The 255,000-nt window shown below is 37.6% G+C and overlaps 7 protein-coding genes across 14 annotated transcripts in view; 2 read left to right on the top strand and 5 right to left on the bottom strand.

Moving 5' to 3' along the window:
- Positions 1–8,403, bottom strand: part of LOC136848098 (uncharacterized) — a 170,962-nt gene extending 162,559 nt beyond the window's left edge. The window contains exons 1-2 of the mRNA XM_067120300.1: positions 8,360–8,403; positions 2,154–2,865 (exon numbers count right to left, since the gene is read on the bottom strand). The gene's annotated coding sequence lies outside the window, so the exon portion shown is untranslated. The remainder of the gene's footprint in view (positions 1–2,153; positions 2,866–8,359) is intronic.
- A 49,188-nt stretch (positions 8,404–57,591) lies between these two features.
- On the top strand, positions 57,592–116,882 carry AGO3 (Argonaute 3). 4 transcript variants are annotated; one of them, XM_067120296.1, is made up of 19 exons: positions 57,605–57,906; positions 61,001–61,173; positions 64,429–64,688; positions 65,096–65,215; positions 70,181–70,379; positions 77,413–77,612; positions 78,958–79,071; positions 81,967–82,132; positions 84,316–84,420; positions 86,089–86,254; positions 92,200–92,378; positions 93,957–94,151; positions 95,330–95,554; positions 96,227–96,409; positions 99,378–99,566; positions 101,737–101,841; positions 104,869–105,009; positions 106,928–107,035; positions 116,412–116,882. In XM_067120296.1, the coding sequence occupies exons 2-18, from the start codon at positions 61,021–61,023 to the stop codon at positions 107,012–107,014; spliced, it is 2,787 nt and encodes a 928-aa protein (XP_066976397.1). In that variant the 5' UTR covers positions 57,605–57,906; positions 61,001–61,020; the 3' UTR covers positions 107,015–107,035; positions 116,412–116,882. The 4 variants fall into 4 exon arrangements, with proteins under 4 accessions (XP_066976398.1, XP_066976397.1, XP_066976395.1 ...); XM_067120294.1 differs by lacking the exon at positions 116,412–116,882 and adding an exon at positions 112,621–113,218; XM_067120295.1 differs by lacking the exon at positions 116,412–116,882 and adding an exon at positions 112,621–113,218 and having other exon boundaries at positions 57,751–57,853.
- LOC136847927 (tigger transposable element-derived protein 1-like) lies at positions 89,592–90,791 on the bottom strand. Its single transcript, XM_067119945.1, has one exon. It carries the CDS (start codon positions 90,789–90,791, stop codon positions 89,592–89,594), a length of 1,200 nt encoding a protein of 399 aa, XP_066976046.1.
- A 2,037-nt stretch (positions 116,883–118,919) lies between the features above and the next one.
- LOC136848096 (trafficking protein particle complex subunit 12) lies at positions 118,920–193,647 on the bottom strand. The gene is made up of 9 exons (XM_067120298.1): positions 193,536–193,647; positions 162,111–163,371; positions 159,710–159,940; positions 155,570–155,733; positions 150,815–150,902; positions 147,267–147,413; positions 134,616–134,738; positions 133,699–133,860; positions 118,920–120,208 (listed from the first exon to the last, which is right to left on the bottom strand). Exons 2-9 carry the CDS (start codon positions 163,347–163,349, stop codon positions 119,960–119,962), a joined length of 2,403 nt encoding a protein of 800 aa, XP_066976399.1. The 5' UTR covers positions 163,350–163,371; positions 193,536–193,647; the 3' UTR covers positions 118,920–119,959.
- LOC136848097 (protein CASP-like) lies at positions 177,104–193,399 on the bottom strand. Its single transcript, XM_067120299.1, has 2 exons — positions 193,295–193,399; positions 177,104–185,312 (listed from the first exon to the last, which is right to left on the bottom strand). The coding sequence occupies exon 2, from the start codon at positions 185,269–185,271 to the stop codon at positions 183,166–183,168; it is 2,106 nt and encodes a 701-aa protein (XP_066976400.1). The 5' UTR covers positions 185,272–185,312; positions 193,295–193,399; the 3' UTR covers positions 177,104–183,165.
- An 8,347-nt stretch (positions 193,648–201,994) lies between the features above and the next one.
- On the top strand, positions 201,995–222,725 carry Ubc6 (ubiquitin conjugating enzyme 6). Its single transcript, XM_067120293.1, has 5 exons — positions 201,995–202,180; positions 210,143–210,223; positions 215,102–215,306; positions 217,883–218,011; positions 218,548–222,725. The coding sequence occupies exons 1-5, from the start codon at positions 202,137–202,139 to the stop codon at positions 218,584–218,586; spliced, it is 498 nt and encodes a 165-aa protein (XP_066976394.1). The 5' UTR covers positions 201,995–202,136; the 3' UTR covers positions 218,587–222,725.
- A 7,585-nt stretch (positions 222,726–230,310) lies between these two features.
- LOC136848093 (15-hydroxyprostaglandin dehydrogenase [NAD(+)]-like) overlaps positions 230,311–255,000 on the bottom strand; it is a 51,068-nt gene continuing 26,378 nt past the window's right edge. The window contains exons 2-9 of one of the 5 annotated variants that reach the window (XM_067120289.1): positions 252,512–252,628; positions 250,696–250,786; positions 245,980–246,085; positions 239,749–239,872; positions 238,038–238,144; positions 234,429–234,602; positions 233,286–233,440; positions 230,311–231,271 (exon numbers count right to left, since the gene is read on the bottom strand). In XM_067120289.1, the coding sequence (XP_066976390.1) occupies positions 231,154–231,271; positions 233,286–233,440; positions 234,429–234,602; positions 238,038–238,144; positions 239,749–239,872; positions 245,980–246,085; positions 250,696–250,733 (822 nt within the window). In that variant the 5' untranslated portion in view covers positions 250,734–250,786; positions 252,512–252,628 and the 3' untranslated portion in view covers positions 230,311–231,153. The remainder of the gene's footprint in view (positions 231,272–233,285; positions 233,441–234,428; positions 234,603–238,037; positions 238,145–239,748; positions 239,873–245,979; positions 246,086–250,695; positions 250,787–252,511; positions 252,629–255,000) is intronic. The other 4 variants (XM_067120290.1, XM_067120287.1, XM_067120288.1 and 1 more) reach the window with 4 other exon arrangements.

Raw genomic sequence — 255,000 nt, 5'->3', positions numbered from 1 at the left:
CGAAGAAAATATAGAAAATGGAGGTATAATCAGGATCTGTTTTATCAGTTTTCCCTTGGGGTCATTTTGCGTCTCAACATCAGGTGTTTTTATCATTTTATCCACACGTCTGTGTGTGTGTATATATATATATATATATATATATATATATATATATATATATATATATATATATATATATATATATATATATATATATACACTGTATATTAACTTTATCACATACACAATTGTTCTGTGCATTAGTACAATTACTAAAGGACCTCATTCAAATTGGATGGTATCTAACGGAGTTTTTATTCAGAAAAAATACAAAAAGTCCACATTATCAAGTATCCGTACAATGAGCAGACGCGTAGTCCGGCACACAGATATAAATACAGCCGGACTACGCGTCTGCTCATTGTACGGATACTTGATAATGTGGACTGTTTGTCCAAGAAAGCTTGTAACTTTTTCTGAATAAAACCCGTTAGATACCATCCAGTTTGAATGAGGTCCTTTTAGTAAATATACTGTATATATATATGTATATATACACACGCACACACTATTGTAAATGAATAATTCGCAGAAGCAGCGAAGCACACCAAGTAGATATTGCAACTTCGAGATATGCGTTATTCCATGGAATGATTAGTTTTTATCTACCTAGCACAGTTGCTCTGCTGATTTATAAAGATACGTCAAGTAAAGCTGAGTTGGAAATTATGAAACGATGTCATCGTTCAATCTGTGGTCTTCATCGTCCTCTTAAAGCGTATTGCAAGTTTCTAAGCATGATGTGAAATATTGTTTGTTTATTTTAGTTTTTTAACAATATGTGGCTTCTATTTTAACCATTTTTCTCTCACGGATAGCACAGTTTCACTCTGTTTCCTTCTTGTTTTAACACGTGAAGCTTGTACGTTGTGAAGAAGTTATTTCGATTTTAGCTTCGTTTTGCGATAAAATGGAGCAAACGGCCATAATGACAGCTTCTCATCAATTTAATTACTTACTTACTTACTTACTTACTTACTTACTTACTTACTTGTTTATATATTTTTTAGAAAGAGCAGTTCTAACGGACGTAATGACATTGTGGAATGTATTGCATCAATCAAAATTTAAGTTGTGGTCATCAGAGGGCTGGGGAGGGCGTGACCACTTAAATTAAATCGCGCACATTTAAGCTATACGAAACCATTATACCAGGAGGAGGATGTTGGAGGTTGGACTCGCTCAAAGAAATGCTTTAAAAGCTGAAGAGGAACGTTATATAATTTCCAGGATTTTCTCGGGTTCCAGAGCTCTTTGTATTCCTAAAAGCGTGTTCATACACTAAACGATGCAGTAGTTCAAAGGAGTTTTGTGGAAGAATTTTACTTATTAAATCTGATCTTCTCTGGGAAGCGTTAGGCGCCCACCTTTGATGTTGGGTAATGGGGCTTTAACCTCGCCTGTTTTAGGATGCCTTTTATTCCTTTTGGTAACGCGCTTGCGTGATTAACGGGTTACGCAAGAGCTGTTCAGTGGCGAAACAGGCCTGGACGGGCACGTGGATTTACTTCTCAGAGCGACAACAACAACCCCTCCCCCCCTTTTTTTTATATAGGAAGCTTGCTATCCAGTAAAGACAGAAGATGTTAGAGAGGTCTGTATTCCAGTACAAATAGTAAGTGCTATACAAGAATGATCAACACTGTCGAGTGTTTACTTTTTACACTTCATCTCCATGGTGCACTGATCTTATTTTCATTTCTTGGTCTTTTGAATGATATCTTCTTCTGTGAACTTCATGCTCTCTACCATTCCTGCAAAAAAGGGATTCTCGGATGGGGAGTTCGCAGAAAGAGAATGAGACAGAGTTAGAGGATGATGTTAGTTGTTAACTGAATGGCGTAAAGATACTGCAGTTCCACCCAGTTGATTGCAAATGTCTTTCTGAAATGATTTAGTCTTAATTTTGAATATATGTCTAGTGCCGGGTCTGTTTAGTGGAGGAGATTAGGGATCGATGGTGTGATGACGAAATGAATGCTTGGTGAAGAAAAGTTTGACATTAGATGGATAGAAATACTGATAGATAGGCAGATTTCTTTAAGATAAATAAATAATCCTGAATAGATACAGACAATTCGAGGAAACTATGAAGCTATGGCCCTTCTTACCTTTATAGTTGGTTTCATCTGGTTTATTCTTCCGTTAGAGTTTTGTTCTCGTGTGATCTTTCCGACTTTCTTGACTTATTCACGCGCAGCTTCTCATTCCTAATGAATGAAGTCAACTTTGATGGAGGAAAGGTTTACCGGAGTAAGTCAGACAGGCACTTTGTATTTCCCGCCGGTGTCATTTCTGTTCACATACGTTGAAGTTGGCGCAAATTTACCGTTAGAGAAATATTTTTCTTCTTGTTTCAGCATTTCTTTAACCTTTCCCTTCCAGTTTCTTCCATTATATGTTTCCATAATTCACTGTCATTGTCAGAAGCGTGCTTTTTCATGTTTCATTTGAAGGTGATGTCCTTTAGAGAGATCAGGAGTGGGCTCGTTCACTTCAGCACTTTACCTAGAAAAGCTCAAGTCCCTGAGAATTCCACACGAATTTCTTCCATTAACTCCAGTAATTCTATTTTCTTTTCCAATATTCAGTTTTCACAGCACTGGTCTCCTCACTTAGATATAATATCCGATAGTTTCATTGGTGAAACATGAAAATGTCTACACTAGCACACTGAAGCTGGTACAGAGAACATCACAGAAACGTGGACATTGTAAGCTCATTAGTCCTAGTATGAACACTGACAAGGTTCAAGAGCATCTTCACAGGACGTGCGTATTTTCGTCTTGCCAGTCTTCCTGCTGCAATGCTCTTTCATTCTATCTGCAACAGAGAATTAAAGATCTATTTCTTAACAAGTCAACGCACTGATGGCCACCAAGTTCTTTATATGTAAATCCTGTCTTATCTCAGTTCATTGTCTGAACAATATCCCTTGTCCAATAGTCTGTGTTATTGATCTGAATGCCCTTTTTACTAGATGTTAAATGCCTTTTGATTTGTATTTCTCTCTCTCTCTCTCTCTCTCTCTCTCTCTCTCTCTCTCTCTCTCTCTCTCTCTCTCTCTCTCACTCTCACACACATACACACCACTAGTAGCCTATTATTTCAAGGCAAAAACTTGGCCCTATTTCTTTATGCTTAAGCTATCACCATTTCAACTATATTGCATCTGTTTTAGAGCGTGAATGGTGTCGATCCAACCCTTGTCTTTGCATGACAAGTGCACTTCTATCTAAATAACTGTTCTCATTTTGTAAAGAAGCATAAATAAGCACTATCACAGCTACCTGTGATTAATTTCGTTGCAGTTTTGAATTCATAACAGATTACATTACCCACACGTTTTTCCCATCCGTTAGTCCTCTCTGTCACGCAGGCATTGCTAAAACGATTCAGAAGCTTTACAATGCAATAATTCGATATCAGTTGTACGTGACATTTATCAAGAAGATAAAATAAACGCCTTCAATAATGGCATGTGTCACCGGCTCATAAAAATAACTGTAGCCATTTTTCTTATCGTAGGGGACTAAAAACTTCTAGGATTTTGAAAAATGTTGAACTGTGGTGAAATTATTGCTACTACCCCCGGTCGTAGGAAAAGATTAGTTTTATTTTCATCTGAAGAAATGAGTCTTGCCACCATCCCACTTTACGAGAAGCATTAAGTTACTCGGAAGTGTGTCCCGTTACGCAAGAAGTGCCAAGACCTCTGGTATTAAGTTGTGAAAAACAGACTTCTCTGATTTCAGATGAATTATACGAATGTTTTGATGTGTTTACCAGAAAGTCGTGAACTGAAGTCATTCAGTGAAACTAAAATATACCTAATGGAGGTTTCTAAGCGTCTAAAATAATTTCTTCAAAGTTACTTGAAATTTTACACGTTGGTATGCATTTGTATAAATTAAGGAAAACAAGGTTGTCCAAATGATGTATCAATCGCTGCAAATGTTTTAAAATTGTTTTACTCTTGCGGACAGATATGTGTATTTATATACATATACATACATACATACACACACACACACACATATATATATATATATATATATATATATATATATATATATATATATATATATATATATATATATATATATATATATATATATATATATATATATATATGTGTATATATATACACATAAATATATATATGTATATATACATAAAATTATATATACGGTACATATACTATATATATGGCTGATCTAGAAAATTCCTAAGCTCGCTCGTTACATGATCGATAATGAAAGACAGAAAATAAATAAATGATACTTAAAACGTCTTGGTTCCTTCCAAAGAAAGGTGTTTCCCTTATTTTTATCTTTTCTTCTCTTCAGAAGACAAAACGTTTCAGCAAGAGAGCGGAATCCTGCCCGTAAACAGGTGATGCATTTGAGAGACGCGATCAGCATTCGACCCTAAAGTCTCTCTCTCTCTCTCTCTCTCTCTCTCTCTCTCTCTCTCTCTCTCTCTCTCTCTCTCTCTCTCTCTCTCTCCTTGCACACCTAATGCACTTGGAATACATTTGATATTCAGATTCCATCCCTCAGATCTTTCTAGAAATGGAATGCCTTTCTCCTGAATATGCAAAAGACGCGCGCCCACCCAACACTGGCTACCATGCTGGGAGAACTGTTATCCTTGTGGAGAAGTTGGTTTAGCTTTTCGTATGCATCTTTCGTCTCACAGATGGCGTGGTTTCCAAACTACCCGATAACCTGTCAGGTTAGTTCATATATATATATATATATATATATATATATATATATATATATATATATATATATATATATATATATATATATATATATATATATATAATATATCATGTATATATATATATATATATAGTTCATGTATATAATGTACATATATATATAGTGTGTGTGTGTATGTATGTATGTATTAGTTTATGCATGAATATTATGTAAGCTCTTGTGTTCCATATTATGAAAGTATGCAATTGCATCACATGATAATGTATATATTATTCTTAATTATTTCAATTTTGTAAAGTTTCCAATAGGCTCTGTGATTTGACGATAGATATCTGTTTGGAATTAGTCCCATTTTAACGGCAAATTAGATTATACGTTGTTAATTGCAATGAAAATATCTTTATGTAGCTGCTGTAATTCTAATTAATGGTGATGTCGATATTATTATTGATGTTGTTATTGTCGTTGTATATGTTGCCATTCGTCCCTAGAACCTGCATTCGGTCGGCGCCTGCAAAAGCAAGTGAAGAATTTGTGATATCGAGTCGCCCAATAATTTTCCAACAGACGTGATCCGAATTCTTAGCTTTTGGGATCGTCTTCCTCCTGCTGCAAAGTTCCTCTTGCGGCTGAATTGCTTCCTTGATGTTATATATTGGCATTTGTGTTCGCGTTTGCTAATGTATGAGTTCGTGTACACGTGTCTGAGTGTCCTAGTGTATCGTAAATGTTTTAGAATAGTTAATATACCCTGATTAATACTTGCCAGTGTATTAGACATTGATTTAGGATCATGGATGCTGAAATTAAGTAGTAAAGGACTAGGGGGATGTGATAACGTGCTGCTGATGAGATTTCCCCATGATTTTGCATAATAGGACAGGCGCCCATTATAACGCCGTCCACTCCACAAAACACATCTATCTGTTGAAATATACAAATTCCATCTGGTATAGTTTTCAGGTAACAGGGGCTTTCCCTTCAATTACTTGGTTTCAGAAAGTGAGAACCTCCCATTTCTATGTATTTTATCCCACACATGAAGGAACCCCTTCCGAAGGCCTCCTTGCACTGTAAATATTCGGAAACTCTCCATAATGTTAAAATCCTAGTTTGGTGATTGGAGGCACAATAACTGATGAGCCAGATATTGCGTCAGTCTTACTGACATGAGTGACGTTAATGGTGTCAGGTCTGCTGTTTTACCAGCGGAGGAAGGTTCGAACCTTCGAACTCTTTATACAAAATACATCGTGTTAATTTTTTCAAGATGTTAGCCGGACAATCTGCTCTAAATACCGAAGTCCACACTAGAACAGATTGAGAGGGAGCAGGGTAGGGAGGTGATAGGCCACAACGAGGCACGAGATACAAGGTAGTGCGTGAGTGATAAATGATGTGAATCATAGGATAGGAATAAACAAAAACGAAAACAAAAATCGCGCGCTACTGATGCGAATCATTGTTATGCACACACCGATCTGCTAGATGTAATTGAAGCAGTGGCAGAGACTCAAAGTAAATGTTTTCATTTCAAAGTACCTTCATCGTCGCTGGGCTTCAGAATCCTAGCTTAAGGCTGTATGCGTCAAAGAAAAGGTTGCCTTTGAAGAAGAGGAAAGAAAGTCTCGTAAGGAAAAAGTCTCGTAAGGAAAGTGAAACACGCTAATTAAAAAAATAAGAAGGAAAACTGCAGTCAAAGATTGAGAAAAAACGGATATGTGCTCGAAATAAACTAAAAAGAAATTTACATATTGACTAATACATTAAAGATCTTGTGTATGTATGTACTTATGTATGTATGAATGTATGTATGTCGTCTCCTGAATCGTTCTAAGAAGACCTAAAAATTTTGAGTTGACATTCTTCGAAACTGATATTGCCCGAAACATTTCAGAAACTGTAAGAGTCGGATCCCCTTTAAATAAATCAATTTAAAAAATAAATACATAATTAAGCCCAAAGTGTTCACAAATTCTGGCTGAGAACGATGCTTTTCATAAAAAGTACATTCATAAATACGCGCGTAAATGTACACGGGTTTTAATAAGTACGCAAGTCTATGTTGCTTATGCATATACGTATTATAACAGCGAATGATGATATGCATACTATATACTGTACATACATTTTAGATTTCACGAGAGTACAGACTTAAGTGTACGACTAACTATATATACATATGTATGTATATATATATGTATATATATATATATATATATATATATATATATATATATATATATATATATGTGTGTGTGTGTGTGTGTGTGTGTGAATATATGTACGTGTGTATTTAAGGAAGTTTGCGTTCGTCTTTATGTTCTCCTCCTCCTCCCAAGAGGTTGCAACCAGCCATTTGCGCATTAGCCTACACACGCAGCATTTCATAAGGAATTTGGCGTGAGGCTTTGCAAGGACGTTGCGTTGCAATTCAAAATGTCAGTTGAATACTTTCCACTCAGAAGTGTTACTGCATGAAATCGGGAGGATTGGAAACCGTAGACTTCGAATCTTACGTAAAATTAAGCTTATGTACATGGAGATGGGTTGATTGTGATCTCCCAAAACCACATGTGACCGACGTTTATCTCTGGTGTTTCATTTATCCCTATTTTAGAAATTATTCTTTTAGACGAACTGTGACAGATTCTGCATTTTTTTTGGTAGAAATTACCGCTTAAAATACATAGACGGTTATGTATATGCAATGGAACTAAGCAGAAAGATGTGTTTCCTCCACTCAAAGATTATTCAAAATCACTGGGGATAAAAAACAAAATATGATAAAAAAATTTTTATAAACGAGAATGTTTTTACTTCAGCTTAATCCTGTTTTCTAAGTTAATTTGTACGGATTAGCTATGTGTAATGTACGCAATTATGTTTTTAAATACTTTGTTCACATTGATCCCTGTGCATTGCATACCTAGCACTTGCTGATGTTGAGGAAAATCGTTTAATTTCTGACATGAAAGAGTCTATCATGATGAACCCAAGAGTTTCGTATGCCTAATATATATATATATATATATATATATATATATATATATATATATATATATATATATATATATATATGTATATATATATATACTGTATATGTATAATATATATACATATGTATAATATATATAATATATATACATAAATACTTACATATACATATGGGAAATATCTTCGATTGAATGCGCGTTAATGAACATAATTACGTCTGTAATCTGTAAGCAATGTTTTATGTGTGTATGTATAGTATGTGTAATCAATAATCTGTGCATTATGTATATCTACAATCAATCTTATATTCACAATACATACAAAAGCTATAACTGATCATGTCGTCTTACGGTAAACTTTGTCTATAGTTCAACGAGCCAAAATAAGTGTATTGACAGTAATTAAGCCAAAAGAATAATGATAATAATTATGATAGTTGTCATAATAACGTCTGTAATGAAATAGAAACTAATAACAGCAACAGTGTAAAAATGATGTAATTTTCCACACGCGACAAAACTTCGCACAAGCAACTCGGATCCAGGAGAGAGAGAGAGAGAGAGAGGAGAGTTCACAACACTTGCGATTACCACGTCCGTGCTCTTGGCCTTCAGCGCAACACTGTCTGGCCCCCGCGCGTGTTGGCCGTATCTGCTAAGTCCGTCGGAGGAAGAGCTCTCAGCGCAGGCGCTCTGTGTGACTGTGTGTACAGACGCCGATACAAACTCATTCATATCGGTTGCTACTCTCTCTTCCTCCTTCTCTCTCACACGCACTCGGACTGGGAGATGTTTACGTATCGAGGAATGATAATGCATTTGGTAAGCGAGAACTTCAAGCGGACGGAATTGTTTCCACGTCGAATGCACTGACGTTGAATACGAATGAAATGCAAATCAGATTTCTCAATGAATTTGCTCTTGCTCTTTAAACTGGCAAGAAGGTATGACGAAATGGATAGACTATGTTGTTTGAGTATTGTCATCTTCCCATGATCTGTCAGAAATGTAGAGGGAGATATGTAAATAAAAAAAAATATGCAAAGCTTTTCCTTCTCAGGTTATGAAAGACGACGGCATTGCCAAGAGAAAGCCAAGTGAAAAGATGGAGAGATATAAGCTGTAAAAGAAAATTCAACATGTTTCGAAGAATAGACAAGTATTGGGGTTAAAGTTCATGCCTTGAGAGTTACAACACAACTTAAGTGGGTTCGATGTAAGCGGCAAGAATCAAACTGAAGCCCAAGAGTAACAAAGATCGCAGTCTTATACCCTGATGTTCTTATCAAAAGAGAGAGGGAGAGTTAGCGGGTGGTCTTGCCCAAGAAAACGCTAATTTGAAACAGCGACTGGCCCATGAATCTGGAAAAATGTTCACACAATAAGTATGGATATATATATTTACATGACATGGAAAAAGGAACAACATCTCTTTAAGGGCGTAAAGACAGAGTTTAGCTACCGAGTCCCAAGCAGCCAATGCCTGGTTCCTCTTGGTCCTGCCTTGAGTGGAAATGGTTTTTAGGCATTGGTCATATATTTATGTTTCATATGTTTTCTCTTTAGAACATTGTGCGACACCGCAGTGACCGTCCCTTGTTTACGCAGCTCATGAGCAACCTTGAAGCCTTTTGGATCACCAAATATCAAAGCATTATTCCAGCTTGGGATGGAAATGGAAAAGAAAAATAAGAACAGTGAAAACTGTATGAACAACTTTAAATGAACAACAACAAAAACTGAAGGTCCCATAGTGATTTTTATAACTGATATTTCCTCTCATGGAAAATCAGCCAAAGTTTAGGGAGTTTTTCTTTGTACACTAAACGTAGTAGACAGACAAAATTAATTAAACTATTGTACTTATGATTATCTCCTTACTGACCCAAATACACCAGAATTCAACTCGAGGTATAATGACAACAATTTAAAAGCCATCCAATTTATTTATATTTTTGGGGACATTTTTCTCCCTCCAGTTCCCGTTCTCATCTTTTTGTCCTACTTTCATTGTTTACCTTCTCTTATTCTTTTTTTTTTCCTTCGTCTGTCGTATCTTTTCAAACCTTCTTTATTATTCATAATATCCCCATACTCCTCTTTACAGTTTCCTCCTCTCCTTTTGCATTTTCTTCTTATCATTATTAGAGCAATTAAATATCTCCGAAGAAGACCCTCTTTAAAACAAACTTCATTAAACTGAATGTCTGTCTGGATGCCGTTGAGTTTTTATTGCAGTTTCTCAGTCTCTCGAATGAGTTACTTTGTAGCAGTAGGTAAATTATATAACATCTGTCCAAAGTTCATTTATTCCTTGACGTCTGGCTAGTATCTACCATTTACCAAAAGGTGCAGAAATCCAGGAGTACAGTTATGCCATATTTATATCCAGAAGCAGGCTTACAGAAATTTTAGGCGAATTTTTATTTGTTGTCGAAACAGGGGTGGGCATGGCTCCTACTATTGGCTGGTGGTAGAATGACTTATCTGGGAGAATCTGGCTTACCAAAGAAAGCGCTGATTGGCTGGCACCAGGAGTTCTGATCGTAGGAGTGCTGCCCCCAGGATTTGACAACCAATCAAAAATAGCCTAAAATTTCTGTAAGTCCACTTGTGGGTAAAGACATTGCATAATTGTAATCCTGGCTTCATCAGCAGTGGCTGAACTCTCTCAGTGACACCTTCTCCAACCCAGAAGGATTATTCCTGAGGTTGGTTTTTTGGGTACGAGTGACAGAAGCCCCTGCAGACTTTGCTACCCTTGATATTGTTTTCAGTTAGGGTTTTGCTGACAGATGTGCCCGTTTAGAAGCTGACTCCTTAACCCCTTGTGGAAGTTAACCCCTTTACTTTTAAACCAAATACCCATGAGCGAGTTCTCTTGCCCAGGCAGAAACATCCACTCTCCAGAGATCGTCAGTGTACGATCCTGTGCCATCATGCCCTCCTACAGCCAAGTCGGAGCCCGACACCAATGGACACCTGTTAGAAAGCCAAAGTTGGTTAAGTGGAGCATTTTCAACAAGAAGGAAGAAACCCCCTTCCCCCTTTCAAACCCTTCTCCTGCATCTAATCTCTCGCCACACCCTCTAAAATATCGAGTGACTTCTAAAGGGGAGATGACTGCTTATGCACTGGTGGCAGAATTGGAAACCAGCAATCCAGGGTTGAAGATTTCAGTCTAACCAATCCTGAGCTGTGACATGACTGTAATACCAAAAACGCAAGATACTGTCGAGAGCACACTGATTTCCAGCTGCTGGATCCAATTCTGAAGCTACAGAATGTCTTGGGAGCTCCAAGATGCATTGGAAAGTCTGGAAACTCCACGAGGAAGGTCGTTGCCACCTTGAAAGGAGACATACCAACCCAGGTTTCCATTGGTGTATGGGGATCACCCCCACCTCTGAGACCTTCACACTTGAGCCCTTGCGATGCTCCAAGTGCCAGACGATGCTGAACAGCAAAGGAAAGGTAACAATTGAAGACCTCATATTTCTTTCTTGAGAAAATAACAAGAATGGCTCTCCATAGAGAAATAGTACTGGAGTACATCCAACCCCACCTCACCGAGATTCCCGTCCGAAAAAAGCAGCTGTTCATTGTGAATTAACAGTTGTCCCATTTAGCCTCACACCTAAATTCTTTGTTTTCCTGTGTAAGTGAAATCTTTGTTGTATACTCCTTAGATTTTGATATGCAAGTTTTTCCTCTTCCTTCCTGGTTTTCTACAACTAATGCAGGACTCTGCTTTGAGCTCTCCCTCCTACTGGTGATTTTCTTCATAACCACCTGTTTTTTGCCTCTATCCAGATAACATATTTTGTTACAGGCTGCTCATGAAGCTAGAGCCTGTGTTGGCTTAATCTAAAACAACAACAACAACAACAACCTTGGCTTCATTCTCCTTTTGGTAATTGGTAGAGAGTACCACCGAAACGTTAAGGAATAAATGAATTTTGGACAGCTGTTATATAGTTTACCTAATGCTATAAAGAAACTCATTCAAGAGACTGGGAAACTGCAATACAAACTCAACGGCATCCAGACAGCCAAATTATAGAAATTACTATTACTGTTATTGTCATACTGGTTTTTCTGTTTTTATTTCATGGTTTTTTCTCAATTTACTGTCTCGCAATTTTTCTTCTTCGTCATCTTCAGACTATCATCCTTTATATATTAGCTTTCCTTCTTTTTCAAATCCCTTTGTAACTCTTGTGTCTGGTCAGAACTTGGGTGGGTAACCACCATGAAAACCCTGCGATCGTTTTTCTTTTTTAGGTTAAAAAAATAGAAGACAGTCAGAGGAAAAACTGTTGCATGAAGGTATTTAGGAAATGTTTTAAAAATACTGATTTCGTAATATCTTAACTCAGGCGTTTTAAAAATTCTTGGAAGGAAAAATACTTGAATAAAATTAGGCCAATTAAGATGTAAATCCACCTGTTTTTATTGAGAGAAAATTTTCTAGATTGTCTTAAAAATTGTTACATATTTGGCGCCAAACCATAAGAGACTCAGTTTGCCTTAAATTTCGCATTTGTCGCTGAGCGGCCCAAGTCCTTTCTGAAAGAAGAGATAAATAAGTCTCCTAATAACAATTATCATCAGTGTTCTCTATCTCAACTGTGTTCTTTTATAGCAGCCATAAATGTCTTAGTAAGTTCTGTGGCGAAGGTATTCGTCTGAATTTTATGAGACAGGTTTTATGCTGGTCGTGTGTTTGATGTTAATAGTTTTAAAGCTCCGTCAAAATACAATGTTATTTCTTCCATTAGTAAAAATTATAATTAAATCAATAGGTTTTTACTTACTCTTCTGGTTTTCGGGCCACATTATGACCCATTATGGATATGATGAGGAAATCATTTTATAACATTGTCTTTATAGAAATATTCAGGTTTAAATGAATGCTTTTCAACTGTTTGGCTTCTCTCAGAGAGAGAGAGAGAGAGAGAGAGAGAGAGAGAGAGAGAGAGAGAGAGAGAGAGAGAGAGAGACCGAACTGAGAAACGTCTAGTTAAAACAATATTTTTGTAAGGAAAGACATTGTTATGAAAAATTTCCATTTCGATCTCTCTTCAAAATATGAAGTTCATTACTTGCTCTTCAAAGGTTTCATTTCTCTCTCTCTCTCTCTCTCTCTCTCTCTCTCTCTCTCTCTCTCTCTCTCTCTGAAAATATAGGGTCAAATTGTCAAAAATGAATTTTTTTCTAAAAACATTAATGAAAGAGGTCTCGTAACACCCAACCCCCAAAACAGAAAGGAAAAAAAGTCTTCGTAACAAATTCCTATACGCTTGAAAAAATAGGGGGTGGGAAGGGAGAGATATGGAAATGTGTTATTGGATCGCAACCCCAAATGACTGGGAAGCCACAATCCGCTCGCATGGTTTGGCTCCAGCAAAACTGTGGCTTCTGTAATTTTTACCGAAACTTGCCACATACCCTAGACCTCCAGTGGGAGCGGTACTTGATAAAACCCACAGAATGGGTGATCGGAGGTAGGCGTCTCACGCAGTAGCCTATTTCTTTTTCACCGTTACCATTATTCTTTTCCTGTAGAGCTTCCCAGAAATCCCTTTTCCTTCTCAAAATGAAAATGGGCCATTACTGGATAAATGTCTGGCTGAGACTGCAGCATCAAGACGACTTGTTGTGTGTTCGGATTTCTTTTATGAGAATCGTAACCATTAGATATTTTGTCCCGCTGTTATGTAGGTGATTTATGTCCGTCATAAGCATTTTTGTTATGGCGAATAGACAGAAACGGACACTGCTCTCCAAACTAAACTTGCAAACTGCCAGAAAATTATCAGTAAAGGTCTCTTAATGAGGGGAGGACAAGCGTGCGCTTCAGATCTTAATGGCAGGTTAAGTAGCCGTTGAAAATACTGAGGGAGTCTGAGAATTCCACATTCTGAATGTTTCTAAGAGTATGAAACAGGTCATTTCTAGAAAATTTACCCGCTATGCATTAATTTTCACTTTTACATCTTGACTTTTGATTTTAAATGTCAAGAGAACTGAGAACTTCAAGTAGACAAGGCTACTTATTTCAAAAGATCTGGTTGGTGTTTCTCTAATTTCTGTCAAGGTAATTCCAGTGTTTGTTTATGTTTTTTTTTTTTATCATCATCCACACATCTTTGGCCTCATTTTGAATCACTGCCACCCTCACTACATATTTCACGGTATGTCTGGAAGATCATGTGCCATTGGCATCAGACATTCATTGCCGGTCACCCATCTAAGTAATGACCAAAGCCAGTGGTAGTTAGTTCTTCGTTGGTCGAGTGGGTTCCGTTCTCAGCTAGCACTCTGCTGGCCGCGAGTTCGAATCTCCGACCGGCCAGTGAAGAATAAGAGGAATTTATTTCTGGTGATAGAAATTCATTTCTCGCTATAATGTGGTTCGGATTCCACAATAAGCTGTAGGTACCGTTGCTAAGTAACCAATTGGTTCTTAGCCACGTAAAATAAATCTAATCCTTCGGGCCAGCCCTAGGAGAGCTGTTAATCAGCTCAGTGGTCTGGTTAAACTAAGATATACTTAGTGTCACTGATTGGAAGGCCTTCGTCAGCTAGCAACCAGTTATTACAAGTAACTGATTGCCGTTTAGTGTACTTAACGAATGTATCCTCCTTGCATTCTGCCACATTAATAGATAGACACAGTTCAGAAGTGATCTATATCACTGTAAAGTAAAGGATTAGAAAGTACATAGAACCGAAGTTCTTTAATTAAGGCAGACCAGAGGAGGCTGTGGTGTTGGTGGAGAAAGTGGAAGAGAGGCTTGTCAGAGTGCACAACTTGCACGCACATCATGAGCAGTAAAGAACAATGAAGCCATAGTGGTAAATGTGGAGCAACAGAGGGAAACGACTGGTAAAAAGGACTCAGGAAGAAAACAAATACATAAAAGATGAGAAATTTACAAATAAATGTCTGCAGAAATTTATAGTTAACATAGCAAAGGGATATGAATCTCATGGAACTTTCGAAGACCCCCTAAAATATCACTCAGTTCATAGTCGTCGCCTGTTTGTTCTTCATTATATTGCTGTTCCTTATACAATCGTTCAAATGTGCACTAAAATGCTTCGTTAACTTCTTATTGACTAACTGACAAAGAAAGCAAAGAATGATTGCTCCGTAATGAGCATCCTGCAAGCAAGTACACACACCAATTAGAGACTGGCTTCGTTCCCTGAGCAAATTAGAAGAAATGTCACCCATAATTGACATTACTATTACCTTGTCCCCTTGCTTCCGCCGTAGCATCCTTCAAGTGGTTGGAGTTGCATTCCCTTTAGGGCTAAGGATATCCTTTCCTCTGTGTGCTGGTCTTGGGTGAGCAAGGGGTCGTAATTGCTTCTCTGAGCGATCTCTTCATAAAACAATTTTTGACCCCGTAAGGGGGCTAGCGCCATCAGTGCACCTCGTGCGTTGCTCTGTAGGAATTACTTAAGGTTCTTTGTGACGTGCCTTCGGCCCCTAGCTGCAACCCCTTTCGTTCCTTTTACTGCACCTCCTTTCATATTCTCTCTTCCATCTTACTTTCCACCCTCTCCTAACAATTGATTCATAGTGCAACTGCGAGGTTTTCCTCCTGTTACACCTTTCAAACCTTTTACTGACAATTTCCGTTTCAGCGCTGAATGACCTCATAGGTCCCAGTGCTTGGGCCTTTGGCCTAAATTCTGTATTCAATTCAGGTCAATTCATAATTTTTGAAAAGTATAAAACACCTAGTATTGGTTACTTCCACTTGCAGCAACCCTTTCAACCTTCACATTTTTATCTCGTGTAGTTTTCTGCAAAAGTGTTCAATTTCCATTTATGCATTTTATACTGTAATTCCCCCACAGTCATAAAAAGCAATACACCATTTCTGTTTTATTTATCCTGAATTTATAGATGCACTAGGTATTTTTTTCCCCACTTTTTCATTTGTGAACTTTTTTGAATAATAATTTCTTTACCTCAAGAGATATTATTTGCATCAATTTTATAAACTAGTTTTGTAATCCACTGAACTGTCTTTAGTTTATTTGATGAACTATTCCAATTATCGTAATGCTCATATATACTTCTAATTACTAGCCTGTGTTGTTATTTTCTTCTAATGTAATGTGTTACATAACTTTATATCTCATTCTTGTGGTTTACTGTTTTATTAGTGTAATCATCACTCTATTTCACATTTTTTACACTTGTGTAATCTTAGGTTTACATTTGTACAGTATCCATTTTTGCAAATTTGCTGTCTTACCTGTGCTTTGTACCTCTCCTCGATAGGACTGAAACAAAAGCAGTTCGTCGGATCATTAATGTGACCTTTATAACCTATTCTTTGGATCTTCCTTCACTCCGCCGGTAGAATCCTCGGTTACTTTTCTACAGGTACTCTTTCGGCCACTTCTTTTTTAGCATACACATCAAATGAAGTGACCCGAATGCTTGTGTTGTAAGTCAGTTAATCCCAGGCTACCCTTAGTTTTCTTCCTTCTCTCAGGGGCCTTCGTAACACCCCTCAGGTCACCTTTTCCCACATTTTTCTGTTGTTATTTATTGCAAAAACTACATCAATTGTCTGGGTTTCACAATGGAAAAAATGAATATTTGGACACTTATTTTCTTACATTATAATTTTTGCAAATCTCCGATTTAATGTACCAGAATAAAAAAAAATATAAATTCTTGAAGCCAGTCATCTCCCGTCAGCTCACTGAGGCCATCAGTAAACTAAAATTAATAATTAATCCTTTCACAAACAGGTAATGTTAAGTTGTATCGACTCTTGAAGTCTATAATTTATCTTTGTATATCAGGGAAGGATAAAGAAACTACATACATGATGATACATTTTGCATTGCGTGCAGTAGAAGGAAGAAGTTCGTAGCATGCGCATCCCATAAACGTCTGGCAGCCACGTGAATAACGAAAGTTCTGTGCATGTTCTTCTTTCCGGTTGTCCGCTTGACAGTTGAACAAAAGAACTTGGATAAATTTCATATCTCCATGACGTTACTTACGTCTTGTGTAGATCAGAAGCACTCAGGCTCTTCACCGATGCACCTCGATAAAAACGAACGAATATTTCTACCAAAAGAAACACCGTACCTACTACGTAGCCAGCAAGTAGGAGGTAGAAACTACCCTGAAGGTGCACGATGGAAATAGCGGCTGGACCTGGCTCTCCGTAGACTGTGTGGTCGCGAGCTTTCATCAGTTCGTCGTTGGTGTACTTCTGCACAAGTCCGGACCACATAAGTGGGTGTAACCTGAATTGAAATTGTGATTATGTTACTGAGGATAATAAAATATTTGTGATTGGTTTTTATGATTGCAGAGATAAACATCGTCAAGGTAGTGACGCTTTCAAAGGAAACCACAAATGGTGAGTGTATGATTGTTTATGGTTTGTTAATCCTTTGGGGGTTGATGAGTTGTTATTCATTGGGTTATTCATTGGGTCAATGAATTCTTTGAATTCAAAAGGTGGCTGAATGAACTTTCGAGGTCAAAAGCACAAATACATAAAGTCTAAAGTCATTCAATGAAATATTCCTTGTGTTTCATACTTCAGACTGGTACATCTTTCATCTTGGTTATAATATTATATTCTGATTCCTTAACATAATGACAATAATATTTCCATGATAATTTCACCACGCGTTTCTACATGGGCGAATTGACATGCATTTTCTTCACTCACTATCTTTTATTATCTTAGGTATATACATTAGCATCGCTGTTGTATTATTATAGACTTTATTATGTCTTCATCCATTTAATCTGTTGCGTGACCGTTGTTACTGAGGGATCAGGGATACAATAAGGGGTCTTTGAAGGATCAAGGATACAATGGGGGGTCAAGGATATAATAAAGTTGTCGATGAGGGATCAAGTGTATAATGAAGGGGTCAGTAATAGATTCATGATAAAATGAATAGCTCAACGAATAATCGAGGTTACAATGCAGGGGTCGATGGGTTTCAGGAATACAATGAAGGGGTCGATGGGGCTTCAGGAATACAATGAACAGGTCGACGGGGCTTTAGGAATACACTGAACGGGTCGATAGGGGCTTCAGGAATACAATGAAGGGGTCGATAGGGGCTTCAGGAATACAATGAACGGGTCGACGGGGCTTTAGGAATACACTGAACGGGTCGATAGGGGCTTCAGGAATACAATGAAGGGGTCGATAGGGGCTTCAGGAATACAATGAAGGGGTTGATGGGGCTTCAGGAATACAATGAAGGGCTCGATAGGGGCTTCAGGAATACAATGAAGGGGTCGATAGGGGCTTCAGGAATACAATGAACGGGTCGATGGGCTTCAGTAATACAATGGAAGGGTCGATGGGGCTTCAGGAATACAATGAAGGGTCGACGGGGCTTCAGGAATACAATGAAGGGGTCGAAGGGGCTTCAGGAATACAATGAAGAGGTCGATGGTGCTTCAGGGATACAATGAAGGGGTCGATTGTGGATCAAGGAATACAATGAAGTGGTCGATGGTGGACCAAGGAAGGATCAAGGGGGTCGATGAGCGATCAAATATACAACGAAGGTGCCGATGAGGGGACAAGGATACGATAAAGGAGCTGGTGATGGATCAAAGATACAATGAATGCGTCTGCGAGAGTTCAGGGATACAGTAAAGGGCTTGGTGATGGATCAAAGATACAATGAAGGTGTCGAGGATGGACCGAGGATACAACGGAGGCGTCAGTAATGGCTCGAGGATACTATGAGGGGGTCGATGATCTAAATTTTTTTTAGGGGGACCCCTTGGGCTCTATCATCCGCCTCACATCAGAATCATAGTAACAATTTTCATTGTAGTATGACTTTTTATTTATATTTTTGAATATATAATATAATAACAATAACGATTACTAATTGTTGATTAAAAGTAAGCTGACGATCTGAAGTATTTTGATTCTTGACTGCCACAAGTCAGTTTTTCCTGAGTTTTGTTCTTAGACGAGAACTGTTTCTTATCTGTGGTGAACATGGTATTCATTCTAAGTGAACTGTGTTTCTACCGTTACTGGGTTTCATTCTACCTTTTGGTTTTGTTTTTCAACTTTCTTTTCTTTTTCTTGATTTTTTTTTATCAAGTTGGAATCCTTTCATTAATCTTGACCCTTGCCCTTTCTTGTTTTACTGCAGTTTTATTTTTTGTTCTTAAATATTCTCTTCTAATTCTTGAAATCAACTTTTGATATAGAGTAATGTTACGGACTTTATTTCTGTTGATTTGTACTCTTTATTGCTATTTATTTTATACTAACATAATTTTCATGAAACTACTTGCTTCCCCAGCTTGATTTTTTCGTTTTGGAATTCTGATGCTTATGTTATTGATTTGGTTTCATTTTGAATTCCAGTTTTCATCACCAGAAAAAACGGTAATCAATGAAATCATCGTGGATTTCTCTTTATATTTTTGTTGTTTACCTTTTTTTCAAAAGATTTTGGTTACCCATTAGAATAGAATTCTTTTATAGCTATTGTCAATGGTAAAAGGAATTTCTCTGAAATGGTATTTGCCATGTTTCCAATTAATGGTTGTGCTTTAACAAGATGATTCTCTCTCTCTCTCTCTCTCTCTCTCTCTCTCTCTCTCTCTCTCTCTCTCTCTCTCTCTCTCTGCCTACCAGCATAGCTAACTATACAACTGACACTGAGTCACACTGAGGTCGTAAGTCATTGGATTGGCGAATTTCCAAGCAATGATACTCACATTTTCCGGAATACGTCCCTGTATGGAGACCCGTTGGGGCAGGCGATGCTGTACCCGTGTGGGTAGAACTCAGTTTTGGCAAAATGAAATCTCTCCCGCCCTTTCAGGTTGGCTCGAACTTCGGCGCCCATGCGGTTGTTGACCAACGCGAATTTTCCAGTTGTTAACTTGGAGGAAAAAATGTAAATTAGGGCCGTTCAGAAATTACGCAACACCATTTTTGGTAATTTTTACCCCCCCCCCTCTCCGCTTGTCACGCCTTATAACACATGTCCAGAACCCCTAGAAAATTATGTAACATCAGCTAGCCCCCTCCTCCGGCCCGAATTAGTATGTTTCCCTTTTTAATGCAATAATATATTAAAGTATAGTCTAATACCTAGAAATTATTACCTTTAGGTTTTTCTTAATACTTTTATGTTATGATATTAAAGAATCACAGATAAATTATAGATGAAAATGTTCTTAAAGACATATTTATGCATAAAGTAGAGAATGTCGGAGCTTAAGAAAGGGGTGAGTTTATGATATTATCCTATTTCATGTGGTACATATAGTGGAAAGTGTTGAAGTACAAACAAGGGTTGAGTTTGTGATATTTTTTAAACATAATTATGCAAAAAAAAAATTAAATACCATATTCTCAATATTACTAAAATATAATAAAAGTCTATTGCAGAATCTTTACTATCTCTCTTTTCTCCTTCTACTTTTGCATCTTTTCAAAAGAAACGAAGGAAAAAATAAGAAATTGTTATGTAACACTTCACCATACCCTTCCCCCTCCCCCTAAGGCGTTACGTAATTTTTGAACGGCCCCTTACTTTAAGACTTCTTTTTGTAAAATTCCCCCAATTATTAACATGTAGTTTTCGCCGAAAGATAATTTCAAGTTGTTACCTTGGAAATAAAATATAATTGTAATTACTTTTGTGAAGGTCAGTTTATTTCTAGGATAATGTTTCGCCTAAAAGATTGAATATTGCAGGTGCTGGCAAGTGGAAATTTGTGTTTTACAGCCTAGAAAGAATAGAAGAAGTTGAGTATGCCTTAGTTTAACCAGACCACTAAGCTGACTAACAGCTCTCCTAGGGCTGGCCCGAAGGATTAGATTTATTTGACGTGGCTAAGAATCAATTGGTTACCTAGCAACGGGACCTACAGCTTATTGTGGAATCCGAACCACATTATAGCGAGAAGTGAATTTCTATCACCAGATATAAATTCCTCTAATTCTTCATTGGCCGGTCGGAGAATCGAACGCGGGGCCAGCAGAGTGCTAGCTGAGAATGGTACCCACCCGTCTAATGAAGAACTAGAAAGATTAGAATAAGCTATACAAGGCTCTAGTGTATCTGAAGTTAGTCTTTGATTAGGTATTTTATATCCTCACGAAAGAAAATGGACCATCAAATTAAGCAACGCTAATTCTTCAGCTGTTAACTGACCAAAAATATAATTATTCATGTTTGCAAGATGTATCCTTTTCACTGCATTCTTTATAGTTTTCGAAGGACGAAAATAGCGTCAACATCGGTTGCTGAGCAACGCTAATTAGTCAGTCCTCAGCTCTGACAAAAATTCCAATAAACCGTCCAAGACCTAAATCTGATTCGACCTTTTTTGTCGTCAAGATGAAAATCTTGTCGACATCGTTGCTTATCAACACTAATTTTTCGGTTGTTGAACGAGAGCAAAGACTTTTACCCGATTCACCTGATTTTCTTTCAACGTATATGTATATGGATTAAGAGCTCAAATTGGAAATATTGTGGGCGTGTAAATATATATATATATATATATATATATATATATATATATATATATATATATATATATATATATATATATATATGTGTGTGTGTGTGTGTGTGTGTGTGTGTGTGTGTGTGTGTGTTTATTTATGTAAATATACATACACACACATTATATATATTATATATACATATATATATACACTATATATATAATATTTCTAAAATAAGGCATTGTGGTTAATAAAATTTACATACGTATATGGTAAAAAGCTAATCAGTAGATTCTGAATATATGATTCAGCCTATAAAGCAATAAAGCACTAAATACTTGGGTATGATGGTGAAAGTGGGTCTATTCCAGCTTTAGCAAATGTGTCTAAATTCGACAGACATAAGTACGTATGAGCGGGAGTAGACTAACACCTTTGTTCGCGGACAGGTAATTATGATTATCTCGACCGTACCCTGGACCCGACATCGAATCTCGGCCGGACATCAGGATAACTTCTTTTCTTTCATGGTTGGATCCAGGGCTTAGCAGTGACAAGTGTTTCCAAAATGTGAAAAAATCGAGAAGCATTGTGGTTAATAGAAATCACACACACACATATGTATGTATGTATGTATTTATGTATGTATATATATATATATGTATATATATATAAATATTTGTACATTTATGTATGTCAGTGTGTGTATATATATATATATATATATATATATATATATATATATATATATATATATATATATATATATATATATATAATACATGCATATGTATGTTTGCTCTAACTGTGAATTTAGTAATGGCTTTTTTATACAAGCGTTTTGGTTTTCCTTCATACATCGGACTGGGTTTTTGTTATCGGAGCAGTTATTCAAAATAATTCCATTAGAATTAAAATTTTTCTTGGAATGTTGCCATTTGATTCCTTTCATGCAATAGTTGTTGTTAGCTTTTGACTTCCTGTGGATTAGAAAAGATAGAGTGATTTCGTCGATGAAATCTCTGTGAATTGATATACGTGATATTTCACGAAGCACTAACAACTGCCATTCACTGAGCAACGTGTTCTATATAATGCTATCAGCTTTAGACTCCTGCTAGCTGCTGTTGTATTCTTCTAGTTGATTATTTATTTTACTCCCATTTTGCTTTATTTTTATACGTTACTACGACATCAAAATGCGTAAAGAATGTAAGGGAGACATCAGTTAGCAAAGAATTCATAGCCAGTTCCCAGCTTAACAGGTTATGTGTCATCCTGAATCTCAGCATTTAAAAATACCCGAATAGAAACATGGCGCCACCATTAATTATCATATCGACCAGAGGCGCAGAGCAGGCTGCAAGTCACAACCTTTAACTAGCAGCTGTAGCTCCTTTGCCAGAAACCATGATGCAGATAGTTGCATGGTCTGGCAACTTCATCCCAAACGTCGGTGCTGAGAATATTACAACAGGACTTTTGGCTTCTGATGTAAGCGGTGACTGGTCACAGAGAGACTCTTCAAACTGACAGAGTTTAAGTCTGTGAATATTTTCAAAAGATCAACGTTGCTTAGGGGTACGATGTCCATTTTTCATTCCGTTGCTCTCTGGCCTGATTGTAACCCATTTCCTGCTGTACCAGAACCCTTCAGGCCTCTCTGAGATTTACTACCTCAGTCCAGTATCTTCAGCAGTACAGGTAGACTCGCGAGAACGCTGTTCAGATCAAAACCAATCTACTCTTCACTGCCTAACATAGTACTCCGATCCTTTACCTTTCAATAGGAACTTCGCATTTAAGAGACGATGGAAACATACCCATTCACTTTTACGTTTAAGGTCTAATTTTCCAGGTATTGAAAGCTACGTCTAAGTAAAGAATGCAGTTACACACTTCTGACATAATGGCAGGTAAACAGAGTTTATTTTGGCTAAATGCCAAAATAAGCCAAGAAGTGGAGTGAGTGTAAGTTTGATGGCCCAGCTTTGTAAAAAAAAAAAAAATAAATATATATATATATATATATATATATATATATATATATATATATATATATATATATATATATATATATATATATATATATATATATATATATATATATATATATATATTGAAACCATAATTATGAGTCGTGTCACAAGACCGTAAATTGCTGCCAGCGCCAACAAGCTAATATAGAGTTGATAGTGATTCCGTGCAACAAGTAAATTAATATATTACATGCTAATCTACACACTGGCTTAGTACTTTACTGATAATAGACAAGCAAGCACTCCTTAAGACAAACCTTGTCCATGCCTTCGTCCCAGGTTAAGACACATCCTCTTTGGCGATCGAACCTGGTCCAAATATCTTTGTAGATTTGTTTGTCGGTGTTCTGCAGATAAAACGTAAGTGAAGTTAAGCATCATTTGCACGAAAGCTACTGTGACCGCTACTAAAACTTGCCATGGAGGTTAGGAGGTAGGTGCGAGCGACGTTGAATCAGAAAGAGGCTCGATAGTTCAACTGAGTGAAAATGAGTGAAAGGGCGGAAGTGTTCTGTATCCTCAAGTAAAAGAAAGAAAAACTCTTAAAAACAGGAAAATATTTTTATGAAACTGGCTGTGTTTAACGAGCATCAGGAAACGATGAAATGACTAGTCTTCCTTTCTCCCTGTACAAATAGAATTACGTAAATATTTAAGCTATATTATTAAAGAATACACGAGGATATTAAATGGATGTTTTCATTTAGATAAACCTTAAGAAGATAGGGTTATTATTTATGCAAGAGAAGAACAGACTTTTGACTTACAGTATTATAACAAGTATACAATGCACCGAAGTTTCTTTAGCGTAATCGAGTTTTCTGTACAGCCGCTACAGCATATAACCAAGGCCACCGAAAATAGATCTATCTTTTGGTGGTCTCGGTATAATGCTGTATGAGCCGCGGCCCATGAAACTTTAGCCACGGCCCGGTGGCGGCATATCCTATATCGTTGCCAGAAGCACGATTATGGCGAACTTGAGCCTTAAATACAATAAAAACTACTGGGGCTAGGGGCCTGTAATTTGGTATGTCTGATGACTGGAGGGTGGATGATCAACATACCAATTTGCAGCCCTCTAGCCTCAGTAGTTTTTAAGATTGAGTGCGGACAGAAAAAGTGCGGCCAGAATAAAGTGCGGACGGACAGACAAAGCCGGCACAATAGTTTTCTTTTACAGAAAACTAAAAAGGCATAAGATTGTAAACTGCAAGTGTTAGGCATAAGACTGCATTAAATTCAAGGCGTCCAGACTCATTCCAGCATTCTGTTGCTAAAAGATATGAAAATAAATACAAAAGAAATGTACATAATTATCTTATATTCACGGAAAAACAAGTGATAACGCTGTTTCTTATATATATTTGTATATATGTATTTATATATATAATATATATATGTATGTGTGTGTATATCTGCCTAATATATATATATATATATATATATATATATATATATATATATATATATATATATGTGTGTGTGTTTGTGTGTTTCTGTCTAATATATAATATATATATTTATTTATACGTTAAGAGGGCATTGTGGTTATTACAGCTACATACGTATTTGGTAAAAAGTGACCAGCAGATTCTTTCTACCCTCAATTTTTGAGAGAAGAAAAATTGAAACACCTCCGTTAAAACCTCATTGAGAAACATGGAAAGGAAATAGACTGTGAAACTGGAAAGCGAAAAATCTCCGGAGGCAATTTATCTCAGCAAAGCTCAACAGTTCCGTTCCATACCATCTATGTTTGTATAAAAAAAAAAACTATAAAAAAACAAAGTCATATTGTCCTTGACTATTCGACATAGTCTTTGAAAACCCACGATTAATATACAGTACATACAGTTACAGCTGTATCGCGTCGCAAACATGTTCTCATGTTTTAGTTAGTGGTCAGGTCGGTAACGCTGCCTCGTTCTGACACTCGTAATGCGGGTTCGAATCTAGCTACAGAATCAGAATTTCTTCAAAATCTTTGCATTTTTCATCTAAGGCTGTGTATTCGCAAGCGCATCCAACAACTGCGAAGAATTGAAGTTGAGAGAGCATCGCGGTTACTGCAATTACATACGTATCTAGTAAAAGTGGCCTGGTAGATTAGATATATATATATATATATATATATATATATATATATGTGTGTGTGTGTGTGTGTGTATATATACTGTATATATATATATATATATATATATATATATATATATATATATATATATATATATATATATATGTGTGTGTGTGTGTGTGTGTGTGTGTATTTATAATTTGATCCCAATACCAAGACAATTGTAAGGTTTTCTGCACAGAACTCTCCTCTCATTGAGTCCAGGCCCAAATTATGTCGCCAAAATACATATATCAATTTGCTCTTTAGCCCATGGATGACTTTCTCGGAAAATTTTGTGAATATATTCTAGATTTTTGCGTTTTACGTTAACTTGTGATACTGTAATGTTAGAGAAATGAACCGTTCAAAAAAAAAAAAACATGTTTTTTTTTTGTATACATAACATTCGTATCTTTGTTTTTCTTCCAGTTTTATAACTGCCAAAACCTTCCTGACAAATGCTTGCAATGAATTTGCCATTGTTTTGAGAAATTTCAACGTTGTTGTGGCAATATAACTTTTGCTGTTCTTGTTTTGAAGACTGTTTACGTTGCGCAATTGTCTTGCAAGAAATTTTCGAAAAAATAAGTTACCTCTATTTTGTAATAAAAGTAGTCCAGTCGTGAAGGTGTATAATTTCTGGAGTTTTCTCTTTATTTATTTATAAATTCCATAATTTCCTTAACGTGGTAATTTTCGATAAACTGAATTACAATTTATCCTGTCTGGTAAGAAATATTGTTGTTTTCTGATAAAATAAAACATCCATCCGATATATTACGTGTACTCTGAGTCTCGTGTTCCAGGAAGCATCCTACTGGATAATGGTTTTAAGTTGCCTGAGGTCATCTCAGTAATGAAATATCCCGCTTCAGTTTCTTTTGTGATAGGATTATGTTTGAATATAGGAAATTGCTTTAAATAGGTGATTCATGTTATTATAAAAAATGTCACTTATTTTATAGAAAATGTTCAGTCGCATCTTTTATGTGAGATAGTTTTATAAAATAGTTCATACGATTTGTCGCTCATTTCAAATTGTATATTAAGGCGTAAATTGTGTGATTATTTTTCGACTTTTTTCTGAGAATGAAAAATCGTTCAGATTTGTTATTCTTTTACTATAGAATGATGTTCAAATTCTCTAGAGCGGAGAATATCGCGAGGATTTTGTCACCACTTAAAAGCACCGTCCATTTTATTCTGCTTGATCCTAAACCCGACGGAGATGGCCACTTGATCCCTTATCCAAGCCGAGGCCGAGAAGGAAAAAGAACAATGTGAGCTGGAAAGATTCAATGGCCTCATCCCGAACGAGTGGGCAAAAGTAATCGTAAGCACTTGAAAGCAAGCTGGCGTAGAATATGATGAAAAACAAAGAACCGAGAATGTTTCCAGGAGCCGTATAAACAGCAGGAATGAGAAGTTTCTCCTTATCAGGGAATTATATAGCCATTTTTCAACTTCATGCTTCCTCTTCCTCTGGTAGGTTTATGGGAGGCTGAATACCGAAAACGGTTTAGGATATAAATGGTGTCCTGGAGCATTTTAGAGCTCCAGTATATACACACACACACACACACACACATATATATATATATATATATATATATATATATATATATATATATATATATATATATATATATATATATATATATATATATATATATATATATATATATATATATATAGTATATATATATATATATATATATGTAATTTTTGCACATGGCAGTGGTCGTATTGGGGATCAAGGGTTCCATGAAATGGTCTAAGGTCCAGAAAATTTGGGGCCCCGTAGGGGTTGTTGTGCCGTCAATGCACCTCGCGCGGTGCACTGTAGGCATCACTTAATGTTCTTTGCAGGGTGCCTTCGACCCCTAGCTGCAACCCCTTTCGTTCCTTTTACTGTGCCTCCTTTCATATTCTCTTTCTTCCGTCTTACTTTACACCCTCTCCTAACAGTTGATTCATAGTGCAACTGCGAGGTTTTCCTCCTCTTACACTTTTCAGACTTTTTATTGTCAATTTCCGTTTCAGCGCTGAATGACCTTGTACGTCCCAGTGCTTGGCATTTGGCCTAAATTCTATATTCAGCTCAGCAAATTTTGGGGCCACTGGTTAAGACTTTAGTGCTTTTGGTGAGAGAGCGGTACAGTAACAAGGCCTGCGTCTTGAAAGTACAGTTTCATACTTAACCAGCCTGTATTTAAATTCTACAATATTCCTTCCTTCGTGTAATTTCGTATGAATATATTTTATTAGTTTTTTTTTTTTTTGTTTTTTTTTTTTTTTTTTTTGTCTATTCAAAAATGAAAAGTATGCGAGATATTCTAAAATGGAGAGAGAGAGAGAGAAGGAATCTTATGAGATAAAGAACAGATACAGTTGTATGAAGATTATGAAAACAGACGTGTTCGTCAAAGAAAATGTCGAGAAACGAGCGTTAAAAACTCCACACAAAGAGGAGGAAAGAATGGTTGGCGAAAACCCAGAATAAAAGAGACACAGTGACCAGAAAAGGCAGAAGAACAATGAGGCAGAAATAATGAATAGATACTTTTCTGTTCTTGCATTGTATCTCTTAAAAAGGGTTCCTTTGCCCGTGAAGAAAGAGTGAGACATTTTCCTTTTAACGTAATTCAGCGGATGAATTTTAATTGATGGCGACGCCAGAGATTGGCAGTGTAAGTGCAAGAAAACTGTGCGTTAATAAAATTCTTTGCTGAAATCGTAACAAACACGCCGCTTTAAAAGGGGAAGGTAGGAGTACAGAGAAATTAAGAGAATTGTTCCGAAACAGAAATTACCAATGCGGTGATTGAAGGATGCGAAACTGACCTTAGAGCTTCAGAGGCAATAACTATGTGATGACAACTTAGTTGCCGCAACTACAAAGAGCCCGCTGGAGACCATTGGAAACCCTGGTCAGGACTGTGTAGAGAAGTTTATGGTGATTTTGTGTGTGTGTGTGTGCGCATGCGTGTGTGTGTGTGTGTGTGTGTGTGTAAGAGCAGATAGGGATGAATGTGAGTGTTCATTTATGCATGAAACCTCTGTATAATAATAATAATAATAATAATAATAATAATAATAATAATAGACCTTTGAGGTCATTCAGCGCTGAAACGGAAATTGACAATGAAAAGGTTTGAAAGGCGTAACAGGAGGAAAATCTCTCGGTTGCACTGTGAATCAATTGTTAAGAGAAGATGGGAAGTAAGATGGAAGAAAGAATAACAACGGAAATACAGTAAAAGGAATGAAAGGTTTTGCAGCTAGGGGCCGAAGGGACGCTGCAAAGAACCTTAAGTTACGCCTACAGTGCACCACATGAGGTGCGCTGACGGCACCACCCCACTACGGAGAGTAATAATATTACTCAAGGTTCTTTGCAGAGTTCCTCCGGCCCCTAGCTGCAACCCCTTGCATTCCTATTACTGTACCTCCGTTCATATTCTCTTTCTTCCATCTTCTTTCCACCCCTCCTAACTATTGTTTCAAAGTGCAATTGCGAGGTTTTCCTCCTGTTACACCTTTCAAACCTCCTTTTCTCTCAAACTTCCTTTCAGCGCTGAGTAAGCTCATAGGTCCCAGAGCTTGGCATTAGGCCAGTGAGCTCATAGGTCCCAGAGCTTGGCATTAGGCCTAAGTCTTATATTCTGATTCAGATCTTAAATAATAGTAAAGGTAATTCCTTCAGGCATTCGATCTCTTAACTCACGCTGAAGAGGAACTCGTTGTTGGAACCGCAGCTAATGAGGGTCGTGAACCCGCGGTGTTTAATGGCGTCCAGAAGATCCCACAGGGAGTCTATGGGTTTCTCGTACGAAGGGACGGCCAGGTGCGATATCATGACGTCAGAGTATAAGTCTGAGGAGAAAAGAATTATTATTATTATTATTATTATTATTATTATTATTATTATTATTATTATTAATGGTCATAAAATCCCATCGATGCAAATGTAAATGTATTTATCAATACGTATAAACAACGAGAGCATTCGAGAACCTACTCAATTTTTGTTATTAATTGATTGATAAGGAGAATCGAGCAGGTTCTAGAAAGCTCTCGTACATATATTTTAAATACCTGTTTACACTTACATCAAAGTGGATATTTTCACCATTTTAGTGATTACTGTAATTGTGAGATTTTTAAGAAAATTATTATTATTATTATTATTATTATTATTATTATTTATTATTATTATTATTATTATTATTATTATTATTATTATTATTATTATTGGGTAACTCGTGGAGCAAACTGCCTCGGAATACACGAGTAGATAAGTGTTGAAAGTAAATAGCAAGTGAAACTGAACGTGAGTATACCATTGTCTCTGGTAGGTCGGAAGAGTCCAGAGGTCCACACCATACTTCTCATACCCTTCAACACTGCCACTTTAGGCAAGGGCTCGAGTTGGCATATGTCAGTTTATTCTAAACAACCAACCAACTGATATACTTTTAACCAAGGGAACGCATGCTCGCTACCATGAACGGATACGATGCGCAGGCTATGGCAAAATCCAGTTTATATATGTAGTTTTATGTTTTTTTTATTCACTTATATACTAATTAACGTAACGTAAGTTATCAAAATTGCTAACGATGCCAACTAACTAGATGTTACCAGTTTTTGTTCTTAATACGTTAACACCTGGGTCAATTTAGTTTTTAGATGCCATGAGAATTTTGTCTTATTTTCAGTGAGGCAATTATCACACATACACATTTGCTCATGTGCTCATTTCTGCAAAGCAACGTAATGACATGAAATTCATAGATAAAAACAACGTTAACTTTCACGCAGATTCAATCAGTAAATCAAGTTCGAAAACCTGTCAGTTCCTGAAAAATTATTTAATATCTCTTCTGAAATGAAAACAAACTCACATACAATGAGAAAGCAGAAGAAGTACCACCCCATGAAAAACATCCTGATGGCTGTTCCCGCTGGTGGCATGGGGGCGACTTGCACCGTCATCGTCTTGAACAGGGTGAAAATGAGGTCACTCAGGTGTTGCCACTTTTCGTAAGTTTCTGCGAAGAGGACTCTCCTCGCCCATAGGATCAACCACAGAACAGGTCCGGCTGCTAGAGTCACCAACACCAGTGTGATCCAGACCTGTCAAGATAAACATCAAGAGTTGGATATTATTTTCCTTTTCATATATCACCATAAGGTAACCTTTCTGAAGCACTGGGGAGAACTATTAAGTGTTGACAGAGATTAGGAAAATATATTACACTACATTATTTGTGTTCCCTAGAACTGTAATCTGGTATTGCTAAAGGGTATCTGGAGCCTTCTCTTAACAAATAGAAATTAGCAGACCGAAATAATGTTCTATAGCTTTTCAGCTTTATACGACTGTACAGTGTTTTCACACTTCAGCGTAAACCTTTTTCTTATGACACTATGAACACAAATGTTTATCTACAATCTTACCTCGTAGGTAAATGACGTGAACACAGCATAGGCTTTCAGCCTCTTCTTAGGCGCAGGGGTTATAAGCGTAACTGACTCATGGAAGTATGGATAGGTAAAATCAACCGCTTCTTCGCGCTTTTCTGAATGGGAATAGAATACAGCATTATGGTTAATATTACTTGCTTAGAACACTTCCAGAGAATAGGATGCTCACATATGAAAATAAAGAGAAGCAATTCTGTTCTTTCTGTCGTGTGGTATCCCAGATAAATCGTACGATAATGGAGGAAGTCGCGAGGAGTCTTCAGCTGTTAATGAAGTAATTCTGGAAAGAATGCCAAAAGAAATTGTATTTTATTTGTTAGGCTACATACAAATCTCGAAAACGTGGTGAAGAATCTTTTAGTGATGGCCATGAAAGAACTGTAAATAATTTCGCAAGGTGCAGGAGATCGATGAAAATGAAGAATTGTCGAAATTGTTGAGAAGAAAGAGATGTGAACGTGTAGACATTTGTGAAGAGGTGGACCAGGGGAGTTTTAAAGCTGTCTGACCGAGGATGGAGAATGGTAGATGTAGGTTGGTTTGAATATTGCATGCCTTAAATATTCAATGCGATAAAAAGAAGAAAGCGCTGAAACAGGTGGAATGGCAGACTGGCCAATAAGTGTTTGCAAGAAAGGACCACGTTAGCTTATAGTAGTGAGAAGACGAGACAGCAGTGCTGCACGGTAAAAGATTAAATATATCTTAGTTTAACCAGACCACTGAGCTGGTTAACAGCTCTCCTACGGCTGGCCCGAAGGATTAGATTTATTTTACGTGGCTAAGAACCAGTTGGTTACCTAGCAACGGGACCTACAGCTTATTGTGGAATCCGAACCACATTATAGCGAGAAATTAATTTCTGTCACCAGAAATAAATTCATCTTATTCTTCACTGGCGGGTCGGAGATTCGAACTCGCGGCCAGCAGAGTGCTAGCTGAGAACAGAACCCACTCCCCCAACGAGGAACTTGCTGCACGGTAAAATGATCACGTTTCGAATCCACTGTATGAGATAGAGTAGCAAACGAAGAAGTAATATGTTTAGGGGACAAAGCGCGTTTGGAACAATAGTGTGTGTGTGCGGGCGTACAAAGGAGAGAGAAGTCAAGTAGACCTTATTTTACCAGACCACTGAGCTGATTAACAGCTCTCCTAGGGCTGGCCCGAAGGATTAGATTTATTTTACGTGGTTAGGAACCAATTGGTTACTCAGCAACGGGACCTGGACCTACAGCTTATTGTGGAATCCGAACCACATTATAGCGAGAAATGAATTTCTGTCACCAGAAATAGATTCCTCTAATTCTTCATTAGCCGGCCGGAGACTCGAACTCGGACCTAGCGAGTGCTAGCCCACAACTCTACCGATTCTCCCAACGAAGAACTACAAGGGAGAGAGAGACAGACATGTTCACCTCCTACGTCCTTACCCTCCATAGGAATGCCATGGGGTCAGGCGATAACGCCGCAACGTGCCGTAGGGAGTAAATGACTTCGTTTCACAATAAAATCTAGCGAAGGCCGCAGGAGAGGAATAATAATTCACGGTTACTATCTTCTACGGACTAGTGACGCGGGTGTCAGAGTGCACGTTTTATTGCGACCGGTGTGTGGTGGAATTCGACAAAGAAATTTGATGGTAGAGGTACCCATGGATGTGTGTACGTGTACATGCATATACAAGACATTTTGTATAAGAAAAAAAAAAGTTGCGGAGCCGAAAAATTTTTGTCTGCTATTTTTTGTATTCAGACATATATATATATATATATATATATATATATATATATATATATATATATATATATATATATATATATATATGTATATACATGTATTTATTCATTTTGGTATGTGGAACTCGAGCTCTGTAATTATCTAATTATATTTTACTATGCCGAGCTTTTAGAACTATTATGAAAACACCATCTCAAGATCTGATTTCTACTGTTGATCATTCAGAATTCTTTTGTCTGATCAATTCTGCAAAGCTCGGTAGACTGAAAAAGAAGTAAATTCTTATAAGACTAGATAAGTTCCAAGAAGTATTGTAAGCAAACACTAAGCCTTTGTTCAGTATTTCTCTCTGTCAGCCGGGTAACTCTCGTCAAGCCATCTGTTCTCATATTTAGTGTGTGATTGTCATAAAACAAAGCTGCGCCTTTTGGCGGATTTTTTTTTTTTTTTTCTTAGTACCAAATATTCTCTTTCTACTTACGTTTATCCTACTACTTTCTCTGAGTTTAATAGGGAAAACAATAAGAAAAAAATCTTGCTAACTTTGACCTCCTTAACTGAAGGGAGCGCAGCCACTTCGAACGTCTTACGATTGCTATCGTAAACGAGCTGCTTCCACCTCAAGTAAGGTGATCCTCACTGACTGTCATGTAAGTCTTCTAAATGGAAGCTCAATAAAATCGCAGCTGTCATCACAGCCGAGGCTGTTTCCTGGCCCCATGAACAGGAAGAGTGTTAATGGCGTATATTAATATTTGGTTTCGACTGCTCAAGTGCTCTTACTAAACAAGTATGAATATTCCTTTTCCTTTTAATTTTGTCTAGAGATTTGTAGACAGGTAAATAAACAACGTGGGTCTCATGGCATTTCTCTGTAAGTAATGAATTGAAACTAGGTCTTTGACCTTGAAAAACAAGGGCTTAACAGTACGTATTTGATGAAACAAACAGGCGAGTCTACTTCACACCTTCTCGCCCTCTGTACTTCAGTTTTTAATCTTTCCTTTCCATAATACTGTGACGCGTTAGTGATCTGTTATATCACGCTTCAACTTTGCTGTCGTCTGCATTTCCATAAATTAATGCTCTTTTTTCGAAAGAGCCACTTCCAAAAGTAACCAAGGTTCCTGTTCGGCATGTGTCAGGCTTGGTAACAATTAATGAAGACTCCAGTATATATATTAGTGTTTATCTTTATATATGAAATGTAGGTACTTTTATATATCTGTATGTAGCTATATACTATATATAAATATAGTATATATATATGTATATGTATATGTATACATACATACAAATAATGTAAATATAAATTTGGACATTTAAACTATATATATATATATATATATATATATATATATATATATATATATATATATATATATATATATATTTATGTAGAATCTACTGGTCATTTTACCAGATACATATGTAATTACCAGATAATATGCCACAATGCCCTCTTAACTTTCTCGAATTATTCGCTACAAAGCCTAAGATCCAAGTGCTTGTTTGGATACGCTTGCCACTACAAAGCCCTAAGATCCAAGTGCAGGAAATATGAAGAAATTCTGATGCTTGCGGTAACTAAGATCCCGAAATATGGTCCGCTAATCAGAACGAAATTCTTTGGATACGTACCATTGCAGGAAATATGAAGAAATTCTTTGGATACGCTTGCCACTACAAAGCCCTAAGATCCAAGTGCAGGAAATATGAAGAAACCTGACCACTACAAACCAGGAAATATGAAGAAACATCACTACAAATTTCTTCATATTTCTTGCACTAGGATCTTAAGGCTTTGTAGTGACAAGCCGTATCCAAGTGCAAAAATGAAGGAAGAATTCAAAGCCCTAAGAAAGTGCAGAAAAGAAGACATTGTGGATACGCTTGCCACTACAAAGCCCTAAGATATGAAGAAATTTACAATTACAAAGTATATATATACGTACACACATACATACATACAAACAAGTGTATATCACACCTCAAACCACAGGTGAAAAAACAAGAGACTTGGTGCCACTACAAAGCCCTAAGGTCCGAACTAGTTTCAACTTGATCTCCAAGCCATTGATGAAAGGAGGATCATATGTGTAACCACAGTACCTGACCCTAAACATTAATGAATTTTATCGCCCCTTGTATTGGACACCTGTACAAAGCCCAGATTGCAGGAAATATTTTTTAGTTCCCAACGGTTTGCATATTTGTCCATATATATATATATTGTAACATGAACCATATATATATATATATATATATATATATATATATCATTAGAATTTTATCGCCCCTTATATATATATATATATATATATATATATATATATATATATATATATATATATATATATATATATATATATAATACATTTCTGACTCACATCATGATCACAAAGAGTCAGAAAATGAATTTCTATGAAACACGTAATAATGTGTTGAGCATTTCTATATATGTGTGTGTATGTGTGTAACTTACCTTTTTCCTCTGGCACGCTGGTCAACTCAAGAAGAAAACTGAATCCATTCTCTCTCTCTCTCTCTCTCTCTCTCTCTCTCTCTCTCTCTCTCTCTCTCTCTCTCTCTCTCTCTCTCTCTCTCTCTCTCTCTCTCTCATATCTAATAATTAACTAGACCGCTGAATCAAATGCTGAGGTACAAAAATAAACTTTTATTTAAAAATCTAACCAAAAGCATTATATAATTAGTCTTGGATGGGTGAGTCAATATTCTGACCTCCCAAAAGCCAAACCAAAGAATAGATCAAAGAAAATGGGATCTCAAAAACATGGGGAGGGACTAAACCAAATGGTAAGATCAAAATCATATTATTACCACAATACATATCAGTTATCACATAGTTAGCCAAAACAGTCTTAATCGTTTCCACGACCTGATCATCACTAGTTAAGTCACAAATTCTGTCATTATTATATACCGTAAAATGCAACACTTCGAATGTTCATTACACCTGAACATCCTTATTCCAAAATCTACCTTGGGTCCATTAAAACGTCCCTGGGAAGGAAATAAAAGTATCTCTGTTAAACCCCAGTACATAGTGCATTAAAAATACACGTGAAACAAGTAACAAAATAAAAATGAATGCATAACGGAAAGATTTCTTTTTAAATGGCTGATAGAATATCAAATATGCAAGGAGATTTTGTTACTATAACAACATAATCATGGGACAAATGTTTATTTATCATAATCTATAGAGACACTTAACACGTGACCATCATCGAGAGAGAGATATGCGAACAAAAGAACATCTAATTATGAATAGGTTGATAAACGAAGAAACAAATAATGAAAAAAAAAAAACTAATAACGAAACCGATCTAAACAGGAACACTTATTTGCTAGAATATGAACTTCACTGATCAGGAATATGAAAGTATTCTCAACAATCTTCTTTAGAACATGAACGCTGACCCGTCAAAAGCTCCTTACCTGTGTGAGTGAGTTCATTGATGGCCAGGTGAACCGAGTGGTAATGTACGGCGCCTACCATTCCAGTGATGCTGCCGTTGGCCAGGACACCTCCCCATTGCCTGTCTGGTGTCTGTATCATGCGAAATCTGCAAAGCAAAAAATGTTACACCGTATGTATGTGTATATATATGTATATATTTATATACACGTATATACTGTATATATACTTACTCATATTTATATATATATATATATATATATATATATATATATATATATATATATATATATATATATATATATGTGTGTGTGTGTGTGTGTGTAAGGGGGTGTGTGTGTGCGCGTGTGTGTATATTTCACCATACGACTTTTCCACCTTGGAGGGTATGGCATCAGAAGGGTGCAGCGATTCTGGTTTATCAACAAGTCTTAGGGGATGAAGTTGCTAGCCCTATCCACATTTCACTGACCTAGCGGCCGTGAGCTGAGCGCTCTACCAGTGAGTCACGGTGTCCAGTCATATACTGTGTATGTATTACTAGCAACTTCACCACTAAATACTTGCTGAGAACCAGGAAGGGCAGTACCTTCTGTGGCTATTCCCCCTGAAGGGGAAAAGGAGAGAGAGAGAGAGAGAGAGAGAGAGAGGAGTTATGAGGGACGCGGACCTTCAGTGGCGAGATCGATATATCTGATCAGTATATAAAAAAAACAGGTCTTACAGTTTCACAAACGAAGAGCATTAATTAAGCAGTACAGTGGAAATATGAACACAAGTTTTCCTTTCCATCACCTAGTAAAAAAAGGTTCCGTTCGTGTTTTGCAAATCTCATGAACTCTTGCTTGGATTTTAAAGGCAGTTAAGGGAGACGCCGAACCTAATTACTAGTATGAAGAGTCAAGTGTGTAATTTGGTATTTTTAACGCAGTCAGAAAATTACCACGTCTTCAACATCATTCAAGGCTCCTTTTAATTCGTAACTAATTAACTCGGTTGACTTTTTGAGCCTCATTTGGCCTCATTGCCGATTGCTTCAGACTCTTGAGGTCTGGTTCAGTTTCCAAAGAGTTGAAGCTGAAGATTAGATTGCAAGTTTGGTGCCCCGTGTCCCACGGAACTAAATTAGGGTTCGATTTACCTGAATCTATTCATTATTATTTTTATTATTATTCAGAAGATGAACCTTATTCATATGAAAAAAGCCTACCGGGGCCATTGACTTGAAATTCAGGCTTCTAAAGAATAGGGCGATCGTCTGAAAGAAGTAACGGAAGGTAATTTGGAATACAGAAAGAAGAGATCAGTTATTAGAAAAGAAAAAATAATTTAACAAATAAATAAATAAACAGATAGTTGCACATTCGCTTGAACTTTCAAAGTTCCAGTTGTACAACATCCTCAGGGATAGACAAAGACATCAAGGTGTGACTCACGTGAAATTAAGCTTTTGGCTAATGTCAGTCAGAACATGGAAGTCCAGCCCGGAAACCGGACGAATAGTCCCATCATCTAGAAACTCCAGCACCCAGAAGGGCCAGTTGTTGATCACTGTGACTCTCAGCTCCCTCCCGCCGAAGTTACGGTAGATTTCGCTCAAGGGCCTGGCCAGCGGTGCTTTCAGTGAATATTTGGCTCCCCGTTCGACTTCCCATGACCACCAGCCGATGTTGCGCAGGCTATAAGGAAAGTGTTTGTTGCATTTGTTTAATATATTCCAGACAAACAAAAATCAACAACCGATCTGATTCAGGAATTCTCGATTTTATGTTCGCAAGAGGATTTCCAAAGGATAGTTATGTAGAAGGTATGATTATGATGACAATGAATACTTCCATGATAAAGTCAGCACAATGCAAACTGTGCCGTAGCGTCAGTTGTATTTTTTTTTTCAGTGAATTAGCTTCATTAATTACCATTTGATATTTTGCATCAGATAACCTTGGATGAGAATGAAAAGGCTGATAACTTAAACGTACCTAGTGACTGGGATACAGTAGCCCTAACAATGCCATTTTGAGTTAAACTCAACATTTAGCAATTCATTGAAATTTACATTAAGATATCATAAGACAGGATTACTATTTCGCATACTCTTAATAAATTGTTCTTCTGTAGCCCACTTAAAAATAATAATAAATACTCACGCTATTTTGTTGCTAATGTTCACGTATGAAATCATCAATTTGTAGGTGAAATCTTTCTCCTTTACGGCAAAGGAAACCTGGTAATGAATGAGAAGATATTGTTGTCAGCACTTTGGGGGTGAAGCAGTGAATATTGGCATCGTATGCACACCCACACACACACACACACATACTCGTATATATATATATTTATAATTTATATACATACATACACACATGTATATTATATATATATATATATATATGTGTGTGTGTGTGTGTGTGTGTGTGTGTGTGTGTGTGTGTGTGTGTGTGTGTGTGTGTACAGTATTTACATATATAACCGTGCGTGTTTTATGGAGACAGTTCAACCTTCATTTAGCCGTTAAGGTGGTAAGTCCAACAGTGACATATCTTGTTGCCGTTGAAAGCCATATATTCACCAGATATGATTTATTGTTGCTTTTCAACAATATATATATATATATATATATATATATATATATATATATATATATATATATATATATATATATATATATGTATGTATGTATGTATATATATACATACTGTGTATATATATATATATATATATATGTGTGTGTGTGTGTGTGTGGTGTGTGTGAGTGTGAGTGTGTGCGCGTGTGTGGCTGTGTTTGAATGACAGGAAGATGGAAAGTTCAGCCCTCCCCTTCAGGAACCCAGACCTACAAAGTCTTGAAAGTAAATCTTAATGACTTTAAGCTATATGCCACCAAAATGTATGGAGGCTAATTTCAACGCTTACATGCATACGAGATGGAAATAGCCTCATTATAGCTACAGTATAGCGCCAGAATTCGGGAGTAAATAACTTGCACGTTGAGGTTTTCATTAGCAAAAACACTCTTCGATGGTGAGGCTTGAAGGTCAAGTTCGGTTTTGTCTGTGATTAATGTGTTTGTGGCCAGGGGAGAGTGTGTGAAATTTCTCATATGTGTTCTTTTGATGCTTTAATGATCTTGAAATAAGAATCTATCCGAGGTACAGTTCACGTGTGTTTTAAAACGCAGCGTTTGCATGTGCGTGTGCGTCTGCTGGAGTCAAGTCAGTTTTTTGGTTCGTCTTATGGGATAGGAGTAGGTGGGCATGCAGAGCAGGTACCTGTTATTAATTATAAGTATGTATATGTATATATATATATATATATATATATATATATATATATGTGTGTATAAAATATACACATACATTACATACACATACACGCTTTTGCTTGCACTCTCTGTTATCTATTATTAAGAAAGAATAAATAGAAGGTATGTTAATATACTGTCTCCTGATTTCGAAACATGTCTTCTCTCAAGCAATAACGCCAACTTGTTAATTACTGGTTTTGATCCGTTGATTAAAGTCTGGATAGGGGTAATTGCAGATAGCAAATCAAAGTCAGATATCTTTTCCCCAGAAAAATTAGTTATTGCCCCAACTTTAATTAAAGACCTTATTAAACCCAAAGGTTTTGCTATTTTCCAACGAAGTGCTCGATTGACCTTTATATAAACCATTAGTATGTGATTTCAATCTATATGTACGCAGTTGTTTATCTGTACACGTACACACACATGTACATCCATACATACATACATATATATATATATATATATATATATATATATATATATATATACTGTATATATATATATATATATATATATATATATATATATATATATATATATATATATATATATATTTATTTATATATATAAAATACTTGTGTGTCCGTGTGTTTGTGTGTAGGCGTCAGTGACGAATGCAGTTACAATGCCAAATGACACCTGTTTACTTATTGTCTATGTATGTGTGTGTACGCATGTACACAGATGTGCAAGCTTAAAGTTGCAAGAGCATTCATTACTCATAACTAGCACCTCCCCATCGATTTTTGTGAACCATAAAAACAAAGAAACAGTATGATTAGTGGCAAGTTAACTCTTTTACCATTTTTATAATCGGACAGAAAGGGAATGTGAAATTTTGTCAAGAGCACGAAGAATACAGCGGCGATAGACGGGCAGGTACTTTCGTCTCGGCCTGGGTCAGGTTGCCAGGATATGCCAAGCAGAGGGCACAGGGAGTGGCAGTGTGGACCACAAATGAGTATTTTTATTATTTTTATTGTTTTTTTGTGTTGCTGCTAGAAAGGGCGATGGTCGAATACATAGTTAAAGTATCTACCTTCAAAAAGTACACACACACACACACACACGTTAAGTGTTAAAGAAACTTGCAACGTACGTCACGAAACGGCAGGGGTCACAGTGAGACCCGGAAAGGTTGAGTGGCTTGGTGCAAATGAAAGAGGGTTGTTACCATTTCTCTCTGATGATAGAAAAAAGACATAGATGATTAAGTGTAGCTGTTATAATTTTTGTCAGTGCACATCAAACTCTAACATTCAACTGATTACATCGAACATCCTAACCAACTTCCAACTACTATCGTGGGAGAACGGTGTATGTGAAAGTGAATAGATTATGGTGTATAGCACGAATTCTAGAACATATTTGGAGACTGGAAACGTTCGTTAGAAATGATAGAACTTAAAGATGGGAATCGGGCAAGTGCACTATAAAAACAGAAAAATCAAAAGGCGACCCTTAAAACGCGTTGAAATAAGTGTGTTTTACTTAATTAAGCAAAAATAAATAAAGCGTAAGTTTGTGTCGGTGCTGGCGAAGGACGTAATTTTCAAATGATGCTGAAAGTTGGTGACATAGTACTTACATCAAAAATACGCAGCTTACAGATCGAAGTAAAAGTATACCTTAGTTTAACCAGACCACTGAGCTGATTAACAGCTCTCCTAGGGCTGGCCCGAAGGATTAGACTTATTTTACGTGGCCAAGAACCAACTGGTTACCTAGCAACGGGACCTACAGCTTATTGTGGAATCAGAACCACATTATAGCGAGAAATGAATTTTTATCACCAGAAATAAATTCCTGTAATTCTTCATTGGCCGGCCGGAGACTCGAACTCGGGCCTAGCAGAGTGCTAGCCGAGAACTGTACCGGCTTGTCCAACGAGGAACTCACAGATCGAAGGTAAAATTCAAAACGTTACAGGGACTCTTCACAAAAAAGGAAATAACTCTTTTGCGAAAGACATCTTAATACTAAACAGAGAAGAAAAGATTAATTTCACTTCTGAAACAAAAATGCAGTAGGGAATTATCTTTCAGCCAAACAGGGTGAGGAGGAGAAAGCGAAGGACCCCGCTGTCTCAGAATTACCTTCCTACCGGGTGCTTTGATTTTATATCGTAGGGGGAAGTTTGCCCTAAGCTTATTCAGACTAATTGTTCTTAGCATTTTTACCTGAGTGCCTTCCCTTAGCCGTGGAACGATGCTCCTCGTTATGTCCTCTACAGTGACCACAAACCAGTGCGTCTGTGCCGATTCCAGATACTTGTCGAAGATCTGTTGAATTTAAGCAAATGGATCACTTATATATATATATATATATATATATATATATATATATATATATATATATATATATATATATATATATATATATATATACATTTATATATAATATACACATAAATATATATACATATATATATAATATATATACATGTATTTACAATATACATATAAATATATATATATATATATATATATATATATATATATATATATATATATATATATACATATGTATATATAAATATGTGTGTGTGTGTATGTGTTCAGCGCCATTCCATTTCCCCTCAGCAGCCATTGACACATTCATACTTTAACAGCCGAATTGTATCACTGATTAATCCCCTATGCAGAAACCTTCCACAACAATAGCTATTCCTGGCATCTATAAAGAATGCTCACGAGCAACGCACAGAATCCCTTCGCAGCAATACGACGTTAGCTCCATCTTCCAGGCGCTCTCAGGCTTCCTGGATATTAAGGTCGTTCCTTTCTCAGCGCCTCTTTCACACCACCTATCCAGTGATGCGCAGGTCCTCCTTTCACCCTCCTTCCTAACACTTCCTGAAATTATACACGTTTCTCCAGCTTCTCGTCCGCCGTTCGAAACACTGATCTATTCTTCCACCAATGCTGACTCTTATGCGTCCCCATATTTCTCACTCTTTCAGTACTATGCAAACGTTTCATCTCGACAGCTTCCAGCTTTTGACTTTCATCAGCATTAAACACCGACACTTCATCTCCATAAGGGAGAATTTATGCAGCAGTCCACATATAAATTATCGCCGTGGCTTCCGTAGGCACTTCAAGTTTCTGTCCCACCTGTTGCACACACCCTTTTGCCTTCTCTACTTTACATATTCGTCTCTCATCCTATCAACATCCTTTATACCAACGAGCCATTTCCATTCTCCTCACGCCCGTTTTAATGTTCATTGCTCTATCATCTTGGTTTTCATTTACAGTCATAACCTCATTCTTGCTCACGTTAATTTTCAAATTTCTCCTCTTAAAAAACTCTTTCACTAGTTCCATCACTGTCTCTTTGCTTTCCCAAATCAGTACTATATCATTGGCAAACATCAGTTATTCCACAAAGCATTCAAAACTCATCATCTTATCCCATGACACAGCAACTACACCTACGGTCTTTTCTCAGACTTCTCACTTCATTTTATTGATAAAGATATTGAAAAGCCATGGAGACATAACACACTCTTGCCTCAGGTGCACATTTATACCAAGTCACCTTCCCGTAGTCAGATTGTAAACTATGATTCACTTTCATTCTAAAAACTTTTAATTGCTCTCAGTTACCTCACTTCTGTGCCCTACATTCTCAACGTCGCTTCCTTATCAGTTCTTTCATAAACTTTTACCAGATCCATGTATGCCATGTAAGGTTTTTTCCCTTTCAGACTTCTTACGTAAATACCGCATAACGTACACTTGTTCAATGGACTCTCATCCCGGAATAAACCAACGCATTACATCTGCCATCGTTCCTTCTGCCATGTGTCTTACTTTCTCAATACCCTACCATGCATCTACGCTGAATTACTAGTACCATTATTCCCGCATAATTCTTTCGGTCGCTTCTGCCACATTTACTTTTGCATAACGAAACCATTATTCCCCTTACCCATTCCCTGGAACCTCTTCTTCTAGGTCCGTCTTACTGACTCTGCAGCCGCTCAATCACACGATCACCAACATACCGCAGCATCTCACTTGTAACCTTCTCTCATAGAACCTTTCCACTCTTCAACTTTTAATTGCTCTCCGGACGTCTTTAGTTCCTCAAGAATTCTTAAAAACAATCCATTTGCTGTATTGAATCATCGAGCTGTGACTTTTTTCTAATCTTACACATTCAAAGGATCTTCAAATTACTCACTCCGTCGACCCACCATTGTATGCACTTCAGATACCATCTTTTAGCCAGAGATCCAGTATATATATATATATATATATATATATATATATATATATATATATATATATATATATATATGTGTGTGTGTGTGTGTGTGTGTGTGTGTGTGTGTGTGTGTGTGTGTGTGTGTGTGGGTGTGCGAGATATCTGTATCCATCTATCTATCTATCTATATGTATGTATGTACTGTATGTAGGTATGTATGAATGTATATATACATATCAATATTAAGCCACAATTCTCGTCTAATATCGAATTTACCACACCGTGAGTATAGCTTACACTCAAGCGAATCCCTGCGGCGCAGATGCTCATATCAATTATAACTCCCCCAGGGTGTAGGCCCAAGACATAGAGAATTCGGTATTAAGAGATATATACAGCTAGTACTTGTGGATATGAAAAGAGTTGCGCGTGAACGTGAACAAGTGATATATATATATACATATATATATATATATATATATATATATATATATATATATATATATATATATATATATATATATATATATATATATATACATATACATATACATTAAAAAATTCTTGTCATGTTGAAGGTCAGGCACGTGCTGCCTTTATCGGCGGGAATTCCAATGGAAAGTATGTCGCAAAGTGTAAGTAATTTTCACGGCTGAAAGTGTATTAGCAAAATGGCTATCTGGGGACTCCAACTTTTCACATTTCCCTGAATAGCGAATATCCTTGCTGCTTATTTTCCAACTAACGGCACGCGCTGGGGTCGAATTTCTCTCTCTCTCTCTCTCTCTCTCTCTCTCTCTCTCTCTCTCTCTCTCTCTCTCTCTCTCTCTCTCTCTCTCTCGGGCTGTGGCTCTCCCTTTTAAGATCTATTTTTTTTTATAAACTGCGTAACTTGCAGTATCTTGCATCCTTTACCGCATGCCGAGTGTAAATGCCGCAATGCTAATAGAATTATAAGACCAGAAATATTAAAGATTATCAGTCTTACTTAAGAATCAAGACAAAAAATGTGTGGTTTCAAGGAGACTTTTTCCTCACAAAACTGTCATGAAAAAGAAATTGTGATACCTTCAATCTTTCCCACTGTTTACAAAACCGCAAATAGCCTCAAGGCTATTGTGAACTCACAGCAAAATGACGAAATCTCCATGACACACTTGAGATCGAAATAGACCTGAAACAAATTCTTGTGTTAGAGGAATGCATTTCACGCCATTTTCCATTTTCATCTAATTTGCATTGCATGAATCGTCGGGATATATCTGCCAGAACTTACACTTGCTGACGCAAAGTAGGATGTAATTACTGGCCTGTGTCGTCCCACGTCTGTTTTGCAGGCACGTGTGGACAGATTATTTTTTTTTTATTCTGCTTTTTAACACTAAGGCCTCCTCATAAAATCTGGTGATTTCAGAGTAAAACAAGACAATAGTCACTGCCACGTTCACCCTTTAACGGTGAATCATGGATGAACCCTCCTTTTCAGAAAAACTTCCATACCCTTAGCCACTTCTTATACCAACGCGGATTGCTCACTAACAACATGTCAGAATCTCGACACACACACACTGCACCATTTGTCCTTATCTTCCGCATGCTTTCTGGCAATCCCAGACATTAAGCCCCTGCTGTTCCATATGTTTTTATTATTCATCTATGAGGTATATCTAGTCATTATTTGTTTTAAGCAAAGGTTCAGGTAGATGGAAGTGCAAGTTAGTGAGAAAAGGATGAAAATGTACTGTTAGGGTGATCAAGACAAGTGAGTTTGGTAATGTGAAATTAAGGAGAGTACAAAGGACAAAATACATTGAAAATCGGCCAGGATTAAAGACAGAGACGTTGAAGAAGTATATGAAAAGTATGCAACATTCCAGTACAGGGTTACAAAGCCAGCAGGAAATGTTTGTGGTTTTAGCAAGGTGGGAAGAGGGAGTAAAAACAGATAGTGGTAGGATGAGGAAATGAAAAGTGTGCGTTAGTATAAGAGGATGGAAAGGATGGATCAGTGTTTTGAGACGGTTTGATCATATGGAAAGAATGGACGATGGTATGGTGAAAAGAGTATGCAGTTCAGAATTGTTGGAGGAAGGAAAAGACTCAGACTCAGACGGGATGGTTAGATGGGACGAAAGAATTATTGGAAAGGAAGAACCTCAACATCCTAGAAGTGAATGAATACATTTGAAATAAGAAGGGAGTATGTGCACGGGGTTCGTCGTGCTGCTGGTAAGCCTTTTATATAAGGACATGAAAAAGCTAATGCTGTAGATGTTTTCTGCATAAATGGTTTTTGGATGTGCATATGGCAGTGATCATTGTCCTGGCTTTTATTAGGACCCACCACTGATAGGGGAAATGTTTAATGTTGAAAATAATATATATATATATATATATATATATATATATATATATATATATATATATATATATATAATATATATATGTATATAGTATATATTCATTTGTTTATGTTTGGGTATTTTTGAAAGCAGAGCGAATTCCAGTTTCAGAAATACTATGATTATGATTAAAACAGAATGCTCAACAATTTCAGGTCAGTATATTAGATGGCAACGTTTTATCTTTTATATGAAGTAGTAACATTCTATTACTAATGGAAGTTCCATAATTATGTGATGTTAATTAGATAATTTTTATTTTACATACGCGTTTTTAATTATCCCGACCGGAAGCAGATGATCTATGTGTCATTAATCAACGAGTTTGATCACGGGATTAAATTATACGTTCTAACCGTCGCTCTGTGTGTGTGTATATGTATATATATATATATATATATATATGTGTGTGTGTGTTAACTAAGCCGTCTTCCCTGGGGATTCGTACCGGCGACCACTGAAGCAATATGTCAATCCTTAATCCACTCATTTGCAGAGTAGACCAAGTGCTTAGACCTATGCTGCTTCATTGGTTGGTGGTTCAAATCCCCAAGAAGGGAGTTATATTTAACATCTATGTATTTTTTCATTTGTTTTATGTGATTTCATTTTATTTTAGGTTTTCTTAAAATCAGCGTTTGTGGATTTTAACTGATAATAATTATGGAGGTTTTATGATTTTCGTTGAACAATTTTTCAATATGGTTATCATATCATTATGTATACACACACACATATAAATATATAAATATATATATATATGTGTGTGTGTGTATTTCATTCGTCATTTCCCCATTTCGAAAGGAGGGTTCTGGAAGGGTAGAGCTATTAAGTTCTCAACAGGTTACTGGGGCTGTTCCCTCTTTCTTGGCTTTATTTGATAATAGTACCCATGCACAGCTTGGTTGACTGGTGGTCGGCAGACGGGCATCCAACCAGGAACTTTTGCTATGAGCGTGAGCCTACGGAACCTACTTGTATTGTATGTGTACTTTTTCAACATTGAGTATATATATATACATATATGTGTGTGTAATGTATATATGTATGTATGTATCAACATCGTCTTCAGTGCCACACGATGAAAAGAGTATATATCCCAAATACACACACACGTGTAAGTATGTATATATACGAGTATATACATACATACATACATACATACATACATGGGTGTGCGTGCATGTGTTGTGTGTCTGTATGTATACATAGACCGACAGATACCGTGGAAATATAAAAGGAAAATGAGGCAAACAGAGAAATAGGAAAAGCACCATTGCCGTACCTCTTGGAATATCGTCGTGGTGAGATCCGCACTGCAAAACACGAGGATATTTCTCAAACTCCTCAGTTGGTTGTAGGATTTGAGGATCATCTGCAGACGTGCCGGGACGTCGTTGCAAGTCAGGAGCGTTACTTCAGCCCTTCGCTGAAAGCACAATCCTACCGCCTCTGCAATATCTGGGCAACAGGGAATAGATAAATCAAATTATTTTCGTAAAGTTTCGTTGATCTATGACGTCTTAAATAAAGTGTACTATTTTCTGATGAACAGGCAAATGGGACGGTAGTGTGAATTTCAGTCTTAGTCGAGAGTGTCGTCTGAGTATTTCACATTCATGATTCTTGTTCATCGTTTCGTACAATTTTTTGTACTTCATCTGTTAATGAATTATGTGAGAGTACTACACAGCAGAAAGAAAATTGCGGATGCGACAGTTTGCGTCGTCTATCCCACAGCTTTATCTGAGTTCTGTGGCCACTCACCCGAATATAAATCCTGGTCGTAGAATATGAAGATGTTCCTTCCAGTGGATTCTCCCAAAAGAAAGTTAGTCAAAGCCTTCATGACGTTGCTATTTTCTTCCTCCCTCTGTATTCTGGAGAGAAGAACAATACGGTTCTCAGGATTTACTTTTCCTAGCACGTAACTGTTTGCGAGTTGATCGTAACATCAGGTAATTAAGTAATCTCGATCTGACTGTTTACAGTATAGATAGGGAATGAATTTTTGTTATTTACATTGTCAGTACAAAACATGAACTGTCCATGATTCTATAATTCACTGTAAACTTTTGTGATTAACACGTCTAACGGATCACGTAATATTTACCAGTGTAGATTTACATCTTTTGCAATTGCTTCTATGTATAATAAGAAAGCTTCATTTTGTCTTATTGGTGATGTCAATCTTAGTAAATTGATATTTTTTTTTCGCCGTGGCTACACTCTTGTCATTGAAGGTTTATTTCGTAAAAGAATTTGTATCTTGATATGACCAATGAAAAACAATGACTTTCATTTGTTCAAAATGTAAGTTCGAATACTCAACGCCCATCCGATGACGCGTGGGGAATAAACCTACATTCATAGCCTGCACGAAACGCGGGAAATTTATTTGTCAGACTATTCCTCCGAATATAATGCAACACATATATCTCAGCATATTTCAGAAATTACACATTTCAGTTAAGTACGCTCACTCTTTTTAAAACTGTACAATAATTAATCAAGCAATACTATTGCGAAATGGAATTACATTCCAAATTTAGATGCTGCCACGTCTAGTCAGCGGTGACCAAACATAAACCATTTACAGCCCCATTACGTCATTTTCTCGGCCATAAATCGCCCCCACAAACCTTAGCAAAGCCAGTTTTGGTCTGGCTATTTTGAGACAACATTTCTGCGCTCTAGGATTTAACAAGAACGTAATTTTCTGCAGACGAGAAGACTGTACCGAAATATGTGTTCACTTTCTATCCCACTCAAAATTTTGATTTGGAAACCGCTACAAATATAAAACTATAGGGAATATCTCGAAAGGGCGTCTTTCAAAACTGTACTGCATTATTAAGTAGTCTGGTTCATATGCAGAAATTCTGCATGATCTTGTTTTATAAGCGTTATTTTTATTAACAAAGTACCTAAATTTTAGGTTCGTTTTATAGTTAACAATATAACATGGAAATTACAAAAATTTAGGCAGTAAGTAAAAAAATAATATATTTGCTTGTCTGGGACCTTGATAAGTAATTTAGGTTCACTCATATTTGTGTCCAAAGTACAAAAAAAAGAAAAATTAATAATAATAAAAACAAGAATTTCACAACTAGAAACATGGAGAAGGTTAGATAAAAGTCGTGCATTTCGCACAGCTTCCATTAGCTCAGATCAGAGTCGGGGACTTGCACCTCACCTCTGTCTTAAGTACGAGGAGACTGGAAGATCGTTGAAAGACAGAACATCTTTGCTACTCCTGATCTCTCTCCTGGGAAGAGCACTGTGTTCCGCCAGAATGTGCGGGCGTGGTGGTCGTTCCCGTGACGATGTTATCGACAGAATGCTGAATGGAGTCATCAAATCGTCTTCTAGAGAAACTGCTGTTGTGTTGGATAGCGTCTTTACAATGATGGCTGCCACGGGAGTCGTTCCTGAAAGAAAGATGAGAGTAAATGTAGAACTTTGGCTCAATTTTGGATTAGATTACTTTCACACACACACTATATATATATATATATATATATATATATATATATATATATATATATATATATATATATATATATATATATATATATATATATATATATAGAAAAAACGAGCACATTCATCTGGCACAAGCCCAAAAAAAGTTATACGGGACCAAGATAATATAATGTAAGTATAGTAAAATACTAATAAAAATGAATGATTGACCAGCAAATTAAATGTCTCCTCATTCTTGCATCAGCAGTTGTTTCGGTCAATTTACATTTCTGTCAGTCATCACGTGATCTTGCTTCTCCAAAGAATAATTTTTGTTTTTACGTCCAAAGCGATCTTTGACATGTTGGTAACGTCATTATCCAATTACTCGATTTCTTTTACGGCCTGTTCAGTGTTCCTACAGTATATCACCTGGGCTAACGTGACGTTCAGAATACTGGTAAAAGTCAATGTTTTAAATGTAATCTTAAACGATCAACTTTGTTGACGCAATATTTTGCGTGTCAGTATTTGCTCAGAATTTGTGCAGCGATATTGTGTAGCAAGCGTTAAATATACGAGTAACACCCTAGGTGGTCAAATTTTTCAGCGCAGTGCTAAGAATTGCGCAATTTTTCCCCCTAAAAGTGGCTTTACTCGTCCCGTAATTTGTGGATGCAAAATATCTCTTGAATCACGAGAAGCGACAACCAAATTTTAGATGTCTTGCCTTCCTTTAATGCCTTCATCAAGCCCTGGACCGAAGAAACCAAGAGAAAAAAGTAAAGAAAAAAATTGCCTTAGGCAAGCAGTGGTCTGGCATATTAAAAAACAATATTTGAGCCATACTGTCGGCAAATGAATGGCTGAACTGGTGTGAATTTATATATCCATGTAATGTTAAACAGTATTGTTCTTTTACCCACCTATCAGTAACATCCAAAACACGTGGATGGTCAAGTAATGGCTGGCGGTCTTCATCTATGGGTATATGAATTGCGATGAGTGCTTTTTATCCGACAGCGAGATTTGTTTCTTCAAGATTACTTCTCATTCCAGGTTTTTGGTTCACTAAAATAGAGGCAAAGATTTAGGATACATTTTGAGTGAAAAGTTGATTCTTTGCAATGGTATAGGACTGTAAGCAACAACTGTTATATTTTTCAACAGAACAAACAGGATCTGGCTGTCAAAAAATCTTGGAATAAATCATTTTTATTCTTTGCACATCAGTGAAATTTAGATAAAAATCGTACCGAAATTATTCCAGTATACTTCATAGTGTTTCAAATCAGACTGCAGAGATTAGTGCACTTAAAAATGAAAGACTGTTAATACGTAATCGCCGTTACAACACACGCACAACGACAACGGATGGCTAATTTTTAGTGAAATTGTTTTTGAGAAATGGAAATTGATGTGAAAGATAGGTTAGGTTATGTGGACATACCTCAGTTCCTATGCCTTTATTTCACCTTCAGAATAGACCGTTTGGTTTATAAACACCGGAAGATTTGCAACGGGGCTCTTGATTGGTGAATGCGTTTCGAAATGCGCGCCCCTATTGGCTTGATCTCACCTACGTTGTAATTGGCTCGCAAACCTTCCACGTCATCGGTATGGGAGGTGCATCCGGCACATCTGAATAATTTAGATGTATTCAAGCGGATGCTTCTCCGCTCATAAATTTACGAGGTTTTACATACGATATTCAGGGCGGCAAATATCTTTTCAAAAAGGACGGAGAAGATGAAGTGCTACTTACTGACATTTAAATTCACACCTTAGGAGCAAACGGAAAAACTTTCGTAGCTCAACATTTTCCAACATTGTCTTGACTCGTGAATTAGTGAGGCTGAAAGGTGTGATATTTTAGCTGCTAGGATATATAGAGGAAATTTGCTTTTGAATGCACATGAAGCAGAATAACTGAGAAATGTCGGAACAAGTTAGAGAATTCGTTTGTCGTGGTTTCAAAAAATACACGAAATATTTCATTGCAATGTTAATATTGATAGAAGCTTGGCAAGTTATTTGAAAATATTTTTCTTTTTGTTGTCCGAACAGTATTTATAATTCAAACGTAGGTTTAAATTATACGCCACAGGCTTCATCGGAAAAGGAAGATATTTTATTGAAAAATACAGATTTTTTTTTAGTAAGGCAGACAGAGAAATGTTATGTTCTAGAAATTATGACATTCCTTGGAACAATGAATTGATTCACAATTGAATATGAATGAAATGGACTCTAATAATATGCAGGATAATAGAAGTAATCTCTCTCTCTCTCTCTCTCTCTCTCTCTCTCTCTCTCTCTCTCTCTCTCTCTCTCTCTCTCTCTCTCTCTCTCTCTCTCTCTATATATATATATATATATATATATATATATATATATATATATATATATATATATATATATATATATATATATATATATATATATATATATCTCTCTCTCTCTCTCTCTACATATATATAGGGGGAGAGAGAGAGTAATTACGCGTATTATCCTGCATACTACTATATTAGTGTACCTATTCATTCATATTCACTTGTAAATCAATTCATTGTTCCAAGCAATGTCATAATTCCTATAACATAACATTTCTCTGTCTGCCACAATGCCCTCTTAACGTCTCGAATTCTTCGCGTTTTTTCGGATACGCTTGTCACTACAAAGCCTTAAGATCCAAGTGCACTGTGGCTATTACAATTACATACGTGTATGTATCTGGTAAAAAGTGACCAGTAGATTTCTACATATGTGTTTCAGCCTAAAAAGCAATAAAAACGATTGTCCACTTGGCTACGATGCTGAGGATGGGTCCATTCCAGGTCTAATATATATATATATATATATATATATATATATATATATATATATATATATATATATATATATATATATATATATATATATATATATACATATATATATATATATATATATATATATATATATATATATATATATATATATATATATATATATATATATATATATATATATATATATATATATATCTGAAAGCTTGACAGGTACATGTATGCACGAGAGGCATTAGACTTTTTATCCTTCTCGTAGTCAGGTCGGCAAACATGACCTCGTTCTGTTTGTGGGACCCGGGTTCGTTTCCCGCTACCGGACATCATAATTTGTTCATATTTCTTGTACTTGGATCTTTAGGCTTTGTAGTGACAAGCGTATCCAAAAAAAGGCGCGAAGAATTCGAGAAGTTACGAGGGCATTGTGGCTATTACAATTACATACATATATATACTGTATGTGTGTGTGTGTGTGTGTGTGTATTACATGCAGCTGTACCGCTGGGAAAATGAAAACCTGGGGGTAAATCCGGGCATCTTTCAGAGGACTGATGCATTGAGGCAGATATTTATTATATATATACTAGACGGGGGAGGGGGGGAATGGTAAAAACGAACATACTGACAGTTGGAAACCCAATGTTCACTCATTAAGGTCAGCATTCTCTTTACAAATCTAAGGATATTTTTGTAGAATGGTTGATGACACTGAAAATTAAAAAAAAAAAAATACTGCTGGCCATTCTCATAAGGTTGCTTAGTGAAGGCATGGTAAAGGAACGTGTTCTTGGAATTTGCTTCAAGTTTATTGGACTTCATGTACAAGGAAATTGAACAATCAGTCTCTATGTAGTTAAAATGTCTAGCTCAGTGTTACGATGGTGCTGCTGCTTGGGAAGAAATTCTCCAAGCCGTGTACACGCAGTGGTCTAAAGAGGCTGAATTTAGTATGACGTGATAGTGTTAAAGAGTATCAGTGGTGTCTCTTCATTTTAATGAGTTCCTAACACACCTTAGATAGATGTTTACTACCTTTAGCAATACAAGTAATCAACTTTCCATAGAGGTTCAAAAACCACGAAATCTTCCAGTTTTGACATTAGGAAGGCCTGTTGTGAACTAGATGGTCTTTCAACTATAAGCGAGTATCAGAGACCAAATTTCCTTATGAAAATTCAACGTCAGTGCTTTATGCAGTTTCAGGGTATCATCATACAGAAGGTGAAACTTAAGCAAGTGGACTATACAATAAAACAAAATGTTTAGGTTTGTGAAGGATCTGCATGTTGATGAGCAAGTTCTTCGAGTTACCAATTATTTGTCAGACACTTTCGGGCAATGGAACCCAACTTTGAGAATTGCAACTGAGAAAGTAAATCACAGAGATTTCGGGAAAAATTCTCAAAGAAAAAAAAAACTTTCTAACTGAATCTGTTCTAGGAAGGAGTTATATAAATACTGGTGCCATTTCACAGTGTCACACATTGAACACAAAAGGACATGCGATGTACCAAACAAATTCGTGTTGAGCGTGATCTTCGTTTCACTCGGAAATTTCTTTGCTAGAAGCAAAGCTTATGAGTGATTTGAATTTCAGTATATTGTAGAATATGAAATGCTGTCTTCGGTAGCTCATTATTACAAGGGAAATTTTTTTTAGTTTTTTAAATCACCTTAACAAAACGAAGATTCCGAGTATGAGTAAAACGCCTTAGAATGTATTCAGTTTTTTTTTTTTAAATATATACTTACGTCGACTACTCATTCTTACCAGGCCATTGATGAAAAATATCTAAATCTTCAAATTCACATACAAAAAAAAAAAAAAAGAAAACTGAGTTTTTCGATAGGTGTAAAAAGCCTTAGAATTTATTTGCATCATATGATGAGCTTAGACCATTACAGTGTGCTCAGTCAAAAGTATTGAAAACTATACAAAAATAAATCCCCCTTCCAGTAACTACTCCCAATGATGAACAGTTGTTTTCAATGCTCAGGTTGATATGCAGGTTTCTTTTTCAGGTCTTTTCTTTCATGCATACACAAGAGTGACGATGTTTACTGAACCTTACTGCATATTCCACGTCACTTGTCAGATCTTCAGTATCTCATCACTCAACAACGAAAACATCGTTTGCGATTGAAATTCTTTAGAGCCTTATGGCAAGCAACGCAGTGAGCAATTAATTCCGTGTTACCACGAGTACACAGAACATCAGTACCAAAAAGACTTCCTATTTATCAACCCCAAAATGTAGTGTTCGTAGATCCTCAATTTCCACATCCAAAGTTTTGCAACTTCTCGAATTATATTCAATACCACGTCTTTTCTGAAGTGCATTACCTCTTTACATTGTTACCAGCACATTTTTTACAAACTGTAATCATTTTTTAGATGACATTACATCTACACGGGACTATAACCCTTAATAGTAATTGCAGGTCAGTCTATGATAGCCCACATATGCCATACGTACCACAACATAATGACTCTATTACCATGAAAACCAACACCCCCACAATGTGCGTAATAAAAATAAACCGTCTCACTTCGGGATCGATCATAAGATTCTCAAATGAAAAGCAAGGGAGCTACCGACTAACCCACGCATGATCAAAGAGGGGTGGAATCTTAAGTACTTGAAGTTGCTGTTTATGACTGAGCTGGCCGTGAGTATCATGCAGTGATTTGAATTGTTAATATGGTCATGAGAAAAAATGAGTAAAATTTGAAGGTATACAAGTGAAAAAAAATCGTAAGAGAAAAAGTAAAAAGCATCGGTCGTACGTAGCAGGGATCGAAGGAGGAAAAGGAAAATTTTTGTCAGAGGGAAAACGGGTTTTCTCCTGACTGAGGAAAGACGTGTGGAAACGTGCGTCTCTCGAGGGGAACTGTTCGTTGGCAAGTATTTCACGGCGCTTGGCCTGTGCTTATCCCTCAGGGAAGACTGCAGAATGTAAGTGTATATGTTTTGTTTTTATCCCCCCCCCCTCAGTAAGGCAATAAAAGGAAAGAGGTAACGACTTAAGTGAAAGATAGCGATAGTTGAAGGATTTGGCCGTTAGACGGCCGAACCGGGGAAGGAAATGTATTGGTGGGAGAAACAGGGTAACTGCCAATAAAAGTAGTTTACAACTACCACAGTGTTGTTCGCCGAGTAAATCGTCGTTGCCGGGGCCGGAAGTGCCATACCGTTGTTGAGCTTTGTCGAGAAATTCTGCCCATGGTTTAATGGGTCCCAGTAGTACTTACTCTCTCCCTGTTATATCACCAATATTGCAGAGGAAGTACCTAAGCTCACCACGAGTCATTAGTACTTTTAACTTATCTTTTTTCCCAGTCCAGAAGGGAGCGTGCACTGTGGAATGCAAGATACAAGGCAACCTTGAGGTCTGAGGTTTGGAGGAGTAAGGCGAGGAGGATGAATTGTGGGCGTTGGCTGCTGGGTTTGTTTCTCCTTCTTGGCACCAAGCTGGTGCTACTGCTACTTCCATTAGTTGCTCTGTAGTTTCATTTCGTGGTTCTTGAGCTGTCGTTGACCGAAGTGTCGGTCTTGGCATATTTGTTCTTGTTTTCAGCTATGCCCGTACTTGTACTGTACTATAAAAGTAATCTAAGTAGACCTGTGTGCAGAGTACCTGAGGCTTTAACTGGGCAGGCTGCTCACCTTGCTACCAGCGAGTTTTACCCCCTTCTGTATGAATATGATGGAAATAGACACACAACACCGTTTGTGATAAAGATAAATTTCTAACTCGCACGTGGATCGAACCCAGGACTCAAGTGATTACCAACAGTAATATTAACAACACTACCATTAGAGTGAAAGCGCTTGTACATGACTGGAGTATCTTCACGTGCATTGGCAAGCTGACTGTTCTTCCCGGCGATTTTACTTGATGCCTGTGGTGAAGACTTTTTTTACCACCAAGTTCTATTGCTTAACTTGTCTACTTCAATTATATATATCTGGAACAGTCATTTTCGTCACAGCAGTTTCCAATAATTCAGTCTTTTCCAAGAGATTAGCAATTGTTGGGTCAACTTCCAGTGATTCCATTTTTCGTAAGATTATCACTTGTAGGTTAACGTCTCAGGGCAAATCTGCCGAGTCACCAACTAGCTTTTCCCGCAAATTTTCAAGCTCGGCAATCCTTTGTCTTGCAGTTCCCACTACACAAATATTGCAATCTGCTTCATTTCTTTATACTCATTCGCTATTGAATTATCCTTATCGAAACGGGACAGAGCCACTGTAGTATTTGATGTTATCATCATTGGTACCACTGAGAAATATGTATCTCATGTTGCTACTTATTCATATTTTTTCCCCTTTCTAGGATCTGCAAGTGTGAGAAATCTATCAGCATTTCCCTTGGTAGCCATATGTAGTTTCAGTGACAACCGTATTTTCTGATGTTGTTTTATCATGTACAAAGAAGAGATCACTTAGCAGACAGGTACCTCTACTCACAATCGCGGCCGCTTATGTATCTAAGAATCTTAGTAAAGAATTATCGTATGAATACACATTAATGGCCTCTGAAAAACAGTTTATGAAGAATGTCAAAGATGCCACCAATGTAGCATTAAAACTGAATTAAAGTAAAACATATATTTTCCGTTTTGTCAAAACTACTATTTTCTTGCATGTCTACTTTCAGTTTTACATTTCGTTAGCAACCTCTTGCGATGATACGGATTCGCATTTACTAAAGCACTGCATATGTCTTTTGAGTTGTCCTCTTGATTTTGACATATACTGAAAGACCAAAAAAGGCACACCGAACAGGGGACAGTCTAAGATGTGGAAACCAGATAGATCGAATTAGCAAACAAAAGTTAAAACGCATTTGTCCTTAGCGATGTGTATTGCCATACGGTTAGGAATTTTGGTATGACAGTGAAAATAAATCGAAACTGTAATGCTTCAAGAAGAATGCTGGGAGTCAGCTGGCAGGATAGAGAAAGAAATTATACCATAAGAGAAATTATGTTAGTTTCATAATTATGTAGACGAGATAATGATGAAAGGGAGGTGGAGACGGCTTGGACACGTCTTTTGCATTAAACTTGGTGGCACAGTAATGTTAGGTAAGCTGGGCTCCTATGGTCACCAGAAGAAATGGAGGACCCATGCCCAATCGAATGAGAACTATGAGAAGGGAGGCTGGATATGAGTAGAAGATAAATGAGGCTCAAGATTTGTGGAAGACGTGGCGCGTGAAAGACGTGAGTGGGGGAATTTCACAGAGGTCCAAAGTCGATGACGTTGCAGTATAGTTATGGGAGTGTTCTTAACAGGGACGTAGTGCTAGTTTCCCCCATTCGGTATTTTTTGGGGGGAATCGACGTCATTTATATTATTCTCCATGTATAATTTGCGACTTCATTTGTTTTTCGTGTAAATGAGTAAAACACAAACTGTCATTAACATAAATTTAAAAAATAAAATTTCAACTTAGCAACAACCCCCTCTATGAGTATCCTTGTTCGCGTAACGTCCACCCTTCTGTTGACATGGTGAATGTTCGTTGATTGACCCGAAAAGGTGTTACGTTTCAGAATTTTCATTGGTAAGTTTAAATATAGTCTCAGTTGAGGTTCTATTTTATGAAGGGTTTCAGCTCGAGAAAACGATGTTCCTCGTTTTACATAAACAAGGCTTACCATATTACTAATGAATGGTAGAGAGAAATCTTTGAGATATATTTAGATGAAAAACCAAATATTATTTTACTTTAGGCCGCTATTGCTCTTCGGACTTGGAAAATATAATTTGTTTTAATGTGTTAGCCTATTTAAGCCTTTCTGACAACCTTTGTTAACAAATTAGCCAAGTACCCTACTTTTAGGGTTTTGGACCCCACCCATAGGCTATCTCCTACAATTTTGGGGACCACAGTGGGAAATCGGAGCTTTTGGGATGGGAGAAAACATAATACGAGTGAAGTACAAAGGCCTGAATCCCTTTGATAGGTTAGGCTAATTCTCTTCCAGTTTAAGGCAACTTCATGGAATGTTTGCAACTGAGATCGTGCTCAAGGAAAAGGACCTGAGACCCTAAATCAGGTTAGGTTGGTTAGGTCATGTGTTAATGACGCGAGAAGCATTCATTTAAAACTTTAAAACTTGGGGAAATTATATTTTTCTTGTCCAAAATACAATGTTGGTTTAAAGTAAAATTTCACCCAGTCATATGGTTATTAGGCTAGTTGCTAAGCCATGTCCATGCATAGGATTCTGTAGCCTAGCTGTAAGGCTGTCTTAGAAGAGGATGGGCTATCTCAGACATTAGGCTATAGGGTATTGATATACAGACTGTACAGATGGTGCAAGATCAATTTTTGGTAAAATTTTAGAAGTCGCCAATAAAACTCCAGCTAGCCATTTTTGTTGAAAACGCTTTCTGGGTTTTTCATGCAAAAATGCCTAGGAAATGATAGGACATTAAAATAACCTAAAAATACCAACCTAACCTAAGCCTAGGCTGTTTACTGATTACAATTTTGCCATATTAGCTACGGAGAGGGGGAGTCAGTCCTCCGTCTCCCAGTGGAGGCCAGATTCCTACACTGTTGGAAGCAGTGGGAATCCAGGTCAGTAGAACCATGGGTTCATTAGTGCTCAAAGAAGGATATTCTATCCCCTTCAAGGAGGAACCCCCTTTGAGGTTCAGAGAGGTTTTTGGCCCTCTCAAAGAAAGTTGCAGCTCTTCTCCAGGAAAGAGCAATAAGTTAAGTTAAGTATACCTTAGTTTTACCAGACCGCTTAGCTGATTAACAGCTTTCCTAGGGCTGGCCCAAAGGATTAGTTTACGTGGCTAAGAACCAATTGGTTACTTAGCAACAGGACCTAAAGCTTATTGTGGAATCCGAACCACATTATAGCAAGAAATTAATTTCTATCACCGGAGACTCGAACTCGTGTCTAGCAAGTGCTAGCCCACAACCCTACCGACTTGCCCAGTGAGGAACTAAGGAAAGAGCAATAGAAGAAGTAGAAGACTTATCATCCGAGGGGTTTTACTATCGCCTTTTCATAGTCCCCAAGGCATTAGGGTGTTGGAGACCGGTCCTGGATGTAAGCTGTCAGAACTTTTTTGTTCAAACCACGAAGTCCAAGATGCAGAAGAACAACTCAGTTCTAGCTGCAATTCATCAAGGAGACTGGATGGTCTCCATAGATATGAGAGATTCTTATTTTCATATTCTGATACACCAAGATTCCAGGAAATTCCTGAGATTTATACTCGCCCCTCTATCACAATGTCTTCACCTGATGGGTGTGAAAGTACTGTATTCCTATATCTAGATGACTGGCTCCTAGGATTGTCATCCCAGAAGGAATGTTAGCCCAGGATTTGGGCATTTTAATCAACCAAGAAAAGTCCCAGCTAGTCCCTTTTCAGTCAATAATCTATTTGGGGATGAGGATATACTCTCGGACTTTTCAGGCTTTTCCGTCAGACAAGAGAGTACAGTTGTGCACCCAAAAGATCCATCATTTTCTAAATTTTCAGTCTTGCTCTGCCAATGATTGGATGAGCCTTCTAGGAACCCTCTCCTCCATCGAGATGTTCGCACCATTGGGGAGAATGCATGCGAGGCCGTTACAGTTCTTCTTAAAGGCCAGTTGAGCAGGAAGACACTCCTGGATTCCTTGGTATTCCCCATCACCCAGGAAATAAAGGAGGATCTTCGGTGGTGGCTCGAAGAAGGAAGGTTTCTCATAGGAAAGTTTATTTCATCTGAACCCGAGCCTAACGTTATTCTCCGACGCATCTGATCTGGGCTGGGGAGCAGTTCTAGGATGTCTGGAAGTTTCAGGAACGTGGTCTCTACAGGAGAGGAAACTTCATGTAAACCTGAAAGAGTTGAAAGAGATTCACCAGGCTCTTCAACATTTTTGCTGCAGAGACTCGCAATGCAGTGGTCACGGTTCATTCCGACAACACAACTGCTCTTGCATATATCAGGAACCAGGGAGGAACTCACTCCTTTTCGCTGTGCAAAGCAGCCAGAGACCTCCTTTGGGCTTACAACAACAACAACACTCGGATCCTCCCCACTTTGTTCAGGGCAAGTCGAACATATCAGCAGACAAAATGGCAGCAGAGATGGACTTTCCCCATTTTATCCACAAATAGGAAGTACAGAAACATTAGAAAAAGTATCGATTTTTGGAGTTCGGGTTTCATATGACCATGTACCCCAGCATGCATAGTCTGCCAAATACAGACTACAGTAGTTCAGTGTAGTCCTTGAAAAAAATTCAACCCTTAGGATGGGAAAAGACAGTTGTAAGTCTGAATCAAGGTACAAAGTAATTTACTGAATGTGGCTGAGGTGAAACTCCTCCAAAAGACCCACTGAATTGTGTAAATCCGCTAATGTGTTTAGTTTACTTTTGAGGGTTTGAAAAGTAAGTCTGGTGGTTATTCCTAAAGTTAGCCTATTAGTCTTCATGCAAAAAAAAAAAAAAATGGTTTCCTGCAGTATGTTATTAGAACTTTTAATCATCCATTGTACATTGACAGAGTAGCATTGGAAGCTTTTGTATAACCAGTGACTTTAGAGCAATTTTATGTCCATACTGTATAGTTTATTTTGTGTGATTATAAAAATTTGTCGTCATTGGAATATAAATGTTGTGCTTTTGTCTTTGCAGGGCCATTGCATCAAAGCATTATGGAAGGAGAACAACCCCCAAAACAGCCACGTGGACGAGGAGGTCGTGGGGCTATGGTTTTGCAGGCTTTGCAAGCAGCAGCTCGTCAACCTGGCCAAATAGCATTAGCTTCTGCTACACAGCCAGGCCCTGCTGTTCCACCTTTTGCAAAAGTATGTTGTTTTGAGTTTTCTTAAACTGAATTTTTTTAAAGAAAGGATAACATAGTCATTGTTGTTAATGCATCAGTTTTTTCTTCGCAGGCTTGTTTGATGAGTGTTCATATTTATCTTTGTTGTGCATTTTCGGTATTACAATAGTTCCAATTCATTCTATATAATTATAGTATTATAGATGCATTTTGCATAAAAAGTAATTAAACCTTGTCTCTGAACAATTTTTGGAGAAATTCACCATATCCGAGATATGAATGTTTATATAATCCCCATCCCCGAAAAATTTCTAAGTGTTTTGTTTACTTTAACACGGACACAGTTTGTGCTCTGATGCGAGTTTGTTTTTGTTTAGAACTGCATTGTGGTTCTGATGCGAATTTTTTCCCCCTTAAAATTGCATTGTGGGTAGTTACGTGTTGTCTGGGAGTCATGCGACCTAGTGAAAATCTTACAGGTGTCAGACATTTTCCCTTGCCATTTGGTTCAAGTCTGTCATAGAGTGAGGTCATGTCCAGTCTGTGTTCGTCTTGTAACTTTGATTAATTTCGCTTAATTCGCAATTTCTTTGAAAATGAAACATGATGCATTGATTTTTAAAGACATTATGGAGTGTTACCTGCAGCAGCACAGTTCAGTTTTACTTGAAGCTGCTAAATTATATCCACCTTTAAGTAACTCTCAGCCACCATCACCACCTAGGGAATCATTTTCTGATGACGACGATGACACTGTAGATGAGCCACAACCATTTTGTTCTGGATATAACCCATCAAAACGTTTGTGTCCATCCAATTAAGGTAAATTTATAATTGTTTTTAAAATATTGTAACATGATTTACCTTGTGTAACCCCTGTGGCTAGCGCGCACAGCGCAACATTACCTCTTGCCAGTATATACGAGTCTGCCATGAATTATTATAAATGCGGATAAGGCGCGAAGGGCCGTTCCGCCACCCCCTTGTGGTTAAGGGATGTTAGGCTACATTACACTAGCCTACGTTGCCTGACTATGGCTTGCTAGGTATGCTATGATTTACCTCATTTTATTCATTAATTTAAATGCTGTTTTGTGTCAATGGTGATTTACCCCAACCAAAACCCCCCCATTCCCAAAGGGTCCCCAACCTTGTTGGATGTAGTAGGGATGTATAGGCTAGTAACTCAAAAACAACTCATTTCCCCGATGTATTACTATCATAACCATTCAGAACACATTATAAAACACACATGAAAATACATAATTACTTTAGAAAAATGGAGTTGGAACTGTTGTAAAAATTTACCGCATTTTCTACATGAATTATCTAGTGCAGATCTTCTTATACATAATTTCTCCACTCCAGGCTGCTGCTTCTTATCCCCCACCCCCTTCCTCATCCCCATATCAATTACATAATACAATATTCAAAAGCGTTCAGATCACTTCCGTGGGTCATAAATGACTTCTGGCAACTCTTATACAGCTACTGGAGTTGCTCGGTAGAGGATAGCGGGAGATCAGTTTGACTTGAGATGTACTTGGAGAATGTACTGTAGCTCCCCATCCCAGGATGTATCGTAAATATTTTACAATAAATATACTCAGAATTTGCTACCGATTTTAATTCTTATATGTTATGACATTGTATGAGCTGTAATTATAATTTTACAAAATAAAATTAACAAAATTTAGAAAAACATTTATAACTTGGTAAAATTAGAATATTTTTGTACTGTTTTGGAAAAGAGGCCCAGCACAGGGTTGGAAATATTCACTTTCCGCTTCATCTGGAAGGCGCAGAAAATTAAAAAAAAAAAAAAAAAATTTTCTTATACCATGTGCATATGCATATCTGCCTCTTTCCATTGATGTTTTTTTTTAATTGGCCATCCTTAAATTTAACCTGGTCTAGGGGTGTGCTTAATACACATTTGGCCCAGACTGTGATGGTTAACAGAATTGTTGAAACGATCTTTCTGTGATATATGATACAGTAATGGTACATCTCTGTTTGTGACAGGATTTTATATACTGTATTTCCTTGGTAGTATTTTATAGTCAAACTAAAGGATTTTATGATATCTATAGTTCCCTTATTATCCTTAATATTGGGGTTCTTTCCAGTTTTAAAGGAATACATTCATGTTTATCTACTTCAGCGCACATTACTCCACCGACAGTGACGTCACAGGTTGACCATTTGTCGTGATCTTTATATTCTTCCCAAGGGAGTATAAAAGTGTTTTTTCATAACGGTGAGCTTTGCGAAACATTTTAAAATCTTGAAGATACTGATTTTATACATTTTTGGTTCAATAATTCTAATTATTGATTTTATTTATGTACCAACTAACTTACATCAGCTGATAGTGTTATTTAATTTAATAAATTGTGGGCGTCTTATACAGCGAACATACCTCTGAACCTGCATTTTTACATGAAAAATGGGGGTCGTCTTATACGTGGAGTTGCCTTATATGTCAGCATATATGGTAAGCTAGAGCCTTTTATCATATCCCACCTCAACCACCCAACTTTGTCCCTGATGCTGAAGGAAAAAGCTCTGAGTGAGGGCATTAAAGGCTGAGGTTTGTTAACCAAGACAAAATACAAATTGCATTAAAAATTTGGTATATGGTATTTCAGATTCTAGTTTATATTAAGGATAATTTTCTGTATTAAAATTTATTTTTGCTATTTTGTGTTCTTGTGTTCTCTGCTATTTGTTAGTCTTATTTTGTGTTGGTAGCAGGTACAGTGTTGTTATTAAAGGAAGGATTGGTTTTTTTGTAGGTAATTACTAACGGGTTTAAATTTAATTTTTGCCTACTGATTTATAAATACAGGCAGTCCCCGGTTTACGACGGGTCCAGCTTACGATGTTCCGAGTATACGACGCTTTTCAAATATATTCATCAAAAATTATTTCCCGGTTTACGACGCATGTTCCAGGGTTACGACGCGTCGTACGCCGATCCGATGGAGGAAATATGGCTCCAAAACGGCAGAGTAATCAAAATTTTGAGTTTTTTTTTATGAAAAACGCAATAAAAATGCAGTTTACATCGTTTTCAATACACCCAAAGCATTAAAAGTAAGGTTTTCTTAGGATATTTGATGATTTTTGACGATTTTTCGGTTTATGACGCGGCGTAAAAACGGAACCCCCTTTGTAAACCAGGGACTGCCTGTAATTATATCAGTGTTTTTGTCATCAAGCATCAGTAGTCCTGTACCTTAAGAGAATTTTATGACAAAATATCTCATCACAGACAGGTGGAGCAGGTGTCCAGGTCGAGAGTGAATCAGCATCTGAAGATGGCAGCAGCATTGCTTCGGGGATTTCTCGCATGTCCAGTGGGAGAGGAGCACTTATAGCCCAATCTATCAAAAAAAGTTTATCTGGTGAACTAGTTGGGGCTGCAGCCGTTGTTCATGAGCCAGGGAAGTTTAATATTGGACGAGGTAGAGCTGATATAATCAGGGCTTTAAAATTTGCAACTGTGACTATGCAACCTGGAGGAGAACCTTTGTGAGTATATGCAATATGCAAATCACTTTTATGTTCAGTTCTACCATCTCATTGGTTGCCCCGCTTGCATGGCGCATTATAGATGGTGCTGGTAATAACCTTAGTTAAGCAAAACAGCAACACTTCCATTACAGCCTTCTAACTTATTAATCTCTGAAAGATTGTGATAGTGTGTGGAAGTTTAGTAAATATCAGTGTGCAAAGCATTGTTGTTATAAAAAAACTTATTCTCACATTGGAATTTTAACATAATTGTAGTTGATTTTGCGGTAACTACAATAATCTTGTTACAGTGCATAATCAGTATAATTATCAAGTGTCTAATATTGTTTTATCTGTTAAGTTGGTAAACTATCTTCATAAAAGGAACAGCTAAATTAGACTTCAGATGTTCCTTCCACTCTCAGAATTCCAGAGCCAATTGGGGAAGATACAAAATCATCAACATTGACAGAAAGCATGCAAGATTTAGATATTTCAGATCAAGATGGAAATGTTGTTTGTAAAAAAGGAACATCAGGAGCAAAGTAAGTTTTCTAACATCACATCAGTTGTCCAGAAATGTTGTTTGTAAAAAAGGGACATCAGGATCGAAGTACGTTTCTTAACGTTACATAATTTGTCCATTTTTTCTTGGGTTACATGTGATCAAAAGCCTGATGATTGTTGATAATTTATTAATGGCATTCTCTGATCAGTATTAAAAACCTTTAAAAGAAGCATTGTGATTGGAATGAATGTTTAATCTTCATATAAAGTAAAAGTTCTGTTTCATATAAGTAACCTACCAAGTAATTACATAGCTAAAGTATCTACCTCGAGCAGCAACTCTCTTTGAATTTCGGTAGCGCTTCTTTGTTGTTTTACCTAGGTGACAGACCCTGTCCACTATCGGGAAACATTGGAACAATTTAGCAGCCATTAAGCAGTTAATTTCTGCCGCCCATGGTGTAATCGTTGCGCCATTTGCAGCAGCTTTTGTTGGATTTTTTGGCTGTTATTTCATGTTATGTATTGGTGAAGTACAATTGTTTTGTTTTGGTTAGCACAGACTATAGTCAGTCTTTTGTAAGGATTTGGACCAATTTTCAAGAAACAGTCAGAATATGCCAGATTCTAGCGGCTCTAGTGTCCACTATTGTGGCGGCATAGGCTGTAAGGCTAGGGTAATTAAAGCCTGCTACAATTCTCATATGATCTCTTAGCTTAGAGGCTACACCTAGGCCTAAGCTTAGAGGTTAGCCGTATTACTCTCCCTTTGTCTCCTATTCCTACTTTCTCTTCTAATACTGGCCCTCCTTCTGAACTTCCTTCTACTTCTGTGCGTGGCGCCATTGCTTCCGATCCTAATACCATCACCAGTATCTATTCAAGAGATTATGCAAAATGTGTTCACGGAAAAAGTGCAAAGCGATAGTACAGTGCAAGTGGAGGAGACGGCTACTCGTCCTGTTGGTTCTCCTAGACTGAGGTCACTGTCCTGCTCCCCTAACCCTGGGAGAAGACATACTGAAAGTCCAAGGGAGGCCGAGGGGATTTGCCCACAGGTAGTCGCCCCCTCAGCCACACCTGTTGTACAGTCCCGTTTGACAGTTGCGGCGCAGACGGGAAACGCCATAGACATTACATAGACTCTTCCCTTCCTTTTAAGTGCTCTTCTGCAAGCCTCTGTCAGAGTCCCGATCTGATAGGGAGTCCAGTGCCTGCTAAGAAGTACAAGCATTCTCTTTGCAGTCCCAGGCCTTCATGCAGTTACTCAGTGGACCCTTATGTGTCTGCTTCAGCTCTGCGAGCACCCACGCCTGTCTACTTCGGTCCGCAAGCACCCACACCTGTCTGCTTTGGTCCGCGAGTGCCCACAACTGTCCACTTCGGTCCATGAGCGCCCACACCTGTCTGCTTTGGACAGTCCGGAGAACGTCTCACTTGTCCACTCGACCTTTGTCCAAGAGCGCCCACACCTGGTTCCCAAGCGCCCGACTTCCAGATGTTCTGTGCTGCTTTCCGAGCACCTGGCGGCAGCTACAGAGTGCCTGGTGCCAGTTTCCAAGCACCCAGCGCTCACTCCCAAGCATCCAGTGTCCATTCACCAGCACCCGTGCCCAGGCACCATCATCTGCTTCATCTTCCCAGAGACAGGTCTCCTTCGCCTCCTCCAATCAGACCTTCTGCTTCATCTCCTACATCTGTGGACCTGGTCAATCCTGCTGTGGCTGGGATTAAACATCAGTTGGTGCAAGTTATGGACCTTCTGAAGAAAGCTCCTCCCGCTCCTAAGCCTGTTCAGGATGACAACCTGTCTCCGATTTCTCTGGAAGAAGAGGTTGAACCAGAACCTGCGGCCCCTTCGGCATTTGCTGCCTTATTGAGATATTTGGTGACGAACTTTCCTTCTTTTTTCATCCCAGCTGCCCCATCTTTGCCAGCTTCGACGTTCTCATTGAGGAACCAGACATGACAGTGCACGTCTCCCCAAGATGGTTCTTTTCTCTTCTTTCCACCAAAAGGGACAAGGGTAAAGCTTCTTTCGCTTTTCCTCCTTCTCGATTAGGTCGGAGGAGGTACTTGTCATACGTGACCGGGGAAGCTCCTTCTTTGAGAGTCGCTTCCTCCTCCCAAGGGGACTTCTCTGGTTTAAACGACTTGTCTCACCATTCAGCTTTCGCTTCAGCCAAGGTATGTTCTTGTTCACAGAACTCTCTCTGTTAAGACACTATTAGCCAAACATTTGGATGTGGCTAGGTTTTCAGGTTAAGATGTTGGGAGAACCCTGCTTCTCCAGACACAGACCAGTATTCCAGTCTTCTAGAGAAGTAGGAAAATCTTCCCAGCCCTTTCACCATCCTTCCCCAGCTATGACCAGGGAGGGAGGGAAGGGGAAGAAGAGAGGAGGGTGCTCATTGAGAGTAGCAATTTCATTCCTCTGCCGTCACGAGAGGAGGGATGCATGCATTGTTATCGGTCATTGTGGCACAGATGGGAAGTGGGGTCCTGGACATTTTCAGGCCTCTGATATGATCACTGCATCCCTTTTAAGGACCCTGCTCCACCCCTCTCTCAGACACTGACACTGTTTGGTTCTTTCCCTCCAGACTCTCAAAATCTCTGGCCTTGGCAGTGGAGGTGAAGGCAATGATGGAGACTTGTATTTTAGATGGAAACAGCATGCTTTGTTCTGTATTCCATCATAGAGGACAACTGCATGCTGTTATTAGATGTGAGAGAGATGTGGTTTCAAGTACCCATCCATCAGGACTCTCAGAAGCACCTCTGCTTTGCTCTGCAACTATACTATCTAACAGTGCAAACTTTCTCTTTTTTCCTGACAATAGCCTCACAGGTGTTTACCAAGTGTTCTCATGTTGGTTTCATTTTAAGTCCATATGCAAAGTATGTGCTTGTTGTGTCTATAGGGGGAACCAGTGCTATGTGATTGCTCAACATGTGGACACTCCTTGGAGTGTGCACAGTATTGTACACTCTCCTTGGGGAAGATCTCATTCTTCCTCCTGTTTCTTCAGGCACACACGCTACAGAACCTGTGCATCAAAGCTTACATGCTTTCTTCCATCTGACTTTACACCCTCTCTAACAATTGTTTCATAGTGCAACTGTGAGGTTTTCCTCCTATTACACCTTTCTAACCTTCTTACTGTCAATGTCCCTTTCAGCTTAACGACCTCATAGGTCCCAGCACTTGGTCTGTGTCCTAAGTTCTATATTCTATTCAAAACTTCCATGGATATATACCAAGTCTAAAGTGCCTTGTCCTTGGATCATGTGCATTCTGCAGCTGTTTGTCTTGCACAATCCTGTTAAAGGAGGTCTACAGACCATTGTGCAGGTAACCCTTCCTAATGTGCTTCCCTTAAGCACATTAGGTCTATTAATTAGACATGTTCCCAATGATATGATCCTGAGCAGCCAGGGGTGAGTAGGTTCAAGGCACATCCCCTTTGGGATACATCAGCTTAGGGACTGTGTAGCAGTGTGTGTGCATGTTCTTGTTCACCTTGAATGCAGCTAATGACTGCAGAATGTGAGAAAGTCTGTGAATTGGTGAACTGCATTTAACTAATTTTCCCAAGTAGGAGGAAAGTTGAGTGACCTTTTAACTTCTTCAAGCATGTGGATTGACTCTTCTCCCTTGCATTTCCAGGCAAACGCAGCTGAGTTAATGCCACTTCCTCCCTTTGCTGTGTATACTGTCATGGGACTGGAGGGTGGGTTGTTAGTGGCATATGACAGACCTCCTTTTACAGTACTTAGGGTATTGAGAGGATCTGTCGGTGTAAAATTGTCATACACTCAGACTGGGGTGGTCCTATACATGATAGTGCCCTCTACCACTCTTTCAGCGGCATTTTATTTGCCTACAGCTTCTCCGGAGTTTGAGTAGCTGTCATACCCTCTCTGTCATTGTGTATGAATGACATTTGTGCAATGATTCTTTGTGTTATTGCATTTACAAGAGGGTCCATTGACAAGGAGTTACTGGCTAGCACAAGCAGATGTTTGCTTCAGTAAGTTTAGTTTTGACTGATCATATGGAAGTTACAGCTTTTTTACATACAGTTTCAAGAGGCTCCATGTTACCCCAGAATTTTTATTGCGAGAAAATCTGCAGGTTGGTGCATTACAAGCTTGAGAGTTTATGTAATTTGTTCTAGCAATGAGCATTGACTTTGCCATTTGCTTAAGTTCACTCCCAAAGAGAACTCAAGACTATTGATTTGTCAGCTCTTTGTGGAAGTCTAACGCTGCCATAATTTAGATTATTGATAGGAATGTAGCTGCTAATTGAGAGGCCTCACTAAGTGGTTGATAACTATCAGAAAATTAGAACAGAAATTATTTGTGACGATAACAAGTCTGTTTCTAGCTTTAATCTGTAGTCTAAAGAAATAAGGTGAACAGTTGGCTGCTGTTGGTGTTTCTGAACCTGTACTCTTTTTCTCACTGCCGTTTGTCTTGTATAATTATTAAAGCAGTCCTGTTTTCTTTCTGCAGATTTTTCCACTATGGTTGTCTTTCTAGAATACTGTTTGTATGCACATAATCAGAAAGTTCTTGTATTTTCCAACAAACTTTGACATCTCTTGTACATATTCTCAGTAGTTTTTCTGCATGCTCTAAATATGAATCTTTGACTAAGTGTTTTATACATTCTGCTTTGCAGTACCAATCTGAGGTACTAACCAATTCATAATAAACTGGTTTATCAACTAATTTATGAAGTTAGTGTGTCTTAGAGTTACATCACATAGGTGGGTAAAAGCTGAGAAGAATGTACATTACTCCAAGGATATGTATTTTGCATTTTCAGTTGGTTTCAATGATGAGTGTGGTTACTTTATAACAGTGGGAAGAGTCCACTGATTTAAAGTAGGCAAACCTGTTTTATGGATCCCTTAGGCAGCTGCCCATTCTTGAATTTTGCGCTGTTAGTCTATCTGAGCATTTTTTTTTAATGAGACACCTTGTGCTTGCAGATTTTCTGGTTATGCAAACTGGATACGGCTGTCTTTAAAGCCCAACATGGCTGTGTTTGAGTATGAAGTTAAGTTCCAACCGTCAATTGATGCTCGAAGTCTTCGATTCAGAATTCTCAATTCCCAGAAAGATAAAATTGGTTCTGTCAAGAGTTTTGATGGAACAAAATTATGGTTACCCACGAAGTTACCAAATGAGGTATGTAGACCCTATTCTTATGGTAATTAATTTAATTTTTATATTTTGGTGTTTTGCTTTCTTATGCTCACTGTATTTTTAACATTTTTGAAGTTTCCGTATTAAGGATAACGTCTCTTTGTATTTTTATTTTCTTTGGTATTTCATGTTTTAGTTTTAGAGTAGATATGTGATAATATTGTCTCTCTCTCTCTCTCTCTCTCTCTCTCTCTCTCTCTCTCTCTCTCTCTCTCTCTCTCTCTCTCTCTCTCTCTCTCTCTTCTAATACATTAAATATTATTGATTAGAACAATTAGTAATAATACAATATTGTCATTATTTGCATTATTTGGAGTAAAGGAAAGCCAGGGTAAAGAAAAAAAATGGAAATTTTCTCATAGATATTTATTAGAAAATTTGTGGGTAAAATTTTATTTTACATTTGACAGATAAGAAAAGTTTTGTTGAATTTTATTTTTAATTTTAAAACGTTTTATTGACCTGAAATTGCACATTTTATTTTTGAAAAGAAGCTCTTTAAGAAGATAAAAAGCAAAGGACATTAAATTTCCCGAACTGTAAACTCTATTTTTCATTTGTTATAAGTATTGAAAGGCAAAAATGCTTTAATTTCTTAATCTTGTACAGGCAGTCCCCGGTTAACGGCGGGCTCAGTTAACAACGATCCAGTTTTATGGGGCTTGCGTAGCGAAGAAAATTGCCGATTTCTGCTTATCGGCGCTGATAATTGGGTATTGGCGCCGATAACCGAAAATCAGTGCTTTTCAGCGCTGATAACCCCCAAAAATCGCCAAAAAAGCCACCGAAATCGCCGATTTTCGGTTAGCGGCGATTTTCAGTTATCATCACACCCTCAGAAACGGAACCCCGCCGATAACTGGGGACTGCCTGTATTTTCAATTATGGAGGGATGGAAAAAGAGCTAGTCTCTCTCTCTCTCTCTCTCTCTCTCATTCTCTCATTTATCTCTCTCATTCTCTCATTTGTCTCTCTCATTCTGATCATTTGTTTCTGATCATTTATCCTTCAGGTTAAACCATCATCAAAAATAATTTTTTTTGACATCATTAACATGACAAAACAGTGATATTATTACTGTATGACATCATTAACATGACAAAACAGTGATATTATTACTGTACCAAGAAAAAAGTCATTAATGTAATCTGTGAACTATGCCATAGGTATAAAAAAAACTTGCCAAGAGTTTGTTTGTCTGAGATGAACTTGATTAATGTAAAGATAATATAAGAACAATTTGGGGAAACTTTTTGCTTTAAATACTTAAAAAAAATTTGTGGTTGGTGCAAAATTGGTCATATTTGATGTTGTTGATATATTGCATGCTTAGAGAATTTTAAAATTTTAAGTTGTGCAATTTTTCTTTAGCAAATGTGATGATGCTTCGTAAAGCATGCTTTTTTTACAAGTCCATTAACCATAGCTAGCATGAATCCTTGTGAACTGATGCTAGTCATGCCAGCGTGGTAGACCTTGAAAAGAAAAAAACTTACTGTGCATGCCCAGCTCACACTTCACTCATCCAGAAGGTGATGTGTCATTCATTTTTGGTAACCTCCATCTGAAAGGATGTGGAGAGGAGAGAGGGCGCCATAAGGTCCTAATAGATGGATTTGTAGAAAAACTGCTTTTTAGTAAAACCGTTGTGTATGATGAGTGTGGGGAAATGTCGTTTTATATCGTTCTGCAAGATTTTATATAATTAATTTTCATATTTCCTACTGTAAAATCACAAATCCTTTCTAAAGCAAGCCCTGACCATGGGCTGTTTGAGAGTACAGTAGTTGTGTTTGGTGGCAGAAACGCAGCTTTTACATTCTCATTAATACCTCCAATGTGCTGAGGGTGGCCGGCCGCATTGTCCAGAACCAATGGACATCAGATTTAATGGACAAAATCTGGCCAAGGGTAGTACAGGCAGTCCCCGGTTATCGGCGATCCGGTTTTACAGCACTTGTCTAGCGACGAAAATTGGCAATTTATACATCCTGATTTCCACATATTGCCGCCGATACATACCCAACAGAGGTGCCAGTCTCCGGTTATCACGCTGATAAGTACTGTACCGAAAATCTGTTTTTTGGTTATCTGCTTTTTGGTTATCGCCAATTTTCGCTTAGCATCACACAATTGGAACAGAACCCCAGATAACCGGGGCTTCCTATATAGCCTAAGACAACTGTTAAATTACAAAACCATCAGTGCATAGGCTAGCTTTTGTAACAACAGGTATATGAAAAATTGGTTATGTAAAGATGATGTTATTACAAATGCTGGTTTACTTCCTGTATCCTTAGAAATTCAAAATAAACGAAATAAACTGATTCTGTATCATGTTTTTCCTAACTACATAGCCTAAAAGGGAAACATTGTTTGTTTGTGTTTCATCGCAGCCACAAACCCTTGACAATACGATAATGTGCGATAATTCTTATTCGTATGACTGAATTGTTGTAAATATTATTTACCACCAAAATGATAATGAAGTTTTAGTAAATAATGAATACGTGATCCTAAACGTTTTTACTACTGTAATTACACTACCATTAAAATTTTGAAAAGATACCAGAAGATAGCGTTGCTGTGAGAGTTACCATAAGTCGATGTTTACATTTTGTCAGCTGGCTGGCCTCACATAGATGAAAGTTGATTTCATTTATATGGAATTATTCCTTGAATAGGCTATTTATTATGAAGATATGCCAGTAATATATAAGGTAAAAATGGTTTTATTACTTATACGTTTCATCGCCAGTCACAACAATATGATCAATGTACGATAATTATCGTACGTATGACCGAATTGCTCTACACTGTTATTTACCACAAAAATGGTAATGAATTTTTTGTGAAAAATTAATGTTATGTTATCCAAAACGTTATTACTACTGTAATTAAACTACCATTAAAATCTTGAAAGTATACTGAAAGATAATGTTGCTGTGAGCGCGACTATAATTCGATGTTTACATTTTGTCAGCTGGCCTCAGATAGATAAAAGTTGATTTCACTGATATGGAATTATTCCTCAAATAGGCTATTTATTATGAAGATATTCGAATAAAACATAGGGTAAAAATAGTGTTATTACATTTATGCTTCATCACCAGGCACAAACAACAATACAGTAATATGATAATTATCATTCATATGACTGCATTGTTCAGAAAAGAAATTTACCGCCAAAATGATATTGAATTTTTTTAATTAAAAGTGAATATTTTGTTATCTTAAATGTTATTACTGCCTTAATTACCATTAAAATTTCTGAAAGACTGCTGTGAATGCACCTGTATACAGGCAGTCCCCGGTTAATGGCGGGCTTGGTTAACAGCGATCTAGTTTTATGGCACTTGTCTAGCGACGAAAATCGGCAATTTTCAGCGCCAAAAATCGCCAATTTCCGCTTATTGGCACCGATAATTGGGTATTGGTGCCGATAGATACCTAACAGAGGCACCGATAACCGAAAATTGGCGCTTTTCGGCGCCGATAACCTCTGTAAAGGTGCCAAAATCGTTGATTTTCGATTAGCGGCGATTTTCGGTTATCATCACACCCTTAGAAACGGAACCCCACCGATAACCGGGGACTGCCTGTAACTTGATGTTTTCATTTTTATTCCTTGAATAGGCTATTTATTATGAAGATATGCCAATAATATATAGGTGAAAATGGTTTTCTTACTTTTATTATGAGTTTATTTCATACTGTGAGGTTTTTCATGTATGTTGGTAGTTATGGCACCTAGACCAAAGCTAGAGACTGCCATCTCAAGCTCTTGGATAGAGTTATGTTGTTAGTCAAGTTTAGTTTGTCAGCTCCTAATGTTGAGTCGTGGCATGGACATAAAGCGAGTTCAATATGATTGTTGCATGAAATGTACAACAACAGCGAATATCTTTGGCTATTTTCCTTACCTGACAAAGCAGTTTTTGTAGCTACACTAGTTAGGCTGCTGCTGCTAACGATGTGTTGTTGTCTATTAGTAGGTCCTTGACTAAGGGCAGGGGATCTGTTCCAGCACCGCGCTGTAGGTTGATTTCCCCTGTAAGTTGGTGTTTCGGTGCTTACAGTGCCGTAACTTGGTGCCGTAAACTTGATGCCTATTCTTGCCGTTAGCACCATCAAGGTACAGTACTGTTAAATGCCGTTGACGGCACTGAAAAATTTTGAATCCGCCATAAGTTGGTGTCGCCACAGGGTGGTGACTCACTGTATCAAGTTTAATGCTAAAATGTGGAATAGTTTATGTAGTGCAATTGTGGAGTCTTCTGATCTCTAAACGTTTCAGCAAAGAGCAAATTCAGTCTTGCTTTCTGCTGAAATCTCCTGAGTTTCAGATGTATCAGCTGTATTTTCTCTTCCCTCTTATTCAATTATATATCACCCTTCCTTTCACTTCTCTTTTCTTTGTTGGCTAATTTCCATTTGGACCCCCCTTAGGTTTATAGCGTGTTGACTATGTCCATAAAGGTTTTTAGCTGAAAATTTAAGGAACGAAAGAAACTGGTTCAAGATCAAGAATATGCATCAGTCTGTGGGAAAGTAAATATTCTGCTGGGATATGGGGTAACAAACAGAAAACCAGTGGTATTGGATTAGACCTGGAATGCAATACAGGATAGACAGAAGCCAAAGGTACATGTAGACAGATTACAGTGAAGTAGATGAAGAATACTAAGAAGAACACATTAACCTCTAAAGTGTAGACGGTGACATTAAACTATGATCAAGAATGGATAATACTTGGACAAACAGGCCAGTAGTGTTGAAAAGCCATATGTTCAGGGAGTGACATTGATATTCAGGTAATCAAGAGAATTATTAATGAATTATCCATGGGTGAAATGAAAACGAGGAAAAATACCTGTCAAAATTTGGAGTCAGTAATAACAAAGAAGAAAGATAGCTCTGGGAAGACCATTTTTGTAATTCAGTGAAGAGGCTGAAGAAGACCTGAATTTAGTTTTGAATGAATTTACAGTGTTTTAGTTGTAATCAATAGTGATGAAACTTAGGAGATGCAAAACCCCAGGTTAGGGTGAAATCACTGCACAGATGATTTTAGCATAACTGAAATGACACCTCCTATATAAGTAGATCATTTTACAGAATATAGATGTGGAAAGGAAGCCTGGTGATTAAGAATTGGAAACTATAGTAAAGGTGTCAAAGAAGAGACTTGCCTAAATGAGATGAATATAGACAAACTACACTTGAATAGGTTGAAATAAAAATATTCAGTATCTTGTTCTCAGTAAACTGGAAAATTTCATAAAAAGCTTATAGAGATGACTAATATGATTTTAGAAAAAGCAAGAGTTGCAAAGATCAGATATTTGTATTAAGACATATTGTGCAATAATGTATGGAATTTAAAAACTCTTTTGAAGGGTTTTTGTATTTATGAAAGGCTTTTGATAGCATCCATAGACCAGCAGATCTTGAACCACCACAGTATTCATATTACATAACGTAAAGCTGGGAAGTCTACAGAATTAATCTGTAAAACACCATGCGATTTACAAAAGCTTTTTCAGTGGAATGCATCATATATCAAGAGAGATAGGAGGGTGAGTATTTCGAAGATTTATGGGCAATGGTATTCAAAACAGGTTCCCTTGAGTTGCAGTTTAGTGAAAACCTAAAAACGACCAGTCAGACAATTGGCAGGCTGAGTAAGGTTTAGAAATCAAATACTGTAGACTTGAAATGCATATGGGGTAAGTTTATATGTTACTAGAGACTAAAGCATCTGTATTGCTATGCAGAAGTAAATCAGAGTATTACAATGGAACTATTATTATTATTATTATTATTATTATTATTATTGTTATTATTAGTATTATTATTATTATTATTATTATTATTATTATTGTTATTGTTTTTGTTATTATTTATTATTATTATTATTATTATTATTATTATTATTATTATTATTATTATTCAGAAGATGAAAAATATTCATATGTAACAAGCCCACAGGCCAATGACTTGAAATTCAAGCTTCCAAGGAATATGGTGTTCATTATGAAGAAGTAAGAGAAGGTAAATGGAATACAGAAAGAAGAGATCCCACTTACTGAAAAAGAAAAAAATTAATAAGTGAACAAATGGTTAAAATGTATTGAAATGCAAAGAGAATAGTATTAGGGTAGTAATGCATTGCACCTTTGCTTGAACTTCTGAAGTTATAATTGCACTATATCCTCTGGAAGGCTGTTCCATAGTCCAACGGTGTGAGGAATAAAAGCTCTCAGGAACCGAGAAGTTTGACAGTGAGGCACATTTACTGCATACTGGTGCTGTCGTTCAACGAATCTGGTTGCTCTCGGCAGATACAGTAAAGGGTAGTGACTATCAGCTAACAATTCATTACATTCAACGTACTTATATAGTGTCTTAAAGCTTTTGTCTATGGGAAAATTAAAGCTTTAAGAATAATGTTTAGATTCAGATTGCAAGATACATTGAGAAATGATACCATTAGGGACATAACAGGAGTCACATACTTAGATGGGATAGTGGTGAAAAGATGGAGATGCCTTGGACATGTCCTTTGCACAAACTGGTGTAGGATAGTACATCACAGTTGTCAGCTGGACTCCTGTAGCCACCAGAAGAGGTAGAAGATGCAGGCTTACTTGGATGAGAACTATGACATATGATAATGAAGATTTTTAGGAGTGTGTCTTTCATGTGGTAGAGATTTTTGGAAGACAAGTCTTCCACAAATCACCAGCCCTGGAAAGACACGGGAATTGGACACAGCAATAATGATAATAAGAGTGTGAAAAAGATGATGGAGTTAATGCTTAAGTTGCTAGTTAGTTTTAGAGGGTAACTGAAAATATGCTCAACCAATATAATCAGCAACGTAAAGGGATAAAATTTTTCTTTATACATATCACCGATTAGGATGTCATCCCATTGAATATTTAGAAGAGCTCTGCATAAAATTTACATTTATTACCATAGTTGTTTCTTAATATTTTTTTTTTTCTTTCAGATTACTGTCTTGCCTACCACCCAACCCCTAACTGGGGAGCCAGTAACAGTTAAGATCATTTACAAGCTGAGAATTGCTATGGATAATTGTGTGCAGTTATATAATGTACTTTTTGGCCGTATCATGAGAATACTTAAAATGGCCAAAGTTGGCATGAATTATTATTCCCCAGGAGGATCTATATTAGTGCCCCAACACAAGTAAGTATTGAAATAACTTGAAAGAAGAATATTTTATGTGACATTGTAATTAATCTGTCAGTTTTTGTGGGAAACTTTGAATAGTGATTGAAATAATTTCTCCATCTAGACTAGGCTATGCTAAACAATCATTTTTACTTAATTTCTCCAAAAAGTGTAAAGAAAGAAACAGTGCTATTATGGGTACAAAAATTTATTGTAAGGTGGGAGGTAGCAAAATTTTTCAACTAGTGCAGAAATTATGAAATTGAAATATAACCATTTATCACCATCATTAACTTCATGGGATATTTGGGTACTTGAACAGTGTGATAATCACCCATGGCATTACAAATAAAACAAACACTTGTGCAGCTAATGTCAAAAGAGCCAGATGTTATGTACTACTGTGAGTTGCTATTGTACAGCATTATCCTACTATCCTATTTGTAACAAGAAAGTGTGGAGACACACACACACACACACACTCTCTCTCTCTCTCTCTCTCTCTCTCTCTCTCTCTCTCTCTCTCTCTCTCTCTCTCTCTCTCTCTCTCTCTCTCAATACAAAGCATAACCTTTTATGTAAGATTTATGTCTCTCTCTCTCTCTCTCTCTCTCTCTCTCTCTCTCTCTCTCTCTCTCTCTCTCTCTCTCTCTCTCTCTCTCTCTCAATACAAAGCATAATCTTTTATGTAAGATTTATGTGGGTGGGTCCTTCAGCATGAACTGGGAATGGTCATTGAACTTGGTAACAAGGAAATACCCTTCAGTCACTTACTGTCACCAAGCACTTTTTCTTTTGTTCTATCTAGTGCAGACGTGATGCATTGTTTTCTGCCAGGCTGTCTGTTGAACGCAGGTATTTTACTTCTGTGGGATTGGTGATGTTTTTATGTTGTTTGTTTTTTCGTTAACGCAGAAAAAACATCAGGGGCAGGTCCTTGAATTGCATTAGGCAATTTTATCAAGATCAATTGAAATCAGGGAAAATTGTAGAAGGGGCAGTAGTTTTTATAACCCAAATGTTCTAACGTCCTCCATGTTAAGTAAGGATGCTGTTCTTAAATAGGATTACTTGTTCACCTTAGTAGAACATATTTTTGCATACATTTTATTAATGTGGTTTAAAAACTCTACTGACCTCTCACGTTGCTCTACTTTTGAGTTAGAAATACATGTAAAGGGTTATTAATATTGCTGCCATGCAAATATTTTTACAAGACAGACAAGGAGTGTCATGTCAGTAAAAGCCGTGTAATTGGATACTTTTTGCAGTAGCTATTTTTAATGAGATAGAAGTGGATTTGGTATGCTAAGAATGAAACAAGAAACTTATGAGTCCCATTAACTTTTATTTTTCCAAGGTTAGAAATTTGGCCAGGATACATAACAGCTGCTCATTTCATGGAAGGTGGATTAATGCTGATGGTTGATGTGTCCCACCGTACCTTGCAAACAGAAACCTGCTATGATGTCATGTAAGCTGGAGCTGGTGTTTTCTTTAAAAGACTTCTAGAGCTCACTAGTTTTGGAATTGATTTTTATATCCGGGGTTTATTGACAATTTACTTTATCCATTTTGTTAAGGCTTAACCAGATTAGTTACATAGTCATCTTTGTTATATAGTGGAGCATTTTATTGCAAAGATGATATGATTTAGACAATATTTTTAATATCAATAGAAAATACCAGATATGTCAGAAAAAGGTGATCAGGTGAGCCAAGTAGATTAGTGCATGTGCATATGTTCCCTTAGGCCTTGAGCAGACAATTGAATTGTTTATGTTAACTGGTCCATACATAGCTAAGGAATTGGAAGAATGCCAGTTTGATCAAGTAGTGGTGCCAGTAGAGCAAAGAATTTTTTGTATGTGTATTGCTGGAGAAAATTGTACGGCTGCTTGATTAAGTCTGGCAGGCCTGTAGCAGAAGACAGAAGGCCCAGAGAAGATGGAGGATCCATTGAAGAAAGGCTGGTGACAGCAGGAGGCAGAAAATGATTGGTTGCTATTACTGAAACACAAGAACAAACTGTTGCTAGGGGCAAAGAGGGTAGTATCAGAAACTGTGAACTTTAGCAGGAAAACCCAAAGAATGTAAAAGAATGCTGGGAATGTATATTATTATTATTATTATTATTATTATTCAGATGAACCCTATTCATATGGAACAAGTCCACAGGGGCCAATTACTTGAAATTAAAGTTTCCAAAGAATATGGTGTACATTTGAAAGGGGTAACAGAAGACAGAAGATAATGGGAAATACAGAAAGAGGAGTTCAGTTATTAGAAACAGATAAATTAACAATTAAATAAAAAAAATAAAGATGTAAGTAAAATATTAAAATACAATTTGAATTGTATTAGGGTAGTAATGCATTGCATCATCACTTGAACTTCTGATATTCCAATTGCACGACATCCTTAGGGAGGCTGTCCCACAGTCCCACGGGAAAAGGGGATCAGGGATCAGTTGTGAATGTGAAAGATCTCTTAAAATACACCTTATGAAAAATTGATAGACCAGACCATCCGTTGATGGTCCAGTCCAAGTCATAACTGCTAATATTAGGAAACAGAAACCTATCACCATGAACCAATCTATCTAAAAGAGATAAATGTGTGGCAGAAGCAGACATCCACACCGGAGAACAGTATTGTAGTAAAGGAAGCACAAATGATCTAAAATAGGTTGCATTGATTTCATCGCTGTTATGTATATATGGGGCCTTACAAACAATGCTTAACAGGGCAGCTTAGTTTCTCATAAGGAAGACTAGTACTTCACCACCAAGTGTTGCATCATTGGCATACTGAACAATCTTGTTTTCCAGGCCAACAACCATATCACTTTGTATACACTAAAAATAACAATAGACCAAGAACACTACCTTGTGGAACTCCAGACACAAGTAATGCTATAGATCCCATTGAAAGCAACTCACTGCTGCCCACCTGTAAGGAAATTTTTAAGTATTTTTAAAACACATCCACTCACTCCAAGATTCTAAAGTTTATAAATAAGTGCCTTATGATTTACTAAATTGTAAGCAGCAATAAAATTTATTTGAATTATTCTGCACTCAGAACCTTTATCAAGGTTTTCTTGCAAAGGAAATGTGAAGTCTAAAAGAACATCACAGGTATCTAACTGCTTCCTTATACATATTGACTATTAACTAACAATCCTTTAGATTCCACATACTTACATAGTCACTTTAAAATGAGTTTCCCATAAAACTTTGGAGAGCACAGGGAGAATAGAGATTGGCCTGTAGTTACTGCATTGTTAAGCTTGTGCTCATCGGCAAAGATAGTATGTAGACATAATAATCTACAGTCTACTAATCTTGGGAATTGCAATACTCTCTCTCTCTGTAGACATAAAAATCTACATATACGGTAATATTTAGTATGGGATAAGATGGTATTTAAAAGTAAAACTAGGTATTTCACTTTAGTGTATACAAGGGTGACTTACATTTTTATGACAAGTTAGAGGAATGTTGCATGTATTTCCAAGGTTGTAAAAATAGTTTGTTTTTATTATTGAAGTGAGTGCAAAGGAAAAATTTAATGCCTAACATTAATTTTATTAGGAAATATTAATACTTTGCACTACTGCACTTACCCGTGCAAATTTCAGGTTATGTATTGGAAGCCTTTTGGATATTTTTTTTTATCTAGCAGTTAGTGGATTAGTGCTGGAGTGGCAGCTTTAATCAGAATTGGAATTTGACTAAACTGCTCTACCAGAGGTTTTGCTGAATCTTAAGGTGCCAGAATAGAGGTCTTTTTTTGTATAAACCTTACTTTTATTCCGGGTGTTTGGTCACTCAAGCTACCCCTATGAATTGCTTGGCCTCTAGTTCTGACCTATTACTTTCCCAAGTGATCCAGTAGATTGATTGGTCTTTGCCAAGTCTTAGAACTTCCACTGCTGAACTTCTCTTCAAAATTGAGATTTAGGCCCTGTATAATTGATGGGTTTGATATTGAGAAATGAAGTTTTTATAGTACAAATTACAATTTTTTTATTTTCGTGTATACCTATTGGTCATGTACTGGGCTCGCCTCTGGCCCCCATGTTATTGCTGTGAGATCTAATTTGTTCAATAGAGTGAACTGAGTATTTGCTGTCAACTAGTGGTTTGCAGGTGCTGGTGCTCGTTAAAGTAGCTCCTAGGTATTATACCTCTAACACCTGTGGATGTAAGAATTGGCTTGTCTAAAGATATTCCAGCCACAATTTGACCTCTGTAGGATTGATGGGTTTACCTATGAAATATTCCTGATATAAAAACATGATGTATCACTTTCATTGATTGTATGTGTGACAAATAACACCCTTACTCTGTAATTGTTCTTGCAGGTCTGACATATTTAAATCACACAAAGGAAATTTCAAAGAACGTGTTTCTAAAGAATTAGTCGGGGCTATTGTACTAACTAGGTACAATAACCAAACGTACAGAATTGACGATATCCTCTTCGATCAGAATGCAGAGTCAACTTTTACACTCAAGAGTGGCGAAGAGGTAAGAAGGGTTTTTCTCTTAGCTGTCAAATGAACTTGTAACTTTACAGTGGACTTTTCAGCTGGTCTAAGTAGATGCCAAGCTCTGGAATTTGTAATGTGGAACAATTAAAAACAGTAGTTAAATTGGAGTTAAGGTCCCTGTAGTACAGATTTGCTCAGTTGTGTTATAGACCCCACAGCTGAGCTTTGTGTTTGTGGTAGTTGAAGCTTCTTATAAATATTTTTGTTATTTTCATGTGAAGTTTTGCTAAATATGAATTTTTATCTTTGTTTCACACTTGAATTTTACATAATTAGTTTTTGCTGTCGATGATAGTTTACTTGAATGGATTTAAGACTTGCTTGCACGTCACAGTTGTTCTGTTAGACCCTACCTGAATTCTTAAAACCTTAAAGGTGCTTGTATTTGAGAATAAGTATAAAGAATCTGATGACGGATGCTTTTCCATTTAAGGTTATCGACTACAGTATATACAGTTTTGTGATACGGTACAGTAGCGAAATTCATTCCCTAGATATGTTAACGTTATGTATTTGTTCCCATGCTTTTGATATGCAGCACAAAATTGAGGAGTGCAAGACAATAGAAGCAACCCACACCATTAACTCAGTCTCATAGCAAGCCAGCTGTCAAGTGGAAACAACAACAAATATAAAAAATAATATGGTTGAAATGTTTTTTCTTCAATGTTTTCTGCATCCTGTGATTTCCAATAAAAATTTGCATCTCCTGTTTCTTGGGATTAGAGAAAGAGGATTGTACATGATCTCTTATCCATACAGGCAGCCCCCAGTTATCAGCGGGGGTTCTGTTCCCGACGATAACTGAAAATCTGCGATAATAGCGCAGATCCCTTGTTATAACCGGGGAACTATAACCTGTGATTGTCATCGATAACTAATTCTAAAAGCCAAAATATTTTTTGGCAAAAAGTAATCATATGCGAAAGTCAAACAGTACAACTATATTTATAGTAAAGATGATTTAGACATTTTTCACATCCACGATTCAAGTCTTGGGCTTACAACTTTCTGTCGTTCTGTGTCAGGAGATCAAACAGTGTAAGAGCATTCCGTTTCTAAGGACCCTAAAGGCTACCAAGTGCCCAAAGGCCTTTTGCATTACCACTTAGGACTCTCCAAATTAAGTGCCAACAACTTGTTTTTGGTTCTGACTCAGCCAAGAAGTTGTGTCTAGGAGCTCCATTTCTTTTGACTTTGTTTGATCAAACGAATGTACTTTTTAGCTGACATGGTGGACAACAATATGTTCTGGGCAAGATTTCATAAGGTCAGGGGCATTAGTCTCCCCCGGCATTCAGGAAGAACCTGTCAAACAGGTACTAAGGAAGGGAATGTGGTCATAACAGACCAAATTGGTGATTATGAGCGCCTATCGGCACCAATAACCAGAGATCAGCACTTCTATATATATATATATATATATATATATATATATATATATATATATATATATATATATATATTGGAAATTATTTCCTGGCTTACGCTGATAATAAGTAGAAATCTGTGCATAATCATAATTTGAAGGTTTTTGATGTAAGACTCAATAATAATGCAGTTGAAAATTGCCGATTTTTGTCGCGAGACAAGCGCCATAAAACCAGGTCAGTGATAATATGAGCTCATATAATATATATATATATATATATATATATATATATATATATATATATATATATATTTATTATATACAGTATATAAATATATATATATTTGTTGTGTCCATATTCTTCGATTGATGTGAAGTGTAGTACTACTTTTTTTCAAGACATAACACAAGGTACTCACCCATTACTTATCGCAAAGGTGTACAAACTGTTTCACATACCCAAGTATGTATAAGGTGAATACAAAGATGCTCTCAAATTAATTAGGAAGGTATGTTGTATAACCTGACTTATTAACAGATGAAACTTTTGCTGTGCTTAAAGTACCTGCACAGCATTCATTGATTACATAAGTCATGAAGTTGGAGAATCTGCTCCCACTTTTTAAATCTGCCCTAAATTTATCTTTTTAAGTTAATTGGTTTTATGAGTCAGTGAATATGATGATTAGAATCATTCCAGTAATAGACCCTCTTCCTACTCAGATTATGTGCACAGTCTTAATGGTCTTGATGAATTACAGATTAAATGTGTTTACTTATCATTACAGGTACGTTACATAGATTATTACAAGAATGTTTATGATATAAAATTGAAGGACCCAAAGCAGCCATTACTACTACATCGAGTTACCAAAAAAGATCTCAAGGATAAGGTATTTGGTATTATTATTATTATTGGTGTATTTAATATCTCAACTAGTTATTTTTTATTTATATTTTTTGCAGACTTTAAGAAGACAGCTGCATGAAGATATTGTTGATTAATATCATATATTTTTTACTGTAAACAATATAAAACAAGTAAAAAATGTGCTGAAGTTTCTCCAGCACAATCAAGTTTGCTGTACGGCAGCTACATCATATAATCAAGGCCACCAAAAATAGTGCTATCTTTCAGTGGTCTCGGTCTAATGTTGTATGAGCCGCAGCCCATGAAACTGTAACCATGGCCCGGTGCTGGCCTATCCTATATCGTTGCCAGAAGCACGATTATGGCTAACTTTAACCTTAAATAAAATAAAAACTACTGAGGCTAGAGGGCTGCAACTTGGTATGTTTGGTGATTGAAGAGTGGATGATCAACATACCAGTTTGAGCGTTTCCATGGTTGTGATTATTTGACTGCTGCCTACAAAAATTAATCAGTAATTTGCTTTATATAATTATTTCTTCATAAAAACAATAAATTAACAATAATTTTAACTTTGATATATATAGTGGTAAGAAAAATCCAGCACAGTCTATTGTAGTGAATATACAGTAGTGGTATGAAAAATCACACAAAGTCTGTCATAGTGTTGCATTATCACTTGCGAATCCTGTTCCCTGGACCGTCCTCAAATACATATGACTGCAAACTGATGATGACATTAGTAACAATAAAAGACAACCCTCTCCAAGATCGATATGATGAAATGTATTTTATAGTCCTACTTATCGTTAAAATTCACAAGTTGAATTACAATTATTTGGTTGTGTATTTTTGAGTTTTACGGAATGTCTTTGTTGAAAAAATGTGTCAGTGAACATATGGTCTTAATTGTCCCACTATTTTATTATTGATGGTCTTAATTACTTACATTCATTTAACAGTACTGTATATTAATATGAATAATAATAAAGTATAATAAATAAATAACCATACAGGCAGTCCTCAGTTAACAGCAATCTGGTTGTACGGGGCTTGACTAGTGATAAAAATTGGTAATTTTCGGCGGCGAAAATTGCTGATTTCTGCTATCAGCGCATATAGTTGGGTATTGGCACGATACACACCTAACAGAGTTGCTGATAACTGAAAATCGCTGCTTTTTGGCGCCAATAAACCAAAAATCGCCAATTATCGGTTAGTGGTGATTTTTGGTTATCATCACACCCTCAGAACAGAACCCCCGCTGATAACCAGGGACTGCCTGTAATGAAAAAAACATGAACAGTTAATGTATATTTCTCAGCTTCATAGGGGGTTAGTGCTGTCAGCACACCTCATGTGGTGCACTGTAGGAATTACTTAAGGTTTTTTGCAGCACCTCGTTGGCCCTTAGCTGCAACCCCTGTCATTCCTTTTATTGTACCTCTGTTCATATTCTCTTCCATCTTTCCATCCTCTCCAACTGCAACTGCCAAGTTTTCCTGTTACACCTTTAAAACCTCCTTTACTCTGAATGACCTAATAGGTAACAGCACTTGGCCATTGGCCTAAATTCTATATCCTTTACTATTCTATATTCCTCCCAGAACTGCGCTTTCACTATTGCCAGTATCAATGAAAAATACTGTTATGTTTCTTCTGTTGATGTTTTTTGTAATGCTATTTTCAGGGTATTACCAAAGCTCTTTGTTTAATGCCAGAGCTGTGTTTCTTGACTGGCCTGAAAGATGAAATGCGTGCTGATTTTAGAGTGATGAAGGACATAGCTCAGTACACGAGAGTTACACCTAGTGTACGACAGGCATCACTGAGAACATTTATTAAAAATGTTAATGGTAAGTAATTTCCTTAAAACTCCTAAGAAATTTTTGTACATTTAAGTTGCAAGTTATGAAAGCTTGTCACATACAAGTTCATATTACTAGATGTTAAATCATTGAAATGAATTCTATTAGCAGTAGAGATTCACTTTTCTGAATTGTCATAAGGCTCTCCCAAGAGTTTTTATTCATGAGCAAGACCTTGAAACTGGAGAAATTCTTGTCAGTTAGTTGAGAAACATCAGAGGGAAGGGAATCACTTCTAGTAAGGCAGAAAGCAATACAGCTGTGAGTATGGTGTGTCAGCAAAGAACTTACATTTTTGTCAGCTGTTTATTAACCCACCTTTAAAGTGATGATGGTGCCATATTTAATCCTTCGATAATGTTATCCTCTTTTTTGTGATCAAAATATTTTTAGGTAATAAAAAATTTCCAAAGCTGCAAGGTTTTCCTCCAGTTACACCTTTAAAACCTTCTTATTACTGTATCAATTTTCCTTTCGGTGCTGAATGACCTCAGGTCCCAGCACATGGCCTTTGGTGCCTAAATTGTATATTCTAGTCTCTCTCTCTCTCTCTCTCTCTCTCTCTCTCTCTCTCTCTCTCTCTCTCTCTCTCTCTCTCTCACATATTATGTGGACAGGCAGTTACCTAGTTTGTATTTATTTATGTAGCATGTAATTTATGTAATTGTTTTTATTAATTGAAATGGAGCATTTCAAGGTTTGTCTGTTTTGATTTTTTTCTGTAACATCACTAAGAAAAATTGAAAATTTCATAGAGAACATATAAAAAAAAAATGCCTAAACCCATATGCAGTGAGAGAGTGTTTGTACAGGATTTTCTATGCATGTGAAGCCATCTTATTTTCTCAATACAGGTAGTGCTCGAGTTACGATGGGGTTAGGTTCCAAAAAACCCATCGTTTGTTGAAATAATCGTAAGTCGAATACAGTGATCCCTCGTCTATCGCGGATAATGGGGGCCAGAACCCCCCGCGATAAGTGAAATTCCGCGAAGTAGCATTGACCCCTCCCTAGGGAGGCATATACTGTATATACATGGTATATATTTAATGGCTTTATAGCCTTTCCCACACTGTTATAAACACTTCCTATGCACTTAAACACTGTATTTCTATTTTGATCTCCTATCACAGTAATATGCATAAAAAAAAAGATCGTCCCATATTTGTAATGTTTACGTTCTGAGAATCAGCTGACTGAAGCTGCTCACTACTAACGAAAGAATTAGGAAAATAATTTTTTAGTTGCTAAAAGAAACAAATTTATCAATGAAATTATTTTTAATTCTGTACATAAAAGTTTATGATACAGTAATTCATATTTCATTGAGAGAGAGAGAGAAATGGTGTGTACTGTACAGCACAGTAGCTTGGGACGAGACTAAGTCTTGACTAAGTCTTGACAAGCTGGTGATGAGAGAGTATACAGTATCCTTGAGTTGCTTACGTATGAAATTCGGATTTTAATTATTTTTACAGTGATTTAAGGTGAAACATCAACAGTGATAAGATATTCTCTTATGTACCACTCACGTGCCTTGTCCGAGTGCCTGTATTACTATTTTGATCTCCTATCACAGTAATATGCATAAAAAAAAGATCGTCCCATATTTGTAATGTTTACGTTCTAAGAATCAGCTGACTGAAGCTGCTCACTACTAAAGAAAGAATTAGGAAAATAATTTTTTAGTTGCTAAAAGAAACAAATTTATCAATGAAATTATTTTTAATTCTGTACATAAAAGTTTATGATACAGTAATTCATATTTCATTGAGAGAGAGAGAGAGAGAAATGGTGTGTACTGTACAGCACAGTAGCTTGGGACGAGACTAAGTCTTGACTAAGTCTTGACAAGCTGGTGATGAGAGAGCATACAGTATCCTTGAGTTGCTTACGTATGAAATTCGGATTTTAATTATTTTTACAGTGATTTAAGATGAAACATCAACAGTGATAAGATATTCTCTTATGTACCACTCACGTGCCTTGTCCGAGTGCCTGTATTACTTTTTTGATCTCCTATCACAGTAATATGCATAAAAAAAAGATCGTCCCATATTTGTAATGTTTACGTTCTGAGAATCAGCCGACTGAAGCTGCTACTAACGAAAGAATTAGGAAAATAATTTTTAGTTGTTAAAAGAAACAAATTTATCAATGAAATTATTTTTAATTCTGTACATAAAAGTTTATGATACAGTAATTCATATTTCATTGAGAGAGAGAGAGAGAGAGAGAGAGAGAGAGAGAGAGAGAGAGAGAGAGAGAGAGAGAGAGAGATGAAATGGTGTGTACTGTACAGCACAGTAGCTTGGGACGAGACTGTATACAGTATCCTTGAGTTGCTTACGTATGAAATTCGGATTTTAATTATTTTTACAGTGATTTAAGATGAAACATCATCAGTGATAAGATATTCTCTTATGTACCACTCACGTGCTTTGTCCGAGTGCCTGTGGGTATATACGAAGCTTCCAGTCCTTGCGCGTCGGTCTCGCAAGCCGTTCTTCTCACGTAACATGATGAAACATCGCTGTTTTCCGCAATATGGCTGCCGATATGGCGGTACTTTTTAATTTTAATATTTGGATATTTCTGAAAAATCCGCGATGCAGTGAAGCATCTTTTTGTTTAATTTCATTTTTGTACTGAATTATGTCATAATGCAATGAACCAACAGTATTAGCAGATATTAATAATTATTAATGGAATTAATGAAATATTTGGGTCTTCATATATCGCGACTATTTTTGAAATTTCCGGAAAATCCGCTATATATTTTCTCTTATAATATACATACGTAATGGAAAAAATCCGCGAAGTCGTGAATCCGCGATAGTCGAACCGCGAAGTAGCGAGGGTTCACTGTATAGCCTAGCCTACACAAGGGTAAAAAGTACCATGTATACATATATGGTAGCCTAGCCTACACTATACAGTATACGCTATACGTATACAGTATAGTAATTATTAATGTCAGCTAATTCTGCAGGTTCAATGCAGATTGACTTATGATAATTCAGTATAAAGAGAAATTGAATAAAACTAACCAGAGTTAGGATAGCGTACAGTATGGTAATCGTATACGTAAACAGTAGCTAGCCTACGGTATATTCTATACATACATGGTAGAGTGGTAATTATTAGTACCAGCTAATTCTGCAGATTCAATGCAGATTGACTTATGATAATTCAGTATAAAAAGAAATTGAATAACAAGAAAAAGAATCAGACTGTACTGTAAGGGGTACTCACCAAGATTTGGTCCGTCGTCGGCACACGTGATTCACGTGAACGGTGTCAGGCTATTCATGGCTACGGATAACTAAAAATCGGAAGAGGAGGAGGATGATAAAGCTTCAGGATCATCAACTCGCTCCTCTTCAGATAGTATTTCTTCTTCTGTTAGTTCAGGTGTTTCAAAATTAAGAGATGACGGGGATCGAGGCTCAAATGTCGGGGTAGGGGTGCGGGTGGGGGTAGGGGAGGCAGAAGGCAATGCTACTGGAGTTGTTCTCTTAAAGAAGTGTTCCATCGTCGGTTGCATAGTGCGTTTTTTTCGTTCTTCATAAATGACTTGGTAACATGCAACAGCGTCTTGATGTGCTCTTTTAACTTTAGCAAACCGTTCCATGTTCCCATCCATTTCACTCAAAAGTTTCAGTCCATGTTCAAATGAGGCAAAAACCTCTGCTAGTGCTTTTGTTGTAAACTTTCGCTCTGGCTCTTCTTCAATTTCTTCTTCCTCGTCTGCTCTTTTTCTCTCTTCTGCAAGCGCAATTAAATCTTCTGCCATAAGCTCTACATCTTGCACATCTAAAAGATCTTGGATGTCTTCCTCATCAGTTTCTAAATCTAAACTTCTCCCAAGTGTCACGATCTTTTTATTAATTTCCACAACTTCTTTATCTTTATTGAAACCTTTGAATGAGTTCACATACACTTGTAGCAGATTTTTCCAAACCCCATTCATACATTCTTTCTTTACCTCCTTCCACGCCTTTCCAATGTTCATAATGGAGTTCAGAACATTGAATTCCTTCCAGAAAGTCCTGAGATCTTTCTCCTCGTTATCCGTAGCCTGAACAGCCTGAGCAAACGTGTTCCGAAGATAATAGGCCTTGAACGTAGCGACAGCGCCCTGATCCATGGGTTGTATGAGAGAAATTGTGTTTGGTGGCAGAAACACAACTTTTACGTTCTCGTTAATATCTCCGATGTTCTGAGGGTGGCCGGGAGCATTGTCTAGAATCAGCAGAATTTTGAAGGGGATTTTGTTTTCCCTACAATAATCTTTCACTTCCGGAATAAAGCATCGCACAAACCAGTCTTCAAACAGCATTGCAGTCATCCATGCATTCTTATTATGACAGTAATGCACAGGAAGCGTATGCTTGTCAATTCTCTTTAATGCCCTTGGATTTTCAGAGTGATAAACCATGAGTGGCTTAAGTTTATACCCAGCCACATTTCCCCCAAGCAGAAGAGTCAGTCGATCTTTGTATGCCTTAAACCCAGGCATCATTGTTGCTTCTTTATGGATGTAGGACCGTTGAGACATACGCTTCCAATACAGTCCTGTTTCATCGACATTAAAGATCTGCTTTGGCAAGTACCCTTCATCAATGACGATCTTTTGCAGAATATCCCCTTGAATTTAGCAGCTCCTTCGGCGTCAGCGCTTGCTGCTTCACCACTAATTTTCACACTATGAAAATTATGACGGTTCTTGAAGCGATGAAACCATCCAGCACTTGCTACAAAACTTTTGTTGCGGTTATCATCATCAGTTTTTCTTCAGTTCATCAAAAAGCATGCGAGCCTTTGTTTGGATGGTTAGGAGACTGAGTGGCATACGCTTCTGTATCTGGTCCTCCATCCACGTGACCAGTAACTGCTCCATTTCTTCCAAAGGTCCTATCCTCTTCTTTGATATAAGTGTCGAATGAACTGAAGCAGATGCCCTTATAGCGTTCATTATCCGTTTCTCGTCTTTAAGGATGGTGGATACCGTCGACTGAGATAGATGTTCGTCACGTGCGATTACCATGACTGGCTTTCCAGCGGCACGCTGGTTGATAATTTTCATTTTCTGCTCCAGAGTGATAGACTGCCTCTTCTTTTTCGCACTACCAGCACAAGACACACTTGGGTGTTTGGCAGACATAGTGATACAAATTTGAATTTTAGAGTTTGGTGTATTTACAAAAACACAAAAATCGCAAACGAACACTGACCTACTTTAACTTCCGGCACGAGAGCAAGCAAGGTCGACTCATTGAATTAATGTACCTATTCCAGCCTCTCGGCCCAACGTATCGTACACCATACGCTGCCTGATTGTACGTTGTTGCCTGCGCCAGTCACCCGCGAAATTTAAAAATACCTATTTTCAAAATATTGTCGTATCGATATTAACTGCTAACCCCATCATAAGAGTGAATTATCGTAAGTCGAATCATCGTAACTCAAGCACTACCTGTAATCCCACAAAATTTTCTGAGTATATTCAAATACAGTAACAAAATATGTGTGAAGTCATCTTATTTTCTCAATACTCCCTCAAAATTTTCTCGTACATTCAAATACAGTAACAAAATATGTGTTAACTCAAAAAACCTCACTGGTATCCTTCATGCCACATGCAGTTAGAACCAGAACTGATAAGTAATACAACATCCAGGCTACTGGTTTTTAGGGTTTCCTGTGAGATGATTTGTTTTCCACCACATTACTTCATCTTATTGATTTGCTAATTATGTCAATTCTTTGGCTTTTAGGACATTGATTATTTGCTGATTGGATCATGCCTTTTTCCTGTTTTTTAAGACAGATTGGTTTGTGATATGCTCTGTATCAACAGATTGGTTTGTGATATGCTGTGTATCATCATTGTTGAAGAATTTGTGTTTAATTATTTTTGGCACTTACAGAAAATCCAGAAGCACACCAGACCCTGGCAGATTGGGGTTTGTCATTGGATGATAGTCTAATTTCAGTAGAGGGACGAATATTACCACCTGAAACAATTTATTTTGGTAGCAAAGAAGTACCTGGGAATGAAATGGCCGACTTCAGTCGTGAGGCATGCAGAGAAAAGGTCATCATGCCGGTGGGTGTAATTTAAATCTGACTCTTTTGTAAGAAAAGTAGAAGTGTAGTACAGTATTTCTAATATTATTCTGTCCTCATAGATTGTATTCACAGTATTAATAAGCCCCTCAACTTGTCCTGATTTATATGGTAAATTATTCATATTTTTGGATTATACAGTTAACATGACCATATCACTATCTTTTTCATTCCAAATCCATCATTTATATCATCCCTACATTTTTGGTAATCACATCTCCAAGAACTACTCTGTTTTATCAGGTAGAGAGAAGAGTCCCAGAAGGGCCACAGTGCATGGCCCACTGGGAGCCTTAGGTGCCCATCTGTCAAACTGGGAACGTTTAGTCAATCTGCAGTCTTTTTAGAGGTATAAACCTTACCTGACTTCCCATGACGTTATACCCTTTTAATGTTTTTATCACTATGAAAAATTTAAATAAATATTTTAGGGTAATAGTGACAATTTTTCCCTGCCTTTTACTATTTTTGCTGAAGGAACTTGCAGATTCTTGGGAACAATGGACTTCTTAGACTCGTGTTAGTTGTTTCCGAAAATGATTGACACTTTCCTTTGTCTTTTCATTAAAATGTCTTGAGTGTTATGACAAACCTGTCATTCGTCATTAGCCACACTATATATGATGTATGTGATGAAATCATGTTTTTGGATGAAATTATAATGATCGCATGATACAAAAGTACAGGCAGTCATCAGTTATTGGCATGGGTCCCATTCCGATGGTGTGATGATAAGCAAAAATCGTCGATAACTGAAAATCAGCAGTTTTTGGCACTAATCGGTGCTGATAAGCGCCGAAAATTGCCAATTATCGTTTATTGGCACCTCTGTTAGGTATGTATCAGCACCAATACGAGATTATCGGTGCTGATAAGCGGAAATCGGAGCATGTCGGGGCCGAAAATTGCCAATTTTCGTCGTTAGACAAACGGCGGAAAACCGGATCGTTGATAACCAGGGACTGCCTGTATACTGTATATGCAAATTATGGTTCTTTTGTATGCTGTATATTTTTGAGTTTCACAATGTTTAGTTGGAAATAAATGGTGCTTGCATATTTATGGAATCCAAAAATATCCAAAAACTGAAACGATGTGTGGCGCTGCCCTCGTAGCTGCTCAAAAACTATGGCAGCTGATTCAAAAACTTCCTGGATCACAGGAGTTGCCAGACCTTGGAATGCTGGATTTAAGAGGTTGGACTGTTCTGAACTATGGCTGTTTGTCTGACAGTGTTATAGTATCTGGTTACATTCAAAGACCACAAATGTTGGCATGTATGAGTGATGGATTCTTATACAAATTTAATTTTTTTTATATAAAAAAATGTATTTTCTTCACAAGGGCATTTAGTGTGTTTTGATTTACTCTTAAAATTCAAATTTAAAGTGTCTCAGTTTGTATACTATAACAAATGTAAGTGATGTTTGTCCTAATAATTTGTGTATCAAAGTTTACAAGAAAAATTTTTTCCAATCTCATCTCCACTGCTGCTTTATATAAGTGATGCATCATGTCAGTCATCACTAAAGTCCAAATTGTTTTTTCCTTTAAATAGGTGGACCTTAAACCAAAGTGTTGGGTGATTATGTACTTCCACAAAGATGAACAACGCGCCAATAAGTTTGCTGATATGTTAAGACAAGTCACGCGTTGCATGGGTATTCAGGTGGGAGAGCCAAGCTTTGTTCGGTTACAGAATGACAGAATAGAAACTTATGTAAACAACCTGAAACAGTTTTACCATGACCAGGTTTGTATTGATTTTAAAGTGTGTATTTTTTATAATTACATATAAGTAGTGATAACTTTAAATCTGTCAAGCTAAAATTTTGGTGGCAAAGTAAAATTCTGGAAACTTTCTAATTCCCTTTCCCATCATGATTGCATGCAAGAACTTTGGAACTGAAGATTATTTTAAGGGAGCTTGTCATTTACTTTTGATGCATAATTTTAATTTAGCTGGGTAACTAAAGTTATGTGGCAATAGTCCTTTTGCAATTGGACTTCATTTACTTGATTGCCTTCTCAGGTATCACACAAAACCTTTTCAGTTTTATGAGTCAACATTAGTTTGGTGGAATCCTTATAACAAATTTCTTGGATGAAAGAATGGCTAAGGTGTGGCCTAAATTTGTTGAAGTAAATGCTGTCCTCATTATTTTTGTCAACTCTTTTTCTCTTACTAAATAGTGTAGAGATGTCAAAGTCATTGTCTGTCATTTTTTCTTAACCAGACTGATGCTTCATAGATAAATTTTACTAGCTTTATTATTGGCTACTTTGATGACTAATGTGAGGTAGAGTACCTTTGCAAGGAGTTTACTGTAGAAATTAATTCTTTGTCTAAATAACCATTAGAAGAGATTCTTAATTCTCTAAAAAAAAAAAAAAAAGATAAAAAGCCACCTTAGGCTTTGGGGAAGCATAATGATACCAGAGGAAATGAATATACAAAATAGAGAACTTTAGTTTTATATACACCTTGAAACTAATTTGTTGATTCCCTTATTAATGTAGTTAAGAAGGCTAGTTTTCCATCTTTTTCCCATTCTGTCTCGCATTTTAGAAGAAACTAACCTCCCTAGCTGCTATCCCAGAACAGGAAAATATTAAATTAATTTTATTTACGATGTAACCTCTGGGTAGTCAGTATTTCTGGATAGATAGAATCCTGATATAGAGTGCTGCACTTTATACAGATTCTTAGTAATATGTGAAACAGTTCTTTAATAAAGTGAAATGTGTAACTTTTACTGGACAAAATTACTGTGTTGCAATAGAGATAGCTTGTAATTGTTTACAATACAGTATAAATACAACTGTATCTTTTGTCACTGTTATTTCTGGTATAAGCTATCAAGGTTGTTTAGTATCTTTGGATCAAGAAAATCTCTCTATACCAGGAATGATATTTGTTTTATACTGTAGTTGCAGATAGCCGTCATAATCTTCCCTACGGCACGTGATGACCGTTACTCTGCTGTGAAACGATTGGCATGCCTTGAGCTAAAGATACCAACTCAGTGTATCAATTCCCGCACTATCAGTCAAGACGCCAAATTGAGATCTGTCACTCAGAAAATTGCTCTGCAAATAAACTGCAAACTAGGGGGTGAACTGTGGGCTTTGAAGATTCCAATGACGGGGTTGATGGTAAGTTTTTTTTTATTTTAATGCTGTTATGGATTTAGTACTCAAAGGTATTTTATAACATTACACCAGTTTTTTTTTCCAGAATGGAAAGATTATGCATTCATATTGGCTGTCTGATAAAGTAATGTATTGCATCTTGAAAGCTTTATTCAGATTACCATGATGGGCTAGTGGAGAAACAAATCAAATTTTTTCAGGAAACTTATTTTTTCATAGAAACCCATCATCCATATAATAATTTCGCAACATTCCAGCCCTGAGAATCCAGGTGGAACATTTACAGAGCTCTTTTGTATGTTAGAGAAAAGACTACATTGTCTGGCATATTTGAGTAGCATAAATTTGGTCTGTATGTAAATGACTGACTTCCTCAATTTAACCCATATTGATTTGTTGAATTAGGTCCATATTGATTTGTATAAAAATTTATGAGTATTTTTTTATGTAAAGGCTAATTGATAGTGATTGTAATGATTTTTTTTTTAAATGGAGTGTTCACTGGTGGCTCAGAAGTTTTAAAATTTTTTCAGTATGCTTTTTATTAATTTTTGATTATGATGAATCCATCTTAGCATACAGAATAGTCTCAAGCAAGAATATATCATTAGTTACCTGGCATTCCAGATTGTGATAACTGATTTTACGGAAGTCGTCTTATGTTTATCCTTGAAGGTGTGTGGCATTGATGTGTATCATGACCCAACAAGAAGAGGTGCCTCTGTAGTTGGTTTTGTAGCATCCATGAATAATACCCTTACTCGATGGTTCTCCAACACCAGCTTTCAGCATCCTGGAGATGAAATTGTTCATGGTTTGAAGATTTCCCTTCTTGAAGCATTGCGCAAATATCATGGAGTAAGTTTGTTCATATTTTTCCGTGGTATGCTTTCATTACAGAGTGTTACGAAATTATTTTATTACATTTTCCAGGATGTGATTGATTATGTAAACATTTTCATGTGTTTTGAAGAATAATTAGAGTGACCAGAGGGAGATGAAACATGGGCCAAGACTAGGCTGTGCTGGCCCCAGGTTTATAATCCTCCATGGTGAATTTATGATTAAAGAAAAACAGATGTTGATGGTAGAAATGTAAACAGCGTAAGGTATGGTGATGCTTTTTTGATTACCGGTTAAGCAGTAAAGCTTGAAAAGGTTTATCAAGACAGTGAATTGTGTAGTGTACATTTTTCCATAATGTGTCAGCCCTTAAATACATCTGGTTTATTCTTATCACCTAGAAATTTGATTTTTATGGGAAAAACTTGCAGTGAATCAAATAAATCCCACAGTAGAGTTTATTGTAGCTAGAGGATCTTTTTGATAATTACTTCTCTGTTTTAGTTAAAGGTATTTTTTCCTTGAAAGAACACAAGATTAATACTAAGAACAAGCAGCATTAATCCTAAAGATTATTTGGAGAAACAGAAGATTTATCATCTTGGATGACTGACATGAAGTAAATGTACTCATCTAAGAAATGTGGCTCAGATCTTATGCTCAAGCTGGAAATCATTGGAATGCTATGAAAGAAATTGTTTAATGTACAACTTGGGGAAAAATTAAATGGTGGGCTATGATACCCTTAATACAAAAGCAGATGACCCTCCCTACTTTATACCCAGACTTTTGCTGGTAGTAACAAAAGGGTTTCAACACTTCATAAGTCATTATGGTCTTCATAATGTAAAGGTTCGTGGTGAAGGTGCAAATGCCAGTGGTTAAGCTATAGTAGCCATCAAAGAACTACAAGAATATTTTTTAAGATATTTTACTAAAATGCTCAGTATAGATGAGACAAGTATGTACTGGAAGCATTTGCTTCAAATGTACTGTACATACATTCTCAGAAGGCCAAACCAGTTTCTAGATTCAAGGCATTCAGTGATTGTCCAGTGGTAGTGTTAGGTGGAAATGTCTTTTGATTTGAACTTAAATCTCTTCTTGATTAATGCCTATAGAATGCAGTCCAGTATCATAACAGAGACCTAAGATGATGTTATTCGAAGATTGGTTCTGGATTGTTTCATTCTTCAGGTAATAGGGTATGGTCATCAAAACAATCCATTCAGAATTCTTATTCTTGATAATGCTCATGGGTATTTTCAGCATCTCAAGCGATATGTATCCTGAAATTTGAGTTTTTTTTACGCAGAAGACAACAGCATTCATTCACCTAAGTGCCAGGCAGCAATGGTTACAATCAAAGCATAACATTGACTGAGCACTTTTGCACAGTTCAAGAAACTAAATGTTGCAAAACTTGTAGCATTTTGGAATAGTTCATCAGTGAACACTATCAAGGACATGCACAACATTCTGTATTAAGGAGGGCACATCAAAGAATATTTGAAAAATTTATGAACAAAACAGAGCAGGTAACTCCAAAATGATAGGAGAAAAGTTTAAACAATGATAAAAGCATAAAATTGGGTCTCTGACCAGTTTCCACCTCATCTGCATACCAGATGCCAGATGTCACAGATTCCATGCTTATACGATTTTTGGTTGTTTTTAAACTGGTTTCCAGCTGGCACCAGAAGATTTATCCTGATTTGAAGACCTCAGGTTTGTTAGCTATGAAAAGTACAAATTTAAAATTTATTGTTTTTCCCTAGAAAATATTTTGATTTTTAGAGCTTTTCACTTTTTAGAATTTTGGATAAGAGAGCATTGGACTGTACTGGGGTGACATCAGCTTGATCAGTTTATTTTTGTGGATTAGAAGTGAATTAAGCCCATCTTGATGCATTTTATTCCTTGTTTCAAAAATAGTTATTTAGCTCAATGTAACAGTGTAATTGTGTAGTGTCAGTGCACTACCAGGGCACACTGGTTGACACTATAGTTGTGAAACTCAGCATGGGGTTCAATGCTAGCTAATGGTAGATATATATCTTGAGTTTCCCAAATGCAATACATAATCTTCTCCAATTTTCTGGGGATTCAGCCAGGCTCTTTCCCTGTTGTATACTCTTGGACAAGAAGAGGTGTGTGCCCATGCTTTTGCAGAGCTGAAGATTGCACACATTAGAAGCTTACTGAATAGATAGAAGGGAGAGAGAAAGATACTGTACAAAGATACAAGAAGTTGAACATATAGAAGAAACAGCAAAAAAGTTCACATTAAAAGAATTAGTCTTTTGCTTGTTTCGTTAATGCTCTGCAGATGGTAGAAGGCAAGGATATTAATTACGAGAGATTTTCAAGATTTTAGACAAATCCAAGCTGCTCTTCATGCTGTAAAAAGTTTATAATGAAAATGAACAAAGAAATCAGTAAAAAATTTCTATTGTATCCAAGAAGTCTTCTGTCCTATCCACTAGTGCCAGTGTATGTATGGCTTATTGTTGGGCATTGTAGGAAGAGAGAGAGGTGAGTGCCTTCCAGAAAATAATTTTAGTTTAATTTGCAGGTCCTTTATGTTTTCAGATAATGATTTTACATAATTTAAAAGCTAATTTAATATGTTATTATGTAAGACAATACATTACATTTATTATTAGGATAACTCTTATTTACAAACCATATAACTCTTATTTACAAACCATATAACTCTTATTTACAAACCATATGTATAATTATTCAAGTTTTTAGTGGTTTGGTGTTAGAGAAGGATCATCTTATGTTTACAATTTCTTCCTCAGTAAGATAGGCATTTTGGAACATAGTTGAATCATGAAGGAATGTGCATCTGTATATGATTTTTAACTGTTAGCTACTCACTGTCTATATATCCCATTGACCAAATCAGTAGTGTTTTGTTGTTATAATGATGTTGACCTTGAGGTGTTTTGATGTTCATGGTAGCTTTATTTTACAGCTTCATCATTCTCTGCCAAGAACCATTATTGTGTACAGAGATGGTGTTAGTGATGGTCAGCTAAAGTTAATAGAAGACCATGAGGTTCCACAAGTTGCATCAATTTTCCAAAACTTTGATTCATATGAACCAAAATTATCATATATTGTTGTTCAGAAGAAAATCAACACAAGGATATTTGCAGCCATGGTTAGTAAACATAAATTTTTTTGTGATTAATGACATCAGTATACAACACTATTTGGGATTGATAAAATGGGTAATGTTATATGTCCATGCAACAAATGTAGATTTATATGTGATGATTGTTGAAAGATAATGCCAACAAAAGAGGAATGTTTTAGCTACTGTGACTTTGGGCTTTTGAATTATTTTTTAAAATTTTAGTTATATCACCAGATAGCTAATTTTACTGTCAAGTTAATCATTATTGAAACAAATTTTTATAAGCAGATACACATTCTGGAGACCAATCTCTGAACAGAGTATATTAGATATTTAAGAGAACTGCTTAATTCATTCTTTACTATTTGGGACCTCCAGAGCACCAAGGACTTCCTGTTTGTTAGTATTGTAATCATGTAATATACAGCGATGCCACAGAACTCTCCCAGTTATTTTTACTATTTTGGTTATTACTGAATGCTGACATAAACACACACACACACACGACATAAACATCTCTCTCTCTCTCTCTCTCTCTCTCTCTCTCTCTCTCTCTCTCTCTCTCTCTCTCTCTCTCTCTGATTCTCTCTCTCTCTCTCTCTCTCTGATTTTAATTTCCTTGAAAGATGATAGAATCTCTCAGAAACTCTCTCAATTCTGATTTTAATTTCCTTGAAGATGATAGAATCTATTATAGCCGACGACATAATTAGACATGCTTTGGATGATAGAATGTCTCATAGCTGGCAACAAAATTAGACATGCTTTTAGACTTCAATTTTAGATTTCAAGTGAAAGTGAACAGAATCTTGATTTTTTTTTTTTTTTTTTTTTTTCTTTTCACATAAAACAAACATGTCCCCAAATGGCCAGTGTCTTCTGTTAATGAAAAAATAGCTAAATTGATGTCACAACGAGACATATTTAAGTTACATTTCGACTTAAAAACACTTTGTATAACGAAAAATAACCTTGCCTCATATAAGTAAAGTATCTAGAGATTCATTTATGTTAAATAAAAGCAAGAAAAGTGCTCTGAACTGAGTTAAATTAAATACGGTGAAATAAACTTACCGCATAATCGATTTCCAAACCAAAACATTGATCTCTATGATCACAATTTATAATACAAAAGCAATATAAGAATATATACAATATTATTGGATACAGTGAACTAAAGCATAACATTTTAAAAGATCCATGGAAAAGGTACATATTCGTTATGTAGATGTTTGTATAATACAGTATTATTTGAATAGAAAGTACAGTATAATGTAGGCTAGGCTACCGTATGTGTATACAATATACCATAGTGTAGGCTAAGCTAATTTTTGTTTGTTATTCAATTTCTCTTTGTATTGAATTATCATATGTCACTGCATGAACCTCCAAAATTAGCTGATATTAATAATTACTATACTGTGTATGTATAGAGTATACTTTATAGTGTAGGCTAGGCTACCATATATGTATATATGGTACTGAACACCCTAGTGTAGGCTAGGCTATTTTTGAGATATGTTTTTTCCAACAAACAATGGGTTTTCTGGAACCTAACCCCATCATAAGTAGGATAATACCTGTATAAGCATTTTTAACTTTTTTGTGTTTGAACTATCAAAATAGTCAGTTCTAAGTGTTTTTAGAAGGGTTCTAAGTATTTGCGGATTTTAGCTATTCACAGGGGGGTGTGGTTTGCATCCCCCACGAATACGGAGCCGTTTACTGTAATGAGATAGCAGTCCATTCCATTATTGTTGATTAAACCCAGAGCTGCTGATTACCGGGTACTTTCATTTTCAGACTCCAAAAGCCCTGATGTTTTCAACATGGATTAGAATGACAAAAGCCCTTCCCACCGAGATGGCTACTCATGCTTCTTTAAAGTAATCTGTTAGTGATTTTAAAAAAATTTTTCTAAATGAATTTTTTTAAATATTGACTATTTAACTGAAAATGCTTTCCTGTTTTCCATTCATCACTTGCAGTGAATTCAGGCAACACAAGGAATGACTGTTGCTAGGTGCACTTTAGACCAGGATATTTGGCCAATGAAGTACAAACACCTCCTCCTGCAGAGCATGTATGGAAATTTAATTGGCCACACAATTAGGCTACCATAGTGAGATTGTACTAGATAGAAATTTTATTTATCAAGATGTGTTGTTTAATTTTGGAACGTTTTCTATTTCAGAGTGGTAGAAATTTGGACAATCCTCCTCCAGGTTCAGTTGTAGATCACACTATCACAAGGCGTTACTGGTATGATTTCCTGCTAGTGTCCCAGCATGTGAGACAGGTATTCAGACATTATGACTATAGAAGACTTGACTTCAGTATATAGTTAATTTGTGAATGAGAAAGCTTTTTTGTATAAAGGCATGTCTATTTCTTGCATAAGTTAACCCAAATTTGGCAATGAGTTGAGAAGCAGTATGAAATGGTTTGAGAATTTGAAAACCATTTTCATCTTTCAGTTACATGATGGACTTAATAGATTTTATAGAATTAACCCCTATTTATAAAATTACCGTTATTCATGCATGCAAAATCATCCCAGACACTTCAGTCCCTCTAGAAAGAAAAGGTAGAAAATGGTATTCAGGCAGTGGCCCTGAATATGTAAAAACAGCAACAGGACTCATTCACGCGTCTTTGATAATGTTGGTCACTGTCATTAAATTCCAAGACTTTCCTACCAGTTGAGTTACTTTAACCAAAATTGCCCTTTTTTCTTCTTCTTTTTCTTTCTTAACATTCTAATTCCTTAGAATTTTTTTTTTGTATTTTGCTCATGTGATTTGGAATTTTTTTTCTATTTCCTTGAAAAATTCAGAAGAGATGGACAACAAACATGCTGGATGGTTTTATCTTTAGTATAGAAAGCAGTTTGACAGAGAGACTGCACTCTTAAAGGGCTTGAGGCTAAATTATTATATGGTAGAGCTCGTTGAATATTGAATTTTGTCTAATTTTACCAAAACTAACCAATTTTTGAGGGGTAAGTTCCTAGCCAGGGTAACTGTACCAAAAAATGTCTCAATTCACGCGTCCTTTAACACTGGTGTTGTATCAAAGCATTTCTCTCTCTCTCTCTCTCTCTCTCTCTCTCTCTCTCTCTCTCTCTCTCTCTCTCTCTCTCTCTCTCTCTCTCTAACGTGTTGTGTTGCTTACAGAAAATTGTATTCTTTTTACTCTCTCTTCCTCTCTCTTATAGTATGCACTATTATTGTGTATATTAATTAGGTATCAAGTAAAACTCTAATTAATACCATTTTGGTAATTGATGGTATATGCCCTATCATTGCTGTATTTCATTAAAAGGTATCTCTTTAAATAAATATCAAATAAAACATCATCAGTAATTTTATATTAATCATTATAGATATACATCGTTTTTAATGAAACAACTTCATTTAACTCTAGAAACCGTTTTGATATAGCACACACAAAGTCAGCCCCCACACACACACACACACACCCACACACACACACACACACACACACACACACACACACACACACACTCTCTCTCTCTCTCTCTCTCTCTCTCTCTCTCTCTCTCTCTCTCTCTCTCTCTCTCATTTGTAAAACTTATAAGTTTCATTCTTTTTACATCAAACTCCTGACTCCTGTGCATAATGAAATAGAAATTAGAAATTAACTTACCTCAGTCACTGAAGTGGAAACTGACCAGATTGTTTTGGTGGCTGAGTGAGGGCCTGTATGCCTAGGGTAGGTTAAAGAGTTCATTACTTTTTTACTTTTTTTGGATGAAATTTTTTTTTCTGATGAAATTTATTATTACAAGATACAGTATAATAAAAGAAAAATTAAAGGGTTAATAAATAAAAAATTTGTATGTTATGCTGAGGTGGTGTAAACGAAGTTAAGATTATCTCGTCAAGTACTGTAGTTTGAAATAGATAATGATGACCCTGGACATCACCATCATACAGAAGAAATTGCAGGTCTAGTTACTAGCAGTGAAAATGATGACAACAACAAAAGCAATACAGTAGTAATATACTCAAAGAGCAGAAGGCAGAATTGTTGGACATCAGTATGTAAGCTTGCTAAAAGTAATTCTGCAACATTCCAAAATCTTTCAGACAATAGTATCATAAGCTTTACCTCCATAATGATATCCAGTGCCACACTTTGGCCATGGTAGATCAGAAATGTGATTTAACCAGGTTGGTCCTAAGTCCTACCACTGACATCCTTTCTTTTGAAGCCTCTCAAAATTGTTGCTCACCAAATCCATCACCTCCAAGATTGAGGCTTCATCCCACAGACCCATGGTGTCTTTAGTTTCATCCACATCCACTTGTTTGACCAAACCTGATGACCCTTTATTTGCCAAACTTCATCCTTGCAGCTAGAGTATGTATGTAAAGTCTTCAGCATCTTTGCCTAGAGAATAGTGTGCTTCATAGTCACTACTAATCTCATGTAAAAGCAATTTTCTTCTCTTGGCCCACTTTATAGGATCTCTAGGGGTTATAGAAGACGAGACAAGACCTCACTTGATGACTCCTCACTTACAGTTCCCTCAGTCTTTTCACAGAAACATGCTTGTTTGCCTTCTCACTCTGGATGGTGCCCTGTCTTAATTAAAGAGTTGAAGGTTGAGTTGCTCTCCTTCAATTCCTGCATTTGCATCTCCCAACATCATGCTGTAAACCTCTGAGAATGAAGAAGGCTAATTGTCTTGGGTTGTGTCCTGACTGTTCAAAGGATGAGTGGTCACAGTCCAGCACACAGTTATCGGTTCTCTAATCTAAGAACTTCTGGTGCTAGAAGCCTTGGAAAGAATATCAAAGGAGTTATGGTTGGTGTTGTCCCTCACAGATCATGTCTAGTACCCCTCTTGGTGCAGTCACCTCACAAACATTGTTGTCTTAGTTTGTATCTGCCACTGCTGGTGCTATCAGACTTGGCTGTTGCATGCTCATCATCGTCCTTCAAATCTTGTAATGAAAGGGAGTACTGTAATTGGCTATACCTTACCCAGGGCTGATATTTGCCTGTGCAAGCACAGTACTGAACGATGAAGAATGACTTCTTTTGAGAGGATAATGCCTGAACATTTGAAGACCAAGAGTGTGGTTATTTATAAGTGCTGTAATGGGCATTGGTGACACAGTAGTTTATTCTAAAAAGTATATTTTATTTATATTCTAGTGAACTACAAGTGCTGTACATTAATAATATTTTTTTAATATGCTAGTGTTCATTAGTAAGTTCGTAAGTCTGAATTTTGTCAAAAGTAATGTGAAGTTACCATATGAGTAAGTAGTAATGTTTCATTCATTTTTTAAAGGGCACAGTGTCTCCAACTTACTACATAGTTGTACGAGACACCACTAATCTGAAGGTGGATAATATGCAGAAGTTAAGCTACAAACTGACTCATTTGTACTATAACTGGCCTGGTACTGTTCGTGTTCCTGCACCTTGTCAGGTAAGTCCCAGGTGACTTTATGCTTACATAGTGCTGATATTCATTGTATCCTATTGTGGTTAAAGCAGTGAGAAATTTCATTGCTCTGGATAAAAGTGAAATTTTTAATATCCCTTACTAGATTATATTATTGTAATGCAGTTGTACTAGATAACTATCTCATGGGGATTACCCAAAGGGTTTGTTAAAAAATGAAAGGTCAAAAGTGGAGTTAACATTTAGGTTGAGAGATGTTGGACATCTAGGTTGAAAGTAGTATGTTGAGAGATGTTACACAACTAGGATGAAAGTACCATCAATTTGAGAGATGTTGGACAGCTAGCTTGAAAGTACACTTAATTTGAGAGACATTGAGCAGCGTGGTGGAAAAAGACCCAAGGGAATAGGTGTAAAATTGAAAATTCTGAAAGTAGGGTAATTTGGAACCACAAGGCTGCAGCAAATAACATCACTTAGTTCCAGGCTCTGTGGACAGCACTCGTTCGTTGGAACAGGAGAGGTTAAGTGGCATCTCAACATAATGATCAACAGTTTCTTACAAAGTTTTGAATTGCCTTCCCTAAATAGTACTTTGTAATCATCATTCAATTTGAAATATTAATTTACTTATCATTAAATTTCAGAGAAATATTTGCAAAATAAATTGCTTCTAAAAATACGTACAATACAGTACAGCCTAGCAGAAACAGACAGTTGCAGTTTTACCTACTGTTGCTTACAAGATAATATAAAATACAGCAAACAAAACTCTTTACAACACAAGAAAATTTTGTTTTCATTTTAATACAAGTAACCCCAAATTCTTGATGATAACCAAAAAGACTTTTGACAGAGAGAGAGAGTGTGTGTGTGTGTGGAGCAAATGCATTATGAGTGCATGGCTTACCTTAACACAATGCGTAAGGGTATATATGTTCCCCCTCCCTTCACACGCACACTGATAAATTTTTGTTTGCTTACTGTGTCTAATTACAATATACTATATGTATTATAATCCTACTGTTATTGAATTTAAAGAATATAAACATTGTGGTCTTGTGCCATTGGCATTTAGTGTTCTTTACATTCTCGATCTCAGTTGATTGAGTACTACAGACATCTTCATTGCCCTTAGTTGCTGGATGAAATATAATTTGGAGATACATTTTTCTTGTGAAGTGTGTTTGAACATGCAGGTTACTCAATTTTAAAAGTAGTAAAGGTCGGATTTCTCCATTTTCAAACATTGCTTTCGCCTCTTCCAAAACGTTTCGTAGCCTGCCAGTGATTCGTTTTATTCAGCCGTGGCTATAACTTGCAGCTTTTAATGTAGTAGCATTCTTCCTTTAGACCATCTCTGTTGTGTGAAGGATGAATAAAAATTTATCTTATTTTTATTTATGGAAGTCACCATTCAGTAGGTATGGTAAATGACGTTGGCAATCAGCTGTTTCTCAATTCAGTGGTTCAGGTCAGTACAGGTTAACAATCTGGTTATCAGTGGGTCTTCCGTTCTGACGGAGTGACAATAACCCAAAATCGGCATTTATTGGCGGCAAAAAGTGCTGAAAATCACCGATTATTGGTTATCGGCACCTCTGTTAGGTAATTATCGGCAGCGGTAAGCAGAAATCAGCAATTTTCAGCGCCAAAAATTGCCAATTTTCGTCGCTAGACAAGCACCATAACCAGATCGCTGATAACTGGGAACTGCCTGTACTGTAATTAAAAATTTGTCATTTCATATCATGTTGTTTAATAAGTGTTATGTTGTGTTTAGCCTTCTAGGTCACAAGTACAATAATTCATGCATTTTTCATATACAGTATAACTAGTTTTTTCTTGACCATGAAATGATTTGTGAGATACTGTGCATTTCCTCAGATCTTCATTAATTTAGGTTTGAAATTTTTATAATTGTCAAATTGTTATATTTCAGTATGCACACAAGTTGGCGTATTTAATCGGTCAGAGTGTTCGAAAAGAGCCAGGTCCAGAGTTGGCTGATAAGCTGTACTATCTCTGAAGAAACTAGTTTCCAAGTAAGGTAAGTTTGGTCACAAAATCTTCAACCGAAAAGCCAAGTATAGTACAGTATAGTCAACTCACAGGGATGATCTATGGATTTATATATTCTCTATTTTTTAAAGGAAAAGTTTGTAAATGGTGGTCCATAATTAAATAATGTATATTTAAGATGAAAGCCACCTAAGCACACAAAGCACTGAGCTATACCAGATACTGTACAGTATATTTTGTACTTGTACTAAATACAGTAAACTCTCTTGTATCTAGTATTTAAACAATGAACTCTCAGGCAGTCAGCAACATTTTTCCTCAAACTGCTGTACCGATGTATAGATTTAAGCGCCCTCACACTACCATCAAAATTGGGTGAGCACAAAATACCTATGATGTTTTGAGTTACTTAATAAAACTATGAAAAATAGGCATTGTTAAATGGTAACAAATGATGAAAGAGTTCAGGATACACATTATGGCTTTAGAAGGATTGCTGCCTTTTACTTGATAAAACTATGAAAAATAAGTACAGGTCAACCATCACTAATCCGGCATCTTTGGGACCTGCAGGGTGCCGGATTAGGGATTTTGCTGGGTTACAGAGTGTTAGTAAAGCCAACAGTTAACCAACTCATCATACATTTAAAATACCCTGTAAATCAGTATAAGTTGGTTAATAAGGAAAAAAGAAACATTAAATGAAAATGAAGGGAAATTTTAATGAAGCTCAGGCAAAATAAACGGTACAGGTAATTCTGTTGACTTACAGAAGAAAGTTCGTCACTTCCACTTCTAAAGTGAAGAGCCAGAATTTGCAACTCAGCACATTTACATGTCTTAAGGTTAAGGGCTGTCATGTTCCCATCTTCTTCATCTAGGATGTTTTTATATATGTATTTTATGCTATTTTCATTTATGTTTTTACTGTATTTTCTCTTTTTCTTTTTATTTTCACAACCTAAATGATAAACAGAATCATGTGTAGGGCACATATGTGCGCACACTCATTCGCTGGCAGCGAACTTGCTACAGCTTGGTTTGGTATGTTTTGTTACACAATTTTTTAATTTATACAGTATTTTACATTATTCTCATATTTTTAATGTATTTTCTCATTTTTTTATTTTTACAACCCAAAAGATAGTCGTAATCGTGCGTGCAGGGTATTTATGTACGCACAAACTCATTCACAAGTGTAGGTGAACTTGCTACAATTTGTTTTGGTTCATGTTCTTATGCTTATGATTTTTTTATGCTATGCTTATTTGTATTTTTACTGTATTTTCTCATTTTTTATTTTTATTTAAAATATTTTCAATATTGTCATGTCGGTATCGCATCATAACTTCAAAACCATCGTAACTGCTAACCCAATCACAAACCAGACAAATCATCGTAACTCAACAACTACTTGTATAATGAATTGACAAAAATGTTTTTAGGAGAGTATTCAAACAGAGAAAACAGAAATACCTCTTGATTGATTGATTGATTATGAAATTTAGGTCTTGAAGACCAGAAATAACCTCTTAAACTAATCAAAGAAAACTTTTATTAATGTGTCATTCTGTCAATTATTGATAAAGTTTGAATAAATGGGTGGGAATCATTTACCGCTTTTTTAATTTTGTTAGCACCCCTGGTGTCGCCATTTGAGGAAACACCATTAATTTTGCTTGTACAAAACATTTGTATTAAAAATCTCTATCTTCATATTGTACCAAGACTAAATAAGTGGCACTTTTCCCTTCGACTGCTTAGAGTGCACTATAATTGATATGAAACAGAAATATATGAGAAATGGCCCACTGCCCACAGAGCGACTTGGTGACATCAGGAGTTGGTTGACATATCCCAAACATATGTTCCTTTTTTGATATTTACAGTAAACCCCCCGTATTCGTGTCCTCATGATTCACGGACTCACGCATTCGCGGGTTTCTCTGTGGAACATATCTAGCCATTATTCGCGGAAAATTCACCTATTCATGGTATTTTTCACTGCGAAATATTCACTAATTACTGTATTTTCATATAATTTTCATGAATAAATGCACTCTTTGTGATAAAACTATTAAAATACTCGGGTATAAGCACTTTTACAGGGTTTTTCTTGTGTTTAAACTATCAAAATGGGCAGTTCTAAGTTTTTTTAGAGGGGTTTTAAGTATTCGTGGGGGTGTGTGGTACGCATCCCCTGCGAATACGGGGGGTTCACTGTATTTTTTTAATTTTCATTAAGCATTTCAGAAACATAGATGCAAATGGCAAGTTCTACATATGGTATGTGGGAATGTATTCAAGTGTAAAATATTTTGATTTGGGTAGAAGTAAGCCAAAACTGAAAGTTTGTCAATGAAAAACAAGTGAAAGTTGCAGTGTTGGAAAAAGAATGTGGTGAACCTTGGGAATTGTCAAATCACAGAAACCCAAATTAACCCTTAAACGCCTGTTGGACGTAGCAAACGTCGACTAAAATTGTCTGTTGAATGCCGAGTGGACGTAGCAAACGTCGACTACAAAAAATTTCAACCTTCGGTCAACTTTGACTCGACCGAAATGGTCGAAAAACGCAATTGTAAGCTAAAACCCTTACATTCTAGTAATATTCAATCATGTACCTTCGTTTTGCAACAAATTGGAAGTCTCTAGCACAATATTTCGATTTATGGTGAATTTTTGAAAAAAACTTTTTTCTTACGCCCGTGTGGTAACTCGGCCGAAAATTTCAGAAATTCTTTCGTCATTTTGTCGTAATTTTTGCACTGTTCTATATTAGCCGTTACATAAAGTTTTATATATGAAAATGTGCGCAATTTCATGTACAATACAACAGAAAATAACTCATGGTTGTAGCTTTTATCAGTTTTGAAATATTTTCATATAAATCACGATAACTGCCAAAATTTCAACCTTTGGTCAACTTTGACTCGACCGAAATGGTAAAAAAATGCAATTGTAAGCTAAAACTCTTACATTCTAGTAATATTCAATCATTTACCTTCATTTTGCAACCAATTGGAAGTCTCTAGCACAATATTTCGATTTATGGTGAATTTTTGAAAGAAACTTTTTCCTTACGTCCGCGCCAGAAATTCTTTCGTCACGTTGTCGTAATGTTTGCACTGTTTTATATTAGTCGTTACATGAAGTTTTTTTATATGGAAATGCGTGCAATTTCATGTAGAATACAACAGAAAATAACTCATGGTTGTAGCTTTTATCAGTTTTGAAATATTTTCATATAAATCACGATAACTGCCAAAATTTCAACCTTCGGTCAACTTTAACTTGACCGAAATGGTAAAAACGCAATTATAAGCTAAAACTCTTACATTCTAGTAATATTCAATCATGTACCTTCATTTTGCAACAAACTGGAAGTCTCTAGCACAATATTTCGATTTATGGTGAATTTCTGAAAAAAAAAAAAATTTTTTTCCTTACATCTGCGCGCGGTAACTCTGCCGAACATCTCAGAAATTCTTTCGTCATGTTGTCGTAATGTTTGCATCGTTTTACATTAGTCGTTACATAAACTTTTATATATGAAAATGTGCGCAATTTCGTGTAGAATACAACAGAAATTAGCTCATGGTTGTAGCTTTTATCAGTTTTGAAATATTTTCACATAAATCACGATAACTGCCAAAATTTCAACCTTCAGTCAACTTTAACTCGACCGAAATGGTCAAAAAACGCAATTGTAAACTAAAACTCTTACATTCTAGTAATATTCAATCATTTACCTTCATTTTGCAATAAATTGGAAGTCTCTAGCACAATGTTTCGATTTATGGTGAATTTTTAAAAAAACATTTTCCTTACGTCTCTTGCAGTAACTCGGCCGAACATCTCAGAAATTCTTTTGTCTCGTTGTCGTAATATTTGCACTGTTTTATATTAGTCGTTACATAAAGTTTTATATATGAAAATGTGCACAATTTCATTTACAATACAACAAAAATAACTCATGGTTGTAGCTTTTATCAGTTTTGAAATATTTTCATATAAATCACGATAAATAGAAAAATTCGACTTTTGGTCAACTTTAACTCGACCAAAATGGTCGAAAACTGCAATTTTAAGCTAAAACACTTACAGTCTAACAATATTCAATCAATTAGCTTCATTTTTCAACAAACGGGAAGTCTCTAGCACAATATTTCGATTTATGGAATTTTTGAAAAAAAAAATTTTTTCATCGTTGAATTCATGCATCATTTTGTGATAATTTTTCTCTGTTTTGCTTTGATCGTTTTAAAATTTGTTATATACCAAAATCATTGCAATTTAGTGTACAATACAACTAAAAAAATTAAGTCATTAGCTTTAACCGTTTTGCTTACAGCGATTTGTATACAATTATATACGAGTTTTTTTTTTTTGCTGTCATATATTCCAATATTTATATATGATAATGATATTTTTTTTTCATTTCTGATGGTTGCATACTAAACTAAAGGCAATGACAAAAAAATGAGCCAAAATGAACTCTTAATCTTAAAAACTAAGCGTGCTGTGATTTTTTGAAAAAAACTTTTTTTCCGCTTCGGCGCTAACTCACCAAACGCCGCTGGCATACGGGAGACGTTTTTGTAAATAGGGCTTCGGCGTTAAAGGGTTAAAGAGGTTCACTTGGTGCAGAATGTTGTTTAAAGGTCATTCATGAGTGGCATAGGCAAGATAATATACCAGTTAATCTCTGTGTATGTGTTCAAACCAAGCTGCCTAACTACTACTACTTTTCTTTTGAATATTCAGCAAAGGACAGAAATGTTAGGAATTTCATTGATCAGAAACATTGCCAAATCATAGTATTGGGGTTTGAGATGAAACAACTTGCAGATTTTTTAAATAATTAGATGGGGTTTTATTTGCTGAATTGGGTAAAAATTGCCACTGGATATTTACAGTAACCTGGTTTCCAAGAAGTTAGTTTTTATTAAAAGGAAAATGTCTGCATGCTATAAATTTATTAATTTCATTTGGATGCAGAACAGTACTTCAAATTAATCATCTTGTATGTGGTGGTCTAGTGTACAGCCAATAATAAGTACTGTACTGAGTAATAGAAATAAGTCCTTGATAGAAATTTTGTCAACCTTCATTTTCAGTTTATCCCTTTGTCAGATTTCTAAGAAGCTGAAATTTGTTAAATATGATCTAATATCTCTACCAAAAACAAACCCTTTGGGTCTGCTCTGTGAATGTTATCTCAGTTATTTTTTTTAATTAGTTATTAATAATGATAATATTACATCCAAAGATACTACATTGTAACTAAATGATTTTGAGTGCCTAAAGAATTTGCATCATGTTAATCTTAAAATGTAACCAGCATCCCCAGTTAATACCAGAAATTTATACTTTTGGTTGTTAGGGAAAGACAAAGAACTGTAATAGGGAAGCAATAAATTGTCAGATATTTTGGAGATACTTCAACCAGAAACAGTAATTTGGAGGTGTACTGTACTGCAATTCAATATTTCAGAGATTCACTAAATTTTTTTTGCCCCGCATTCTTTATCATTTTTGTGATGACATTTGATATTCAAGTCTTAATATATATTATTCTCTTTTTTTTTTTCTTTGACTATTATTTTCAAGGTTGAAGCCAAAGAAGGACAGGGCTGTGTGCGATAATAGTGATTCATCAGCAAGTGTGTTAACTGGAAACTTCTATATGCTATTCTAGAATGTTTACAAGAAGATTGTGCATTTGAACATAGACCTCCTCTGTTTTCCCTGGGAATGAGACTGTAGTGCTATTTGCAGTTTGTCAAGTTGATATTCTTTTACTTTTTGCAGTTATTTATAAGCTCCACTGTGTTATTCACTTGTTGATGTCTTCATTAATTTTCATATACTATAATGTACTCTGCCAGTTTTACTTATTGTTTTAGTATCCCATTTCATGCATGATTTGCATGGCCAAGTTTAACAAGCAAATACCTTAAGTTGTTTATAGCCCAATGAAAATTAGCGCTAACTGTTACTCATCACTTTAATACTGTCCCTCTAATGTTCACCAGCTCTTTAAAATTTTATTTGTATTCAGCTTTTTTTTTTGTGTTGTATTGATGTCTTTGCACTCAAGAACTTTTTTAAGAGAGTGAATGGTGACTTCATTCATTGCTATTGTAACCAGTGTTTGAGTATTTTTTTTTATTTAAATTTTGCTTAATCATTAAAATTTTACTTTTCATTTTTGTGTCATATGATAGCCTTGGAAAAGTCAGAGTACTGAACCATTAAGTGTTTTGTTGCCTTTACAGTATTTTTTCAGTTTCCCCAAGTACATGCAGAGCCCGTAATTTCTTGCAAGCCAACTTTACTTTTATATTGTTCTCCACAGCTGGATCCACCAGCTTGGGTGGTGGGCAATGTGCTACAGGGGTGGGACAGGCTGGACATTCTTCCACCGATCTGTCTGTGAGGTTCTAACAGAAGTTTCAGATATCAGCAGATTCTCAGATGACACACACAGCTCCTTTTTTTTGGCTATAGCAAGAGTGGTTCTTGGACCATTTGGAGCTTGTAGATTTTCACAGGTCTGCTAGCTTGGAGGATTCTTTTAAAGGAAACTCATTACCACAGGTTTCATCTTCATTCTCAGTCACTGCATCTTCAAAGCTGGTGGTTTTTAGTATAGCCTCAACGAGAGAGGTTTTTGGAAGTCTTCACTCCCTGCGGATTGTTTACCACAAACATTTACAAGGCAAAGTCGGCAAGATTCATGGCTTGTTTTGGGGAAGAGGTCTCTCTTCTCCTCCAAGCCTTTATTCCAGCCCTAGCAGACAGAAATTTTTGTCCATTCGAGAAATGTGAAGAAACTCGCTCTCATGGTATTTAAAATGTGCTGTGTTACTGTGCCTTGACTTAGGTAACAAACTTTTGCACCACCAGTAAATGGATTCCTGAAGTTTCACTGAGGGCTTGAAATTTGATATTGTCTTTGGTTTTGCTTGCCCTTACTTGACAACCTCAGTTGGTTTGTTGTTTGCCCCAGAGTTTGTAGCCAAGACTCACTTTGCTAGAGGGATTATTCCCACATACAGGTGTTATTCTATTTACGGTGGGGTTAGGTTCCAAAACACTCATCTTTTGTTGGAAAAAGCTTATCTTAAATATAGCCTAGTCTACACTGGTGTAATCATTACCATCTATACATATACAGTAGCCTAGCCTACACTATAAAGTATACTCTATACATATACGTTATAGTAATTATTAATATCAGCTAATTCTGGAGGTCCATGCAGATTGGCTTATGATAATTCAGTATAAAGAGAAATTGAATAACAAACAAGAATTAGCTTAGCCTACACTATGGTATATCGTATACATATACGGTAGCCTAGCCTACATTATGCTGTACTCTATATTCACATACAGTATTAATATTATACAGACATTAACATAACGAATATGCATCTTTCCCATGGATCTTTTAAAAAGATATGCTTTACTTCAGTGTATTCAATAATATTGTATGTATTCTCATATTGCTTTTTTTTTATTATTGCGATCAGTGTTTTGGTTTGGAAATTGATTACACGGTAAGTTTATTTCGCCCTATTTAACTCGGTTCAGGGCGCTTTTCTTGCTTCTATTTAGCGTAAATGAATCTCAAGATACTTTGTTTATTTGGGACAAGATTATTTTTCATTATACAAAGTGTTTTTTAAGTTGAAATATGTAACTTAAGTACATCTCGTTGTGAAATTAATTTTTTTTTTTTTTTTTTTTTTTTTTATAGATGACGGCCAATAGGGGCATATTTGTTTTGTGTAAAAAAATCAAGATTCCGTTCGCTATTTTCACTTTATTTCATCATAATACGAGCTTCACACATTTAGCTTTTATCAGCTTGAAAACAGTAGTAATATGTCTTTCATGCCCTGTAGTTTTGATTAAAATACTTCTCTCCAATTTTATTTACGGTCGAGTTTCATCCATTTGGCCAGTGCACGATAATTAATAGTCATTAGCAGCTTGAACATTGTTTTCTCAGCTTCAGCTACAACTTACAGCATAAATTTAGAAGTATATTTCCTTGTCGATCTTTTCTCCGTAAGAAATAAGGGTATAATGTAAAAATATATCAGTCCTGTTCTACTTAACGTCATTTGTAACATTACTACAGTAATTGTTTACTCCTGTACAATGGTTGGTTTTGTTATTAGCAAAACAGCAGTTCCTCATTTGGTTGTTTATGGCTGTATGCATTTACGCAAGAGTATAGCGTTACTAACAATACTTTGATCATTCTCTTTAACTAGAAGATGGGATAAAAAGATGGAGGAAAAGAAGTTGGTCTGTATTGTTTGCTGCTGCCTGCGCCCATGCAAAATTTAAAAATATTTTCTAAATATTGTCGTATCTGTATTAATTGCTAACCCCAATGCAAAATTGAATTATCGCAACTCAAACACTACCCCTATGTTCCTTTTTGAAATCCCTACCCTACCTTCTTCAGCTTAGTACAGTCTGCTGTTCCATGTGAGGGTTGTCTGTTCTTATTTCAACACAGCTTCCTATCACCTTTCTTGTTCTTATACATCATAAAAAAAGTCCTCCCATAGGGGATGGTGCCATAAGTGTATTGCACATGGTTCACTGTAGGCATTGCTTAAGGTGTTTGCTGCATCCCTTCAGCCAAACTGCACCCACTTTTTAGCCTTTTACTTGACCTCAGTTCCCACTTCCTTTCTTCAGTCTTGCTGTCCAAGTTTTCTTATTATAACTGTGGTGTTTGCTCCCAATTCTACCTTCAGGTCTTTGTACATTTATCTTTATTTTCTGGATCTCTACCTTGCTGTCCAATCACTCCAACTACCTGTTTTCACTGTCTTAGTTGCCAAAATGGCTGAAAGTGCCCAGTGGTTGGCTTGACAGCCTAAATTTCATAAATCAATAAAAAAAAAGAATATTTCTAAGAACTTCCTATCTTTTGGCTACAAAAAGTTGTTTCTATGGCCTATTCTAAAGCTCCAAGGAGGATTTTAATAAAGACATTCATCTCGTGGAGTGCCTGCCATTCCAGTGTTTTGTAGGGTGGTTACCCCTCCATCAGTTGTTTTTTCCTCTACAAACCTACTTCTTGTAGAAGTGTCCAGTGTCTACTATTTCTTCCATTGCAAACTCGTTACTGATGGAAGCAACGTTTTTGGACTTGCCTTTACCAACTTCCCAAGGACTTTTCAGGGTCTGGACCACTAGCAGCTGCATGTACCTTTTTGAACTCATCTACTACGTATGCCCTCTTAAATAGCAATTCAGGCTCTTACTTTGACTAGGTTTGTGATTAAAATGCAATTTTTTTTTTTATCATAATTTTTTACACAGACCTATTAATCACAGGTTTTTGTACCCTCCTTCCTTCCCCTCTCTCTTAGATGGATATGGCAAAGAATGGGAGCTTTGGCAGTTTTCCACAGTAACTTGAGAGTTGATGGTCGTGCAACTCTGGATTTTTCTGTTTAACACTTTGCTTCTTGTACATGGGTGCATTCTACACAGATTTTTGTTACATTTATGGTTAATGGATTTGTATGAAAACTTATTTTGCTTGTAAATACATCATTTTTTTTTCATATTTTGCACTTGTCCCAGAAATGCCTCACCTGCATGTAAATGGAGAGGACTATCTATAGCATTGGTGTCCACATCCAGACAAAATTATGAGGTTAACGTTAAAATCTTTTGTTTTGTTTCAACTGGATTGCTGTAGTACCAGTGTACCCCAGTACAGGGGCATGTATTTCATTCTTGTTGCTGAACAAAGACCTCATCAGCTTTGTCAGCAGGACTCTCCAAAGAAGAATTGTAAAGTTCATAGTAAAAGATTGAATGTACATGTTCTGTTATGCTATGTTTTCTTACCATAGAGCAAGTCATTACTCTGCTTATTCATGCCCATTTCATTGTATTGTACATTTGAATTTTAAAGCTTCAGTCAAGTATTTTCTTCTTAGAGCCTTTGATAAGTTGAAATATTGACTAGCTTCGAATCTTGTAGTTTAGTAATGATCTCTTTGTCCTTCAAGTACTGAAAGGGGTGCATGGTTTGTACCAATAGATTTTAGATTCTTTATAAAAAAGTTACTTTTCACTTAAGTGTATCAAACATTTATGGAGGAAATGCATTTTTAAAGCAGTACATGTTTGAAGCATATGAGGGAGACCATTAAGTATTTTCACTCCTCACAAGTAGCTTTGCCAACTTGCCATGCCATTTTTCAGTGGTCAGAAACTGCAAAACCAAGTTGTTGACTCCTTTACAGTTATATTCTGGATTTGGCTTCAAATAATCCCATGGTTTTCTTAACCATTATTTCAGATGTGCAGGTTCTCAGTCTTCCCTTGTTCTTTTTATTTTTTATGTCCCAGAGGAGTAAAGGCATAAACTGAATTTATTGAAAGGTCTCAAGTTTAATTCAGACTAATAAGTAAGAATTGTTTTAAGGGAATTAACTTGGTTGTGGAAAAGTGAGTTATTTATCATGCATGCTCAACAGTGGCAAACCTAATGAGAATTACTTCTTTGTATAATAGAAAATTCCTGATAATTGTATGAGATTAGTTAAGTTCAGGCCAGATTTCAAATACAGTCAAAAGAGTTTGTAGTGTATTTAATATATATTAAATATTCATGGGTTCCAGGTTGTGTTCTAAAGGAAAATTAATATGTATTAGATTAAGGTAGAGTAGGAATATTAACATTAAAGAGGAGAGCAGAATTTTAAAAAATTTATCTAGTTTTCACCCTCGTGTATTGATAAAGGATGGGGATTTTCTTCAATTGACTTCTAAGGGTGCCTCAGTCTGTATATCCTGTGACTTTCATCTTGCTTGTAAAATATGCTATATGATCATTAATATGATATACTATTGTTATCTACTATGCAGCCTGAAATTACTTTAGTTGATATGCCAAACTCCACTGGAGCCAATGTTTGCAAGTTGTCTTTCCATGTTCCGATGGGGGAAGATGAACATTTTAAATTTACATTTTAACTGAAAAAGGCAAAAAAGCAAAGGTTACAGAATGGATATCTTGTGCTAAAAAATATGTGTACAATGTCCTTTACTCTTGGTGTTGATATTATAGTTTACCAATATCCAATGAATTTAATCACCCCTCAACCAGCTAACTGGTCTTCTTAATACAGACTCCACCCTACATACAAACAAGTTGTTTTCCAGATGGCTGTTTGCTTGTTAAATTGTTTGCAAGTTGATTACTGTACTCTTCATGCCTATTTAAGTACAGTATGATATATGTTTTTTAATCCTAAAACACAATACACTGTACATACAGTACTGTATTTACAGAATAGTCACGCAAAACAAAATTTGAACTCAGGGTGGCAAAGGGGAGCACTCTGAACACAATTTTGATTTGCAATCCCATTTGCTTGTATCCCTGAATGTTTGTGAGTTGAATGTTCGTAAGTAAGGTGTTGTCTGTACTTCCTTAATAAATGACTGCTGTACTTGGTTGCTTAATATTTAGTAAACTCACATACAGTATTAAAATGACTCTTTGGAAAATGCTCTGGTCAGTATTTGGAAAACCCTGAGAGGTTTTCCACCAAAACTAAATTACTAAATATTTAGTGACAATACATTGTTGAAACAATCCAGTTTCGATTTCTTGATGTATGAGGATCCTACATGAATAAATGGTGTGTGTAAATGTAGTAACGTGCAAAAGCACAGCAAAAACTTATTGGAATCATTGGCAATATATGTCTTTTCAGGTGCTTGAGATACAGATAGCTTTGAATTACATTAGTTTGGTTATAGGTGAAATTACATCAGAAATGGGAGCAAAGAATGTGTACAGTGTACATCATCATTGAAAGCCATCATTGCTAAAGGGCATTATTCACAATGGACAATTTGTTTACAAAACTTTATTAAATACAACAAAGTTTCAATAATTACAACAGTCATGACAATTTACAAAGCAGACTTAATACCTGTAGTTTATTTAGTTGTCCCTAAAGATCATGAATATGGATGCTCTTGCCCTGTAACATTTACCTCAAAAACTCCCCTGCAAGTAAATGTGTAGCTTATATTAGCACTGAAGTTCATTAAACATTTGGTATTTGTGTTTAGGAATTTAGTTTGACCCTATGTATTAGTTTTTCCTTCCCTATTAAACAGTTTGTTTCAAAAGATTTTAATACACAGGTGTAAAACTTTCAACCATTGCTAGAAATGTTAGATGTCTATTTTCTGCTCTCCATAACCAGACAAACATTACCATCTAGATACCTTTAAAACTGTTCAAGAAACATCATTACCATTCACTTCAAAATGAAGTTCATTTTAGACACAATGAGTTTTTATAGTACCGAGTCACTAACTGTGTATTCAGAATCCAGTTTCAGTGAACATTATTAACAGTGCAACTGTTCAATCATTAATCTTTCTTCTGTAGTTATTGGCAATAGTAAATATATCACCCAGAATACTCTGTCAGAAAGATTGCATTATTTTCAAAGCAATGTGTGTTTTTCATTGTAAAATCTCTTACACATTCACTAAAGGAAAGAAGAGCAAAGTTTACATGGTACTTAAAGCACTTGATGTAAGTCTTTCACCACTGGTGAAGTTTATACATGGTTATTTATATGGATCTAAATATTCTGAATATATTACCAGTATGTTCTTTATACTGTTTGTTTTGTTACAAGTCTATATTCACTTTGACACAGGAAGAACTACTTCAAACATTCACACGTTGACTATTAGGCAAAGTACTGCATTACATCATATTGCACCTGACTCAAACTGGCTGATCAGCAGTAAAATAATTACACAGCTATATGCAACTGAAACAATGTGGATATTAAAAACATTAACTTGATTATTTACATCTACAGCATATGTTAGTATTTCCTCAAGTACTGTACTTGAGTGTTGTTAGTTGTTACTGAGGCTGAAGTTTGAGAGCAGCTACATTAAAGGAATCCCCTTTATGTTGAGCAATGAGGGAAAGGAGTTTCAATTTGTTCTGGTGTGCATTAGATGATTCTAATTCATACATAGTGGCCAAATTAAGAACAACAGCCTCATGGAGGAACCTTTCTGGTTGGGAGAAAACTGCCCCCTCAACCAGCTTTATGGCATCACTTACACGACCAGTGTACATAAGGCAGACTCCCAAGTTGTTTATAACCTGCAAGTAAAAAAAAAAGGGGGGGTTTCATAGTTGACAGAACTAAGAAAATTGTGCAAGTCCTATCACATGGTATATGATAATTAGAGCAATTAAAAAAAATCAGTATTGCAAATACAAAATTAAAAAATGCGACACTGCAATTTCTAAACTTTAAAATACGTGACGTGATAATTTAACGTAAACTTTAGGACCGTCAAGCAAATAATTATATTGAACTTGAGAGTAAAATAACACAAAAAACTTATCTTATTCCCAACTTACCTGTATTTTTATATTTTATTTGCTTTACTAAAAGGAAGACGCTATTGCTTTTAGGGATGGAAAATTTTCAATTTAAAATCTAACTAAGAAAGAGAACTGTAAATACAATGCATTCAATGCAGAATTTATGTATTATTACGTCAGCTCTAATTTGCTAGCAGTCTACCTTGAAATATACCCCAAGAGCAATAACACATGGAAGAATGAGGTTCTGGGTTTTTTATGACATGTAAAACAATGTATTATAAAATATCTAAATCGTTGGGCTGAAATTTTATAAGAACCATTACATTAGATCTTTACAATACTTCCTGCACATAGACCGAAACAGAATTACAGGATGTAAAAAAAAAATTTAGTGCTAAATAAGACACACTAGGGTTGTACATAAGCCAAAATGGCTAAGTAGACGAATAAGACATCTTATATAGGATTTAAGACATCTCTGGTAGCTTGATCAACAGTGCCTTTTCAAAGGCAGGAGAGGGGGTTAACAGTATGACCAACAGTGCCTTTTCAAAGGCAGGAGCAGGAGTTTATACTTTCTACAAATCGGACAGTTGCTTGTTTTTAAAGTTTGCTGTGTTGCAAGTTTTATTTAATCTGGACATTAAAACCTCATGTTTCCACTGAAGTAATGAAAATCATCTTGTCTCGCATTTAACCTTAAAATCTCTTGTTATACATCAAGTAATTATAAACAAAGGAGAACAGAAAATGACTTAGATTTAAATGGAGCCTAATAAAGGATACTACTATATATTCAGTACCCAGCCTACCTAGGCTAAAAAATATCTCTATCTAGCCCACTCTTAGGAAACTTATGCTACTAATTGTCTTTCCAGCCACAGTATAGTGCAGAAATGTTTCTTGCATTTGCTAGCTTATTCCTTTGTATAATTATTGTATTGTGTTGGGTTGTTATTTATCCATTGTAAATGCTTACTTATGTTACTGAAGCCTTTTAGTTCCTGAAAGTGCCAGTTTTATGTTTTCTTGGTGCTTCTGTGTTTGTTTATTGGTTCTTTGTCTCAATGGAGAATAGACAAGACCAAGGTCATGATCAACCTTATAATCATTTTATGTCACCTGTTGCAATAGATCAGCACCTAGTCTGTATTTGCAAGGGCAAAGAGTGCATTCACGATTCATTTTGTCCTGAATGTGCTGCACAGCCTTCTTCACAATGGGAACGGTATGTACAACAGCTGAAAAAGATATTGCCTTCCTTAAGCATTGTGGGTCTGCCTTCTCAAACAATGATTTCAAGAGCCCTTGCCTGGCAACGAGGCAAGCATTCTTACAGTCTCTCCCTTCCCACCCATTCCCAGGCCTCTTGCGAACTCCCAGCACCTCTCATGGGAGCAGGAAGGTTACTACCAAGAAACATCACCACTTTCCTTCACCACCTTCATCCTCCTTGTCAGACCCTCCAAGCTGAAAGTCAAAAACAAAGAAAAACCAAGCATTTTTGTCAGAGCTTGCTCTGCTTAACACCACTTATCCAATCAGTCCCTGTCCAGTGACTGATATTCCTGAAGGTGTTCACTATCACCCCTTTTCTCCAGTGTGCAAAACCTGAGGCTGTAACACTCCCTTGCAAGCTCCCGTAGGCGAGACCACTTGATTTCACCCAGTCAGGGCAGTCTCACTCCTATACCAGGGCACATGGAGACCAATCCTTCTCTCAGGAGAGATCTGTCCCCTATGCCCTCTTGGATGAGGCCCTCATCCCAACATGGAGAAGTGCTGCTCCAGGATGAACCTTCTCCCCTTGTACCCTCCTCCACCACCAGTCTCATTCCGTTATCTACACTCATCAGAACGGATTCCATTATCTATACTCCCTCCATCTGGGGCATATGAACAGGAGTGGGAGCAGAGATCTAGGATTCCTCCTGCAACAGGAGAAGTCTCCCTCCATCATGACCCAGCCTAGTAACAGGTTTTGGAAGGCCCTGCCCCTTCTGAAACCATATCCTCAGACCTGGTGCAGTGCAACGGTTCCAAGAGATCATTTCACTCGTGAGCATGATGACCTTGGGGAAGTTGCCTCGGTTTCGGCTTTACCTGCAATCTCTCTTTCTGAGTGGGTAGTAGGCTCAGTCCAGGAAGCAAAACCTTCGTCAAACCTTTCCTGTGGGGTTCTGGCAAAGGTGACCTTAACCTGCTGATCAATCAGTTCCCTAACAGCCAGTAGATTGGAAATGCTACTCTCCCCTCCTTTATCCAAACAGAGGATGCAGATGACTCGACCCTCCACCTCGATCTGGCACTGTGCAAATTAACCCTTAAACGCCTACTGGACGTATCATACATCGACTAAAATTGTCTGTTGGATGCCGAGTGGACGTTCCGTACGTCGACTACAAAAAATTTCAACCTTCGGTCAACTTTGACTCGACCGAAATGGTCGAAAAACACAATTGTAAGCTAAAACTCTTACATTCTAGTAACATTCAATCATGTACCTTCATTTTGCAACAAATTGGAAGTCTCTAGCACAATATTTCGATTTATGGTGAATTTTTTAAAAAAACTTTTTTCTTACGCACGGGCGGTAACTCAGCAGAAAATTTCATAAATTCCTTCGTCATTTTGTCGTAATTTTTGCACTGTTCTATATTAGCCATTACATAAAGTTGTATATATGAAAATGTGCGCAATTTCATGTACAATACAGCAAAATACAACCCATGGTTGTAGCTTTTATCAGTTTGGAAATATTTTCATATAAACCACGATAACTGCTAAAAATTTCAACCTTCGGTCAACTTTGACTCGACCGAAATGGTAAAAACGCAATTGTAAGCTAAAACTCTTACATTCTAGTAATATTTAATCATTTACCTTCATTTTGCAACCAATTGGAAGTCTCTAGCACAATATTTCGATTTATGGTGAATTTTTGAAAGAAACTTTTTCCTTACGTCCGCGCCAGAAATTCTTTTCACACGTTGTCATAATGTTTGCACTGTTTTATATTAGTCGTTACATAAAGTTTTATATATGGAAATGTGCGCAATTTCATGTAGAATACAACCGAACATAACTCATGGTTGTAGCTTTTATCAGTTTTGAAATATTTTCATATAAATCACGATAACTGCCAAAATTTCAAGCTTCGTTAACTTTAACTCGACCAAAATGGTCAAAAACGCAATTATAAGCTAAAACTCTTACATTCTAGTAATATTCAATCATGTACCTTCATTTTGCAACAAACTGGAAGTCTCTAGCACAATATTTCGATTTATGGTGAATTTCTGAAAAAAAATTTTTTCCTTACGCTCTTGCGCTACGTAACTCGGCTTCTAACATCTCAGAAATTCTTTCGTCATGTTGTCGTAATGTTTGCATCGTTTACATTAGTCGTTACATAAACTTTTATATATGAAAATGTGTGCAATTTCATATAGAATACAACAGAAAATAGCTCATGGTTGTAGCTTTTATCAGTTTTGAAATATTTTTCACATAAATCACGATAACTGCCAAAATTTCAACCTTTGGTCAACTTTAACTCGACCGAAATGGTCAAAAAACGCAATTGTAAGCTAAAACTCTTACATTCTAGTAATATTCAATTGTTTAACTTCATTTTGCAATAAATTGGAAGTCTCTAGCACAATATTTCGATTTATGGTGAATTTTTCAAAAAACATTTTCCTTACGCTCTTGCTGGTAACTTTCGGCCGAACATCTCGAAATTCTTTCGTCTCGTTGTTGTAATATTTGCACCGTTTTATATTAGTCTTTACATAAAGTTTTATATATGAAAATGTGCGCAATTTCATGTAAAATACAACTAAAAATAACTCATGGTTGTAGCTTTTATCAGTTTTGAAATATTTTCATATAAATCACGATAAATAGAAAAAATTCGACTTTCGGTTAACTTTAACTCGACCGAAATGGTCGAAAACTGCAATGGTAAGCTAAAACACTTACAGTCTAGTAATATTCAATCAATTAGCTTCATTTTTCAACAAACGGGAAGTCTCTAGCACAATATTTCGATTTATGGTGAATTTTTAAAAAAAAATTTTTACGTCCGCTCGTTATGAATTCATGCATCATTTTGTGATAATATTTTCTCTGTGTTGCTTTGATCATTTTAAAATTTGTTATATACCAAAATCATCGCAATTTAGTGTACAATACAACTAAAAAAAATTAACTCATTAGCTTTAACCGTTTTGCTTACAGCGCGATTTGTATACAATTATATGAGTTTTTTTTTTTTCCGCTGTCATATATTCCAATATTTATATATGATGATAATATTTTTTTTCATTTCTGATGGTTGCATACTAAACTTCAGGCAATGACCAAAAAAATGAGCCAAAAATGAACTCTTAATCTTAAAAACTAGCGTGCTGTGATTTTTTTTAAAAAACTTTTTTTCTGCTTCGGCGCTAACTCACCGAACGCCGCTGGCATACCGGAGACGTTTTTGTAAATAGGGCTTCGGCGTTAAAGGGTTAACATACAACCTAGAGACTATGATGACGATGGTGCTCCTGGTGACATCTTAGCTAGATATGGGGCAGGCCACCAACATGATGAAGTTGACCCCAAACTCTTGGTCAAGGGCAAGGAAGCCCTCACCTTCCTAGCCCACCATATCAACCTTTGGGCCGACATTATATCTGATGGAGGGATTTATTCCTCTCCTTCATGTCTCTCTCTTCTTTATGTATTTCCGTTTACCACTTCTTATTCTTCCTAATGAACACCATATTCTTTGGAAACTTGAATTTCAAGTCAATGGTCCTTGTGGGCTTGTTCCGTATGTATAGGAATAATAATAATATCAAGACAGGTTTCACATAAGAGTTGGTTCTCCTGCTGGAATCACTCGATCCTGGCCTCTCTCTTCTACTTTGCTTCAGGGAAAAGTAAAGCAGTGGTGGCAATTAAGAGGGAGAGGTGTGACACTCTCAATCTAAAATAGTCGCCTTCAAGTCCAGCCAAAGGTGTAGATCACCGACTACAAGAACCCCGAGTCGGAACGAGGATGCCCTGCCATCCACACACAAACCCCACTGATGAAGCCAAGACAAGACCCCACTCCATCTACCTCTGCAAAGGGCTGGGACACCTCTCAGCCCTTTTGCCCCGTTTACCTGAATCAGCTTAAATGGAGGCTTAAGCAAGAAAACAGGCACCTAATGAGATTGGTCTTCTTCCCCCCTCTGCTGTCACAGGTGGGGGCTGCCTCTCAAATCATTGGATGACATGGCGGCAAAATGGAACTGAGAAGTGGGTAATAATAATCCTGAAGGACAGATACAGACTCCCATGCAATCACCATCACCCTTCCCTCTCCCCGGACCCAGTCTTGGACCCACGGACACAACATGAACGTTTACTTCTTTCCCCCTTTCATTCTTCACCAGGAACTGAACAATGTGTTTGTGACCCCCCCCCCCCAGGCCTTTGCATTACACTGGTAACTCCCATCTGGTCACACACAGTGGTTCACAGACCTCATTATTACTCCTAATAGATGTTCCATGGCCCAAATTGCAGATAGGCATCGAGTTCCAACAGGGTTAGGTTTTTGCATTGCATGTCAGAAGCCAAATTTTGTCATAAATCACTTTATAGTATAATGTATATATTAGCTATCCTATGTGGCCTAACTCTTACCCACAGCCTACCATGGTTTTATCACCTTGAACATATTTTTATATAGTAAATGTCTTCTCAGTTGTTACCATATTCTATTTCATTTCTATTACTACTTATAATTGGGTAAATTTGACTTTTTTTTCATTGTTGTGTTTCCTTGCCATGAGTTACCCAAAAACAAGTATTGCATCATTCATAATGATGCAATACTATTGTGATCACTGATTTCTCATTAGGCTTTAACATCTAGTATGTATGGCTTTCTTAATGATGGTGTGTCTTTGTTTTATTGTAATAATGCATTGTTCATTTCACCTGACCATATAGTAGGGAAGCTTTACTTTTTGTGTGTGTTTACATTTACTTCTATGTGTGGCTTTTCATCAAGGATGAGATCACAATTTACTTTATTAGTAAGCTGACTCTTATATGATTATATCACACATCATTACAGTACATAGGAGAATATTTCATCACTGTTAATACAATATTTCACCTCAATCATTAAATTCTGTTCACTCTGTTATCACACCATAATAGTTCATTACTGGAAAGAAATTTATTACTGATATTTTGTCTGATCTCAACCAGTATCTAATTTCATGTCACAGTGTCCCAAAAACATTTTTGCAGTGTCACATGTGCAGCATATTTTTGGTGGTGTTACGTTCCACATTCACTCTTAAGTTTCTTTAGTTTATTCTATGAATGGTTATTAGCTTCCAAAGTTTTTACGTAATATTGTTAAATTTTTTAATTATAATTTTGTCAATTTTTTGACATGTTAATTTTTCAACCACAGAAATTTTAACATTGAGGAATTGTTGTAACAATAAAGGAAATGTAACAACAATTCCTCAATGTACAGTAGTTACAAAAATATGAAACACTGTAGGAGTGGTTGTTAATTATAAGAAACAGCAATGAATTATATGTTGAGCTATACGTCTGGTACGCCTGGTTGAGTGTATGACGATTTGCATTTATCCTACTGATCATTTGCTTTTGGGCATAATCAGAGCCACACATTCATGGTCTCATAATGGTCATAAAGTCAATCCGTCATAAGGTGCACAGGTTGTGAGTTGATGACTATTTGTATTCTGTTGTAACCAAGCATTCACAATTCCAGCAAAAGAGGGACTGCTCATGCAGAACAGCAAGAAAGATGTCCGGTACCCTCCACACCACCTCAGCGAGTATCTACCAAAGAAAATGGACTATCTTCTGCTATTTGCGCCATAGACGGGGTTATTACTTCAGAAATAGCAATGTTTATGAGGAGCTTAGAATAATGATGTCCTCCACAAGAGACAGGCCCCTAGATGGGATCTGACCCTCAAAATGGTCTTCCTTCTGGCCCTTGCCTCAGCCAAGAGAGTTTGAAAGTCAAATGGATTGTCATAACTCATCAGGTACTCAGAAGGGTGGAGGTCTCTCTCATTCTCCTTCATCCCAGGATTCATGGCTATGAAAAAATCCCTCAGTTCCAGACCGAAGGTTTGAGTTTCTTAATTCCCTCTCCCTTCCCTTTAAGAGGTTTTTAGTAGAGAGCCAAAGAAATGTTGCTGTGCCCAGTTCATGCCCTTAAATGTTACTTGAAAAGGGCTAAGAACCTCAGGCCAGAGTGCAACCACCTTTTTGTGAGAGCATAGGATGTAACTAGAAGGAAGTATCCAAAAATACCATCACCTTCTGGCTTTTGTCCAGTTCATGCCCTTAAATGTTACTTGAAAAGGGCTAAGAACCTGAGACCACAGTGCAGCCACCTTTTTTGTGAGCAAAGGATCACTAGGAGGAGGTATGTACAAACACTTTCTGGCTAAAGGAGGTAATCTCCAAAGCCTACACATCCCCTGATAGTGCATAGGACCCTATGACCCACCCACGAGTTCACAATATTAGGGGCATTGGACCTTCTTACCTTCCGTAGGAACTTCTTTGTCCTACAAGTAATGAGGGCAGCAGTCTGACACTGCCACACTACCTTCCCCTCATACCACTTAAGGTATGTTGCCCACAAGTCCCTCAACACCTTTTTGTGATGGCACAAGTAGTGTAACTACCAGGAACCATCCGGGTATCCCACAGCTCATTGGAGTGCTTTGACAAGGTCATGTGACTTGAGGGAAGAGGTGGGGTGTGCACCAAACCATTCTCTCCCTAGGAAACCATGCCAGCAAACATTCATACTTTACTGTTCCTAGCCAAGACATTATTGATTAACTACCTGTACCAAGAAAACAATTAGATGGGTATTATGAAGGCTGGGGGTTATTGAAAAACTAAACTTAGTAATGTTATCCTACCTTACTACAAAATCGTGAGTGAAGACAATGGCAGATACATCACAAGAATTTGAGATATATCTTGTGTCAAAACAGATTTTGAATATGTACAACCTCAGAATTTTAGATTCATTGCAAGAAAGCAATCAGGAGATTGTATTATGAATACGGAAGTGAAAATGAGAGCTCTGGCGTCCAGTAGCTGGTATATAGGACTGGGGATGTGATGATGGACAGCTGGTCAAAAAAAAAAAAAAAAAAAAATCTGATTTATAAATGTTTGGTCTAAAGACCTGGGATTGGAACTGTTAGGTTATTCAGTACAACAAAAACAGTAGATAGTACTGAATTAGTAAGATATAAAGACCTGTTGTGAAGGGAAAAGCTGATGTATGATTATCATACAGAATTTGGTGATACAGTAAACCCCCTGTATTCGCAGACTCACCTATTTGTGGATTTCTCTATGGAACATATATATGCATTATTCGCTGAAAAATCACCCATTCAAGGTATTTTTCACTGAGAAATATTCACTAATTACTGTATTTTCATCTCGTTTTCATGACTAAATGCACTTTTTGTGATAAAACTCTTAAAATACTCAGGTAGTGCTCAAGTTAGGATAATTCACCTTACGATAATTCGATTTTGCATTGGGGTAAGCAAATAACACCGATACAACAATATTTATAAAATATTTTTAAATTTTGCGCAGGCACAGGCAGCGAGAGACACCAAATTACAATAGACCAACTTCTTTTCCTCCATCTCTTTATCCCATCTTCTAGTTAAAAAATTAAAAGAGAATGATAAAAGTATTGTTAGTAACATTACTGTATACTCTTGCGTAAATGCGTACAGCCATAAACAACCGACCGAGAAACTTGTTTTGCTTATCACCGAATCGGATAACAGCCATTTTGCTTTTATTTCAACCATCGTATGGTAATACACAATTACCATAGGTTATATTACAAATGACTTTAAGTAGAATAGGACTGATATATTTTTACATTATACACTTATTCATTATGGATAAAAGATTGGCAAGGAAATATACTGCTAAATTTAAGCTGCAAGTTGTAGCTGAAGCTGAGAAGACAATGTTCAAGCTGCCAATGACTATAAATTATCATGTATCAGCAACATGGATGAAATGCAACCATAATTAAAATTGGAGAGAAAGTATTTCAATCAAAACTACTGGGCATAAAAGAACACATTATCGTTTATCGGCGTAAAAATAGCAGTAAATAAGTAAATCAAATGAAAATAGCGAACGGAATCTTGATTTTTTTTTTACACAAACAAACGCCCAATAACGGCCAATGTCATCAACTCGTCTATTAGCGAAAAAAATAGCTAAATTAATTTCTCAACGAGACGTATTTAAGTTAGATTTCGTCTTAAAAACACTTCATGTAATGAATAATAACCTTGCCCCATAGAAATAAAGTATCTAGAGATTCATTTACGCTAACTAGAAGCAAGAAAAGCGCTATGAACTGAGTTAAATACGGTGAAATAAACACCACGTAAATGGTTTCCAAACCAAAACAGTGATCGCAATTTATAATACAAAAGCAATATACGAATATATACAATATTATTGGATACAGTGAATTAAGGCATAACATTTTAAAAGATCCATGGAAACGATGCATATTCGTTATGTTGATGTTTGTATAATAAGAAATGTGTATATAGAGTATTGTATGTATAATAAGAAATGTGTATATAGAGTATTGTACAGTATAATGTAGGCTACACTACCGTATATGTATACAATATACCATAGTGTAGGCTAAGCTAATTCTTGTTTGTTATTCAATTTCTCTTTGTACTGAATTATCATGTCACTCTGCAAGAACCTCCAAAATTAGCTGATATTAATAATTACTATACTGTGTTATGTATAGAGTATACTTATTAGTGTAGGCTAGGCTACCATATATGTATACATGGTACCGAATACTTTAGTGTAGGCTAGGCTATATTCGAGATACGTTTTCCCAACACGGGTTTTTTTTAGAACCTGATCCCATCGTAAGTAGGATAATACCTGTATAAGCAATTTTAGTTTTTTTTTTGTGTTTGAACTATCAAAATAGACAGTTCTAAGTGTTTTTAGAAGGGTTCTAAGTATTTGCGGGTTTTAGCTATTTGCAGGGGGAGGGGGGGTTTACTGTACTGACATAATTTCACACGAGTCAGAATGTTTGGCTAAGAACACCAACAAAATACAAGACAGCAGCACCAAGTAATCCTGCTGCCAAGAGCAACTGATAACCATTGCAAATCTCCAGTCTAACAAATACATATTACCAAGTTACTGTACTTGGTGTTTCTCTATTCATATTTAAGTTTTAAAGTTTTTTTCTTGTGCAGAGGCAAGTAATACAGTTTGCTTCCTTGTATGAACACTGTATTAGTACTGGCTATTGTATTAATACTGCCTATAAGTCTATTTAGATTTAAGTTATATGTGGATCTTAAATTTTACTGCAGTCAGTTTACAAACACTGAGAAAAATAAAGGATGCCCTTCCCAAGCTGTAACTGTAAAATTGATTTTCACAAATATAAATAATTAACATTCTATCTGCCCACTCACCAACGTAGGTTTTAGGTAGATGTGGCAATATGCATAGATTAGCTGAAATCAATGTATCTGGTATCATAGGCTTACTATGATAAAGGTGCAAAATGTTTCTTCAGTAATACATCTGAATGCTTAAATACATATACAAACAACCCTCACACCTTAATTAGATCATAAACATGCCGATTTATGTCAGTAACATCAAAATAAAACCCACGAATGACAAGCTGTAACAAACAGTCTTCTCAGGTCTAACGTAAATGAACGATGGACTTGAAACAATTATTTTTATATTGTATATAAAAAGACATTGGCTATGTGGCACATAAGAGGTATTTTCATAATTTTTTGCATGTAAATTACACAAGTAGGTTAATATTAGAAATAAGCAAGAAGTATTGTCTCTGAGTCTGTCTAGGGCCTAGGGGAGGTGAAAAGAACCACTGCTGTATTGGCTGGAAGGCAGGAAATTTCAGTTATAGCATGACATGATAGCAGTGGTACTGTGGTTTTCTTTCCAGAATACTCTGCATACTTATATAATTTTGTCTTAAGTGTACAAATGTTATAATAGCTCAGTGCTTTGGCACTTTTGGGACTATTTAGCTAAATACAGCAAATTATCCAGCATAAGTTTAAAATCCCATCGAGTTCCTTTCATCCTTAGTGTTACTAAGGATTACATACAGACAACATAAAAGGCATACAATTTTTTCATTGGTGGGCATTGGAATGAGGATTAGATAGAATGAATAAATAAAGGTTGTAATAAAAAAGTAATTTTTACTGAATTGGAATGGATATAGGCTTAAAAGAAGGCCAGCAAAATAAAATACCTGGCAAAGCAGTAGCATAGGCCTGCTTCACGTTTTAGAGATAAATATTAAAAGCTATTGTTCAGTTTACGGATGTATACTGTATATTACTTTGGTATCACAAATTTATTTTTATATACATGCAGTGAAATGACATAGAATAAAGTTTGAATAATAGAAAATCCTGTGATTTGAACAGTTTTTGAGCACAGGTGTATGTGTGGTCTGTGCTACACTAATGAGATAAATCATAATTATTGAAAGTTCATTGTTCATTTGTGTTTGATCTGAGTACTGTAAATTATTTTATACAATCTCGTCTTTTATGTGCTTGTGTTGGTATACTGTATTATGAATACAAATTGATGAGTATGATTTATATCATGTGCAAGGTTTCTCTGTCTATATAAACACTCAAATACATTATTGGTGGAATAGTTTGATATTTATCGTAAGCCAATAATATCGGAAACGTTGATTGTCAGCCAATCACATAACCCATGCACATGTGCCACATCTTCATCCATGAGTGGACAAATATGAAACCGACTACACTATAGTGAAATGAGCAAGATTACCAATCAGAAACTAGGCAATGAGACATTAGTTAAGATAGTATTTAAAATATGTTAGTCACCCCTTCAAATGTAGAACCTACTTCCAGTTGGGCTAAGGGCTCATATGTGCAAAATTGTATAATCCCTAAACTTTATACCTGACAACTAGAATATCTTTTCATCATAGAAACAAAGGACTATGAGCCTATATATATAATTGTTAGTAAATCCTACTTGCCTTCCCATTAAAAGCACTGACATTATGCAAGCCTTGTATTCATAATTAATATGTAAACAATGTACAAAAATAATTAATGCATCAAAAGTATACTAGAGCCATTCCTATAGTTTAGCTACATTTTTTAATTCATCCAAACCACTTACTAGGTGATAAATATGAATTCATAACCTTAAAACATAAGGGTTGATATCCAAAGTACCGATTCCAACTGAGCAAAATTTTTCAATACTACAGTGCCTTAGTGGAAGGGGGATCATTTTAATCATTCATTAATTGCCACTCCCCAGCACTTTATTTCTTTCCTCACATATAACTTATCTTGCATAGGGGTACTCATGTATTCCCTTCCTCATGGATTAGCTTATCAATTACAATGAATAGAATGGAATATAAAATTTAGATCCAAGGCTAAGTTCTGGGACATATGAGGTCATTCAACAATAAAAGGGAAATAGAGTAAAAAAGGTTTGAAAGGTATAACAGGAGGAAAACCTTGCAGTTGTACCATGCGACAATTGTTAGGAGAGAATGGAAAGTAAGATGGAAGAAAGATAAAATGAAAGGAGATACAGAAAAAGGAATGAAAGAGGTTTTAGCTATTGGCCAAAGAGATGCTGAAAAAAACCATAAGTAATGCCTACAGTACACTGCATGAGGTGCACAGACAGCACTACTTCCTTATGTTATTTTCAGTTGAAAGGATTTTAGTAAACATCTAATAAAAGCTGGAAAATCGATGCCAGTAATGCTGCAAGCACATTTTTAGCTATGATAGCCTAGTAAAGCCTCAAATTTAATAAATTACCATTAGCTGTGATAAAGAACTAGCAACAAATGAAAAAGCCTTGTAAGTATGTACACCATGCCTTCGAAAGTTAAGAAGTTAGTTCTTCTAGAGCCTGTGGTCTCATAATTGACCAATCATAATACAGCACTTAATAAAAAAACAAGAACCTTTGTGCTCTTAAACATTTCAAATAATGAAGTTAATCATCAATGTGAATAGGTGTAGCTGATCAGAAGTACCTGCACAACAAAACTAGTAGTTTTACATGTAAACAGTCTTCCTGTTAAATTTACTTACAAGTCCATTATTGGGATTGATCTTATGTGCTTGCTGAAGAATCTCGGTGGCATCCTTGAAAGCATTCTGTGCGATAGAAACGTAAGCAGAGTGTAAAAGTCCCTGCACTGGATCATGGTTTGGTGGTGGAGGAGTATGCTCGAGGTACTGATTAAAAGTATCCTACATTGAGAAAAGATTGGGTGGTCAGTGTTTGATATCACAGTTTCAAAAAGTCTGAACATGAAATACACAGTTGTACTATATTATTAGTAGCTATTATAGCATGCTTCAAATCATTCATGCGATTTCTTACCTTTGTCTCAGATTCCTAATAGGTGATAACAGGACTTCCATGTGATCACCTTTTCATTCTTTTTCTTGAATTTTTGACATATGAACTTCATTGTTGTTAATATGCATGTCATTCATTCACTTTAACTAAGAATGTTAACAAATTATCATTACTCTCTCAGCTCTTATTGTTATAGCTTGCATAACATGAAATGATAGAATAAATAATGAAAAAAAGCTGTACTGACAGAAGATACTAAAAATACAAATAACTTTGCATAAACTGGAACAATGAAGAGAATATTAAGATTTAATTAACCTTAAAAGATTTAACTTCTAACAATAATAATCGGATACTCAATTTGTTTTCATTTATTGCTCCAAAATAGTCTTAAAGCATATTAGATTCATTATTTATCTTTAACCCCCCCAAAAATAAAACACTGGATTGAAAAAATTAATCCTATATTGATACTTCTGAAATTATTTCATTTTACACTGAAAGACAAGAAATAACTACATAAAATATCACTCTGAAAGTAAATCTATAACAGTTACAAGTATTTAACTATCTACTAATTAAGTTATAGACATTACTGTTATTTCCTGTATGCCTCCACATGACAGTATTTAAATACTTTTACCTGTGCTGCAGTTACATCACCCAGCTGCAGGCAAAGCCTCCCTAAAGCTGAATACAGACCAGCAGCAGAATTGGGGTCTTCTTCAATTAACTGCTCCAAGAGTCCACCCGCTAATCGGAAATCCTACAAAGTTGAGGTATAATGAGAATAAACTGCAAAATTTTAATTTAATACTTTAACTATAACTAAAAGGTTAACTACAAGAGTACCTTCATACAGCACTTGAGTACTTTCAAATACTATGGTCAAAAATGTCAAATCAGTATATGTATGTACATATATGACATTATATTTTCTGAGTCCAGTCCCGTGTCAGCCGGTGAAATTCCATTACAGCACGAATTTCTAGGTATAACAATGCTAGATATACCAGAGAAAAAGAGCTTTCAGGAAAGCTGGGGTTACTACCCCAGTCGATCGTCTTTTAGGAAGACGTCGGTATAATGAAGGGTGAGTGAAATACCACTACCACGGAAATATACTCGAAAGATCTCTCCTTATCAAAACCCCGAAAAGAGCGGTGAGCCGTTACAGCTCCCACACTCAACACCTGGCCAGGACGGCGACACCAGCGCCACCTACTTCATTCCATTTTCTAGCACACGTTCGTTTCTTTTGTGTGCTCGTCCCCTTTTTTGGATTGTTTTTCATCATCTGCAATGGCATCGAGCACCTTTTCCATCTCTTGTGGTACCATCTTCTTGTGGGGTTTTTGATCTATTTTTGGCTGTTTTGGTCTCGTGTTTTCATAAATATTGAGATCTTCTTATGACACCACGGCGTCCCCCGTCAGCCATGTCGACCGCGAGGCGACTCCTTCTGTTCTTTCGGTTGGAGTTGTCTCCTCATCGTTATAGAAAGGTTTTAACCCCTTGAATTCCTTCCTGGTGGTTCCTTACGGTGGCTCCCCCCCCTTTTTAGTTTTTGTTTTGCATTATCGGCCTATCGGCCTTTCTTAGGGTGATGCCCCGTCCAAGTACCCCCACCAGGTTGGGTTCATTTTCATTTTAGTCTCAGTAGGCTATTATTTTATACTTGAAGATGGTGCTCTTCTTTTATTTTTAGTATTTTTAATTATTTTTGTTTATTGTTTTTTGGTTGTGTGGTTTACCTCCGGTGGGCCTCTCCCCCGAGGTAGGCTACGCTCCCTATGAACTTAATTTTATTTTGATTGTTTATGTGTGATGGTATTTTGTAGTGTGAGCTCCATCCCCTTGCCCTGGGTGCGGAGATCAGGTTGAGGGAGTTTTGGTTGCTGTTTCCTCCGGGGTCGTTTTACGGTGGTTAGAGTGAGCCCCTTAGTTCTCTTCCTCCATTTGGGGGAATCGAGTTCTTTGGGTGTGTTCCTCTAGGCTAGTCGCCTACTTAACCCCCCTTTCTCGGTCCCGGTTGGCTCTCGGCACAAAATTTCTCTCCCTGCTGGTTCCTCCTCTCCTTTTACACCCCTTACTCTTTCCTAACCTATACTAGGTTAGGCTTATATTAGGCTTCGCCTAACAGGAGTTGGGCTTCGGGTTGTGTAGCTCCCTGGAGTAGGCTACCCTTCCAAGTTCATTTGGAGGGAAGGATGCAGTTGAGCGGGTGTCATGTTCTCCCTGTCTCCTGTCCCCTTCCGGGTAGCCTACTCCTCTCCACTACCCCCTCAGCCTTGCGACTCGTGCGGGTGACGCTAGATGGCGTTTTCTCCGAGTTCAGGGACTCCTCCTATTGGTAGAGGGATTCGCTCCCTCCCATACCGTCCCCAGCTTCGCTGTGGTGGGGTGGGTGGTTCGTTTGCTCGAGCGTGTTCGAATCACTTTCTCATACCTCTCATCTCCCCATCGGGCTACGAAGTTAGGGTGAAATGTGTGGCTCCGCCGTATGTTATGAACATAGAACACTTTACCCGTTTTGTTTCTCCGGCGGGGAGGTAAGGGTGGGAAGTTTCTATATCACGTAAGCGAAGCGGACCCCTCCGGTCTCCGGAGTATTACCATCACTTGTTATTTTTATTATTGTTATTATTATTATTTTGTTTTAATCTTAGATAAATCTGTTTACCATATATACGTGAATCCGGTCCTACACCCGGGGGCTCCGCCGTTATTTTCTGGCAGCCCTTATGGTTAGTTCCTGGTTTTCGTTCCTTCATTCCCGGAGTCCTCCGGGTCTGAATCCTACCTTCCACTCTGTGCATTTAAAGCTTATTGGCCCAGTTTATAATAGGGAGTTCTTCTCCGCCGAGTATTCGGTTGTAGTTGAGTTTCGGCCTTGCCGGCTTTAGATTGCTTAGAGTGTGAGGTTCATGTACTTTTATTTTTACAGACTGTTCGCTGTGAGGAGCCGGGGTGTACCGCCTCCCTTCAACAACCCTACGGGCACGTAGTATGCCGGACCCACGCTGGTTGTGCGGTCCGGCTTGACGACCTGGTTGTTTGGCACCCCGATGGTTGTGAGGTTTGCTTTGCTCTCTGTTCAACCATCCAGGATGAGTCGGTAAGTGGCAGTCTTCTTTCCTCCGGTTCATGCTCCTCATGTTGTGTATTGTTTATATTCCCGGTCTGACTTTTCGTTCCTGACTAACTGCAGGTTTCCTTGCAGGCGGACGAAGCTTCCAAGAAGTCTGCCTTGGAATCCCTCCGGGCCTGGGTGGCTGGGTTCGGCAGGAATGTTCCGTCCGGGAAGCCCTACGTCCTCGACGCCAGGTTGAGGGACTTGCTTTACCCCGGCGCACGGGTGGCGGCTGCAGTGCCTGAAGAACTTGCCACCCCAATCATCCAACAAATCCGGGATGCGACCCAGCCACCTCAAGTGGATATCATGTACGCCGAGGTCTCGGAGGATGTTGCCGCCCTAAATCTCGACCTGGAACCGATGAATACGGAGCAGGACCAGGTGGTAAGTGGTGAGGTAAGTGAGGATGTTGGGGCGGGCCCCCCTTTGTTTGACTCCCCTGCTTCATCAGTTTCTTCTTTCGCAGGTTTTGTGAAGTCTTCCTCCTTGGGTGATAGAGCTCCGTCTGCTATCCCCAAGTTGAAGTTGAAGACTTCATGGAAGGCGAAGGGCTACAAGTCCTCGACTTCCAAGAAGGCATCGCCCTTCCCCCCGTCGAAGGCTAAGGTTTCAGGACCGGTAGCCTCCGGGAGCAAATCTAGTTCCTCCGGCAAAGGCGCGAGTAAGAGGGCTGCAAAACCAAGCCCTCCTCGCCAACCTTCTTTTGATGCACAAGCCCTTGCCACTGAACTTTACAAAAAGTTCACGGAGGACCTAGATTCTAGGTTTGAAAAAATCTCGGATAAGTTTGCCAATTATGACAACATACTGGCAGGTTTGGCTCGCCAACCTCCGGCAGAACCACAGTATTCTATCCCCGACACTGCGGACCTCCCGCCGCTTGATGTCGGTAACCCTTGGCGGTTCAAGCGCTCCGGGCCATCCAACATGATGGCAAACTTATCAGAAGGTCTGGGCACGAGACGGTTGGAGGAATTGGAGTTCTTCCCCCCCGATCTCTTGCCCCCTTATCCAGGCTTCGTAAGGCTCACTGAAGAAGCCTGGATTCGGTCAGACAAGGTTCCTAGGGAGACTGTCATCATCCCTAGGGACCAGGCTCAGTCGGCTCTCCTGCGCACTCTGACGGAGTGGCAGGCAGTAAACACGAAATTGACCCCTTTCAAGGGCAATTTTACGATGTTCACCCTGGGAGAAGACCTTCCCACTCCTTGCATGGACAAAGTTGCTCTGGCTACGGCCCGAGCATGCTTTGAAGGTAATCCCTTACCTCAATTAAGGGAAACAGATCCTACTTCCCTGGTATTCCCAGGAAGTAATGAGTTCTGGGTGGACGCCCCGTCCACTTTCACCGTAGGGAAGCTGGACCCCCTCTGCGCTTCCACGCAGTTTAGTGAACAGCTCCCTAAGCTGCCGGAATCTTTATTGAAGGCGGAGTTTGAGGCCCGGACTAAGTTAGCCCGGTCCTTGAGCTCCGGCTGTCTCACAGAGGCTACTGCCGTCTCCGGCTCAGACGAACCCTTTTTCCAGGTCCTAGCTAAGTCCTTCCTGGCAAGCTTCCAGTCGGACTTGCATGAGTTTATCATGGCCAGACTGGAGTGCAGAAAATTCATTTTTGCTGACGCTACTATCCGCCACGAGCCTAACAAGCTCGTTAAAAGCTCGATCTGGGGACCTAACCTCTTCCCTGAAGAAGAGGTTACATCCGTCATGTCTGAGGCTACACGGGCCAATCAGAGTCTGCGCTCTCGGTGGGGAATTCCCACTTATAAGCGCAAGACTCCAGAATCGGCCGGCCCCCAGACGAGAGGAGGCAAACGCTTCAGGAGGCATAAGAGGCCCCATCAGGCGGTAGTTCAAGCCGTCCCGGTCTCGGCAGTGGCCCAACCATCTACCTCTAAGGCCCACCCCCAACAGTACGTGTTGGTCCAACCAGCGGCGCCCTCCTATGTGTCCTCACCAGCTTACAACCCTACATATGAGGGCCGTGGATTTTTTCACGGCCTCAATAGGGTTGCAAGGGGAGGAAGGGGCAAGGTCCCCCACAGAGGAAGGTCTAACACCACCCCAAGAGGAAGACCTGGACGTGGTAGAGGGAATAAACCCGCTCCCTCCCACTGAGAGAACACAGGTAGGCGGTCGCCTGTATTGGTTCAGGGACCAATGGACCTTCAGCCCTTGGGCACACAGCATTGTGTCCAAGGGACTGGGGTGGAGCTGGATCAAGAACCCTCCCCCTCTAACCAGGTTTTACCAGCCACCCACATCAATCCTACAGGATTACGTAACAGAATTGCTCAACAAACGAGCAATAAAGAAAGCAAGGCACCTAAAGTTTCAAGGCAGGCTATTCACTGTTCCCAAAAAAGACTCCGATCAGCAAAGAGTGATCCTGGATCTGTCGCGTCTAAATCTCTACATAAAATGCGACAAGTTTCGCATGCTTACGGTAGCTCAGGTACGGACTCTACTTCGCGTGGGGCCGTCACCACCTCTATCGATCTTTCAGACGCTTATTATCACGTCCCGATTGCGCGGAACTTTTCTCAGTTCCTCGGTTTCAGACTCGGGAATCAAGCCTACTCCTTCAGGGTCATGGCCTTCGGTCTGAACATTGCACCCAGGGTATTCACCAAGCTGGCGGACACGGTAGTACAGCAGCTCCGGTCCCAAGGAATTTCCCTAGCAGCGTACCTAGACGATTGGATAATCTGGGCACCAACTGTTCCGGAGTGTCAAGAAGCCACGTCCATAGTCATCAATTTCCTAGAGTCACTGGGTTTTCAGCTGAACAGAGAAGTCCCGCCTGACTCCGAGTCCCGGTTTCAGTGGCTGGGTCTCCAGTGGGATCTGTCCTCCCACACGTTATCTCTCCCGCCTCCCAAGAGGAAAGAGATAGCATCTCTCACCAAGAGGTTTCTCAAAATCCATCGGCATCCTGTCGGTCCCAAGAAAGAGTCTCGGGTCCCTTCAATTTGCCTCAGTGACAGACCTGCTCTTGAAAGCCAAATTAAAAGACATAAACAGAGTGTGGCGGAGTCGAGCAAATGCCAAGCTCAGGGACAAGGTCTCCTCTATCCCTCGAATCTTAAAGACAAGACTGCGGCCTTGGACCACAGTCAAGGGCCTGTCCAAAACAGTTCGCTTCAATTTCCCCCTCCGGCACTAGTTATCCACACAGACGCTTCTCTAAGCGGCTGGGGGGGATATTCACCAAAACAGAAAGTACAAGGAACGTGGTCCACAATGTTTCAGCAGTTCCATATAAACACCCTGGAAGCTATGGCGGTCTTTCTAACTCTGAAGAAAATCCGCCCTCCCAACCGGATTCATATCAGGTTGGTGTTAGACAGCGCAGTGGTAGTTCATTGCATCAACAGGGGCGGCTCCAAATCAGGTCGAGTAAACCAAGTAATGGTAGCTATCTTCTCCTGGCGAACAAGCACGGTTGGCACCTGTCAGCCACCCACCTAGCAGGAGTCCGGAACGTGGTGGCGGATTCCCTGTCCAGGAATACCCCGTTGGAGACGGAGTGGTCCCTGGATGCGGAATCTTTCAAATGGATTTGCCGCCGGGTTCCGGGCCTCCAAGTGGATCTGTTCGCAACGGAGAGCAACTTCAAGCTCCCCTGTTACGTGGCCCCCAACCTGGACCCTCAGGCGTTCGCCACAGACGCAATGACAGTAGATTGGAACAATTGGGAGAAGATTTATCTGTTCCCTCCAATAAATTTACTGCTGAAAGTATTACACAAACTCAGGACATTCAAAGGTCAACCAGCCCTAATAGCCCCCTATTGGCCGAAGAGCAATTGGTTCCCTCTCCTTCAGGAACTGGGATTACGGAGTCTTCGGATTCCCAAGCCCATTCTGACCCAGACAGTACAAACCAAGACTGTGTCAGCTTCCTCAAGGATTCAGAATGCCCTAGTTTTATGGACTTTATAAAGTTCGCAGCCCAAAAAGGTGCGAACATTGACCCTGTCAACACTCTGTTTTTAGAATCAGATAAAAGAGATTCTACTCTTAGACAGTATGACTCAGCAGTCAAAAAATTAGCCTCCTTCCTGAAAGCATCTGAAGCCAAAATTATGACGACTAATTTAGGAGTTTCCTTCTTTAGGTCACTGTTTGAGAAAGGCCTGGCTCCCGCCACTATTACCACAGTCAAGTCAGCATTGAAGAAAGTATTTCTTTACGGCTTTAAAATCGACCTTACAGATTCCTATTTTTCATCCATCCCCAGAGCATGCGCTCGTCTGAGACCAGTATCACATCCACATTCGGTTACTTGGTTTCTCAATGACGTCCTTAAGTTAGCATCAGAGTTGGATAACTCCCATTGCTCTTGTCAGGATCTGTTAAGGAAGACCTTATTTTTGATTAGCTTGGCTTCAGGTGCTAGAATCTCAGAGCTGTCGGCTCTCACTAGAGGTGATAGTTTTGTTAACTTCCTCCCATCTGGAGAAGTCCTCCTTTCCCCTGACCCTAGATTTTTAGCTAAGAACGAAGACCCACAGGACAGGTGGTCTCCTTGGAAGGTGGTGCCCCTTCTTCAAGATCAATCTTTATGTCCAGTTTATACACTTAAATCTTACCTCTTAAGAACTCCACAGAGTAAGTCGGGTCCTCTTTTTATCAGGGAGAAAGGTGGTACTCTTTCTCTGAATGCTATAAGGCAACAAATTCTGTATTTCATTAAACAAGCCAACCCAGACTCAGTTCCTAAAGTTCATGATATTCGAGCAGTGGCTACTTCTATTAATTACTTTCATAATATGGACTTTTCAGAGTTATCAAAATATACGGGTTGGAAATCACCTCTAGTGTTTAAACGCCACTATTTAAAATCGCTCGAAGCCCTGAAATATTCTACAATAGCAGTGGGAAGTGTCATCTCCCCACCTTTTCCCCCCCGCCCGCCTACCTCATTTGCTTCTCTGCTTATTCTCCTGGTTGTTTATGCCTCACTGCCTAGCCCCTCATATTGATGTATCTTGTATCTACTGATGGAAAAGTGTAATCTGACTAGCCATAATTGTTTTCGCTTGCGGGGTACTGGACGGTTTTTATTTGGCTCCACGTACCCCAGATGTTTGTGTGTGTTAATTTTCATTAGTCTTGTCTCTTACGTGTTTAGCCTAAGTTTACGTGTATAGTTTTAAGGTTGTATTTGCTTGTTCTGTGCACATTTCATGTTTCACTACCTTTAAGTAATTTTAAGATTTTTGAGGTTTTTTCCCCATCATACCGGGGACCTCCCCTTGTTTTGTAGTGCTAAGTTTTTTGATGTGCCTTAGATTTAAGATACCTTACTTTTAAGTATTCTTGCTTCATGAAAGAGATTGCTTGATTAAAATTATTTTCGTTACAATTTTGCTTTTTCTTCAGATTACCCCCCTTTTTCCCAGTAGTAGCAGTCTTGGCATGATTCTCTATCACTATTTCACCGGCTGACACGGGACTGGACTCAGAAAAGGGATTTTGACAGAGGAAAAATCTATTTCTGAGGAAGGTCCGTGTCACCCGTGACCCTCCCTAACTGACCTAGTACTCCCCTACTTGCACATGCCAAGTCTGGGGTTAGTGCTAGCATGGAATGAAGTAGGTGGCGCTGGTGTCGCCGTCCTGGCGGGTGTTGAGTGTGGGAGCTGTAACGGCTCACCGCTCTTTTACGGGGGTTTTGATAAGGAGAGATCTTTCGAGTTTATTTCCGTGGTAGTGGTATTTCACTCACCCTTCATTATACCGACGTCTTCCTAAAAGACGATCGACTGGGGGTAGTAACCCCAGCTTTCCTGAAAGCTCTTTTTCTCTGGTATATCTAGCATTGTTATACCTAGAAATTCGTGCTGTAATGGAATTTCACCGGGTGACACGGGACCTTCCTCAGAAATAGATTTTTCCTCTGTCAAAATCCCTTAATTAAAATAGATACCCCTTTAATCTTAGGTGTCTGTATACAGTTTTGTTTGTAACTGTTGTGCACTGTATGCAGTTTGCTTGGAAATGCCTCCAAGCCCATTGGCTTGCCTAGACATATTATCCTCTACAACAGGCTTAGCCTCAAAGCCATCAAAGTTCCTTTCTGTGATATCATCTGGCCATGAACTCAAGGCAGAGTTCATGATCCTGTAAAAGACATCCCCCCAAAGTTATGTCTGTTCGGCTTAGCCAATGGAGGGTGCTGAAGTGGTTCTTCCATAATTCAATTAGGGTCAGCCCTGTAACACAGGTCACTTAAAAGCACCCCAGAATAATGCTTTGGTGTAGAATTTCTTGAAATCAGAGGGAAAAAGCTGGTCCATGAGCTGGACAAGATCAAGTTTATGGGGCAAAAACTTCACTGTTTGGAAGTTAAACTCCTCCAGCAATTTGGCCTCCAAGCTTGGAGAATGAGCATGAGCACCGCCCAGAACAATAAGAGCCTTCAGGGGCAATTATTTCTCCCTGAGGCATTTCTTAACAATTCATTCAACTACTCAACAAAAAATTTCCTGGTTACCCAAGCTTTGCTATTAGCCCTCTGCATCACATTTAACTTACTCTTAAAAACATTATTCTCTTAAAAATAAGTAAGTATACCTTAGTTTTACCAGACCACTGAGCTGATTAACAGCTCTCCTAGGGCTGGCCCGAAGGATTAGACTTATTTTACATGGCTAAGAACCAATTGGTTACTTAGCAACGGGACCTACAGCTTATTGTGGAATCCAAACCACATTATAGCGAGAATTGAATTTCTATCACCAGAAATACATTCCTCTAACTCTTCATCAGCCGGCAAAACATTCAGTTTTGTGTCTAAGTGATCTACAAGCAAAGGTCTCAGTTTTCAACCCCCACTTGCATTCATAAAAACCAAAATACTAAGTGAGTCTGTCCTTCATTGGTTTGTGTCCTGGCAATAATTTCTCTCCAGTGTTATAGGTCCTGTTTGGCCTGTCTCAACATAACTGAACACTTTTGTTGCAAAACAAAACTCAATCTCTACACAGTCCTTGGACTCTTTTAATATCATTTTTGACAGGATCTTTGTCAGATCTGGTAGTTCCCCATGTTTGCCCTCCTGTGTATGCCACTTCTCTTAAATTTCTCAAATCACCCATGACTGGCTTTGAACAGTTAAGTACAACCTACATCAGCACTCATTCCAGGGGTGGTTTTCAAGATAGCATATAGTTGTCTTGCCTTTTCACATATGTGAGGACTATCACCAGCTGACTGTTTTTCATTTATCCAGATTAGCAACAATTTCTCAACCTCTGCAACTGTCAGACCTTTTGTTTTGTAACAGCTTCTAAAAGAAGGTTACTCTGAATACAAACCTTGTTCTGTGCCATAGCCATTGTACCACGGCCTTCCAGGTCTTTGGTTTGAGTTCCCTTGCTTGAGGTTACAATCAGGCATTTTTCCTCTTTTTTTTTTTCACTTTCCTGTTTTTTTGAAAAGTGAATAGGACAGGCTGATGAGAAAGCAAAAGTTGCTTGGTAGATTATCAATAAAGTGCCTTTGTCTTTACTTAATCTTTTCCTTCTGAGCTTTTTATAATTTCTAAATCCATCCTCACTGTCCTACATCATTTGCTGTGGCAAACCTATAGGGTTTCTTGTTTGCCTTGCAGCGCATGCCAGCTCCACTTTGTTGACCAGTTTCTTTCAGCACTTTTTTCAATGGCATATGGTCAGGTTTATTTATACTTTCAACAGAATCTTTGTAAATAATGTAAATACAGTATTGTTGTTGTTGATGGTATTATTGTTGTTTATTGTTCTGTTGATTTTTACAATGTTACTGTTGTCATGAGTCTATTTATTAGTTTTAATACTAATTTTACATTGTTGATTTTAATTCTTTTGGGAGACATTGAGTTGAACCCTGGCCCTGTTACTCATTACAGTAAGAAATGGAATACAGAGTTTAGGCCAAAGGCCAATTACTGGAACCTATGAGGTCATTCAGCACTGGAAAGGAAACTGAGAACAGAGGAATGGCACAGCAAACTAAAGCACGGACAGTACATGAGACAGACTAAAGAACTGGCCAGCAATGAAACATGGCAATGGCTACAGAGCGGACAACTCAAGAAGGAAACAGAAGGAATGCTAACAGTGGCACAAATGCTAACAGCGGCACAAGATCAGGCCCTAAGAACCAGATATGTCCGAAGAACAATAGATGGAAATGACATCTCACCCATATACAGGAAGTGCAATATGAAAGATGAGACCATAAGCCGCAAAGCAAGTTAATGTCTGGCGCTGGCACAGAACCAGTACAAAAAGAGGCATGATTCAGTAGCAAAAGCCCTCCACTGGAGCCTGTGCAAGAAACACCAGCTAGCTTGCAGTAATAAGTGCTATAAACACCAACCTGATAGTGATATAAAATGATCAGGCAAAGATCCTCTGGGACTATGGTATCAGAACAGATAGGGTGATATGTGCCAATAGACCAGACTCAACATTGACAAAATCAAGAAGAAAGTATCACTCACTGATGTCACAGTATCATGGGACACCAGAGTAGATGAGAAAGAAAGAGAAAAAATTGATAAGTATCAAGACCTGAAAATAGAAATAATTAGGATATGGGATATGCCAGTAGGAAGACTAGGCACAATCCCAAGATCCCTGAAAAGGAACCTGGAAAAACTAGATGCCAAAGTAGCTCCAGGACTCATGCAGAAGAGTATGCTATTAGAAACAGCACACACAGTGAGAAAACACATAGTGAGAAAAGTGATGTACTCCTAAGGAGGCAGGATGCAACCCAGAACCCCACACTATAAATACCACCCAGTCGAATAGGATGACTGATAGAAAAAAAAAAAAAAATAATAATAACAGAACATCAGTTCATTTGATGGCCTTTACTTTGTAATATTGAAGAAACTGTAGTTTTTGCCATAATAAACTCCTTGGCTATATCACTGATTCAGACACCACTTTCAACATTAACTGCAAGTTTCTTTTTTAACTCTGTTTTTCTATCTAATGTACTTTTCTTTTTGGTTGCGGTCATCTCTAACCTTCTTGGACCTCATGATGACTTATTTGCATTAAAATCACCAGAAAAAAGACAACAACAAAAACACACACAAACACACACACAGAAACATGAGAAAGTTTAATAAGTTGTGCACTGTCCAACAGGTATGGGTAAACTGACCACTTCCCCTTTGTTCCAGCTGGAAACCACATGCATATGACGTCCCTAATCCCATAGATATTGTAGCTGGTCATGTTTGTTTTTTCAAAAGCCAAGCAAAATGGACAGAAAAAAAGAGCAATATTTTTACTTAGACAAAACATCTGCTATTCCCACTCTTATACATACACATCTATTGAATTCAAGATACATTTACTACAGATGGAATAGACCCTACCTCTCAGTCCCAGCCAAGTGTTTAATGAAGTATAATTAAGATAATTGTTGAAAAACTACTTATTTACCAAGCTCTAGTAGTTTGTGATGAGTTGTGGATGATGTCAAGATTTGAAAAATTTTTGTATGCCATAAAAAATTATTAACAATAGTACATCTTTAAAAAGTGTTAATATATACACACACAAATTTGAATAAATGTTTCTTGAATTTTTAATATGGAGTTACCAAAAATTACAAAATAGTGGCTAGTTGCTCCATATAAAATCAGCATGTGTATGCATATACGTATGTGTGTGTGCATCATATTACTGTGCATTTGCTTGCTTTTCTGTTTCTCCCTCTGGGTTATTCATTAAAAAAAAAGGGATTATCCAAGTCAAGCCTACTTAAGTAGTTTCAGCTTTGCTCACAGGTAAGAGAGAGAGAGAATTTCAATGTGAATTTTTTTTATACATTTTATATACAGTATACTGCAGTTTGGCTTTTTTTTATGTACAGTTTTGTATTGTGTGTTGTTTGTAAGGATTTCCAGTGCTGTGTAGAGACAAAAAGGGAAAAAAAAGTATGAAATTGCTGTTTTACATACATGGTGTTTTTTCAAGATATCTGGAAATTTCCAATATCCAGAAGGACAGTGGATGTACAGTAATAGTGGGGCTAAACAAGGGAGTACTCTAAAACACGGACAAAGAATAACAAGAGCAAGCACTAATACAGTAATTAAAAATAATTCTCCAGCAACAGCAGGAAAATGACAGGAAATTTACATTACCTTTAAACTAACTGCACAGTTTGTGATAGAATAGATTACTCGTAATCTACGCGTTTTCCACAGCTTCAGTGAATCATCACGCATGTTTGTACTCATTTCTAAATTACTTCCATCCTCACTTAATCCATTACTTAAATTTTCAATTATCTGTAAAAAACAAGTTTATTAATCATTACATGAAAAGTTATTTGGTAAAAAGGCAGCTAATTTCAAAAAGTAATAACACTTGTCTGTTTAATTACTAGATTAAAAACTCATAACTCATGGGAATATAAAGATTATTTTTCATCCACTGCAATCTGCTGTAAGCACACCTCTCCATCTAATTCTTCAACAACAAAATTTTATATAATCTTCATTCCAAATTACTTATTTTACAATTTAAAAATGGCTATACCATATCTGAAAAGTATGTTCTTATGAAATCATATCATCATTACATCTGTGCTTGACTGCTCAGGATGGTGGTCATTCAGTGCTGTACAGGGATTTGCAAAACTCTTTGGGAAAAATGTATGACTGCATAATTAAAAAATGTCGGATTCCTTACCACTGATGCAACAACAACAGGACTTCATGATAATTCTAAGGATGCTGATGTCCTGTTAACTCTAAGGATAGTTATCTCTAAAATATGTAGCTTTAAAAATAAATCCAATATATGCCCATCATTTACATTAGCCATTTTCGTGGCCTTCACAAATGCCAGATACTCCACTCCCCAGTCAAAAGATCATCTGTTAGCTGACCTGCAGCACTGTGCATGTGCCCATGTATCCTTAGGTTTCATCTTTCATCAAAAGCCTCATTTCTGTCCAATGAAGGTAGAACAGACAACCAAAAATGGATGGGGGAATGAGTCACCTTTCCTCATCCCAAATGCTGTCTTGGTCAACAGTATTCAAGCCTAACTGGGCTCCGAAAGAACCAGGAACTACTAGGAAAATTATACAAGCAAAGGAAGAAACTAAAATATTCAGTCTCCTTTGAATCAAACCCGAGATCTGCCTTTTGGTAACCAGCTGGTTAAAAGTCTGAAGAGTCTTCCACAATCTCCAAGACTAGCATGACAAAATTTGAACTCTCAACAAGCGTGATCAGGCTCAGGGTACTGCATTAGCTCAACTACCTTCTACGTGCTTTTGAAGGGTTTGCCTGCTCTCAACATGTGTCAAGGATTCCAGTAAAGATGATCTCTTGATCTGACTATACAGTCAGTCTTAGGTGCAAGTGTTCATAATCATTTCAGTAGCATAGTCATAACTTGAGCATAAATTAGGGCATTAGTGTGACTTTCCAAAAGAGAAACTATTTGAGATCAGTGCATTTTCTTTTGGGGTCCTGACAGGTGGGTAATAGCGTCTGAACTTTCAATTGTGGTGGTCCAGGCTTTAAGCCCAACTCAGGGCTAAATAGATTTTCATGGGCAACCTGACTACTGTGTGTGAGCTATGGGTTTTGGGGAACCCATACATCTAACTGCTGGGTCTCAAGGGTATTGTGGGACAGCACAACAACCTGCTGCTTGCTTCTCAAAGTCATTAGTGACCTTTAACGCTTGCATATTGCCGATGCATGATAATATATAGTCATTAGCAGCTTGAACATTGTTTTCTCAGCTTCAACTACAACTTGCAGCTTAAATTTAGCAGTATATTTCCTTGCTGATCTTTTATCCATACTGAATAAGGGTATAATGTAAATATATATCAGTCCTATTCTACTTGATGTCATTTGTACTATAACCTACGGTAATTGTGTATTACCATACGATGGTTGAAATACAAGCAAAAGGGCTGTCGTTATCCGATTCGGTGATAAACAAAACAACAGTTTCTCAGTCGTTGTTTATGGCTGTACGCATTTACGCAAAAGTATAACGTTACTAACAATACTTTTAATACTCAGTTACTTTTTTAACTAACTTTGTTCATGTTCCAATATGTTCGCGACCTAAAGTTAATTAACCCATACGGTTTAATGGGAATACTGTACGATTAATTTGTTCGTGACCCCTACAAACCATTATAAAATTACGTATTTTATTTTATTTTACATAACATTAAACAAAGTGTGAAAAACCTTAATATATCTAATAATATAATTTATAATAGTAAATTAAAACAAAAAAACATTTAAAAAGTGAACGCTTATGTTAGCTGACACGACTTCTGGCTTGACAGACAAGAAGAGGAGGATGGGTGGGGAGGAAGTTATTGCGCAGAGAGAGCACCCCCATATCCAGGTCGGGGAGATCTCATTCCAGAGATTTGTCCCTTCTGGGTTTTTTTGTGCACTTTTAATCATACTTTCCTTAAATTTCTTTCTTTGTTTCAATGGTTATGGTCTTCTGCACCTTCTTACCATCACTCTTCACTTTCTTAGGGGCCATTATGACAAAAAAATCACAAGTTTCCATGCAAAAAGCACAAAGAGTTTGAAGCGAATGAATGTGTGTCGGAAGTGTGTGGGAGATGTACAGTACCCTACAATAACAAGATGGTGGTCCCCAAAGTGGCTCGGATGCACACGGAGATGAGCGATTGCCCACATTTTTCAAATTTTGATCACGACCATGTTCGTGTTTCAGAAATGAGTACTGTACGTGAATCAAAATACTTAACACCTGAATAAATCAACATAAAAAGTAGCACATCAAATTAACAGACACTTGGGGGGTCTGGCTTTCTGATAAGTAACAAAGACCCTGCATTATAGCCTGCAACTGAATATTTTCTGGATATCTTACAACTAACAACAATTCTACATACTAGAGTTCCTCACCTAAACCAGTCTATACTTTATGCTTAAAATTCAATTTAAGAGACATTTACAAATGTATGACATCTAAAATCTTAGCCAGGCAAAAAATAATGACAATAATATAGCTAATAAGTGTGTATGCGTGTTGAGGTTTCTCTAATAAGTGCGTATGTCTGTTGAGGTCCACTACAACAAGGTGTTACTGGAAAAACAAGCCACCAATAAATAAAAAGAGGCAAAACAAATACTGTAGAGCAAACCGAGCAGAACTAGTCAAGCCTCATTACTCATGAATTACCAAAGTCGAGAATGAAAAAGTAGAGAATGGAAATATCACACTAATAAACAAGTGGTATTTATATCACACAATAACTGAAAAAGTTTTTGCAATACTGCTCTTCAGTAAATACTGTACTACCTGGCATGGCTGGGCGCAGTGGTGAAACAATATTAGGCAGTGAAAAAAAAGGAACAGAATGATTCATACAGATTCACTATTTCCTTAAGTGCATGAGTGAAGGAAAAAAAAATTACAAAAAGTGGGACTCTCGCTTGCCTAAACTTACTGATCTATGGGGAACATGCACCACGCTGCCAGCCTGCAAGTAGATGGTCAACTCCTTGTAACCAGGGAATGGAGTGTCTATGAATCATGAAGACCACAAACGGGGGCTAACATAAAACGGGTTTGTGGTGAAAAAAAAAAAAAAAAAAAAAAATTATTTTACCATAGTAAATTTTTGGAGCAATGAACTTTGATAATTAGAAAATGACTGGTTGTTTACCTGGTCACAAGTTCTTTGAAGAGCACTAAGTCTGTCCAGAGCCTGAGTGTGTTTTCCTAGATACTGTGGAAGTTCTGCTACCAACAACCTTTAAGTACATAAGAAAACTACATAAAATAAAATGTAAGGCAGCTATTCAAGCAGCAAGTTTTAGCTTCAGGCAAAAAATTTTACAATCATAAAAAAAATTATTTTCAAGCAAAAATTTTACAATCATAAAAAAAAATGATTTTCAAAAACAAAAATTTTTTCAATGCAAAATCTCACCACATGATTAGCATTTCATGGGTGATCTAAACATGTCAATCCTGCACTTAATGCCTCTATTCACATAACAGCTAACTTTTTTCTCCATCATCAAGAGGGATTAACCTTTTCTGCAATAAAAGATTACAGGGTTGCCCTATCTAGAGTTTTCATTCAACATGGTATGGATTTGGATGCTGATCAAGATATTTCTTAACTGTTCAGGAATTTTGGCCAGGTAACTCAATGGACTTGGCATTAGTTTTGAAAGTTTGGTATTATCTCCATAAATACCATTATGAGAGGCCTCTTTATTCAGCGTGACACTGAAAACAGTCTTTCTGTTAACACTGGTCTCCACAAGTCATGTCTGTGAGCTTCATGCTTTTCCAAGATTTTGTCCTCTATTGGCTTCTTTTGCTCTGGACTCTGTAACTCAGGCAGAGTATTCCAGTCCTAAAGACGTTATGGCCATGTCTCTTAAAATGCCTATCCTACCATCACCTTTTTCAGCTGAGGAGGTAGATCTTAGGTGTCTAGTTCATGCAATAAGACATTATCTACAAAAGACAGAGGAACTTTATTCAGTTCTTTAACCCTTTCACCCTGAGCATGTTTTCATCCCTAGTGACGAGAGCAGCGTCCTGCTAATCGTGTAAATGACTAATTTTCTCTCATTTATATTTGTACTTCGATTCTTTGTTATTTTCATTACTGTTATAATATTACACTGTACTATTATGTAATTATGTTTTATTATAGAAGGGTGATACAATATGCAAATGATATATAGGTAATTATTCAGATACTGAATTATGTAGCTTTTATTGGTGATTAATTTCAGTGTGATACCTCTCAAAGAATGGAGTAAAGTAATGCTATTTTCATTATTTGGTATGAAAATCTTTATTATAAATTTTGAATACTTGCTTTTGGTGAAAAATTTCATCTGGAAAAACTGATTTGGTTTCTGTTGGGTTGGTTGTGATCGTGGTGTTGGTGTTTGTATCCCCATGAGTTCTACTACTAGTCTTGCTCCTGCATATGCCAGGTTATTTGTTTCTGTGATACTAGTGGTGTGTATTAGTCTCATTATTTAATTAACTTCACATGTTTTCTACCTTAGTTTCTTTGTGTTGTAGGCTTTCATGAAGGGGATCTTTGTTTTTTCTGTATCTGGCTTCATCCATTGTCTGATCTTTTCCACCCATTCCAACCTCTCTGTTACATCTTTGGTATTTCCTCGTGTGCCATTGTTTGGTAGCTAGTTGTTCCTGTTGTCTTGTGTGGTATCCTCTCTTATTTCATCTTCTTGTCCTTCGTTGCTGGGTGTTATTTCTCTCTCCAGTTCCTCTTTCTCTTGTGGAGAGCCAGTTCTTTCTCTTTATGTTTCTTACTTGGTCTGCTAGCCTCTGTTCTGTTCAAGGGGTGTTATTTATTTCATTCCATATGCTGACCAATCTTCTTCTGTATCCTCTTCCTGTTGGGTTGCTTCTGACGTAGCATCTCCATATTTCCTTACTTTCTTCTCTTGTCCATTTTTTATTCTTCTGGTTTGCCTCTGCAGCTCCAGTCTTTGGTTTCTGGTTACTGTCTTGTGGTGGTCAGTTGCTGGATGATGACCTCCAAGTACCTGACCATCCTCCCCAGTCATTGGGCTGTATACCTGGCTGCCAGACAAAGCTCCTCTGTTGCCAGAGGTTCCAATTACATCGTTGTCATTTAATCTTTCATTTCTTTCCATCATTGCTGAGTTTTGCTATTTAACCCATAGTTGGACCCTACCCCATCAGGGATAGGTACTCAGCTGTATGAGTAGACTGAGGAAACTGAGGTAAAGATCCTTTCCCAAGGAATCAATGCTGAGGTGAGAGGGTCGCTCATCCTGAGGCTGACCAGCCCTAATGAACCCTATTCATATGGAACAAGCCCACAGAGGCCACTGACTTCAAATTCAAGCCTCCAAAGAAGTAAGAGGAGGTAAAGGGAAATACAGAAAGAAGAGATCTCAATTATCAAAAAAAGAAAAATTAATTAACAAATTAACATCAATAAAAACGTAAGTAAATTATTAAAATGAAGGAGAATTGTATTACGTAATGCATTGCATCTTCGCTTGGACTTTTGAAGTTCCAATTGCACAACATCCTCAGGGAGACAATTCCACAGTCCATTGGTGTGAGGAATAGAATTCTTGTGGAATTCATTTTATAATGAGCTTCAAAAATCACAGGGATCATTTTGGCATTTTTACTGATTAACTATGTACCAAGAAATCTACTTCAAAAAAACAGAAGTACTGTACTATATAAGCTAAAGGATCTTATAAACAAATAATAACAAGTACCATCAACATCAGCACCATAACAGGTACTGAATACTTCAGGGCATGGAGTCATTTATAATCTTTAACCCTTAAACGCCGAGCCTCTATTTACGAAAGTGTCTGCCGTATGCCAGCGGCGTTCAGGAGTTAGCGCCGAAGCGGAAAAAAAGTTTTTTTCAAAAGATCACAGTACGCTTAGTTTTTAAGATTAAGAGTTCATTTTTGGCTCCTTTTTTTGACATTGCCTGAAGTTTAGTATGCAACCATCAGAAATGAAAAAAATATCATTATCATATATAAATATTGAAATATATGACAGTGCAAAAAAAAATTTCATATATAATTGTATACAAATCGCACTGTGAGCAAAACGGTTAAAGCTAATGATTTTTTTTTTTTCTTTGTATTGTACACTAAATTGCAATGATTTTGTTATATAACAAATTGTAAAACGATCAAAGCAACACAGAGAAAATATCACAAAATGATGTATGAATTCGTAATGTGTGGACGTAAAAAAATTTTTTTTCAAAAATTCACCATAAATCGAAATATTGTGCTAGAGACTTCCCGTTTGTTGCAAAATGAAGGTAATTGATTGAATATTACTAAGATTGTAAGTGTTTTAGCTTACAATTGCAGTTTTCAACCATTTCGGTTGAGTCAAAGTTGACCGAAGGTCAAATTTTTTCTATTTATCGTGATTTATATGAAAATATTTCAAAACTGATAAAAGCTACAACCATGAGTTATTTTTTGTTGTATTCTACGTGAAATTGCACACATTTTCACGTATAAAACTTTGTGTAATGACTAATATAAAACGGTGCAAACATTACGACAAAGTGTCGAAAGAATTTATGAGATGTTCGGCCGAGTTACCGCACGGATGTAAGGAAAAAGTTTTTTCAAAAATTCACCATAAATCGAAATATTGTGCTAGAGACTTCCAATTTGTTGCAAAATGAAGGTAAATGATTGATTATTACTAGAATGTAAGATTTTTAGCTTACAATTGCGTTTTTCGACCATTTCGGTCGAGTCAAAGTTGACCGAAGGTTGAAATTTTGGCACATTGTGATTTATATGAAAATATTTCATAATTGATAGAAGCTACAACCATGAGTTATTTTATGTTGTATTCTACATGAAATTGCGCACATTTTCATATACAAAACTTTATGTAACGACTAATATAAAACAGTGCAAACATTACGACAAAGTGACGAAAGAATTTCTGAGATGTTCGGCCGAGTTACCGCACGCGGACGTAAGGAAAAAGTTTTTTCAAAAATTCACCATAAATCAAAATATTGTGCTAGAGACTTCCAATTTGTTGCAAAATGAAGGTAAATGATTGAATATTACTAGAATGTAAGAGTTTTAGCTTACAACTGCGTTTTTCAACCATTTCGGTCGAGTCAAAGTTGACCAAAGGTTGAAATTTTGGCACATCGTGATTTATATGAAAATATTTCAAAACTGATAGAAGCTACAACCATGAGTTATTTTTTGTTGTATTTTGGCACTTAACTTGATTTATATGAAAATATTTCCAAACTGATAAAAGCTACAACCATAGGTTGTTTTTTGTTGTATTTTACATAAAATTGCACATTTTCATATATAAAACTTTATGTAACGGCTAATATAAAATGGTGCAAACATTACGACAAAGTGTCGAAAGAATTTCCGAGATGTTCGGCCGAGTTACTGCGCGGACGTTCGGAAAAAGTTTTTTTCAAAAATTCACCATGAATCAAAATACTGTGCTAGAGACTTCCAATTTGTTGCAAAATGAAGGTAAATGATTGAATATTACTAGAATGTAAGAGTTTTAGCTTACAATTGCGTTTTTCGACCATTTCAGTCGAGTCAAAGTTGACCGAAGGTTGAAATTTTTTGTAGTCGACGTACGGTATGTCTGCTCGTCACCTGACAGACAATTTTAGTCGACTTACGATACGTCCAGTCGGCGTTTAAGGGTTAATGTATGCGATGATTTACTGTATTATGTCTCAAATTTCAGATTTTCAGAAAGTCATTTTATTACCTAAGGGAAAAAATATGTATCATTACTCTACTTAAGAATGAACCTCATTTTTGCTTTGAGATACAATTCCTTTTTTTTTATAAAACAGTTACAGTGATAAAAGGCAAATAGTAAAAATCCTTCACTATACCTGAATCCAAATGGCACCATGGAACCTTTCCTGCCTCCATATAGCTCCGGATAAAATTCAAAATATAAGTCTGGAGCATCCAAATCCCCAAAATATTGGCACTCAACCTCAGCTAAGGAAAATCGACGTAGCTTTATAAGAAGAGCAATTCTTGTGAACCAAAGCTGCAAAGAAAGAATGTATCACATTCTTTGTAGATGATGAAGATTAGCAAAATAAGGGACATGAAATAGTTGCAAGTTACTACATTAAAATGAATGGTTAGTATGCACGGATAGCAAGGCTGAAGCAATGTCTCTCTTAAGTTTAAAAAGTATAATTTTTTCATTATTATTACGAATTTTAATGAAACTAATGAGTCACACTGCTAGACTCAGATACAAAGGATTTGTTCTGAAATTAGAGGTGAAAATTGGAGCAAAGTTAAGGCAAAACCATTAAGAAAAATATATTCATTAAAGTGGATATATATTTTTGAATAACTTAATAAAAAGGGAAGGAAACACAGGAATTAAAATTTATAACCACTTTCTCAAGGAAAAAAATCCAATATTCTAAACACTAGTGTATTGTCAATTCTGGCACCATACTTTCTAATCATGCTATCTGCTTTATGATAATTTTTAAAATTTATTTTTATTTAATACAATAACACTTTTCTTTGAGACCCATTAATCTTAAGTTGCCTTATTCTGTGTGGCAATTCCTATCATACAGATCTGCTTTAGCTTGAAACAAATGTTCTCACCGCACATGGCAGTCCCTTCACCTGTTGTTCTGCAAATACCCTCATTCAGTTGTGCTCATAAGAAAGAACCAAACAATAAGGTGGGGATGGGAGGAAGGCAAGAAACCCCTTTTGAATAACTGGTTTGTTTGAAAAATGTGTTATTGTATTATAAAATAATTACAAGGGAGGTTAAATGACTGCATCCTATGGAAAACAGAATACAGGGTCCTGAAGACAGAAGAACTCACTTGGTACTTGGGAAAGGAGTACCTTGTCTGTGGTGTAGCATTAAAGGGTGCTACCTAAAACTTTGTAAAAATGAAGCCCATGGTTTGCACGCAACAAGGAGAGAAGAGACCATAAACTCAAATGGACACCTGAGCAGTGAATATTCGAGACCATAGTACCACTCTTGACGGTGCTAGGAAGAGAGAAAGTTTAGAGGAAGGCGAGGAGGAATCGTCCATGTTCTCCCACTTGGTAATATTTGCCTCACAGCAACTGCCAGCTTAACAAAAAAACCTGAGGCCACTTATGGGCTGGTATCCGTATATCCCTGCCTTCAGGATAGAAGTAAATTTCACATTATGCCTGAATGCCATGTAGGTTGAGATTACTTGGACCTCATTAGCTCTCCTACCATTTTTGGGGATGCTATGGCCGCTAAGAAAGCCATCTTCAGTGTCAGTTTGAGAATGGGGGTTATCTGGATGTGGTTCAGAAGGGGCTTTGGTTATGCTCTTCAGAATTAGGGCTAAATCCTGGCTAAGAGGCTTCATAAGAAGGCTTTGACAGTAACTGGCTGAAGCAGAGAATCAGGTCATGAAATGTCTTGATTTCTACCCACTTCGTGGCAGCACCGCTCAAAACACTTAGCTCTGTACCTCTTAATAGTGAACAGGAACATCTCCAGGATGTAAAGGAAGGGGATCTGTTATAATTAAGGAAGCTCCACCAAGCCTCATGTTTTAGGACCTGTCTCTTGCCATGATTCCCACTTTCCCTCAATGAAATTGCCAAATGGAGAATGCAGCACCTAGAGAGAAAGGCTGGTCTCATTTTCTTCCTCCCACCTCTTCCCAAAGACTTTGCTGAAGCCCTAGCTCTCCTGTTGGAGTAGAAAACAAGCAGGGGGTACAATGCCGATTAAATGTGTCATCCATAATGCATAAAAGGAGTTCACCTGGTACCAGTGCAGGGCTGATAATCTAGACCACCTTTGCTAGAAGGACTGATGTCAGAAAGGCAACGTCCTCCGTTAATACAAGTTGCTGAAGACAGATTTTGCCATGGATAAGTCATGTTCCCATGCTGTAGAGCCTTCTCCCTACTGCAGTTTCACAACCAAGGTCTCCTTCAAGGGCTCAGAAGGCTGCTGAGGCCTGATGATTCCTTATACTCGATCCAAACCTTCAGCAAAGAATGACTCTTCTTTCATGGTCCAAAAATTCTTTGTGCAAGTCCTCCAACAGAGCACTACCTGAACCAGAATGGATCAAATTTGATTTTCCTATTTAGGAGTTGGGCCAGATCTGAAAGTTCCAAGTGGCCTGGCAATGCTGACGTTTCCCGGAAGAGTTAACCTGATAATCAGGACAAGGGGGACTGTCTCTAAGGAAGAGACTGGATCAAATCTCTTCTTTACTTCTGCAAATTTAGAAGGCTCGAGGCTGCAAAGCAAAGTACACTTCAAATTCTCCTTGCTAAATGGGCTGGATGAGGAAAGAGATTTCCTTCCCATTTGCAATGATGGAGAATCACTGGAGGATTGAAACAATATGGCTATAGGTCCTCAATGGTAATAGCAGAAATAGTCCATCAGGAGGGAGCAGTCAGTGATTTCACTGGTCCACACAATCTACATTCAACTGAAAGATTTGCTAAAACACCTTGCATAATGTGATCTTGCATATTTCCTCCTCATCCTGCTGGGGAACATGATTCAAAGACTGGCCCAGCCTTGTTGCTGATGTCGAAGGTATCAGACACCTGTGTACCTGCCAATAAAGATCAAAGCAAAATTCCCTGCTCGAACAATCCAAAGATAATGAGCATTCCACCTTGCTGCTTCAGAATACCCCCTTTGAAGTCGAAGACTATGAACTTCTGTTTAAGGCAAAAGTGTTGGAGGAAGAGAGGGGCTTGAACCCTCCAGTAACAGAACTTTTTCAACCTTACAGGTGGTAGCATTTTTCACAATAATGGCAGAAACACAAATGGAAGCTTTCCCAACAGGTGATGTGGATGAGCTCTACAACAAGCTCCAAAATGGTGGCCACTTAACAGAGAGGGGATGTGCCTGGCAATGCCGCAGCATGGGTGGGATGTCAACAGGAATTGGTGTTGATAGACCATAGTTGGTTTCTTACTGCCAAAACTGTCTGCAACTAGTGATGTGTACACAGGAAGGATCTGCTGCTTAAGCAATATATGGGGCCATCGGTAGTGCTCATGCTGGGCTGCAAAAGCAAGAGTGTCATCAAGGTGCAAGCAGTGTTTGGTATAGGAGCAAATAAGATATGTGGCATGAATGTGAATCCAGGTTCACCTGTGAAGGAGACAGATGAATATCCCATTGTCCAAGTGTGGGTGGAAGAGGACTGGGAGACAAGTTGATGCAAGAATGCATGGTAAACAGTGATGTCATGTACTGCATTTTCATCTGCTCCATAATGCAAGTCATAACATTGGGTGTAAGTGTATCATATCATAAGCAAAGACACTTAGGTAACATGCTGCTTGACAGACTTGAGTAAATCTCACAGTTAATTTGTTTCACATTAGCAAAGAAAAAGTTATAATGTAAATAGTGTGAAGCCTTGATACTAATACACAGAATAAAAAAATATTTTACAGGTACTGTATCTGTAATTCTTAGTGAATTAGTAAATCCCAAATAAAAATGTAAAACAAGAGAAGTCACACCCTACTTAACCTATAGTTATTTGATCAAATACTGTAAAGTGAGATGGACAAACACAGATTCCCTTAAAAATACACTCCTGATAAAATATATGATAAACCAAGAACACAGAAACGGGCAAGAAAGAAATAACAAAGCAAGAATATATAGAGCAAGATATAGGCTGGCAGAAGTGATAACTTCAGAAAGGTGATCTGGGAAAGGGGTGAGTATAAACATTATGGAGATGCACAGCAGACTGAGAATAGATGTGGAGTAACAGATGAAGGGACTGCCATACTTAATAAGAGCCTTTATTTCTAGCTAAAGAAGGTTGGTGCAACTGGGATCGCTTTACACAAAAGGCATATTATAATTAACAGGCAGTAGTGAACAAATGTATTTTCAACACTAAACTTTAACAACTATATACATCTACAATATCACTACAAAGAAAAGATATCAACATTTTTTGGGGCAGGTATACTGTACGTACTGTATATCTTACCTGAATGGAATGAGCTGTATGCTTGCTGGGATGACCTGCTCTTCCTTCTCCTTGACCATACACAGTAAGAAGTTGGGTTGTTAAATTCACAGCAGCATGGTAGCATCCTGCAGCAATCAGCTGTCGTAAGCCACGATCGTCCTGAGTAACAGATGCAGCAGTTAATACCACACGCTTCATTGCAGGATCTTCACCAAGGTATGTCCTCACAAGATTTTTGACTGGGTCACCCTGCAATAAAATACAGAAATATATGCAACTTAAAAAAGTTTTTAAATCTTAAAAACTATGACAAAATCAAAATTTTTAAAAATAATTTATAATCACCCTTGGCAAACAAACCATCCCCTTGTATGTAAGAGTATTCCTCAGCGCAAGCTGGAATCACTTGCTGAAGCTTGGTAACAAATTTGTTAAATGGTGGGAGGTGAGTTGGGGGGTTTGAACTCCCTAACCTGCCATCATCCAGCACCTTTTCCTTTGTCATCAAGGATTAAGAGGTGGGGTCATGATCGTGAGCCAAGGAGCAATAACTCGTAGCCTACCATGCAATATGGCATAGGGATGCAAGACTGATAAAGCTCTGAGACAGTGAATTGTGAAATATATCTGAACTGTCACCCTAGGAAAATTTCTACAGACAGGGTAGCACAAGTAGGAGGGCAGGTTGTATCTGGGTCAAGATGGGTTCAGATAATAGCTTTACCACCTCTACAAGCTGAAGCTCAAGGATAGGATACTTGATTGTGAAGTCTACCTGCATAGTGGCTAGTACAGTATGTACCCATCCTGACTGCTACCTAGCAGAGGAAGGAAGGAAGGAAGAAGAGAGAGAGAGAGAGCCAGTCAATCTCAAGCCATATGCCATCTGAGTATCTTAGGTGAGATGCTTCTTGTCTAAGAGGAATGTGGAGACTACACAACCTCTTATGCAGCCACCACAGGTCCTAAGGAGAGTCCAAGGACTTATGGGCAATTTCCCAGGGGTAAAATGTAGTAAAGGTAGTCTGGTGCCACCAGACATCTCTCCTCATTGCTTGTGAACCAAAAAGTTCTCCAAAGGATGAACAGTATGTCCACTTTATTTTTTCATGAATCACAAAGAAGGGGTGTCCCACACACCACCTTCTTGTGCCTACCAAGACTACAAAGATACACCAATAGTACAGTCTGGTCTATGAGGTCTCACACTGCCACAGGGCTCACACTAGGCACAAAAGCATCTCATCCAGCTCCCAACTAACAAATTCTCAGAGGAAGGGGACCAAGAGAGTCTTGAGTCTCGTCAGAAATTTGTGTTTTCTGAGTTTGCTACAAACTCATGAAAAAGACAAGAGGAATCTCTGGCTCTCTTAGAATCCTCCTGAGAGGTTGCATTAGTTCTGGGAAGGAAGAAAGCTTTTGAAACTCAACAACGAGCTCTTAGCAGTTGTAGCAACACCAGACATCATCATCCAGGTTGCAGCAACAGCAGGTGACATCATTAAGGCTGCAGCAATAGCATGCAACATCATAAAGGTAGCAGCAACAGCAGGCAACATCATACAGTGCAATGGCAGACACAACAGGTGACATCTAATGGGTTACAGCAATGGCAGACTTTGCAGATGACGTTGTAAGAGAACTTTGGCAGTGAATGGGAGGAGGTAGGCTAACACTTGCAGGCTACCTCTTCTACTGATCATCTCACAACAGCAGTAAAAATTTCCTCTACAACAGCAACATGCTGAAATGGAAAGTAACGTTAGTAGAAAACCAGTGGGGATTTAAACAATAAAAAAAGGGGATGACGGTTCTAGTCACTCACACCTCCAAAAGACACAACTTCTGGAAATCAAAAAACTCGAGTCCAACTTGGCAATCAGGATGAATGTAGTAATACGTAATCACACAATGATGGCTGAAAAAAAAACTAGTGATGGAGGGTGTGTGGGGTAGTCCCCCACTCCCCTAAAAACCAATAGTTAAAAACCTTGTTACCAAGTTCAACAACTGTCTCCCACCTCAGGCTGAAAGTTATTCCTATATAAACAGTGATGGTTTGTATTTGTGTAGGAACAATAAAACAAATACTTGGAAACCTACAATGATGGTAGGAAGGTTAAAAAAAATTTTTTTTACTGAACACAACATTCTCATTCTTCAAAGATAAACAAGTCTGTTTAGTGCAATGACATTGCAGTGAAAAAAAAATAGAGTTAGAAACCTGCATGTCTACCTTCCACTGCTTGCACTCTGGGCTGCATCAATTCCCAATTCTCTACTGTTTCCACAATCAGTATAGAAAAACCAAGTAAAATAGTAGGGATTTACATTCGTGTAAAATCACGTTAGTTGTGCAGCACATATATACTGTACTCGTATTCTATAAAGAAAATAAAAAATAATGTACAATACTTACAAAGTCTTCTTTAATAGCAATCCCTGGCATTGTCAAAAGTTCCTTCTCAGGGAAATATGTCCCAGGAGGGTTTGTTGCCATGGCACCCAGAGCTTGTTTCGTACTTTCAGAGGGTATCCAAGCATCGTGTCTTCGATCAGCATCACTTGAAAGAAGGCTTGCTGTAAAGACATCCTGCTCTGTTGCTGGTGTCAAGAAGGAATCTGGAGATGGAATGGCGTTACTTATGTTGAAGTTATCAGTTGGTGACATATACACAGGATTCATCATTGCAGAATCATTCCCACCACCTACAGATGCTGGAGATGTAATGTTATCAAAAGGACTTGCTGTCTTGTTGTTGAAATATTTATAAAGTTTTGACTCACTCTGATTAGACTTGTCATTTGATGGGTCTTGCAATGAAGCTGCTTGATTTTTAGGAATTGAAGGTGTTATCATCCCTATGGGCACACTTGTTAAGGTATTTGTGACAGGTACAATACCTAAAGAAGCACCACTACTGCTTGCCTGTACAGCCTGGGATGAAGCCATTGGAGAAGTCTCTTCAAGACTAGCCTGACGAAACTTTACAGTAGTGGCTTCCATGTCCATACTTGCATTTGGAGAAGTATCAGTAACAAGCATTGATGCAGACATACTCATCATCATTGCAGGTTGACCAGGAGTTAGAGGCTTTAAGGAATGTGGGGGATATGCAGTGCTCTGTGATGAAACTGGTGTGGAATGTAGAAATCTCTGGCCACCTTGATTAAATTGAGGTGTTAATGGACCAGGAGATAGAACAGATGGGACATTCTGGGTCAGTTGTGATGACTGGGCTGGTACAGCAACTCTTAATTGGTTACTTCCAACTCCTGGAGGACAATTTGATGCTTGCTGAGGGACATTCTGATTATTTGGGGTCTTTAATCCACCAACATTAACATCCAATTTTGATACATTATTTTGTTGAGCACCTGGAGGACATGATGCGTTGGTAAGTGGAGCCCTGGGAAGGTTTCCTGGTGGAGCAAAGGAAGCTGGATCTAGGAAATGCTGGGTTTCTGTGTGAGGACCATATCCCTGAGCAAGTGCCTGGCTAGAGGTATCTACCCCACCTGGCAGCCGTTCATTGACACATCCTGGAGCAACATCTTCAGCAGCTTGGGAGATCTGATCAAAGATACTACTACTACTCTGATCGAAGTACTGACTGAGAGACGAATTCTGTGGTCCAGCAGAGGGGTTACCAGACATGTCCCAATTACAAGATCAAAACCTGGAAAGAAAACAATTAACATTAATTCTAAAATAACAGATTAAGAAACTAAATATAAAGGATAAAAAATGTAGTCCTCAGAGATAAAAGAAAAAAATTCATTAAACTTAATAAAATAAAAAAAATACATACTATTTAATCCTTTGAGGAATTGGGGCAGGGGTCAAATTCTTTCAATGCCAGACCACACCTCCACTGTATGAGCAATAATACATAGCAGTATTCTTTGGTAAGTGTGTAACACTATACTTCATGCTACATTAATGCATTTGATGTCCTTTTAAAGTTAAAGGGTTGAGCTTTATCACCATATGTTTAAAAATGCAAAAAAAAAAAAATTTACATCACAGTACAAGTAAAAGTTAGCCGTAATGAAAAAAATGTTTGTTATTTTATTTTTAAAAAGTCATGATTAATCTGAGAAAAGAATCCAATTTCTGTTTAAGCAGTGTAAAAGTATGATAAATTACCTTTCAATGATATGAAATTCATTACTATTTGAGCCACATATGATACCACAAAATGTAAAATATATTTAAGGGGTGTAAGTTTGCTGAGCGGAATAATGGTTCATGTCACTTTTATTTTTAAATTCACCATAAATCTGGACTCTTACTGGTCTCCAGACATTGAGCATCCATACATGCCATATTCAAATTTCGTTATTATGATTTTTTTTATAATTTATAGCAAATTTATTAAAAATATATCTTTTGATGACAACTATAGTCATCAACAGACTCTCAAGAGTTTGAAAAATGGATGGTAACTATAATCACCATCAGAATCTCAAAGGGTTAATATCCTGATGATATTAACCCTAAATCTCTAAAAGGCAGAAGTCAGAAAAAAGGACCTTGAAGGACCTGCAAAAAGACCCTCGGAAACCAATGATGCTTTATGAAATAAAGTAACTCCTCATCTTTCCTTCTATTAGTTTTCTTTCAGGGATGAATTAGAAATTCTTTCTGAGCCATGTACATTATTTATTTTAAACTTAAAGTGCAATAAAGATAACACAGGAAATATAAAACATACATATAAGTGAAATAACCACCAACTCCAAGTAACATTTTAGTAGATCAGAGACTAAATTAAGCACAGATATTGAGGGGAGGTGCCTGAAGCATCAGGCCACCTTTACATTAATTCTACCAAGAGATGTCATTCACAGGTTCCTAGACAACTTCTCCTTGGGGCAAGTGGGGTTACTCAACAGGTTGTGAACTTACCCAAGTTCACTTTGGACTGGAAAGCATCTTGTTTAAGGTACTTGGAGTGGAAGGCTAGGGTTGAATGGTAAAGTGACTGGCTTCTCTCCTTTCCTCAGTGAGGCAGCAACTTGGGCTGAGTATGTTAGATTGGGTGCAGATTCAGGTGGCTACTCAGTCAAGCACCCAGTCTTTGATCTTCACCTGACAAGATGTGACTCTTTCCACTCATCCTGCTAACACAAGTGTGGAATGACAGTAGAGCTATAATCTGTTGCAAGATACAAATCTTAGATATTTCCTGGACTCTGGATGTACAGGAATGTGGAAATAGGCATCCTGCATGTCTATGGTTGTCATCCAGTCACCTCAGTGAATTGATGACGTGACAGAGTGACTTGTTTCCATCTTGAATTTTGTCTTTTCAACAAAGAAATTCAAGGCACTTATGTCCAGTACTGGCTCCATCCCTGATGCCTTGGGGACTACAAAGAGGCGGTTGTAAAAACCGTCCAACCTGACCTCTTCAACTTCTTCGATGGCTCTCTTCTCGAGGAGGGTTGAAACTTTGTTGGAAAGGGCCGAAAACCTCTCAGGTCCTACCGAGTAGGTGGCCAATGTGATGGGCATGTTGACTAATGGGGGCTTCTCCATGAAGGGGATGGTTTAGCCCTGTTTCAGTGCTGACACAATCCACTCCTCTGCTCCCCTTGCGCTCCACCTCTCCCAGTAATGGAGGAGCCTGGCTCCTACTGGCACATTGAGGAAAGGATCCTCACTTCTAGGCTGTGGGCTTGGAGGAGGACTTCTTAAAAGGCCAAGACAAGAAATTCAGGTTCGTCCTAGGCCTTGACTGGGTTCTGGTTCTGCTACGCTACCCAAAAAGGGCAGTGGCTGAAGTGGAGAAACAGTCCTGGTACTCATAGACAAAGAATCCCTGGGATGAGCTAAAAGGTCCTGTGTGCTTTCCTTCTGAAGCTACGAAGAAATGTTGCTGACTGTCAATTGAGGGAAGAGGTGCTGGTGATCGAGAGGAGAGTATAAGAGGGCAGACTTCTGAGAAGCCGTGATGCTCTTCGTGGTGAACAAGCACCAGCGCTCTCTCTTCTTCAGTACCCCCATAGCATAGAGAGAGGCTAACTCTTGAGAGCCATCCCTGATGCCCCTATCTGTGCACAGCAGGACATTCAGCCAATCTGCCGTGACCTCCTCAGGTAATGAACAGCAATTCTTTATCTTAAGGGCTAATGCACCCACTGACCAGTCCAAGAAGCTTACCACTTCAAAATTCTCAAAAGATTCTTCAGAAGGTGGTCGAGTTCTGTAGGAGAGAACATCACATTAGCAACAGCAAAGGCTGATCTCCGAGACGAGTCTATAAGTCCTGAGAGGACCCCTGGGAGGAGGCAGCCACTCCCAGTGAAGGAGCTTCTCCAGTGTCATACGAAGAATACCTCCAACGTACAAGACGAGAGTAAGGATAACTGAACAAAGACTTCCCCTGCTCTCTCTTCTCCAAGAGCCAACTGTCCAGCTCATTGAGAGCCTTCCTAGTAGAAGATGAAAGCACCATCTTCAGCAGCCTGGAGGAGTTGGCAGGCTTATCACTAATGAAAAAGTTGCCGGGGACAGGGCCACAGGTGAGAAGAATCTCGGAAAGTTCTGCAGCAAGTACATCAATAAAGCTGTATAGGCTGCTGGAGGGAAGCCCTAATCCATAACACCTTCTTCACCTTCTTCCAACTGACAGGGGATAGCTGCAACTCCTGAGAGGCCTGGGCCAAAGAAGAGGGCTCTTTCTTAAGCAAACTTAAGATGTCAGCCAGCTGCCACTGAATCGGTGCTAGCAATGGGTCCATTGTATCAGTAGCCAAAGGGTTAGCTGTTGTCAGGCATTTGGCATCTGGCGCCAGACACATTGAAGAATGTGCAGAGCGTTCTATGGAAGGCAAAGTTCATCCATGTACTGAAGTCTTGGGTGCTGTAGGGTGCTTGGATGCTGAAGGGTGCCTGTGCGATGACGGGCTCTCGAGCATAATCAGAGGTTGGGTGTTACTGGGTGCTCAGGAGCTACTGAGTGTCCGGGCGTTGCTGGAAGGTCAGCTGCTCTTGGGCACTCACGAGGAGATGAGGAGTGTCTTGGTGCAGAAAACGCCTGGGCTCCCACACAGGGCATTCTGGAGAAAAATGTTCCGGGGAATCCCAGAAACTACATGAAGGCTGCTGTGGGGCTCTCTAAATCTCTTGAAAGGCACTGGAGGGGAGCAGACCGTATCCGCTGCGGGTCTTTTCAGGGGCCGTGATTCATCACTAAAGTGCCACTGGCACCTCTTGTCAGGGTAGAAGCCTTGGAATTCGAGGACAGCCTACTCACTTCCATCTGGATGCCTTTCCAACAACCATCCTTTGTCACGACCTGGGAAGTTGCAACAGGTCCAACTGAGGGGACAACTGCCCATGGGCAGACCCCACTGACCTCCCTTCAGCCTCCGGTATGACTGCTCCCATGTGTCAGGGAGTATCCAGTCACCTTTGCCTAGGAGCATCCGCGGGACGAACAGCCGCCTCCTCCACTGACACTTCACTAACACCTTTATCCATTTTGTCCATAAGGACAAGCACTAGGCCACTGTATCCACTATTAAACCCATTTTAACATCAAAATTATGCACTAGTTTTGACTCAAGGCTGGCAAGGGGGTTGGGTTCAGAAGCAAGGGAGCAGGTTGAATAGTCGAAGGATTGGGAACAGGTGACAGTGGGAGCAGGCATATAGATAAAGTAGGAATATTATAATCAGCAGAGCTATCTACGGTCTTGCTATCTACTGTCTTATTCTCGGCTCTAGCAGCTGCCTTACATTTTCTATCTCTGTCCAGTTTTGATAAATGAGACCCCAAAACCTTCCATTTTTCAGCATCCCACTCTTAACATTCATCACAGGTTCAATCAATTGGACACTCTTGTCCCCTACATTCTACTCACATAGAGTGAGAGTCATACTTCTCTTTAGTAAGTTTTGTACAGTATTGCAGCCTTTGCTGCAATCACGGAGGCTAGTAGCACTAGAGTCAGACATACTAAAACTAACAAGTCAACAACCATAGTTATAATCAAAGTCAAGTTGAGGAAAAACATCCTAAACTGAGAAATCATGGTCTTGCTAAGAGAACCTAATGTAAATACAAAGCCGTAGGCTACCAGTACAGTACTTCACCAAAAGAAGAATCTCAAATGGAAAAGCGTCGAAAGCCACAATTTAAGCTGACTGTTCACAACTGAAATTCAGCTGGGAACCAGCAGAACACAATTGAGCTCTCTGCTATAGCCACCTACACCAACACTAGCTCAACCAGCGAATTTCAACATTTTTAAGCTGCTGGCAAGTGAAACTATAAGCAATGTAATGACTTAGTAAGTCACACATATAAAAATTTTATATAATCCAGAGAGAGAGAGAGAGACTTGGGGGGGAAGTAACAAAATAAGTCGTAGTGTTTTGTAGCGTATCTTAAACAGAAACACAAATGTTTTATTTTATACTGTACGAGTTTTGTGTATTTTTTTAAGCATAAATAGGCAGAACTACATTACTGCAATTGGCTACATTTTGTTTGGTTATACTGTACAGTACTGTACTGTATTGTATGTATTTTTAGAAGCTAGGCTCTTAATTACTTTAAATAAAATTGCTATTCAAGCTAGGTGAATTAATTCCAAAGTGTCATGTAGGTCGTATGTAAATCTCAGTTAATTAATGGATTTCTTTGCTTATTGGGAGGGCAGACTGCCAGCTGTCCATTAAGTTGGGATGCCACTTATAATGCAAACCAAAATGTGTGTGAAAAGTCTGAACTGCAGCTTATGACATTGCAAGTCTTACAATCAGTCCATTTTTAGGTATGCATAAAGCTGGTTATTTGATCCCAAAAGTGTGGTAGCACTTAGCATAATTTTCATTCATGCACAATACCTAGAACCTGCTATTCTTGAATTACCTACAGATTTTTCCGACTGCAGTTTCTCCTTTGCTTCTTTACTAGTCACCTTAAGTTTAGGTTTGCTTGCATTCCACAATTCCATCATCTAACCATTTCATTACCTGTCGTTCTGATTCTGCTGTTAACACCAAGTCATCTGTGTACTATAGCAGCTTCCTACACTACTTTTATAAACAATAAAGAATTACAACTCTTTTTCCACTCTTTTGGCCCCATAGCTTTCTTTACAATGTTTTCTTAAGCAGCACTCTGGTCAGCTCAGTGACTGAATTTCCAACTGCTTATAGTAAATCATGGTCATGGAGCTTTTACACAACAATTCCTCTTTTGGTCTGAAACTTCTCCAATTTTTGTCTTCCCAAGAGCTTTCACTTCCCCCTTCAAATGAATGAATGAATCACAAAGCAAGTTATAATGCCAAGAACATGGGTATTTCCAGTTATTCACCATTTAAAACAGAAAAAAAAGAGTTGGAGAGCAAGATAGAGAGATCCAGAAAATAAGATGAAGTACATATGTGGGTTAAAGGTGAAACTAGGAGAAAACCCCACAGTTAGACTATGTAATAGTAAGATGGGTTGGACATCAAGATACAGTGCATGAGGTCTATAATTTGAGATACTTTAACGATTTACACTGCTGTTACAATTTTCAACTTTCAGTCCTCATTACATGTCCATTGTAATGCTGCTTGTTTATTGTTGACTATGAAAGAAGTATTGGCTTACATGACTAATTTCTTGCCTTTTTAATGTATAATTTCCAAATTTACTAACATCTGATAGTTCCATAGTTCCATTTTTAAACTTTGTGAATTTTCCTAGAGGAGTTATTGCTTCCTTTCCTAGGGAATGAACCATCTTCATCAGCTAGTGACAGCTGAGTTTAATGCAACACTGAATCACAAAGACTCTCATAGGGCTCAACCCAAGGATTTGTCCTTAGTTGAGAAATAACAACAACAAAGTGAGGTCCTCTGGTGGTAAACGGGGAGCTGCAAAGAACCTTTAGTACTATTTACAATGTGGAAAAACAAGGCCCACTGCAAGGAATATCATCTTGCTGGGTGAAGGATAGGGGGACAACTCCTTCACTTCCAAAATGGACTCTCCATCTGAGCCTTTGTCTGACCATGTTTCCCATCTGTATCTACCTACCCTGGCTGGAGATAGCACATGGGTATTTTGGGACTCACTTTCATATCATCTTAGTTGAAGGCTTTAAACCAAATATTTTAGAAATGTTACAAATTAAGTTTTTTTAACCTCAACTCTTTATGTGGCCAAAATCCGTAAATTTAGCTTTTCTAATCTCTTCCACTTTAACAATCTGCTGATCTCTGTTTGAGAGCAAAACTCTCAAGCTCCATCCTAACCTTTTATTCATTTTAAAATTATGCCAATCTAATGCTCATCTTCCTTTACCAATGCTACACATCACCTTCACTCATTTCCACAATACAGACCACTCAGTCTTTGATGACAAGAGAGGCTAATGATCTTAATGGATTATGTTTGGCTTTTTGAGGAATTTGAAGAAAAATTCAAAATTTTATTTTTTCCCTACTTCCTAAACATTGTGTCCTGTAGATGATACTCAGGGTTTTTTGCAGCATTTCTTTGGACCCAAATGCACTGCTTTTTACCTTGTGCATTTTTTACCTCTCATTTGAGAACAAAGTCTTCAAGCAAGCCTTGTGACAGTCTAAAAATGACAAATTTTTAATTAATTTGTATTTTTCATAGCTAACAAACCTGAGGTCTTAACATTAGGATAAATCTTTTGGAGCCACCTGGAAACCGGTTTAACAACAATCAAAAATCATATATGCAAGGAATCTGTGGCATCTGACATCTGACATGCAGATGAGGTGGAAGCAGGTCAGAGACCCAGCTGGAACCTCGTGACACATTCAGGCTTTCTTCTAACCCATGATAAGACATATGAGGGGTGGCTAGAGGTGGGCAGTCTATGTTAAGACCTATCAGATACACCAATGTGGCTAAGAACATGTCTGTGGACGACATGATCAGCAGAGGAAACCCTAATTCTCGAAGGAGAATGTGTTGTAGGCCTCTGAACAACAGGACTCCTAATGGGGGGTCCACCACTTTCGACTTCTTAATTGGAGCCTTATCATCTTTCCGCCAAACTTGCACGGAATGAGAAGGAGAAGAATGATTGACTGAAGCCGACTTCTGAGGGGTTGCAGAGTGATGAACACCATCCACAGGGACATGGACATGACTACGTCTGCGTACGTGAATCAGACACACAACCGTGGGAAGCAGCTGATGAAACAGTCCTGGGCTTCTCCGACGGCAACAGGACAAAGTCTTCGATCTTCCAATGTCTAACTCGAGATGAAGAGGCTAATGAAGACGACGGTGAGGACAAAGAAGAAGAAGAAGGCGGAAGCCTACACCTTTTCTTGACAGAAGGACCACCATATCTCTCTTGAAAGACAGAGTCCAGTCTGTCCACCACAGTCTGAACAAACATCTCCAAAGGTTCGCCAACTGCAGCATATGACGTCACGGCAGCAGTCGGTTGTGACATTACAGGAGCAGTTGGAGGAAATGATGTCACAGATACTGTTGTCATGGGGAGAGATGACGCAGGGAGTGATGTCACGGGAGCAGGAGTCCGACCCAGGGCCGATGGAATTGCTGCAGGTAAAGACGACCCAGGATGATGAGTGGTTAGTAACGGAGGTGTCCCACTAGGTGGCATCACACAAGAACCAAAGAGGTGGAGGCTGGGAGGTGGGGAACTTCCTGGAGAGCAGACACTGGTAAGCGTGAAGAGACGAAATGCAACAACAGAGAGGGTCCCCTGGGTAGGCCTAAGGAGGTCCAAATAGACGACATCTTTTGCGAATCAGAATCTGAAACAAAGGAACAAGATGGCAATGCCTCCTCTCTCCCTGGAGGGGAAATATCCCCTCCCAAGATAGACGGGGCAGCATGATACATAAAATCACCTTGACCAACTGAAAGAAGGGGGAGCAGAAGCATCCACTTGAGGAGGAAATCCTTCCCAAGATGGAAGCTCCTACTTCCTTTTGTGTTCCCTCTTCTTGTACGACTTCTTCCACAGCACAACAGGCCAGGAACGACATTCCAGGCACGGATTGGTGACATTACAAAAATTAGAATGGCACCTACTGCAAGAGGAATGGGGGTCTATCTCTGAAGAGGCCAGGAAGCGGGAGCAAGGGAACCCTCGCACACAGGGTCACATGCATTGGCACTCGTGGGGCTTCTTAGACTGATTAGCAGAAAGCATGACATCATCATGAAACACACTCAGACACCCAAAAACACAACACAACCAGTAGGAAGGTATCACAGGCTTAGGACAAAAACCGGCTTGGGGAAAGGAGAGGAAAAGCAAACGTCCAGTCTCCAAGGTGGTTGAAGAAAGATTGAATGCGTCGCGAGGTTCCAACTGAGTCTCCGACCCACTTCAACCTCATCTGCGCATCAGATGCCACATGCCACAGATTCCTTGCATATACGATTTTTTATTGTTTTTAAACCAGTTTCCAGTTTGGTACCAGAAGATTTATCCTAATGTTAAGACCGAAGGTTTGTTCCGCGTATGAACAAAGGATAATTGGTTGTATCATTTAACTAAATCATAAAAAATAACAACCACCTCGATTCTAAACACAGCTGTAAGAATGGTAACTGCTCTTACTCCCACAACTCTTGCTAACCTGGAGCATTTCAAATCTCACAACCTTTTCATGGATAATTAGCAATGGAAATAATCCAAACACTGAGTTTACTACTGCACTGTTCTCAGTAAATTATATCGGTTTTCTTTTATGATATTTTTTGTTACTGTGGACATTACCACATCTGTCACTTACATCACTAATGATGGTCTTAAAAGATATATTCCCTTCTCTGTATATCTTTTTAAAATTCTCAATGTCCTTATTTCTATTCACTTACACGCAAATAGTTCCATTCCTAAAAATCCTTTGTTTATCAGGCTTTTCTGGAAGCTTGCTTTCAAACTTGCTTAATTGTGTGTCATGTGGAATGGGATAGAATATCGGAGTTGGGAAGTCCAAGAAAATTCCCTTCCCATCTCTTTTTCTAATACTTTAACTTTCCTTGAAAATGTATATACTTTATAAAAGCTGCTTCAAATATATGAAGGGCTGATCCATCTTCCCTGGATACACTGTTCTCATATTTTGGGACTTAGACCTTGCTTTCATAGATCTGAAAGACTTCTTCTCAGTCCACCATCTTTTACCTACACTTTAGAAGAAATGTTTTAACTTCATAAATTCATTCCCCTTCAGTTATTCATCCTCAGTCTTCTGGCCTTGCTCTTAAGAGATTATATTACCACTACTAAAGATCACCAATTTAAGAGCTCACTTGCACAGAATATGGCTTATAACACAACTAAAAAGAAATTTAATTTTTCAAGGGGTCAATTCTGACCTGCACTTCAAAGCCGGTACCTTTATAGAGTAGATTACACAAAAAAGCACAATCCAGAAAAGGTAAATAAGACATAAAACATCAATGCTTTCCTACACTGCATCTAATCCCACTCGATGCATAGCAGAAAAATGGATAATCCTTTCATTTATTCAAGGGATTTCTTGGCTATCATCCAGTTTCTCCTTTTCTGGCTCACCATAAAAGGAGAACTTTACTGAGTGTGTCTATCAGCACCAATAAAAACCACTTCCTTTATTGGACTGCCCCAAATTTTACCATTCAGTTAACACACTTGGACCAAAATCACGAGACCAGACAGCTAATATTTTAGGCTAACATGTAAATGAGGAAATAAAATGCAATTAATACACTATGTGTATTTCCATAAATTTCTTACAAGTTAACAAAATATATTACTTTGGAATGAATATAATTTATAAAGTTTATTGATTTGTCTAAAAATTAGGAATGGGAGTTAAAAATTAAGTCTGACCTAAACTAAAAGACATCTTTCACCCAAGATCACCAAATCTAACTGAGTTGCTCAATACTAGCCAAAAAAAAACTTTGGTCAGTTTTAATCCAACTGTTTCTATATATGAAAGGAATCAACTATATGCACAACCAAAAATACTCAAAGACCTTTCTACACCAAATTTTAGAGAAAGCTCAATAACCCAATACTGTACATATGTTGGAATTCAAATTTGACCAATTAACACAAAACCACCACCTCATGTCAAAGTTATACTGTAGGTTTTGTAAAGGTCTGAAAGCTCACTGTAATTTAACATTAAATTAAACTTTGAAATTGTTATAACTAATGCAAATAATCATTAAAAGCATTTTTACATAAGGTTTACTATAAACTTCCAGGAAAAGAGAGTTACCACATGCAACTTCATAAACCATTTAGCCATCGGGGAATCTTTCAATTCACTCAACAAAACTTGTGTAGTACTGTAATCTGAATGTACAAAAAAACTATAACAGTTTTAAAAAAGCAAGCGACATACAAACATAGTAACATTAATGACTGTAAACAAATATGAATTGCTATTAATGACTGTAAAAAAATATGAATTGCCATTAATGACTGTAAAAAAAATAAGAATTGCCATTAATGACTGTGTAAAATAGGAATTGCCATACTTACAAGAAATCATTTGTGTAAACTAACAAAAGCTTTAACATGCTCTTTTTACTGTCTGAAATTCTCATTTATTAGACAAAATATCGATGCAGGGTTAATCCAAGTGAATTCCTCATAAAAACCAGGATACAATATATTTACAGTCAGTAATGTTGTCATGAGTCCTCCCTGGTACAAGAACAGATTTCTTTAAAACGGCTAAATCATGGCATTCTCTAGCCCAGACTTCTAAATGAACTTTGGAAAATAAACAAAACTGGGAAGCCATTATAAGCTGCTACTGGAAGTACACAACAAATTAAAAAATATTAAAAAGTAATGGTAATGATGAAACTAACATTTCTTGACGAAAACAATAAAACTGCTCTCCTTCCACTTTACTATAATACTTCATATGACAGTCCATTACTTCCAACAAGAACAAATTTTTTTAATTAGGTAAGAAAATGGACTCTCCAGTATACAGACATGTATTATATACTATGAAATACTGTACTGAAATTGTTTTAAGAAATCCAATCTTCAAAAGTATGAGCAAACCCACACAACATGGTTTAAATACAATAAGCAGAACAGAATGCTGAAGACAGAAAGGAACTAAGCTTTCAAGTTACTCTGTTAAGAGTCTGACTGATCATGCTATATGATCATTCCAAAAGATAATGATACAGATCAAATTACCTATCACTAAGATTGTTTTGTGTAACACTAAATAGCATTATCAGCAGTCAAATGGATACAAATGTACTAAGTCAGCACCTATGAAGAACTGAAGAACTAATTCTACAGAGTAATAGAAAGGAAGAAATGAAAATCTTACTGACAGCATGAGACAGCCAGTGCACATTCTCCCAGCTTTCATCACTCTGGCACATGCATAGGATGAAGTGCCTTTCATACTTTTTCTTTATTCTAACACAAAATCGAAAGAAAAGATAACCATGCATCTGTCTTACAAATCTCTCAAACATAATGATGATCAGTTATGTCATCTGTTACATGAAAAAGAAGCTCTTTGGACTTCAACAACATTGAAGCTTATTTCTTGTCATTTCTTATCACATGGGAACTAATCTTGGCAATGACAAGTTTTTGATCTGCAATGGATCCCATTATCCCTCTTTTACACTGCGGTAAGAATGCAAAAGTATGCCTAAAAATGTATTTCTTTACGCAGGCCTGAGACTTAAACAGAGTAGAGAAACAATACTCCTCTAATATTGGTGCAATGTTAGTGAAAGGCGAGAGATGTCTGCACAATATCCAGTCTTGCCATAACATGCATCGCCATCAAAAAGCCAAGGAGTATGTATAGCATACCAAATTCCAATCCACTTGTGAGAGGATTTTTTTTTTTTTAATCATGTCCCTGAAATTTACAAAATATCCTAAACAAAGGAAGCACTAATTCAACTGTTGATGTCTTCCCCCCTAGAGAAGAACAGCTACTTGTCCTCACATACAGTACTTGTAAGTAGACTGCTATTGTTACTGATTACCCCATGCACCAAATTTTAATTAGAACATCACATTCATCACTGTCAGCCTCCTCTCAAAGTTGAGTATAAAATCGTGACCGTTACTGGTCATCCTCACCATAAGGCATCAGTCAAGTAATTTCATCACTGAAAACACTGAACAGAACAGTGACATACAAGTTGGAAGTTCCCAAGCAAGCCACAATCAAGAAACCATTTCTAACTATAAAACAAATTTTGATATCAATCTATGTTGATGGTTTTCCCAGTGACTGCTGTATATTTGACGAGGACCAATTTGCCACCTTGTCCACTGCTAGGCCATTCCAATTTTGGGAAAAGATGCTGATAGAATAAGAAACAATGTTTACAATGAGAAAATGAAACAGTAATGGGATATAAAAGGTCCCACCAAATATACAAGCTATCATAGATAGTGCTGTAATGACCAGACTCTGAAGAAATATATCCCAAAAGCTTGGCCAATGGTTGTTATTAGCCACAAGCAGTTATTTTAACACCACAGTATGCATACACTCATTAGGAGTGTAGGTGCATTTCTGGAAATTAGGCAACATACAAAAGTCCTTTCATTTTTAACTAACTTTGTCTAAATAGCTAAAAGTTTTTTTAACAACAGCTGTGACAAGTATTCTTTAACAATTTTCTAATATGTATCCTTTGTATGGTACACCAAAACCGTAACTCAACACCATATACAGTAGTCTGTACACAAAATGCCTTTGCAGGTGAAAATGGTATTGTAAAATCCTCAAAAACTTGACAATTAACCTGATAACACTTTTCTTTTTGCCCTCAATAACAGAAAACTCTGAAACAGCCACATTGCAGTCATGGTGACCTACATCTAAAAGCTAACAGAGCCATTACTTTTACACTATTCCTAATATACTGATATTTGTATTTGTTAAAGTAATTTAACAGGACCACTGACACTTTCTACAATCCCAAGGGACCCGCTCATGGGATTTGTTCTTATACAAAAAGAAAATTAAGGGACAGAAAGTCTGAAGATTGAAGAGTTAGGCAGGAAGAGACCCAATAAATGCATGATAATTAAAAAGCATAAAGTGAAGCAATTAGGTGCCTAAGAGATGATGAAAGAAGTTTTAATAAAGCCAACAGTGTGTTGCACAAAGTAGGCTGTACAAAGAAGTTTCAGTTACTACAGCCTTTCCTGACAAGGACAAACCAGAACCACTAACCAACACCATCAAAGTAAAATAAAACTAAAAGAATGCCCTCCCCTTTCGTTATATAGATTAAAAGGTACAACTAGTTCTTTTATGGTTGCTTAAACATTGCCAACTTCAAAAGAGGAAAATTAATCACTGGTTTTTACGAGATGCTGCACAAATGACCAGTGGTTATAAAACTTCCATGCTATAGACAACCACAGCTATTCTTAGTAACAATTTTATTATAAAAAACTATATACATTATTATATGGGAAAACATATTATAATAAAAATTTGTAAATCAACCAAAATATTATCTGCAGTATTGTTGATCAAGACTGCAGATTATCAACAAATATATATACTGTATTGACAAATAGTGGAAAACTGTCCTATTCACAGTGTTAAACACAAAAATTCTGTGCCAACCAAATATTATAATCAACTACTGTAGTGTATTACCTGGACCATATTCCAACCTACAGTAAAATTTCACACAATCTCCAAAAGTTTTGAAACAATCAGGATCTGCAACCATCTAAAACTACAAGAAATTTATCCATATCTTCAATAAAAGCTCTGAAACTAATAATTTTCTGAGATATTGTGTGAAGAAAACAAACCGAGAGATGAGTGAATACTGTACAGTATATGATCTCCTTCCAACTTGGTTGCAGAGGATATTAAGAAAAATTTATTAGAAAATTGTAGTTTTCATTTGTATACACTAAGAGTTTTGAGTCCGGTACATATACTGTCTTAGAAATTCCAAAATGCATCGCATAAGTTAATGTAACTAGCAAAATTATCTATATCCTAAACAATGTTTCACATTAAGAATACAACCTTCCACCTAAAACAAAAAACTATATAAATCAAAGACCAAAAGCTGTAAAATCTTGACATCTTAACTAAACCATCCATACAAAGCTTGTACTTGAATAACACTATTAGATGAATCAAAAAGTTTTGTACAGCAATAAATAAAACATCCTCTCCTGTAAATATAACATTTTTTCAGTAATTTGTATTTTTCTTAGGTATCGAAATCAAACCCTTTAAGTAGGAGTATTCCTCAGCATGACCTAGAATCAAGTCACTGAAAGTTGATGACATGGTAGTTAACTGGTGACAGGTGTATGAGTGGGGTTCACTCACTTGCCAACATCAGACATTTTTTCTTCAGCATCTGGCCGTAAATGGGGCAGTTGAAGTGGGATTATGATAAAAGGGTCTGGTTTGTATACTTAGGGAAAATACAAATTGCTTTAAAAATACTATTTTTTCCCACAGTAATACAAACCATCATCTTTTATATAGGAAACTCACTCCAGATGGGAGGGTAGGTTCTCAACCGACAGGAAAGTTGAATCTCAACCTGGAAATGCTATGCTCCTGATCATGATCGTGAGCAAAAAAGCAATGATTCCCATAACTTCCCATGCAATCTAGCACAGGGATGCAATACTGATATGGCCCTCAGCCAAAGAGATATATCTGATCTCTCACTCTGGGAAAACTTTGGAGAACCAAGCACTTACTACAATAGGGTAACACAAGTCAGAAGGCAGCTAGTAGCTGGATCTATCAAAAACTAACAGGTTTAGAATGTAGCTTTACCAAACCCCCTTGTTAAATGGGAAAGCAGAGGGAGTCGCATCTTATGAGCCAAAGCTCTAGGATGCCCAACTGTGAAGTTTACCTACAGTTTGGACTATCCACCACATACTCAGCCTTTGTCAAAGAAGGAAGAAAAGAAGGGAAGGAATGCTAGTCACTAACCCATTTAACATCCAACCTTATACCATTAGAGTACCTTTTGAGAGATGTTTTTTGTCTAAGATGAGCTTGGAGACTTCACAACTTGCTGGTCAGCAACCACAGGTCATAAAGAGTGTCTCCAAGGATTTTGAGGTTAGGTATACCTTAGTTTAACCAGACCACTGAGCTGATTAACAGCTCTCCTAGGGCTGGCCTGAAGGATTAGATTTATTTTATATAGCTCCAATTGATTACCTAGCAACGGGACCTACAGCTTATTGTGGAACATTTTGGGATGACATCCTTAGGTAAAATGTGGTAAAGGTAGTCTGGTGCTAACAGACACCTGCCCTCATCACCTGTGAACCAAAAAGTTCTCCACATGACAAGGGAAGGGCCAACAGCCAACTCCATGAGCTCTTGCCCAAACTGGACAAAGGTTGTCCTCAAAGGATGAAATGTGTAATAAGTATGTAATGAAGTAACTATTAATATGTAATTGAAGTTGTAATAATCATAATAACAATATTGACAATTGCAAGGATTATATGATACACATTATACTATTTCTGTGTTAACTAGTGAAGCAGCAAAAAAAGAAGAGTTAGAGGGTATATAGTTTAGTGGTGTGTTTGGGAAAAAGATGCTTACCTTTGAAAACCTAAACATGTCCACACTGGAAGGTGGCGTGATTCTAGACAGTTGTCAATTTGCCATTGCCACTTTCTGGTATAATGTTTTATCTTATTCAAGGACATTGAAATTGTTTGTATTTTGCTTTAATATACTTTTGGAGAATTATCCGTTTGTAAAAATGTATTGTATTTCCTGTATCTTATGTATTTTGCCTCATGTTCAAGGTTGAAGATGTGTTTGTGCATGTGTTTCACACCAAGTCAGGTGGGGTTGATTTTGATTACTTACCACTTGCCTTTCCAACTTAATATGAGACTTATGTCTCTGAAACCACTGTAGCTTGGTTAAATATACTTAATTTGAAAGAGATGTCTGCTTGACTGCTCCATTAAGTAGAAAGAAAGGGTGTTCTGAACATTACCTTCCTGTGCCTGCCAGTACTAAAAAGAGACCTTGACACACTGTTCTAAAAGGTTGGTTTCTCACAAACGGAGCTGCAGGGCTTGCACTGGGCACAAAAGCGGAAGACAGTCCACTTCCTGGTACAAGATAGTGGAGGCTACCTCAGCAAGTTTGGCTAACAGCAAAGGGTGGGTCACATGGAATCCCTCTGGGTGACTCGACCAAAAGTTAGCAGATCACAATACCATCTGGCATAGGGCCAAGGAGGAGCTACAAGGGTTATCTGAGGCCCAGAGTGTTAAACACTTGGTTGATCACTCAGTAAATCAGAATGGCATGAGTAAAGGCAAAGATATCCAATGTCCCAGGGGCTACTGAAAGGCATTTCCCAAGCAAGACCAGGATCTGAAATAGGAGAGTCAAACACCTAGTTGATCACTCGTGAATCAAACTGACATGTGGAAAGGCAAAGATATCCAATGTCCAAGGAGCTGCAGAGAGTTGTTTTCGAAGCGAGACCGGGACCTCGAACAAGACAGCAGAACACCAGGAGCTGCCTTTAACAGTGTGGTGAATATGTACACCTTTCACCATGCAAGAAAATAAGGACCAATCTATCCTGATTGTGAGTAACTGCCCCTAGAAATTGAGCTGGTTTGTGTATAGCCTACCTTGTGAACAGGCCCAAGCTGACAACAAGATGATCACTCATGTGAACACCTGGAGAAATGTCACTAACCCAAAGCACAGGGCTTTGAATTGGTTGACAGTTTCATTGCAAACAAAGTGCTGGTACTTCCTGAAGACTGTTGGAGAAGTTCCTGGAATTACGAGTCCAGATTCACTAAATGCATTAAGTATCCCTCTCCCATAGAATCTGACATAAAACATGCCGTTTCCATCTTTAACAAAGTCTAACACAAAATCATTCAATGTTATTAATGAACAGCTGTGAGTCACCTTCTCCACCAAGAAGAGATGGCTAAAAAGGCCAGAAAGTGGTCACTTATGACTTCCAGTGCATTATTCTCGAACATACCTTCACCTCTGCTAGCAGGGCATGAGCATTCGGAAATCCTGGAGGGTAGGTTGGGAACAAAACTTGTAAACAAGACAGAAGAGGGCATTTCTTTTCTTCTCTCTTTATATGTTCAACTGAAAACCCTTAGGGACAGGGTCAACTGATTATATGCCAAGAGGGCCCCAAAGGGAAATCATCCTGCACAGAAGTGTGCACAGGGAAAGAGTCCAACGAGACAGCCCTCGTGTTACAGAAGTAAACGAAAAGATACTTTACCCTGTGTCAACTCTATGTCAAACACATCACCCACATGTGAGCAAATTTGGCACCAACCCCTAAAAAGTAAGATACTCACTATTAGTCCAATGGAACTTCTTGTGAAAGGGCTTCCATTACTACCATTTCCTCCTCCTCTTCTTCCCACTGATGGGAGAAGAGGCAGAAGACTGAGGAAGAGCTTGGTAAGTAGGATGAGGAAGAAGATATAACCTTGTCTTTCTTCACCTTACTCCCTCCGAGTCTTAGGGTTGATTCACACTATAGGTCCAGTCGCGCTCTGCTCCCACTCCAGTCCTGGTCTCATCCAATAATGTTACCTGAATTTCAATGAAAGCATTCACACTGGCGCTCATGGTCCGCTCTCGCTCTGGTCATGGTTCCTTCAAAAGATATTGTGACGCATGAGAGCAGACAGTGAGCACCAGTGTGAACACAGTTGCCATGGTCCTGCAACTCCTGCTCCACTCAAGTCCAGATTCAACCTTCATATAAGCAGGATCTTCATGCTTTCCCTTCATAATTATTGTACAGACAATGTAACAATAAAAGGAATAAATGATGATCATACTGCAAAATAAATCTCAGTCACATCTTTTCTTTTTCTACCCTCAACACACAGCCAGTTTTTCTCTTGGAGTCATTGCTTCTCTGAATGGTGTGTTTTCCTTTTTCAGGTCACCCTGAATTTTGGATAGTATTTTCTCAAATGTTCCAGTGTTCATTCTGAAATAGCTGTGGAATTTACTCTCATCATCAATAAGACGAGGATACAGAGTATGAAATTCTCCTTCACTCTTCCTATATTGCAACATAGTATGCACCCACAATCTCTTTCTTTTTTGACTTGAGAAAAATCACACATCCTCTGTAGGCAGTGGTGAGACTTCCACTGGTGTTGAGGGAGAGGAAATGATGAGACTGAGAGCAGAGCAAGAGCAGACCGAACATGTCAACACACTAGGAGCGAGAGCAGAGCGCGACCAGACCGATAATGTGAATCGATCTTTATTCTCCTCAAGCAGCAGCATCTGAGGAGTACTACCTGTTCCCGACAGCATGACGATAACTGAAAATCGACGATTTTTGGCACTTATCGGTGCCTCTATTAGGTGTGTATGGCCCCGAGCTTTGGTTGTCGGCGCCGAAAATCCGGTTATCATCGCCAAAAATCCAGTTATTAATGTCGCTAGACAAGCGCCAGAAAACCGGATCGGCGATAACTGGAGACTGCCCGTACTTAATACTGCAGCAGTATCTGCATAGTTAAGACATTTGCAATTAAGGATCAAAAGCTTTGAATTTCTTAGTGGAAACATCCAGAGGAACAGCAGCGTAAGACAAATTACTTGACATACCAAGCTTAAACGTCTGAAAGTATTCCTGCAAAGCCAACAACAAAGCACAGGCAAGAGGTGGTGAATATTCACCACTGTCTCAACTAGGGACAACTCTGCACATGAACCTGCATTGGCACTGTCAGGAAGAGCAGGCTGATTTTATACCCTTACAAACTACTGTAACTCCACCACAAGAGCAGAAGAGGGGAAGGGGCAACCCTATAGGAAAGAACAGAAAGGATTCGGCAATATCAAAGGCAGTGTAATGCCCTTTGAAGAAAATGACAAACATTTTTTGGCCTTCCTCCATTGCTGCCAAATCTCTCCAGTGCAAAGTAGACCAGCCAGCACAATCCTAGCACCAAAGCAAGACAACAAAACTGGTTACACTAACACCTGCAACATACAGCAGCCAAACACCAACTTACATCCTTAACATCTTTCATTGTTCACTTTTCTTATTCCATTCAATGTTGAACAAAAAACACAAACATCATATATACAATGAAAGAGATGGAAAAATTTAAACTTGATGACCAGTCAAACACAGCACAATGTCTTAACTCAAGTGTAATTGAAGAAAAGTGTTTGATGACAGCAGGTGAGTGGGGACACACCAGTTCACTACCATCGTACCAAGTTTCACTGACCATTTCCAACATGCGCTGAGACATATTCCTACATAACTGATGATGGTTTGTATTCCCATAAGGACAACTATATTTTATTGCTCAAATATAAATACTATTCAATTTCTAAATACTGTACTTATTTTATAAACCCATAACTCACATTGTGCCACTAACAGTTTCAATCACAGTTACATACGTCACCTTTCACCATCTACTCTAACCTTGAAAGTCATGGAAGTCACTGTGGCCGTGAACTTGGTGCATATGTTCAGCAAATTTCTGAGCACAGTCTGAAGCAAAGTCTCGCTTGCATGATTCTGTATGCGCCAATTTGTAGAGCACAAGGAAAATAAGGCTATGCACTAAAGCTGTATAAATAAATGTAACACTTCGGGCTGTTTTATTGCTCAATATAAAGCGACCCATTGAAAGAGTCACCTTCTCAAATGGACTGAGGGCTGCATATCGTCTAAGCTTTTCTTTCCGCGAGAATGATGAAAATGGGTCTAAGGCTTCTTCATACTGACTGCTGTAACGAGACTCAGCGGCAGTATCTTCTCTACCATGCTGCCCTTGGTAGGACTGAAGAAATCGAATTTTTTCATAGAGTTTTAGGTTATCAGCCCTTAAAGTATCTAACTCATTCTGAAGGAGAACAACTTGTTGACTTTTGCTTGTAAGTTCAACTTCTAGTTCATCATTTCTCTGACGGAAGCGCTCTCTCTGGGCTGAAACTATTGGCAACAAAGATTCTGCTGCTGATGTAAAATCAGGAGGGACACCACCTGGCACTGGAGTAGGTGGATTTGAACTGGAATGTACTGTAAGAGCTAAAGGTGGAGTGCTACTAGTTGAGGCCCTTACAGCTTCAGCTACAATTTCCGGCACTGATGATCCTTCTCCTTCACCACGATACATGGATGATAATGTTTGAACTGAGGAAAGATCAGATTCCAAACTAGTAATGAGTTCTTTTTGTTCAGACACTAAGGAGTGCAAACTTGCAAGTTCCTGCTCTGTTTCAGCAATTCTCTTATTTGCCGAGGCATTTTCTTGCTTCAAAGCTGTGTTTTCATTTTGCAACATTTTAGTTTTCTCAAGTAAAAGAACTTCAAGTGGTTTAGGAGGGGTTGATGAGCCTTGCAAACTCTCTTCGGTTTTCTTTTGAGATATCCCAAATTCTACAGATTTCATTATGCTCAGTTCCCTTTTAATTTCATCATAGTCTTTTTGTTGGCTAATTTTATCTTCCAATCTTGTAATACACTGGGCCTTGTCACTTAAATCTTCCTCAAGATCCTGGATCTGCTTGGAGGATGTGTCCCTCAAGGTATTTAGAGATAACTGGAGTTGCTTAATGTCCTCAACTAACTGTGAAATTTCTTTGTCCTTTGAAGCTAATTCTATTTCAAGGGAGGACCTTGCCAAGTTCTCCACAGATGATTCCACTTCATTTACAGATGAAACAGAGTTTGACATGCTCTCCATCTGTGCATTGTGAGCAGCAGTCAAAGCTTCAAGCTGTTCCTTGAGAACTGCCAACTCTCTTTCTGCAATCACAGCCCTCTGATTTGCACGTTCAAGATCATTCATTAGAATGTCTGTCTCATCAGATCTAGCTACATTTGATTCCTCTGATTTACTTTTTAATTCAAATAACTCAGACTGAGATTGATCTAAGGTAGACTGAAGAATCTGTGCCCTGGTCTCCGCTTCTGAGAGACGTCTCATAACAGATTCCTGTGTTTCATACAAAAGCCTCTCCTTTTCTGCATACTGCCTCGTCAATTCCTTTTCAAGTTCTTTAGTTTTGGACTGAACTGTTTCATCCATTAAATCTTCATAATGTTTCACCTTCTCCTTTAAGGCTTTTATGGTTACATCTTGGTTCCTGACTTCCTTAAACTCCTCATTGTACTCCTTAAGTGTCTCCCTTAAATTTTTATTCTCAATTTCCAAGTCTGCTAACCTTCCAATTTTCTTTTCCAAACCAGCACAATATTCCAAGGTAGGAAGTGGGTCACTAACATCTATCACTTTCTTGTAGACATTCAGAAATGCTCCTTCAACAAACTTGCTCCTTTTGTTGAGATTATCAATTTCACTCTGAAAACTTTTCAGCAATGGAGCGACATGCTTGCGCACATCATCTGGAGTATTCTTCTTGAACTCTCTTGACAACTCTACCAGTTTTTTACGTGAAACTTCTGACTCATCCTGCCTGGTAGCAATCCCTGAAGCAGTTTCATCCAAGTCTCTCTGAACAGCTGCCAAGTCAAAGTCCTTCCAGGCTGCTATAATGGCCTGTACTTTGATAGCCATGGTACCTTATGCCCATCCAATTGCATCAAATACCTTGACACCTGGAAAAGAAACCAAATGTTAGCTAATGTATTTCAAGCTCTCTGATATATATACACACCAAAAATTACTTTCCTTTATTTAAAAAAGTGTTAAGTTTCAAGCAAAAAAGTGATGTTATAAACATACACAAAAACTACATTTTCAGAGAACTTTGAAACACTAGCTACCAATGGATTCTTCTTCAAGTGCGACAATTTAAGAGAACTGATCTGTATGGAACACTAATATTGTACAAGCATTAATGATGTCTATAATATCACTTTTTTGCAATTACGGTATATCAAATCCCTGTTGTAGATGTTTCAAAATTATCAAAAATCAAAAAGCCATTGCTATACATTAGCTTCTAATGAAGTAACAAACAAAATGCAATAATATTGCTGTTCTTGTTACATCCAATACACAATTTGCCTTGCTTAAAACACAACCCCCAAAACGCACACTGACACACACACACACAAACAGAGAGAGAGAGAGAGAGAGAGAGAGAGAGAGAGAGAGAGAGAGAGAGAGAGAGAGAGAGAGAGAGAGAGAGCAGTTTACAAAACAATGCTGTACAATAATTCTTCAATATACAATCTCTAATTAGCTACTATTTTAACCAGATCTAAAGAGAGGCTCTCTCTTGTTAAATAATGTATGTCACCTTACAAATCATCACCATATCATTATAAGAATATTAGCCAAAAACTAACAAAATCACAAATTTTTTAAGTACACTTATTTGAATTTTTCATAGGTAGACAAACCAGAACCTTTTACGCAGGGGTATCCTTTAGCCTAAGTTGGAATTGGTCATCGAATCTTGGTAGCAAGGTCGTTGACTGGTGGCAGGTGGGTGAATAAGGGGAACTCTCTTGACCTGTCATCACCCAGCACTTTTCATTTTGGCATCAGGGAATAAGTGGGGTGGTTGAGGAGGGATTGTGATAAGGAATGGAATGTAAAATTAAAGCCCAAGCACTGGGACCTATGAGGTCATTCTGCACTGAAAGGGAAATTGAGAGTAAAAAGGTTTTAAAGGAATAACAGGAGGAAAACCTTCCAGTCACACTATGAAACAACTGTTAGGAGAGGATGGAAAGTAAGATGGAAAAAGAGAATATGAATGGAGGTACATTTGAATGGAGGTACAGTAACAGGAATAAAAGGAGTTGTAGGTACGGTCCAAAGAACTGTAGGTAGGTAATGCCTACAGTGCACCATGCAAGGTGCACTGATGGCACTACCCCCATGGGAGGGAAGATGATGATGATTATGATAAGGCTCAGGTTTGTATACCTTTGAAAAATACAAATTACTTTCAAATTTTTGTGATTTACACCTACAGGAATTAAAACTATAATCTTTCAAGTATGCAACTCATTCCTGAGGTGGGAAATCACCTCCCAACGACTGGCAAGTTGAGTCTCCATCTGAAAATGTCATGTTCCCATCACAATAGTAAGAAGGGAAGCACTGACTCCTGTACCTCTGATTTGGTCTGGCTTATGGATGCAACAGCAATAGGGCCCTGAGCAAAAGTGAGATGTGTCTGTGATCTCTCATAAGGCAAAATTTCATAGAGCAAAGTGTAACCCGATACATAGGCTGACAGAAGTTGGAAGGCAGCTCAAATCTGCCCAACAAAACTGAAGGGCTCAAACTACAGCTGTAATGACCTAAACCCCTCCCCCTGCCATCACATTACAAGGAGAGAACAGTGAAGCCGCATCTTATAAGCCCAAAAATGCATGACCTCAGCTCTGCCACCATTATCAGCTGTAGACTCTGAATAAATGCTGGTGGCATGATGCAAAAAAAAAAAAAGAGGGGGTCAGAAAATGTGCCTACGTGAAGAGCCAAAATCATCATCATCATCTCCACCTACTCCATGGTAGGGTTGCTGTTTCTATTGTGTCCTCCCTTCATTTATTCCTTGTCTCTCATGTATTCTTGAATGCACTCTCTCCATCTTCTGTGTCCCTGGCAATTCCATTAACTGTAACAAACATAGGTCAGCCCACCTGACTGAGTAAAATTATATTTTCATAATAAAATTTTCATATATACTTACTATCATTTTCGTGAAGGTGACTACCCCGCCCTCTATCAGGGAACAATAGGAACAACAAAACCGAGGAGCTCACTTTTGTGCTTTTATGTCCACGAGAGAAGAGGAGGGAGGGCTCCAATCTGTAATTACTTGCTGAGTATATATGAAACTTAATTTTATTATGAAAATATAATTTTCATATAAGTAACTTACCAAGTAATTACATAGCTGAATCCCACACTGATGATAGGTGGGGATATATGGAAATTTTCTGTTCCAAAAACAGTCAGGTATGAAGATGACTTTGAAGCATGAAAATCTGTTAGCATTGGCAAAATGCTTGTAAATTCCTTACCTGGTAAAAGAGCTACAATAAATGATTATTGTACTGCCTCTGGTCAGTGCTCATCTTGACCTGTAGTGACTTAGAGGAATAGCCGTGATAGCCTATACTTTTAAGAGGGAGTTTTGGAGTAAAGGAATATTCTGAATACCTGCAAAGTATAAGATTAGTTATCCTTGCCTTAGGCACAATACCAAAAGACAAAAAGACCAGACAACCCTGTCACCTACACTGTAAAATAGTTAAAAACCATCACCCTACCAAAAAAGACTGGTGGGCAATCAGGTACAATGTAAACCCCAGGCCCCCAAAAAACAAACTCGACAACCTAACTTCCAGGCGAAGAGGTCAAGGAAGGAATGCTTCCTATGATTCTTCCCCCAATACCGTGCCAGCTATCAATAACAGACCCAAGGTGCTGCAATTCTTGAAAATTGTCTCTACGGTATTTCTTTCAAATAGTGAGTCGCGAAAATGGAATTACACTTCCAGTAAGTCAACTAAAGGATCACTGAAAGTGACATATGTGCCTGAATGCATACCAGGTGGTTCCGTTCTCATGTGCCCTCACCTTAAAGGTAGGTAGTATGTCTTCCTGGATCTGTGAGTGCACCTCTGAAATAAGGTTTCTCAGGGAAAAAAGACAATGCATTTTTTGATAAAGGCCGAGAGGAATTCTTGACAGAGCACCAGAGATTGCTGGAGGGATCTCTGTTTCTCTTGGTTCTGTCCATGTAATACCTAAGGGCCCTAACAGGGCAAAGGACCCTTTTTTTATGGTACCAGTAAAGATTTTTAATGGTAAATGAGCACAGCCATGGATTGGATGGTGTCTTGGTTTTGGCCCAGAAACCTAGTTTACAGGTACAGACTGCGTCCCGTTGTGCGAAGCCAATTTGCTTGTCTATGGCCTGTAGTTCACTCACTCACTTGGCAGCGGCCAAGGCTACGCGGAAGGGAGTTTTCTTTGTCAAGTTCTTAAGGGATGTGGACCGCAGAGGCTCAAAAGCTGGGCCCGTTAACCACTTCAGAACTATGTCCAAGTTCCAAGGCATGGAGTCAGCTCTTGCTTGCTTGGAAGTCCCAAAGGACTTAATGAGGTCACTAATATCTTGGTTAGAAGCCAAATCTAGGCCCCTATGCTTAAACACAGATCCCAAGCACTGCTCTATAGCCTTTGATGGTGGATGAAGAGAGCCCTTTGGCAGTCCTCAGGAATAGGAGAAAGTATGCTTACGTGGGCTATAGAGGTTTTAGTAGACGAGATGTTACAACTACTACACCATCAACGGAAGACAGCCCAATTTGCTTGATAGACTTGGCAAGAAGACTTACATCTACATCTTGCAATAGCTTCCGCAGCTTGTCTTGAAAATATCTTTGCTCTGATGAGTCTCCTGACAGTCTGAAGCCTGTCAGAGCTAGAGCGGGTAGTCTTTGATGGAATTTCCAAAGGTGGGGCTGTTAGAGTAAACGTGGATTTTGCAGGACCAGTCTGGGAAAATCTACCTGAAGTTTCAGAAGGTCCAGGAACTATTCCTTGAGTGGCCAAAAAGGAGCTATCAGGGTCATTGTCACATTGTGATAGGACCGAAATTTGTTGAGGACCTCCCATACCATCTTGATACAAGGAAGTCATAAAGATTCAAGTTTGACCAATTTACGAGCATTGTGTTGGTTGCCCATGCTTGAGGGTCTGGAACCAGCAGACAAAACAGAGGAAGACAGTGGGTTTTTTTTATGTGGCGAACGAACAGGTCCACAGTCAGCCTGCCCCACAACTTCCACAGACTGTTGCAGACCATGGAGTTCAAGGTCCACTCTGTCGGAAGGATTTGCCCCCGAAGACTTAGTTCGTCTGCTAAGATATTCATTTTTCCTTGAATGAAGTGGGTGACTATTTTCACCCGATTCTTGTCCACCCAGATAAGAAGTTCCTTCATGGCTTTGCAAAGAGAGAAGGAATGGGTCCCCCTTGCTTCTTTATGTAGGAAAGGGCCGTGGTGTTGTCCAAGTGCACCACCACAGTCTTGTCTGAGACCACCTCTACAAAGTACATTAGGCCCAGATGAATGGCAGTCAGTTCCTTCACGTTTATATGTAGACTTCCTTGTTCTGGAGACCACATTCTGGAAGCTTTCAAGTTCCCCAGAAGGGCTCCCCAGCCTAGGTCTGAGGCATCTGCAAAGAAGTCTAGGTCAGTGCTCACAAGGCGCAGCGACTTTCCTTCTAGAAGTCTGTCTTCAGGTGTCCACCATTGCAGGTCCGATTTTATTTCCGTCATTCCAGGGAACATCACTGAGTCCAGTTGTTTCTTCCTGTCCCAATTTGCCCTTAGGAAGAACTCCAGAGGTCTCGTATGCAGTCTTCCTAACCTCACAAACTGCTCAATGGATGCGAGAGTTCCCAAAAGGTTCATCTGACGATTTGCTGAACAAGACAGGAGCGAAAGAAGGTCATGTACTGTCTGTAGGCAGGATTCTATTCTCTTGGGAGATGGAAAAGCCTGAAAACTCAGAGAGTTTATCCTCATCCCTAAATTTGAAAATCTGAGTCGGGGTTAACAGAGGCTTCTGTAAGTTTATCAAAAACCCTAGTCCCTGGGTTTGGAGAAGGGTTCTCTGAAGATCCTTCGCACAATATTCCTGCGATGATGAACAGAGAAGCCAGTTGTCCAGGTAGAGGCATACATTGATGCCTGGAAGGTGTAGCCACTTCACAAGAGGAGCTAGCACTCGCGTAAATACTTGTGGAGCTGTGGAGAGGCTGAAACACAGAGCTCAAAATTGGAAGACACTCTCCTTTAAGAGGAATCTGAGGTATTTCTTGGAGTCCGGATGGCCAGGGACATGGAAATAGGCATCCTGCATATCTAGGGTTATCTTCCAATCGCCCTGTTGAATGGATGATAGCACCGACTGACTTAGTTTCCATTTTGAACTTCGTCTTCTGGACGAAGTTCAGAGCACTGACGTTGAGGACAGGTCTCCAACCCCCAAAATGACTTGGGGACCACAAAAAGGCGGTTGTAAAAATCTTTCATTATGGCTCTCTTCTGCAGGAGGGGACTTCCACTTCATCTAGCCTTTGGCTCTCTTTTCATGCTGTGCATTTCATGCTGTGGCTTCTTTTTGTACTAAGCATTTCACTGTGTTGCTCCAGTTCATACTGTATAAAGAGCAACAACTTCCTGTCTCCCTCTTTCTGGGTGATAAATACTATATGAAATCCTCAAGACAGGAATACCTACTGTACAGGCAGTCCCCGGTTATCGGTGATCCGGTTTTTCGGCACTTGTCTAGCAACGAAAATCTGCGATTTTCAACGCTGATATGCGCCAATTTCTGCTTATCGGCACCAATAATCGCATATTGGCGCTGATACATACCTAACAGAGGCGTCAATAACCGAAAATCCATGATTTTTGGTTATCGGCAATTTTCGCTTATTGTCATGCTGTCAGAACAGAACCATGCTGATAACCAGGGACTGCCTATACAGTATATAAGAGCACTGACCAAAAACCATTTTTATGCATTTTTACACATTATGCAATGTTATTTGTTTCCAGTTCATTTTTTACTACCTTCATCATAGACTTAAGCCATTAATACACAGTACCATTAAATCTTCTGTGCCTGCCACAAAAACTGGATCTAAACATCAGCAGAACATGAAAACATTTGTTTGGTATCACTACTTAACCCAGTACAGTAATAGAGAGTCTGTTAAACGCATTCGGGTTGTTTCGGCCATAAGCACGTTTAGGCTACGTGCAGAATGGGCGCCGTGTTTAGTACCAGCCCCTTGGGGATGTACGTAAAATGTGAAATAATAATGGTAAATACCATAAACATAACGGTAAATACCATAAACATAACGTCTTACATTGTTTTGGATGTTACGGCCTAAGGTGACTTACGGCCGAAACAACCAGGACCGTGTGAAACATGGTGGAAACTCTGAAAGCATCCCATATTTTTAAACTAGCTTAACTGATTTAGTTCTGGAGAGCCATACCTGACATATAAGCAAATGTTGGCACGCACGCTTGGCATTTATTTCTGCAGCTTCAAAACCAAGCACATAATTGTTTTGGTGATTAAAATGCCCTCTGAAACTGTAATGTACTGAAAGTGAATGTTCCTCAGCTTGTTTGCAAAATAATCTCTTGTTTGGCTTGCAATTGTAAACAGTGCTTTACTGCTTTATTTATTAATTTTACATGGACCAATCTGGGAAAATGAGTTTTGGAGTGCCTCTGACAAATAATCTGGTCAATAAAGCCAATTAATTATTCTGCTGTTGAGTTAGGTCACCTTGGCTAAATTTTAAGGTCACATTGAGATCTGACGTCAAATTGTACCCAAATTATAAAGCAATAGAAGCTAGATTACTGTATTAATTGCCAACAAAAGTGTTATAACCCAGGGCTTGTAATGAAAGGTAAAACTTTTACTTGAAGCTTATACCATTACCACTCCCATGCATGCCATGTTTAATACCAGCCTTATGAGAATGAATGCTAAAACAAAACAAAATTCAGTAAATATCTTGGTAACAGTAAAATTGAGATCAATTTTTCCATTATTTCGGTATTAAGCATATTATGGAGACTTAAGAGCACAGCACAAAACTTCAATATCGAGTTGTGGTATCAAAATAATACTTTAGAAAATCGTAAAAGTTGATGAGATAAAAAGAGGGTATTATATGCTTTAAGCCATTACTGCATTTTGCAAATTAGTACTTTGGGACCACAGTAAGCAGGATTGCTGGTGGGGGAAAATGCAAAGCAAGTAAAATATAAGGGCATTAATCACACTGATAGTTCCTTTTCAGATTAAGATAAGATTATGGAATGTTACGCACTAGGGTAAGGACCTGGTGCCAAAAGTCAGGTTAGGTTTGGTTAGATAGGTTGTAACCTTATTCATATGCAGTGCCATGGGTTAGGATAGCTAGGGGTCTAGGTCCAGGAATGGGCCTGGAATCCTAAGTTAGAGTAGATGGGGATCTGAGGGGGGGGACCCACCCCAGTTATGTAAGAACCCCTCCTCCTAGGTTAGGTCCTAGCGGTAATTCTAAGGAAGAACTCCACATAGTGATATTGTTTATTAATAAAGTTTTTATACTGAATAAAATAGGAAAGGGTGTATATGATGTAAACTAGCACAGTTGAGACAACGTAACAATTAGGAAATTTACCATCTTTTGTTAAAATGTTTACGTTAATCCCCAAGGGGCTGGTACAAAACATGGCATCCCATGCAGCTTTTCTACATCACAGCATAAACAAAACTGGTAAAAACATTTTGTCATCCCTTTTACTCATGGCCTATACACCTTATTCTGTATTCAGTAAAAATAAAATTCCAGTAATAAAAAATCTTTGTGCACTTGGCCTACTCTTCTAGCCTACCTTAGGGTACGTCGACTGCTTATATTAGCCTAGTCATGCCATTTGGCTAGCCTAGCCTATGCTTAATCAGGCAACTTACGACTTACACTGCAATTCTGGTCTAGTTAACAATGAACGAGCTAGAGCTAACTATTCAACATACAATGCACCTTGAAATAACACTATTTAATAAGCAAATTACCTTAAAATTACACCAGGCCTAGTCTAAGTGTAAACAGAACCACTTCAATCTCTGGGCTGGCCTAGTCTGGACAAGGACCTGACATGGCACAGATTGCGCACCGATGTTCTTCCTCAAAGTTCTACATTTCTTTAGATATTAACAAGTCGTGATGAAAAAGGCTTCGCCTCGATATTTTATAATCACAAATCAACCCATGAAATAGATACAAGAAGTTAAAAACAAAGGAAAATTAACTCACCTTACACTACTTTACGTGGCACAACCCATCAGCAAAACATCTGACAACACCGACGTTCGAGTCCTTTGAATTCGGATTAAGAAATCAAAATAATTCAGGAAATATATTTACGGTCAAATCAAACAATATTTCTGTATGATATAATTTTTCACTTTTTATTATGTTAAATTTAAATTTAATTTAATTACGAATACCTGAGAATCATATAAACAGAATAAATAGAACTGTTTCACGGGAAACGAACATTGCTCCCAAATCAACTAAGTGCTCTAAGGAAAGTGGGAAATGCGGGTCAATGATTTACTACCAATAATTTTTATTTATTGTTTGACACGATGTCATTATATAACTTACCTTACTGTAGCTATGTATACCTAAGAGAAAAAACATTATATGAATGCTTATCTCAGATATATCTAAGTTATATTATCGATTGTTTGACAGGTAATAGCTCATCACAAAATCTTAATTTTCATAGCATTATTTCGCATATTTGAAAGAAAATTATCTCCCATTCACGTCTGATGTATTCACTCAGAATGTGGTAATATATGTTTATTGTCTTCTAAAGCAAATGGGATACCAAGTTACCAATTATTTAAGCAATAACTGCTTTTTTTACGCATTCATATATGAATGTACCCAGTGATCTTAGTGTAGGGCCTACATGTTACGGTGAGTGATGGTCATTCGTAGTGAGTAGGTAATCTTGCAAATCCATCGTACACCTTTGTTGGTGGTCTTAGTCCAGAGGTCCACATCAGGCTTCTTTGTAGTTGAATTGTAGTTACCTGAAATTAATTGGAGCAAGAAGAAGATAAGCACTTTACCACTTTTATATATAGGTACATGTGCATCCATTTACACATACATATGCACATACACAAACAAATATATATATATATATATATATATATATATATATATATATATATATATATATATATATATATATATATATATATATATATATATATATATATATATATATATATATATATATATATATATATATATATATATATATAATATAAAACTATAATCACAGCACATATACATATCCATGCACTTATAAACTACTTTAACACTACTCAACCTTTAATCTTTTATCATTTATCTTCCACGGACTAAGATATTGTCTTTTGGTCGAGGATCTGAAATCTTCAGCTGCGTTGTGGACTACTCCAAACATCTCAGAGCATGACAGTTTCAGATATTGGACAATGAAACATGTCTGTCTCTTGATCAGTTAGATTTGTCCCATTTGACGTAAGATTAGAGTATAAAACTGCCTTGAACTTTATCTAGCCTAGTACCTTTCCAATATTGAAGAAAAAATATTGCACACAAAGTGCCGCGAAACCAGGTGCCAAACAAATGCCATGATTCTTGCTCTTACACAATCTAGTCCAAGGAATGTGTTTTCATAGTCGTCGATCGGGTTACGGCCTGGAACCCCGAGTTTACTGATAAATCCCAAATGCATCCGAGGAGGTATCGAAAGTCTTGACTTAACATATCAGAAACTTCTGCAAAACTAGGCAGAATATGATAATATTCAGTGGTTGTTTTACCCCAGACCTAGTAAGAAAACACCTCAGCTTTTCTAGTTTAGTTCCCCATTACCAAGATTGTTTAACAGAAAATTAGCTCAACTCATTTTGGAAGGTGAGCTTAAAAGTTTTGGGAAATGTGATCTTCAATGTTAATTCTATTTGAAATTAGAGTCGTAATAGTGTTACCTACCATCTTTTATGAAAGTAAGGTTAGCAAGTTATGGCTCTATAAGCTTATTCGTTGAGGCTATGCCCAAGTCTGTTTATTTACTCTAGCCTTTCTGCAGAGAGAAATAATTATCCTTTTTTTTTCTTATCCAACATTATTATTGCACATTTCCAGAATTTGGTATTATATCCGGGATATATTACTCGAAAGAATTCTTGGCAAAGATAGTAATCCATGATTATCGTGATGTGTATATTACAGTAATAATTACCTTGGTTATTGAATGATAACCCCGGAATTTCATGTGTTGTAAACAGTAGCAGCCTGAAATGGGGTTTCTACCAATGGTCTCTAGAATATTATGGAATGGGAATGGATTTTCCTGGAATCGAAGTCTGCTGTTGGAATCGAGAATGTGTTTTTGAAATCGGTAATCTGTGTCAGGAATCATTAAATTATTTTTGGAATCTTTTTTTTTAAGGAATCGGTGAGTTATTGTTGCAATCAGAAATCTGTCGACTGAGATTAGGAGTGGGTTCTCATTGTCTACCACCCACCACAGAGATTATGTGACCTGGTAGCTGTACCACTCAGCCACTGCCTATTTATCTTTCAGAGCAAGAAGTGGTTCATTCTCGACCAATCACTACTCAGGTTCATTCTCGACCAATCACTACTCAGGTAAGGTCACTAATGTGATCTTTTCCCTCCATAAGGAATAGCAAAAAGGTTGTAAAACCAGGTTGCAAGTTGGAAGACGCTTTCAAGAGCCACAGTGTGAGAAAAGTACTGTCATGGCAAAATACAATGACTGGAAGGAAGAAGACTTCGTATTTTTCACCAGAAAGTAATTGCTTTCAGTGAATATATACAGGTGTGTGTATATATATATATATATATATATATATATATATATATATATATATATATATATTGTGTGTGTGTGTGTGTGTGTGTGTGTGTGTGTGTGTGTGTGTGTGTGTATACGTCCACAATGGTCCTTTGGATGAGGAAAAAAGATACCAAGACTTCCGACTTGTGTTCTGAGGTCATCTTCTGGGTATTAAGCAGTTTTTAGAATGCAACTAACACAAGGAAGCAATATAGAGTCATAGAGAATATTAACGCACATTTCCGCTAAGTATGCTTTGTTTGGAAGAATGTTTTTTGCATACTTATGTAGCTTTTTAACGTGTATTTAATGTTCTTTGTGACCCCATATTGCTTTCTCGTGCTAGTTGTATTCTTGAAACTGTGTATTACTCTGCAGATGACCTTATAAAAAGTCGGAAGTCCTGGTATCACCCTCTTTTATTTTCATCTAATGATCAGGTGATATATATATATATATATATATATATATATATATATATATATATATATATATATATATATATATATATATATATATATAACCATACACTAATTTCCTCTTTGGAGGGGATTGTGCTGCAAGTCTTAGAGGTGAGATTGCAAGCTCCACGCCCTTTTCCTTGATCCTATTAGATTCTGGTATCCATTTACAGTTGGATGGACTGGTGAGTGGTAGTTGGGAGCGATCTTTGCTCTAGCAAACATAAATTGACCTTTTCACCACTTAGCTACTGTATTGCTAGGATAGCTGTCAACTGGAAAACTGCTGTCTGGAGAAAATAGTGTTGTGCTGAAGTAAAAACGAAAAAAGAACATTTTTGTGTCAGTTTGATTTAAAATAATGATTATATAAACCTGAATTATGAGTTATGAATAATGGATTGATATACGGTACAGTAACACATAGCTATCTTGTCTTTTTTTCAAATTTATAGGTATGAATGCAGAAAAAAATATAAGCAAGGAATAGGCCTGTATGTACATAGACATAAATTTATGGTAAGATTGTATTGGAAAATGGAAAATGTTAATCAGAATTGCAAATTTTATGCTTGCTCCTTTTTCAGCACTTGTAGAATGACCCGTGTGTTGGGATAACATGGAGTAGGCTAATACTCGCTTGAAAATGATCATGCCAGCCTCCTGAAGAAATGCTGGTGCGTGGGAGGGTCATCATATGTGTAATGGAAGTAGTGTTTCTCCGTTACAGCGACGCACTCTCCCAACATAAATATCTTCAAAATAATTTGTTTCCAGAGAACGAATTCTTTCTAACGAATATTTACTCGTTGGGTGCTTACACATCTTGATAATTGGTGTATCTAAGACATTTAAAAGTTACATTTTTAAAAATATTTTTATGATTTTTCCGTTCATGCGAGTTTTTCGATTATGCAGTGTGCTATTTTTGCATACCATATTAATATATATATATATATATATATATATATATATATATATATATATATATATATATATATATATATATATATATATATATATATATATATATATATATATATATATATATAATATATATATATATAATATATATATAAATATATTTATAAAAATATATATATAAATATATATATATATTATAGATATACATACATTAATATGCGTGTGTGTGTGTGTGTGTGTGTGTGTGTGTGTGTGTGTGTGTGTGTGTGTTTCGATATGCTATGCTGTTGTCTGCCGTGGTAGTTGTCCTGAGTGGCAGTTTTCCAGGGTGGCGCTTGTCTGGATACCAGACCCCATGGCCACTTTGATGATAAGGGGCAACAGTAAGAGTCACAAGGGTATGACAGTACTTACTGCATCAGGAAAGAGTATGGTAGGGTTTTGATCGCGAAAGTAAGACATAACAGAGGCACTGATAGGGGAAGAAAGATGGGAGCTTATACAAGGAAGACACTGTCTGTGGATGAAGTGTTGGTTATGAAACAACTATTGTTAAGAAGTTTAGAAGTGACTGGGAAAAAAAGGCTACTTTACGCATAGATGGACATAGAATTTATAAGTCAAAAGGTTAGGAGAAAGGTGGAAAAGGAGAGCTGGAAGGTATTTTAAATGAGGTATTTTAGCGGAAGAAACTTAATATGCAAACATTCGAGACTCTGTGAAAGACTGGGGTGAATGACAGCGTGTAGAGAGGTTTCGACGTGCTGCTGATAAGTCTTGTGTGTAAGTATGAAAAGGATAATATTATGGAAATTATTGCACGTGAGTTCATCAGTGATTCAGCAGTTAAAGTATGAATGTGGCAGCGATCGTTGTGTTGTCTTTGTCTGGAATCTCCCCTTGATGGAGGGAAACAGCCTAAGGGAAAACATCTTTCATTCATGAATGATAAGAAATCTATTTTTTCCTAATCCTGAATATAACTACGATTTAAGCTGAGTCATACGTACATACAAACTTATGCCTAGGATGAGAATAACTCTTACAAAAAACATCGGGAGGAATTCTGTACGAACGGCATGAGATACATTCAGGCTCCCCCCCAAGATTTCTGGACAATTAATGTAAGTGTATGATTGCATTCTTCGTTTACTGTTACTTAGTCCCTCTGTTTCCGTGACACTTTTGTTCTTTCTCTTAGCACTGGGCTTCATAACCCAGGCGCTTCTGCATTTTAAAAAAATCAAGCTAACTTTGACAAAGAGTAGAGTTTTTTTTTCTAGCATCACTCGCTTAGAGGCGAGGAAGTAATTTGTATTCTCTTACGACGTAAATGAAGGTTGATTGTGAACGCTGATTGTAACCATGTTTTGTTTACTCTTGCTTCCCTCTATTTTTCAAGATATTAAAAAAGAACGGGTTCTATAATGCTCATATAGGATATTTAAGATCTATAATTTGCAGAGATAAAGAGAGAATGGGCAGGATGAGTTGGTCCCCGAATTCACGAGAAAGAGAGGAAGTGAATGAGAACTATTGCGTATGCTTGCATTCAACACCACACAAACAATGTGCTTGTGAGTTAACTAGACAATAATTGAGCCTATAAATCGTCGTTTTGCCGTGAAAACGATTAATGCTGTTTCATTACTACCATACAAAGCAAGTGTTAGTTCTAAGTACAAACACAGAAATGTCATCTGTCCCGAACCGCAGTCACACGTCAGTGCATAACCTATTCTAGTACCCGACTCTGTGGGGCATGGGTCCCACAGCGACACCCCTCCCGCCAGAGGACCCACCATACATGGAACACGTTGCTCTACCCTCCGGAACCTACATACATGGGCATGCAGCTGTTGTGACGCCCAACTCTGTGCCCTTGATAACCCTTAATAGTCCTCAGGGCATTTTCGTCTCTGCTCACACCATATAGAAACCGCTTGGGATTAACAACGAGCGCTATGAATCATCCGACAGCGCTGTTGTTTTGATTAGAGAAATCGTAGTAACAACACTTGATTTCGCGTGTGGATCGATTCGCTCTGAACACGCCAGCTCACTCCCCACAGTCGCGACAGATCGCTTTTTTGTTGATGCGAACACAAGGTCAGGAATTGTTAAACGAAATCACCAACGAACCTTGCAAGGATATTTAAGGGACGACATAGACCGTGTAAAGTCTCCGAAGGGAAAGTTTAAAAGGAATGCTAAATAAATGAAATAGATGAGTCGTGGCGCAGTTGGCATGCAACAAACTTCTAGTTTACCCAATAAGCCCAGCTGCTCGCAGAGGAATTTGGTCTCTATTCATTACATCGTAAGAACATTTGCGATGTAGATTCTAAATTAGTCTTCATCATTTGATAAATGTTTTCAGTAACTGGCAACTTTTACCAGTGTAGGCTCAATGCAGGAAGTAGATGGGTATTATTGAAGGCTAAAGCGAGTCGGCTGGCTGATGCAATTTGTGAGCGTAAATACCAGTTAGGTATTTCGAAGCGGGAGGTTTAAAAGGACTCTCTCTCTCTCTCTCTCTCTCTCTCTCTCTCTCTCTCTCTCTCTCTCTCTCTCTCTCTCTCTCTCTCTCTCTCCTAACATGTCAACAGAACAATTAAATGTTTTATTCGTGTATTGATGCGTTATATCGTTAACGTGTCCGAATCCATATGCTTAGATGAGAAACTGTATACAAACCCTTTCTCTCTCTCTCACACACACACACACACGCGCGCGTGCGAGCATATATAAGATAGATAACATTTGGAAAGGTTCATATTTTGTAAGGAAATATCCACAACTTTTCGATTCCTCATAGACCATTCCAGGAGAGGGCGCACTATTCAATACGTAGAATCCACATACTGATGAGGTGAAAGAACTTCAGGCGCAGGCGTGAACGACCTGTACCTCCTAATTTATATGTAAATAGACGTTTGGCAAGCTAAACTTTGAATACCTTTGATGATTATCGTATCACACCATTTCTTTGAACTATTTCTTAGTTAATTTTTGTCATACAGCAATGGTTTTATCCATCTCTAGTACATTTAATCGATGTGCGAAGTGCGTAATATTTCCTTGAATCCGGTTGTAGATAAATTTGCCATAATGCTGTAATAGATCCGATACTTTCCCCTGTTAAAATAGTAACATAAAAAACGAATTCAGTCATGAAACCCAACAACGAATAAGTTTTTGTAGCACCTGTCGGATTTACGGTCTCTAAAATCAAACCGAACCGCTCGTTATGGAAATCTCTTATTGGTTCCATGACCTGACTTGTCTACTTTTCCTCCTCACTTCTTTCTCCCGATTCCATCAGGACAAACGTAATTGACGATTAGGAATGAAGTTACAAATATCAGTCAGGTTTTTCGACGGAATGGAAAAATCCTCAACAGTTATTTGAAGAGTTAAGGAGACGGATGAGCACGAACTTAAGCCGCGCTATCTCAACGGTCAGGACCACAAGTTGTATCGTTGGAATTCATTTAACTAACAACAAATGCGAATGCGATGGAGTTACTGAGTGAGGTGTAAATTAAAACCTCTAATATGAGTCAGTTTTATACTTAAAATGAGGTTTTCAAGGTGTTGATGCGATCACAGGACTGATCTGTATACAAATAATGCTAATTGACAGGTAGAGACAATTTCTAAGACGAAAGAAAGTTGTGATTCAATATTATTTTGTGACAGAATAGGACCTTGCATTGTTTATACATTTACGATTCACTATTCCAACCCTTCATTACTAGTTTTGCATTCTTCTCAGTTACTCATGTTGCATACTAACTGAGGCTGACAATTAAGGTAAAAATTTCTTACTTAGGTTTGATAATTAGCATTATCTGTTTATCATTAACATTAATTTTTCTAAAATTCACAGATCTTGTGAAGAAGTTAATTATACAGACAAATAAGTGAACCTTCCTGGCTGCTTGAGGACCAAGAGTCCGTGCCGGTTCTAAGACTTTAAAGTTAAAAACAAGAGGACTAAAAGCAAGGAAGCAATTCCGGGAAGTATGAAGATGAAATTCTATTATGATATTTGACTACAGGCCACAACGAATTCCTATTAATGACATTAAATAAGTACCTAGTTCTGATATATTCTAATGGCAATAAACATGCATGTGGAGCGATAAGGTAGTTATCAGATTTATTTGCCTTTCAGCCAGCCAGCCAATCACACTACTGACACTTGTCTTTCGTATGACAGTAACTGAATTTGCTTTTGATAGGCAAAAGGCTTTCTTGCAGAAAAATCATCTTTCATTAATCATTTTCATCACAGCAGACACACTTCGTTATGTTAATGTAAATCAATTAGACAACGGCAAATAAGCAACGCGAAAGACCAGTTGGCACGGTTTATTATTTTGAAAGTGTGGCGGGAAAAGCGGGCCAACATTCATTTGTTCTTCTTGGTGTATGATGGTCATGATGTCATCAATCCACATATGACGTCATCTAAACCCTTTGGGAAAGCTGCTGTGTGTATCCGTCTCGTCCAGTTTTAGGAAGCGATTATTGAGTGTTGAGCTGTGCGCAGCGTGAAAATCGTAGTGAATATATCAAATAAACGTAAGGAAGATGTCTACGCCAGCGAGGAGACGACTTATGAGGGATTTTAAGAGGTGAGAGACAAAGAAAATTGTTCGGGATTTAATACATCAGCTGACGACGACCTTCGTCGTTTCTGCTTCTTCCTTTTAAGATGGTGTGGGATTTATTATGGCCGCCCCATCAATATTACCCACAGACTTTGCCGATATGACTGATTACTTTTGTGGATAAAGTGTTAATGTGCATTTTAGTTGCGTTTAATCCTTGAAGGGACTGGCAATTGACGTATTTGTCTAATGGAGGGGGTGACTCGACTTTTCCTCCAGGTTATTCGTTTGTCGCCCCTTTTTCATTCATTTCCGCGTTTGCCTGTTTACGTGTTGTACCACTCGAAACTGGCCGCATTTCTTCTTTGAAAAGTTAATTGTGTGAAATTGGCATTGGGATGTCGACGAGGGAAAAGCATTCGCCATCAAGTGCAGAGACGACTTCTGGTCCTTTGTTTTTGCTTCTAAAAATACAGTCATGACGTCGCTGGAGGAGGACATTTTATTATGAATTTTGGGGGCCTGTTGCATGTATGGGATTTCCCCTCCGTCATTGGTCTAGGTTTTAGAAAGTATTGCGTGTACACGCGAAGGATTTGTGGAAGGCATTTCTCCACCGTTAATACACACAGCGAGAGGTTCTCGTAATTATCGAAGGTCGGGAGGTCCCACCAGTGGTTGACTCAACGTATTTTTCCAAGTGTTGCAATGTGTGGCGTAATGTTATGCAATTACAACAACACCTCAATTCTTGTTGCTCATAATATTACTGGCTTGAATTTTTATTGTTGCTTGTAATATTACTAGCTGGCATTTGTACTGTTGCTAGTAATCTTACTGGCAGGATTTTTTATTGTTGCATGTAATATTACAGCTTGGAATTTTTATTGTTACTTGTAATGTGAGGCTACAGGCTGGAATTTTTGTTGTTGCTTGTAATATTTCTGGCTGGAATTTTTCGAGAATTTGTTGCCTGCCTGCAACCTGTTATTTTGAAATGTAGATAAGATGTAATTAGCCTATTGCAGTGGTGGTTTAACTTCCCCTAAAGCCTGAAATATGTCTGGGTGCTTAGGTCTCGGTTATTGCTGTTGAAAAAACAGATTCTCTCATGACCTACATAGTGCACAGGAATTTTTTGGTAAATATTCTTAATACAGTATTTAACAGGTTTATGTTCTTGAAAATTTGAGTGCATCGTAGATTTTTTCCATTCTTTAATTTGTTGATATTAAAATCCAGCATTGCTTTCTGCCAACACCCAAAGCTGTAATATTAGATGTTTGAAATGTAGGCTAGATGAAATAGCCTAAGCAAAGAGAATGTCTCTTGTGCACCTTGTGCCTGTGAGACTTTTTTAAGACAAAGGCATTTAAGATTTAGCAAAGGTAACCAGATGAAAAAAATAACTCTGGGAATAATCTTCAAACCTACGATGCCAGTTCCTTCATACTCCTAGTGTTTGAGTTTGCATATTGTTCAGTTTAAGTGACAGCCTAACTAATTTTCCTTGGCAAATATTTGTCCAGCATTAAAGAGGGAGTTGATTAAATTTTGTGGGATCTGAACCATAGAAGTCAGTGGTTTGATATGTCTACAAGGACATTATTGTTCAGCAGATTAGATCCAAAACATAGTTATAAGAAATTATTAGTGTTTCCAATTGGAGAAAAGTAAAATGATATAATTAAGGAATCTTTGCCAGTCTTTGAAAACCAGTAAACTTGAGTTATAAGCTTCCTGACAATTGCTTGCATTTCTTTCTTTCTATACAAGCACCCTAGTTTGGTACCACAAGATAATAAACCACATACAGTTTTAATTTAGTGGTGGGACAGTGGGAAGCAGAGGTGTCATAGATAATGTAGGCCAGGGCTGACCAGCTGAAGCTTGTAGTTCCTTATTTAACTTTTACAAATTCTAAAGGTATGGTTTCTCAGTGTGTCCTATTGATGAAAGAATTGAAGTTGTCTGCCTTGGAACCTCTCCTTAAGGAAGAAGGATACAACTAGTCATGAGGAGGTGGGACTGAATCATTCTTGTATTCTTTGCATTCACCCAGTGTACCTTAGCCCACACAGATTTGGTAACACTTTCTTGTTCAGGGTCTGCAAAGATTTTGTAAACCAGACATTTTTATGTTGGAAGTGTTCGTTTTCAAAACTTTTCAGCCTAAGATGTTAGATAAAATGGCTGCCGTAACATTTAGGTCCTACTAGTTGATCAAGGCCAACTTAGGCCATCCTAGTTAAGGGAAAGAGCTGAAGTAAAGTATGTGTAAAATACTAAAACTAGAAAGTAATTCAGAGTATTCTTTTATACATAAAGGATGTGTTGGAAGAGTAGTCTAGTCAAGTTTGGAAGTGAATAGGGACAATTATTTCAGGATGCTGAGTAGTACTAGTATGTATAATGGCAGTTAGGTTTATATTTCAACATTCGATAACATAGTCTCACCATAATTGGTACTGAAATCCTTGTTTATTACAAGTTAAAACAGTTTATTTAATCATAGTCCATTCATGGTGACTGAGCCAACTTAGGATTCATATTACTGCATAGTAGCCTATATGTACAAGAAATTTTAACTGTTAATAATGTGATGATGTGGTTACAGAACACTAGTAACAAAACCTGTTGTCTTGTGTTTTAGGTGAAGTTCAAGGTATGGAGCACATCATTAGTTAAATCACTTAAAGTTTTACATTGTAGATATATTTACTAATGTTATCACATTTTAATATATTAACACTAGACTGTCACTAAATAAACTGAGATTTGATTCTAATTCCCTTCACAACTTGCAATTAGGAATCAGGTTTCTTAAAAAACCCAATCTTTGCCACTGCCAAAGACATATATATAACTCTTATTTTTGTCTAAAAAATTCATTTCCAAGCAATTATATACAGAGGAAAAGGGTTTTTGAGAATGTGTGAGTTATAAATTAAGCTGTGTTTAATAGTTGCTCACGATCGTGGTGTTCGAGTTGGCTAAATGTATGCGGGTAGGGTAGCTAAGGAAATTGCAGGGTTAGGCTAAGGTTTTTGGGTAGCCCAGCTTATGTTAATCCTATTACTATTTTCCTAACCAAATTTTTGTAGTTTTCTTCACACTTTGAGGATGGTAAGAGTAAACATTGACTGATAATCCTTTACAACTTTATGTACAGAGTACATAATGTGTAAATTTTAGGATAGTTACCGTAAATTGATAGAAGGATAGGTTACAGTACTTCCAGTAGTTTTGATTCAAATTGTGAATTAAATATATGAAAGATACTGAAACAGGTAACTGAGCAGCAGCTTTCATAAATGTGCCGGCACATATTGACATTTTGTCATCCTTTTGCAATTGGATACCCAAGTTCACAAAAGCAGCTATCAGTGGAGGCAAAAGTGAATACACCCATGTTCGTCCCCTTGTAACCAAAGACCAACACTCTTGCCCGGGGAAAAGCCATTGCTCCCAGCTGACGATAATGACTTTCAGTTGTGTATAATAAAGCTGGTCCTGTAGGCATAAAATTGTGTTTATTTTACATAGAAAAAGGAATGGTATTAAGTATATTACATGATTAAAAGTAATATACTGTAGCGTAGAAACAGTTTTGGCAGTGGGACTGCCTGAGCACCAGTTGGTGCCATCACTGTTGGCACAGCATTACAAGATACCTCCAAAAATTGTGTGGCAGTGCCATAAAAAACTTTATAAAAGTACAGTACACTCCTAGTAAGGTTGCGTTAGTGGAGTTTTAAGTGAAAGTGTTGTACAGTAATTACAAATATGAGAGCTTTAGTGATGTGGTTAGTTGGGGATAGAAAGTCTCACTGCCTTTAACATTTAAGATTTGTAATGACTGTTAACTGGCTTGCAGAATGTCTTGTTTAGGGTAAGTGAAAAATGGGAGCTATTCTTTCACTGAATTATACAGAGAATATAGATAAACCTTGCCAAGCTTAAATATCGGTTTACAATTTTGTAATTAGAAAGCATGGTAAAATGTTTATATAGAACAAGCCGTTTACAAGATAATGTAAATTAGATTTTTTATCATTATATTCCCTGGAGGGAGAGTACTGCTTAGAATGCCTTGTTTAGTGCACTGTAGGCAGTGATAAAAGTTTTTCCAGGTTCTTTTGGCCTCCAGGTACATTGAGTTTTTTTAACCCATTCCTATTGACTTTCCCCAGATGGCATTCCAGATTTAATGAACCATGGTCAATTTATGAAGTGCCTCATTTGAGTAAATATCCACTCAGCCAGTTATTCTGTTCTTTCTATTTAGACCTCTATGAAGAAGAGTGATTTTATTTTGTAGGTTTAATTATTTGATATGTACAGTATACAACAATTTCTTTTGTAAATGTGCATAACTGGTAAATTTGCTGGGTAATTTCACTGTTTCCCTTTCACTTAATCCATATTTTGCACATTTTGTTGCCATGTCATATGTAAGCTGAAGAGAAAAGTGTGCAAGGTACTGTGGAGTTTTCATAGTGCTTTTATAGTACATCAGCCTCATTTGGCATTGTTATATTGGTATTTCTGAGTTCTCCCCACTTTTTTGTCGCATTCTCTCTGCTCTGATTCTGTTAATTCTTTGTCACTGGTTGCCATCTTTTCGTCTCCATATATACCACAAATCTGTTTGCAAATTACTCGTGTTCATTTCATGCAATTTTAGATTTTCCCTTTAATGTTACTGGTGTTATATTCATTTGTACCATATTTTATTATTAATATATTGTAATCATTGACTCAAAATATATGCAGTACAGTTCAGTTCTCTGTAATTAAACATTAGTAGATACATGAATTTTTTATATTAATTGTAATACATCTATAGATAGTTTGGACATGTGTTGAGAAGGGATGAGGAACAATTAATCTGAAAAGTAATTATGGGAGAAGTATGACAAAGGCCTGTGGGAAGTCCCAGGAAGTCTTGGCAAAAAAGAGTGGGTAGACAAGGACCTAGACTTGCTAGGGTTTCAGACACACAGGAGATATAGGACAGAAGAGAGTGGAGAGAACTTAATTCACACTGAACCTCATAAAGGAAAGAGCTTAAGAAATTGGGTTTGTGAAATTATGTAAATTGTGTGTGGGGATTCATGTCATTACCTTCCTTGAGCACCTGCCATGGCTTGGATTTTGACATCTCAGGTTCTCAGCAGGTGCTTCTTTGTCAGTAGTTCTTCATTAAAGGCCACCATGGTTGATGTCCTTGTTGCTTCTGTTGTTGCTGTTATGGTGGCCACCTCCTATAACTCTTGGCCCTTTGGGGATACCTGCCTCTACTTTATCCATGGTTGGCCTGGGAGAGGATGGAAGGGCCCTTGGTTATGAGAGGGTGAAGAGTCACAGTGCTCTTCATCCTACTCATATCATGTAATACTCCTGCTCCTATTCTTTCCCCCCCACCACCACCTTTGCCTTCCTTGTCTTCAGAAAAGCAGATGTGTTGGGTTATAATTTGGTTAGCAGGTGGATAGGTCATGAGTTTGCTTGTGGCCAGTTCCATGCCAGTGCCCGGTCACATGATCAGTATCACAAGAGAACAGATCTTGACTAGTTTACAGAGAGGGGGGGATGAAAAGCAGTCAGTTCTTTCCTGGTCTATCAGCTGCCCTGGGTCTTAAGAACTGGTTCATCTTCTGAATAATAGTAATAATAATAGTACTGTAATAATAATTCAGTACAATTTTGGAGGTGCTTGTGAACAGTCCCCTGGATGTCACAATCATGACTGTGCTCCTGTGCATATTACCAGCCTGGACTGCCCCCGCCCAAGTTTGGAAGAGTATGTGCTTGGCTCCTGGTCCATTCCATATGCTCAGCTAGATATTACTCATAGTGGGATGGGCACTTTATGCTCCTGCTTGCATAGATCAAGTTTTGGATCCAGCCTTGTTGATTCTGCTTAAAATCTAAACTCAGTGCATGAAGATGATCATGCCCAGTCTCTTTTGGCACCTTGGATTGTGACACGGCGCCTTGGTGCCAATCTCTTGGTCATGGTACTCTGAGCTGTCACAAGTTAGTGCTTGCATGTCCTCTCTGCTCTGGAAGGCACTTTCATGAGGCCTTGAGGCTCATGTATGTGTGATGGCTTAAAGAGGAAAATGCCCAGAGTGCTTCCTTGGCACCTTGTGTCCTCTTATGGAGCATACCCTGGGTTTTGGCCCAAGATGCATCACCTCTTTATGTGTTGTGTGCAGGTCAGGAAATTTCTTTCTGTTTTTCCTTTGTCTCACAAGTAGCCACGAACTTACAACTGCATGCTCTGATTGATGATCCCATACTGGTTGAACCATGAAGTCTGACTCAGAGAGGTTTCATAACTAGCTGCTCAGATTGCCTTCTAGGGGTTCAATGCTTCTATCTGTCTTTTGAGAGTACTATGTCATGCTCTGTTTCATCACTTTGAGCAAGGGTCTTTTTCACTTCAGTTAATCCCCCTTTTCAAAGGACCACGTAGATGTGAAAGGGGTCTCTTGAACACTTGAAATTTTTTTACTTCTTAGAGTCAAGAGCCCTACCTACAGTATGCTTTTAGATTAAATGGTATGGAGTTTCCAGAGTCAAGAGCCCTACCTACAGTATGCTTTTAGATTAAATAGTGTGGAGTTTCCATTATCATAAATTTTTCTTACCTTGTGTACAGGAAAGGTGTTATAGCTGGAATTGGAATCTATATGTGAAGTAAATAGTGGGAGTAGTGGTGGAATCATCAACTGGCCAAAAATGTTTGGACTGAAAAGTTATGAAGAACAAAACTATCCTCTAGGGCAGGCCCATGGATTCCAGTGGTTGGCTAGCTCTGGTGGTAAAACTATTGGCATTCTGCCCACTTTGTCTTCAAGTGTAATTACGGAAGGGAGGATTACATTTTTCTAATGCTCCATTCCATGAAGTGGGTTTAGGCTGTGCTTGTGCCACACTGTGTTGGTGCCATCCCTATTGGGGTAGGTTAAAGAGTGGACATTAGGATTCAGCTCCTCCTGATGCCATTTGTGTAAAAATAGAGTATCATGAACAGTACTGTATATCTTGTCAAGGTGTCCAGGTCCTTTTATTGATTTTATATTTCCTTCTTCTCATGGACAGTATGAAACTGATCCACTTATACCCCTGACCATGTGACACACTTGACACAGAAGACACTTTCTGGCACTAGTACTGGTGACAGCCCAACAATAACAATCATTGCTAGTAAAGAACATGTATCTAGATGAACTCAAAAGACTATTAGTGACTTCTTGACTGTTAAAAAGAGTCCTTTTATCTCTTAACAGTCGTGGAATAAGTACTGTAATGAAATAAAATAAAAAATTAAAAAATTTTAATAAAGATAAGTTTTACCTGGAGTGTATGAACCTGCTTCATATATAACAAATTATTGACAAAGGCTAAGAATAAAAGATAAAGGGTATAAATATGTTTGATACCCATAGGGAGTTATTGGTAGAGTACCAAAGTTTGCTGCTCAGGGTAAAGAATGTTGACTTTTAGAAACTTCATCTCCAGATGAAAGGAAAAAATTGCTTTCTCTTGTTTATTTTAAAGGAAGTAAAGTCAAGTACACTCCAAATGCATATTGAATTAGACTAAAGATACTGTCTTTCATGCAAAATTGTTGGATTACTCAATAGAAAGTTTTACTGAAAATAAAATTTGTAGGAAAAATCAAAAAAGAGTAGATGGTATATTAAAAACACTTTGACCGTCACCTCCTGTAGCAAAAAGGAAAGAAACAAACCAGTCGTTTGTCTGAACTGTAGTGGTCATGGGCATGAATGTTGTACCTAACACCATGTGCCCACTGCAAAGGTCAACACAGTCTTGTATTATTAAGTATTGTATTAAAAAATAAATTTTTAACAATACCAAACAATGCATCATAGATTTTACAGAGGAACTGTCAGTTTGTTTCTCTAGTTTTAACTATTTTTGAGGTTTTTGATGTCTTCCTCTTTACAGGCTTCAACAAGATCCCCCTGCAGGCGTGAGCGCTGCACCAACAGAGAATAATATAATGATATGGAATGCTGTTATATTTGGGTAAGTGTTCACAAGTAAATTGGCCATTTGCTTTAGATTACAGTTTTTGATGGTTTTTATATGATTTTAGCAAAAGGATATAATAAGACAGTAGTTGATAGCCAAATATACTTTACATTAGAATGGTCACTTAAATTTTATTGGTATTTTAGGAACCAGACACACATGCTTTGGTAGGACTTATTAGTTAAAAAATATAGGGGATATTTATGGTTCAAATGTTTCATAACCAGCCGGTGGGTTTGGCAAAATTATGAACTTCTTGTTAGGGATTTACATACAGAGCAACAGTGGATTCCTTTCCTGATACAGCTGTGAAGTATTTTCTGTAGTTAATAAACCTGGCCAAAAGATTTTTTTTTTTTTTTTTTTTTTTTTTTTTTTTTCCGATAATTAGTGCAGACTTTTCTGTTCCCAAATGTGTTCAAAAAAAAAAAAAAAAAAAAATTACTGTAGATATGAGTTGGTTTTGTGGATATGGCTCTCAATGCAGTACTTTGTTACAGTATTTAACCAGTTTCCCTTTTAATGTTTAGAATCTGTATTTTTTTGTACCTGTAAATTTAGCTGTGGTCCAGTTTTTTTTTTATTTTACATTGGGCTTCCAAGGCGGGATGTTTACATGTTCTTTGTAAGTGCTGTTTAATTTTTGTTTCTTTGTTACTTGCATGTGAAAATGCAAGTGTTTGTGCTCTTTGCTATTGGAATTGTGCAGTGGTTGCCAAATGATAGATATATTTTGGTTCAAATAGTATGATAGTTTGTAAATAATGAAATTCAAATCATGTTGTGTATGCTTGCTTACTTTAAGTAATTTTATTACATTCTGTGTATGATAGAATCATACATTAGGAGTTTGGTTGATAATATTGCATTGATGAATGGTTATTTTTTTCTTTATTTTTTGTGTGTTATATAAAGTCAACCTTTTGAGCCTTAGAATATGTGGCAATCATTAGGTCTTTGAGTTCTTGAAAATATCTTATGTAAATTTGATATTAATTTTTCTCAAACTTCTTTTATTTATTGTGGAATTTCTTTATTTTGCCTAATAATTGTCATGGTGACAGGTCGGGTTGTTGGTATTGATGTTAATTGTGAACTTGTTGAATGAGAAGGTTAGAAGGACATACTATAATGTATTGCCTTTCCTGTGTTTCCTCACATTTTACCCCACATTTTATGAATTTTGCTATGAGATTTTCTTTCTTTGGGCACATCATCATATTTAGTTTTTTCGTAATTTGATAACACCATAACACCGTCATTCTTTGAATTTGGTACTCCCAGTTTCATTTAATGCTGCTGTGGCTAATGACAAATGAGTGGTAGGATTTCTGTTTCTATGTAGGGTGCTTACTCTGTATTGGTTCCTTTATACCCTAGTTGACAACTGTGCTTGTTGATGGTGGTTAACCTAAGTTATTGCTGACAAAGCTGTAAAAGATGAGAACAGGACATTGAATAACTGTCATTGGTACAGAAATAGTAGACTGGCTGAAACATGGGTACCAACATCAGTCTGGCAACAACCCATTTAGATCATATAAGTAAGAATTAAGTCAGTGTATTGAAAAGCTGTTGCTTCTGCCCAGTCATTCATAATCCATGCACATTAGAATCGTAGTAAGGTCAGAAGAAGCCAACATTTTGCCAAGGCTGGTAAACAGGAAAATTCCTGATAGGATTGGCAACACCGTGACATCCTTGACTTTCTCTGCAATGATATTGACCAACTCAAGAAGTCTGTCAACTGACAGGAACAAAATATTGAATGTTGCTCTGACAATGATATAAAAGAAAGAGTTTTGTCTGCATTAGCTGTTTGTTTGAGGTGTTAGTGTTTCGGTGCCCCTTATTGGTGCACTGTAGGCATTACTGAAGTGCTTTTTGTGGTATAACTTCGGCCTCTAGCTGCACTGTTCAAGCCTTTTACTTAACCTCCATTATTGGTTCCTTTCTTCACTCTTACTCTCCAGCCTCTCTTAACTGTTACTACGTAGTGCAACTGTGGGGTTACTCCCAGGTCCACTTTTAGATCCCTGTAGCCTACCTCATATCCCCTATTTTCTGGATCTCTCTCTATCTTGCTCTCCAATCATTGCAACTTCCTCTCCTCGCTGTCTTAAGTGCTGAATGGCTGAAAGTGCCCATTGCTTGGCTTGATGGCCTAAATTTCATAAAATCAAACTATTATTGATGAGAAACATGTAATTTTTTTCAGAGCAAAGTTTTTCTTACTGAAAAAGTATTTTTAAAAACCCCCAAAGCATTATTATAGGAAGACTTCTGTTCTCTACTGTACTTACACCAAACATTGATTTATTGGTGACACTTTGTTCCTTACTTTAATAGACTTAGCTGTGCTTTTCAAGCACTTTTACCCTCTGACCTGGAAAACAGCCAGTGATATAGGTGGTTGAGGTTGGTTGCAAGGAATTTCCCTTATGGGTGATGTTTTCGTAGGTGAAGACTTCATGAGCTGGTATCTGAAACCCTTTCTCTTTTAGCACTTCATAATCACAGAGTAAGTTTTATGCACCCTTGCAATTGTATTGTGGTGCTTAGTGATAGGTTTAACTCAGTATTATGACTAAAATTCAACATTCTACATCTTGATGATCATTGGAAGATGATAGTGGTATATAATTTCATAACCTTCCTTGAATATTGTGCTGATGTACATGATTGAATCACACTAAGGTCTTGAATTTTTTTTCTAATTGTTTTGACATATTTCATGGCTCATCATTGGTTATATCACCTTTTACTTTGTTAGACCTTTTTTAAAATGTTTCTAGTTTGTCAGTAGCAGTTGATTTCATAACTATGTAAAATGGTGAAATCTTTCATTCATTAATTAAATGTATTTATGAAACAAACCATAATGGCAATTATCTCGCTAGAAAGCGTGAGAGTGAATAGAAATGAGCAAGAAAGTACTAGTGTTGTACTGTATAATAGAAATGTGCAAAATACCATATGAATAATGAAATGCTGCATAAAGCGTGGTAGTAAGGTATTACAGTAACTTTTTATTTGATACTTTCAATATCCATGGCTCTGACAGGACAGTAGGTTCACAGTGAACTATATAGAAGACTTTATGTAGGTTATTTGACAATTGGGCATCAGTAGAATGTTGACTTTGCACAACTAGCATGCACTGGAGAGGCGAAATATGTTCCTTATTGAAATAAAGCTGATATAAATGGGTCAAAAATTAATTCCTTTAGGGAAAATTACATAGCAATTACCATGGTTTCGATACTGAAAATACTCTGCTCTTTATGCCACTGAACCTTTTTGACTCTTCCTTCCCTTGGACACCTTCTAGGGTGGTTGTTCTACAAGTTTTTCAGTTGTTCAAGCACCTCTCGAACAAAAACACATATGTCAAGTACCAGAACTCGGAGGGCTTAAGGCTGGAGGTTGATTGGTTTTGTAATTCCTTTCAATCTCTCCCTTCTCCCTTTCTTTCTTATATCTGCAAGGTAGCAGTCAGGCCAAGTATTTGAAGGACCCAGCCTTGTTGCATATAAGCTACTTGATTGAGCCATCCTGTCTTAGATCTTCAGCTCATAAGAAGTAACTTCCTCCATTCCCCCATTTAATAGGGGTTGTGGGTGGTACAGCTACAACCTGAATCCACCAAATTATGATTAACCTAGATCTATAAGCTGTAGAACATGTTCTCCCTCTGTTGGGCAGTACTTGGTTTTCTGATTTTTTTTTTTTTTTCTTGAGTGAGAGTATAGATGTCTCACTCTGGAACTTTTTTTATCAGTCAACATCCCTATGCTGGATTGTATAACACATTTTGTAACACATCAAAGACTTCACAAACTGGTTGAATAGAAGTGAATGATGTATTGATAATTCTAACCAGTGCTTCACATGAACATCCAGGATTAGCCAAAGGTTCATTCTCCACTTATGGCCATTGACTTACTTTCAACCTGTTTGTCATATGCAAGAGATAAGTTGCCACTGTAAGTTTATGACGTGTTTACTGCAATGTGGATGCACCCCTATCTTGACAAGGAACATGGCCTTCCAGGTGGAGATTCAACTTGCAGTCAGTGGAGAGACTTTTCTTCCACTAAGGAGCGTGTCTCGTACATAGTAGAGAGTGGTTTGTATTGTAGTAGGAACAAATGTTAAATTTAAATAAATTTTTATATTTCTAAAATGTACAGACCACATAGCCCTTGATGCTGTAGAAAATGCTTGGTTGTGGCAGGTGGGGTGGGCATCTTTATCCATGTACCTCCACTTAACCACCACGTAACCAAGTTTCAGAGACTGTTTCCAGTTTACATTGAGGAATATTCCTTCATAAAATGTTTTCATATTTAGGAAAAATACAAAATACTAAAAAAATTTTATATTAATGTAGTCCTAAAAAATATTTGGTACAAATTCAATAGTACAAATTGATTACATAAGCGAATTTCTTGTCTTAGGGTCCCCCGGGATGAGTAAGTTAGTTAAGAATTGCAGCCAGGGTTTGAGGTTTGCATATTATGCATGTGCACTCATCCCTTGTAGTTATTCAGTATATATAAACAAAAGGTTATCCTAAAGGTTATTCTTTTCATATCCACCTCTCTTCAACAAATTGCCCATAAGCTAGAAAGATTTATGTAGGTATTACTGTCTTTGATAGCTATGTTGTATGGGTCTGTCATACTCGTACTGCATTTTTTAAAATTAGAACTGCATTATGAAATTGGTGTGAATAATTTATATGTGTACCAGAGTTTTTATAGCATCAACAAGGTTGACATGAAAGTTGCTAATCACTGAAAAGTTTCTGGAGCGCTTACAATGCAGCAGGAATAACCATTAAAAATTGATCTTCATTTTCATCAACAGACCACACGACACCCCGTTTGAAGACGGCACATTTAAACTGACGTTGGAATTCACAGAAGAGTACCCCAACAAACCACCTACGGTGAAGTTTGTTAGTAAGATGTTTCATCCTAATGTATATGCCGATGGTGGTATCTGCTTGGATATTTTACAGAACAGATGGTCCCCTACTTATGATGTAGCTGCTATTCTTACTTCGATACAGGTGAGCCCATAAGAGATTTGTTTTCCGCCCATAAATGCCTTTATTGATTTCTTTGTGTCTTGTGTTAAGTTCCTCTATATATATGAAGGTTATGAATAAAAAGGGTTACTGATAAAGGTTGCTGGGGGAAAGACTGGTAATTTTAAATTTTCATCATTTTATATTTTTAAGTATTTTTTTATATTGAATAATAATGTTCAGGCAGAACTTTGGAGCTCCAGATTTTTTACACATAAATGGAAAAATAGTTTAATTTCATTTTATGAACAGTACTATAATTATACAGTAGTTGTTTTTGTGATGGAAACAACTTGTAATAAGGTGATATTACAGTGAAATCAAAGTTTCAACAACTTTTTCTAGTACAGTTGTGTACTGTTTGGTGATGTATTAAGGTCAGAGAAAATAGAATACCCTACTCATTCATAAACTGTTGACCTTGACAGTTCAGTTTGCAGTAATTTTCATTTCAGGGCAAATAGGTTTTAATCTGTCTTTCACTTATTGCTCAAATGATTTTAAGATATGCTTGGGTTTTCTAATGTCATTCTTCATTGCAATACAGTCTTTTTCAAATAAAATAATTTTTTATACACTTATAATCATAATCAGCCTTTACTCTGTATAAAATAGACAGTCACACTTGAAGAGCTGAAAGAAGACAAGTCCCACCAGCCAGTCCCAGCTCACACTCCACTGACAGCAAGCCAACGTATCTCATTCCTCTTTTCCTACCTTCATCAAACTAATGGGCTTGCATTAAAATGTGTTTGTTGTAAGAACCTAAGTTTTTATGCAAACCACTTAATCATAATTAGCCTGAATTGCATTCCAAAAGGGATGGTGGGACACTTCTGGAGCAGATACTAAACCCAGAATTTGGAAGTTCAGTTCATGTAGACAAAGGAGAAAGGAGCCATTGATGACCTGTGAAATTTAGTTACCTTCCATGAAGAGTGGATGGAATGGAAGCTGTAACTCTGATAATACATGCACTAAGCATCTCAGGAATGAAAGTGGGTAATAAAAAAAAAAAAAACTGTTCCTGAGGAATATCAGATGAAGAATGTGAATAGCCAGAGTCATTTGGCTGCAGAAAAGAGTAGATCACTTGAACAGTGAAGCTGTTGAGCCTGATTTGCACAATGGTCTCCCCAGGAATATCTAAATTCCTGACTAGGAATCTGCTGAAGCTGACACAAAAGAGAGACCTTGAGACAGACCAGTTCTGGTGATTTGAGAGACAGGACGAGTGAATGCTTGAGGGCCAAAAAGGAGCAGTCTGCTGGAGAGACAGCTTACGAGGCCCCACAGGGCAGAGATGATAAACTTTATTCTTCAGAGATTCTGGTATTGTTAATATTGAAAAAAATTAAAAGTTTAACTAAAATTTTAGTCATGTAGTCATTCTAATTTCTGCTTTTAATTCTTTTATGCCTTTACTTGAGCACTGAAGAATGGAGCAAACTGAAGTCCCCACAAGACCAACAGCTGCGATAAGAGGCTATGTCAGAAAGGTGTGGAGCCTACTGATCATCTTAGAAGGACCAAGAGCAATCAGGGACAGCCTTGAGGGTAGAAAGCAGAAGTATGTGTCAGACAAGAACCCCAAAAACCCCAATTAATGAGAATATGAAAGTTCCAGTCAACAAGCAACTTGAAGATTTATGAAAGTCCTGGGAACTGCAGGAGCCAGAATAAAAAGACAAACTAGTTTGTTGATATTAGAAGCTAGTTCCTTCTGTAGTTAGAAAAAAACTCCCACTACCCTGACACTGTTTTTCAACTGAAGAGGAGCAGATGATACCACTCATAGAGAACTAAGGAGCAATTACAAAATAAGGTGGCAGAAGTAGTGAGAATCTCGCAAAAGAATTTATCCTTTTGAAGCTAAGAAGCGTCAACAAGGCCACAGTGACTAAATCCAGAAGGGCCAGGAGAAAGAGGCTGCAACAGGAAGCACTTGCAGAAGGTCAAGAAGTTGAAGAATAACAAGCAGGATAAGGTCCATTCAAGATGCAACAGAATTTGCAACTGTTTAAGAAAACTTGTGGTCACATGGCAAGGTTACAGCTGGAGAGAAGAGCTAAAGGGAAGCAAAAAGTTATGGAGAATTGAAGGGACCTGAAAGTCCTGTCAGACAAGACTTGGGCAGAAGAGGCCACTGTTCTATCAGGGGAAAAAGCTGGAACTCATTAACAAAAGATAAATAGTGAATACTTACAATAACATGTCAGGATGCAAAAAAGGTGCAGAAGCAAAACTTGCCTAACAGTTAAATTCTCTGTTAAATTCTTCTAGAAAATTACTGGACAGGAAAAAGCACGAGACTGAATTGAAGACAGCAATGACTGGGAAAAAACTGTAACTCCTGGGGAGTGCAGCACGCATCTGACTAACAGAGAGGAATAAAAAAACATTGGCTTGCTGTGAGTGGAGTGTGAGATGGCTATGCCTGGTAGGATTCTATCGTATCAGCTTTTCAGGCTAGTGTGACTGAGTCCATTGTACGTGGAGTTACTACTAATAACGACTGATGGATTCTTTTAACCAATGAATAACTTCTTTTTTTACAGTCGCTGTTGGATGAACCTAATCCTAATTCTCCAGCAAATAGTCTTGCAGCACAGCTTTATCAAGAGAATCGACGGGAATATGAAAAACGTGTAGCAGCTATTGTAGAGCAGAGTTGGCTTAATTTTCAGGTATGTTATTTTTTCCTCTGCACTTGCTTTTAGTGTGTATACACCTTTTTTGTGGAAGCATTAGATATGTATGGAAACAGTTTTGCAGACAGAAAGACAACAGAAAAGTGTTGCAGACATAAAGACACCTTTGAGTGGTTCCTTATTTTACAATCAGCATTTTGAGTTAATCCAATCATTAGATTTAAAGAATTGTAATCTATTAAACAAGAACTAGATTATTAAGAAACTTATTCAGTAGCATCCTATGTTACTTAAGGGTTGGTTTGGTTTGGTTAGTAGTAACAGCAATTGAGTTGTAAGTAGGTTACAGTAGGTCAGGGGTGATGGAGTACCTTCATGTGTTTATAGTAGTGGTGTTGACACAAGTGTGAATAGCAATAAAGGTACAGGTTAGAACTTGTCATATTGAATTTTTGTTTTTTTGAGGTTCAGTAATATTTTTGTAGACAAATGAGTTTCATCAAAATTGCTATGGAAACTACACATTTTTTACAAGAACTGTAAATATCTTTGATGGATAAATTTTTTTGCAGGATGAAGATGAAGGTGAAGAAATGAAGAAAGATACGTAGGGGCTAACAACAACGATGTTGCCTAGAGGGCTGGTCCACTGGCTCCTGCTGCTGTTGTGCTGACGGCCGTTACTGTCTTCGCACACCTGCCACTCTCTACACTGCATCTGTCCTGAATGATCTTGCTTCCCTCTACTGATTCAAAAGCTCTGGTAGCTTCAACCATAACTACTAATTGTTGCACTAAAAGTCATTAGAAATATTACCAAGTAGACCACTAAAATATTATGATACTATGAATAACAATTTGTATGATCACCTGTTATGTCTGTCAAGTATGATGTAGATTCACTTTGCAAACCACATTTTTTTTTTATGTGGATAGGTGTGTTTTGAAATAAGCTGATGCAACCTCAATAAAAGCAAGAATTAGGTTCAGCCGTGGGTGGGGAGGGAGGGTTTATGTGGGTGGGAAATGCAGGATGCCTCAGAGTTCTGAGTGGTGACCACCCTCTCTTTAGGGCTTGGATATTCATTGCGACCACAAATAAAGAGTGCCACACTTATCTACTGCAGCCAAGGTCATTTCATCAATTTTGTTTCTGCAAGTTTCTGAGCCGTTCATCATCTTAAAGCTACATCGTGTTCATGACTTTTGGAAAAAGAATATAAAAGTGATAAATGTGTGTGTGTATACTTTTCTCACCTTTCTGAACAGTGCATGTGTGGAGAGGTTTCCGTGTGTGGAATTTCTAATGCTTTACTACTATAATTATGATTATTATTATTATTGTAGTAATTATTATTCCATAGCTTTTATCGCTTTTATGCAGACCATGGATGGCTACATACACGGATCAGTTTTTTTTGGGGGGGATGTCTTTTATTACTAGTCACTCATTTTCCACCTATATTACTTCTGGATTGCTAAGGAGGAATAGACCACAAATGATAGTGTAATATTTTGTCTGTCATTGGTCGTCCTCATGTTAAAAGGTAAACTGTCATTGGATCTTAGCCTCTGATGGTTTTTGAAAAAGTTCCATTGTATTGATTTCAGACATTTCTTGTTAAGGATGGAATTATTTTTCTAATTGGGACATATTTAAGACCTGTTTATGTATTGTTGTTATGATTGAGGAAGTATTGCGAGTTCTTGGATTTTCAGTTTTATTAAAATTAATTTTATCATGTTTTTATTATAGAAAAAGGAAACAGTATGTTCAATATCTTTTTTTTTATTCTGTCAAGATTTATGCATTCATTGTTGTTATTGTTTTGCATGTGATGGCTTTTCCTTTCTTGAGGTATATTTGTTGTCATTAGCAACAAGTTGGTATTGGACTTCATCTACATATACAGCAATATGAAACAGTTTGCCATAGTCTCATTTTTGTCTAGGTTATGTCTGAAAATTAATCTTGAATTGGGAATGTTTTTTAGGACTATTAGATCACCAAGATTTGGGGTAAAAAGTTTTGAAAAATTGAATGATATTGGGAGAAGCAAAGGGAGACAGTTTGCTTTTACAGAATTTGATGCGTATGAATGAACTGTCAAGGATATGATCTCATCAAGAATTTTCCTTGCTGTTTCCCTTCATGTTACCGACTCGATAACAGACTAATGGGCAAGTTGCTGAGTGCTGGACAACTGTCAGAAATATTGCAGCCAATATTATATGAGTGATCTGTCTCTTTATTTTGTAAGTGGTATTTGTCAGATGTTCAGATAGAAGTTTGAGTGTTTCCCAGTTTTTCTTTCTCTTAAAATTTAAAGTGTGAGTTTATGTTGATGAGAGGAGGTTTAGCATGGGTAGTTGGTGGCTGTGAATGATTGTTGTATTTATGCAGCATCACTGGTTTGTATCTGTTGAGTAGCAGTGGACAATCTTCTTGCAACATGTCTGTTTTAGATTGCAAAGAAAAGTGTGAGAATGGCCATAGTGTACCTTTCATTACAATTTCAACAGTCCATGCATTCAGATGTTGATGGAAAACCATTAGAAATTTTTTTCTGTATATAACATACTCGAGAAGAACTTGTGTTATTAGTGCACCTTCAGTTTACCAGTAAACCAGTTTATGAGGTGAATAATAAAAGTGCGAGATTGCTAACTCGTTTAACAGAAAGGATTTGTTTAAACATCTAAGAGAAACTGATTCACTTTGGCTGGTTCCCCTTGGTGAAAGGTGAGAAAAGCCAACATTCAGGATATTTTTTTTCCTGCTCAGCTTAATAAAATGCAAACCAAAGTATGCTTTTCTTGTTTTCATTATTTTTTTTTATATTCTGATAAATTTAATCAGAATTGATTAGTTTTTAGTAGGTATTTTTGATAACCAGATGTATTTGCTCTCATGAAGGATCCGTATGTTTTAACAGATACCAGTAGTAAAAGCTATGCTTGCAGGTATTTTAATCTGTATAATTATAAATCTTGAGGAGTAAGTGTTTGTATAGGTTTGTCCAAAGTCAGGCCAGTCAGTTTTAGGGTTAGGAAATCAGCTAAAACCATTTCATATTTTATATGTAGTTTTTTCCAGAACACAATTGAAATAACTTGAAGTACTTACGTTTATGAAGAGTAGAACTTTCCTCAAAAGCTGTTTATGAAAAATGCTTTTGAAAAGAAAGATTTATACGTTTAGTTCTTTACCTACCATTTTCATACTTTGCCTGCATTCATTTTGGAGTGTTAGAAAAGAATTTTTCCAATAGAAACAGTAATGATCTTGGTTATTTAGTTTTGTTATGATGCTGGTGCATGCATGTATAGGAACATTTGTGTAACATGATGTTTTAATGATGACCAGTTAAATTTTCAGTGATTTTCTCTACTACAGATTTATTACTTGTTAGTAATGAGTTTAATTATTATAACAAAATACCTAATAGCTGAGGTTGGCTATGTTAGCAGTATAAAATTGCTGTTTTTTCTCCATAGAGTTTCATGTAAACTGAGCCTTAGTTATGTACTCAGCCTCTTTCACTGGTCTTTTCAAAATAGACAGAATCTAATAATTTAAAAAAATAATTTAAACTGAAGCTGGTAGCCTCTCTTTCATTCTTCTTGGGTCCTGTCATATGGCTGGGAGAGAATGAATTGTACTTGGCATTGCATGTACCTTTTATGGTACATGTGAATGGTCAAATGATAGTAAAAGCCACCTTTTTGCCAAAAGTTAATTTTACCTTGCATCAGTAGTCCTAAAGCCTGTAGTTCTGGTGGACTTCTCAGTTGGGTATTCTAGATGATAGACGAGTTTTCGAAATTTTTTAACACAAGGTAACAATTCTCATGACAGGTGTGATGCTATAAAACTAGTTTCAAAAGCTAGATCTGTTCTTTGCTTCCATTTTCTTATCAACTCTGTTCAATGTCATGAAGAACAGAGCAGTTAGTTTTAATGTTTTGAGAACTTCGTTAATGTTTAATGTAAGAGACCATTTTTTACACACACAATTCTAAGGAATGTTGCAGGTGCATTTCATCATTGAGGAACTTCAGGTTTCTCTGAAATCTCATTAAACCACACTAGGCTGCAAAGCTGTTCTTAAGAGCCAGTCTAAATATTAAAAGTCACCCAGCCCGGGAGTTCAGCATAGAGCAACATCACACAAGTGTGTAAAGTGCGTATGTCAGTCAAGCTTAGCTTGGAGAAATGTATTAAGGTGATTGAGAATCTTAATTTTACCACTTACTGGTTTTTAGGTTTAGGTTTGATAAAGGTGGCATTCCTACACAAACATTTATTTGGTCAGATTTCAGTAATGAAATTCATTGAACTGCAATGGTGTAAAAATGGCCTTTCTTAAATAATACTCCATTTAGGTAACTGTATGTGATTCTGTTTGGAAATCATACTTTTTTAGGTATATGTTCTTTTCTTTCTTATTGGAATAAAGCGGAAGATAATACTTTTGCTACCAAAATTCATATAACATGAAGTGTTAAAGAAGTGTCGATTTATATTATTTCCTGTAATGTACTGTGAGCTGGTGAATTTCAAGTGTTGAGACTTCTCATTTTTCTTGAAGAGTATTCAAAATACTGTACACATCCTATGTTTTGATATCTCCTTATACCTGTAGACGACATCATCTTTCAATTTTAATAGGACAGAAGGATTCCTATGTGAAGTACATTGTGCTTTGTGTATATAATGTTATCAATAAATTTCATCCATAATTACAAAGGTTATTTTTCTTTCCAAAACATAAATTGGGAAGATGGTGTTTGGACCCTGTAGGAATGTTATTTTGCTAGATCCATCTTGTATGAATGTAAGTTTTTCAAAGTTTTCTTTGTCATATGAATTAAGAATTGCAACTGGTAAATGTTTAGGACTTGGTCTTTTGTCCATGTAACTGTAATTAGTAGTTCAGAATTTTGCAAAAGTTGTTAGAATCTCTGTACAAGCCAGTGATTTTCTTATTTTGAATATGCAAATTTGATATACACCATGGTATATTTAAAATCCAAGCAGTTGTATACTAGAAATGTTGCCGAGTGTTCTAGTGTTACTCAACAAGTATAACAAATGGCGGGCAAAATAAATTGCACATTATTACAATTTCATGCCAGGACACTTTTAAACAGCATGGTTATAGATTTTGGAATGTTCCTGCCAATGTAGCTGATGAGTTTAGATTTTGAAGATATGTAATGATTATTTGAAATTGGGCCTTTTTCCTTAATCTTCAGTTTCAGGTGCTGTATAGGTGTTGAATATCTGCAATTTGTTGAATTTGGTATGAGCTGCTGTCTCTTTCAACACAGTATTCTACAATTGTTGAATGTAGTAAAAGACCCAAATCAGTATCCTGCTAAAGGTGACCCATTCAGAGTTGTAAAAATGTATTTTTTGTCTACGCAGTTTGTATAAATCACTCGGCAGTAATGATGAACTACTAGATGATGATGATGAATGTGAACTAAATGTAACTGTTCCCAAAATTCTTGAGGGATCTCAAGCATTAGGTGACAGAGGTAAAGGGGTAGTTTTTGCTGATATGGCTTCCAATTTTTTAAGATGTTTGTTACTGGATTTTCCAAGGTCCTGCTTATGGTAATAAATTTGCCACTTCACATTTAAGTGTTACAAAGTAATCATTGACTCATGTTTAAAATCAGTTTGTTCATACAGGAATATGAATCTACGCTTTCACAGACGGAGAACTCAGTGCAAAGCTCACTGCAGCTGTCTGCTGACTTGAAACAAATGCCTAACGAGAAGGCCTGAGTCCGTGACCTGAGCGGAGTTAGTTCATCCATTTTGTTCTCGGGTCTCAGTGTGCGGTTGTATGTTGACCTTTGTCTCGATTAGTTGATAGTTGAGATTTTCTGTGTGTGTGTCAATTGTTCGTGCCCTCTTTTGCTTCTGCTGCAGCATTCTTGCCCTCTTGGCACCATTTCCTCCTCCAGTAGCTCTATGCTGTAGTGTTGTGCAGTGTATTTTGCTTATCTGTGCAAAAGGGAAGCATTTTTGTGCGCTTTTCCTTTTGTGTGACCTGACCATGTTGGCGACCTCCATCGTGTGATACCCATGTGCATGTCTGTTGCTCCCTTTGGTGTATTTCTATGGATATGAAACCTGAATTACATTGTTGTGTGGGCAAGGGCAAGCCCTGCAGTAAATTTATTTCCCAACTAGCAGCAGACCCACACTGTGTGCATTTCATGTTAGGGACAAGAGTGTGTGAGAGAAGCCACATGTGACAAGTGTTGGTTGGCCTTTGCCCCAGTGGTCTGTATGGGAAGGTGTTGGAAGCAGGGTAGTTCATCAAGAGAACCCACTCTTGGCCCCTCTCCCTGCCCTCCTGTGCTACTGCCTTTGCCTAGGCCTCCCCCAGCAGGTACATCAGCCCCCCTCCAGCTTCTTCATCAGAGGAAGGCCCTAGGGCAGAGGATATCCTGAGGAAGCTGATGAATATCTGGGTCAAAGGCACAGCTCCTCTTCAGCAGGCGGCAGATCTTCATCAGGCCCACCAGCTTCTTCCAAGGCAGTTGATGTGGACAGATTCTTGTCCAAGATGTTGAAAGCAGATTCCACTAATATGTCTTCCCCTCCCTTTAAGTACCAGAAATTGGGGAAGTCCCAATTGCCATCTGTCGGCAGGATCAGCCATCGTTCACCTTCAGTTGCTTCGTTGTTGGAACTGTCAGCATCCTATAGCAACAGCAGAAAAGTGAGACTTAGCAGCTCCAGGAGGCAAAGCAGATCTCAAGCAAGCAGCATTGCCTGTTCCCCCTCAGAGGGAACTCTATCAGTTGCGCCAATAGCGGAGCTATCACGCCCCAGTCTCAGAGCAGATCAAGTAGGAGGCATAGTGGATCTGGCGAGAAGGACTACAAGGTCTCCCCCCCATTCTGGTCATCAGTTCTCCAATCACCATTCACCAGGACAACAACAATGTGTGACCAGTCCACTCCACGTGACCTGCCAGAGGTACATCCAGCAGGCCTGACCAAGGACAGGCTACAATAGCAGAGGGTCCAGCAGCTCAGCACCACAACCCTCTTCATCCAGCAGTTCAGCAGGCTCCTTTGAAAGGGACACTAGAGCAGGGCCAGTGAGGGCTGCCCATAATGGAGACAAGAGTTGACAATCCCTTACAGTTGGAGGTCCCAGAGGAGAAAGGCTTTTTCAAGTTCGTTAGATGGATCAGGCAGCTACTGGGCCTAGGTGAACCACCATCAGCAGAACTGAGTTACCTGACTCCACTTCCTTACCGTGAACATGAAGCAGAGGCTCCTCCAGAGACACACCGGTCAGTGCAGCTCCCTTGGTCCCCCTTGATCAACAGTGTCATGCAGGAGGTAGACTCGCTGATGGCAGGATTGGAGAACTCGTTAGTAGCATCAAGTTTGGATAAACTCTCTCCCCTTGCCCAAGGAAGGACATGTTCTGGGAGATGGCTTCGCCGTCCCAAGGACGTTGGACCCTAAAATCTGTGGGTTGGCCAGCAACACCTTGTTGGAGTGTTTAGAGCAGCAGAGCACCCAACTCAGTAGCACTGAAATGGGGATAATTGAGCTAATGTTAGTGAGGGCCTTATGATCCACTCCCTGGGTGGACAGATGTCAGGGGGGCATGGATCAAGGAGCTGAAGAGTCATCCCTCCAGAGAAGCGGTCTGTGGTTAGGAAGTTCCTGGGCCCATCAGGGAGGCTCTCCCATACATAGGAAGGCAAGTGGGCCAAAGTCATCCTCAAGAGAAGAGAAGCCTTCCTCTCAGTAGTCCAGAAGAGCATCGCTCTCAAGAGTTAGCTCAGCTTCTGAAACAGCCCACTTTTCGACTTTCCATGCTACTTCTCTCCAGACGTAATTTGCCAGGAGAGACATTAAGAGGGAACATTTGTGGTCTTCCGTCTCACAGGCCTCATCCCTGAAACTGAGACCATTGCCCACAGCACAGTGGCCAGCCTTCTCCCCAGCACAGGTCTGATATCAGGGCCACTTCAGACCACAGAACAAGGCTTCGGATGGTGGCCAGTCCTTCCACAGTTCCCAGCCCTCTCACATTCACTGTAGGAACAGGACTAGGAAGAGGGGAGGCTCCAGGTGAGACATCATTGGCCTGCTCTTTCTCAAAGTTGCCACAAGTGGGAGGTGCCTAGCAATCAAGTGGAGCACCTGGCAGAAGAACAGGGTGGAGGAGTGGACAGTGCAGGTCCTTAGAAGGGGATGCAAGCTTCCCTTCAGAGTGACAGCTCCCCCCTTCTCATAAACCCCTCTTTCCTTCCCATCTTACAGCAACGTCTCACCCAAGGGGAAGTCACTGCAACAGGTGGTGGAGACCAATGCTCAAGAAGGAGGCTGTGGAGATCATGGATGACCAGACCACTCACCAGGTTTCTACACCTGCCTTTCCCTAGTGGAGAAGACATTGGTGGGAGGGTGACCGGTCATAGACCTATCTGTCCTAAACCTCTACCTCCAGCAGACAGCCTTCCCCATGGGAGGCACTGCAGTCCATCTTGGTATCCATCAGGGAGAACGATTATTATATGGTGTCCATAGACTTGAAGGATACTTACCTGCACGTCCCCATCCATGAGATGTCCAGGAAGTACCTAAGGTTGGTCTCCCAGGGAATAGTTTGCCAGTTCAATGCCCTTTGCTTTGGACTGCTGACAGTGCCACAAGTCTTCACCCAAGTTTTCCAGCTAATCTTGGTGTGGGCACACAAAAAAGGGTAAGACTGTGGAGATAAATGGACTACTGACTGATTCTACCGTCCACAGTCATTGAAGTGCAAGGACTTGTGGGTGATTGTAAAATTGCCAGTCAGATATCTCCCCAAAGCAGACCAAGAACCTGGGGATGAGGACTGTGACTACAGTGAGGAGGGCGTATCCATTCAACAACAGGATTGCCAACCTGGTGAGAACATCAGAACCATTCCTCAACTTGCCCCAGCAGTCAGCATAACAGCAGTAGGTATGATAGGACACCTAGTCTTTCTGGAAAAGCTAGTCCCCATGGGGAGACAATGCATAAACACCCTGCACAGCCAATCAGGATGACAGCCAGGGTGAGAGGACCTGGAGAGGTGGAGTGACCCAGTGATCCATGTGCAGGGAGTTTCACTCAGCCAACCCCCACTAGTGACTCTGGAATTCTCAGATCCATCCTGAAGGGGGCGGGACACACATCTAAACAGAAAATGCGTTTCTGGGAGGTAAGGAGCCACGGAGAGGGAGGAGCATATCAACCTGTTGGAGATGCAAGCAGTTTGGCTGGTCCTCCAAAACCAAGAGGAGAACCTTGCGGAGAAGTCACTAATCACCATGAGCAACAACACCACAGTGATTGCCTATATAAACAAGGAAGGGAGCACCACTTCTCTGGAGGTGAATGACTTGGCAGTGGAGATTAATAAATGGTCAGAGGCCCAGGGTCTGGGCCTAACTGCCAGGTACATCCTGGGCAAGTCTTTGCCAATCAGCTCAGCAAAGCAGACCAGGTGGTAGGCAGAGAGTGGTCCCTACACCAAAGGGTGGCCAACTCCTTGTTGGAACTATGGTAGGGACTGAAGATCAACCTGTTTGCCACAGTGATGAACCCCAAGCTTCCCCTATACTGTTCTGACCAGAGAGCAGCAGCACTACAGGACTCCTTCCACCATCCATGGGATAACAAGGATGTATATGCCTTCCCCTCGTTGGTTCAGTCTGCTGAGGGAGGTCTCCAACAGGTTCTTCATCTCCCAAGGACTCGAGATGACTTGGTGGGACTGCGGCAGAGAGATGACTCCACCTAATAGATGTCCCAAGGCGCTCCCAACCTTCTGGTTGATGGCATCAAGCAGCAGGCTCCTCCAGCAGTTGGAGAGTGGTCATAGGCTTTTCAGAATAAACCTTCTCCACCTTCTAGTAGGGAAATGGACAAACTTTTTTAACTGGTGCTGTGGGAGGGACTACAATCCACTGAAGACCACTGTGAGGGAGGTAGCGGACTTCCTGGTGTATCTGTGGGAGGAGAAGACCTTTTACATCACCACCCAACCTTCTGGATTTCGACTGACCTGGGGATTGTCTGGTGTCATCACAACAGAACTGAGGTAAAGTTGGATACTTCGGATGGGGATCAAGAAGACCATCTTCCTCTTCTCCAGCAGGCATTCCTCCAGCTTCAATAGTTGGAGAATGCCAGACCTGAAATTTGAACAGTTCATCTCTGAAAGAAAGAGAGATGTTTCTTTCAGAAGCCCTAAACCTGAAGCAGACAGCAATCACAGACAGTACCAGCCATGAGATGAGGAAGATCTCCAATAAAAAAGCATCATCTTCTAGCTGAGGGAAATTATAGTCAGGGCATGCGCCTCTGCAGAAGGTGATGAACTTCCTCCTCAAGGGTCAAAGCCTCAGAGAGGTCCTAAAAGGTGAGAAGGAGGAAGAGACAACCTTCATGTTGTTCTACCTGCGAGACTTGGCCCACAAGTCCTTAGACACCTTCACCCTGGACCCAGTTGTGTTTTTGAACCCTTTGGTTCTGCCAACTGAGCACCAATGTAGTGATTGAGGTGGGGTAGTATTTTTTTGGTGATCTGAGCCCTAGAGGTAGCTTTGGAAGTATGGTAGAGCAGTACTGGCAATCCAGGGTACGCCCACTGGCCACTCCAGACAGATCAGTCCCTCCACCTGTTGGTGAGGGTCCATCTGCAAAAGTATAGGTTTGTATTCTCATCAGAACAAATACCAAATTCAAAGTAATTTGTATTTTTCTTAGGATACAAACCTACCTTTCACAGGATAGTTTTTACCCTCCTAGCAAAAATACAAATTACTTTTGAATTTAGTATTTCCTAAACAATTATGAACTATAAGTATTTAGTTTACTTACCATTTGTTTTAGTGAAGCGGCAGATTTTAAACTATTTTAATGGTGTATTCAATGATAAGAAGAACTTCCTTGTAAAACATGGTGTGCGTACAACATCTGTTCATCTTGTGTAAATTTATATGGGTCCATGTCCAAAAATGACAAAGACTGAAGGATTTACCACCCCTGCCAACACAGGTACACTGATGCAAGATTAGATTAATATTCTTCCCAAGGTTTAGCACAAATAAGGGGAGGTACAAAATAACTAAAAATAATATTTAGTAGTAGTAAACGAAACAGCAGTAACATTTAGACATAAATGGACAGCCATTGGGCTGGAGGAAAGGCACATATTTACTAAAAAAAAAAAAAAAAACCTGATTAAGGACTGGACAAAAAGTTACTGTTAACAACTCACTTGAAAACAAAGAAAAATTGGAAATCAAACAAGAATTACATAATGAATGGAACATGTGAATAACTGGCCGGACATTTGAGTCCTTATAGTATCGGAACTAACTAGCTAAGTCACTGACCAATAGCTGAGGAGCTGAAAAAGTTAACAGCTCTCCTAGGGCTGGCCCGAAGGATTAGACTTATTTTACGTGGCTAAGAACCAGTTGGTTACCTAGCAACGGGACCGACCCACAGCTTATTGTGGAATCCGAACATTATACCGAGAAATGAATTTCTAACGCCAGAAATAAATTCCTCTAATTCTTCATTGGCCGGCCGGAAATGACAACACCAAGTATACCGCAGTCAAGTGCAAATGAATGAATGGCCCAGCACAAGAACTGGGAAAAGTGCTAATTCTTGGAAGAATGGCATCACAACCGACTTTTAAGTTTTCTCACACAAGGATACGGGTTCAGTCTGCGGGACAGTTGGCCTGACTCGGACAGGTGCACTGGGACTTTTCTTTGAGGATCTATCCAGTTGATATGACTAGGTTCACTTCACATGGATTGAGGCTACGAGTATTTATGATTAATGGATCTGGAGAAGCATTTTATAATAAAAATTTTCATTTTTACATTAAATACCATGTATATTTACAGGATCTCAAAATTTGCTACCATGTGTATGTGGTCTTAATACTTTTAGTATTCTTCCCTCTGTAGATAATGGTGGAAGACTGCAGTTTTGGGTTGTTGACTGACAATTACTAATTTCTCTTCTGAGCCACCAATTTTCTGTTCATTCAGGCAAGTTGTAGTAAATCCTTGATACTGTAGGCATTTTAGAGTGGGTAAGGTTTTTGAGTTCTTTCCCATGTCAGAGGGTTCCATTTCCCCAGCTTCAGAACTTTTTATTTTATCAGAGTTTTTTCATAGACTGTATCTTCAAAATTTGATTTGTCCAAGCCATTTTCTTTTCCAAATAAGATGTACCTGAAAGCTGTTAGTCTCTCTCATGGCTGATATAGGAAGATAAAAATGTCTTGGTGAAAGTAAATGGTGTATGTTGCTGAAAGCAAATACATAATGCTATGCAAATCAAAATGATTTAAAACTGAGTAAACTCCTAAAAAAGTAAAGCATAGTACAGTATATACACGATTCTTTGTGTGAATACGAGTATAAAATTCAGGTTTTCCTAGCACGAATTTATTACACATATCAACTAGTAACCAGCTACTGTTGGGCAGCCGAGAGAAACCATGAAATGATTTAGCAGCCTTAAATAAAATAAAAAAAATTAACAGTTTAACTTGGCATTAAAAAATACCATATAAAACTTACTATAAATATCCTACAAAACTATGATATTGACCTTGTAAGCTTTATTAATTAAATTATCAACTGGTCAAAACAAGTCCAGCCACTATCCAAAGAAAATAAACATGCTAAAAAAAAGCACTTCTATCCTAGGAAAGCTAACAGTAGAAAATTTGATCTCTTGTGTAAAATCTTAAAAGCACTTAATGGTATGGAGAGCTACACAATTGAAAAAGTTAAAATAACAAACAGCAAATATACCATACTATATTCACTTCCCAACTTGTACGGCAGCCTGTATGGCATTTGCCCTTCTCAACTCGCATGGGAACCTTTATGGCATTTGCCATTTGCCCTCCCAATGCTCTTGGCACCCTGTATGGCATTTGCCTAACATTTTCTAATGCAGGTAAGATGAAGATAACTATAGTGTACAGTGGAATATAAAAATACAAAGGTTATCTTTTGTACTGTACAAAAGGAATTAACCATACTCATTTCTGAAAAGCATTTCGCTGAAGACATTACAATAAAAAACTTAGTTGCCAGATCTACAGTTGTAGCGCGGAAGTCTTAGGACTGAACAGGAGGATCTACATAATAGGGGTCCTTGTCAGCTTCCACTACCATGCAACCTCCATTACGGCTTTCCTCTATCAACTGGACTAACCCATTGGCCACGGTTTCAGCTCTGAAAGAAAAACATGAATCAGGATATATTCTATGACTGCATAATTTTAAATGCAAGAAGTTATGCACGAGCATTCTGTGCCTACAGTGAATGAAAAGCCTTCAGTGCATCGAATGTGGTGCACTGTAGGAATGGGTGTTTCCAGAGTCTCTTCATCCCCTACCCGCACCGCTGTTTAGCCTTTCATCTAACATTCATTCCTGCTTCGTTTATTCCATCTTGCCATCCAACCTCAGTGCAACTGAGGTGTACTTCCAGTCTCACATTTAGATCCTTGTACTTCACCTCCTGTATTTTCTGGATCTCTTCATACAACTGTCCAATCACCCAAACTCCCTCTTTTCAGTCCTAAGCACTGAATGATTGAAAAAGTGCCCCACTACTTGGCTTTATATTCTAAATTTCATGACATGCATTCATTTTTTTAGGTGGTATTGCATGGAAACCAGTGTAACAATTTAGGAGAGCAAAGGACTGGAGTTTTCCTAATAAAATCACTTAAGAACCCATGAGAGAAGCGAATGAAAAATGAAAAACGCATGGCATCAACGTCAAAAAGTGCACTGCAATACCAGATGAGGCACGCCTAATGCAACATACTCTGCTGCCAGCAAATTTAACAGTGAGGGATACTTGGAAGAAAACAGCCAGTCAAAAGAATAAAAATATGGAAACTGAAAAATTAAATTCAAAGGAATACAAGAAAAACTGACAGTAAATAAAGTATCGGGTACAGTAAACTTATAAGATGAACATTATTTTATACCTGTATATAGTACCATACAGTATATTATGATTGCAGGCACGGAAGTCACCTTAATACTCCATTAGTGTAGAACTGGCTTAACACTTATATAAAGGAACAATGCCCGTACAGTGTATCATTTAGTCCATAAGACCTCCTCATTCTAAGAGTATACCATGAAGCCTGTGTGATATTTTATGCTGTTTCTGTGTAGAGGATACGACTATGAAATATCAAACGAGTTCACGTGAAATGTACTCAACTAAAATGTAAAGACTGACAATACCCAGGAAATATGCGAAGATGAATGAAAATAAGAAATCAGTCAAACGAATGAAGGAATGCAGTTCTATATGATGATATAACAATTTGGTCACTAACAAATCAACGTTGTAACAAAAGAATCAATACGCATTTCATATCTAAATATTCGAATAAGAGTTTTAATTTTTGAAAAAATTATAAATGTTAAGCTTTTAGTGATCGCACAAGACTTTCTAGAATGCAGTATATATAAAAAAAACCATCTTGGAAAAAAGTCTTAAAAAGTACCCAAAAGTCAGCCATCATAAAATAAATCTAAAAAATGCTGACAGGATGAAATAGTCAAAAGTATTTCACTGGCAATGTAAAAAAATCATGATGCTTTGAGAAGTAATAAAGTATAGAAACTATATTATAAATATAAAAGTCACATTACAGACTGAAAAACAGAAAATATCAGCAAGGGCAATCAGCACCATATCAAAATCGTGCATATTATCAGGAAATGAGTTTAAAACTATGTATGAAAGCCGTACTAAAAAAATATGCTGGCTTTCAGCTCACAACAAAAAGGTTAAAATTACATTCATAAGTGACAATATCCAATACATTATGGTATCTGAAGGAAATTCCTCCAAATAAATTATTTATTAAAGCCACTCAACCAGATCCCCCAGCCCCCACCAGTACAGGAAGAATATTTTGTAGATCTTCCGTTTACTCATACCAATTCTTTTCACATGTAGTAGTACAGTATACAAAACTAATTACTATTAAAAATTAACCTTTCTTCGAATGACACAGATAAATCTCCACACTCATAAGAGAATGAGGCAGCTCTAATATGATACCCGTAAACAATTTAAACTGACCAAGGATTGCAATACCCTTTGAAAAATTTAAAAACAAAGACTTTATTACGACTCCATTTTATGTTAAAGACTTCTTTGTCGGTAAAATGATGCTACCTAGCAGCGGAGAATGATAAAAGTGTAAATTACTCACGTCATGTATTTAAGAGTTCCACCAATCTTTTCTAGAACAGCAGCACACTGGGGAGAGAAGGCGGTTTTCTTCGAGTCGACGATGAGGTCTGTCTGTACGAAGCTTGGGCACAGACACTGGACTTTAACTTTGGTGTAAGCATAGTGGAAGTCATGCTGAAAATATTAAGATGAACATTTAGAGAACAATGAAAACTGAAACAAATAAAATATCAGCATGTACGAGTATATGGTTTCAACTAAGGAAAGACCATAATAGAATATTTATTCAGGACGAAATTCCAGTCCAAAATCCCTACCTCAAACTGACGGTTTATTACTTTACATTTGTATTTTGATTAGACTTTCAATTGACAAGCGATTGTTATAAAAATTCGGAACAAAATAATCTCATTTAAGGACAATTATCATGATCTACCTTAGTCCTTGATTATAATCAGCATCACGAAATACACAAAACAATACTTCTGTTAACTTTTCCAACAATGGCACGAAAATTATCTCCAAAATAACATTTTCATTTATTTAACTTCGGCTGTGATTAAATTCCTCCCATGGGTTGCCAAGTGTCCATAAATCCCCGTAGGTGGGTAGTGCCGTCAGTACACCTCACATGGTGCACTGCAGGCATTACTAAGGTTCTTAGCAGGATCCCTTGGGCCCCCAGCTACAACTCCTTGCTTTCCTCATGCAGTTACCCCGTTCATATTCTCTTTCTTCCATCTTCCTTTCCACCCTCTCCTAACAATTGTTTCTTAGTGCAACTGAGAGGTTCTCCTCCTGTTACACCTTCCAAACTTCCTTTTCTCTCAATTTCCCTTTCAGCACTAAATGACCTCATAGGTCCCAGCGCTTGGCTTTTGGTCTAGATTTTATATTCCATTCCAATTTTCTATAAATGGACAGTCTTAACGGCTTTAATGAGTTACAGCAAAATACAGGTCCGAATTAAAGTGTGCACGACAGCATTTTAAATTTTAGTGGCTCAAGGCACGTGAACATTTATACTACAGAACTTTTAATTTTTCCATGATATACAGCAGTATACATATAATTCCTACTGAACCAACTGGGATACAAGACGACTTTGTGCAAAAAAAAAAAAAAAAAAAAAAAAAAAAAAGGGCAATCCTAAAATTCTTACCCCAAGACTTCTGCTGAGTCCAACGATGGCGTGCTTCGTAGTTGCGTAGGTGGGGCCAAAGGGCACCACCTTCAGGCCAGCGATGCTAGATACGTTGACGACGGTGCCTCCGGCCCCTCCTTTGTCAGCGCCCATCTTTTCGAGCGCTAAAAGCGTGCCTCTCATGCATCCTCCCTGTAGTATAAACATTGGAAAATTTAAGTTTGTATTGCTCCATAATCATTGCTTCTAGGAGTTATCATTTCACTTGTGTCCTGTCTTCTCCCTCCAACGTAGTTTACGCTTGGTCTGATTTTACTTTCCTACACTTCTCTCGTCCTTCAGAGCCAGGCCTACCCTTTCCTCCGGGGGTGGGGGTGGGACCCGAAAGCCCGTGGCGGCACTTCTGTATATATTTCCTCTTACATTTGTTACTTTACACTTGGCTTACAGGACATCTACACAAATTTACAAAATATACACAACCTTATGTGTAAGTTTTACACACACACACACACATATACATACATACATATATATATATATATATATATATATATATATATATATATATATATATATAAAAATATATATATATATATATATATATATACATATATGTATACATACACAAAAAAATATAATATATATATATATATATATATATATATATATATATATATATATATATATATATATATATATATATATATATATATAAAAATCAATGAAGGAAAGAGAAAGGATGGAGTGCTGTGAGGAATTTCGACTGTCGTCCTCAATTTAGCAGACTCGTCATTTAATTTGCAGACCGCTAAGAAAAGAGCGACAGTCGAAATTCCTCGCAGCACTCTATCGTTTCTCTTTCCTTCGTGGATTTTGTCTTTAATTATACATTCTGTTCCATATATATATATATATATATATATATATATATATATATATATATATATATATATATATATATATATATATATATATATATATATATATATATATATATATATATATATATATATATATATATATATATATATACATATACACATACATGCAAGGAGCACAAACAAGCACACTAACACGCGCACATATACACAAAAACTCAACACTGCATCAAAAGATGCCCACAATGGGAGAAAATAACCTCATGCATTCAAAGCCAACGTGTCGTTTAAGTAGCTGTCAAGAACCGTGAAGAGGGACCATCATGCCAGGCCACTCCAACTGGCACCTTTTATCGCGGCACTTACATCAAAACAAGGCGGTATTTTTAGAGGTCTCCTTCAGAGAAGAGACTTCTACGAAGCCGTAGCGATAGATCGGGGGATTTAGCTTTTAAAACATCCTTCAGTAGAGAAAATAAAGACTTTACAGCACTTGCTGAATTTATAAACAAAACAATAAACACTTCGGTAGGTCCGTATACATTCGGAAAGTAATGTGTTCCTTAATACGAAATGAATGATGGAGGACGAGTAAATAGTCACTTACAATATCAGGGACAAAATTCAGATAAAGGTCGTTTAATATGATTAACATACACACTTTCAAAAAGTTTCTATTATAAGCATCAGTGTCACAATAAAGAAGCTAAAAATGCGCTGAAGTTTCATCAGAGCAATCGAGTTTTCTGTACAGCGTAAATCAAGGCCACCGAAAATAGATCTATCTTTCGGTGCGGTCTCGGTATAATGCTGTATGAGCCGCGGCCCATGAATCTTTCAGCCACGGCCCGGTTGTGGCTGCCCTATAGCGTTGCCAGACGCACGATCATGGCTGACTTTAACCATAAATGAAATAAAAACTACTGAGGTTAGAGGGCTGCAATTTGGTATGTTTGGTGACTGGAGGATGGATGCTTAACATAGGCCTACCAATCTGCAGCCCTCTAGCCTCAGTAGTTTTCAAGATCTGAGGGCGGACAGAAAAATGCGGTCGGACAGACAAAGCCATCTCAATAGTTTCTTTTGCAGAAAACTAAAAATGAAACTAAAGACAGAATGGGATAAAAAAAAAAAAAATAATGGATAATTAACGTCCTCCTCTACAGTCAATGAAGCCGAACCATTCTTCTAAATGTAGTCGGCGACTCGATGCTTTGTATTACCTCACCTCCCCATTGATACATGGACACTGAGATACTCGTAAGTAGAGCTAAACGTACTCGATTGTCCCTTTTTTATTTTTCATTCGCTTGTTTAAACTGTCGTGATTTTCTATTTCATTACACAAGAGTACAGAAAATTTACTGTACAGTAGTCATTAGGAACATTGTTGTATTACTAATATTACAAAGGAAATTTGCTTGTGGAAACAGTCCTTTACATATAGGCGTCCACAATGAATGAATGAATGATTTTGAGTTATCTATGTCGTGACAACTGGGTCAAATACTACGATTACAAATATATATATATATATATATATATATATATATATATATATATATATATATATATATATATATATATATATATATATATATATATATATATATATATATATATATATATATATATATATATATATATATATATATATATATATATATATATATATATATATATATTATATTTACACATATAAGTAAAAAATGGCTGTATCTGAGCAGTAGCAAATTGGTGGTCATTCACTTTGCGCAGTGCATTATCCCTGCAATTGTCGCCTCGAGGTCTAAGTTTCACTTAATGAATTTATGACAGAAGTGTGACTCCATGAAATCTGGAAGACTGTCGCCGTAGACTTCATAACTTTGCACACAGTCAGGATTCCATACTCGGAGAATGACCCCACCGAAAACCGTGTCCAATCTCATTATCTCATCATAATAATTAAAAGATAAATATATTTAAAAATAACATCAAAAGAAATAAAGTTTAATTTTCACTAATTTCACATTTGTTTCGTTTCATATGCATGACTTAACCATGTGTATTTCATATAATTATATTCTCAAAATATATTATTCATATTGAATGAATCTCTAGCTTAGCCCATTAGACATTTATACAGTTATAAAAGTAGAGGAAAGTCATGTCAGTTTTGATACACAAGATAATTTTTCTCAAGGAATCCAGTAGTTTCATTAGGTCGGAAATGGCTTTCCTGGGCCATTTTTCGAAAGTTTTCAGCCTCGACAAAGTCAGGCATTTTACCAGTGTGTATGTATGTCTATAAGCATGTTAGGCATTTATATATATGTGCGTGTGTGTGTGTGTGTGTGTTTGGGTACACACACACACACACACATATATATATATATATATATATATATATATATATATATATAGAGATATAGAGAGATATATATAGAGAGAGATAGAGATAGAGAGAGAGAGAGAGAGAGAGAGAGAGAGAGAGAGAGAGAGAGAGAGAGAGAGAGAGAGAGAGAGAGAGAGAGAGATCGCAATAGCAATAACAATAATATTAATATGAGAAACAACTCTTTAAGTGTAACCAGGGCCAAATAAAAGAAAAAAAGCAGAGAGAAGATAAAGAGAGAGAGAGAGAGAGAGAGAGAGAGAGAGAGAGAGAGAGACAATAATAAGCAATAACAATAATATTAATATGAGAAACAACTCTTCAGTGTAACCAGGGCCATATAAAAGAAAAAGAAAAAAGGCCACTTACCAAATTAACGTCGACCGTGAGCTGCCAATTTTTTTCATTGCCAATACCTGCGTTATTTATAAGCAGGCCGACTGTTCCCAGTGTGTCGGTCGCTTTTGACCAAGCGTCTGAAACGACATATTATTTCTCGTGAGTCTGGAAAATGTCATGAAGGGAAAGTTTAATAATACGAAAACAAAAGGGCTAAGGCAAGTCTCGAGAAATGCGAAGCTAAAATGGCAGTGGTTTTCCAAAAATATTTACGTAAATGAATGTATGATTAAACAAGTGAGTCTATCTTCATTGACATCGTGGAGTACAGGATTTGTTAAGGAGTTTGGTCTCGTTTTGAGATAGTTATTCTTAAGTTAGGACCTCAAATTTCACAATGAGCTGTTTCATTACAGAGATCATAAATGGAGAAGTTGCCTATGAGCCGTTACTAGAAAGCTTATAAGCAAAATTTTCATTTAAATAAGGTGACTTGGGAAGGTCCTCGTCAGGGTGAATCATCAATAGGTTTCATACACTAGGAGATTATTATTATTATTATTATTATTATTATTATTATTATTATTATATTTCTACGTTTGTCATTATTAATATTATCTTTATAATTACTGTGACTATTATTATTACTGAGTCTAGACCTGACTTCTGTAACCACCAAAGGTCCCCAGCTGGAGTTTAATTGTATGCAATCTGTTTAATTGTCATCATTTTTAATATTTTTTTTACTATTATTCTCCATATTAGTACTGTCATTACCATTATGAATACTATTTTTTCTACTTCTTCAGCAACTGTGTGGATATTGCCGATTATCATCTTTATAATTTTATCTCATTATCTAGAATGTGTGTATTGTATCTGTATATTCCCTGAGCTGAAATAAAGGATATTATCATTATTATTTCTGAATATAAATCATAAACTGGGAGGTCACTTTTTAAAATAAATCTTGGACGTTGTAAAGAACAGCAACCCCAGAGTACCTGAGGGTTGTTTATCTTAACAAGCTAATATTTGGGGTGGCTGATGTTAACAAGCTCATTCTGATACTGGCGGTGCATCTGTTTGTTGTCGGCCAAATGGAATGTCCCTTCGCCGTGTTCAGTACTGGGGGGTGGCTGATGTTAACAAGTTCATTCTGAGGATAGCCAATCTTTAGCCTACATGGGTACTCTGGGGTTGCGGATCTTTACAACGTCCTAAATCTTATACTGAGTTGCCAACTCTTGTTCTGATAAACAGGAAGATACCGCTGAACAGGACAAAAAGTGGAATGCACTTCATTAAAAAGTTTTGCAGGTTAAGTGATCTCCACATGTCGTAGACTCAGATATTACCTTCGAAATATGAGTTAAATGTAAAGACTCGAAATATACATTAAATGCAGAGATAACTAAAAAATACAATAAACTGGAAGTTAATCTGTACTAAAATGCAACAATTTCACAAATCTAGAATCCATCCCCATATTGTCATAAACTGGGACACTGCCTCTACCAAGTCATAAAAGCTTGAAGTTACGTCAAAAGTCATCAACGGGGAACCCACATCGTAAAGAAGCCATATACTGAAAGGTTCAAGTGGAAAGTTTTTTTTTTCTAAAATGTACCATTACTGAAAACAACAATATATAAATGAAGCCAAAATTAAACCAATACTATTATCCAGTAACAAGAAAGGAGTGGCATTAAGCGGACCATACACACACCCCACCACCTACTTCTGAAATCCTCGTCTTTGGTGACGTCACACTTCACAAACATGACGTTGTTGGCGCCATGTTCGGCTTGCAGCTCCGTCTCGGCGACTTTCCCCTGCTCTTCGTTTATGTCTGTCACGCACACCTGTCAGGTGGAAAAGAAGCCATTCATACCACCCGTCAAATCTTAAGGGGTTGGAAAAAAGATGGATAACAGAAAAAATAGTTTCACCTGTTTATTAATTTATTAATTTTTCTTTTTAAAGCGGAATCTCTTCTTTCCATATTTCCCCTTACCTCATCTTACTTCGTACTCATGAACACCATGTTATTTGGAAGCTCTGTGGGCTTGCTCCATATGAATAGGGTTCATCATCTGAATAATAATAATAATAATAATAATAATAATAATAATAATAATAATAATAATAATAATAACACCTCTACTTAATAACCTCAACTAATCGGACTTCTGTACTTATCTGCTATATTATTATCAGTATTTTTTGCTTGGCTACCTTTTCTGAGGTCATAGATTTTTAAAATGCCCTCCTAAATTGAATGTTGAGAGTAGAGTACAAGTCAGTTTAGGTAAAGAACTGTGGAATTCCTTTAGGTGTAAGATATCTAAAAAATATTAAAGTGCAGGCTACATAATGTAGGATCTTTGTTACTTAATGGACTTTGTCACTTATCAGAAGGCCAGACTATCCCCCGCCCCCCCACCCAAAGTGTCTGCTAAGTTGAGGTGCTACAGCAACACCATTTTACATTCATGCCACTTTATAGGAGCGTTCGTTTCAGGCAATGAGCCACTCAGCAAAGCTGAAACAAACTTACCGCAACCTAAATCCGGGTCCAGCAAAAACAAACAGCTCGTTACGACTGTGCCACATTCCACAAAACTTTGCAATGGATATTTCAAGAAATTTTCAAGGAAGGCTGATCAATGAGAAAACTGACAAATCCACCCTACTCTGGGGGAAGTCGTCCATGGTAAGAGACTATCGATTAAGTTTTCAGTTCTGGTTCATATTCACTCAGGAAAATATAAACAGTACAGCCTCGTCGATGCTGACACCAAAATGTGAAAACAAGCCGTATATTGAAAATACGCCTAAACTAATTACATAGAGATAAAACAAAATAACTACCAGTATCATGAAACAAAACGCAATAATTACATATATAGCAACGTAAAATGTAAAGAATATTGAAGAAACTAAAATACAAAAGAACTATCAATGAGGTACAAAAGATTAAAAGCAAGGGAAGTAGGTAAAATTTAAATAAATCGCAAGAGCTAAAGGAATTACAAGTACACTTAATATGAAAAGAATTACGAGTATCACATAAATGAAATCCAAGATCTTGCGGATAAGTTCAAGTAAAATTCATGTATAATGTCATCATAACCCATTTCCGACATTATTAGGAGAAAAAGATAAACAAGTCTTTAGTAATAAAGAAAGGGGAAGGAATCCACCTGAACCCGTAAAAATAAAAAAAGAGGGAAAAAATACCCAAAGACTTAAAAAGGACGACTAGCACCGAGTCCCCACATGGCGCACTCCAAACTTAGATACGTCCTGCACAACAATCGCTCTTCTGAGAAGCGAGAACTGAATGACACTTGTCCTCAATAGCTGACTTTATCCTGATGCGGGTATTTGATTTCTTAATTATGAATTCGCAGAATGGAAAATGAAAACAATCCAAGTAAACTCAGGAAAAATAAATACATGGAAAATAAGAACACGCTGAAGCTGGTTAACACATGATGAGCGTCGCAGTGATTCACATTCCAATGCGCACCCCCCCCTCCATCCCAGCCTACACTTCACCTCCGTCTACCACTTCCACGCTTCCCTCAACACTTCACTCTCATCACACTTGACTTCAGCATTAATCATTTTAAAAGATTATTAGAGCCAATTATTCCACCATGTTTGCTTTTACATGTCGTATTTTGACGCCTCCTTTCTATAAAGTCAGTTTTCAAAATAAATTCACAAACATAATACACTTACGCTCTTAAGACGATAAACGCAAGGAATAAGAGAGAGAGAGAGAGAGAGAGAGAGAGAGAGAGAGAGAGAGAGAGAGAGAGAGAGAGAGAGAGAGAGGCTGATAACTGTTAATCGAGGCAACACTGCTCCGTCATAGACAAGACTTGATTATCAGCCCAGGTGTTTTCCAGCACTTGAAACTCAGCAGAACCGAGAAACTGCATTTAATTCCGGCACGTCCGCCCTGATCGGGACATGAAGGAGTGATAAAATCATGACATTTAACACCTGTACAAGGGCAGGATACTACGATTGGTTATGCAGGGCACGGTGGACGGTAGCCATAAGCCCGGCGAGTAGACCAAGGAGAGTCTACCTACATGCACTGGATATTAAAGAACCTCGTGCTGGCTGGATTGAGGGAGCACGAGTCAAAGGGTTATACCTATGCCCTGACTACGTCAGGCCACTTCGTTTCAGTTCCCGGGTTTCATAATTTTACTTGTAAATATTTTTATTTTTTCATTTTTGCATGTTCATAAAAGCTATTATAAACTTAAACCATTTCCAAACCTGAAGTCAGTTATTCGTCTTGTAATTGCTGATACATACATATTACAATAGTCACGAAGGTTGTCAGAGCATTACTGTAACCGCAAGATAAAGAGTGGATTAGATGGGTCTGGAGTGAGTATAGTAATGGGCAGTAATGAGGCCCGAGAACCACCAGAATGTATGAGCCATGGTATGAGGTGAATGGGAACTCTTACGGGCAAACAGGTCATCACATAACCACTTACTGTCAACATCTAAACTGTGATTAATTCATATCACAAAAATTATACTAAATTAAGGAAACGAAAAAGAGCTGGATGAAAATGCATCTTTACCAGAGAGAGAGAGAGAGAGAGAGAGAGAGAGAGAGAGAGAGAGAGAGAGAGAGAGAGAGAAGAGAGAGAGAGAATAATCCAATGCACATATTTTCTTAAATGGAAAAACATCACGACTGACAAATTTAAAACACGAGTGTTCATAAGAAAAAATTGTTAAACAAACATGTCCTGTTTACTTTGTTATGATATAATAACAGTCATGAGTGCGCGTGTGAGCGCGCGCACCCAAACGGGCGGGTGCGATAATGAGGAGAGAACAAGTTTACAAAGTAAACAAGTTGTGCTCTTATTTATTTCTTATTTATATTTCACACAATGGGCTTGGTGTTTATCGTCGGGAAAGCAAATATCTGCATGTAATTACACGTGTATACAAATGTATCTGGTGATAAGCATAAGCCACGTATATGTGTGGTGCCTTAGTTAAGTCTATGACCATAGTCAAGGAGTCTTCAAATCGATTACAAGCAAGAAGCCCTATCCACAACCCTGCTTAAGAAGTCCCCTTCACTAGTACAAACAAGAGGTCCTCTTCAAAAGCACAAACAAGAAGTGGCCTTCATGTCAAGTGTTTTCAGTGACCAAGGACTTCAGTAAGCTTCTTTATCACTCTCTGGCTATTCAAAACAACGTTTTGTCTTTATTAACAACGAACAAACGAATGACACAACTCATAGCTGTACTTGTGTACAGAACGAGATAAAAGCGAAGAAAATCGCGAAAACAGTTTTGTTTCTTTATGGCAGTAAACGATGGCTTTGATTCACATAATAACCAGCTATACGTATTCGATAAGCACTACACTGTCTGCACTCCTGATGAGTTTTTTCATGCAATATAAAGAGGACAAAGCTCCACAACTTAAACAGTGTTGGAAGTGCAGATTCTAAGAAACACGAGAAAAATTACAAAAACACCCAAAAACTGAAAATCACCAAAAGGACATCCTCATTCCAGTCACTTAACGCAGGTGCCATATTGCAGGAGAGTGAAATCATCCTTTCTTCCATGAGGATGACGGAGGAAAAACGCACAAACCACCTGCTACTTAGCTTTGGCATGAAAATGCAACTTTTCACACAAAAAAAAAAAGCAACTTTTCACACACAAAAAAAGCAACTTTTCACACACACACACACACACACACACACACAAAAAAAAAAAAAAAACAGAAAACTAAGAGGATGAATACCGATTAGGAAAAATAAACAGAATACACATATATGGAATCTGAAAACTCCACGCTGTTGAATATTTTGAAACTAAAACACTGGCTAACCGGGTAACTGTTTACGGCACATAAACTCTCTTGGTCATCTGTTAGGACATGAGCCTAAACTAACAAGTGTTGTTTTAATTAACCTTGCTTGAAGGTACACTCACGCACGTTTTTATATGAATAACCTTTGTTGTTACTTAGTGTCAAATCTGCATTCCTTTAATCTTCGTACATTCACCTACTTCTTTTAAAAAATATGGGTAGTCTAATATATCTGTCTGTCTGTCTCTCCCTCTCTCTCTCTCTCTCTCTGCTTCTAATGCCACCTTGCAGCCGTATGCTATCTCTCTCTCTCTCTCTCTTTACGGGACTACTCTGCTAAGCGGAACGTGACAGAAGAGATAGGACTTTGGGTCGTGGCCTCCTGGGTATTAGGTACGGGAAAGCTTTCACTTGGATGCTCTTACTTTCACCACAACTGACACTCCCTTGAGTCTTCCCATCCTTCTCATCTATATCTTACTACTACATTTAATTACTATAATCAAGGACCGAACGATTCAAAAGGGTTAGGTAAGCTTAGGCTCAATAGAATACTCCCTGTATCTTCTATAGACTTAGGGTAGTCCGGCTGAAACCTTCCTCCCACTTCCAAATACGGGGCCATTTCTGAACAAGCTTGAGTGCTGAGACAAGGCCACCTTGATCTAACAACACAAAAAGCGTGAGCATAGGAATTTATATGATGAGGCTTGAAATTAGGAATATCCCCGCCGAAAATAATGCTAAAACTTCCAGTGAGTGAAATAAGAGTGGTCATCTTCAAAACCACGACCAGGCAAGCTGGCAACATCCCCTCACGAATCGCCGCCTGGCTGAAACGCGTCTTTTGTTCCCTCCCAAGCGAAGCCTTCAGCACTAACGAACGCTTTTCGAGCGCTGAAACTTTATCATCCGTGGCCTTAATACTTGAGGAATCCTTTCCGAGCGCTGTAACGTGATCTTAAGAAAGATTCCTTTGACATCCTACTTAGGATTAGGCAATCACACTCTGAAACGTGACGCTCTAATGGTGATCGTTACTGAAGGTGGTCCTACAAGACGTCGGCATTGATACCCAAGAGGTCTTTCGCAAAAAATGCGGGGATTACCAACTGCTGCAATGCATGTCATCTTGATACTTTTTCTTTTTCTTAATGCTTCTGTGCTGACTGAATGGTATTCCTTCTGGCATTGTAATTTCGTTGAGAACACGTCAGTAACATGCTTAATTATACCATTCTCTTGTTGTAAAATACTCATATTCAAAACTATGTACAGTTTTAAACTCATTATTAGATATGAAATCTAAGCCTCACATGATAGATTTATCTTTTCGATTAGAATAATATTAAATACAAGACATCTACACACACACACACACACACACAAAGAGGAAAAGAGAGGCGCGGACACTTGGATTAACTCTAAATGCTTATTTCATGTTATGAACCACTTCTGGGTAAAAGCGTTTTTCCTCTTTATGATTCACCGTATAGGAATTTTAATTCCATAATTGAATACATTAGACCACTCGTTAGTGAGAATAACTCAACGAAAGCCACTTGACCGTGAATAAATAAAACCACACTGACCGATGCATTGTGATTTCATAATTACACTAAGTTACCAAAGCCACTGGGCCATCTCTGCTAGCGACGAACCCCTATGACCATAAATTTGATTTAAGCCGTGTCTGTTTTAAGAGAATTTCTAAAGAAGGACGAACCTAATTTGACGTAATTTTATATATACAAGGTGATTGAAAAGTAACTCCCTATTTTAAAATGTATATATTGTAATGTTTTTCTCATATTTTGTGTGTATGTTCCTTAATGTATGGGAATTAAATCTATGATGTTGTTTTTTGTTCTGATCGATTATAAGTATTTTAAAATAAGGAGTTACTTTTCAATCACCCTGTATGTTCACTGGGTAGTTGGCGTAGTTCAGTCGGATAAATATTCAAATTTCATCGATTCCAAACAAGGGTTAACAGCACACACACACAGAGAGAGAGAGAGAGAGAGAGAGAGAGAGAGAGAGAGAGAGAGAGAGAGAGAGAGAGAGAGAGAGTCTTGCAAGCACTTACTTTGGCGCCTCTTGCTAGGAGTGCCTGAGCGAAGGATCGGCCTAGACCTCTCGCAGCCCCTGTAATGAGAGCCACACTACCGATGATCGGCATGGTGTCTACCCGCCTGAAAAATAAAAAATAGGACTAAAATTAATTCACGATCTATTATAACAATTTGGATCTTTCCTAGATAGTTACCCCCACGGGTTTTAACCCGGTATGCATCCATCTTTGCGGCGTGTTTAGTACAAGCCCGTTGGGGATGACCGTAAAAACAAACAAAAGACTGTAAATATCATAAAGATAATGACCCCCAAGAAATATTAGTCCTAGATAGGGTCACTATCGGGGAAAGATCCAACAATTTGTACTCATTCCTTTCGTGTTTTAAATATAAGCTAATATAAACCTTCTTGCAGTGAAAAGTATAAACTACTTCACTTTCGGTTTCATGCAAAAATGCTCGGTGTCACGAGGAAGCGTTATCACTGGGTCTAGCCGACCACCTATGCACAAAATGTAGCCTACTCATATTCGCGGCAAATTTCAATTCACGCGTTCCTGATTGTTTGACACTACCTGAATTTTGTCAAAGATATAGATGATGTACAATGAGTGCTTGGTGTACAGATAATATACAATACTGCTTGGTGTACAGGTAATATACAATGACTCTTTGGTTTCTAATATACAAAGACTGCTTGGTGTATAGATAATATACAAAGGCTGTCTGGTGTAGAGAAGATATACAATGACTGCTTGGTGTAGATATATAACGACATCTTGGCGTATAAATAATGCATAATGACTGCTTGGTGTACAAATAATATACAATGACTACTTGGCGTTGAGAAAATATACAATGACTGCTTGGTATAGAGATAATATACGATTACTTCTTTGGTACAGAGATAATATACAAAAAATGCTTGGTGTATAAATACTATACGACTGCTTGGTGTATAATAATATACGACTGCTTGGTGTATATACAACCAATGACTGCTTGTTGCAAAGATTAGAGATAAAGGTTAGAAACCATGCATGCTTTTTGCTATGTGGCATCACTGCTAGTTGCTCATTCCATTGTTGAACCGGCTGTTGCTTGGCAGCCTTTGACTCGTGAGCTGCACTTATTGGTGTGTGTTCACTGTTATTAAATTACGAAACATTTTTCAACAAAAAAGCATGAAAAGTGTAAATGTTATTGATCTGCGATCATAATTTAAGATCTGAGGCTAAATTGTGCTTTCCGTAATTGTTCTCAGAAATGTCTTTCACTTCCCCAATCGACACAATGACACAGTATCTAGCGAATCGTAACATGCATACAATCTTACGAAACAAGCCAGCAGACCCGAGCTTGCAGATTTAGAATCCTACTTATAAAATTAAATGACTTCGAAGCTCAACTTATCTTACATGCATCTCCAAATCCTATACTGGTCTGAGACAGGTGACGCCTTATTAAGTTCCTTAATCATTTGTGTGATATCATCTTGTCACCTGTAAGATGAAGGTAGCTGACTTGGAGAGAGAGAGAGAGAGAGAGAGAGAGAGAGAGAGAGAGAGAGAGAGAGAGAGAGAGAGAGAGAGAGGTCGATTGTAACTTCCTGCTGAAAACTCTCGTCAAATACATGAGTGACTCACAGAAGGTTGGTTCGTTAGATTGCGTTGGCCTTATGTCAGAATGGACCTGCCCAAAGTCGGTAAATGTAGAACTTAAAGGTTTTAGGAGATCTAGTATGTATATACGGACCCTCTCAACCAACAGCCTCTAATCAAAGAAGTTACTTTTTACCCTTTTATACCCTTCAAAAAATGTCAGCTTGTAAACACGAAGTTTTCGTTTCGCAATACTGTAGAAGGCGTGAACTGAAAATATCTAAGATTTTCGTACAACTAAACGGTCAAATTAGCTCAGTTGAATACGTTTTACCTTGCTGCACCCTACCCCTACAAGCAAGACCTTATGCAGTGACAATCTTCAGCAGGTCTTGGCTATAGTTTGATAGTGGTCGTCCTATATTACGGGCTGCCCTGTAACAAGAACCCGTTTTGGGACAAGGCCAACCTAATGCAACCGCAGCAACTTAAGTTTATGGGTTTTTTCTCGCTTCCTCGGTTACAAAGACGGAGATTCTGAAAATGGTTCCAATTTCTCTTGACCTATTTATTTTTTAGAAATTCTGAAATATGGCTCAAAATCTCTTTATGTATTCCGTTTTTTACAAATGTGTATAATTTTTGAATTTAATGACATTTATAGTTACCTTTCAACTAAACTATTTACCATAAAGTATGCATGTACGTTTGCGCACGGCAACCAACAGAGACAGAGAGAGAGAGAGAGAGAGAGAGAGAGAGAGAGAGAGAGAGAGAGAGAGAGAGAAATGCATTGTCATAGTTTACTTCGGATACATTCTTCAAGAGTCCGGGATGACCCTTCTTCCAAAGCTCTTTCCCCAACCAAGGCGGGAATTCCGCTATGGCGCGCTTTGCTGACAAGAATTTTTCTTGCGCAATGTCAACAACGGTCTTCCCCGACCTTTTCATGGTAATTTCCTCTTAGAAAAAAAATCCAGGTGAGGATGGGCAGCGCCTGACGACGCACTCATTATGGCGAGGCAAAATGTAATCTCATCGTTGAAGGTTTCAAGATGATAAATATGGGAGACAGAGAGGGATGCCATTATTCTTTCTTTCTTCTCTATCCTCCTACCTCTCTTCTGCATACACACACCTACGCAAACAAGAGTTCCGCCCTCCCTCCTCGTTGTTGTTCAAGATGAAGCCAAACTGATGCCCTTGAGGGCAGCCCGTAAGCCTCTTCCTCTAACCTAGCACAAGACAGACACTGAGACACTGTTGACCACATTAATGCGTCAAGCAGTTACACGTACATGACACGAATACAGGAAATGTTAGTGGTCATTCTCTCAAAGCAGTTCTCAGACGAGTCTAAGACAGCGGAAACGGAAGCAGAGAGTGATTTTCAATCTCTGACAGTCAAGGGAGAGAAATGGCTATCGGCTTGAGAAATCAGAGGATATATCTTCTCCAGAGATTACATACGGGATCAGGTGCTCGTGAAAGAGTTACGCGCGACCTTGGAGTTATGTGCCTGCCTAGAATTAAGAAGAGGAAACGCACATACAAAAGGTAATGCTCCCAAAATTTACAGAGTTTGTTATGAACAGTCAAACACAAGCGGATCTCGGGATAACAAAGGAGTCATGAATACCACTGAAGGTGTTGTTGCCACGAGCACGATTTTTCCTGGAACCATTTGGCCTGTTTCCCACAAAACTGTATCAAGTTTATTTCATGAAGAAAAAAATGGAAGCTCAAGCTTGTGTAACAACAGAGCTAACGAATGTGTGCAACTACGGTTTTGTCACTGATATACGAAAGAAGTCTGGCTACTTTGGCAGAAGTTTGGCGGAGGGCTGTCAAAGATGGCTAGAGAAAAAAATGCGATTCTAAGACATCCTTGTATTTTTTTTTTTTATTTTCTTCTTTTTTTGAGAAAATTTTAAAATCTCTTACTCAGAGTGACTGCAACTTCCATGGAAAATAAAAGCAGAAAGTGGAACACTCTGATTTTATATTTCTTTTTCTCTTCACTCTGCCCCCTTTCACATTCTTATTGGATTTCTGTACAGAAAAGCCCTAATCAGATTAAAAAAAGAAGTAACAAAATGATTTTTATAAAGAAACAAGAGAAGAATAAGAAGAAAGAAGCGAGTTTAGACTGAACCGCAATTTAAAGAGACTTCAAACTCCGTAAAAAAACATCAGAAGCAAAACTAGACATTTTTATTTTAGAATATACCTTTATTTACCACAGACTAAAAGACCAACCTAAGTGAAAAAAAAAAATCACTTTGTACAAGTACGCACTTTATCTTCAGCAAATGGCTGGGGTGACGTCAACAAACAGCACATGTCAGTCGTTATAAGTGACTCCACTTTGATTACATTCAGCCTATCCCAGCAGCTTCTACTAGACACAAATTTACACAGGTTTGTACATACAATACGCACACATATATATACTGTACGTATGTATATATATATATACATAATTATATATACATTATATATATATGTATGTATACATATATATGTATGTATATATATATATATATATATACACAAACACACCACACATTCTAATATACGCGTGCTGCATACTGAGAGCTTGCAAACATGCACATGCTTAACAGAAAGTAATTACATTTTAAATACTGTGAACATACAACTTTACTGCTAATGTTGACTCTCTCTCTACATCATGCGGGCAGATGCTGAAGCAACATGAAATAAAACAAAATAAAAGCCGTTCTCGGGTTTGATATCACCGGCGCAGTGCTTTTACTCAAGCCAATTCAAACTAATTCAAGCCCGAAGTTTCGACTTGTGAACTGCATCACAGTTCAATAAAGGTTTTCAATAAGCCTTTCCAATTCAAATGCGCGAATTTGGATTAAACACTGCAACGCCGGCAGGCATCCTGTTAAAGATCGGTCAATATATTTCATATATTTTTACAGTTCACGCACCCATTAAAAATAACAGTCATTACTGTCAACGCCATTACATTTAAAGCGTTGCTCACTTACACGACAAAAACAACAAATATTCCAACTCGTACAATAACTAAAAGGAGTGTCACATTCACCCTAGTGCCCCAGAATAAATCAGAATACATCAACAACAACTGAAGTTAACCTTTGGTATTCTACGTCAATCTTCTGCTGAGAACTCATATTTGGACGATGGTGGTCGCGCCTTCTTCACAGGGGCAAGGTCAACCTTCTGTCTGTCAAAAAAGAGAGAGATTCAAAATTGACAAAAGAACTGTGAATTGCACGTAAGGCATGAGTTACTTATACGCAAGGGACAAATGAGAGAGAGAGAGAAAAAAAAAATAATATGCACCGTTTTCTCAGGTGGGATGAGAATTACCTCGTCGGGACCATCTTGTTTTATTTACATGATGGCAAATTCATTGCTTTCGTCAACAGAGGATCGATGGGCTTAAGGATACAGGTTTAAAACATAGGCTGACCCCAGCCGGGATAGAACTTGGTACCCTGGCTACTAAGGCCCAGATGGTGAACCATTAATATACGAGGGGCACTCCTTTCACCCGTCCACCATCACTAAAAACCTGACACTGAATTGAGCTCCAAGGTCAAATAATGTGCATGTAACGTTACACACTACCGCAAATGGCATCTGCCAGACACACACACACACACACACACACACACACAGAGAGAGAGAGAGAGAGAGAGAGAGAGAGAGAGAGAGAGAGAGAGAGAGAGAGAGAGAGAGAGAGGGGTCTTAAGCCTAATTTAGGAACATAGAGTCTTCATTATACCTTCAGTATACTTATACTTCTTTTTATCTGATATGATTCTTTTGGTTCTGTTGTTACAACTTTTAAAAAATAACCACTTTTTTATGTGTGTAAGCCTTCTAAAGTTTAAGTCCTAAACATAAAATTTACATACCATTTGAAGCGACATAAGTGTGTGATAATAATGACAGTAACCTTATGTGAAGGTTGAGTACTGTGATTTCTGTAAGTTTTCCAACACGGGAAGTATCAGTGCCCTCAAACTGCATCTCAATCAAAGGCCTGTAAAAATTTCACATGGAAAGGATAAACTATTTAAAGCATAAAGAGAAGTTAATGTGTATGGCAGCAGTTATGTTCGTTTTTGTCTTCTGCTTTTTCTCATTTTCTTTTGGTCAAATCTCTCAACAGAAAGCTACAAGGGACTGGAATAATATCTGTGATAACTTTTTCCTCATCATTTATTCTTTCCCAAATACTGTAATCAGTTTTCATTTGTCCCATCACTCGACAGAGAGAGAGAGAGAGAGAGAGAGAGAGAGAGAGAGAGAGAGAGAGAGAGAGAGAGGGGGAGCTAAAGATCGTCTCTGTGTGTCTATTTGCAAGCCAGTGTTACTTTTTAGTAAAATAACTACTGCAGAATATAAGTCAACGAAAGTTACCAGTTTTGCTTAGCCTATATAGTGCTAACAACTATAATAATATTAGTAATATTTTCTCTACAGTGCCCGAAGCTGCTGTGTAAAGATCAAGGCCTCAGGCCGGCCTAATAGTTGAAAATGAATATGACCTACAAGTTGTCACTACTATTATTGCTCTCTCTCTCTATATATATATATATATATATATATATATATATATATATATATATATATATATATATATATATATATATATATATATATATATATATATATATATATATATATATATATATATATATATTTCAGCTGGACTGAGGCTACCGCACACAGCCTAAATATTCTCTGAAATTTGCTTTTTTTCTGTTACCGACCAAAGTAACTATATTTTCCTTAGAACACTGACAATTATCACACAAACCGCCCTCAAACCACGCTTAAATGACAGACCATACAATAAAAAAAAATAAGAATCCTAAAAAATCCTTAACAACATAAAGAACAGAAAAAATAAATAAAATGAAACCAACGATTCACAGACTTTAAGGCCACGGTCTTATGACGTCATGCTACTAGTAGTAGTGGGAGGGAGGGGCCCGCGTCGTAATGCTGCATTCTGATGCTGGGTCATGGTTCTTGCAGATGTGTGTTTTCTACACTAGATAAGAATGAAAGGAAAGCGAGACATGCAATTAGCTCGAGATGAGACGTATAATTGCGTAACCACAAAGATGAGTAAACATACAGTGACGTGTAGAGACAAAACAGTCATTATTTACTCATCTTGCAGTTCAGATTCTTCGTTTTTGTAACAGAGAATGACATGTAAGCGACAAAACAATCATTCATTTATTCATCACGCAGTTCTAGCTCTTCACATTTGTAAAACAGACACACGTGTAAATAAAAGTATATATGGAGAGAGAGAGAGAGAGAGAGAGAGAGAGAGAGAGAGAGAGAGAGAGAGAGAGAAACTATCACTCCAATTCAAGTGGAGTTCTTGGTAAACAAGTGCTTTTATAGGGCCATCTTTCATAGGGGCCATCTGGGCAAATTGGGTGACACTGTTCGAAACTCGTCTGATATGATTTGCTTGTTCCATGTGACCAGACAAAATGATAAAAGGTTTTCTTGGTAATTCAGATAATGATAGCTACTGTAATAATAATAATAATAATAATAATAATAATAATAATAATAATAATAAAAATAATAATAATGACTAAGCTACAAAAAATTAATAATAATAATGACAATGTTAATAATAATGATGATGATGATGGTAATTAATAATAATAAGCTAAAAACAAATAAAAATAATAATAGTAATAATAATAAGTTTAATTAAAATAATAATGACTAAGCTACAAACTAATAATAATAATCATCATCATCATCATCATAATATATTAATAATAAATGCCAAGCTACAAAGTCGATTACTGACAAGAACAAAACGAGTTACAATGACAATCCACATCTCAGCTTAATCTCGAGCTGGGGTCAACTGTCTTTACGAGCCTCCACCACATGTTTCTATCTTGACCGGTTCATTTCGTAATTGGTATCAGCAGATGTTTTACGCACGAATGCCATTCATAACTCCAACGCCCCCTATTTAAACCATCCTGCCTCTGAACTCAAGGTTTTTTTCTCAACAACAACAGCAACCAATAATTATAATAATAATATTCATAACTCCAACGCCCCCTATTTAAACCATCCTGCCCCTGAACTCAAAGGTTTTTTCTCAACAAAAACAACCAATAATAATAATAATAATAATAATAATAATAATAATAATAATAATAATAATAATAAAATATTTTCTTAAAGATGCGAAAATATACAAACCGTACGGTTTCTCACTTTAAAAAAAATCGCGTTTAATAATATATGAACAATTCTCGTGATCTTGTTACTTAAACGCTATATACTTAAAACTATTAAAACATTATATATTTTCTATTAATGGCATCTGCAAAGACCTCCATACAACTACTTTCAAACGATTACATAAAAGGCATTTGTCCTAACTGATAATAAGTTACTTGTAAAATTACTGAACGCTACTGAACAATTTAATAGTTCTGCTGCTACACCATTTATAAGTTACTTCAAGATATACAAGCTCTGTGTTCATTTTGCTATTAAAGTTACTGAACACCAAGTCCTGTGCACATACTAATTAAAAGTTACTTAACAACGCAAAATGCCTGCGTATCCGTCACTTGTATTTTACTAAACACTTAAACTCTCGCGTCCGTGTTATCTGCAAGTTAACACTATTAAAATTCTTGCGTTCACGATTCTCGAGTTACTGACACTCAAATATTCAAAGTGACGTGACTGCAATAATATTTATAAGATGTGACCCACGCCAAGTTCTAACTCGTCTGACATCTCATCTCTTCACTTTTTTACTTGAAGGAAATATTCTCCACCACTTCCCTTTTTCTGTTATTAACACCCTTTTTTTTTTGCCACAAACTTTCCTCCCGATTGGTATGTGCCACCGATACGTTCAAAGTAGCTAGACCCAAGACCTACGAACGCTGGGTAAACTCTCTCATTGGGCGGGAAAGAATACTGTAAGCGCATGCACGTATTCCGTATCAGAGGCCTTATCGATCTTTCAATTGCAGAGATCATGTTCATTGTCAAGCTTACTTTACTGGGCCAAATAAATAAGTAAATAAAGAACATTTCATAAGAAATCTCGGTCCCTATTTCACTCACCGCCTAACAACCAGCTTTGGTGATTTATCCGGCGATCTATAAGGCACAAAACAAGACTTCTATTCATTCATTTGTTCGACAGGATGGCACAAAAAAAAAAAATCATAAACATTTCAGATAAGGTCAGGCATCTTCCTAGTGACAATCAAACCAAAACTCCCTTGCCCTGATTACCTAATATCTAATAAAACATTTATACGAATTATTCTATCCCAAAGAATAGTCTTCACTTGGTCCTTCGTCTCTCAAGCATCTTGCTCTTGAAATAAAGATTCATCGCATGAAAGCTAG

Source organism: Macrobrachium rosenbergii, chromosome 18, assembly GCF_040412425.1.
Source record: "Macrobrachium rosenbergii isolate ZJJX-2024 chromosome 18, ASM4041242v1, whole genome shotgun sequence".
Lineage (NCBI taxonomy): Eukaryota > Metazoa > Arthropoda > Malacostraca > Decapoda > Palaemonidae > Macrobrachium > Macrobrachium rosenbergii.
This window is presented reverse-complemented; position numbering and strand designations above follow the sequence as displayed.

Excerpts from the sequence above, each read along its gene's own strand:
- AGO3 (XM_067120296.1), top strand. The coding sequence starts at position 61,021 with ATGGAAGGAGAACAACCCCCAAAACAGCCACGTGGACGAGGAGGTCGT. Across the intron at positions 70,380-77,412 it reads CCACGAAGTTACCAAATGAG|ATTACTGTCTTGCCTACCAC; the intron begins GTATGTAGACCC and ends TTTTTCTTTCAG. Across the intron at positions 86,255-92,199 it reads ATTTATTAAAAATGTTAATG|AAAATCCAGAAGCACACCAG; the intron begins GTAAGTAATTTC and ends TGGCACTTACAG.
- LOC136847927 (XM_067119945.1), bottom strand. The coding sequence starts at position 90,791 with ATGATGCCTGGGTTTAAGGCATACAAAGATCGACTGACTCTTCTGCTT.
- LOC136848096 (XM_067120298.1), bottom strand. The coding sequence starts at position 163,349 with ATGTCTGGTAACCCCTCTGCTGGACCACAGAATTCGTCTCTCAGTCAG. Across the intron at positions 159,941-162,110 it reads TTGCTATTAAAGAAGACTTT|GGTGACCCAGTCAAAAATCT; the intron begins GTAAGTATTGTA and ends ATTTTATTGCAG. Across the intron at positions 150,903-155,569 it reads ATGGTGCCATTTGGATTCAG|GTTGTTGGTAGCAGAACTTC; the intron begins GTATAGTGAAGG and ends ATGTACTTAAAG.
- LOC136848097 (XM_067120299.1), bottom strand. The coding sequence starts at position 185,271 with ATGGCTATCAAAGTACAGGCCATTATAGCAGCCTGGAAGGACTTTGAC.
- Ubc6 (XM_067120293.1), top strand. The coding sequence starts at position 202,137 with ATGTCTACGCCAGCGAGGAGACGACTTATGAGGGATTTTAAGAG. Across the intron at positions 215,307-217,882 it reads CTATTCTTACTTCGATACAG|TCGCTGTTGGATGAACCTAA; the intron begins GTGAGCCCATAA and ends CTTTTTTTACAG. Across the intron at positions 218,012-218,547 it reads AGAGTTGGCTTAATTTTCAG|GATGAAGATGAAGGTGAAGA; the intron begins GTATGTTATTTT and ends ATTTTTTTGCAG.